General features: G+C 50.8%; 2 protein-coding genes across 19 annotated transcripts; both read left to right on the top strand.

Moving 5' to 3' along the window:
* Positions 1-24640: 24640 nt before the first annotated feature.
* On the top strand, positions 24641-232086 carry ANK1 (ankyrin 1). 18 transcript variants are annotated; one of them, XM_045070934.1, is made up of 44 exons: positions 24643-25032; positions 141320-141421; positions 162174-162272; positions 166060-166158; positions 166698-166796; positions 167756-167941; positions 168946-169044; positions 169509-169607; positions 169908-170006; positions 172063-172260; positions 173616-173714; positions 174141-174239; positions 174740-174838; positions 175900-176097; positions 176634-176732; positions 177160-177258; positions 181263-181460; positions 183672-183770; positions 185367-185465; positions 185683-185781; positions 186989-187081; positions 187549-187621; positions 188377-188400; positions 189247-189340; positions 190471-190549; positions 192557-192654; positions 192755-192979; positions 193997-194157; positions 194431-194642; positions 195178-195382; positions 195750-195846; positions 196118-196346; positions 197265-197390; positions 197488-197607; positions 198860-198938; positions 199229-199303; positions 201250-201381; positions 202186-202332; positions 216347-216905; positions 219479-219764; positions 223806-223889; positions 224846-224986; positions 225213-225345; positions 231005-232086. In XM_045070934.1, the coding sequence occupies exons 1-43, from the start codon at positions 24907-24909 to the stop codon at positions 225309-225311; spliced, it is 5832 nt and encodes a 1943-aa protein (XP_044926869.1). In that variant the 5' UTR covers positions 24643-24906; the 3' UTR covers positions 225312-225345; positions 231005-232086. The 18 variants fall into 18 exon arrangements, with proteins under 18 accessions (XP_044926877.1, XP_044926878.1, XP_044926882.1 ...); XM_045070944.1 differs by having other exon boundaries at positions 216833-216905; XM_045070937.1 differs by having other exon boundaries at positions 24644-25032; positions 224846-224911.
* A 4034-nt stretch (positions 232087-236120) lies between these two features.
* On the top strand, positions 236121-240250 carry NKX6-3 (NK6 homeobox 3). The gene is made up of 3 exons (XM_004777690.2): positions 236121-236537; positions 238511-238680; positions 240011-240250. The coding sequence occupies exons 1-3, from the start codon at positions 236156-236158 to the stop codon at positions 240248-240250; spliced, it is 792 nt and encodes a 263-aa protein (XP_004777747.1). The 5' UTR covers positions 236121-236155.
* Positions 240251-255211: the final 14961 nt, after the last annotated feature.

The raw sequence follows: 255211 nt of genomic DNA on the forward strand, positions 1-255211 counted from the left end.
ACAGAGTGTATAACTTCCAAAATAGTAGGTGGGGAAAATGAGATGATAAAAAATAATAATAAATCCCTAGGAAGGGAGTAAAGGAGAGAAAAAAAATAGAGTAAGTAGAAAACCCACAATAAATAGACTTAAAAGACCCTAAAATTTTCATAATATGCTGCCTATAAGAGAAACAGAAAAAAGGTAAGACTACCAAAAATTTTTAAATAAAAAAATAGAAAAAGACATGTCAGGAAATTACTAACCAAAAGCAAGCTACTATAGCTATATTAATATGAGGCAAAATAGATTTTAAGGAAGAAGGATTAGTAAGATAAAGAGGTTTACTTAATGGTAAAGTTTAATTGACCAGTAAGATATAAAAATTGTAAATTCATATACCCTTATTAACAATTCCAAAATATATAAAGCAAAAAAAGGGCAGGATTATAATAAATTTTAAAAATCTATAGTCAGAGTGACAGATTTTAAAAAATTAATCAACTTTATTTATTAGAGCAGCTTTAGGTTCACAGTAAAATTGAGTAGCAGGTACAGAAAGTTCCGATACAAGCCCTGTCCCATGCACGCAAGCTTCTCCCGCTATGACATTCTCCACCACTGTGGTTCATTTTTGAAAACCGATGAACATACACTGACACGTCAGAGGGTACCCCTATCTCCGCCTCCTCACCAACATCTGCTTCCTGTGGTGTTAATTTTGGCCTGTCAGGTGTGAGGTGGTATCTCACTGTGGTTTTGATTTGTATTTCCCTGATAGTGAGTGATGATGAACATCTTTTCATGTGTCTCTTAGGCATTTGTATGTCTTCTTTGGAAAAATATCTATTCATGTCTTCTGCCCATTTCTTAAGTGGATTATTTATTTTTTAGGTGTTGAGTCTGATAACTTTATAGATTTGGATACTAACTCTTTATCTGATATATCATTTGCAAATTTCTTGTCCCATTCTGTAGGCTGCCTTTTAGTTTTGTTGACTGTTTCCTTCACTGTGCAGAGATGTTTTATTTTGATGAAGTCCCAATAGTTCATTTTTGCTTTTGTTTCTCTTGCCTTGGGAGATGTGTCTAGCAAGAAGTTCCTGTGGCTGAGGTCACAGAGGTTATTCTTCTCTAGGATTTTGATGGATCCTGTCTCACATTGAGGTCTTTCATCCATTTTGAATTTATTTTGGTGTATGGTATAAGACAGTGATCCAGTTTCATTCTTCTACATGTGGCTGTCCAGTTTTTCCAACACCATTTGTTAAAGAGACTGTTTATTCCATTGGATATTCTTTCCTGCTTTGTCAAATATTAGTTGACTATATGATTGTGGGTCCATTTCTGGAGTCTCTATTCTGTTCCATTGATCTGTGCTTGTTTTTGTGCCAGTACCATACTGTCTTGATGACTACAGCTTTGCAATAGAACTTGAAATCCGGTATCGTGATGCCTCCAGCTTTTCTTTTCTTTTTCAGGATTGCTTTGGGTCTTCAGAGTCTTTTGTGGTTCCATGCAAATTTTAGGATTGTTTGTTCTATCTCTGTGAAAAATGCTAGAGTTATTTTAAGAAGGATTTCATTAAGAGAGTGTTTAGTTTTCTAAGAAACTGCCAAACTATCTTCCAATGTGAATGTACCATTTTGCCTTCCTACCAACAAGGAATGAAAATTCCTGTTGCTCCACATCCTCGCCAGCATTTAGTATTTCTATTTTGTATTTCTGTATATTCCAATAGAATCTTGTAATAATTTGCAATTCCCTAATGGGATGTTAAACATCTTTTCATATGGTTATTTGCCATCTGTATGTTTTCTTTGTTGAGATGTCTGTTCAACTCTTTTACCAATTTCCTAATTATTATTCATTTTCTTTATATATTTTGGATAATAGTCCTTTCTCAGATACATCTTTTGCAAATATTATCTCCCAGTCTGGCTTGTTTTCTTGTTCTCTTAACATTGTCTTTCACAGAGCAGAATTTTCAATTTTTAATAAACCAAGCTTATCAATTATTTCTTTAATGGATTTGCCTTTCATTTTGTATCTAAAAAGTCATAGCCAGGAACACCTGAGTGGCTCAGTGTGTTAAAGACTCTGCCTTCGGCTCAGGTCATGATCCAGGATCCTGGGATCGAGCCCTGCATCGGGTTCTCTGCTCAGTGGGGAGCCTGCTTCCTCCTCTCTCTCTGCCTGCCTCTCTGCCTACTTGTGATCTCTGAGTGTCAAATAAATAAATAAAATCTTAAAAAAAAAAAAATAAAATAAAATAAAAAGTCACAGCCATACCAAAGGTCTTCTTGGTTTTCTTTTATTTATTTTCTGGGAATTTTAAAGTTTTGCATCTTACATTTAGGTTTGTGATCCATTTTGAGTTAATTTTTGTGAAAGGTATAAGATTTGCATCCTGATGCATCTTTTTGGGATATGAATGTCCAATTGTTCCAGTATCATTTGTTGAAAATATGATCATCTCTTTATTATATTGCCTTTACTTCTTTGTCGAAGATTAGTTGTTTATATTTATGTGGCATTATTTCTGTCCCACTAATCCATTTCTTTTGCTTGGTTTTGTTTTTGCCAATAGCACACTGTCTTGACTACTTTGTAGTTTTATATTAGGTCTTGAAGCTAGGCAGTGTCAGTCCTCTGACTTTGTTCTTTGATATTAAGTTGGTTTCTTAAGTTTATTTTGTTGTTTTGTTTTTGAGTTTTGCTTCTCAGTATAAACTTTCAAATCATTTTGTTGATATTTGCAAAATAGCTGGCTGAGATTTTGATTTTTATTGTACTGACTCTATAGATCAAGTTGGGAAAAATGGACATGTTGACTATATTGAGACTTCCTATCCATGAATGTGGGATATCTCTTCATTTATTTAGTTGTCTTTCATATCTTTCCTCAGAGTTTTGTAGTTTCCCTCATATAGATCTTTTACATGTTTTGTTGAATTTATACCTAAGTATTTAATTTTGGGAGTTGCTAATGTAAATGGTAGTGTGTTTTTAATTTTAAATTCCACTTGTTCATTGCTGGTATACAGAGAAGCTCAAAGTGGTAGATTCTAAAAGACTTTTTTTCTTTTTAAAAACTAAAAATAAAAAGATTTTATTTATTTATTTGTTATTTATTTGAGAGAGAGAGAAGGAGAGGGAGTGAGAGAGAGCATGAGAAAGGGGAGGGTCAGAGGGAGAAGCAGGGAGCCCAGCTCAGGACTTGATCATGGGAGACCAGGATCAGGACCTGAGCCAAAGGCAGTCACTTAGCCAACTGAGCCATCCAGATGATGGCTGATTTTAAAAGACTTTTAAAAAATAAATGACAGAACTAGCAAACAGTTTTACCAGTCATACTATAAAGACAGATCTACCAGTCATGATATAAAATAATTGAACAAGATTAACAAAATTGTCCTAATAAACAAATACAAAATGCAGCATGCAAAAAATAGCAAAATATACATTATCTTTAAAAATTGCACATAGTGGGGCACCTGGGTCACTCAGTTGTTAAGCCTTTGGCTCAGGTCATGATCCCAGGGTCCTGGGATCAAACCCTGCATCAGGCTCCCTGCTAGGCAGGAAGCCTGCTTCTCCCTCCCCCACTCCACCTGCTTGGGTTCCCTCTCACTGTGTCTCTCTGTCGAATAAATAAATTAAATATTTTAAAAATAAATAAATAAAATAAAAATTGCACATACTAAGCAATAAAGCACGATTCGACAAATACCAAAGGATTGAAATCACACCAAGTAAGTCTTCTGACTATTACATGATTATGCTAGAAATCTGTAACAACAATAACGGCAACAAACTAGAAAATCCCCCATATGTTTATAAATTAAGAAATATGCTTTTATATAATTCATGGGCCAGGGAAAAATAAAAATTGGAAAGTATTTTGACTGAATTATTTGCAATCCATAGTGAATCAGGGCACCTGGGTGGCTCAGTGGGTTAAGCATCTGACTCTTGATTTGGACCCAGTTCATGATCTCAAGGTTGTGGGTTCAAGCCCTGTATTGGGTTCTGTGCTTAGCAGGGAGTCGGCTTCTCTCCCTCTTCCTCTCCCTCTGCCCCTGCCCCTACCCTGCTCTCTCTCAAGTAAACAAATTTGAAAAAAAAAAGATCAACAAGTGTCGCTAGCATCACAAAAAGAGAGACATCCAGGATATAATATGTTTTTCCGTCACCTATGAAAATATTCTGACCAGAAAATCAACCTGATTTTGAATAAACCTCAATCTATCAGTTTACAGGAAATGCAAGAGATAGAAGAACATGTTAAACACCACCACAGTGATGCAATCAACAAAATCTGGAATATGAGAAATGTTACCAGATGAATTCTCCAAGTTCTCTCGATAGATAAATTGCAAGGAATAATAAGAGATAGGAGGTGAGGAGAACAGCCATGTGGCGGGAATTTACAGATTAAGAGATTTAGGAGAGATGTGAATGAAATGGAATGTTTGGACCTTGTTTGAATCCTGATTCTAAGCAATTAATTTAGTAATCTACTTATCATAGTTGGAAATTCAAACACTGCATATTTGATACTAGGAATTTGATATACTTAAGTGTGTTAAATTATGCTTTATGATATAATATATTTTAGAAGATTATTTTCTTTTTTTATAGATATCTTTTTTTTTAAGATTTTATTTATTTATTTGGCAGAGAGCAATCATAAGTAGACGGAGAGAGAGGCAGAGAGAGAGAGAGGGAAGCAGGCTCCCTGCTGAGCAGAGAGCCCGATGTGGGACTCGATCCCAGGACCCTGAGATCATGACCTGAGCCGAAGGCAGCGGCTTAACCCACTGAGCCACCCAGGCGCCCTAGAAGATTATTTTCTATTCAAGTTAAATGTTAAAATATGTACAAATGAAAGGGTATGCAGTCTGGGGTTTGCTTCAAAATAATTCAGTATTGATATAAATAAAATAATATTAGCAGAGAGTTGACAATCATTGAAACTGGCTAATGAATACACAGGAGTTCATGATACTATTCTCTATATATTTGAATACATTCAAAATTTTTCATGATTAAAGTGTTTTTAAAAATCACTACATGCAAAGAAGTACTTTGCAAAAGATGTATGGCCTTAATTAAAATACATATATTTTAGAGCACTTGGGTGGCTCAGTCATTTGGACGTCAGACTCTTGATTTCAGCTCAGGTCATGACCTCAGGGCAATGGGATTGAAACCTCCCTGGGCTCCATGCTTGACAGGGCGTCCGCTTGAGATTCTCTCTCTCTCTCTCTCCCGCCCTCTGCTCCCCTCCCCCCTCTTGTGCTCTTTCTCTCTCTCTCAAATAAATAAATCTTTAAAAAATAATAATAATAAACAGCCATTATGCTCCCACCAGATTAATAAACATGAAGAAGACAAAAAAATATATAAACTATTGGTGAGAATGTGAAGTACCTGGAATTCATAAACTACTGATGGGAGTGTAAATTAGTTCAACTACTTTTGGAAACATCTTAGTATTTTCTAGTACAGTTGAATATATATATATGCGCGCACACACACATATATATATTCTCTAGTCTCCCTTTCTCTCTGTCTCTGTCTCTCGCTCTATATATATAAATAATCTTATGACCCAGCAATTCCACTGTGTTGTAAACTTAGAGAAGTACATGCACGTGTGCTCGGGGACACATGTATAAGAGTATTCACAACAATAAAATTTGTAAGGGCCGAAAACAATCCACATATCCTCAACAATAAAATGGACAAGTAGTTTGCAGTAGGTACCTACAAAGGAATTCTAGACGCTAGTGCAAATCAAAGGACTCCAGTTGCCTGCAATGAATGAATTTTAGGAATAACAATGAGCAAAAGAAGGCAAACAAAATATACGTAGGACACTGAAGACATGAACCATAAAATAATTGATAAATTGGATTTTATCAAAATACAAATTTTCACCATTAAAACATGAAAAGTCTGGCCACAGGCCATGAGATATACATATTTGCAATACATAATCTGACAAAAGATTTGTACCCAGAATATATAAATAATGCTTATAACACAATAAGACAGACAATCTAATTTTAAAAACTAGGCAAGAGAGGGGCGCCTGGGTGGCTCAGTGGGTTAAGCCTCTGCCTTTGGCTCTGGTCCTGATCTTGGGGTCCTAGGATCGAGCCCTACATTGGGCTCTCTGCTCAGCGGGGAGTCTACTTCCCCACCTGTCTCTCTGCCTGCCTCTCTGCCTACTTGTGATCTCTGTCTGTCAAATAAATAAATAAAATCCTTTAAAAAAAAAGGTATACCAATGACCAATAACGTGTGAATTACTAGTCATTGAGGAAATGTAAACTGAAACCACACTGAGATACCACTTTACACACCTAGAGCAGAAAACCTTCCTGCATGTAGAGAAAGACTTGGAGCAGTTTCTCAGACACTGCTAGTGGCAATGGAAAATGGTACAACCACACTGAGAAAGAGTTTGACAGTTTCTTACCAAGTTAAACACAAATGGAAGCCTCTGTCCACACAACTATTCATAGCAGCTTGAATCACAAACGAGTGCAGTGTCCGTCAACTATGGAGTTTGTTCAAACGTGGGTAACCATACAATGGGACACTTGGTCTGAAATAAGGAGGAAATCTTCTGACATAGTATTGACAACATAGACGAATCTCAAGACCATAATGCTGAGCGAAAGAAGTCAGAGTCAAACGAGTACTTTTTGCATCATTCTGTGTACACATACAAATAAAAAACTAACCTCTAGTGACAGAAAGTGGACTAGTGGTTGCCTCAGGGTGGGGGAGGAATTGACCACTATGAGTCACAAGGGACTTCTTCAGGTGATGGAAATGTTCCATATCTAGACAATACTGATCAGACTGCACATGTAAGATGAGTACATTTTGCTATATATAGATTTTATCTGATTATATCTGATTTTTAAAGAAGATTTTATTTATTTATTTGTCAGAGAGAGAGCGAGCAGGAGAGTACACGCGGGCAGAGAAGCAGGCACAGGCAGAGAGAGAAGCAGGCTCCCTGCTGAGCAAGGAGCCCGATGTGGGACTCGATTCCAGGACCCTGGGATTATGACCTGAGCTGATGGCAGCGATTTAACCGACTGAGCCACCCAGGCGTCCTGATTAAATCTGATTTTAAAAACAAAACAAGAGTTGTTCAAAGCAGCATCATTCACGATAGCCAAAAAGTGGAAAGTGCCTAGTGTCCACGGATGGGTGAATGGATAAACAAGCAGGTTACAGACACGTACAACGTGGTGTTGTCCAGCCTTAAGAAGAGCATTTTGACACGGTACAATGAGGATAAAACTTGACATTATGCAAGGAGAAAGCAGCCAGACACAAAAGGACGAATATGGTATGATTCCACTCCTATGAGGAACCCTGAACAGTCGGATTCATAGAGACAGAGCAGGACGGAGACCAGCAGGGAGGCGCTGGGAGGAGCGCGACGGGGAGTTAGGGTTTAGTGCGCGCTGAACTTCAGTGTGGTAAGATGAAAAGGTTCTGGACATGGATCGTGGGGATGGCCTCGCCACAGTGTGAGTGAATTTGGTGCCACCAAACACTTAACGATGCTTAACATAGTAAAATTATGGTCTGTATGTTATGACAATTTAAAGAGAGAGAGAGAGAGAGAGAGCGAGAAAAAGGAGACTTGGGACCAGTGTTTTCTTCCTAGGTCTTCTGGGAGATTGCCCTGATGGCAGGTCTGGGCTGTGGGAAGTTGGGAACTGCCACCCAGCAGAGCAGCACTGGGTGATGGATGGGAGAAGAGCCGGGAAGCCGCCCACAGGCTCGTGGGAAGGAGAAAGATGGAACCACGAGAAAGAAATAGAGCCATCGTAACCAGCGTGACGCCGGCGCCCACATGAGTCCTTCATCAAGGTCCTGCCAGGAGATGACCGAGACTCGGGGAGACGGATGCAGGGGAAATGCAAAGCAACCAACCAACGAAGAGCCTAAAAATGCTGGGCTTCGTAGCAGTTAGCTAGTGATGAATAGTAACGAAGACATCCCCTCGTTAAAGAACTAAAACTGCATAAAAGGTCATGCACACAATGCGAAGTTAAAGCCCTACTTCCGAATTTCTTGTTCCCTTCCCTGAGGGCAGCCTAGTTAAGAATTCCCTTGTGTCCTTCCAGACATTTTCTCTGCGTGTCCAGGCATAGAAATATGGGTCTGCACATAAGTGTGTGGCCCTCTGCAGTAGCTCCGTTCTCTTGTTTTCTGACCCGGGTGGAGCCTCCCATTGGGAGGAGCGCTGTTCCTCATCGCCCTTGTAGTTCATTTGCTGGATCTTGGAGAGCTTGTACACATCCCGCACGACCTGGGCATAGTTTTCCACTGTGTGGCCATGTTTCATCACGCATCTGGGCTAACTCATACCGCTTTTCACTTTTTCCTGCGGCCTCTAGGTTTGGCTGAGCAGTGGGCCAGCGGGAGCACGGGCACTCTGCCACCACGACGCCCTCGGCCCGGGGCCATGCCAGAGATAGGCTGGGTAGGTACCTGAGTCTGACTGAAGTGACTTCCGTCAGGGACATTACTCAAATTCTCCGGCCCCCAAAACCGCCCTGCTCTTATGTTTGCTTTCCTTCTGCTCCTTCTCTCTTGTGTTTTTCCTCTTGTTCCTTTTCTCTTTTTTTCACCCTGCTCTGCTCCCTTTCCTCTGAAATGCCTTTGAGGAAGTGGCCGGCTTCCCACGCCCTCTGTCCTCGCTCTGGGCTGCCCCGGCACCCGGGGGTGGGGGACGCTTTCACTTTTTGGTGGATGTGACCCTAAATCAAACCTCTTTTGAAAGGTTCAACAGAACACTCCACACCTTATGTTTAGACAGATTTGAAAATCTTCATGCTGATCTATGTATCTCTCTGGAGGTCCATGTTTGGTCTTGGGAGATGGGAAATGGATTTTAAATTTGCATGGCTTCATGGAATCGGAGAATATTCAAGATGGAAGGAGCATGCAGAGCTCCTTCTGCAAGCCTGGAGAGGGCAGGGGGTTCTCTTGTGGTTACACAACCTGATTGTCGTTTTTGAGGCTGTGTGTGATTGTGTGTATGGCAATATGTCTCATTCATTCACTCAACAAACACGGACTGAGTTCTACGCCAGACACTGGATGAGGCTGAAGGCCTAGTAATGAGGGAACTTGCTGAGGCTCAGTGACTTGCTGAGGCTCAGTGACTCACAGAGCTGATCCCTGGGCAGTGTGATGAGAAAAGAGCTATTTTGAGTTGCTGCCTTGGCGTTTGACAGTATGACAACCTTGCTAACATGCAGAGTCTGGGCATTTCTTTTTTTCTTTTTCTTTTTCTTTTTTTTTAGGATTTTATTTATTTATTTTGGAGAGGGACAAAGAGAGCACGAGCAGGAGTAGGAGCAGAGGGCAAGGGGGAGGGAGGGAGAGAAAAAATCCCAAGCAGGGAACTCCTCCGCCCAGGAGACCAGGACCTGAGCCGAAAACCAAGAGTCCAATACTTAAAGATTGAGCCACCCAGGTGCCCCGAGAGTCTGGGAAGTTATTTCATTTTATTTTCTTAAAATATTTTATTTATTTATTTGAGGAAGAGAGAGAGTAAGAGAGCATGAGAGGGGAGAAGGTCAGAGGGAGAAGCAGACTCCCCATGGAGCTGGGAGCCCGATGAGGGACTTGATCCTGAGACTCCGGGATCGCGACCTGACCTGAAGGCTGTTGTTTAACCAACTGAGCCATGTAGGTGCCCGAGTCCTGGCATTTAGGTAGGAACCTGGGCTTAGGATCCTTACCCCAAGTTCCCCCTTTGTTTTTCTGGGGGCACCTATACAATCAGCACTGAGAGTTGAGTCCATGCCAGTTAGTGACTTCCGTCCCAGTCACCTCCTTAAATGGTAGGTGTTTGCTTCCCTGCTCTCAGTCGGTCCCCTGGCAGTGGCAGATCCGCACCTGAGGACTGGCTTCCCCACTGCATGTTGCCCTCGCCCCCCCACCGAGTTTCTGGGATCTGTAGGTCACCAGTCTGTGACTTGACTTCCTTTGTAAGGGAATTGAAACCGTGCCTTCAATCCAAATGAGCTGGGGGTTCACCCTTCCCTAGAGTGGGAGCTCAGATACCATGGGGGTGGCTCATGCCCCCTCAGTCAGTACGTTCTTAACGCACTGACTCTAGGCCCCCATCAGAGGGGTCACTGGCTCCCCCTTGGGATGCCACGCCGAGGGCTGGGGCAGGATGCTCTTCTCCGCTCACTCACCGGAGAGGGCTCCTGGCAGGTCCTGCCCTCCTCGTCCCTTCCCTGTGCCTGACCGTTTCAGCACCTTTGTCCAGGCCCGCCTGTTACCTGTGTGGCTCTCTGTTTTAGGCAGGACCTTGCACTGGGACACCTGGCAAGGGGCACCTCAGGCAACCCTCACACTGAGATACCCCCTCAGCTGCACCCAGAAGTCTGTCTCCTCCCTTGAGCACCGCTGTCTCTGGGGCTGCCGTCCTAGGATGTCTCAGGGAAACCTGGCCTCCTTTTGCAGCCCGTCTTGGCAGCCTTGAGCAAGTCTCATCCCCCTCCCTGTGGCTGTTTCCTCCCCGGTAGGATGAGGGAGGGAGGATCGTAGAGGTGCCTTTTGGCTCTGATATCCCATGGTTCCGTCAGGGGTCCTGGGGGCCGCCCTCCTTCATGACACTGAAGTCCCGATGGATGAGGGGGACTCCCTCTGAAATCTTGGAATCCCGTTCTGTGATTACCTTTCCCCTGGGTCACAGGGGAGATCAGAGGAAGCTGTAACTGACACCGAGTTAGGGGCAGAGGTGCGTGGGGCTCGTTTCCCCCCCGGACTCCTCCCCACGACGCTGCACCACCGCCCTGCCATCCTGTCCTGACACAAGCCCTTGATCCCAACACTGCAGCCCAGAGCAGCCATTTAGAGATTCTAAGGGGAAGAAATAAAAAGGTTACGAGAAGGCCTTTACCCAAAGAACACTGGGACAGTTATAGTCAACTCAGTTCTCGAACCCAGCGCTCAGACTAGTACTGTAGGAATGAAAAAGCGTACGTCTAGCCCCATGTAGAAAGCTCCAGAGGAAAGCCATTATTAAAGATGCTGAATCTTTAAAAAGAAAATAATTTTTTAAAAAAAGGATCTGTGAGGGACACCTGGGAGACTCAGTGGGTTAAGCGTCTGCCTTCAGCTCAGGTCATGATCCCAGAGTCCTGGGGTCAAGCCCCACATCAGGCTCCCTGCTCAGAGAGGAGTCTGCTTCTCATTCTCTCTTTCTCTCTCCTCCTCCCCATCACTCTTTCTCTCTCAAATAAATAAAATCTTTAAAAAAAAAAGTACCTTTGAGCAAAGCAATCATCTTTCACCTTGTGCTCCCTCCTTTAACTCACTGTTTTTTGGCATCTTCCACTTTTTGTACTTTGAGTCTTCGTAAAGCAGGGCCCACAATTAATGAAAATTCACTGAAGGGGGAAAAAAAGCTTCATTTATGCCTCTCAGAGTATGTTTTAAAATACCAAACAGAAGGGCAAGAGGGAAAAAAAAAATACATGCTTTCTGGTTCCAAAAAGAGGTTAAGAAACGAAAAGGCTTCTTACAGTTGAATTGATGGAAAAGGTACCAGGGAGAAAACAGTCTGCTAATAAATGAGCAAACGCATGTCATGAATGACGATGGCAAATGTTTTAGATGATGAGTCTATTTTCTTTTTTTTTTTTTCAAGATTTTATTTATTAATTTGACAGAGAGAAATCACAAGTAGACAGAGAGAGAGAGGGAAGCAGGCTCCCTGCTGAGCAGAGAGCCCGATGCGGGGCTCGATCCCAGGACCCTGAGATCATGACCTGAGCCGAAGGCAGCGGCTTAACCCACTGAGCCACCCAGGCACCCGATGATGAGTCTATTTTCAAAGCTCATTTCAAAACCTTTAATAAAAATAATCAAAGGAAGAAATACGAGCACCAGGATGCTCTGGAGGCCTTGCAAACACAGTTGTGGCTTTAATGAATTAAATGCATGTGAATGATCTATGTTCATTGTATTTATATTGGCATAGGGCCTGCTGTATACCAGGCTCCGCAAGAGGCGCTGCGGATAACTCAGTGAACAGAACAGACAGAAGCCCCTGCTCTCGTGCGGGCCTCCACTCCAGTGGGGCCGAGAGAGGAGACCACAGGACATCGCCACCACACGTCGTGTGACAGAGCGTGATAAGGGCTGGCAAGAAATATATAAACAGGAGAAGGGAGAAACGAAGGGCGTGGGGTGGAGGGGGTGGGATTTTAGGTAAAATGGTGAGGGAAGACTGTTTGAGTCTGGATTGCACCCTGGGGCAATGGGGGCATTCACATGTTGAGGTTTGAACCCTCAGCCCCTCAGAGTGTGACTGTATGTGGGGATTGGGTCTTTACAGAGGACAGTGAGGTAATGAGATAGTGAGGGTAGGTACCAAGCCTCTAGGACTGGTGACCTTGAAGAAGAAGCAATTAGAGCACAGGCAGAGGGAAAACCACAGAAGGACCTGGGGAGAAGGTGGCCACCTACGAGCCCAGGAGATAGGCCTCTGAAGAAGCCAGCCCTGCAGACATCTTGTTCTCGGGCTTCCAGCCTCCAGAACTGTGAGAAGATGAATTCCTGTTGTTGGAGACCCCCAGTCTTGGTGCTTTCGTTGGATGCTCGAGCAAGCTAACTCACACAAAGACCTCACTGAGAGAGCAGCTTGTGAGCAGAGATCGGGAGCGAGCGAGAGGCTGAGCCAAGGGGGTGGGTGTTAGGGGATGAGATGGACAGCAGATGCAGAAGCCCTGAGGCAGTAGTGTGCCTTGTGTGTCTGGAACAGAGTAGTGGAAGGTCAGGGAGGGGTCCCGGTATATGGGGAAACAGGGCAGGGTGGGGAAGGGTGTGAGGCAGTGTTGGCTTTTCCTCTGAGATGGGAAACTGTTGGAGGTTTTGAAAAGAGAAGTGTGACATGGTCTGACCTATATTTTGACAGAAGCATCCTGGGCTCCTGACTTGAGATGTCAGACGGGGAAGCAGGGAAAGCAGCGGAGAGACCACGGGCTGCCTCAGATGAGCACCCACAGCGACTTGATCGAGGGTGAGGCGGGGGGCTGGTGAAGCGCGACCCCTTTCCTGATGTATTCTAGGGCAGAGCCGGTGGGAACGGCTGATGAACTGCACTTGGGATCGTGTAGAAAGAGGCGTCAAGAGCTCTCCAGTGTTGTTGTTCTCAACATCTGGAGGAAGAGAGTGGCCTTTATGTGGGATGGGCAGGCCTGTGGGAGGCGCAGGGAGTCGGGAGACAGCAGGGACTCTGCGCTCTGCGCTGGGCACGTGGGGAGCTGCGGGGCTTAGGGCAACCTGTTAGAAATCCAAAAGGAGACGATGCTTCCATGGCTGGATGCTGGACCCACATTCGGGAGAGAGTGGAGTCTGAAGAAGTGTGTGTGGGAGCCACCGACAGACGCATGAAGCCAAGTCCATGAGACCAGCTGAGCACCAGAGTATGGGCTGAAGGAAAAGGGTGGTCTGTGGAGAGAGCCCTGGGCTGCCAATAAGGAAAAGCAGAGAGGTGAGAGGGAGCAGCCAGACAGGTCAGGGGGAAGCCGGCCGGCAGGTGCCCCGAGAGCCGGCAGGTGCCCCGAGAGCCGGCAGGTGCCCCGAGAGCTGAGGGCATCCGTGCTTGTGGAGGCAGGAGTGATCCGCTGTGTGGAATCCCACTGCTGGGCTACCTCATGTGGGAGGCCAAGAGCTGCTCTGGAACGGGCGTCGGGGGTGGGCTGGGGCAATGGTCTGGAGAAGAAAGGGGAAGAGGTGCTGCAGACGACAAAGGCTGCAAATTGGTGCAAGGTATGCGAGAAAATGGCAAAGATTTTAAAAGAGGGCTGGGGCCCTATTTTGAAGCAGGAGGTTTGGCCATGAAGGGCCTGCAGCTTCTTCCTCTCCTTCACTTGCTTCCTTATCCGTCTTCATTCGCAGACACTTAACTGACTCACATTCCTGGCCTAACATGGCACAAGGTGCTGGGGACGGGGGCACGAATCCAGCGCACCATGGGCCCCTCCTATCTCCCAGCCCGAAGCTGGGCACCTTCCATCCAGCCACTGGCCCCGGTTCTGGTGATGGGGTCTCCTCCGGTTCTTGGGGCCATTCTTTCTCAACTCTTTTGCTGACTCATGGCCCTCAACCCGCCAGGGACCGCTGTGTCCCCAGGGTCTGCCCCCTTCTCTCCCATCAGTCTCTCTGAACTCCCTGCAGTTGTATGCAAGAGGATTTGTAGTGACACAGACAAACCACCTGAGTGGTGTCCGTCACTCAGGGTGATGCTGGGACCGGTCACTTACCTGTGCACTGTACCAGCACGTCCTGTAACCCAGGCTGGTGATGAGGCTCCAACGAGACAGCGAACACAGCTCTGCACGGTGCCTGGTGCCCAGCAGGTGGTTAGTCATCGCCTTGTGGGTGAATAGGGTGCAGTGACGGTGACAGTGAGCTGAACCGAGAGTGACCAGTAGGATGGAGGGACGTGAATAGGGAGTGACTAAGCTTTGTGATAGGTCCTAACAACAGTATGCATGGAACCCAATGGCTTCTGGTGACTGGCATGTCTGGGAAGGCTCTTCCGTGCCTACCCCTTGTTGGATGGTTGGAATTGTGTGGGTGGAGGGGGCATCCGAAAGGAAGAGAAAGACAGGACCGTCCAGGCAGAGAGAACCCAGTTAGTGCTATGAGAGTGCAAGACACTGTGCTCTGCTGGGGACGGAATGAAGGAATGTGGGAGAGAGGACTGACTGCCAGAAGGGACCAAGCCAAGGGGAGCCCTAAAAGTCACTCTTAGGGATCCTTTTCTTCATTTGGCCGGTAAGTGGAAGGAAGTTCTGAAAGGCTTTTAATAAAGGAGGGAAGTGAGTATTATGGAGTGAATTGTGTCCCCTAAAACATGTAGCAGTCCTAAGCCTCAGTACTCATGAATGTGACCTTGGGACTAGTCACTCATCTGTGTGTATAATATGGCACTATATTATTTAGAAAAAGGGTTTTTGCCAATGATCGAGTTATGAAGTACAGCACAGGAAACAGAGTCAATAAAATTGTCATAGCATTGCATGGTGACAGCTGGTGACGACTCTTATCATGGTAAGCATGTGCAAGGTATAGATTGTCAATCAGTATGTTGTATACCTGAAACTACTAATACACTTTAGAAGCTCTTTCAATTTTAAAAAAGAAGCAAGCAAACAAGCAAACAAGCCTTATTGGCAAGAAATGACATTTGATCTAATATCTGAAGGATAAGCATGGGTTACATGGCTAAAGGGAAGAGAGGCGGGCGCGATTGTTGTTCTATCTTCTAAGCTGTTCTAAATAAATTTGTTCTCCCTTCCACATGAAAGCCCTCAAACAAAATGCACATTTATCATTTAAAAAAATTTGCGGTCATTAGGTTGGGCCCTAGTTGCATGTGATTAGTGTCTTTACAAAAAGGGGAAATTGGGGCACAGGGACAGACAGCACAGGGGGGAGACAAGGCAAAGACACAGGGAGATCACCGCCTCCAAGCCCAGGAGTGCCCCAGCTGCAAGAAGTCAGGAGAAGGGCGCCCGGGTGGCTCAGTCGTTAAGTGCCTGCCTTGGGCTCAGGTCATGATCCCAGGCTCCTGGGATGGAGCCCTGCATCGGGTTCCCTGCTCAGCGGAAAGCTTGCTTCTCCCTCTCCCAATCCCCCTGCTTATGTCCCCTCTTTCACGGTGTCTCTCTCTGTCAAAGAAATAAACATCATAAAAAAAAGAGAGAGAAGAAGCTAGGAGAGACACCTGGAACGTCCTCTTACGTGACCAGCAGAAGGGTCCCACCCTGTGGCACCTCCATCCCGGACAAGCTTGATTCTCCTACGTCTCGGGTGGGAATGCACATCAGTGTGTCCACTCTGGAAAAGCAAAATACATGTATTCCAGATGGTCCTGCAACTTCACTTCCGCGTCCACACCTAACACAGGTGCGGGCTTCTGTCTCCCCAGAGAAATATGGCGAGTGCTGAGTGCACAGTGGCTCGCTTCATGGTAGACTCCAAGTGGAAACCACCCAGGTCCACCGACGTGAGACTAGAGGAGCAGATTGCAGTGTGTTCATGCCATGCAATGTCACACCGTAATGGGAGAGAGCAAACTGCTGAAGTGTGCAAGACCACGGATAAATCTCGTAGACAGAATGCGCAGGGAAAGGAACCCTGTAGAAATGGCTCGGTGTTGCCCGATTCCATCCCAACGAAGTGAACCTGGGCAAAGTCCATTGAAAGTGACAGGTCTGAAGAGTGCCTCACTCTGGTGGGCAGTGTGTGTGGGGGGGGTGCAGAGAGGGAGGAGGGAGCCTGCTGAGGGCTCTGTCTTGATGCCAGTGGTGTCACATGGGGTACATTTAAGTTGTTGTGGGTAGGGTAGGGCAGAGAAGAGGGGTGCTGTTGCAAGCTGTGTCTAGCTACTGACCCAGAATCTGCATTTTAAGAAAATCTCTAGATGCCATGAATGCACATTCAAAGTTAGGACTGGTTTTGAAGAAAGACTCTGTACTCCAGTGGGCAGTGGATTGGGCGTGTAGAGGAGAGGAATGTAGGGGACCTTCTTGGGATTCTGGCTCCAGAGAACAGATGAATGGTAATGCCATTAACTTGGACTAGATACACCAGGGGGGCTGGTGACTGGGACATCTGTCCCTGTCTAGGAGGCCTCGTGCTCACTGCTTATCTCGGTCATAGGGGGGCAAGGTCAAAGCAGGGTTAGAGTTTCAGTGTCATTGTCAGGTGGGTGCTAGTTGAACCCAAGGCTGAAACCATGGAGGGAGAAATGATAAACAGAAAAAGAGCCAGACTGGAAGCATCTGTTAATGACCCCCAAATGGAACATTCAGGAGACAGGAGGACAGGAGAGCAGGGTCTCAGAAACTAGAGAAGTACGTAACTGGTCAAATGCTCCAGGGAGTTAAAGTCAAGACAGGAATGTGACTAAGGGTTCTGCAAGGTGGACACAGAATTCAGGGTGAGGAGTGAACTGACCCCCTCCTGGTGTCGTGGCTGTGGAAGGAAGAGGAAGGGTCATCCAGCAGCCAGGGTCATTCCCTCCCTGTGGGGAATCCACAGGCCGAGTGGAAGGAGCTGGTGGAGAGAAGACACTCGTGGAGATTTAGAAAGGAAGGGAGAATTCGTGGCTATATTTTCTGAGGAGGGGAGAGAGGATGAGCTTTGGAGGATAAACCAAAGAAAAAGCCTTCTTGAGAAGGTTGGTGTAGATGAGTATGAACGGTAAGGATGAGGAAGAAGTTGAGGGTGGTCAGCCTGGTCGCTTCCGTTTCTTCTCTGAAGTGGAAGACAAGGGTTTTTGTGGAGAGAGACAAAGGAGAGAGGAGGGCCAGAGTTTGAGGTGTAGAGGAGCACGTGGGGTTACCAAAGGACTCTGAATGCCCAGGTCAGGTTGAGTGGATACATGAATTTTATTCTAGCATTTTCTAAGAATGCAAATGTAAGACATGTCTTATTTTTCTGTTTTCTCTGAACACTTCAGCTTATAGTCTCTTTATTTTTGTTTTTTTAATTTTTTGAGGAGGGAGGTGGGGGAGGGGCAGGCTCCCCACCTAGTGCCGACCCCGCGAGTGGCTCCATCTCACAACCCTGCAATCATGTCCTGAGCAGAAATCCAGAACTGGTGTATAATGGACTGAGAACACCCCCGCCACCAAGGTGCCCTGGATTATAGGCTCTTTTATCTCTTCAAATTCTATCCTTGAAAATTCAATGATTAAAACAGTATGTTGCTTTTATTTGTAAACTTTGGACAGGAAATAGAAATTCTTTTTTTTAAATTAACATATAATGTGTTATTTGTTTTAGGGGTACAGGTCTGTGAATCATCAGTTTTACACAATTGACATCACTCACCACAGCATAAAACCTCCCGAATATCCATCACCCAGCCACCCCATCCCTTCCACACCCCCCAAACCCTCAGTTTGTTTCCTGAGATTAAGAGTCTCTTATGGTTTCTCTTGCTCTCTGGTTTCATCTTGTTTCATTTTTCCCTCCCTTCTCCTATGATCCTCTGTCTTATTTCTCAAATTCCTCATGTCAGTGAGATCACAATTGTCTTTCTCTGATTGACTTATTTCACTTTGCATAATACCCTCTAGTTCCATCTGCGTTGTTGCAAACGGCAAGATTTCATTTTTTTGATGGCTGCCTGGTATTCCATTGTGTGTGTGTGTGTGTGTATATATATGTATATATACGTATGTATATATACGTATACGTATATATATGTATATATACGTATGTGTGTATATACATATATATACACCACATCTTCTTTATCCATTCATCTGTTGATGGGCATCTAGGTTCTTTCCATAGTTTGGCTATTATGGACGTTGCTGTTGTAAACATTTGGGTGCATGTGCCCTTCAGATCACTACATTTGTATCTTTAGGGTAAATACCCAGTAGTGCAATTGCGGGTCGTAGGGTAGTTCTATTTTCAACTTTCTGAGGAACCTCCATGGTGTTTTCCAGAGTGGCTGCACCAGCTTGCATTCCCACCAACAGTGTAGGAGGGTTCCCCTTTCTCCACGTCCTCGCTAACATCTGTTGTTTCCTGACTGGTTAATTTTAGCCATTCTGGTGTGAGGTGGTATCTCATTGTGGTTTTGATTTGTAGGAAATAGGAATTCTTGAGCTCAATATTCACCCTTGCTCTGAACTCCTGACATTGTTTTGGTCAAGTATTAAAGGGGAGAAATGAAAGTTCTCCTCAAATATTTAAAGAGATTCACACAGAAGAAGTATTCATGTAATTTCTACATCTCGATAGAGGGCAGAGCAGAGGCCAATGTGTACCTACTCTGGGGACATGTTTGAGACTGCAGGTAGGACAGAGAAGTGGCCCTTTGGGCAGGCCATCTGGGGATTGAACTGGCCTGGGAATGTGCGAGTCAGCCGAGAATCCAATTCTCCCATTGGCTGGGTGATGGAAAGACAATTCCTTCGGATCCTGAGATTTTCTGACCTTCCATCTGTCTTCCGGTTCCACCTTCAACACCCAGGCCTAGTTGATGACCTTTCCTGGCTCAAACTTGAATTGAGCAACTGTGAGGTGTGACACTGTGCTGGACAGTTGGGACCCGTAGCGGGGGCAGAGGAGGACAGAGGACAGGTGCTGGTAGACGCTTGTTGGCTCCTTCTTTCCTAAAAAGGATGAAGGGTGCAGAGCCTGACTAGGGAGCATCTCTAGGCCTCGGGCTCAGTCTTGGTTATCAGCTCTAACATTGTCATAAAAGCACAGACCCTGAATTTTTGGTTCAACACTACACCCTGTGGCTTACTGGCCGTGGGTCTTGGGGAAGGTATTTTCTTCTGTCAGCACCTCAGTACCCTCACCTGTAAAATGTTGACCATCCTGATGGTGCCTAATCCTGAGGATTAAAACCCCAGGATTGCAAAACCCCAGGATTAACCCTGGGAGGGTTAAATATGTCCCAGAGCAATGTCTGGGACGTTCAACGTGTTTTAGCTCTTTATATTATTTAGTCCAGGAGGCAGCTTTTATCTTGGGAAGGTTTATTAATTATTAATAATGTTTCTTTTAAGAACGCAAATCAGTCTAGTTGCATAAACCCATCATAACAGAATGGGGTTGAGGGACCCAGTTGGAAATCTGAGGGCAGAAAGCAAAACTATAAAAATGGATCCCTTTCCCTCTTACTTAACAGCTAAAGTGAGTCCTAATCGTCACCAGAGAGAAAGAAAGAAAGAAAGAAAAGGGGCTTTTAGGGGCTGTCCCCCATGCACGGGTCTCTCACAGCTCCCAACAGCTCTGAGTGCGCAGCCGGCCCTTGGTCTGAGTGCGCACAGGACTTGGGGGCAAGAAGAAAAGGCAAGAAGAGCCCAAGGAGAGGTCACAGCTCTGACACATCCACCTGGTCAACAGATGTGTCTGTGGCTGTGGAGGAGGTGGCCCTCGGTGACCACAGAGGGGCTGTCTCTGGATGCCACCCAGAGTGCTGTGGGTTCTGTTTCTACAACCACCAGAGGACTAGACTGGCTCTTTGGTTGGCAGCCTGGGGATATTATTGAATGCGTTAACTCACATAATTACTATTAACTTCTGCGCTGCAGGAGAACCCGCTGAGTCACTGGCAAAACCAGTCACTTGATGGTTTCCTTAAAGTCAGTCTTGGGGTTAGGCAACATGGGTCTGAATACTGACTCTGCCCCCTTAGATGCAGGACCTCAGGGAAGTCAGGGGAACATAGTCTGCCTCAGTGGCCCCCTCTGGGAAGTAGGAGTAACAAGGCTTTTGTGTTGAGAAATAAATGTTATGTAAATGAGTAGCAGTGCCTAGGACATGGTGAATTGTCGGTAAATAGATGATCACTATTATTATCATCGTCTGGGACATGAGAAGCCTCTAGAGCTCCCTAGATGCCCAACACTGTCTGTCCTCTGACCAGGCGGAATTAAGGCCCTCCAGCTGCTCTGATGTCCCCTCCTATGTCCTCATTGGCCCCTGACCTCTCTGCCCCCTCCAGATCAGCCTGTGGGAACACTTGCCTTCAGACGCACAATCCCATTTTCTCCTTCTCAGTTTGCAATCTTCCTGATATATAATAGCATCCAGGGGAACTGCCCTATGAGGGAGCTCTGACATGGACAGGACTTTCATCTTTCCTCCATGGGGTTTTTGGAAATACAGGGCCAGAGCTGCCACCACTAACGGTGATCTGGGATAGGGCCTTTTACTCACTGCCCTTGGTTCATTAATGATAACGTTGGCCCTCTGTGTCTCAGATTTTTTTTTTTAATCTTCAGAAGTTTCCTAAGAGGATTTTGACATATAAGAGAAATCAGCCTTCTGGATCGGAAAGGTACCTTGGACAACAATTTGTCCAATCTCTGCATTCCTTGCCTTAAGAAACTAAAGCTCACAGAAAAAATAAAAAATAAAAATAAAAATACCATATGCTCTAATAATCTCACTACTGGGTATTTACCTAAAGGAAATGAACATGCTAATTTGAAAAGATACATGCACCCCTACGTTTACTGCAGCATTATTTACAATAGCCCAGATATGGAAGCAGCCCAAGTGTCCATCTGCAGATGAATGGATAAAGAAGATGTGGGATATACACACATGGGAATATTAGCCATAAAGGAGAATGAGATCTTGCCATTTGCAGCAACATGGATGGACCGAGACATGTTACGGTAAGAGAAATAAATCAGAGAAAGACAAATACCATATGATTCCATGTATGTGTGGAAAGAATCTAAAAATCAAAACCAAAGAATAAACAAACAGAAACAGACTTACAAATGCAGAGAACAAGCTGATGGTTGCAGAGTCGGGGGATGGGCAAAATGGGTGCAGGGGAGGGGGAGGTGCAGGCTTCCAGGTGTGGAATGGATAAGTCACAGAGGATGAAAGGCATAGCCTGGGGAATACAGCCCACGGTATTGGAGAGCACTGTATGGTGACAGACAGCGGCCACACTTGTGCTGAACAAGGCATCACGGAGAGAGCTGGTGAACACTCGAAACCAATGTAACATTCTTACATTGTGTGTAAGAGGAAACTAAAGCTCCACAGGGCACTTTGTTTTACTGAATCATTTCACCTTTGCTCTCCCTGCCCCCCACTTCCTCCTGACAATGCCTCAAGGGAGGTATTACCAGTGGCCTTGTTTATAGATAAGGAGGTTGAGTAATTGAGTACAGCCTCTAGGTGAGGTAATTGAGTACAGCCTCGAGGTGAGGAGTGGGTGCTCTGGGGCCAGCCTGCTGGGGCCAAATCCTGGCTCCACAACTGAGGAGCTGAGGCCTGGAGTAAGTGACTTCCCTCCCTTGTGCTCCATCTCCCGCATCTGGAAAGTGGTGACAATGCCGGGGGCAATGGAAGTGCTGAATAAGTAAGCGTCCACTGGTCTCACTGTTATTCCGTGTTGATTCCTTCTCACATGTAGATTGAGCCTCTACTGTGTGCCAGACAGCATGGTGAGCCAAACCAGACACTATGCCTTTCCTTACAGAGTTTAAAGTCTAGGGGGGGAGACGGGCTTGAATCAAAACCATCACACCAATGTAAAAGTGTATTCACGGCAGGTGTTCTGAAGGGGGCACAGATGGTGTTATGATGAGACGGTAGAACTAGTCTAGTCGGGGGCTCCAGAAGGACCTCCTGGACAAAGTGAAGATCCCCTTGATGGGGCTGAGTGAGTTGAAATGAACCAGATTAGGGCCCGGTTGAGAGGACCGTTAGAATGGGACAGAGCAGTCTCGGCAGGGGCAACAAGGACAGACTCCCCGTGGAGGGCCAGCACTGAGCAGTTGAGGCTGGAGCACTGTACCAGGATGCACCTGGGGTGAGACCAGCCGGTGCTGGGAAGAGTCTGATCATTCAGGTCCTCGTAGGCCAGATAGAAGGTTTTGACCTTTGTTCCAGAAGCCAAAAAGAAGGATGGTAAGCTGAGAAGAGATAATGATCAGATGTGTATTTTGAAAAGATGAGTGTGACTGCATTGTGAGGGGTGGATGGGCGGGTTGCCTGGCAGGGATGCAGGTGCTGATGGGGAGGAGACCTCCAGTCACAGGTGTGTGGGCCTGGCACTCAGAGGAGAGGTCTGTGCTGGGGCAAGCTGATTATAGCCATGGTCATTGGGGGGGGGGGGGACCATCTAGAGCTGTCCTGTCCAATACAGCAAGCACCAGTCACATGAACCCCTTAGACAACTGAAATGTGCCTGATCTGAATGGAGATGGGCTCTAATATAAAATACTGAATTTCGAAGTATGAAAGAATGTGAGGTATCTCATTAATAATTTTACATCGTTTGCATGTTGAAATGATAACACTTTGGATACACTGAATAAAATAAATCGTTCAAATTAATTTTACCAGTTTCTTTTCACTTTTTAAAATGTGGCTACTTGAAGATTTAAATCACATAGGGGATTGGGATTCGTGGCTCCTATTAAGCTTCAGTTGGACAATGCTGATCTAGAGAGAGAGGAGAAGAGAGTCCACAACCCAGCCCCTGGGAAGGACAATGGTCAAAGCAAAAGTTCAGCCAGCCCCTTAATTACTGACTCCCATCTAAGAAGGAGCAGCGGGGATGAGAGACGTGGTGGTGGTGTGGGGGGTTGTCGCGAAGGGGTGTGCAGTGGAATAGGGACTTGGAGGGGGAGTGCGAGGCGCAGGGAGGTAAGGTTTCAGTAAGGGAAAAAGCATGGAGTCTGGAGAGCAAGTGGGGTGATTTGACCACTCCCCAAGTTTGTACAGCGCAGGGGGGTGTGCAGCTCAGAGCACTTTGAGAGGCACAAAAGAGATTTCCTCTCTCCAGGCTCTGCTCTGTGCTTCCTTAAATGTCTGCATCAAGCCCTCAGTTTAGGGCAGAAGGAAACAGACTATTTCATCAAACTTTACCAACTCCTAAATATTATTTTCTAAAATCCACCTTTACTCTTAAGTGGGCCAGGAGCTCCGTCCTACCTGGTGGGAAGGAGTGGGTTGGGAGCGGCGCCAGACTGAAGGGGCAGCGGTTCCCAAGTTGGGGCCTCAGTTTTCCCGCCTGTCGCCTGAAGGAGGGGGTAGGTGAGCTTAAGGCCCCTCCTCCTCCCGCAGCCTGCCTTTGCGGCTGCGTGACCCAAACTCCAGGTATGTGGTTCTTCAGAGCTGAACACGGGGAAAGGCGTTGTTGTTGAGAGAGGGTGTGTGTGAGAGTGTTGAGAATTGGGGGGTGGGCGGTCCTTGGTGCAAAAACCTAATTCCACTCCCTTCAAAAGGGAACTCAAGGGAAAACTGCTCACTTCATCTTGGACACGTTTTCAAGCTATAATTGGCAAATATGCAAATGAAAGGCCCTAAGCTCTAAGCGAAAGACGGGGGGCGCGTGGGGGGGGCGGGCTCTTCCCCGGGGAGCCTTGGCTCCGCGCGCGCCCCTCCGGGGGTGCCCTGGGCGGGAAGATCGCGGAGGCTCGGCGCTGGCTTGTCCCAGGCGAGCCGCGACCGCCGCGGGGGGGCGCCCCAAGGCCCGGCCCCAGCCCCGCCCTCGCCCCCGCCCCTGCCGCGCGGTCCGGGCCTCCGCGCCCCGCGGTGCTGTGGTTTCCGCCGCCGCCTCCAGGCGCGCTGGTCTGCGGGGTCGCCTGGGCGCGGGGCCCGCCGCCCGCCGCAGCCTCCCCTTGCCCCCTGGCGCGGCGAGGCCGCCCGCAGTATGGTCCCCCGCGGTGCCCCAGTAGCTCGGGGTAGAGTGGTCGGCTTTGTTCCCTGAGACCCGACGGCACGGGGACCCGTGCGTCTGGCGGCCGCGGCGGCGGCGGCGGCACTGCAGTGGTGGAAGCGCGGCCCGCCCGCCTGCCTGTAGCCGGCCGCTCGCAATGCACCAGCGCGGGCGCCCTGCGCGCCCAGCCTCGTCGGGCCGGCCGGGCCCCCCGGCTGCGAGCGGCCCCTGCGCCCTCCTGCGTTAACTGCTGGAGTCCGCCTCCTCCCCGGCCCGCTCGCAGCTCGCCGCTCGCCGCAGTACCAGCCGCCTCCCCGCCCCCGCCCCCCGCGCCGCCGCCGCCGCCGCCGCCGCGGCCGCCGCAGGAGAGGGAGGGAGGGACGGAGGGAGGGAGGCGGCGGGGCCGAGCCCAGAGCCCGTCCCGGGCGCTGGTGAGCGTGCTCCGGCCGCGGCGGGAGGCGCCATCCGGGGGCCGCCGGGCAGCCGCGGCGCGCCTCTCCCTCCGAGCGTCTCGCAGGCGCCTCCCCCGCCGACCGGGTCGCATCCTTCCCGCGGTGGGTTAAGAAGCTCCCCCCTCCGCGGAGCAGAGACTCATTTTTTTTTCCTCCTCGGGAGGGTGTCGCCACCTGGATTGCCAAGTGTGAGGGGTCCGGGAGGCGGGGACCGGAGCACCGTGACCCGCCATGGCTCAGGCGGCCAAACAGCTGAAGAAAATCAAAGACATCGAGGCGCAGGCCCTCCAGGAGCAGAAGGAGAAGGAGGAATCCAACAGGAAGCGGAGGAACCGCTCCCGTGACCGAAAGAAGAAGGTAAGAGGGGGGCGGCGGCGACAGCCCGGTGGCAGAGGCGCCCTGGAGGTGGTCGCTGGGGGAAGGGGCTCGGCGGACGTAAGAACGAGATGGGGGCGCGGGGACCCGGGCGCCGGCGGAGTTGATGCCGCTCGAGAGTGGAGGGCGCGGGGTGGGGGAGAAGGAGGGAAGAGGCTTCGGTGCCGCGGGGCAGAGGACAGGGCAAGAGGCTGGAAGGGCAGAGCGGGCGGCCAGGAGGCTGAGGGCGCGCTGAAGCCCGCCGGCGCGGCGGCCGCGAGGACCTTTCAGCACCGTGGACAGATACCGGCAAGCCCGCCCGGCTCCGGGAGGAACTTTTCCGGCCTCCCAGCGGCGGGCGAGGGTGACGGGCTGCTCCGCTCGGGCTCGCCGCCTCTCCCGGCTTTGCAAGGAAGCTGGTTTGGGGAACTGCGGCTCCGCGCTCCCGAGGCTGCTCTGCCCGGCGCCTCCCCCGGTCACCCACGCTCCCACAAGGAGGGCTTCGTTCCCAAGTCTCTGAACCCGGGTGTGGGGCGGGGAGGAGGGTCTCCTGTCCTTCCTCGACCCTTCTCGAGCCCAGGAAGAGTCTTTCCTAACCCTCTGAGTCCAGCGGCAGAAAGGCATGCCCCCGGGGCATTTGGCAGCATCCTCTGTTCAGGTCACTCAAGATGAGCGACTGATGGCCAGGAGGGGAAGTTCCTTTGGAAGCCAGACACGGGTGCTGTCCAGCTTGGCCCAAGGGCCTGGTCAGAGAACAGGTCTGCTTTTTTGTAGAGGAATACCGAGGCAAGGTATTGCCCTGCCCCCACTCCATGACCCAGACCCCTTAGAGCAGCTGTTGGTGTGTTGGGCACTTCCCTTCTGGTCTGGGGTCTCCCTACACCTTACTAAAGCATCTCTAGAAACACCTTTGGTGAGAAACACCTCTTCCTCTGAATTATCTTTCATTGTAAAGGGAGGGTGCAATTAATTGGGTAGAGGGCTCCAGCTGAGAGGTGTTTTAGAGGCACCCCCCCCCCCATGGAGGAGGCCAGGAGTGCATCGATGCAGTTCTGGGAAGTGGAGGTAGGGCGGGACTCGATTGTCAGGAGAGCCATTTTAACCCAAAGAAGTCCGTGTGGGGCACAGCCTACAAGCTTACTCACCAGGGAATGGGACCCCTCCCGGTTCTGAGCAGAGGCACTGGTCTTGATCGAGAAGGAAATGTTTTTGGTTTGGGTCTTCCACTCTCCCCACTGAAATTGTCTTACTCTGAGAAAGAAGTTTGGAGCCTTGGTTGACAGCAGAGTGTGGAGAAGACAGCTTGTGGGTCACACTCCACTTAGCAGTTGGTCAGCAGGACCCACATCCAGCCTTTTTCCTAGAGATGAGACACAGGGACAGAGATGTTCTCTGACTGTAGCCGAATTAACCAGCCCACTCTAGGCTTTCCTGCACCCCTTCAAGAGCCAGCCCCTCCTCCCTCAAGGGATTTCCATGGTATGTGTGTAAATAGTAGTTTCCCAAAGGCACCACCCCTTTAGAAGGACCAAAAAAGAGGCCTTCCCCAAACCTACAGTGAATCAGAGTTTGGGCTGGTGCCACCGAGAGAATCTCAAGTCCTTCTGCTAGGGTCTGAAATACCAGAGCCCATCCTGTGAGTCAGACAGGGGGAAGTCTGATTATATCTGACAGTGCTCACCCACTTCCTTGGCATGAATGTGAACTTCTTGTTAGAAAAGCGTGCTCTCTATTTCCATTCCTGCCTATTGCTTTAGGAGCCAAGCTCATCCTCTCCCAAACTGCTCACTCAGTGTTTTTATCCCACTTCTTGCTTGGAGCTTCTTCCTTGATGCTCCTGATACCTTAAATAATTTTTTTGAGCAATAGTCAAAACAGAACTCTTCCTTCTTCTTCTTTGGTTTCTTTCCATCCTATAAAGCTCCCTTTAATATGACTCTGCATCCCAACTGCCTATAATACACACGCAGAAGAGTGGCAATCTCAATATTCTTTTTACCTCTTTGGTGTTAATCTTCACATTCTTATGAACTTTATGTCCATTGTGAGTGCTGGGTGAAAAGAGATTTCCCTCCCCCTGAGCGGTGTTATTTTGTTTTCTAGCTGGTTGTAGCATACTGCGTCAGTAAGCATTCAGAAATCTTCCATACGGATATTCATTATCGTATGCAGTACCCTGCGTGCTAGGACGGATTCGACAGTAACAGGGAAATCTTAAGTCGAAGTGAGAGCGGTGACATAAACTCTCAGAGCTGATTCTTGGGACAAGGAGGTTATGGTATGGAGTGAGGTTTGGGGTGCTTCGTTTCTATTCTGTAATGATTGTGAGATTTCCTAGCTCTGGGCACAGACTTGAGGGCCGCCTCAGAGACTAGAGTTAACACTTATAGCAAAATGCAAAATCACAAGAAGGTGGAGGGGTCTGGAGGGAAATAGGAGGGAGGGCAGAGCCATGCAGAAAGAGATATTTAGAGGAGGGAGAGGAAGCTGCCCTAGGGGGTGGGGAAGCAGATGGCCAGGGTTGAAGGTTCATATGAGGTGAAGTCTAACCTGGGCCAATGAAGGAACCTTTGAAGGGAAGGATGATTAAAATCAAGCAGGTGGGGACTTTAGTGTTGGTCCCCACAGACTGGGGCTGCCGTGGAACCATCCTTGTCATCAGCACAAAGAAGGAACTTCACGGAGGCAAGCGAACATTTTATTCCAGTGAATTGGTAATTCATAGGAACATAGACCCGAGCCAAGGGCATTCTGAATTTACGGAAAGGAAAGGTGTTTGTTCCGTGGGTAACCTACTTAGCAGGGACTGACGGAGCAGAACCGAATCCCTCCCCGTTTGTAGAAAGAACCGTGGTTGTAACTTCAACACTGGTTGCAGTTTTTATGGTTGATGATATTGTGTGGGCAGGCGCTTGCTAAGGGGTGCTGTGCAGTGGGGGTGGAGGCTGGTGTTGTGACGCACTGACTGACACAGATAGAAACCACCTCGACACAGGGAACTGAGCTAAAACTCTGGAGCTCTAAAGATGCCTGCATTCTTCTGGGGCTCCATTCAGTTTTCTGTTTGTGGAGCATGCATCCTTGTCAGATGCTGGATGTCAGAGCTGCAGCTTTAAAGAAGGAAAAAAAAACAACAACCTGGAATCCATGACATTTACTGATAAGTCCCCCTGCTTCTGAAGGCTGGGATGGAAATAAATAAGTGGCCAAGCATGTGTAAAGCAGGCATTTGCATGAAGAACGAAAGCTTTCTCAGGCTGAGGACGCCTTGGGCACAGGAAGATGTGTGCTTTTTATGTTTACCCAGGGCTTGAGATTAGGAGAGGAGGACCGGGAGGTTGGAGAGAAAGTGAGGCCCTGCATGGGAGGAGGGTCAGAATTCAGTAAAGGAGCAGAGGATGAAGGCATGAGCGAGACTGCTAGGGAGAGGAGGCGCTGGCAGCTCAGCCCTGCTTTATGGGGTTCGGTTAATCCTGCCACCTGCTACCTCCCACCCTGGGAGGGCGTTTACTGAGCTCTCCTCCTTGTGCCTGCATCTGTCCCCCTGCCTCATCCTCTGCTTTTGGTGAGAGAAGAGATCAAGCTATCCTGGCTGTATCCCCAGTACCTGACACATAATAGGTGTGCAGTAAACACCTAAGGGATGATTGGTTGAATGAACAGATTAATATATTTGTCCCCGCTAGCTTTGATGTTGTCTTTGTCATTGGCATGGCTTCAGGTGAACAATATACACTTCTAAGGTCTTTTGGGGGCATCTGAAGAAAGTCTGGTATTTCTTTCTCTTCTAATCATTGGCAAAGCTGTAGAGCATCCTCGGTAGGCAGTGGGACGAGCTACTTTCTTGGTGCAGTGAATTCCACTACAGGGCATGCATTTAGTTCTTACAGGGTCTCTGCTACACTGAACGTCAAGTGGTTTTAGCCATTTGGACCAGCAGTGTTTGCACAGGGCCTCAAGGAGCCAAGAAGAAGAGAGCAGAGATCAAGCCAAGTGAGCCAAGGAGTGGAAAGTAGCCTTCACCGCTCTGCTGTGTAGCAGTGCCCATGGGTCTTTCCAGACTAGGCAGGGTGTCCCGGAGAGCACTCAGCCCCCCTCGCACCATGGGACAAAGCCCCGCTCCTGGACCGTGGACCTGTCCTTGTGTGTGATCCCGTGATTGGACTCGCAGGGGAGACTTGGGCTGACCCCATGAGTCTGGAGTGGTCCAGGCCAGGAGGATGATGGGGGTAGGGAGGGGGAGAGGTGAGCAAGAGTGGGAGGAAGGGAAGGAAGTGAAGCCGGAGCGTCATGGGGGCCCACGTCTCCTAACTGTAAGGGTCTCAGATGTAAATTTCTGCTGTTGTCTGCCAGTGAGTTTATCCTTTCCATCTGAGATCTGGAAGACAGGCTGGAAAGAGAATGGGGTTCAGCACTTATCTTTAAATCTAGGTCCTGCTGCCACATTACATCACAAGTATATGTCCCCGTATGAATTGATCCTTGTATATAAAGTCTCTTTGGCTTTTGAATAGCATAATCAAGGTGCACTGCATGTTCATTATTAAAGGTGTTAATTTATTACTTGCAAGGCTTTAAAATACACCACAACTTTGGTAACCCTGCTTTGGCATCTCTTCTTATTTTGGTATCTCAGGACCCTCCAAAAACTGGCCGTAGCCTGTCCTTCTGGAGCTCTGGGAGCTACCGTCAGTGGCTGAAGTTGTGTGAACTTTCCCAATCTGCTCTGGGTTCCTCTCCCAACCCAGTGCTTCCTGCCCTGCTGCAGGGACTATGGCGCTGGGGGTCTTTCCCCAGCTGCTCCCGTCACCCCCCAACCATTCGCTAGACCAAGAGAGCGGGGACTTGTGACCACATGCACTGCACCCTCAATGATGTCCAGCGCTCTGCAGTTTGCACAACTTTTGCTCCTCGCAGCCACTGCTCAAAGTACGAGGGGCAGCAGCCAAAACTCAGAGCTGGAAGCACACACAGCCTCATGGCGAAGGGGACCGTGCCAGGCAGCTCCATGACCTGTCCCTTCCCTTGCTCAGCCTGGCAAACTGCTGGCTCACCAGTTCTGCTTATCTCCTCTCACTGTGGCTTTTTCTTAACCCCATTCTGAGGCTCCTTCCTCCATCTTTCAACAAAAGTGAACAGACACTAGTGAACGGGACCATGTGCCAGGCACTCGCCCTATTTGAGCTCATCCCCATACTTTGCCTCGGTAATGCCCTTGTAGAGGCAGAGCCCTTATCCATGTCTTTCTCCTTTGGTGCCAGAGCCTGTCAGTCCATTCTTCAGGGAACCCTTCCTGAATGTCCCCTTCTCACCTCCATGCCCTGGTTCCTCCTCCGCCCTGTAGACCTTTGTCCTGCAGGGGGTGGGGTGGGGCAGTGCACTCATGTGCACGTTCTTGTTTTATCCTTTCTATTAAACTGTAAGCTCCTTGAAGACAAAGCCTGAGTCTTCATACTTACAAATTCAATAAATATTTATAATTTGAATTGATTCAGAAGCTACATGTAACTGATTCAGATTTTCAGACTTTTTTTTTCTTGGTCTTTCTATTTGATTTTGGAAGAGTTGGCCCTACAGAATTGGAACCAAGTAAATCTATTTTTTCCCTGAATTATTCTGCCTAAAGCAAAGTCATCAATGTTTCATTTTGGAAAAAAGCAAGTAAGCTTTGCTTGGCTCCATACCTCCATTTCCGGTTCTGGGAAAGCAGCTCAAAATCCTCTCACTCTACAATGTGGTGGGTTAGGAGTCAGTTCTGGAGGTTCCAGCTACATGTGCGTGAATAAGCCTCTAAATTTCTCTGAGCCTCAGTTTGCTCATCCGCAAAATAGGGATGAGAATCAGATGAGTGTGCTTTGTAAACTTTAAAACTCCCCTGATACTTAAAAGGCTATCGTTAACAACATAACAATTATTAATTAAAGTATTCTTTCTAATGAATCCAATGCCAAAGCTCCTGCCTGGCCTTCTAGTCGGGGGTGTGAAAGTTTGATGTGTGCCTGGGAAGGCCAGCATATTATTATTTCAGTGCTGGTAAATGAGAAAAAGTTACTTTAAATAATATCTTCATTTCATTTTCAGGAAAGGAATGAATATCCTATTTTGACAAAATTTATCATGGCAGACTTAGCTCCATGGGTCCAGTTTGAAACTTCGAGATGGGCTTTATTAAAGTCCCACATGGCAATGTAACTGTATATCAAAAGAAGAACATGACAGTGGTTCCTAAATTATCTGAGACTACCATCACCAGTAGAACCATGGCTGATAAATCCAGGGTGTGTAATATCAAGATAATGGAACACACGGTGTTAGGGGCAGACCAGACTCCTCCAGGGAAACTCTGGGCATCTTCAGAGTGGACACGTAACACCTGCTTCAAGCAAGGGGAATGTGCATTATGGACACTCAAAGCTAAAGCAAAGAAGATTTAATGGCCAGCCAATTAAAACAACAACAACAACTTGTTTCCTTTGCTCCCAATGTGACTGGCTGGTTGCCTTCAAAGAGCTTTTCTCCGTGTCTTTGATAAGGCCATAATACATTTTCTGCTTCAGTTAGTACATTTCTGTCCATTTCAGAGCATCCTTGACAATGCTATGGCAAAAGCAGGCTGCTTTGTTTATCAAAGGAGGGGTCTGTATTTATCGAGAGCCCGCGTGTCCTACAGGCATTGTCTCCCTGGAGCCTCACATAGTGCAGAGCGGGGCTCCAGCCCAGCCTGGCTTCCTGGTTTTATTTGTAGACCTCGTCCCAAGGCTGCCTGCTTAGGTATATGACACGCCCTCAGGACAGTCAAGGCTGTGTGAGGCACTGAGAAGGGAGACAGCGCTGACCATGTTTCCCCTGCCTTCCCCAGGAGGACTTGCAAATTCATGGGAAAGCTGCCAGAGGAGTGAGTGACCCAGGACAGAACGGAGGCAGGTGATCTGGGTTTCGGACGGGAGCGCTGGCATCTGGATTCCCGCTGGGACATGCATGTCCACGGGCTCCTCTGTAGGTCTCAGGAGCAGCCTTGTGATTGTGGGAGTCTTCCCAGCCCCCCTGCCCTGCCCCCCGATTTAAGACAACAGACCAATTGAAAAGAGTGACTGAAAACCAAATCCTGGGGGTTACCTGCTCTATTTCTGGCTCTTCTGCTTCATGAAATGGCTATTTCCCCTTTATTTTGTGTGTGGGAGATTTCTCTCCCTACCACATAGTCAGCTTCTTGTCCATATAATTGTTTAATAATGAGTAGCTCCACTGTGCCAGCATTTCTGCCATTATCCTCTGTTCTTTCCTCCTCTCTGAGACTTTTGCTTGTTATGTGGAGGAGTCCCTGGCCCCCCGGGGGTCTTGGGCCTTCACGTGAACTGCTTGCCCACAGCTGGACTTGGTGTTGGGGAGGCGGGGCCTACTGGGAACGGGAGGGGAGGGGGGCCCGGCTCTTGCCCGGAGTTCGCCCATCTATCCATTGCTGGATGCCTGGGGTGTCCTCTGCCGCTGCAAAGAAGTCAGGTGGTCTAAGTATGGCCAAGGGAGCAGAGTGCGGTCAGAAAGAAGACAGGCGTGGGCGGTTAGAAGGCAGCGACTGTTATTAAAGTAGAATTGGGAGAGGAGGGCACAGTGCGAGGGGAAGCACTACAGGGAAAAGGAAAGGGTCTCTGACTCCTCCCCTCAGTTCTGAGATTGAAGGACAGCTCCCAGACACCCAGGTGAGACCCACGGGGAAAGAGACGGGTAATGGGGCCAGGGGTCTCTCCACTTTGCTAGTATCAGACCAGCTGGGGGAGAGGGCTCATTAACCGCAGACCTGCCCCGTCTCTATCTTCGGAGTCTGACACTGGGTGCGGGTGCGGTCAGGCACCTGCGTGTCCAGCAGAACAAAAGCTTTCTGGTTTGGTCTATGCAAGCCTCACCCGAGGGGAGATTGCTGGACACGCAGGTGCCTGACCCCAGCCGCACCCAAGGTCAGACTCTCATTCCCTGCAGGAACGGGGCAAGTAAAGGGCTGGGTTAAGCACTGTGGTCAGTCCTATGGGAGAAGTAAGCCTGGCCAGGCCCGAAGGAGGGATGGCCTGGGGAAGTGGCCTGGAGGCTTCTAGAGGTCGAGGATGGGTCTTCAGTGGGCCAGCCATTCAGCGGAGGCAAAAGCCTGTGTGGAGGGCAGGCAAGAGGGTTCGGAGGGGGCAGTGGGCTGGGAACTGTGGGCTCAACAGTGGGAACAGAGAAAGCAGGGTGAGGGAGCCCTGGAAGGGGCAGCAGAGAGAGCCAAGGCACGGGTCCAGCCATGTCCAAAGGGCGGAGGCAAACTGAGGGGCTCCAGGCAGAAGTCTGAACCGTTCCCGTGCCACAGAAACTCTATGGTATGTTGAAGGCTAATCCAGCTGAGGGGCAGGCTGATTTGAGCTGGGGCAGCTCCTGGGGATGGAAAGCATGTGGCAAATTAGCTATTTGGGTGGTAGAAAAAAACCGGTCTTTGTTGTAATAGAGTAGGTACCGGTAGTCAAGGCTGATCTTGACTTATGTTTAACCTATTAGCGTGTGTGTGTATGTGTGTGCGTGTGTGTATGATTAAATGTTCAAAAGACCTCATTTCTGACTTGGTGTTGGGCTAGTTAGTTGGTGATGCCTTTCATTGAGCTAGGAAAGAGGAGGGAAGAGCTTAGGAAGAAAATGATGCATCCTTTGGGGAGCACGGATTGTCAGGTAGCTTCCTGGAGCTCTCGGTTGAGAGAGGGAGAGAGCTAGTAGAAACGGTTCTTAAATATCAGGGAGTCTGTTGGGCTGGCGGTGGAAGAGAGAGGTGTCGGTTCTAGTCTACGCTCTCCAGCAAGTCCCTGGAGTGCACATCTTCGAGTGTTTGCTTTAACTAGGGCACATGCACGTGATAAGCCCTACCAGCCTTGTGAAACTAAGAGATCTGACTGGTGGACGCTCTTGCCTGCAGGGAAAGAAAGCCCCTGGGCTTGGTTGCGGAGATGGGCGCGGGCAGGCAGGACTGACTCCTTTCAACGAAGGACTTCAGCATCATCACCCCTATGGCAAAATGCTATCTATTCACTACACATGATGCTTGAAAGAATTTGTCTTTAAGAATATGTTTCTAATAAAAAAGCAGGAATATGTTTCAGATGTAATGTAATTTAAAATGCAATGTAAATGTAATTAAAAGAAAAGGCAAAGGATGCCCGGCTTGTCAGAAAGGAGAGCCAGCCTTCTCTGCCTCCGTGTCTGGAGGTGAAAGCTGGAATTTATAGATGACGTCACACCCCCCAGTAAAGAATTCCAAGGTGGTGTGGACTAGAGCCAAGTAGGTAACAGAATGTACTGGCTCAAAACGGAGCTGGAGTATGGTCCCAAAAGTCTGGGCCGTTGGGTCTTGGCATGTGGAGCCATCCCTTGTAAACCATCTTGAAAATGTGTCTGCGTTGGGTCTAATCCTCCATTCGGCAGCCAGAGTGATCTTCCAAAAATGCAAATCAGATTTCGACACTCCCTCCTTTAAATCCTTCCGTGGCTTCTTAATTGCCCTTAGAATATACTCCAGGCTCATTAATCTGGGCTCCTTGGAACCCCCACCCCTGCCTGCCACCAGTCTAGCCCATAACTGCCTTTCCCATTTCATCTCCTTTCTGCAAGCTGCGCTCAGCTGGATTCGGAGCTTCTTCTGGTACTTAGGGTATGTGTGCTTTCTCTGCCTTTAGATCTTGCTGTCTGTTGAGTCTTTTTTTTTTTTTTAAAGTAAGCGCTACACCCAATGTGGGGCTTGAACTCATGACCCCAAGATCAAGAATCACAGGCTCTACCCACTGAGCCAGCCGGGTGCAGAGGCTAGCTGAGTCTTTTGCTCACACACGAATGCCAACTCGTCTGTCAGAATTCAGTGTGAACATTGCCTCCCAACTGCTAGACGAGGTTAGGTTACCCTGCCCCATATGATTCCAAGACGCTTCCATTGCAAGGTGACGAGAAAATTCGAAGGACTTTCAGGATGTGTTGGAGAGTCATGTTTGATTGTGATGTCAATGCAGCAATAAAGAGATACGAGCTCTGGGGGGACATGGATTCAGATGGTCATGTGTTGGTGTCCTAGCTCTGATGTTTTCGATCTGGGGACTTTGGGCAAGTTGCTAATTAACCCCCTTGAGTATGCACGTGGCGGTGGGTAGCAGAGAGAACTCTGTCTGCACTTAGGCCACCAAATAGACCAATAAATTAAGATTTTTAAGAATGGGACCACTGGCCTTCTCCTCTTTGACTCTGAATACAACTTAAAAGGTGAAAGTCTGGGGGCACTGGGGTGGCTAAGTTGGTTCAGCGTCCGACTCAAGTCGTGATCTAGCCCGTGTTGGGCTCTGCTCTCAGCATGCAGCCTGCTTAAGATTCTCTCTCTCCCTCTGCCCCTCCCCCTGTTCTGGTCTCTCTCTCTCTCAAATAAATAAATCTTGGGGGAAAAAAGGGGTGAAAGTTCTTAAATGAATTAGAAAAGACGGTGGAGAACCATGAACCTGATCTAAAACTCCAAAGTGAAGAATTGGAAACGGCTCAGATCAGAAAAGCTTCAATGTCTGGAATGTCCGTGGAGTCGTATTGCATTTCTGGAGGTTTGAGACTCTCCTCTGGCACAAAGATTTGGCAAATTCCTCTGAATGCCATTGGAAAGAGCTGCTTTGGTCTCAGCCACTCTGGAAACCAGAATGCTGCCTTGTTGGTCTTAGGCTCAGGGGTGCTGGTGGGCAGGGCAGCCCCTTTGCTTGGCTTGCCCTGCCTGGGGATGCCATGGTCTGGCCCGTGTGTGACCGAGTCAGCCCACTAGCCTCCTCTGCTTGGGGACAGCTGCAGCGCCCATGGAGGGGACCCCGTGCTGGCTACCGATGTTGAGCAATGTGTTTGGGACCAGGTTGCTTTGCAGGCTTCTCAGATGGGCTTCACTACCTGCTTTAGGTAAAGCAAACTGCGATCAAGGTCTTCGAACAGTTTCTTCTACCCTCTCACAGGAGCCTCGGCCCTTTGGCCTCGTTCTGGAGCAGACCTGCACTGGGGGGACATCTGGACTACAAGCTGTGTGGATGAATCTTGACACTCACTCCACGTGGGCAGCACCCCACGCCCGACAGGACCTAGAAAGGGAAAACGTTATGATTCTGTCCCAGAAGTTGTACCATCATTGGTGGGCAGAACATTTGGGATGTTGCCTGTGAATCTGCCTTTCTCTGCCCCCGGCTGCATCTCCGCTGCTCTAGCCCATGTATCATTCCTGCAATAAGGTCCTTTAAGGTTCGCCTTTCCCACCCAGTCTTGACTTTAGAGCCAGAGTCATGCTTTTACAAACACTGTGGGATAGGTGTCCCTTTCCTTCACAAAGACCTTTTGGTATTTCCCGTCCCCTTAGGATAAAGTCAGACTCTGTCCCACAGCTCCCGAGGCTGTTAGTGGTCTGTCTGCCATGGGGGTCTTATCCCTCGTCACCCCCCATACGGGGCTCCCAGCCTTGCACCTTCACACGCCAGGTCCGCTCTGGAACTCAGCCTACTCCCTACTCTCTCTTAAAGCCTTTGCTTCCTCCAAGCAGCTCTCCTGAATCTGGGTCAGAGATGTGATAGGAGGGGTTCCAGCCCTGAGGGGAGGCTGGGGAGGTGGCATCCAGGATCCCTTCCTCCTCAGCCACTATATATGGGTCCGGGGAGTTTCCCAAGGCTTTTAAAGCTAATGGCACTTTCAGCTAAGTCCCAGGACAACACAGGATTATGGACCCAGTCAGGAAATGGCAATTAATGGAGCCTCTCCTGGGGCGCCTGGGTGGCACAGTCAGTTGAGCCTGTGACTCTTGGTTTTGGCTCAGGTCATGATCACAGGGTTGTGAGATCGAGCCCCGTGTTGGTTTCCACACTCATGCTTAAGACTCTCCCTCTGTCCCTCCCCACTTGAATGAATGAATGAATGAGTGAATGAGTGAATGAATAATGATGGAGCCTCTCCTTCCTTCCATACCGCCCCTCTGATTTACAAGCGTTGACTTCTTGTGGTCGTGGATGAAAAGAATACACCTTGGCGTTAAGAGAGCTGCGACCTGCTTCTTTCCACTCTCTCGTGTACCTTTGCGTGATCTTTTGAGCCTTGGTTTTCCTTCCTCTAAAGTAAGGGGATTGGTTTAGAGGGCTTCTGGGGGGTACCCGTGATTCTGAGATTCTGCGAATTTACAAGGCCATGGGACAAAATGGTTCCTCGATGCCAGCCAGCTTATCAGGTGTGCTGGCAAAATCTGGGGTGGGGAGGGGGACTGTTGTGGTCCAGCTGGATACCAGATTGCAGGGTATAAGAATGTTAGCAAACGTGTGAAGGGCTGCTCAACATAGGGTTCTGGTTCAGCTGGTTGAAACTCAGCCCATCCGGTCTGTTATTCCCACGACACTGCTGCTCCCACGGGCAGGTCAAGGAGAGAAGGTGTGCTGATAAAGCATGGGAGCCTCTTGGGCTCTTGGAAGGTCGCCATGGTCAAGGTGAACAGATCTGGTCCTTGGGGTGTATGCTTTTGGAAAGCTTGTATAATCAGACTGTGACGCTATAAACCTTCTGCTGAGGTCGGTGAGGTACTTCCTTCTCTGTTTGCAGCAAAGCATAACCTCTGGGAGGGCAGAGAGTACCTGCGGCAGGTGAATGGAGAAATCGGGAGGCAGAGAGCCTTCTATTTTCGGTGCAAGGTGACTGGATTTGTCACATGCTGAGTTGCTTTCAAGGAGGCAAAGTGAGCCTCCTTCCTCCGTCCCCCACCCCCAGCTTGGGGGAGCCCAGGAGGTGGAGCTTGGGGGCCTCCAATGGGGGAGGGGGCTCAAGCAGCCCTTGCTGCATGCAGTTTTCCTGGAAAGCAGACTCAGGCAAACCCATGGCCCAAAGAACAGGCAATTTGCTGTTGGATACACGATGTGGTTTGCCAGACAATCATGGCTTTTTAGAGAATCCCTTTTAGAGAGGAATTGCACATTTTTGGAAAATCCCAGCTTCATCACTGACTGAGTTACCAGGAGTCAGTATTATTGAAAGAGGTCAGTACTCCAGTTCCAGCCCAGCTGAAGGTCTTCCCTGATTCTGGTTGCCCTCCCGATAGCCCTTGGGAGAAGCAGGAAGCTGCTTTCCTATTTCACACGGCGGGAAAGGAAGGCTCAGGAAGGCTCAGAAGGTTAAGTGCATTTCACATGCCAGTGAGCGCTGGAGCTGGGGCCAAAACGTTGGACGCGTCTCGCTAAAGTCTTGGATTTTTTTTTTTTTAAGTCTTGGATTTTTTTTTAATTAAATTTTTAAAAAAATTTTTTATTTTTTATAATCATACATTTTTATCCCCAGGGGTACAGGTCTGTGAATCGCCAGGTTTACACACTTCACAGCACTCACCAAAGCACATACCCTTCCCAATGTTCATAACCCCACCCACCTCTCTCAAACCCCCTCCCCCCAGCAACCCTCAGTTTGTTTTGTGAGATTAAGAGTCACTTATGGTTTGTTTCCCTCCCAATCCCATCTTGTTTTATTGATTCTTCTTCTACCCACTTAAGCCCCCATGTTGCATCACCACTTCCTCATATCAGGGAGATCATATGATAGTTGTCTTTCTCTGCTTGACTTATTTCGCTAAGCATGATAAGTCTTGGGTTTTTATAACAAGCAGGCGGTACCAGATGTGAGGGGTTGTGGATCCAGTCGTGTCCTCTTCTAAAATTTTTTTCTTCCATCTGTCTGTTGCCTGCCCAGCGTCCAGTAGGAGAACAGTGAGGTCCAGCCACCAGTGGCTGCTGTCCCCTGCCCCCCAGCCCTGAAAGAGAGGAGGGAAGGCAGGGGGCACCTCGGGCCCGCGCACTCCTGACTTGAGCCCACTTAGCCCGAGGGGCTGGCACAACAGCCCAATGAAGACCTAGGAGAGCTCGCGGAAAGGAGAAGTAACTTGCCCAAGGTCGTACATCTGATGAGAGCGAGGGCTGAAGTTCATCCCGGCTGTGGGATTTGGAAGCCTTCACTTTCCCGCCTCTGGGGGATCAAAGGTAATGAAAGTAAGTGCCTCGGGAGTATGTGGGGCATGTAAGCACTGACACAGAGCCCAGGGCTTGGTGAGAACTCTACCCTTGACTCAGAGAGAAAATACCGCCTCACACCCGCTGCCCTCCATGATCCTCCAGAGCACGTGTGATGAGAAGGCGTGCGCTCCCTAGTACAGAGCAAATCCCGCCGATATGGGTCTAGTGATGGAGGCATAGACGTAGGATAGACAGAGGTGGGGATGGAGACGCAGGTGTCGGCACGGACCGTATCTGTGGATGCAGAGAGAGACCCAGGGCCACGGCTGGACCCAGGGATACAGACAGACACACACACAAGGCAGTGCGTGGCCAGTGCCAGAGAATGGGACCAGGAGGAACCAAGGATGCTGGTCCTGACTCTGCCCCTCAGGAAGTGGCTGGGGGACCTTGGGAAAATCATTTCACCTCTCTGGACCTCTATTTTCTCACCTGTCAAATGGAGGGCCTGGAGTGGGCCGGCTGATAGAGCAGACTGGAAGAGACCTTGGAGATCTCATACCCCATCCCTTCCTGGGGTCGTGGCAGGGGCGGGGGGGACTGTCCTCCAGAGAAAGGCAATGAAGTGCCCAGATCACGCAGCTGTCTCTCCTGGCCAAGCGAATCCCAGAACCAGCTCTCCAGGCTACAGCTTCTCTGCTCTGGTGAGGAATTGCAGGCTGTGATTCTTTGAGCACATGGTTGGGGGAACTCAGAGAAGGAAGGGGGGGATGGGGATTCTTCTGTCCTGGGGAGAAACAGCCACACTTCGTGAAGGCAGCATAGCAAGAACATGCAGAAATCGGCTGTTTCCGCACTGCGGGCAGAGGGGCTGCAGGGAGCCCTCGCCCTCACTGGGCCTGATGGAAGGCGATGCGCCCTGGAAAGATGATTCCAAACTGGTCCTCGTCCCACTGCCCTAATTAACTCTCTTTGGTGCCACGTGCAGCCCCGGGTATGTTCAGGGCCTGATGCGCTGCCAGCCGTGGTCTGCTGTGGGCACTTAATCTGTTCCGCGCTTCCCTGGCCTTCAAGACGCGTTCATCAGATATGACCTGATCATTCTACGGATGGGACCTGAGGCCTGGATACAGGGGGTGACCTCCCCCAGGCTCTGGACTGAGCAGGGCCTGAGCCTGGCACTTCTGGGTACCATTTGGAGGCAAGGTCTTGTCCCTTGAGTCTGCCTGCCTGTCTGTCTGTCTGTCTACCCATCTGTCTACCTTGGTTACCTGCTATTATGTGTCTTAGATACCTACTATCTCATTGTGCTGCTTTCTTGAGGACAGAGGGCACGAGCAGAGCTCCCTTGCAGGTACGCTGACCTCTCCATGCTTGGCCCAAGTCTTCTTTCAGCTTCATGTCCTTCCCTCCTTTCCCTCCTCCTCTTTATCTTCTGTAAATAACGTGCTGGTCATTTCCTGTATGCTGCCGTGTCCCCCAGGCCTTGTTCATGCCGGCAGTGCTGTCCACCAAGTCTGAAACCCTTCTCCTCTTGGCTACAAAATGAACTCCTATTCATCCTCCAGATCCAGAAAAAAATACCACCCCTTCCAGGAAGCCTTCCCTGACTTCATTAAGCAGAAACCACCTCTTCTGTGTTCCACGAGTGCTGCTAATCTCCGTGTCACAGCACTGAGTGTTTTGTTAGAATCCGAGAAGGATGAACTTCTACTGTGAAAGACCAGAGAGCCGATATTTTTTAGTCTCTGTTGCAGGCATTCGCCTCTGTCCCTGTGGCATAAAGGCAGCCACGGACAGTACACAAATGAACGAGCAGGGCTGTATTCCAGTATGACTTTATTGAGGGGCACTGAAACTTGAATGGCGTTTATTTTCACGTGTTACAAAATGTTATTCTTCCTCACCCCTCAATCCCACCACTTAAAAATGGAAAAATGACTCTTAGCTTGTGGGGGTTGGGTCTGACCTTTGGGTACTGCCTGTGTTCCTGGGATTAAACGCTTCTTTTTCTCAGTGGTCTGTGCACAGTGCTGTAGCTGGTCTTCTCTGTCTCCCCAGAGACCGTGGGTTGATTGAATGAACCTGGTGATGTTCACTCAGCAGAGACCCATAGAATAACAATCCTTAATGTCTTAAACAACTCTTCAAGGAAGGGAGGCCGATCAGGCATCACTGTTCCTACTTCATGGGCAGGACAACTGAGGCCGTGGGACCCCGGGCCCCGGGAGAGCCCCAGGGCTCCTGCTTCCTACTCGGACTGGGCTGTCACCATGTCTCTGGTCCTAGCGGGGCTGCTGTGACTGCTGAGCCCTGCTCCATGGCCGAGTACAGCAGCTCCTCGAGGAACCAGGCCAGCGGAATGCTCCGCATTCTGGGTTCTGGATACAGCAGAAGGCGGCCAGGAGCCTGTCCTTTGGCTATGAAGTGGAAACAGTCTGGTGCCTGCCTAGGGAAGAGGCTTTTGTCGAAGTGGTTTGGTTGCCTTCCTGCCTCTCTCTCTCGGGTGCTGAGCTCCTACAAGGAGAGGCAGTGGTGTCTGTTCTGGTGAGGGGGAATTGTTACACGGAGCTAAAATTAGATGTTTTGTTTGAATTATGTTAATCTGACTTAATTGCTGGGGAATGTCACTGTTCTTCAGAAATCAAGCAGTCTGCCTGTCTTGGGGAACACTGAGGCTCGTTCACATGCTGCAGGACCTCCCCATCCCGGCACCTCCACCTTCCTGAGCTCACCCGTCCCTCCTAACAGACCCAGCAGGGCAGCAGCCCAGAGGATGTGATCCCGTGCTCCCCGTTGTTCTAGACAAGGAAGCTGAGTCTCGCGGGGGGAAGGTTCCATTCCCCAGCCCACACCAGATCACAGCAGGTCACAGCAGATCACACAGGTCTGATTTCCGGGCATCTTCCGTTCTACTGGTGCTAGAGCTTAAAACTGTGTTCCCCACCCCGTTGTTGAGGTTGGCTTCTTTATGTGCAGGCGACTAGTGCAGTGGCTCTCGGGACAGCTCGTAGAAGGGACTTACGCTCACCTTAGCGCTCTGCTGTGACCATTTTGAAGTTGTTCTTCATTTTATCTGGGCATCTGGGTGGCTCAGTCGGTTAAGCATCTGACTCTTGGTTACAGCTTAGGTCATGATCTCAGGGTCATGGAATGGAGCCCCATGTCAGGCTCCGTGCTCAGCGGGGAGTTTGCTGAAGATTCTGTCTCTCCCTTTCTCTCTGCTTCTCCCCCTGCTCATGCTCTTTAAATGAATGAATGAATGAATGAATGAGATCTTTTAAAAAAAGTCATCATTTTTTTAACACTGCATTTTCATTTTGCACTGGGCTATGCAAATTATGTAGTCAGGCCTGGCCATGAGATTGTCTTCGTGGGCTAGCCCTTGGACTTTTCCATCTAATTAGCCTTGAGTACAAGTCGATCTTGGCCTTGGCAGTTGAGATATCCAGAGGTGCTTCTTTTTATTAATAACTGCCCCTAAACCTGTCTGAAGGTGAGATTCCACGTGGCCTGTGCTGAGAAGGCCAGCGAGTCAGCCTTCAACTCCTCTTCATTTTTGGTCTTTGCCTCTGGGCTGTGGGGCGGGAGTGTGTCCAGGTGCTGGCAGGGGACGGTTCTCACACCAGAGGCGAGTTTGGAGGTGTGAGAAGTGTCCCTCCCCCATCTGTGGCTGGAGCACCACCCAGTCTTTGGGTATCATCTCTCCAGAAGGATTAAGAATTCAGAGCCTCGGAGCGCCTGGGTGGCTCAGTGGGTTAAGCCTCTGCCTTCAGCTCAGGTCATGATCTCAGGGTCCTGGGATCGAGCCCCATATCAGGCTCCCTGCTCAGCAGGGAGCCTGCTTCTTACCCCTGCCCCCCCATCTGCTACCTACTTGTGATCTCTCTCTCTCAAATAAATTTTTAAAAATCTTAAAAAAAAAAAAAAAGAATTCAGAGCCTCTCCTACTCCTCAGGTCTGATGCAGATTAAATTCTCTGTTAGTTTCAGTCATTGCTGCAGATGGCATTCGGGGTTATTTCCTAGGTCTCATGATGGGTCTGAGAGACGTGTAGGTCTGGTAGTGCTGTTGGACTCTGCACCTTCCAGAACTGCTGGTTTATGTGCTTTCTGCGGGCCGCGTCTACCAGGAGCGATGATATCCATGGGCACTGACTGCCGGCTGGCTGTGGGGCTGGGTGCCCAGGCTCGCCGCTCTCTGCCCTCTCCCTCCTGTGGCTGTGGCACCTGGGCTCGCCTGTGCTCTGTCCCTCAGACACACCTAACTCCTCCCACGTGGGGCCCTCGTGTTTCAAGTTTTCTTTGTCTTCACTATTCTCTCCAGAGCTGGCTGGCTCCTTTTCATCTGTCTCAGCTCACCCTTTGCCCACAGTCACCCTTCACCCCACACTTGGCGGCGCGCCCACCCACTCTGTCACCTCCTTCTGTTTGCTTCATCATTGGGAATAATCCCATTTCTGGTTTACTACCTTTCTCCCCCCCCATCTGCATTAAAAAATAAATTCTCTGAGAACAGGGACCTTGTCTGTTTCATTCTGTACTCTATTTCCAGCAAGTAGAAGAATCCATGGCATACAGTAGGTGCTCAATAAGTGTATATTGGACAATATAACGAATTACCACTCTTGTAGGCCAGGCACCAGTAGCCTCATGGGAAGGATGGGGAGATTGAGACCCTAGAGCAATTCAGTGACTTGCCCAAAGTCTCCCAGTTTAGCAAGGAGGGCTTTTGCCAGCTCTGCAGCCGAGACAAGCCACCAGAAGCCAGCTGTGACCCAAATGCCGGCCCCAGCCTGGTGTTCACTGAGCAGGAGGGCATGTGTGGGCTTCTGAAGCCAGCCCACCGATGCCTGCTGACTCCCTTCCTGGGGTCCTTCTGTGACAGCATGGAAGTTTCATCTGATAGTTTGGTTTATCTATAAAATAAGCCACAGAAATGATTTTGATTTGCAAAATTTTAAATGTGAGTCTTTCCATTAAATCAGGTTTAGTTTTACATTGATCAAATGGCCTCTATTGAAAAGAAAAAAAACCCCATGAAACCTGCTGAACCTCCGTGGATCATTCCTTGTAAACAGGAGACAGCCTGTTGCACAGCTGCTGGGAAAGGTCAAACCTGGTGCAGAAACGCGGGGGATCACCCCTACCCAACAGAAATGCTGTCTTCGTGCCTTCGTGAAAACCCTTCAGTCCAGTGAGGATTGGGTAAGGGAACTTGACAGCCTTCCTTTCAGCATTCTTCAGCTTGAGGTTGAAAGTCAAACCTTTCTGTGGTGTAAAGCAAGTGTAGAGGTTTCTGCGTTAGGCCTTGGCGCAGATCTGAGCCTCAGTTTTCTGACCTGTAAATAGGCATCAGTCCCTCCTCGAAATCTCTGTGGGGCAGCGAGCTTTAAAGGAAATGTTCAGTGCGCCCCTTCCTCACATGCAGGCTCAAGGGCAGCCCCTTGCCTGGGTGGGGTTGGGGCCATGGGCACGGCTGGTGGCACTTTAGACAGAAATGCCCTGTGACGAGGACAGCTGGGGAGGAAGGAGGTGGTTGGGTAGGGGCCTTGTCCCGGCTTTGGAGGGCTCTGGGCAGCACCGTTGGGGGCCCCCTGGCAGGCAGGCCACCCTGCCAGACAGCACCCCACCCACTTGCAAGAGACCCGGGCTCAGCCCGCTCTACCCAGACCCACCCGGGGGCACTGCCTGGGGTGGCCGAACTTTGGGAGACTCTTCCTTTGCCAGACAGTTCTTACCCAAGTTCACTGGCCTTTTCCTGGGCCCAGGGAAACCCTTTGAATCAGAATCTCTTCTGATCTCACTTGCAAGTGAGATCAGAATCTATAATCTTCCCAGGGGCCTGCAGACACTCCAGGCCCAGTGGCCAGGCTGGGGCAGGCAGGTCTGTTGCAGTCGTCCTTGGGGAAAATCTCTTCTGCTTTGACCAGAGGGGAGGGAGGCTCCTGCCAGGGCAGGAAGGACCCCCAAGGGTGTCAGGCTCCCTTTGGAGGGAGAATGTGCCTGGGCTCGGTCTGAGCGTGCATCCCCTGAGGGGGAGCTTTGAGGAAAGAAGGCCCGGGAGGTATGCTTGGGCCTCGCTTCTCTTGCCCAGCTGTCTCCTTGCCTCTGACAGTTGCAACATCATGTCATCTAAAAGCACAACAGAAAGAGCAAAGAAGACTGTTGCTCTCCCTCCGAGGGAAAGGGCACCCGCCGAGCTGGTGACGTGTGGGAATCCATCCTGGCCGTGGAAAGTGTGCACTTTCTGACCGGAGACCGCGGAACCCACCTGCTTCAGCAACGAGTGTAGTTGTGGAAGACCTGGCCCAGCCAGGTGACCAAAATGCAGGAAGTGTCTGTTGCTGTGTCCGCATGGCACGCGGGGGTGTCTGACTCTGGAAGCCGAGTGGTCCCTTGGGAGGAGCTGGGACTTTGGAGTTGGATGGGTCTGGGGTCCAGTCAAGGCTCCATCTGGTTGAATCCCTTGTAGCTTTTCTCTTCTCGCCTTCTTGGTTCTCTGGTGTCGGCATGGAGGCTGACATGGCGTGGAGAGACCAGCAGCCTCTCTCTCAAGGACTTCCGGGTGCCCAAGGAAGAGGACCCCTGTCTTCATCCATGGGGACCTTTCTGTGCATCAGTTCTTCTCTCGCTCTTAGTTGGAGGCCTCTGAGCTGGGAGCTGACACTGGGAGCCTGGGACAGCTGACGCCGTGTGCCAGGGGGCTGCAGGATCCCCAGCTTCCGAGCAGCCATGGTTTGGAGAATCAGGAGAGGAGGGCTTGGCGTTAAGGATAGGGGAGAGAAGAGGCAGGAAGAGAGGAACCTGGTCTCTCTCTCTCTCTCTCTCTCTCTCTCTCTCACACACACACACACACACACACACACACACACACACACCATCCTTCCTCCCAGCTGCCATCCTAGGCTCTGTAAACAGACAGAAGTAGATCGTCCTGAGGGCCCACCACAGGGATGCACAGGTCGCCCCCTCTCTGGACCACCATAGACTCCCACCAGCATGTCCTGAGCATGTCAGAGCTGTGACGAAGCTTTTCATCTCATAGACTTCCGTGGCTAAAGTCACCCCCCAGAGGGTCCGTGACACTTGGAGAAATGGGGGAATTTAAAGGCAGGAAGCTGTGACCGGAAAGGGAAAGCAAAGGGAGTTGAGGCTGGAACCAGAAAGTGAAATTCTTTTTTTTTTTTTTTTTTGCTGGGGCTGAAGAGTGGAGCAGCTAAGACAGAGGTATTCTAGGACCTTCTCTGTTTATAGGCCAGTGAGGGGCCGATAAAGGCTTTTGTTGTCCCCACCTTGGGAGCCTGCTTGGAGACACGGGGAAGGGCCGCCCGCAGGCCCCGTCTCGGGGACAGTCTGGGAGAGACCCGGGCTCAGCCCGCTCCACCCAGACCCACCCGGGGGCACTGCGGGGGGCGGCCGAACTTTGGGAGACTCTTCCTTTGCCAGACAGTTCTTACCTTAGCTCACTGGCCTTTTCCTGGGCCCAGGGAAACCCTTTGAATTAAATTTAATTCAGGAGAAACAAATGGTGATGGCTTGAGCAAAAACAAGACCCGAAAGGGGCCTTTCCAAGTGTCTGGTCCTTGATGTGTGCCAGTGGGCGTCGGGCGCCCCATCTCTGCAGGAGCAGCAGTTTACTGCGGAGGTTCCCTGGACAGTTCTGGGTGCAATTACCAGGACAAGTCCTCCCCACCCCCTGCCCCACCCCATGTGCAGCTGCCCTACAGCTTCCCCAAGAGATGTCCCCAAACCTGGGTTTTTCAAGGCCCCACCCATCCCTCCCTCCTGTCAAAGGGTCTCTTAGTACATACCGCCTCTGTGTGTGTGTGTGTGTTTGCGTGTGCGCGTGTGGAGGGGAGGGTGTTGATCTTGAACTTGGCTGGATCTACTTGGCTCCTGGAGTAACACGTCCAGCCAAGGTCTCTGGCCGTGCTCTTCCTGCCGCCCCTTGGCTCAGCATATGAGGCAGAGGCGGTGTCACCACTGTGCTGGTGGCCTCTTTCCCCCAGAAAGACAGGAGGTGGGTCAAGAAGCGTTGGCTGCGGCTCCAAGGGTCTCAAGGTCCAGCACTGAGTAGGGCAAGGCACAAGGCTCCACCCTCGAGCAGCCTGCGCTGGTCTGGTCGGCGCCCCTCCCCACCCGGACAACCGTCAGTGAACCAGTTTACAGAGCTCTGAGCTATTTAACTTACTCTAATCCCCTCAGGGGGCGTCATGGTTCCAGCGTGGCTTTTGGAATAAGGCTAGTCCAATACAAACCCGGCCGGTACCACCTGTAACCGCCGGCCAGTTAACCTCGATAAGCCTCAGTTTCTTATCTGCAAAATGGGGATGAGACTCATAATGCCTGTCTTTGTTGGGTCACTGTAGGGATGAAGTGAGATCGTGAGCGTGATGGGCCGGTTCGTGGAAAGTGCTCGGGGTGGATTTTCTGGACTTGATATTATCGTCCTCATTTTACAAATGGGAAAATGTACCCTGGAGGGAGAAGCTGTCCCAGAGTGTGGCATTGCCAGGACGTGGTGGATCAAATAGGACTTCAAACACCCTTCTTATGAGAAGGCACTCAAGACATGGCCAGAGATGATGGTATTAAATGGAACTTTGAGGCAGCATGGAAGAAAATTTAGTCATTTATTTATTTGCAGACAAAATCAATCAACTCTTTAAAATGGAAGAGTGATTTTTTTTTGCCCCTAAAGGAAACAAACTCCAACAGAGTAAGGAAGTCCTTGGGTAGAAGGAACAGTCGCAGAAAGCAAAGCCCTTTTCACATTGATGGCTTCAGACTTCCGCCCTGTGGAACTGGGCTCGCTCGAGAGATCTCTCTTCAGGAGAAGATGCTTGAGACATTAATAGCGTCTCTATACACCATGTTACCCATGGTTCTGCCACAGAATCTCTGCCTTTGTCACCAGCGTCATGGACCGTCAAGGTCCCCACCACTGGGGGTGGATTGCTGGGGAGGATATGCCCTGAGGCTTGGGGTCTCAGTGTTCCTCAGGTCAGGGTGGTGGGAGCGGTGTGGGAAGGAGAGCCTGGCTCGTCTCTTAAAGATGTTGCAGAGAAAGACCTAGGCCGACCTCCTATGCCTGAGAGGCTGTATTAAGCCTTTCTGCCTGTGTTTCACTTTTTTTTTTTTTTAAAAAAAAAACCTTAAACTCCCTTTATAATCCAGGTTGAGGATCATGAAGCGAGTGCCCCCCGCCCCCGGCATACACCCCAGGCACACTGATCACACAGCTGCAGCTGGAGGTGACCCCCCTCCCCCCGCCTGCCAGCCCTCAGGTCTGTGACCCTGGAGCTGGGCTCTGACTGTCGCCTTTACCTGGAATGACTTCCAGAAATATGGCTTAGTAGGGAAATAGAATTTGTCAGTGCAGAACTCGAGCTAGATTGGAACCGGGGCTTCGGGTCCCTCCCTGTACGGCTTCTGGCACGTTGTTGAACTTCGGACCCGCGTGTCTTTCTGTCTGAAGTGTGGGGGATGGTGTTGTTGGGGGGAGTTGGTGGGAGAATGTGCCTGGGGGGCCTTGGCCCATTGCCTGGCAGGGAGCAGGGCCGGGCCGGGAGGGGCCAGGCTTGGGCTCAAAGAGGCCACACCACTCTTGACCACCGTGTCTCGGCTCTGCTTGGGGGGCCCTGAGGGCCCCGAGGGTCCATTCCTTCCCTCTGTGCGCCCATGGAGACATTTAGCATGAAGTCATCTTGCAGCCTGCTTTGGGGGGCAGGGTTTCTATGACTAAGACTGCGAATCAGCTTGGGCGATGCTAGGCTTGTCTGTTTCTGAAATATTAAAAACTCTTTCGAGTGGGTTAGACCAAAGTGATGACAGCAGCTTATAAATAATAAACCCAGCATGGGCCGCTGAGGCCCTGTCTTCTGGAGCATGGGGGCCTCTCCTCCCAACCCAGGGGCGTCGGAAGGGGCTTCCAAGGGCCGGAGGAACTGGGCCTTCCCAGATCTGTGGATGCAGGGAGAGGGTGGGCTCTGCCCCCAGCTCTGTGGCCGCTGCCATGGCTCCGTGGAACTTCACAGATTTTCAAACACATGATTCTATGAGGGCTCTCTGCTGCGTGGTGTCTGAGCTTCCTGGCGCGGCTCTAACATGGTACTGCCGCCCACTGGGGGGGCTAAGATGACAGAGACCGATTGTCCTGGGGTTCTGGAGGCCGAGAGTCTCAGAGCACGGTGTCGGCAGGGTTGGTTCATCAGGAGGGCTCTGAGGGACACAGTGTTCCAGGCCTCAAGGCTTCTCGGCAGCTTCTCGTGGCTTGCTGGCCATCTTTCGTGCTCCTTAGTCTCCAGATGCCTCACCCCAATCTCCGCCTTCATGTTCACGTGCTGTTTCCCCATGTGCGTCTCTGTGTGTATCGCCCCCTCTATATAAGGACACCAGTCATAGTAGGCTCGAGCCCACCCTAATGACCTCATTTTAACTTCATTATCTCTGTAAAGATCCTGTTTCGAAATAAGGTCACATTCTACCGCACTGGAGGTTAGGACTTCCACGTCTGTTTTTTAGGGGGGAGAGACACTTCCACCCACAATCCACGGGTGGGCATGGGCCAAACGTGTGTGTGCCTGGAGGGTCGCAAGCTGAGGACAGGGGCACCTGGAAACCTGGACTGACTGTGCTTAGGGAGGGGCTCTCGGCTGTTCAGGGCCTCCTCTCATTTACTAGGGAGGAAACCCTCTCCAAAAGGGGGGACCCCCTGCAGCAGAACACCAGCTGCCTGAAGCCCAGGCCAATGTGCTTGCCCATCCCCCTCCAAGCCTCCCCGGGGACAGTTAGGTGTGAGTTCCCCTATTTCCTGGAGCAGAGGAAGGGAAGGGAGGGGAAGGAAACATCCATTGTGTGTGCCAGATCCTTCCACATCTCATTTAAATTTTAAGGGAACATCTGTGCTGGATATGACCCTTCCCATTTTTCCCTTTCTTTTGTTGTGGGAAAAAAATGTGTAACCCTGAAGTTACCGTCTTACCCATTTTTAAGTGTACGGTTTACGTACATTCTTGTTGTAGTTTAAGTACACCTATCACCACCATCCACAGAACTCTTGTCGTCTTGCACAAGTGAACTCTGCACGAATTAAACGATAATTCCCCTTCCCTTCCCCCCAGCCCCCAACGAACACCATTTTACTGTCTGTATCTATGGACTTGACTACTCTAGTTACCTCTTAGAAGTGGAATTCTATAGTAAATTTGTCTTTTGTGGATGCCTTATTCTACCCAGTAAAATGTCTTCAAGGGCAGCCATGTTGTAGCATGTGTCAGACTCTCCTTCATTCTCAAGACTGAGCAATAACCCATTGTATGTCTACACCACATCTCGTTTATTTGTTCCTCCACTGAGAATGGGTTGCTTCCACATTTTGGCTCTTGTGGGTGATGCTGCTGTGTAATGGTGTACAGACATCGTTCAAGTCCTTGCTTTCAATTCCTTTTTGTACCCAGAACTGGAATTGCTGAATCATATGGTCTTTCTATTTTTAAATTTTTGAGGAACCGCCATATTGTTTTCCACAGTGGGTCGCCATTCCCACCAGCAGTGCCCAAGTGTTCCAGTTTTTCCACGTCCTGGCCAACACTTACTGTGTTCTACTTTTTTGATAGAAGCCCTCTGAATGGGTGTGAGATGGTATCTCGTACTTTCGAGTTGCATCTCCCTAATAATTTGTGGTGTTGAGCATCTTTTCATGTTCTTATTGGCCCTATCCATGTGTCTTCTCTGGAGAAACGTCTAGTCACGTCCTTTGCTTATTTTTGAATTGGGCTCTTGTTTTTTTGTGATTGAGTTTCCATCCTTATTTTAACAACAAGCAAATCAAGGCTCTGAGAAGTCAGGAAACTGGTCAAAGATTGCATGTCCAGCTAGTGGTATGGCCGGAGATAGGACCAGTCAGTCCACGTACAGTTCCCACTCTTTCCACTTCCCACTGTGTGCTGCCTCGGCAGCGACTGCCCGTACCCAGGACTGGTTGGAAAGAGGGGAAGATGAGCAGGTCAAATCAGTAAAGATTTGCTGAAGTTACTATGGGGAACCCAACCCTAGATTCCATGGGAGGTCAGGAAAGCATAGCGATAGCCTTGACTCTCGTTGGCTTCCAGTTTCACTGGGGAGAGAAGATTCAGACTCATAAACAAACCAGAGACTAACACAAGAGTTATGTGAAGGTCTGTGTTGGTGCAGGTGGATAAGTAGGGGGTCTGGACTGAAGTTCCGGGAGAGAGAGAATGAGGACGGCAGGGGGCCTCTTAGACCAGTGCCCCGCCTGTGGGAGGGGCTGGCTTTGTTGTGGGTGTGGTCTGGGAGGAGAATGATGGACATGGAGGCTGCAGAGAGGCTACTTCTGGAGGACAGTGACCAGTTGGAGCACGAGTTTGCAGGGCGGTGAGAGACCGGGATGGAGAGGGACAGATAAGCCACATGATCGCACAAGAGCTGGGAGGGCTGGGGAAGCCCCTTGTCCTTGATTCTGGAAGGAGCTTTTACCGAGTGGAGGCACCGACCCATTGCCCCCAGCTGTGCCCTTTCCATGTGCACGCTGGGATGCAGAACAAGGGTGCTCAAGTGGGAGGATCACCCACACGACCAAAAGCTCTGTGAGTATGAGCTCAGGCTGCTGCTGCTGAAGCCCAGCAGGCCTGCTTAAGGCCACGTGCTTCTCTGGCCCCTGGAAGCCTTGCTGAAGACCTACAATTTCTTTCTTTTTTTTTTTTTTTTTAAGATTTTATTTATTTATTTGACAGAGAGAAATTACAAGTACACTGAGAGGCAGGCAGAGAGAGAGAGAGAGAAGGAAGCAGGCTCCCTGCTGAGCAGAGAGCCCGATGCGGGACTCGATCCCAGGACCCTGAGATCATGACCTGAGCCGAAGGCAGTGGCTTAACCCACTGAGCCACCCAGGTGCCCCGTGAAGACCTACAATATCTCATGCAGCTCTTTTCATGACCCCTGGAACTAGGGGTTCGAGAGAGGCTGCTGATATGGGATCGAGCATCCCCGGGAACAGCAGCGAAGGCACAGGAAGCTCTTAAAGATGGGAGTGATAGTCGTGTCCCCTGGGCCTAGCACAGGGCGTGACACGATTGAAACTGAGTACATGTGATTCGAATGAATAAAGGTGAGTCAGTAGTGGAGAAGGTGATTCTACCTCATTCTCAGAAGGCACTGAGGACGGATTCTCAGGAAGTGTGTGCCCATCCCGTTTTCAACTCTGTTACCAGGGGCTGTCTGCCTCCTCAACCCCATGCATGTCATCTCAGGGGCATTTAGTAACCAGGCCTCAAAGGGTCGGGGTGACTCCCTTTGTCTGGCTGGTTCTCCCAGCCTCCTCCTTTAATGCAGGGCATGAAGAGATGACCCTTTCTTTTGGCTGTGTTTCTGTTTTTTGCAGTGCGGCTTTTGGGCAACCGCACCCTTGTGGTCTAGAGCTCCATTAATACAGAGTCCTGCCCTCCTTAGCCAACTGAGTTGGAGTCTCTCGGGATAGAGAAGCCCCCCCCCCACTTTTTTAAAGTTTTTGTTTATTTATTTGAGAGAGAGTGTGCTTGCACCAGTGGGAGTGGGGGGAGGGGCAGAGGGAGAAGCAGACTCCCCGCTGAGCAGGGGTTCCCAACATGGGGCTCCATCCCAGGCCCCTGAGATCATGACCTGAGTTAAAGGCAGATGTTTAACCAACTGAGCCACCCAGGCGTCCCAAGAAACTTTTTTTGAACCTCTCCTTAGGCGAGTTTTCTATACACTGAAGTTTGGGAACTACTGCCCTAAGAGACCAATAATATTGCAAAATTATTGAACATGTGGACCTGTAGCAACATGGAAATATTGGAACTATATGGAAATATACATGGAAATATATGTAACTCCTCATTGTCACATTTTGACTGAGTGTAGGCTTTTATGATGTGTGGTGTCACCAAATCAAAATCTTGTGTGAGCTGACCCCCGGGTGCTGGAAGGCACTCCCAGGCCTCTGTGGGTGCAGCTTCCAGAAGTTCTTGGCTGCCTTTCCTACGTAGGGCAGCACCTCTCAGCGGGGTCCTGCTCTCACCTCTGTCAGTGCGGGCCGCCCATCGTAGACAGTGCGGCATCTGGGGCTGCCTCGGAAAGACTGAACTCAGATCTCTGGAGGGTGGGGGCCTTGTGTCCGCATTTTAAGCAAGATCTCTGATGATTCTTCTGCTTAGCGAAGTTCTAGAACAACAACCTTCACCTCCCTGCCTGAGACCTCAAGGATGCGGTATGGGAGATCTGGGGACTCCTGCTGGTCTTGAGATACGGATGGACCTGGGGGAACAGTCTTGTCCAACCACACAGTTTTCAATATGAGGAAGGGCTCATTTCCTGATATCTCCCACTCCGGATCTGTGATTCCTTCCCTGCTTTCTCGGCTTGGGAAGACTCACAGGGAAACCATGGTGCGTCAGGTTTCTCTTGTGTGTCGTGCCTGTGCTGAGTGCTCCACTCCTGTCGCTTCATTTAAAGTCTCTAAAGAACAGGAAATGTGGGGCGTCTGGCTGGCTCAGTTGGTTAAACATCTGCCTTGGGCTCAGGTTGTGATCCCAGGGTTTGGGGATCGAGTCCCGCGTTGGTCTCCCTGCTCAGCAGGGGGCGTGGGGGTCCTGCTTCTCCCTCTCCCTCTGTTCCTTCTCCCTGCTCGTGTTTTCTCTCTCTGTCTGAAATAAATAAATAAAATCTTAAGAAAAAAAAAAAAAAAGAACATGAAATGTTTTTGGCCAATATTCCCCTGCCCCCGCAGATCAGGACACGCTTCACCGGAGAGCTACAGTCCTGGCCATTCCTGGCCATTCCTGTCCCATCTCCGAGCTGGAGCCTCCTCATCCCTTTGCCTTCTGTTAAATGGGCCTTGGGTGAAATTCCTTCCATCTGAAGGCCAAAGAGCCCTTATCAATTTTTGTTCCATGGACTTTGTTCTGCTCTCCGCCAAACTTTCTAGGCTCTTTAAAAATTATTTTGAACAGAATAATTTTGGTGCAGTATTTCCTCACCTCAAGCTTTAGTCAAGTTTGTAAATAATGAATCAGACCGGGGTCAATATCTTACGGCAAATGATTGAAGATTCCTACCAGATGATCTGTTGGAAGAGGTTCCCAGGTACATTTCTTAATTATTCACAAGATGTATAAATTTGTAAATCATCCATGAGATGATAAGAAAGGCTGTGAATATTTCTGATGGGGTTTCATACATTGTGTGGCATCCGCATTCAGGCCTTGCCCTTCCTGAAGGTCCCCGAGAGGACAAATCCTGCCTAAGTAATTGTATGTCATCTCGGTGTGGTGCTTCTGAACGGGGCTCTCCCTGCCTGCCCACACTGGGCTGTTTGATCAGATCGAGAAATATTTAGGTTTTCACACCTGACAGGAAGCCTGTTCCCGACATCTGGGGGGCTGAGGCTGGAGCACTGCTAAGCCTCCTCCAGCACGCCCCACCCCCCACGGAAGACTTAGCCAGCCCCAGTGTCGGTGATGATGAGGTTAAGGAGCCCTCTCTTAGTATTCCCTGCTTAGTACTCCCGGCTTAGTACTCCCGGCTTAGTACTCCTTAGTACTTAGTAACTCCCAGGTTAGGAAGCCCTCTCTTAGTATCCCTGCCACTGTTGCAGTCATCAAAGCCTGTTTTAGAAACATCATTCACCCATCTAGAAGTATCTGCAGAACTTCATCTGTGGGCCCAGTCCCGGGCTAGGAGTTGGGGATCCTGGGCTGGGAATCACTGGCTTTTCAACAAAGGCCTATGCAGATGAGTGGGGTGATGAGAGAGAAGACCCAGCAGCATCATGACGGAGATGTACCAAGCTGCTTGGGGCATAGAGGAGGCCATAGCCTAGCCCGAGGGCCGGGAGGGCTCCCTGAGGAGGCGGTGTTTGCATGGAACCCTCCAACAGAAGTAAGAGACTGATGGGGCTGCAGGGAGAGGCTGACTGCTCTAGGCAGGGGGAACAGCACGTGTAAAGGCCTGCAGAGAGGACAGGGCCTGTCTGGGGGCTGCAAGCGGTTCCCTGGGGCTGCCACGGAGAGCCCTGGGAACGGGGCATTGCCGTGGCCACAGCCCCCCCCCCGACCCGCCTTTCCAGAAACTTTGTTCCTTAGGCCCAGATGTTAGCATTTCAAGAGTTTTTGTGGATGGTATGATTAGCCCTCCTGTGGCTTATTGATGAGAAAATGTCTTCTCCCTTTGCTGTACTTCATGGCCGCCTCGCAGATGCTGCTCCTTCAGCAGGAACAAGACCATCATGAGACCAGAAGGCAAAGGAGCATGATCGGGCATGGGGGCCTGGGCTGGCACTCACCCTGCTCTCAGAGACCCTTATCTTCAGAGGTCTCTTTCTAGGGCCTCTCAGTGAGCTGTCAGCAGCTACGCCTTAGCTGCTTCTCCCGGGGCTGGGCTCTGTCCTCCGTCATGCTTGGAATCCATTAGTGAGATGGACGGGACATTGACAGTAGGGTGGGAAACAGTATGGCGGTTCCCAAAAGCTTAAATAGAATTGCTGTAGGACCCAGCCATCCCAGGTCTGGGTACACACCCAAAAGAATCAGAAGGAGGGACCCCAGCAGATATCTACCTACGCACGTACATAGCGAAAATGCAGCGGCAACTCCGGCGGTCACCAGTGGATGAGTGGACGCATGGAATGCAGTCTGTCCATGCAGCGGAGTTGTAGTCAGCCTTAAAAAGGCAGGCAATTCTGACCTACCCTGGAGCTAGATGAACCTTGACACCAGGTACAGTGAGGTATAAATTTTCACTTTGTATGTGCTCCCGTGCCGTTTGCGCACGCCTTGTGTGGCCAGGCACCTCGCGGGGAGGAAGGATGGAGGGAGGCCCCGTGCAGCCCGGAGCAGGGGCTGCAGACACAGCTGTTGCAAGGGGGACCTTGACTTTAGAGAGTTCCTTCAAGTCCCTCCTGAGACTCGCTCAGACAAGGTAGGCCTGGGGCCCCTGCGGCATCAGCAGAGCCCCCTGAATATATGGGGTTTGTGGCAACTCATTGCATGGTTCCTTCCTCCTATGTGATATTGTTCCTCTAAAAGAGCAAAATGCTATGGGCTCTTGGCCACGTTTCTAGTGTTTTAATCTAGGGGAGTGAAATCTGCTCACCCTCCCAAGCGCGGCGTTCCGTTGCCTCGTGAGTTGGGTCTTTTTGCCAAGACTGAAATGGAAAGTTTGCTGCAGCTCACGCTAACTCAGCCGTTTGTGCTGGCGAAGCCATGGGGGAGGCATCAGGCTATCTGTGTCCGTTGGGCTGGAGCTAGGGAGTGTCTGGGAGGCCAGAGGATGTCAGGAACACAGCCCCGATCATGAACACAGCCGGTCACGGTGCGAGAGCTCAGGGACGGCTGCAGTCAGATTGGCAGCTCTGGGGGTGATGTCCTGAGTCCCTAAGGGTGCAAGCCTTTCAAAAGGGCTTGCAGACTGAGGGAGGGTTTTTCTTCTTGTCGTCTTGCTATCAAGCTGATCCACACTCCACGCTGGAGACTCACCTTTCCTGCGGGGAGAGGCTGAGCTCTCGGGCTGCAGAATGTTCTTTGGGAAACACTTCATGAAACTCCCAGCATCAGGCTCCTGGGTGCAGAGCTGTGCTGGGAGCCAGGGGGCCCTGGAAGAAGACAGGGAGAGGGGTGTGCAGGTTGCCTGTCCTGGATTGCTCTGCACATACTTTTCAACGCATGTGCTCCATGACTGACCATAGTTACGTTGATAGGGGGTCGGAGTGATCAATTTCCCTTTTGGCTTCACCCACTCTGTGCTCATCTCTGCAGAGCTTCATGTTCCTTAAATTCTTCCATTTATGTTATTTATGATGCAATAGCTTTGGCGGAAGCAGTTATGTTCTGCTTTTTTTTTTACAACGCAGGCCAGGCATGGTTACCAGCCAGCAAATCCTGCCCTCCGATGTGGGGCCCTTTCCCACGCAACCAGGAGCTGCGGATGGAGGAGGGCCACGGAGGGCGGGGCGGGTTCCTCCAGGGCCCTGGGAGCTAACCGGCTCCCATGGCTCTGCGTGCACACACGCTGGCAGCTCGCCTCTGCTGGGGAGGCTGTCCACGGCCCCAGATGGCCACTGAAGAGTGTCCCAGGCATTTAAATAAGGAAACTCTAGCACAGGTTTTTCCCTATATTAACCAGTGGGAGAAATAATATTCCATTTGGCTTCTGTAGGAAATGATACCTAAATTTAAAGGAAGGACTTAACACAAAACCAACTCATTCTTTGTAACTACCGTTACATAATCAGAACCAAGTATGACTGACCTTTAGCGCTTGTTCAGTACCAGGACTCATAGGAACAGCCTGAAAGAAAGAATGTTTGCTATTCCAAGAGGTAGGAGACCTCAGCTCTGGGCCCCAGTTCACCTCTTACAAACTGTATGACACTTGACAGTCACCTGTCTGGGCCTCAGTTGCTTTATCTGCAAAATGGGTTGATAATACCTCATTGACAAGGGTGATGCTCAGAAAATTTATCAACTAGTCCAGCCAGGGCCTTAACCCACCCAAAGCTATGATTCTATGAATGTTATCAAAAGCACACAATGTTCATGTGTAATAAGATGCGTATATTGAGGTTCATTAGTAAAACAAATTACCAAGCAATACATATTATATTATGTCATTTTGATCCAAAAATAAATCTTTGCATACCAAAAATGCCTGGCAGGACAGTCACTGAGTTGCACACAGTTTGAAATTACCTTTAGCTAGTGAGATGATAATGATTTTTCTAAGAAGTCATGCTAATAAAGTAAAATATGAGTTTCCTTTAATATTTAGCAAGGAGAGAGACCTGGATGCCTCAGTTGGTTGGACATCTGCCTTGGGCTCGGGTCATGATCCCAGGGTCCTGGGATCGAGTTCTGTGTTGGGCTCTCTGCTTAGTGGAGGGCCTGCTTCTCCATCTGCCTGCCGCTCCCCCTGCTTATGCTCTCTCTCTCTCTCTCTCTGATGAATACATAAAATCTTAAAAAAACTTTTTAGCAAGGAAAGCAGTATTTCCACCCAGGAAGAGGCTGAGAAACCCCCTTTCCCTCCTATCCTTCCAGATGCCCATTCTTGAGCATCTTCTCTAAGTGGCTGTTTGTCTGGAGGGCATCGTTATCTCGGATGGAACCACGTTAGACCAGTAGAGCATGAATGTCCTGGTCCATGGTAGACCATGAACACAGAGTCCTGAAGACAAGAAAGGAAAGGCGCCGAGTAAGAACTAGTAGTTGAGTTAGCAGCAGAGTGGGGACTCCCAACCAGGCTTCTTCTATGGTGGAGCCCTAAAGTGATGTCACCAAAGTATGTTCCTGGTGCTCTACCAAAAAAAAAAAACAACAACAACAACAACAACAACAACAATTCTGCGTGCAAACAAGCCTGGCACTTCTTTACCGCAGGACCTGGTGCCTTTACTCTGTGCATTGTGAATGCACAATACGGTTTATATACTACAGTGTTCCCAAACACTTTGACCATGGAACCCTGGAATAGTAGAGCATGTGGTAGTACTAGTTTTCACAGAACACACTTTGGGAAATGCTACTTTCTAGGATTACGGGAATGACATAATCAAACTCTGCCTCCTGTAACACATGGTCCTCAGTCACTGCTTCATTGGAAGGAGAGCTTTATCCAGGGCACATCATTGTTGGGCTGCTTGGGAACTGATTCCAACCAAGGGCTGGTATGTGTCGTCAGTCTCTTCCAGGAATATTTCGCCCAGACAGCCATCCTCCTCAGCCGTGCTCAGGACCCTGGTCCTGTTGTTTCCTCCAAGCTGTGGCTCAGGGGATTTTGCTAGCATTTCACTCCCTCTTGCCAGGGTTTCTAGGATGAAGCATTTTGTGGTAGTTGAATGTTCTGGAAGCAGCAGTTGCTCAGTCCACCAATGGCTTGAGAATATTTGCTTCGCTTTCCAGAGTTTTTGCTGGCAGCTTTGCAGCCTTGTTTTGGAGATCTGTTCATTCGACCTTAGCTGTGGCACTCGTCTCGTGACGACGGATGCTCTCAGGGCCTGCTTCACCCCTTTCGGTTTCTCCTTTGGCCTCCGCAGCAACCCTGAGAGGGGTTCTCCACTTACTGAAGAATGTTCTTACTTGCAGATTCCTTCACTTACTTTGGGGTCTCCATATTGGAGAGAGATGGCTACCTTAAAAGCAACAATTCCTCTTGAATGTTTGTTCAGTTCCCAACACCATCCTGTCAGTGTCCTGCTATTAATTCTCACATCCACCATCGGAGGTAGGCGCTTGTATTACTCCCATTTTGCAGATGGGGACCCTGAGGATTAGAGAGGTTAATTCACCTGCTTATGTCACACAGCTAAAGTTTCCACCACAGCCCATGGCCTAGCCTCTGAACGTCTCATGAACGTATTCGTAGGGGTTCGTTGTTTGGTACCGACTACACCCTTTCGGTTTGGACTTCTCCTTGACTGTCCCATTTCCTTAGCTAGGGCTGATCTGGCCCCTTTATAAACTGGGGTGGTTTTTCCGTGAACCCCAGCAATGGAGCTTTTCTAAGCCCTGGGGAGATGGCACTGCTTGCTCGGAGGCAGCCTCCAGCCAAAGCAGGGCTATCCAACGGGAGCATAAATCTTGAGCTATTCTTGGCACACGAAGACAAGATTTTAATGATCTGGCTCCTCTGGGCTTTGGACTTAGCAGAATGTTAAAGTGTCCATCTAGAATATAGGCTTCTCCCCACCCTCCCCTGCCTCAGTTGTCTCCTCCCTCTTCTATGTCATAAATGTTTGAGCAGGTTCTGTCTGTCTCTGTCTTGTCTTGTCTTATTTGCTGGTGGGAGGCGTCAGGACAGAGGTGTCCTTGCTCCAGATCCTTCGCTCTGACCAGCTGTCCCTCCTCATTTTCCCTTGTTTATGAGAAGTCCGTGGTGGCAGAGGTCAGTCAGAGACTTGGCAGTTTTCTAGAGAATCTGGACTGTGGACACATCTATTTTTCTTGTTCTTAAGGGTCAGGTCACCTGTGAAGCTGCCCTGTTGTTGTTTCGGCCCCACCGAGCCCCTGCTTGGGCTTGTAATGCTCTAGGTCCTTAGAGGTAAAGAGACAGGCAGTTCGTAACCCTGTGCTTGAGACACCGCAGTTTCATTCCTGGCAACATTAGCCAAGGGAGAGATCAATCAATCCATAAGTATTTATCGAGCACATAGTCTGTAACTGTCCAAAAAGTGGCCACTAAAGCAATATGGATCTAAGAAACTCAACTCTTGTCAGAGGGCCAAGCCCCAGGAAAATTCCTGTAGCTGCCATTGGAACTCATTGTCTTCCTGCCTCCCAGCTCAAGAGAGCCTGCTTTCCCATCGTGTGCCCACACCTTCTCTATGGTGCTAGGCTCTCTCCGTGCATTTTGGGGCCTCAGAGACCCCCTTGTGGGACCACCGAAGTCTGCCTTCTTTGAACGGATAACTGATTCCCTTGGATCGCTGTTAGTGTCCTTCTCTCTCCTCGGGAACCATCTCTGCACATGGCGGTGTCAGTGAGGACAGGCCCGAGGTTGCTGGGACGCCTCACTATTCCTGTTCTTACTCCCTACCTTCCTTCCCATCTTGAATTCTCTCCATTACTTCAGCGCCTTCTCTGGAAGCCTCCTCCATCAGCCACACCCCACACAAGTAAGGAGAATGGCCTTATTGCGTTAAACGCTCTGTAAGTTTCATCCTGTGTCTACGGTAGACATCTTACGCATGCGTGTCATTTCGCAACCCTGCGAAATAGGCTTTATTGTCACTGTTCCTTGTCTGTTTTTTCCAGACAAAAAGACCTAAGATGAACTTGCCCTGTATTTCATAGGTGATAAGTAGAAAGACCAGAATTCAAAGCTAGATTTGCCTGATATCTGAGCCCAGGCTCTTGATCACCAAACCGTCCAATGTCTCCCAACATCTACACTTATTGTGTGAATGACTCACCGGCACTCAGTATCCATGACCTGTGTGTGACTATCTTTCTGTGGGATCATGCTCATTTCTCCAGCAGGACCCCAAACAACCTGAGGAACATTCCAGACTATCTCCCCTGGTGGCTCGCACATGGAAAGATGTGCGAAACAGGTGTTTCTTGGTGTCATCCCCTTGACTAGGTGGGTTTTTAACAGAGTCCATCAATGTCTTAGCACAAAGAAATGAGTCACAGAGGAGATTTCAAAGTACTGTGGGGTAAGAAGCTTTTGTGGGATGTCCATCCATCTTCATGAAGGGAAACAAAAAAAGAGGGAAAGACAAAGAAATAATATTTATTAAGCAACAAGCCCCAATACATAGCAATCACTTTCTAGGCATTGTCGGTGAACTCCAACATCACCGCTGCCTCTCAGATGTGAGAATGATACTCAGAGAGATTAAGTGGCTTTGTCAAGGGCATAGCTATTAAATGAAGAATTGGGACAAACCCAGGTTCTTCTAATCATAATGCATGTAGTATCTACTGTGCATAGAGCCCCTCTTCTCTAATTTCTAAGGCACACTTAGGTAAAAGATTTAAAACAACTCTTCATGGTGGTAACGCTAGACGAAGCACAGTCATGTTTTTAGAAACCAGAGCAAAAGGCTTAAAGCTGTCATTTTTATCAGGGATCATTAACCTAGAATTTCTGGACCCTAGAGATTCTACGAATAGCTCTCCGGAAGTTCCCTTGAAATTGAAAGCAAAAAGTGTGTTTATGTGTGTTTTTCCCTGGAAGAGGGGGAGGGCCTGTAGCTGTCATCAGTTTCTCAAAGGTGTCCATTGACTCAGAAAAAAGGTTAATGGCTTCCAGTTTAGAGGGACAGAAAAGAGATTCCTGTAGGAAATTTCCTCTATGGACTTATGGAGGAGGCTTTGTCCTGAGTTGTTGGCATTAGAATTTCACGAGCATTCGAGAGGGAATCAGAGCCAGAACATGTCTCAAAGCCCTTCTGAAGCTCTGGGTTTAGAATGTCCCAGCTCTGAATATGTGGAGCCTGCAGTCTTCCGGCCTGTCCCATAGTAGGTGATGAGTGGGATGTGACGGAAGGTGGATGGTATGGGAGCCAGAAGCTGTAGGACTGTTCCCTTGGCAAGGACAGGCTCTGAGTGAGGCTCTGCCCTCTTGGGGTAATGCATTCTGGCATTCTTGCTGATGCCAGGAGAAAGGAGGAGAAGGATGTGTCCAGGCTGCAGAATGCACTCACAGCAAAGTCCACGTTCAGATAATCCAAAGTATTGTCACGTTCACTTTTATAAAAATAACGTCGGTTATCTTGGGTAGGCAGAGATTTTGCTTTAGACTTCTTTACTCGGAATGATTTGATTTCCAACATGGTTGAAAAACAAACACATGGCAGTGAATCTGTTGGTTCCTCCAAACACAATGTGGCTCCTTTCATTGAACTGGACTGTGAACAATGCTCTCGGAACATGACCCAGTAATCCGAGCTGTTGGCCGAGGGAGGACCGAAGGCTTCTGTGCTGGGGGTTCTGTTATATATCTTCCTCCACTCTAGTACATTCTAAAGGGGAGGACTCATATCAGGGTTTGCAGCCACTTTCCTTACCTGGAAATGTAAAGGAAAGGGAATGAGTCTAAAGAGGGTCTGGACTCTAGTTGGTCCACATCTTTGTAACTTTGGTCGCTTGATATATTTGGGTTTTATCACGATGCATCTCATTTATTTAATCAATTATTCATCTATCTATCTATTTATCATCTGTCTATCTATCATCTCTTCAACAAACATTTCTCGAGTATGAGCTGCTAACCAGCACTGCAATCTGGAAATACTGAGATGAACAACCTATAATCCCTGAGTGCAGGAGACCAGTGCAGGCTTCCCCAATGTTGATATGCACACGGATGCCTGGGGATTTTGTTAAAATGCAGATTCTGACGTGGTGGTCTAGGGTAGGGCTCGGAGTTCTGCATTTTTAAATTGCTTCAGGTGGTACTGATGCTACCGTCCCAAAGACCACACTTTGAAGAGCAAGTGGCTCCAAGATCCTTGTCATCCCTCCCCCCCAACTGCTTAGTATTGTTGTGACAATTCAGTGGGTTCCTGTAGATAGACATACACGAGAAGAGCAGAAGGTACTTGTCAACCAGAATGCTTGTTTTTGCAACATGTCCTTTCTGGGGCTCCGGAAATTAGGTAATAGAGATGGTTTCTGCAGGCGGTGTCATTTGGCCTCTGGGCTGGACTGTGGAATGGGGGCCCACATTGGGTTAGATGGATACAGGAAGAGTCAGAGTTGAATCAGGCAGTTAGTAAAGCCAAGGCCCCTCTCCCCGCCCTCCTCTCCTTCCATTTCATGTGAACTATTCTATGAAAGATGGTCTCTTTCTCCTGAGCTTGCCGAGAGCCTGGCATGACCCAGCAGGAAGCAGTGACCCTCTGCGGGGAGGTGTGGTTCTGCCACTTAAGTAAAACAAGCATGAAAAGCCAAATATTTAATCCAAGTTGAAGTACTAAATAAATACTACGAACCTGATAAGGGGAAAGCGTTTGTCCCTTTCGTGTGAAAATGGCCATGTTGTATATTACAACTAGGATGAGCCTAGAAGCCTATGATTGGCCAGTACAGCCCAGGGGAAAGTGACCCTTACATTTCATGAGCTCCCATCTTCTGTAGGTGTCTGTCACATGGTGGCAGGGGGAGGAGATTGAATTAAGAGAAGTCAAGAAGCAGTTTATTCTAGTCTCATTGTTTGGCCATTTCTGAGAGTCAAAAATTAAAATAAATTCAATTTTTAAAAGGAGGGGTACATCAATATAGCCTAGGACAAAATCAATGATAAAACTTCAAGTTGAAAAATGATCCAGAGGAAGAAAAACGTTAAGTGTTCAGACCCCAGAAGAAGGTAAAGTCTAAAAAATTTTTTATTGATCTTGGCAGAGCGTTTTAAAGTTTGCTGTTCTTCCCTCTCTATTTTGCCTTTGCCACGCAGAAATTCCAGAAGTTTGTTTGAACATTGCCCTAAAGAGACACTGTAAGCAAAGTTGCCAGAACATTTTTGTAGAGTAAATCATTTTTTAGCAAACCCTGACTCTCTTTGGCATGTCAGTATCAGGAGGAAAGCCAGGAAAGAGAACTGTTTTGTTCTCTTATAAATTGACAATAGCCGTGTTCCTGAAAAGTTGAGCATCAAATGAATTTTGTAAATTGATTCTTTATTTTTTGAATGCACTAAGAGAATCCCATAAAATCAAAGAAGACTTTTGGTTAAGTGAATGCTTTCTCTCTCTCTTGTTTCACAATTCATAAGATTTTCCACGTCTGGATTTGGTTTTGTTTTTATGTTTTGTCTGCTTAAAGCAGGGACCACCTGTGGACAAAGGGAAGGAAAGGAAGGATCATCTGTTCTGATCACAGACTGCCAGCTTCAGGCTGAGGGCTGAGAGAGAGAACACTTCTGAGCATCAGGCCAAGCGTTGGGAAGCCTTAGAGCACCCGCCTTTTTGGAAGACCTTTGGGAGCGGGACAGATCCCCGTGCTTCAGTGCCCAGGGCATGAGGAAGGGACAGATGGATGCTTTGGGGCACACGGGCCTGGGTTTGCCTTTTCACTCCCTCCCCCACCATCACGGTCTCGATATCAGTCCCTGGCCCTCAGTGTGTTGCCGTTCCTGACCTCTGTGATAAGCTGTTGCCCTTAGAAGCTGCTTGGGGAACGGAACGAGATCATGCTTGCAAGCAGGAGATGTGCAATAAATGGCAGCCACAGTCGGGGTGGGGCTGAGGGCTTTGGATGCAGAGCCCCTGGCCCAGACTGGAATAGCCTGTAGTTTTTCTGGTGTTCTCCATTCTCGACCCTACTTTGGGCTGTGCTTACGGATTACAGGTGATTTGTTTTTCCTGTTAACGGTCGAGAGCCCCGTGATCAGGTAGCTGAGTCTCACGTGTGCAGGAACTGTAAGTGGTGACATCTAAATGTCACAGCTGCCATCTAGTTTTTAGACCAAGCTACTGTCCTCCATACTCCCTGACTCTGAACACCGAGGCAAGCGGTAGAATCTTGGGTGGGACAGTCCCTCTTCCTGACCCATTATCTGTTTCTTGGCTAGTGACTTCAGTAGCTCCCAGCCTTGCTGTGGACTTCCGCCCTAGATGCCTCCCCCAGGCACCCTTGTGCCTTCCTGCTTCCCTTTTCAGGCTCAGAACTCCTAAGTTGGCTGTCCTTCTTCCCATCCGAATCCCCTTTCCACTCCCACCCCCACCAGGTCAACAGCTGTAGGATGCTGATATGCTACTTTTTGCCCTAAAGCCTCCGTTTCCTTAGCTATAAAAGGGGGATGATGATATCAGACTGAAAAAGTTCTGAAGATCCAGGATAATAGACAGAAAGCCCCTTGTCCTGGGTCATTACTGTGAGCACATGGGAGTGAAGGACGGGGTGGGGCAAGGGCGGAAGAATGGGACTGCTGAGCCAGTTAACACACTTGCAGTTTAGCACGTGGAGGAGGCATCTGGAGAGGCAGAGCTGTGATGTGGAAAGCTCTGGCCCGCAGGCAGGAGGGCATGAGGGAGGGAACATTATAGTGCGGGCTCTGTGCGGGGCACCGTGCGAGGGAGCCCCTTGGTGTGGTGAAACCTTTCCCTGCCTCTGGTTCCCCGGGGTCTGGATCTAGGAGACTTAGACCCAGCTGGTGCACGGTGGGCTCCCGTTCTCCATCGGACCCCAGAACACGCCATTGCTCCACTGCACCCCTGTTCTTTGCTGTTCTCAGGTCTGGGGAGACTTTTCAGTGAGAAAGAGAAAGGAAGAGCGAGGGAGCGGGGGACAGAAAGAGAAGCAACGGAGTCAGCTGACCATGTCTGCTGTTCATATTGATCACGATGTAATCAATTTCTCTCTGTGAACTCCGCAGCCCCAGTATTGATCTTTGAGCACTGAAATTGAATAGGAAGACATCTTACTGTCGAAAGTCAGATGGGCTGTCCAGCTCAGATCCCGGAGCACATTTAGAGTGAGAGGACATGGGTAACATTCCTGGGAGGGGACTTCTTTTCCAGAGACCATTGAAATTCCTTTAAAGGATTTCCCAGTTGTTGGCGTTTCCTTTCCTTCCTTTCCTCTCCCTGAGAAAGAGGAGAAGGCAGCTTGGCATGGCCAGATGCACATGGGCTTTGGAGTGAGGACGACCTGAGACCATCTTGGCTCAGCCACTGACTTGACTTGCTGTGGGTCCTTGGATGTAATGCATGACCTCTTCATTTATTTGTTTATCATCCAATAACTATTGAACACCTACTGTATACAGGGTTCTTGGGACGTACCTGTGAGTGTGTTAGAGTTGGGGGCTATTTTGATAGAGTTCTTTTTTTTTTTTTTTTTGCTTGAAATAACTTTTTACTTCAAATGTTTATTAAGAAAAATGTCAAATACACCCAGAAGAAGGGTTTTCACCAAGCCCTCACTTAACCATCACCCAGTTTCAATAATTACTAAGCACTCAGAGAAGCTGCTGTGAGATCTTAAGGGAGTTGCCAAATCTCTCTAAGACTCAGTTTCTTTATCGGCAAAATGGAAAGAATGCACTCACCTTGTAGAGCAGTAGAGAGAATTAATTGATGGGTTTCATGTCGTGAGCATCAGACAGTGCCCTCAGAATAGTGAGGACCTAAGACACATGAGCAGTCATAGAGCTGTTGGGTGGATTCAGTGAGAGAATGTCTGGGGAGACACTGGTGTGCAGTGAAGATGGTGTGATGGAAACAATGGGGTAAGGGAACATGGAGATCACTGTTGTCAGGCTGGCCAATGGTAATCACTTGTTAGATGATGATGATGGCCAATGGTAAACACTTGTTAGATGATGATGATGGCCAATGGTAAACACTTGTTAGATGATGATAATGATGATGATGATGGTAAACACTTGTTAGATGATGATGATGATGATGATGATGATGGTAAACACTTGTTAGATGATGATGGTGGTGGTGGTGGTGGCGGCAATGACAGTGGTAATGGTGCTGCTGCTGATGGTGATGATGATGGTGGTGGTGGTGATGACAGTGGTAATGGTGCTGCTGCTGATGGTGATGATGGTGGTGGTGGTGGTGATGCTGATGGTGAAGATGGTGGTAGTGGTGGTTTGATGGTTATGATGGTGCTGCTGCTAATGATGGTGGTAATGATGGTGATGATGGTGTTGATTATGGTTTGATATTATTGGTGATGGAGGTGATGATAATGGTGGTGGTGGTGATGATCATGATGGTGCTGCTGCTAATGGTGGTGGTGATGATGGTGATGATGATGGTGATGATTGTGTTGTTGGTGGTGGTGGTGATGAGGATGGTGGTGGTGATGATGGTGATCGTGGTAATGATTGTGTTGATGATGGTGGTGATGGTGACGATAGTGGTGTTGATGATGGTGATGATGATGGTGGAGGTGGTGGAAGTGGTGATGGTGATGATAGTGGTGGTGATGATGGTGATGATGATGGTGGAGGTGGTGATGGTGATGATGATGATGGTGGTGGTAGTGATGGTGATGATGATGGTTGTGGTGGTGATGGTGATGATGGTGGTGATGGTGTTGATGATGGTGGTTGATGATGATGGTAATGATGATGATGTTGATGTTGATGATGGTGATGATGAAGGTTGTGGTGGTGATGGTGATGATGGTGGTGATGATGATGGTGATGAAGGTGAGGAAAATGATAGTGGTAGTGGCGATGATGGTGATGAAGATGATGATGGTGATAAGTTTCTCAAATTTCAACACAGTTGGTGAAAAAGGGTTGAGAGTTATGAGAGCAAATTGTGATTGATGTGTGCTAATGAAAGGAGATGAGATCTTTTATAAACCTGTTAGGTGAACATAAGAAATCCTGTTAGGTGAACATAAGAAATCATAAAATATGTAAGTATTAAACAATGAAATGATGTATGGCCCTTAGCGTGTGTTTAGCACCTTCTGTGTACAAGACATCAGGCTAAGTCTCTGGGGCTCATGGTCAAGGTCAGGAGAGCCTTTGCCCTCAAGGAGATTATCCTCTTTTTGGGGAGATAGGATAGAAGCTCCTGATAAATTATGAAAGCAAATTATTTAAATAACAGCCCAGCCCCAAAGAAGAGCTGGCACAAGGTGAAGCTGATTGATTGATCCATTAATTGTACAGACATGAAGTGCTCAAGAGTTCAGATCACCTCAAACGAAGACATCAAAGCAGCTTCACCTAGAAGACGGGGTCCCCGTTAGGTCTTTGAGAATGGGTAGGGGATAGAAAGCAGGTCCCTCTAAATGTGATTCAGAGGTCAGTGAAACAATATTCAAGCTCAGTTCAAAGTTCACATAGTTTGGTGATTTTTTAAATCATTTTTAGGTTTGGTTCAAATCCTGGTGCCCTGTTTGGTGCTAGAAAGTAGAAGCTTAATAAACAAAGCCCCAGATTTTAGGGACTTTAGGACGGGCTCCGCTCAGGGTGATGATCCCAAATTTGGAAGGCAGGGTCTGTGCAAGTGAGGGAATGGCTTTGCACGCCCACCTTGATCAGTCTACCTCCCCACCTCGGACTTGGGGTATCCAACTGTAAAATGAGGCTAACTAAACCCACCTTTCTGCATAGCAGAGATTTCTGGGGTTATAGGAGCTACCCCTTGGGGTACAGTATCCTCAGCTGTCCAGACTTGGGTTGGTTTCGAGTTGGTTTCCTGTAGTCCCCCTTTCAAAAAGGGACTCCAAGCTCCGGAGTCCCTCAGAAATCCGTTCCCTCTGCCCCCGGTATTCTGGGCAGTTTGATGAGAGATTGTCCACATCTGACAGAGTTTAAGGATATAGATGAGCATGTCCTCAAACTGGGCAATAGGCCAAGGGCTGGCTGCTGGGGAAGAGAAGGCATCAGACCTGTGTGTAATCCTGCTGGGTCGGACTCTACGGAGACAACAGGAGTTTGCGCTGGGATGTAAATGACTGTTGGTGTTTCATGATTTACACTGGCCTTGTGAGGTTCCCTCCTTGTGGCCAAAACCTTCTAGAGACTATACCTTATTCCAAAGGAATAACCGTGCGGTAGAAGTGTGAGAGGTTGTGTGATCTGGCTTCACATGTCTATGGGAGGTATGTGTTTGATTTTATTGCATTATCGTGTGTATAACAGAGTTCTACTTTTTCAAGAAGATGATAAAGCAATTGGGTGGTCACTGTGAGTATGGACATGCACATAAACGCATGTACCGAAAGATCCAAAAAGATAAACAGCAAACTATAACAATGGTGAACTGGGGAGGGGTCTGGGGTGGGAGATGGGATGGCCGAAAAGGACTGTCGTCTTTGTTATGCTCATCCTTGTCCAAAGAGAATGTAGTCATATGCCAGAGCAGGGGATTTGGACTCCGAGCTCCGGATTCTCTGAATCTGTGCCTGTGAAAAGAGATGAGTCATGCTCATTGAGCTGTCATGGGGATTGAATGAGATGATTACGTAGCTGCGCGTGCCATGCCCGCCACATGGAAATCCATGGACGAAAGTTAGCATCACTGTCCCCTCCACGGCAGAGAGTGATCAGATGTTCCCTGTCCATTTCCTCTTATGGGACCCACAGAAAGCTCGGGTTCCCTAGGCTCCCCTACAGTCAGCAGTCCCATGATTAGGTCTGGCCAATGAACCCTGTGCAGAAGTGATAAGTATCCTTTCTGGCCTCGCCACAAATCTCGCCGTGTCACCCTCCTCGGGTAAACATTAGAGATACTGGTGTCCCAGGATCAAAGGCGTCTCCATCCCTGAGTGTCCCTTTAGAGCACAGCCACCCAGCAAGCCACCCAGCCCACCTTAGACAGTGGTATGAGCAAGAAGTGAAGTGATCATGTCAAGCCACTGAGATTTGGGGGTTATTTGTTGTCAGCGCTGGGTGTCCTAAAATGCAACTCTGTTATACTCTCTAAATCTTGGTTTCTTGGGGCACCTGGGTCGCTCTGTTGGTTAAGCATCTGCCTTTGGCTCAGGTTATGATCCCAGAGTCCTGGGATCGAGCCCTGCATCAGGCTCCCTGCTCAGGGGAGAGCCTTCTTCTCCCTCTGCTTGCCTCTCCCCTGCTTGTGCTCTCTCTCTCTCTCTTCAAATAAATAAAATCTTTAAAAAAATAAATAAATCTCAGTTTCTTCAGTGTAAGATGGGAAAAGTCATTTTTTGCCTGCTTCAGAGGGTTTTGTATAAAAACATGCCGAGAGGTTGATGGTGAACACACTGTAACTGCAGGGCAGGTGTCAGATGAGGGGGGGTGCCTAGGAACTGTGCCGTTTGGAGACTTGGGGCTTGGGGTACAGACCAGGCTGGCGGGAGAGGCCTCTGAGGAGGAGCCCCTCTGGTGGGCTGGGCAGGGGGACCGGCGGAGAGCAGGTGGGAGGAGGGCCTTTCGGCAGCTTCCCGCTGCAGAGAGGAGCCTGTGTCTGGGAGAGCTTGCTGCAGCTTCTCTGGTTACAGTAGAATCCCTGGGTCAGACAAGAATCAATTCCCAGGATCAATTGACTGCAGGCTGGTAAGAGAGTCAATGTGTTTTGGGGGATTGGCCATTGTCCAGGCCAGAGCAAAAACTTGCACTGTAAGCAGTAATTAAGAAACGATTTGCCCTTGGCCTCTGTTCCTGGGACAAACGCCAGTCCCCACGAGCCTTCAGAGCTGCCGGCTTCAGGAACAGCTCAGATGGGGACAGGTGACACATGCCTGTGTGCACTGTGGCCCATGGAGGCCTTGGCACGGCTCTGTCGCAGCTCCAGGCCTGACTCATCTTCATGCTCGGCTTGCGTGAGTGAACGCTGCTGGGAGAGGGCTTTTAGGGCGCAAAGCTGAGTCTGCCCAACATGCCACTTCGTCAGGATAACACATCATCGTGGTCCCGTGGAGAGAGCTCCGGACCCTGCTTCGGGCTTTGGCGGTGTCCAGAGCGAGCTGCGGGAGCCCAGCCACGACGCAGCCATGCTGTGGGCCTCAGTTTCCCCCTTCCTGCAGAGGTCAAGGCGGTCTCTTCTGTCTAGCCATAAGCCCTGGGAGACAGTGCGGCACATAAAACACGCCCCCTCCCAGAGCTTCCGGTCCGCTTCCCCACTCCGTGCCCTTGGAGCTCACGAATTCTTGTCTTCTGTGGGCAGTGAACACGGAAATCTGCAGGGAGTTTGAATGAACTCGTGGATGAGGTAGGGGATAACGGGGAAGAAAGCGGGACTGCCGGATGATCCCAGTATGCAAGCATTTCCCAGACGTCTGTGGGATAGGGGTCCAGGCATGTCATTTCTGCTGATGGAAGCTTCAAATTGTTTAGGTATGTCTAAGAAAGTGGGACCCCGGGTGGCTCAGTCGGTTAAGCAGCTGCCTTCAGATCCGGTCATGATCCTGGAGACCCAGGATCGAGCCCGGCATCAGGTGAGTCTGCTTCTCCCTCTGCCTCTGCCCCATCCCCCCACCTCCCCTGCTCATGTTCTCTCTCTCTCTCTCTCAAATAAAATAATTATAAAAAGAAAGTAGTGACAGCGAAGGAAGAAAAGCAGATGGGGAAGAAGAACAGAAAGGCACATCTCCTTTTTGCCTTTACTCAAGCTCAGATTATTTCGTAGGAAGGCATAATTTATGTACATCTATGCAAATGATCATGTAAATGAGCTCGTTTCCTAGAGTTAAACCTGTCTCCGTTCCCCACTCACTAAATGAGTGGGACCGAAACGGGAAGAGAGTGACTCACTGTTTCACGATTGAAACACCCCCAGGTCTCGGAGCCCTCTCCCCAGAAGCTCACTGCTTTCCATCAGCTCCTGGAGGGCAGAACTTCCCTGGCACAGGTGTCCGGCCCAGAAGCTTCTGAAGAAATGGGACAGGAACTGAAGGAGAAGCTTGCTTGCCCGCTGGTCAGGAATGCACATCCTTGTGGGACCGCACTGGCTGCCCTTCTCTTTGGGGGGTGGGCTGCCTCTTTAAGAATAAAAATGAACTTGGTCAATTAGCTGAGTAAAAACAACTTTTTCCTTCCATGCACCCTGTGGCTGATGCAGATTCACTCTTCAGTTTCCGGTCCCGCCTGAGGCACACGTGGGTCCAGAAAGTTCTTCCTGGGGGCTGCTGTTGAAGGTCTTGCTCCCAGCCTTTTTTCTTCCTACTCTGGGCCTTCCCCAGCCACTCCTTCTTAGCTCCCTGGACGAAGAAATCACATTTTATATAGTGCTGACCCTTGCACAACACGGGTTTGATCTTCATGGGTCTGCTTGTATGTGGATTTTTTTTTTTTTAATGAATACGGTACAGCACTGTAAATGTATTTTCTCTTTCTTATGATTTTCTTAATGACATTTTTTCTCTAATGTGAATTACTGTAAGAATACAGTGCATAAGACATTTGACATACAAAATCTGTTTTCATCGACTGCCTATATTATCTGTAAGTAGCTTTCAACCGTAGCTGTTACTCGTTATGTTTTGGGGGAGTCAAAAGTTATTCATGGATTTTTGACTGTGCAGGAGGGTTGGTGTCCCTAACCCTCGTGTGTTCACAGGTCAGCTGTAATCTAAACCAGAACTGACCACATAATTAACAACAACAGCTTACAATTTCATTAATTGATTTATAATTTATACAGCTCCATTGCAGACTTCTTGTTTCCTATTTGCCTTTGCCATGGCCCTTTGGAGGTAGGTCTGTGCTTATAGGTGTGGAAATCTCAGCTTGGTTAAAGGGCAAAGCCAGAGTCATTACTCATGGATAGCGAGGCTGGAGCCCAGAGCCTCCAACTCTGAATCCTGTGCTTGCCCCTCCACAGGAATGTGTGTGTGTGTGTGTGTGTGTGCACGTGTGCATGTGTGCATGCGTGTGTAGTGGGTTGTACGGTGTATGCGGTGGCATGTGTCTATGTTTGTGGGGTTGAGGCATGAGGTCTGCGGTGGTGATGAAGGTGGGGGAGACGGTCACCAGCACGGGCTCTTTCCTGATCTGGGTCTGCCTATAACCACAGCTCCAAAGCTGCACCTGTGTCCGGTTGTTTTTTTTAGACCAGGTCCCAGCCATGGTTCATGTACGGATGTCACTAGGTGACACTGAGGTCTGGTAGGAGGAGGGGGTGACAAGATCGGGGCACAGCTGCCTTTCAAGACTTCAGCTTCAAACAGCCAGGGACACCCCCGAGCCTCCTGGGCTCCTTTCAGTCACAAAGATATGGTTTTATGATACAAGATTTATGGAAGCCCCTCCTGTTCCAGCTTTCAATGATTTCTAGCCTGCACCCTCTCTTGGGTTAACAAGCTCCATACACTTACAAGCTGCTATGAATTTCTTCTCTATCACCTGCAAACTTCAAAAGAGACCTGCTCACCATAGCGTGCTGACGTTTGGTCAAGTGAGCGTCTGTCAGTCCTGCTCACTGAGATTTTCTAGACTCTCCTCATCCTTCCCAGGAAGCCCCAGGGAGTGCCTCCAGCGACAGCGAGAATCTTCGGACTCCCAGTGGCACCCTCTGCACCGACTGCCCTGCGTCTGCTCTGTGTGTGGACCCAGGGCTGAGAGCTTCGCGTGCACGACCTCCCTTTTAAACTCACTGTGCCTTATTCTATACAAATAACGGACACCCAGGGTTAAATCAAAGCAACTGTCCCTTCCCTCATCCTTTCCAGGGGCTGGCCCCCATCCCAAACAGAGCTACTCGAGATGTTTCTCTGATTAGTCTCCGGTGGTTACCTTCATGTCTAGACAGTAATCACGAGGTAGGTGTCTCACCCTCTCCATTTTTCAGATGAAGAAAATGAGTCTTAAAGGGGACATGTGGTTTGTCTGGGGCCGCTGCAGCTAGGAAATGGCCCAGCGGAGACTTGACAACACACGTTTACTTAGAAGCCAACCCGAGCTCTGTTGCTCGCAGCCCCGGGAGCCCCCCGCCAGCTTCGTTCTCTGGCCCCCTGCGAGTCTGGCTAGTGGTTGGCACAGTGCCTCCCAAAGGCTTCCTACCTGCTGGACAGAGGCTGCTCTGGCCCCTCGTATCCCAGTCCCGTGCCATGCCTGGGTTTGAACAAACCACCTGTAACCTCAGCTCTAGGAACACAGGTTATTTCTTCTGGAAGCGGTGCTTCTGGGAAAGTCGGAGCTGGACTGCCTGAGGGTGTCCCATGTCCAGTGAAGTGCGCCTCTCCTGTCCCACAGCACGGGCTTGCCTGTGCCCGTTGGGGAGAACGGGCCCTGCGGTAGGGCGGCAGGGGACACGTTCTCCTTCTCCCTTTCTTCCACAATTCTACGGAAGCGTACTTGGTAAATGAAACATTGCACGTATTTGATGTCTACAATTAGATGCATTTGGGCTCAGGGTGTATCTAATCTACCCCTGATAGCCTTACCACAGTCATGCTAATGAATGTGTCCATCACCTCCAAAAGGTCCTTTGTGTCCCTTTTATCTTGTTGTTGCGCCTTTTTCCCCCCTGTTATTTTGGTTTTGGTTTGTCTTGGTTTTATGGTAAGAATACTAAGGTGAGATATGCCCCCTTAACACAGTGTCTGCTTCTGTAAGTCTGACTGTCTCAGATACCTCCAGGGCCTGCAATCGTGCAGTATTTGTCCTGTGACTGCCTTCTTTCACTTCACTGTAGTGTCTTCGGGGTTATTCATGTTGTCACAAGCGGCAGTATCCTTCCTTTAAAAGAGGGCATTCTTCCATGCTTGTTGACCTCAGCTGTGTTATGACTGTGTGTGTCCTCCCAAAATCTATATGTTGAAGCCCTAACCCCCAACATAGTGGTACTGGGAGTGAGGTGGTTTGGTTTAGATGAGGTCACGAGGGTGGAGCCCCCATGATGGGAAAAGAAAGGACCAGTGTCCCTGTAAGGAGAGGAAAAGACACTAGAGGTTCAGCCACGTGGGAACACAGTGTGAAGGGGGCCATCTGAGGGCCAGGAGGGGGCCTCACCAAGAAGCAAATCCTTTGGTGCCTTGATCTTGGACTTTGTACCCTTTAGAACTGTAAGAATCAAATGTCTGTTTTTTGAGCGCCTGATCCATGGGATTTTATTGTAGCCCAAGCTGACCAAGACAAATTGAGATCTGAAAAAGTAGACACAGCTGTAAAATTAAGTAGTATCATTAATGGGCATATATTTTTTATAATACACTTTATTTTTAGAACAGTTTTAGATTTACAGAAAAACTACAGAGATAATATGGAGAGTTCCCATATACTCCATATCCAGTCTCCCTGTAATTACCCTCTTACATTAGTACGGTACATTTGTTACAATTAGTGACCTGGTGTCGAGAGTTTTATTAACTAAAAGTCCGTACTTTATTCAGATTTCCTGATCGTAATATCCTTCTGTTCCAGGAGGCCATCCAGGATGCCATACTACATTTCATCAGCATGTGTCCCTAGGCTCCTCTTGGCTGTGACAGTGTCCCAGACTTCCCTTGTTTCTGATAACCATGACAGTTCTGAGGAGCAGGTGGCCCCTGGTTTTGTGGTGAGCTTGGATGTTATCAGCCATTGGCAAAGACAAGGCCTCAGTCAGGGGTGCCCAAACATTAATGTTAGGGAGATTGCGCGGTGGGTGAGAATTTGGGGCTAAATCCACCACTTTCTTGGGCAATATTTCGATGATGGGAATTCCATTCCACCCATTGTGTGCAAACCACAGATGCAAAGCTCTCTGTGGGGCCCGAGGGATACCGAGCCCACTGTCTGCTGAATACGGTTCACTTCCCAGATGTCTAGGGAGAAGGGGCCCTGAGCCCAGCGCAGCTCAAGGAGGGAGGATGCTGGGCTGTGAACAGAGGCTCTGCAGCCCCACGGCCTGGGTTTGGACCCTGCTTTACCACCTACAGCCCAGGTAACCCTGGCCAAGTGACCCTGTTTCCTCCAAGTGAGGCTAGCAGTGGTAGCCGTCTTAATTACCAAGTGCAAAGAGCTTAGAGCCTGCCTTGCGCGGAGTCAGCACTAATATTATTATATAAAGGCACCAGTTACAGGTCTGGAAATCACAGACACAGAGAAGACAGGTGAGTTCCTCTTACACAGCACTGCTCCTAGCTGATGCAGCTAATAAGGTTGTTGATATATATATATATATTTAGAGAGAGAGAGGGAGAGAGCACGTGCATGTGTGGTGAGGTGGGAAGGGGCAGAGGTGGGGAGAATCTTAAGTGGGCTCCATGCCCAGCACGGACCCTGAGGCAGGGCTCAATTTCATGACCCATGAGATCATGACCTGAGCCGCAGTCAAGAGCTAGCTGGAGGCTTAACCAACGGAGCCACCCAGGCAACCCTGGTTGTTACGGTTTTAAGATCTCTTTAAGACACAGTGCCAGAGTGTGTGGCCCATAGTCAGTGCTTAACGAACATTCGGCTATTATCAGGATCATATGTTGCACGGGGCTGTGGGCTCATTGCCCAGCCCCACCTGCGCGATTCAGGCCATGAAGCCCAGGGGTTAACCGGTGGGCCCTGCCGTCAGATGCACTAGGGTTCGAATCCTAGATGCTTTCATCACCAACTCTGTGATCTTGGGCCATGTACCAAAACCTTCCTGTGCATTACCTTTCCCATCTGTAAGATGGAGCTGTAAACAGTGCCTCCTTATAGCCTTATAGTAAGAATTCAACGAGGTGCTGGGGGTCAGCACATAGTAAGTGCTCAACAAACCAGGAGTGATTGGTATTATTAACACAGCCCTGGGCTGCTGGTGCGGAATGCATTGTTTAGGGGGTCAGGTCGGACCAATGGCAGAAGAGGGTGGATGTGTGAAAGAGGCAACGTCTGAGGCCCCCCCTCTTGCCTCCCTGGTCCCCCTCCCCTAGACTGTAGAGAAAGCTCCAGACTCGGGTTACCCGAACTTTCCTTAGAGTGTCAGTCTTTAAGGCCAATATGCTTATGCTTCTTCACACCATTTATCTGATTAACATAGTTAATGTCCACCAAATGCCACAGACCATGCCAAGCGCTTTCTTTCATTCACATTATTTCATTTGATTTCACAAACATGATCCTGTTTTATGGGTGAAGAAATGAAGGCTCAATAACCATACCCAGGTCATGAGACTATTAACCGTGGACTAGGAATCCCACGGGTCAGCATGTTTCCTCCCCACCTCTTGAACACAAGGATCATGGCCTCAAGTAACAAAAAGCATGCCACCTTTATTTATGAAGAGTGGACTTGAGTCTCCATCAGGGCGAGGAGTGTTTCTTGTTCACCTGCAGCCCGGAACCTAATTCAGGAAGTTGTACCTGGCACCTGTTTAAGAAATGCTTGCTGAATGACTGTATGATCCCAGGGGCTCCACCGCATCCTTCCCTCATCTGAGCCTTTAAGCCACCCTGTGAGGAAGGAGTTGATGATACGATCTCCATTTGCGGGGTCAAGGAAATGTGAGGAAAATGAACATTTACAGAGGGCATCCTACAGGCCACCATTTTGCCTGGGGTTATCTCACGGAATCCGTGCTTGTAGCTTCAAGGAGGGGTCATACAGCTGCTGAAGGCAGAGTCAGGACAATGGCCTCCACAGGCTACTTGTGGCTCCTTTCCTCCTGCCCTTCTTTGTGGAGGCTGCTGCCTCTGGGGCCCCTTAATGTGGGCTGAGTGGTCTCCAGGCCCGGAGGACAGATTTTTGCTTGGGACGCCATGATCCTCAGGCTCCCAAGACCACTGCTCTCCCGGGGAAGGCAGGAGCCTGGCCCGCACTGTGGAGACGATTTTGGGGAAAGGGCCTGACACAGTGTGGGGCACGTGAGCTGTGCTCACAGCATGGCGACTCTTGTCATTAGGCATTCTTGTTCTTGAGTCACATGATATCTGCTACTGGAGACGGGAGACAGAGCAAGAAATTACTGGAGGGTGAAAATCTTGCTTCATTTATTTATGTTACGAATGACTTCCTCTCCTCTCGGAAGGAGCCAGAACTGAGGATTTTTTTTTCTTCTTCTTTCTTTCTTTCCTTTTTTAAAATTTTGGTTGTTAACAAAGAAACTGAACCGTCAGCAGGTTTTTCTTGTTGAGAAGGGATTTGCAGCATGAATGGAGGTCATTTTGACGAGTCCTATGAGTTGCACTGGGCACTGGGGAACTCTCTGGCAAATCAGAGCCTGCCAGAACTGCTGAAGTATTTTTCTGAGGCCTCAGAGAGTCGTGTAATCCCTGACAGAGTTCTGGGGGTGGGGAGCACTGGCCCCCCAGTCAAACAGCTGTGCCGGGCACAGGCCCAGAGAGAGCGTTAGGTATCAACACATTTGAGCCAAGCTGCTCTCCTTCTGGCTTCTTCTGACTCCCCCTGACCCTCATGAGACATGGGTCCTGTCCCCTCTCCCCGGTCGGGGCAGTGAGGAGACCAGCTGGCTCTCGAGCTGGCTGGGGTCCCAGCGAGGGCAGGCGACGCTGGAGGAGCTACAGACGTCTCAGGGACAGTGTGGCAAGGTGGCCTGACCTCCTCCCCCATCAATGTCTTGGCATGGACACCCCCCCCCCCAAATAGTCCAGGCATCGGCAAACTTCTGTAAAAAGGCCAGACAGAAGATATTCTAGATTTTGCAGACCTATGGCTTCTGCCACAGCTATTCTTTTTCCTTTAATTTTCTTTCAACCGTTTAAAAAGATAAAAACCAGTCTTTGCTCCTGAGCTGTGCAAAAGCAGCCAGGGGTTGGATCTGGCTCGCTGGCCAGCCCGACGCCTCCTCTTGCCTCCTCAAGCCTCCCCAGGACAAGAGGAGAACGGGGAATGGCTGGGGAATGGGGGAATGGCTTTGTGACAGCGGGGCACCCATCCGTCCTGCCACTCCACGTGAAGAGCCTCACGGGTAGTGGGCCTTGTGTCTCTGGCGCACCTCCTTCCTCCCGACCATCCCCCTGTGGTTGCTCTGCCCCAAGTCCGAGCTGCCTTCACCTCACACCCCCTACCCCGACACTGGGCGGGGGACCCGTGGTGAGGTCCCCGGACCTGAGAGGTTCCTCTGTGGAGTGGGGGTGCTCGCGGACGCTGGGTGTAATGGCAGGATGAGAGCAGTAGGCGGCAGCACTGAGCTGTACGTACTCCTCTTCGCCCCCGGCAGGATCCCAAGACCTAGCAGGACCGCGGTCTTTGCCTGCTCCTTACCGGACCGGACACCTTATCCGCGGCTCCGTTCCCTACATTGCTTCTGCTGTAACTGGGCCACCTTCTTGTACTTTGTGTGACATCCTCGCTGCCTTCGGGACATCGCCATGGTGACCACTAACATCCAGGGGGACCCTGACACCCCGTTTCTGCAGATAGATCCTGGCCTGGCCACAGCTACGCAGCTATGGCTGAAAGGATCCGGGAGAGGCTGGGATGGGCGGCAGCTCGGAGGGCCGCTGCTGCAGGGGCTTGCGCCCTGGGTTAGAGGATAGGGTTTCAGGGGTCCCGCCAGGAGCCTGGAGGTGTGCCAGGTGGCGTTCTCTAGAACGAATCCACAGTGCTGCCCCCTGGTGGCGAAAGTCAGTTTATTGAGGGGATCCTGAAGGACCGCGGAACCCAGGAAACGGGGGAGTCCGCCTTCCTCCACTGTCCCCTTCACGGCCCCGTCCCGCTGATCTCTAGGGCTGCGGATGAATGGCCTCCTGAGTCCTTTTTAGATCTGTCTCCTGCTCCCTGGCCTCTGCAGGCGTTGGTGCCCCAACCCTGGACGTACCTGGAGAAGCCTTTCTGAGATGCACCCAGGACATGGTACTCCGACCCCTGAAACGCCCTCATGGCTGCTCAGGAGTGAGTGAAAAACCCTCAACTTGTCATGCCAGGCCCGCCAGGCGTCCATTCCTATCTCTTGCCACTCCGAATTCACGCTCCAGCATCCTCTCAGCGTATTGCCTCTGTAACTTGGTCCGGCCTGAGACCTCTGCCCAGAGTGCCATCCCTTTCCGATCTCCAAGCCGTGCCCCTCCTCCTCCTTTGAGACCCAGCACAGACCTGGCCTCCAGGAAACCCAGGCTGCCTGCCCACTGCAGCCCCTCTGTGCCCCCCTCGCCCCCAGATTCAGCTCTGTTAGCATGTTGGCCTGTGCGGTGGTGGTGGTGGTGGCCCCGGGATGTGAGCTCCAGCACTGTTTGGTTCTGTATCTCTGTAACCATGGTACTAGCACCATGCCTGGAACACAGGTGCTCGAGAAACGTTTGGTAACTGTGTGACTAGCGAGCCATGGAGCGAGACGAGGACTTGAGGTGCCATCTGGGGCCCCACTGAGCACTCTAACCCAGGCACAGGGCTGTCACAGAGCGGATCCTCCTTGGATCCCTTGGGCCAGGTTTCTTCTCCCAACCCCCTTCCTGCCGTCCCATTTAACCCGAAGCCCTGGCTCCAGTTAACCTCGCTTTGTCAGCCTCACAGATGGAGAGCAGCTGCTGAGCAGCTGCTGGAGCTTTACATGTAAATTCTGGACAGATTGTCCCTTTGTCAATGGCAAAATAAAAAGCCCCAAAAAAGAAGCACCATCCGCTTTTGTATGTTGTGGGGGTCCATAGAGGGCACCTTCCCCAGACGCCTGCTGTAATCACAGTGCTTTGGAAAGTGTAAAGACCCCTGTGACTCAGGCACTTGAGGGCTGAATGGGTGAAGCGTCTGACTCTTGATTTCGGCTCAGGCCATGGCTTCAGGGTGGTGAGATCGAGCCCGGCATCAGGCTCCGCGCTGCTTAAGATTCTCTCTCCCTGTGCCCCTCCCTGTTTTTTTAAAAAAACAAAAAACGAAAAAAAAACCGTGAATCACTCAGGGAAAGTGGGTGGGGTAAGTCTTTACTGGGGAAGACCTAGAGGTGGACTGGTTACAGAAGACAGGGTTGTCAGAGTTAGCGTATAAAAATACATGCAGATATTGCATGGGACATGCTTATAGTAAAACGTTCTTCGTCGTTTATCTGAAATTCAGCTTTATTGGGCATCCTGTAATTTTCTCTGGCAACCCTGCTGGAGAAACCTCCCTCGAAGGGGGTGGGCATTCCCCCACTGTCAATCAATCAAGAAGAAATGGGTTCTCATTCAGGAGAAGGGACTGGGATACTGCACCTTTGTACTAAGGTTGCTGCTCTTGGTTTTGCTTTCTTGGGTCTACAGGTCTTTGGCCAGCCTGGTCATAGAAGTGGCCTCTGGTTCATTGACGGGGAGCAGGAGTTAGGCAGGTTGCCAATCAATGGGGCATTACTCTGTGGGCTTATTTCCCCTTTGTTGGCCCTGAGCGGTTAGTCAAGTCACGTGACATGCTCTGGCCTGGCTAGGATGGGTTGGGAGCACTGAAGCAAGGCCATGGTTGTTGTCTGGGCAGCAATGTCCCGTGAGGCCACTAGGAAGTGGCAGTGGATAGGTGGCTTCTGGGGAGCTGGAGTTGACTTTGGGGACACTTGTCTTTATCTGTCTCTAACTCTCTTGCTTGGGGAGTCTTCCTCTCCATTCAGTCTTGGAGGATCTGAGCTTTGCAATCATTTTTAATATTTCTTTTTTAAATTTCATCATGGTCAAGTTCACTTTTCTTTTGGCTCAGTCCTGAGTTGTGACAAATGTGTAGATCGTGTACGGCCACAGTCTAGATCACAAAACAGTGCCAGCACCCGCCCACCCAATTTTCTTGTGCTGTGCCTTGGTAGTCAAGTTCGTCCTCATCCCCTCTCCAGCAACAACAATTCTGTTCTCTGCCCTCTAATTTTGCCTTTTCCATAATGTCATTTAATGGGATCGTGCAGTATGTAGCCTTGGCTTCTGGCTTCTTCTGCTTAGCATAATGCACTGGAAACCCACTCATGTTGTATCAGTGGTTCATTCCTGAGTGGGGGATCCACCGTACGGATGCGTCCATCTTTATTTCCTTACCCAAGGATATATGAGTCGCTTCCAATTTGGGGCAATTATAAATAAAGCTCCTGTAAACACTGATGTACAGGTTTTTGTGTGAACATAGATTTTCACTTATTTTGGGTGCCCACCCACCAGTGGGATTCCCGGGTCATGCACTAAGTTTCTGTGACATGTTATGAGAAACCCTCTAGGCTTAATTATTGTCAGGGGAACTGATGGGTACCCACAGCCTCCCATGCTTTCCAGATGAGAGCTGCTTGGTTTTCTTTAACAGATGGCAAAGTGAAAGTGGAGATCCAGAGCAGATCGTCCAGAGTCCAGGACTCGTCCAGAGTTTCATGGAAAGTCAATGCCGGGGTCCAAGCCAGGTCTCCTAGCTCTTTTGTATCTTACGGTTTCCTTCACCATCATTTCGTGCAGCTTTATTTTCCTTGGAGGCCCTTTTGGGGACAAATTAGGCACCACCACTGAGCAGACGTCTACCTCCACTGGTAAAGAAGGTGACCAAGAGGATTAATCCATTTGGTGAGGAACCAAGTGGCTCTGTACCCACAGTCATTGGATGAGATGAACTGCTCTTCACAGGTTATGAAAGGACTTCAGACACAGCCCTTGCCTTGGTTTGGCACGGTGGAGTCCTTGACAGCCTTATTCTTGTATGATGCATCTACAAAATTATTCTTCGGAGACCTTCTCAACCAGAACCGACACACAACCGGTTTCCTGCGTTCCTCCTTGGGCACTACATACTGTTTGCTTTGTCTTGTTCAGTTCTGACCATATCATCCCCCCAGGTACCTGCCATTTGGGATTTGAGTCCTATCCCTGAAGGTTCTGGTCTCAGATAGCCCTTCCTTTATCTGCTCCATGTTTCCAATCAAAACATCACCAGGTCCTGCTACTCCCTGGGAATCTTGGCTTGACCACAATTCCAGCTTTTAAACATTTCAATGGAGGATTAATTGTTTTTCATGCGTTCATTGTTATATAGGTCACTTTTTCTTTGGAGCAAGTTGATGGGATTTTATGATCTGTGGAAAGCAGCCATACCAGAGTGGATAATATTTTTGATTGATGATTTAGCTTTAAAATAGTTTCCTATTTTAATAAGCCTCATCAGGAGCAGATGACCCCAGACCCGCATAATTTCTAAAAGTGTATTTTGAAGAAAAGGAGAAGGGTCTTTTTCTTGGGTCTAGACGTCTAGCCTGGGGGCATATATTGGGCGGTCCCAGTTTGACAGGCAAATGGCCGCAGATGAGTTAAGCAATGGCTGAGTGGATGTTTTCAGTTGGATTGGTTCAGGCCCCAAATTAGACTCAACAAATAATCACTTAGGGCTCACTGTGTGCCAGGCAAAATGCACTAGATACTTTCATTGATGCTGTCTGGGAACTCTCTAGGCAAGAATAGGGAAACCTCACTTATAAAAACGAAATAACTTTCCACATCAGATTTTTCTTGTAAAAGACCAGTTATGGGATGAGAGTCTTTTATTATTTTTTTTAAAGACTTATTTATTTATTTCTAAAGATTTTATTTATTTATTTATTTATTTGACAGACGGAGAGAGAGAGAGAAAGCAAAAGCAGGGGGAGCCACAGAGGGAAAGGGAGAAGCAGGTTCTCTGCTGAGCAGGGAGCCTGATGTGGGGCTCAATCCCAGCACCTGACCTGAACCGAAGGCAGACACTTAACCAACTGAGCCACCCAGGTGCCCCTGTTTTATTTCTTTTAGAGAGAGAGAGAGAGAAAGAGAGCGAGCATGCAGGGGGAAGGGCAGAGGGAGAGGGGAGAGAGAATCTTAAGCACACTCCAGGCTCAGCATGGAGCCCAATGCTGGGCTTGATCCCATGACCCCCTGAGATCATGACCCTGAGATCTTGACCCTGAGATCATGACTGCAAGATCCTGACCTAAGCCAGAACCAAGCGTCCGAGGTTTAATGGACTGTGCTACCCAGGTGCCCCAGGAGATGAGAGTCTTTTAAACAATGAGGTCCTCGGTGCACTTCAAATGGAGAATCTAAAAGAAAATGTGAATTTTGGAAGAGTATTTACTCTGTCCTAGGGAACTATAAATGCCAGATCTTATAGAAAAGTTTAGATGAGAAGAAAGTAGATCCTCATGATGAGGATTAGGACTCCAGAGTCAGACTGCCTAGGTTCCAACCTAAGTCCCGTCACTGCAGCAAAGCCTTCAGCAAGAAGCTCTTAGCCTCTCTGGGCCTCAGTTTCTCCATCTGCCAAATGGCGGTAGTGAAGGCTCCATCTGCAGAAGATCTGCTAAGATCACGAAGCCACAAGAAGAAACATTAGCTAATCACGAAGATCACAAAGCCACAAGAAGAAACCTCAGATTGTTTTTTCTAGGACATGCCACAGTTGAGGTTTCCCATTGAAGCCTTGGGGAGGAAGCTTCTGAAAACTGACTCACAGATCTAGGAAGGTGCTTCCCCAAATGCTGCTTCTGTGACAACAGTGGTCCCCATCGAAGGTGGAGGGAGTTGGGGAAGTGGCCTCAGCAGGACAGTAGCGGGCCGTGCAGTGAATAGGGGGCCCTCCCCACCATGACACCTCACCAACTGTTCTAAAGTTGGGTCAAAATAGGATTCATTCTATTTTATTTTAAACAGTGAGGCGCCCCAGGTTTGAGGTCATCGGACTCAGATGGCCCAGCGATTGCCAGGGGGCATTCTGGGGAGGACAGGCAGCATGGGGTGGGGAGGGGGGGCTCTGCTTTGGACCAGAGAAGGGAGGGAGTGTCCCCCTGGGTCTCGGCAGGTGGCCAACCGAGGAGCTTCTGTGGGAACCTGTCCTTGCCCCACTGACTTCGCTGACTTCGGGTTTTCCCCAGGGATTAGCAGCCTGCCAGCACCCCCCCCCATCCTTTTTACCCTGTCCACTAACGCTCTCCTATGCATTGTCTTCTCAAACCTTCTGTGGAACATCTTCAGGGAAATGAAAAGGAACTCTACTGGCAAAGGGTAAGGACTGTGACGCCTGCCGGAGGAACAATGCCTATTTTTGTTGCAAATGCCCTCTCCTGGGGCCTGTTGCTGCAGTGTGAGCTGGAATAATCCAATTAACAGTGGCACCCAAGGGCATGGCTGTGCCACTGTTTCAAGGACATAAGAGCCCTCTGTATCAGACTCACCTCCGAGGAAGAAACAAAACGTACTTGGGGCACAGAGGACAAGACTCACTCCATCTGGCGGTGGTGATGATAATGATGAGAATTGCAAGGAAAGAAGGCCTCATGGAGGAGGTGACACCCGAGGTGTCCTTGGACCACTGTCTAGGGGAGTCAGGCAGGAGATGGAAGCTAAGGGCCACACTGGAGGCACCGGCAACCCTCCTCCGCTCACACACCCTAGACCGGCACTTTCAGATTTGGAATATGGAGTTGGTGAAGATGAAGAAGGTATTTCAGAGAATGTTGGGTCGGGGCCTGGAAGGAGGCTGCAGTGCAGCGGCCCAGAGAGGGAAAGTGACTTGTCAGAGTCACACAGCTAAGCAAGTGCAGGGTCCGCGCTGGGGAGCAGAGGGAAGGATGGGGGGAGGTTGGAAGGAAGAGGGAACAGCACCCAGATTTGCTCTGCCCTCTTCCTCCTCCGGCACACAGCCTTTCCTCTGCGGGGACGTGTCCTATGTGAGGCGATGGAGGACTGGTCACCCCGAATGGATCTTGAGGGTCTAGAATTAAAATGCCCCTAACAAGCCAGAGAGGAAGCGTCCTTACTAGAGAAGCGTCCTTACGGAGACTGAGCTGGACTCGAGCACGACCTCACTCTGGTATTAATAACACGAGGTTACTCTCTCTTACTCTAGCAGGGTATATGCGTGAGTGTGTGCGCGCGTGTGTGTCGTTGTGAGTGTGTGTGCATGTGTGTGTGTGTGAGGATTTATGTTTGGGAGCAGAGGGAATTACCTCCGTAAAATGGGTCAGAAAAATGCTACTTTCATGTTAGACCATAACTGTCATTAACTGGTAATCCTTTTTAATCTGTATGTTCTTCTAGAGCCCTTTTTAATTTTATTTATTTTTAAGTTATGAGGAGGGTGAGGAGAGATCGCCTCTTATTCCTTCTTTGCTTTGACGTCCAGTCATTCGGCTTCAGGGGGAAAGAGCGTCCACACAGCTCCAGCCCGGGTCCGGGAGGGTTCTAGCCTGTCATCCATGCTCTTGAGGGAACCATGCTACGTTGACACCAGCCAAGGGCAGGGCTGAGTTAGGAAAACACAAGATGTGAGCCTCACGCTTTTCTAGGATGAACTCGATAAAAGTGTTTTAACCGCGTTTGGTCTTCATTACTGGCTTCTGGCCGTTTTATCTGAGAATTTCCACTTCTGCCCAGGAACACCAAAAGTTGTTGGGGGGCGGGGGGGAGGGGGCTTTGTGGAATCCGCAAAACAGAAAGTGACCTGAAAATCAGCGAATACTGTGTCAGGTGTGGTTGCTGACCTTTAGGGGTCTCCATTAATTGCAGGAACCTAATAAGACCAATCCTCCAAGTTATTAGAAAAGACAGAACGATCTATCAAGCACAGAATTATGCAATCTGTATGACAAAGGCTGAACATATTGACAGGAATGAAATTAGTACAGACCGCGATGATTAGGCAAGGCTTTGCAGGACAGGGAATTGAGAAGAACAGCATGCCTGGGATCCAGAGACAAGAATGAAAAGTGATGTGTTTATTGCTACAGCAAGGCTTGAGAAAAATGACGGGATACAAACTATTATACATGGTGTAAGTCCAATTTGGGAAAAATATGTTTTATTCATATGCGAAGAAAAAGGACTTTAAGCAAATGTACCAAATATAAAGAATGTTTATCACAAGGAAGAGGATTTATGGGTAATTTTCGGTTTCTTTTTTTCACTTGGTCTCTTCTGTTTACACTGAAACGATTTATTAATTTGACTGGACCCTGCCCCCCCCCCAAAAGGCCATTGTTCCTTATTAAGAAAGGGATGTGCTCGGGTGCTGGTGGAACACTGAGATCGCAGCCACCCTGGGGAAGGTGTCCCTGGGGAGACATGCAGACCAGCGAGGGGCCGACTTGGAGGTATGGAAAGACAGCTCCAGGCAGCAGGAGGAGTGGGCCAGTGAGCCCAGTGGGTTCTGCAGTTAAACCCCATCCAGTGGGATCTGGGGAGGGAGGGTCTGGCTCCGAGGCGCTTACAAGAGTGAGTGATTCAGACCCAAGGGAATGAGACCCTGGGCACCAGCAGCATCACAGACAGTGAGATGGGCCAGAGAAACCTGTCCTGGGCAGACACACACACAGGAAGGAAAAGGAGGACAAAGAATCTAACCTGGGACATCTTGGGAGCCCCGAGAGGTCCTGCAATGGTCTTTCTTATCTCTAGGATTGGATGCCCTCCTTTAGCACGTGGTAAGACTTCCCAAGTTGTCAGGCCTCTTTGGAGGGGGACTTTGGGGGACCCGTGGGCAATCTCCTGTGTTCGGGAAAGGATCGGGAGGATCGGGAGTGAGGCTGAAGTGAGATCCGTGACCCGTAGAGGTGGGTCTGTTCTCCCCGGCTGAGCCTGTTCTCTGAAGCCCACCTCAGCCAGTAGGACCCGAGTCTCAGAGGCAGCCGCGGCCCCCAGGGGGACCCTGAGCATCGGGGGCTGCGTCAAGAGGGGGTCCTCTTGAGCATTGCATGGCTATTTCTAGGTAGAAAAGAGGAACCTTGGCCATGTGTTGCTTAGGGCAGGATCCAATGCTAACACCACTGCTCACATGGCTGGGACACATTCTCTCTGCCAAGATCGCACCCACCCAGAGACGGAAGGAACAAGGTATTTTCACTGGTAAAAAACCACTCTGACTTGTGTGCAGTGGGAGCTGAAGGGCGCTTCTCCCTCCCAGAACGTGGCATGTGATCGAAGAGCGTCCTTGGCGTGAGTGTGATCAAAGTGAAAGTGTGACCCCGAGACCGGTCTGGGGGTGGGGGGCGGGGATCAGAGGCTGGACGAGTTTTTGCAACTTACCAACCCTCACCATGAAAGATGAGTAGAGTATTGGTGAGTCAGTTTCGTGGAAGTATTTCTGTTTACCTCATTCAAAGGACAAGAACACCACGACCTGGAGAATCTTTTCAGCCAGAAGCCTGTGTGACAGAAACCTGGAAGGGCTGAGCTGTCACATTGGGTTACTCTGCTGGTAATTCGTGAAATTGGCCTCACTTTCGTGCTGCACCCACTGCAACCAGGGGGGAGGCAGGAAGGGAGGCCCACAAAGCCCTCAGCCTTGAGGAGACACACAGCCTGTGAAGAGAACGCAGGCCCCAGAGCCAGATGGAACGTTCTGGAGCCAGCCTTCCACACCCCAGCAGCCGTGTGTGGATAGAACCGGGAAGGCTAGCAGTCTCTTTAGCATAAACTCCTCCACAGATGCCTCTAGAACTAAGTTCCTTTGGATGGGATTCAAGAGCTCTATGCTGAATACCGTGGTCTAGAAAATAAGACCGGTGAAGGTGACGGTGCATTTCCCGCCTTCCCAAGACATTCCGCCCGCTTTCTCTGAGGGAGAACTCAGGCATTCCTGACATGTCTTTATGCCCACTTCTAGAATCACAGTATCCGTCATCACTCTCTCTGCCTGCTAACAGATTGGTGAGTTTTCTGTGGAAATAGTGAAATGAAAGCAGTAAGAATTTGCAAGCCTGAAAATGACTTTGTGAAGGAATCATTTTTCATGTAGTTGGTGCTGGCATCTTTCTAGGACTGGGAAGAGAAGGGATTTTCTTCTCTATTACAATTAATCATGACACAAAAAGTATAGTAGACATGTCATAAACATTTGTTGCGTGGATAAGTTAATGTACCAAAGTGATACTAATAATGTAATAACAAGACATGGTTTGGTTTTTCTTAAAGATTTTATTTATTAGAGAGAGAGAGAGCGCAAATGAGTGTGTAGGGGCAAAGGAGAGAGAGAGGAGGAAGCAGGCTCCCCGCTGAGCAGAGAGCCCGACGCGGGGCTCCATCCCAGGACCCTGAGATCATGACCTGAGCCAAAGGCAGAGGCTTTAACCCACTGAGCCACCCAGGCTCCCCAAGACGTAGTTTTTAAGTTGGAAAATACTCAGAATGGTACTCTGTTCTGTTTAGGGATACAGATATACATATGTATGCTATAAAGGTATATAGAACTGTGTAGAGTGATATATACCAAATTAATATAATTGGGTTGGCAGAGAGGGGCATTGACAAACAAAATATTGTTTTCAATATTTTATTTCTTGAGCTGAGTGTTCGAAACACAGCTGTGTGTTGCATTTTCTTTGTCCCTTTCTGTGTGTCTTAAATATTGCATGATACATTTTAAATTTAAATAAAACTACATTTAAAAAATATCTCTTGTATAAAGATCACTTCACCGGAGAAAAAAGTGGAGGGCGGAAAAGTTGAGTTAATATGTCTGTTTCCTCCCCACGTTGGGCGCTTTTTTCCTCACGCTGCTCACGAACACCCACTCCCTTTCTTATCTACACCAACCATTCTCTCTCCCTAGATTGTCCCTTCCAGCGTTTCTAAGTAATTATATCTTCAATTACCGGCTAGAAGAAAAATATTTCCATACATCGCTATGGAGGCCCTTGATGAGCTCCAAGTGACGTTATTTCTTGCAGGCACTGTCTTCTAAATAAAAGAACATGGACCCTATAGGAGAGGAGACAGATGTTGGTTGGACACCAATTCTGTGGCCACCCTCCTTCCACTCATTCCACATAGACCGCACAATCCTCATAACAGCTTGAAATGTAGGTAGTAGCTTTCCTCTATGATATGAGCAGTGGAGGCTCCGTGGTACTCAGCAGCTTGCCCAGGATTGGGTACCCATGGGAGGGGGATCCCCAATCCCAGCCTGCGGCAGAAAGGGGTCACCTCCAGACGGCCTTGTCCTGCCCGTGCTATTCCTCTGTGCTCCCAGTCAATGCGTGACCAGTGGCACACATGTGGGGGGGTGCTCTGAGAGCTAAGGATACAGGCCCGTGGTGGCTCCAGAGGGCGGTGCCCTACGGGGGGAGTCGGTTCATTACCTTGGTCCTGTGGTCTCCAAAGTGGAGTCCATGCACCCCAGTGCTGTACAAGAAGGTGCACAGAAAATATCTCATCTTTTTAAAGAAAATATCTCATCTTTTTAAAATTTTATTTTATTGTGTGTTTTATAACGTCATGTTGTTGCAGTATTACTCGTATATGTAATTTATAGATAAATAAATATCCGTATGTGGAAGGTTTATGCTCGAAAATATTTTTATTGATGACAGTGAACAATCTGAAAAGTTTGGAGACTTTGCGGAGTCTGCTCAACTGAACCACCCCACCTTGTTTCAGACCAGCCGTTACGTTAGCACACAGGTGTTGAATGGACTCAGGTCTCCTTGTCTGGAGCAGGTCCCTCCCGGTGCCCAGTATTCAGACATGTGGCCACAGAGACACTCTTGGGCATATTGGAAAAGTCTTGAAGAACTACAGAGGAGACTGGAAGCAGGTAGATGTCTCGCTTTTCAAGAAAGCTGATTTCGCAAGGCCAAATTCCTAAGAAGAAAATTAGAATGGATTATTAAACAGATGGTATATGACCAGTTAGGGGAAAATCATGGTCTGTGGCAGCTAGTATGGGTTCACCAGGAATGAGCCCTGCCTAAATAAACTCATTTACTTTATAATACTCAACAATAATTTATTGGGAGAAATCAGTCATTCATTCATTTTTCTCATGCATACACAGATTCATGGTCCACTTGACAGGTAGTCACTGAGCATCGATTATGTTTAAAGCCCTGTGCTTGGATGACATCTAGTGATGGTTATACTGCAGTCTCTGTCCCCCAAAGAGCTCTCCTTTTAATAGAGGAGACAAACATGTACACACATAACAACAATAAAATAAAGTATTTCTTAAATGCCACATGGTGGTTATATCATAAACAAAGGGATTTCATTACCAACAAATGTGCCCAGCACTCTGCAAAAGGAGAATACTATAGGGACCGTGACTCCTGGCAGCAAGGCCAGCCTTTTCAGCAAGGAAAGAAAACACTAGAACTCTCCATATATTTATTTTTTAATATAAAATTTTGATTTTCTATGTTGGACATGGTTTATATTGGCAGAGTCTCTGCTAATATCTTTGAAAACATCCGGGGTGGATGAGAACAGTTAAGTGACTTGGACAACCTAACTAGTTGAACAACTCTACCCAAAGTAGGCTTCTTACTGAAGCAAGATCAGCCCTGGGAGGCAAACAGTCCTCAGGTGTGGACTAGTTAACCTTCTAGGTTCCTGTTTGCAGACCGAGCAAGCATATTCACTGAACTCTGGGGCAGGTGGAGCATGACAGGTATGCAGACGGACAGAGATCATGACTGCTTTCTTGAGTGTTTCGTCAGGATGTCCTAATGAAAGACCCTGAGAGGCGTGGACAGACTAAAAGTCGGCTTGGAGAAAACCAAGTCGCAAAAATCACGGTTACATTTATTGAGCATCTATTATGCGCAGGCGCCGTGGGGAACACTGGTCATATGCGATCTAGCTTGGTCCTTAGAGAAGCACCGTGAGGTGGATACTGTGGTTATCCCCACCCTGGGCAGGACCTGGGCTTGGGGCCTGGGAGGGAGGCAGTCTGAGCCACGTGGGGACTAAACCTGGGAGGGAGGTGGGGGTGGGCAGAACTGGGACCGAAGCTGGGGAGTCCCTGTGTGTGACCTTCTGAGCCTCTGGGACACATTGTTCTGGAAGGTCAAGGGGAGGCGGCTCCACTCCGTCGGGGATGTCACAAGAAGGGATCGGACACTAGATGACCTGTAAGGTCTCTTTGCACTTTGAGTTCCAAGAGCCAGTGTGAAATGAAGGACCGCAGCCGGGGTCCGTCGACAGCGGGGGTGCGGGCCATTAGAGACTCTGATCTGGCTTCGGGCCGTCTCTGCGGAGGAGCCGCAGATGGCTTCCCTGTGGAAACCCAGCTCCTTTCCAGGCAGGCCGGATCCCTGACCGCAGGGAAGGGGGTGGCAAGTCTGACCTGGGCCTGAGATTTACCTTGCCAAGGAGAACCAATCAGAGCCTCCGCCTTTATACCTTCTACCCTGAAACGTTAGATTCCCTCATTATTCAGCTGAATTGTGAACATTCAGCATTTGGCAGGATGGCTGACTTCCTCCCCAAACACTGCCTAGTTTAGGAAATGCCAGACTATAAATAATCAGACCATCCGTGCCACATCTGAAGGCATAAACTGAAGATTTTAGGAGTCTAAATGCCCTCCAGGTTGCAGAATGATCCTGAGACAGAATAGTCAGCTTAAAAATATATATATATATTTGAAAGAGAGACAGAGAGGGCATGGGTGGGGGGAGGCATAGAGGGAGAGGGAGAGTCTCCAGCAGACACTGCTCCCCTCCCCCAGCACAGCCTGGGCCTTGATTCCAGAACCTGAATGGAAATCAGGAGTCTGGACGGGTAGCCAGCTGAGCCACCCAGGGACCCCCAGAATATTCAGCTTTAAATATCATTATCATTTGATCAGAGGTTAAGCTAGAATTTTAGGAAACCCAAAGTGAAATTCTCTCTCTCCCTCTCCCTCTCAACCCATCCTAGCCAGGCCATCGGATACCCTGTAGGAGAATACCAGTGATCCCTTAACCCTCAACAATGTGACTGATTCATGTTCACAAAGCAGGAGACGTGGCGTGGCGCGAGCATCTAGGATTTAGCCAGAACAGATTCCAGCCTCAGTCACTAATTAGCTGTAGGACAGGCAACTCAGTATGATTTTCTGAGTTGCAGTCTCGCCCTCTGTAAAACAGAAATGATAAGAACTTCTAATAATAATAAAAATCCTGGGATCATTTTGAGTATTACACATCATAGTGTAGGTCATTATGCTTGCAAACTGCAAATTGCTCTACAAATGTACATGATTACCACGATTATTGTAAGACGGAAACCTCCCGCTGGTTTGGAGGTTTTTTACGGAGGTGCGTATTTGGTGTAAATGCCGTGTTTGTTTTATGGATCCTCGAAGGGTTGGGATAATTAGCTAAATAAATCTCTGCTAAGGCAGCATATGGAACGGCCGAAACAGGTGGTCTTTAACCAGCCCTACGCACAAAGAAAATACAGTATAAACTGTGAGGACTGAGGTCGCAGTGGGGATTAAGACGACTCCCCAGCTAAGGACAGTTCTTGAAAGCGTGTCACCAGGCAAGCGCTGGCCCTGGATGGAGGCACACTAATGTGATCGCGTGGGTCTGGCTGTCCATGTCAGGCTCCCAAGCAAGATGGAGACTGGCATGCAGCTGGGTCAGTATTGTGGGGTGATGATCCTACAGTAAGAAGTCCATTTTTCAAACAGTCAAAACAAACAAACATGAATGTCTAGCTGGGGCAGAAAACATTCTGGGGGGGAGGAAAATTGACACAACCTATCAACGCCACAAAAATGTTCACAACCTTTGACTCTAGCCGGTCTAGAAAAATATCTGGAAAGGATTCTAAAGAAATCATCACATGCAAGAGCGCAAAGATATTAATTGTAACACTATTTAAATTGGCAAAAAAAGGGGGGGGAGAATCTTAAGTGTTTAGCAATAGGGGGCCGGTTAAATGAGGTCACAAACATCCGGAGGACGAAGGATGCCTTACCCTGCAGGCATTAAAAAGTAACACAGAGGGGCACCTGGGTGGTTCAATTGGTTAAGCGACTGCCTTTGGCTCAGGTTATGATCCCAGGGTCCTGGGATCAAGCCCCACGTTGGGCTCCTTGCTCCGCAGGGAGCCTGCTTCTCCCTCTCCCCTTGACTCTTTCCCACTGCTCATGCTCTCTCTCTCCCTCTCTCTCTCATGCTCTCTTTCAAATAAATAAATAAAATCTTAAAAAAAATAGATGACACAGAAAAGATGTGTATTTTTCTCATGTGAAAAAACATTTTTGATGTGTTGTTAACAAAAGCAGGTTATAAAAACTCATGACTCCTATTTTTGAAACCATATATATGTTTGCGTATACTACGTGTGCATTTTTTAAAGTCGTTGGGATAGTCACTGGACTAATAACAGCAGCTAACATTTCCTGAGCACTGGCTGTGGGCAGGGCTCTACACCCCTGTTCCCCCAACTTCCTCCTCTCAGCAGCTCCCCTCCCCCACCGGAAGGAACATCTCTATTCTTTTCTCAGGGCAGAGGTAACTCAGGGACTGAGAGCCCTCAGTAAGGTGCCCCCAAGGTCTTGCAGCTGCTAAGTGGTAGAACCCAAGTCTGTCTGACTCCAAAGCCTGGGTACGTGACCCTGTTTTGATATAATCTTCTAGTCACAATAGTGGTTATATTCAGACAGTGAGATGATGATCTCTTTTAACATTTTCCAAACTATCTGATTATTAAAAAAAAAAAAAAATTTAAGTTATGATAAATTCCCACTGCCTGTGTGTTTAAAGAAATAAGTGTGTTCCTCCCAGTTGGATAGGAAGTCAACTTGGAGAAATCTATGCGTGGCCCAGGAGGTGAGTGGGCACCAGAGGCTACTGGCATTTGGATACTGCTGAAAAAGTCTCCAGCTTGTTGAATTGTCAGGTACAGGGGAATGCATAAATTAGGTCATTTATCATTCTTGGACTATATTATCTAGAAACATGATTATTATTTCAGTTGATAATAACAAAGTGCTTTTAGATAGAACACTTATTGACATCCTTGTAAATATCCTGTGAAGCAAGCCCAGAAGGTATTTTTGTACCCATGTTACAGATGAGGAGAACTGAGGTCCAGAAAGAGTAAAGAGCAAGTCCCAGGTTCTAGATCCAGGCTCAGTTCAAACTGAAACCGTCTGACTCTTAGTCCAGGGCTTTTACCGTGATGAGGGGCTTTCGGGAAAAATTGTTCTAGAGTTGAAATGACCCCATGGGAGTTTGAGTGGGACTGGAGGTTGCAGGGTGGTTGGGCCGCAGAGATGTGTAAGTTAGACAGCAGATAGCCACAAAGCACTGGGCTCACTGAGCCTCTCCAGCAGAACCCCTTTGTGTGTCTGGCTTCGGAGCAGATAGCTGGTGACCTGGGGACAGGTCCAACAGGCTCTTCCTCCAGAAAAGTAGTCTTTTCCCCGCCCTCCTCCATTCCCCTTCCCTCCTCCTTCTCCCCCACCCCACTTTCTCCAGTGCTCCCCTTTCTTCTCCTCCCTCTTATAGACACACGTGGGGAAGGGAGTTCAGTGACATAAATCTGACTCTCTTCAGGGAGGGCCCCTGGAAGACCAGTATTTCACCCTCAAATTTCAAAATAAGAGAAAGTCATGTCCTTAGATTTCCACCTCTTTCCTCAGAATCTCTTAGAGATGATCAGAGCTGTAACTGGCACTTCCCCCACCTTGGCTGCTATTGTCCTCATGACCAAGTCTCCCCCAACCCCCACCATGGAGTGACCCGTCCTGGTACGCAGCCAGCTCTTAACTGCCATTCCAGTCAAGTTGATGAAGCCACGTCCCTGCTCTGGGATACAAGATTCCCAGTGTTGGCTTAGATGTTCAGTGAAAGGAGATGAGAGAGTGAGAAGGGGTAGGGCTATGATGACTGGGTTTTCCACCCTGGACTCCAGGGAAGCGTAAATTCAGAGAAGCTACCAGCCACCCACTGCCATTCTGGAGACAATACACTATTGTGGTTATGGGGGAACAGCTCCGAGTGAGACCTGGATTCCTTCTCTAGCTCTGTGCGTTTGGTAAGTACCTTTCCCACCTCGGTGACGTCATCACTAAAATGGCGGTTATGACCGTGGCTACCCCAGCTATTGTTGGGTTACTAAGTGGATAATGGACATGAAGTGTTTAGACTGTGTCTGCTTTGTTTACTGTTGTGTACATGGTAACGTGCTTGGCACATAATAGTGCTTGGTGAGTATTGGAAGAAAGAGAGCTAGGGAGAGAGACAGAGAGAGGAGGAGAGTGACTGAGAAGCGGGGGAGGGAAGATGGAGGAAGGAGAGAAATAATGGGTTAATGAATGAATGAGCACATGGTAAGTGCTTAATAAATGCTATTATTATTATGGTCAAGTATTGAATTCTTCCGTCCCTCCTCTTAAAAAAATGAGAAGTCCAGGGGCGCCTGGGTGACTCCGTCAGTTAAGTATCTAATTCTTGATTTCAGCTCAGGTCATGATCTCAAGAGTCATGAGGTCAAGCCCCACATTGGGCTCCTCGCTCAGCAGGGAGTCTGCCTGAGATTCTCTCTCTCTCCCCCTCTCTCTTGTCTCCCCATGCTCATGCTCTCTCTCTCTCTCTCAAATAAATAAATAATTCTTTAAAAAAAAGAAAAAAATGATAAGAAGTAGTTTTATTGATTTGAATTTGATGACCTTTTTCGCAAGTCTCTTGATGAAGGGACTGTCCAACTAAGAGAATGGCCAAATGCAAGCATAAACAAGGGACTTCTGGGGCCAGGAAGGACCTAAAAGATCCTTCGATTGATTCACTAGCCCACCCAACTATCCAAAGTGGAGTGGGTCATGGTCTGCTACCTTAGAACACCGTCGTAGAACACCGCCTGGCGACTCTTCCTCTTTCTTGATCTCCCTCTTCTTCTTTTCACCGAGCAGTGGCAAGAGCAGGGACTCGGGGGCCTCTGCTCTGCAAAATCCCTAGACTCAGTTTCCTCTTCACGGTGAGGACCCAGGAGTTCCTGTCTAGTCTCTCATCCTCTGGTGCCGGGAGTCTCAGCACCAGACACTATTCGACTACCTCGGTCTGCAGTTTCAAAGGACTCAGGGAGCCACCCATTCTTTTCCCGAGCTCCCGAGGCCAAGCCTGTTCTCACCATGCTAAATGTCATTGGCCTTTCCCTCTCATTCTCTCACACTGTAAAGAACAGGAAAAGTTCATTGATATTTGACGAGATTCACACAGCAACTAACCTTTAAGAGAGGACTGCTTGCAGAGTTTTGGTGTGCTAACAAGAATGCACTCCGTTAATGGAACACATGTGAAAACAGTCCGCCTTCCCCCGCTGAGGCCAGGTCTTCAGGCATCTATCACCACCCAAACAACATATGGCAAGCCCTTGAATGCAGAAAGAGCCATGACAATTCAGCTGTCTTTTCTTAAACCAGGATTATAAACAGATTTGCCAAGTGTAGAGCAACAATCCCCTGCTTGGTAAATTTTGTTTTATTTTGGAAAATATAATTATTTTTCATGAAAATTTTATCTGTGTTAATGTAAAATGGGCTTATCATGCTATGTCTAAATGAAATAGTACACACTGGGTTTTTTTTTTTTTTAAGATTTTATTAATTTGTTTAACAGAGAGAGAGATCACAAGTAGGCAGAGAAGTAGGTAGAGAAAGGGGGAAGCAGGTTCCCTGCAGAGCAGAGCCCCAATGTGGGGCTCAATCCAGGACCCTGAGATCATGACCTGAGATGAAGGCAGAGGCTTAAACCAATGAGCCACCCAGGTGCGCCACACTTTTTTTTTAAAACTCTCAGTTTTAAGTTCTAACACAGTAGATACTGAAAAATATAATATTTACAAAAAACATCTATGGGGTCCTCCATTATGTTGAGTGGGTAAAAGGGTCCTAAGAACAAAAAAGTTTGCAAACCACTACCTTAAATTTACCAGAATAAGTGGGAGTCTACCATTGGATTATTTTTTATTAACTAAGTGCTTACGACTTAAACTTTTTAAGCTTTTAATTTCTCCAACTTTTCATGGTGAAATCCTTTTTTTTAAAAAATGAGGTCTCTCCTCTATTTTATGTTTTGCCTGAATGTAAGTATTTTGCAGCACTTTAGGCCAATGCTGAGTGGAACAAGATGTTTAAGAGAATGAGAGCAAAGTTTTCAATATCTTGAATATGTTTCCCAGATTTTGATATCTTAACAAACTTGTACCCTGAATACATGTATAGCATTAAATAGAGCAAATCAGTAGTCCCCCTCCCCTGTAGTCGCTGTCTCTTTGAATTAAAACATGAGGACTAGATTTTGCAGGCAACAATGAATGCCCCTCAAAGACAAATCATTGGAGACACTAGAAGAGGAAGCAAAGCTAACCCCCAGTTCATCTATGAGTTTAGTACAGCATGGTAAGACATCAAAAGATAAGAAAAGAAAACAACTGGCCAATATCGTAGTTTTAAAATAGATTTACAGATACTTTGACACCCTTCCTTTGACAATGCCCTCATCAACTGTGGGCTGGATTTTAGTGGTTTGGTTCTAACACATAGGAGATGGTAGAAGTTACGATGTGTGATGTCCAAATTAGGTCATTAAAACGCTTGTGGCTTCTATTGTGTTCTCTTGGATGACTCTGGGGGAAGCCAGCGGCCACACCATGAGGACACACAAGGATAGGTCCAGGAGATGAAGAATTGAAGCTTTTCACCAATAGGCATTTGAGGACTGTGGAAGTGGAATCTGCAGCCCCAGTGAAGCAGATGGATGTCCTCAACCCTAGCTGACATCTTGACTGCAACTTCACAAAAGACTGCAATGTCATGAAAGCCAGAACACCCAGATAAGCTGGTCCTGAGCTGCTGATGTGCAGAAACTGTGAAGTAAGAAATCTGCATGTATTTTAAATGCCTAAAAGTTTGGAGAAATGTGGCATGCAGCAGTACCAAATTAATACAACCAATATGATTTATGAATGCAAAAAGCCTATATAGAACCTTGCAACTCTAATTCAGTAGTGCTATACTGAAAGTACTATAGGATGGCCAAGAAGAGTCTAATTCAGGAATGCAAGGATAGTTCAGCCTTGGAAAAATCCGTTAATGTGATGCAACTTCACAGAAAAGGAAAACAAAGACTTTAATTTCAACATTCATTCCTGATTAAAAACTTTTAATAAACTGAGACCTAAATCTACCCTCCTTAACTGCTAAATAGTACCCACTAAATAGCCTACACAGCTTCATACTTACTAATGGAGCTTTAAAAGCAGCCCCACTTAAGTCAGTGACTCGATAAATATGCTGATATTACTGTTTCCATTCAACAGTGTTCTGGATGTCTTAGCCAACGTAATAGGACAAGAAAAGAAACTGGGGGTACAAAAGGCACAAAAGAAATCAAAATGTCCTCAGTTGTGAGTAATGTCTGTAGAGAAAAATCAAAGAGAATTATGAACACAGACTATTAGGACTAACACAGGGGCTCAACACAACTGCTGGCTACAAATTCAAGACACAAAATTAATAATATTCCTATATACTGCAATAACCAAACAAAAATATAATCAAATAAAAGATCTTGCTTTTAACAGCATTAAGATAACCAGGTCCCAAGGAAAAAAACCTTAAGAAAATGGGAAAGATCTTTTATGGGGAAAATTATAAAATTATAAAACATTAAAGATCTGAATGTATATACAAATATACAGTACCATGTGTATACAATTGAAAGATTTAATATCATAAAGTCGATTCTCTGGACATTGATAAATGAATTCTATGTAATTGCAATCAAAATCTCTAGTTTTTGTGTGTGTGTGTGTGTGTGTGGCATTTTCCTAAATGTACAAGAAAAGTAAAGGGCCAAGAGAAGATCTGATACTTTCTTTTTTAACATATTCAAAACACATGCTTTTTATTTAAGTGTGAAATTGATGGACTACAAAAGAAACACTCCCAAGTCTATAATATGAACTGCCAAATAGTTTAGAACTACAGTAACCAGATATGATGATTCAGTACAAGGGCTAATATTACATTAAGATCCTAAAAATGAATTTCCTAACTTATGAATCAAAAACTAAAATCAGTTATTTCAGTGCAAGGCATAAATAGACCCCAACTCTCTTTTGTCCAGTTTTGTGTCTAAGCCAGTCTCCTGATTTTCTTTGTTGTTTTCTGTTTCCGATTTCATTGGTTTCTGATCTTTTAAATTTTTTTTCTTCTTGGGTTTATTATACTCCTCTTTTTCTACTTGTTTAAGGGGGAAAAGCTTTGATATTTTTAAAGAGGACTAAAGCAAGGAGGTAGTAAGACTTATTACAAACAATATTAAGCTTATGATAAAGTAATAGCAATAAAGATCGTGTGATATTGGAGGCGAGACAGGTGCACAGGCCAGTGGGTAGGTAATAAGAGAGAGCCCCAGGGGACACCTGTACGTGGAACCTGCGTATACGATGGAGATGGGGCCGTACTTCAATGGAGAAAGGACAGGCTGTTCAGTAAATGGTGCTAAGATAATCAAGGATCTATATGGAAAAACCAGAAATGTTAATTCACACTGCACATAAAATTAAGTCCCGTGGATCTAAAGATCTAAATATAATGATCAAAACTATGAAGTATTTGTAATACAGGAAAATGTACATATGAGCTCAGGCTAGGGAAGGAGTTCTTACATATGACAGAAAAAGCACCAACCAGAGAGGAAATGATTGATATATTTAACTACATTAAGATGGACAAGTTCTGTTCATCAAGATAGACTATTTTATTTATTTTTAAAAATATTTTATTTATTAATTTATTTGAGACTGAGAGTGAGAGAGAGAGAGAGAGAGAGCACATGGGGGTAGGGAAAGAGACAAGCCGACTCTAGGCTGAGTTGAGCCCACTTCGGCGCTTGGATTTCCCACCACCCTGAGATCAGGACCTGAGCCTAAAGCAAGAGTTGGATGCTTAACCCATTGAGCCACCCAGGTGCCCCCAAAAGATACTTTTTTTAAAAAGGAAAGAGATGAACCATGGGACCAGTACTTTCGCAGAAGATGAAAAACAAGTGGCCTGTGAACATGTGAAAAGATGCCCAACTAATTAGGGAAATGCAAATTAAAACTGTAATGCAGTACCATTTTACACCTACGGGTTTGACAAAAGTTTAAAAGTCTGATGAGCTCAAGGAGCCACTGCGCACCCTGGTATCGGGAGTACAATCTGAAGAGCCAGGTTCAAAAACAACTCGGCATTATCCAGGCAAGCTAAAGACTCAGTTAAGTAATTCCGCTCCTGCTGGTGTTCACACTAGACAAGTCTAGCAATGATCACATAAGAAGCCTCATAGCGATAATGTTTTAAAAGTAAAAAGCTGAAGACAGCTCAGATTCCATTAGCAGTAAAATGGATAAATAATTTGTGGTGTTTGCATACAATGGAATACCGTACAGCGGTGAAAATTAATAGATGACTCCTGGCTGAATCTCAGAAACATCATGTTGCATTAAAATGCAAATAAGTAGGGGCGCCTGGGTGGCTCAGTGGGTTAAGCCGCTGCCTTTGGCTCAGGTCATGATCTCAGGGTCCTGGGATCGAGTCCCGCATCGGGCTCTCTGCTCAGCAGAGAGCCTGCTTCCTCCTCTCTCTCTCTGCCCGCCTCTCTGCCTACTTGTGATCTCTGTCTGTCAAATAAATAAATAAAATCTTTAAAAAAAAAATTAAATTTAATTTAAAAATAAATAAATAAATAAATAAAATGCAAATAAGCTGGTGCCTGGGTGGCTTAGTCGTTAAGCGTCTGCCTTGGGCTCAGGTCATGATCCCAGGGTCCTGGGATCGAGCCCGGCATCGGGCTTCCTGCTTGGCTGGGCGTCTGCTTCTCCCTCTCCCATTCTCCCTGCTTGTGTTCCCTCTCTTGCTGTCTCTCTCTGTGTCAAATAAATGAATAAAATCTTTTAAAAAAAATGCAAATAAGCTGAAGAGTCTGTCCAGTGTAACTCCACTTACTCAAAGTTAGGAAAACATGCAAAGCTGAACAATACCTACACAAGGGGTAAAACTATAAAGAGAAGCAAAGGAATGACAGACGCAAAGTTTAGGAGGGTGTTTGCATCTGTCTGGGGAGGCGTGGGGACAAGAGGTAGAAGGAATCGGATGAAAGACTATATGCACTGCCTTCCATTTTCAAATGTTTTTCAATGAGGAGGTCTTATTACTTTTATGAAAAACCTATTAAACACTTTTTCTATTGACTTATTTATCATCTTTGAAAAATAGAACCTGAAACAAGAGAACTTGAAATGTTCAACAGTTGTTGAATTCCGTGCTTATCACTCCTGGAATGAAAAAGTTCCTATTAAGGAAAATCAATTAATGGATAATTAATTAATACTAACATATTAATATAAATTAATATTAAAGAAAATGGATTGGCTAACTGTGAACAAAATTAAAGCATCGATCCCCAAGCAAAGTGACCGAGTTGGCCTCCAGACCCTAGATCCAGACTGCCTGGGCTGGAAACTCTCTGCCTGTTAAGTCGGTTTTCAATCACTTCATTCCTCAGTTTCCTCATCTGTAAACTGGGCCTAATGAGAGGGAATCCCTCACAGGGAAATTATAAGGATTGTATGAGTGAATGTCAAGTGCTCAGAACAGCCCCTACCACACAGTGAGCACTGGGTATGAGCCTATTTGTAAACAAATAAATCAAACCAAGAGCAGAGGAGCTTGAGAAGCACCTGGGTGGAAGGGAGTGGAATTTCAAGGCACCCTCTCAATCCCGAGATGGCCTGGGCCTGCACTTTGCACACTGGGACGGCTTTGCGCCTCCCTTTTAGAGGTTAAGAAAAGAGAAAGGTATTTTGTGGCAGATCTGCTGACAAGAGAGTGCTAAATACCACTTCAGCCCACATGACCCATCTCTAGCCTGACTGTCCCAGGAGCCCTGCTCCAGGTAGGAATTCAGGCATCTCAAGCTCATCGTGGGTCCAGTTATTCAAGACCCAGAGGCTTGCATGTGGTCCCGTTCCCTTTAGCCTGGTTGTTTGGTTGACTCCACATGTGCTCGGCCATTTCCCCGACTCTGTGTATCCGCGGGAGAGGAGCCTCGCATTGCCAAGGGGAGGGTACCCCCTTCTGGGGTAAAGTTCTGAGGCACCCTGATTCCCAGAGCTCAGCTGCCAGCCTAGGGCTCAGGGATCTGGGAGGCACTGTCTTGCCGCAGGAAGCACCACACAAGGACCTCACACAAAGAACCAAGCCTGCCTGACGTCCACCCTCGCCTAAGATTTGAGAGGAGTTTCTACTCTCAGGGCCTTCTCTAAATTGTGTTATGTGCCATGTTTACCTGCTGACATTTTCTCCTTCAGAGCCTGGAATCTAGTCTCTCCTCTTCCCTGGATGGTGAAATGGCTTCTTGTTCTTATCACACTGCTGGTGACAGCCATGGACCCATTCCAGAAACCTTTACTGAGCGCTTGCTATGTACCAATTCCCCTACAGTTGACTCCAAAGTCGCTCCTGCACGCGAGGGGGGTACAGGCTGGCAGGATTCTGTCACCACCAGTGGTTGTTGCTAAGGAAGACCATTTGTCCTATGGCAGAGTTGTTGGGGACCTGCTTTTACATCTTTTAGGCTTCTGGGCCCCTTAAAAAAAAAAAAAGCCATTGTTTGGAATCATATGCTTCAATAGACATCTGTGTGGACTTGTGTGGTAATGATTGTGTTATTACTCGTCTAGGTGTGGCCTAGAACCTGCTTTTGCCCTCGCCAGACCACGTCAGGTGCTGGTCTGCTTGGAAGTGGCCTTGGCCTCCACTGGGGGGGCTTTCCAGCTGCTGTGGAGAACAGAGGGCCACAGAGCGGCCCTCGGTGGCGTTTTCCACAACAGCTGTGCCTTCACAGCAGGACCCGTTTGGATCTGCAGAAAAGCTCCAAAGCCAGATGGCTGCCTGTCAGGGGACCTGGACCAGTCTCAGGCTAGCCGCAGGCTGAGAGGCACGTGAGCAAGGTGAGAGGGACCCTTCCCAGGCAGGACTCTGGCAGCGGGGTCTGTGCACCTCTGGAAAGGAAAGGGAGGATACATGGCATGGAAGCAGCAGCTCCATCTAGGTGACGCCACTTCCAGGAAGCCCCAGGGAGCCTGCCTGGTCCCAGGGAGTCCTTGGGTTCTTACAGTTCAGCTCCTTTGGGTCATCGGTCCCCTCTGCCAGGCACCAACTGGTACTCCAGGGGCGCAGTGTTCTCACCGGATAAAGCCACTCAGGGCAGATGGGCCCCATCCCCCTGTAGGAGGCACAGATGCCCAGAAAGAAGGCTTCCCAAGGCAAGCCAGCAACAGCTCTGCCAGGACCGGCCCAGCCGGGGCTCTGTGGGCAGCCCCCACCTCCTGGCCGCCGTGGGGTGGGGAGCTGCCCGGGCCCCCCTTCCCTCCTGGTCGCTGTTTGTGGTGACTCACCTCTGGTTCCCAGGAACGCTGTTATTTTTGGCCCCGATGTTATTAAGGTTGTGCCCAGATTCCCTGCAAATCAGCAATTAAGGAACACGGCCCCCTCTTTTCCCCCCTTGCCCCTCCCCCTCGCCGTGAAAGCATGTGAACACCAGGGCTGGGGAGCCCAGAAGGCCAGCGGCTCCCCCACAGTCCTCTGCCCATGCAAGGCCGGCTGCCCCCACCGGGGGGGGGGCTTCTCCTCCTCCTGCATCCTCCTCTGGGCAGCCCCGCCTCTGCAAGACCCCCGCACCCCAAACCCGCCGTGGGCCGGCGGACGGGGAGAGGCGGCGGGCGGGCTCTCCCTCGCCTCCCTGCGGCGCAGCTGGGTGAGGGGCTGGCCCGCTGGGCTCACGGCCCCCGTGGGGGCTCTCTGCGGGGTCCGCGCCGGCCGCGGCCTGGGGAGCGGGGCCGGGCGCCCGCGGGGGAGCGGGAGCCGGCCGGGGCGCTGCTGTAATCTGCCAGCCCCAGGCGGGCGCCTCCCCTCCGCCCGCGCGCTGAGCCCCGGGGCCGCCCGATAGCGCGCCTCTGCCGCCGATAAGGCCGTCGGAGGGCCGCGCGCCGCGACCGCCCGCCTCCAGACGGCCTCCCGCCCGGCACAGGCGCGGCGCGCCCCGCAGCCCCAGCTGCTCCCACAGCGGACCGCGACGGACCCCCGGCGGGATCCTGGTTAGGGACCGGCATGCCCTTCCCGAGGGGCTTCCTCAAAGTGAGTGCTGGAGCAGGTGCTCGGGAGGGACGGGTGGAGCTCGGGAAGGGGGCCGGCGAGGGAGCGGAGCGGGCTGCGTGCTCGCCTGCGGGGGGGGGGGGGGCCCACCCGCGCCCTGCGCTCCAGGCTTTAGAGCAGCGTCAGCGCTCAGTCGCTTGGTCGCTGAAGGTGGCAGGTGGCCTCTGCTTGACTCAGTTAGTGCGGCTCGTGTGTTTTACAGCCCGGGATTTGCTGTCAGACTGAGTTCCACCTCCCTGGTTCCCTGAATGTTGTCTTGTCTGCATTAGGGTTTGGGAAGAAGGATCTCTGGATTCTGGTCCTTCTTTGGTCTATTGAGATTCTAGAAGCTTCCCTTTGAGTCTGCAGAGCAGTGTCTATTTCAGTTGTGTTTTCACAGGCCAGTGGCCCTGGAGGAGAATAAGGACACGTGAGAATTTGGGCTGCTCTAACAGGGGGCCTGGGTCAGCTTCATTCAGAAGGGGGGCTTGCCTGTATCCGCAATGACCCACAAAATTCAGTTACCTCATCGTGGCGCCTTCCCTGTTCTTGAAGCACTGAACTTTGGATTTACACTGCTAACTTACTAGACGGGGAAAAGTCTAAGAACGAGGGGCAAAAGCTCCAGAGCGGCTCTGGGAGCTGGGGTCTGGTGGAAGTTCTTTAAGTGGCAATGGAGCATAACAGAGGGCCACCCTTTCCCACCCCCAATTCTCCTGTGATGATGGGATGTATCACCATCTAGCAGCAACGCCACTCGATTGTTTTTACGTGTCCTGTGTCAGGGTGTGGTTGTTGGTCTGGGTGGGGGATTCAGAGGCCAGGGGTGGACCCCAGGCCACATGCTCAGAGGGACCCTAGTGTAGTCACCTGGGAAAGCATCGAGCTGTCTAACCTGTGTAGACGTGTGTGGGTACAAGGGAAACCACATGAAGTGGGGATTTCTTTCTAGCGGTTTCACATCTTTACAAATTGTCTTCCTGGTGATTGATTTTCTTCCCCGGGAAGGGGAGGGACTGTGCAGGAACCTCAGGTCTCTGGCTTTGAGCCTCTCGGGCAGCAAGCAGGAGCCAGCTTATGTACATTTGAGGCTTTTCCTTTCACTGACCAGGCAACCTGAGGCCACGGTTGGAAAGGGAGTCTTGGAGGCTGTTCCTGACAGAACTCAGAGCTTGGGGAGGGGACGTGAATGGCACAGCAGGCACAAGACCCACCGTATTATAGGAATAAGGAATGGGTATGACAAATGTTTAAAATGAGCGTGATGACTTTCATCACCCAAATAGCCTAGGGAAAGCCTTATTTTTTTCTGGCTACTGGGTCTGTTGTGCAGCTGAAGATGAAAACAGTAGAAAAGGAAGCATAGCATGGAAGGTTGTTTTGTTTTTGTTTTTTAAGATTTTATTTATTTACTTGAGAGAGAGACACACAGTGAGAGAGAGAACACAAGCTGGGGGAGTGGGAGAGGGAGAAGCAGGTTTCCTGCTGAGCAGGGAGCCTGATATGGGGCTCAATCCCAGGACCCCAGGATCATGACCAGAGCTGAAGTCAGATGCTTAAGGACCAAGCCACCCAGATGCCCTGGAAGGTTGTTTTTTTATAAGCAGGGTCGTATCAACTCAGCCGACCCTAGACTTCAGGGGCCAGTAACAATTAGTTTCTAAAACCCAGGTTGTCACCCCTTCCTCCCAAATAATTTGGCCAATGTCTTTGAAAAATCAGCTGACTTATTTTGAATTTAAGCAAAGGGAAGCCTATTGAGAAAGGCTGTTTGTTGTTGTTGTTGTTACTGTTGCCAAAAAAATTAAAGAAAGTAAATAAGACAATTGGGTGCCTTCTAAAGGTAAAGACACTGAAAATCTTTGTCCTCAAGGTCTTTTCAACATTTAATAAACATTCATCGTGTCTTCTGTTGTAGGCACTGGAAATACAGGCAGGGGAGGGAACAGAGCAGGAGCAAATCCCTGCCCTTTGGAGTTTACACTCCAGCAGGGCAAGGAGACAGAGCGGAAACAAATGAACACTCCTTTGCTGAAAGATGAGAAGTGCAGGGTCAGGGAACATGCAAGGGGGTTAGGAAGCCTGGGAAATTCGCAATGTCAATGAGATGCTCCCAGAGAGTCTCCGTGAAGTTCACTTTGGCTGCTGTGTTTCAAACTTAGATTCCATGAGACTGTTCCTAAGGATTACAATTTGATGTCAAGAATCTTAAATGTTAGACTTTGTCGATGTCGAGAAGCTACAGATTTTTCAGTTATGTTCTCACTGTTGAGATGGATTACCTGTAGAATCCAAGAGAATTCATGATATTTGGGAAAGCAATTGTCTGAATCAGGTTCTCAGGTTATTAAATTGGAGGCTTTTCTTTCTGGCTGGCCCACTTGGTTCGATGACATTTTAATCAGGACTCTACTGTTTGTGTGGCTAGCATTTCTAATGTCAAACTGCTGATGATTGGATTTATCCATTATGATTTTGGGGGGAAACCTGGGCACTGATGACTTTGGTTAGCAGCATTCTTAAAAAAAAAAAAAGAATATTGGTTTTCGTACCTCCCTTAAGAAAAAAAAAACAAAACAATTGAGAAAAGACTTGAAGGAGGTGAGAGAGAGAGAGCCATGCACAACTTTGGAGGAAATAGCACATACAGAGGTCCTGAGGCCCATGAGAGTAGTGGGAAGAACCAGGAGATGAGTGTGGCTGGGGCAGAGTCTGAAGGGGTGAGGTCAGAGAGGTGGTCGGAGGGAGAGTGGGGAGGGGGCAAGGGTACAGAACATCTAGGCTCTTGTATACCATTGTAAGAATGTTATTTTTACCCTGGGAGACACAAGAAGCATTACACGATCTTGGGATTAGACACACGGTATCATTTGACTTCTTCCTCTGTCTCTGACTTCCTAATGCCTTTGAAACCAAACCCCAGGAGGGGGCAACCAAATAGAACCACCTACCAGACTGTGGCCACGCAGTTATTCCTGACCTCTCGTGCATTTGTTCTTAGCCTTTTTTTTTTTTTCCTTTGAGATACACAGGGCTGGTTGTTGATATAGTTCTGCATGATCTACTTCATGGCCCTGCCCGGATATTGATAATCCCCTCTTCCCTTCCACTCTCCAATTTAATGAGAAAATAAATAGCACCCCAGATGCTCTTTACTTAAAAAATTGTCATGGGTAAAATAAAACGAAAACAGAAGCCACTCTAAAATCCCAACTCGTATGCAGTAAAGAAATGGGTAATCACAGCTGGTGATCCTTCGCGGCTTCCTCTGGACCTCCACACGGATAAAGCGGACTGTGGTTCTGGAACAGGAGCTCTCAGCAGAGCTCATCGAGTGTAAGCCTGTGACAGTAGCGTTGCCACAAAGGGGGAGACTTGGATTTGCTCTAAGTTTTTAAAATGTACAAATGGACTTCCTCCAGGGCGTCTCACTCTTCAGGACCCCTCCTTTACACACCACCGTGATGGTTTTGTAGAAAGGCAAATCTCAATGCGGCAGTCCTCTGCTTCGAAACGTCAGTGGCTTGGAGGCGCCTGGGTGGCTCAATGGGTTGAGCAACTGACTTGATTTCAGTTCAGGGCATGATCTCAGGGTTGTGAGATCCAGGCCTTCGTGCAATTCAGACTCGGTTCCCAGCAGGGAGTCGCCTGGAGACTCTCCTTTTCCTTCTGCCCCAACCCCTGTTTACAAGCTGTCTCTGTCTCTAAAATAGATACATAAATCGAATCTTCATCGGCTTCACATTCCTTCGGATGGAATCCAGACTCCTTAACAAGACTCTCCCTCTTCCCCGTCCTGCTTCCTACCCCTTGGCCCCATGAGAATTGCTTCGGGCACACCCAACAGGCCGCACTTGGAAATTTTTATACTGTATTTGTGAGTTTCACCTGGGAGGCGGTGTGCTTGCCTTGTTCACTGTTGTATCCTGGGCACGTCGCACAGTGCCCGGCAAGTAGCATGAGGTGTTCGTGAAAGTTGGTTGCATTCATGAATGAGCAGCACAGTCCTTGTAGAAGCACCTCAGGACTGGCTCCTGCTCACTAGTTTGGTCACAAACCTGTAATCAAAAATTGCCCTACTGGTTTCCATGTTGACCTTTAAGATATTCTGCTGCTGGGAATTTAAAAAAAACTCACCAGATAGTTTCTCCTTCCTTGGCGCTCCCCTTGCGCTTTCTTGGAACCTTCCTTTAGAGCCTTCTCATTGTCTCTTTCTTTACACTTATTTACACGTCGCTCATCTCCCCCAAGCCGGGGGTGGCTGGAGCTGACTCACGTTTGAGTCATTTCTCCTATTTTCCCTGGCATCAACCACGGTCTTGAACGTGGGGCGCATTGTCCGAACCAGGCGCATTGACCTGAGTGTTAAGAATATGTTGGGTCATTGATTTGGAAAATAAATCAACAGGCCCTGCGGGGGAGTCGACTGTCACAGGCTAATGGCCCAGCTGGCCGAGCGATTGGCCCAGGGTGGACCGAGGCCTGTGTGACTCTGCTCAGGGCACATTCAAAGTTTGTCATCGTTGTCTCTGACAGGCAGCGACAACCAATTAGAGATCTGGTGAGAAAGAGAATTGTTTCCTTCCCTGCCTCCCGCTCACCCCTAACCACACCGTCCCTCTGCGGCGGGCTTTCTGAGTAGAGGCTGATTTATCTCCTGAATTTGCTGTCACCGCACAGGAAGGAAGGCACAGGCAGGGCGGAAGCCGTCAGGCCGCAGCTCCTGCGCCTGGCCAGCGGGTGGCTGAAATCAGCGAGGAGTGGAAGGTGGCGGGATGGAGGCAGCCCAACACAATCAGCAAAGCACTCCTGCGCTCCTACCCAGGGGCTGGAACCTGGGCTCCCTCCTGAGAGAGCTGTGGCCACCAGTTGTCACTAGGAGACAGAGGAGGAAGGCGGGGAAACCTGTCTGGCCTTGCCCAGGACGATATATCAGTCAGGAAACTGCTCTGCCCTTTCCAGGAGTGGATTCTGTAAGAGACAGTACCTGTTTTCAATTTCTTTTGGGAAGCTAGTGCCTAGAAAAGCTGAAAAGAAGCTGGCATCGGTCCAGTCCTGTTCTCTGACCGCAGGCCATTGATCAAGGGTAATGATGATTTGCAGACAACGGAACTGATTCCAGCTACTCAGAGAAGCCTTTCTGGGCCGCACTCCCTTGCCCACTCTGGCAAGCTCTCCTTCCAGGGGGGTGGGGTAGGGTGGGGTCATGGTGTATACCGTGGCTTTCCTTTTCTCCAAGGGTAGGGAGGGGCTGGGGGTGTGTCACCGGTAAGTCCCACCTTGGGGCTGGCTAATACTTCTGCCTAGCGGTGTGATTCCAGGGTTCCAGGAGAATCCCCATCCTCCACAACGATCCCCCTGGGTCCGAGGTGAAGCCTGAAGTTACACCATTCGAGATTATTCTTCAGGTTCTTAAAGGGGTTTTGATCTCTAAACATCTCCTATTAAGTGCATACATTTAAGCCTTTATAATAGGATCTTGAATTGTGCAGATGCAAGGAAATAATTCTTACTTGCATGGGATTAGTTGAGGATTTAGGCAAAAGCAAGGAGTGGGATATAGGGCAGGTCCATGGAATAGGGGCATGGGGTGCAGTGAGGAAGGAAGGAAAAGCGCGCTCTCTTGCCTAGGTCAGTGCCTGGGCCTCGGGTTCTTTCCTAGCTATTTGTCTGTCCCAAGATCTGGACCCCAGGCCATCTCCCTGTCGCAATGTGGGCTGTGCACGTCGATGAGCAATGCTGGGTTGAAGTGGCAACAGGGACTGGAGTTGGAGTCGCTGGACTGAGAATACCTGGTGCACAGGCCATCCTGGCCATGGGGTCAGCCCGGGAGCTGGCCGGGCTTCTCGGCTCCATTGCCAGGGTTGATACGACTGTGCTCTTCCTTTGCGAACACTGTGTGGAACTGGCCAGGCCCTTGGGTCCTTGGGCTCTCCCAGTGATAGAAATCGACAAGAGGCCAAAGGGGAGTTCCAGGCAAGGCTTTATTGGGGTCTGTGCTTGAGCAGAAGGGAGGCAACACAGTGTCCTCAGGCTGCCTCCCCGAAGCAAGGTCGGGAAGAGTTTCTTAAAGAAACTTAGGTGGGAGATGCACCTGAGTGGCTCATTCAGTTGGGCATCTGACTCTTCGTTTCAGCTCAGGTCATGGTCTCATGCCTCGTGAGATCTAGCCCTACACTGGACCCACGCTCACAGGGAGTCTGCCTGAGGCTTCTCTCCCCCTTCCTCCCTCCTACTCACACTCACACTCTCTTGCACGCTGTCTCTAAAATGGATAAATAAATAAAGGATGGGGCGCCTGGGTGGCTCAGTGTTAAAGCCTCTGCCTTCGGCTCGGGTCATGTCTCAGGGTCCTGGGATCGAGCCCCGCATCGGGCTCTCTGCTCAGCAGGGAGCCTGCTTCCTTCTCTCTCTTTGCCTGTCTCTCTGCCTGCTTGTGATCTCTGTCTGTTAAATAAATAAATAAAATCTTTAAATAGATACATAAATAAATAAAGGATAAATACATATATATATTTTAAGAGACCTAGCGGGGGAAAGGACGATGTCTAAGAGGTAGAGGTGAGGTGTCTCTTGGCGCTCATGTACCTTAGAGATCATGCTTTTCCATACATTGCACATCTCATTAGCATGTGAAATCCCCACCCCTGTGCATGATTTTTAGCATGTAAGCGAGGGAAAGGTCCCTGGAAGGTAGACCTGCGTCACTGTGCACGTCTGCTGCAGGCTGCTTTGGTCTGGATCTCACCAGTTCTTTCAGGCGGCTGGCTCCCTCCTTTAAGTTGATGTCCTGTTTTCTGCGTTCCTGTAAGACATATTGCTCAAGAAACACAAACTCAGGAGTTTTTTTTTTTTTTTAGGAATTTTTTTCCTTTATGGTACAGTCACATTTCATTAGGGTTTTGAAACAGGCCTCGAGTCCTGTCCCTATTCTGTCTCAGAATAATATAGTTTTTATTATTATTATAATAGAATAATTATATAATACTAATATAACAGAGGCCGAGCAGTGAATTAACTGGTCCAAGTCCCACGGCTAGATTGCCGACTTCTGTCTGTCCCCTGACTCTCTACAGATGGGTGCTGGCGGGTGTGTGTCTTCCTCACATCAAGGACGGGTCACACGGAAATTATTATTCTGTTTGCCTGTCTCCCCACTAGTCTGCCTTCTGTGTGGTGTGGGTAAACTCACCCAGGCAACACTGCAGGCCTGTTGGCTCTGCAGCCAGACCCCCCGCTCCCCGGGTTTGAGTCCCTGCTCCGCTACTTCCTACCTGGTGCCCTTGGGCCAGCTGTAGACCCTCCCCACACTCCGCTTCCCCACCTATAAACTGGAGACAATAGCAGATGTCCTAGGGTTTGGGGAGGAGTGCAAGAGATAGAGCCTGGCATATTAGGGAATATTATATATATATACATATATATCTATAATGTATGTATTATGTTATATATGCTATATGTATTTGTTATATATCATATATAATATATAGTAATATATATGTGTGTGTGTATATACACCACACACACACACACATACACACACACATAGGAATCAAGTTCTTCTGTGGATCAATAGCTCTCAACATGCTAAGAACTTTGGAAATTTAAAAAATACCTTCCTACTTTCAACATAACTTCAATTCAGGTCAACAGAGTTTACTGAGTAGGAAACAAAGGTAATGACCCTCAGGCAAGGGTGAGTGCTCATTAGTGGGAGGCTGGAGTGCGGAAGAATTAATTCTGCTTGTCAGTTGAACAAGGCGTTCGTCACGGAAACTTCGTGGAGGAGGAGAAGAATTGGTCGCATTTCACGAAGCAGGGGTTGGGAGGTTGCCGGCGGCGGAGACAGCATGAGCCAAACATGGAGGACGCAGAAGTGCCCTGTGTGTCGGGAAGGGCGCGTGGTGCAGGCGTTCAGGGACAGGTGGGTGGTGGGAGAGGACTGTGAAGAGGTGGGCAGAGGCTAGGCTGTGAGGTTTCTAGCATCAGCCTAAGACGGTGGACTTTATCCTGCAGGTGTTGGAGAGCCACGATCAGAATGCTCACTGGGCAGGGTTGAGGAAGAGGGGTCACTGGAGTGGCAAGGAAGGGAAACCAGTTAGGGATCTCCCAGGGAGCCCCGATGACGTGCTAATGAAGGGGAGTGGCAGACGGTTGATGGTACGGAGTAGCTGCCGAGGCTGTCGCATGTCAGTCACTACACTGTAATTTTCACGGCTCAGCTCATGGGAGGCTCCCAGCAGACACCCACCTTACAGATGAAGAAACTGAGTCTTGTTGCAGTCAGGAAAAGTGAAGAAATTAGGTTGTTGTCTGGGGATGTCGGCGAGCTGCTCATATGGGTGCCCTGTGGTCAGGGGCAGGGGTGGGGGCCTGGTCCTCAGCTTGTAGGCCAGGTAACTCGATTTAGAGGCACGATTAGAGCAGCGAGTTTGGGAAGGGACTTACCGCCAGTCGGACCAGCCTGTCAGCTTCGCAGTGACAGGTGTGACTGCTCTGGCCATCAGGCGCTCCTGTGCCGTTACTCACTCGTGGTCCCTGGTCGGTGGATTCCAGCCCATTAAGAAAATCTAACCGGCAAGTCAGTTGTAACCGTGTCCGGGTAAGCATGCAATCAGAGAAGCGGGGGCGGGGGCGGGGGTGGGCCGGGAAGTAATCTTGAAGAATATGTCATCAAGACTGCGCTAAGGCCTGATGAACCATTCATGCCCCACAGCCGAGAGCATCACGGTGGTTATAAATTGCTGATTAAACAACATTGGAATAGAAAATGAGTCTCGTTGCCTGTGTTGATGCTGATCTGATTGGAAGCAGCTGCCTGAAATGCTGTGTTCAGAAAGATTCTGAAGCCACTTTTAGGCTGATGGGCAGGACGTTGTGATAAATTAGCAGCCTCTGCCAGGACGCCAGGAGGGGGAGGGCTGGTGTATTGGTGGCAGTGTTATGGGGACATTTCTGAACCATGATTGTTTTTCTTCTTCTGTCTCCCCCCCACCCCCTACGGAGCCGAATCAGATAAACTGTGTTCTAACAGGTGTTTATTTGAGAGGCACCCAATCCTTCAAGGGGACTTCTGAAGCTAACTAGTGTTCTGCATTATGTGTTGATTTGGGGGCTCTCCCTCAGAAGGTATTATAACATCACAGATTAGAAAGCTCCCTATCTCTGCTAGCTACCACTCTCAGGTTCTAGGGAGTCAGGTTCAGGTCAGAGAGCCAGGCAGGGGCACTGTCTACATTCAAACGGACACCGTAGGAGTGCAGAGCCCAGCCCCTCCTCTCACACCGAGGCAAAGGGGGTTGTTGGTCGTTTCTTTGCCTAGTAAGTCTGAATTGTCAGTTGGAACCACCTGCTGGAATGGAGCTTTCCAACCCAACTTCTCCAGGCTTTTTTTTTAAGATTTTTTTTTAAAGATCTTATTTGTTGGGCGCCTGGGTAGCTCAGTGGGTTAAGCCTCTGCCTTTGGCTCAGGTCATGATATCAGGGTCCTGGGATCAAGTCCCACGCCAGGCTCTCTGCTCAGCAGGGAGCCTGCTTCCCCCTTTCTCTCTGCCTGCCTCTCTGCCTACTTGTGATCCCAGGACCCTGAGATCATGACCTGAGCCGAAGGCAGATGCTTAACCCACTGAGCTGCCCAGGCTGCCCCTCCAGGCTTTTGATAGAATCACCAACAAACCAGGACCTTGTTCTCCAGGCCCGGCCTGCCCCTCCGTCCCTATCTCTCTACAACAATCCAAACACCACCCATCCCTCGAGCTGGAGAAGGTCCTCTGTCCTCTGCAGATTTCAGAGCTCCCTCCATCCTTGGTGCCCGTAAGGCCGTGGTCCTCATCTAACAGATGGTCCATCTCTGCTTCACATAAAATAAATACTGTGGCGTTCAAAAAAAGAAGAATGACCATTGAACTCTGACTCCCGTGTGTGTGTTGAAACGTGAAAATGGCACGAGGCTGTCGCTCTGAATGACGGTTAAGTGGAACCTGCTCCAGCCCTGCCTTCATTCTTCTCCTTATGAAATCCTCAGAGAAACAGCCTTTGTTAGAATCGCAGTCTTTCTCGGATTTGGTTAAAACACATTTGCAGGTAGAGTGATGAGCTGGGTGGTTTGGATTTTCCGTCTCCATCTAAATTGTCTTCTTTGGGGGTTTTGAAAAATCACTTGTGAGTGTCCTTGATTCTCCACCTGAAAAATACAGATGATAGCGCTTGACGTGGGAACCACAGGAGTTTGAAAAATACAGATGATAGCGCTTGACGTGGAACCACAGGAGTTTGGCGTCAGGTGCTGAGTGGGTATTAGCCGGTTGTTCTGAATGTCTTGGGCATACAGCGATATTTAAACGGGTGCCCCAGGGAGCGCCTGGGAGGCTCAGAAGTTAAGTGGATGACTTTGGCTGGGGTCATGATCTCAGGGCCCGGGGATCCAGCCCTGTTTCCCGCCTCTTCCTGCTCATCGCGGAGTCTGCTTGTCTCTCCCTCTGCCCTCCCCTCCCCTTGCTTGTATTCTCTCTCTCATGCAAATGAAATCTTTGTAAGAAAAAAAGGGGGGGGAGGATGCTCCAGGATTAGGACACAATCCTAAACCCTCTTTCCCTACTCCATTCATGTGCAGAGTGACTGTCCCAACTTTGTTCCTAGCCTTTGAGTAGATGAGATATTTGGAGCAAGAAGTGCCTAGCGCAGCTTTAAATTATTGATTAAGGGTCTTTGCTTCTTTGCATCTAATTTTGTGTATGCAACAATAAAAGTGCGCCCCTCTTCTGGACACTGCTGATAAGGGAGCTGGGCAGTAGGGGGAGGGGCTGGGGCGGCTCAGTCTTCAGGGTGTCCATGGTTTAGCACGCCCCCAGGCAGCTCTTTCCAGGCAGGGGGTTGGGGGGGTTGCAGCAGGAGGGCTGCCTGAAGATGGCCTTCTACACACACAGAGGCCTTGCTCTGAAATATTCTTAATTCCCTTATCCCTATCATGACTTGCTCTCACTCCTGTTTTTTCCAGAGTCGCGCTCCAGAGCATTTTCTGAGCTGATGGGTAATGACTGAGCCCCCGAGAGGGGCAGGGTCCTGTGGGGGTGCTGACGTGAAGTGCATTGTGGTTGCTGCCCTTCAAGCTCCCTCCGCCTGGGGAGCGGGGAGGCGCTAACACAAACCATTCTGATCCTAAAGAAGAAAGGAATCTGTTGCAAGGGATACAATGCTTTGGACATTCGGAGACAGACTATGGCAGGCAGAGGAAATCAAGGGAGGGTCCGTGAAGATAGTGCCTCTAGGTTGGCTGTAAGGGACAGCGTTGATGTAGAAAGTCGAGAATGGAAAAAGACCAGAACGTGGAAGGGCCCCCGGCGGAGAGGCCATCCTGGGGAAAGACCCTGAGTGGTCAGTGCGTGTTCATGTTACCTCCGGTAGGAGAAAAAGAAGGGTGTGAGATCGGATTGGAAAGTAGATGAAGAAGGACCTGGGAATAACCTGCCAGAGTGTTCAAAGGAATGGAAAGCGGTGGGGAGCTGCTGAGTCAGCCGGGTGAGAAGGACTGAAGTCTCCGTCTCAGGTGCTCGTGTTAACATGGAAAGCAGGGCATGATGGGAGAGAACAAACAGAGCAAAGGAGAGCGAGGGGCACCTGGGTGGCTCAGTTGGGCATTTGATCCTGGGGCCCTGGGATCCAGCCCTGCATCAGGCTCTCTGCTCAGCTGAGAGTCTGCTTTCCCTCTGCCCCTCCCGCCAGCTCATCTCTCTCTCTCTTTTTAAAATCTTTTTAAAAATCTTTTTTTTTCTTTTTCTTTTTTTTTTTTAAAGGAAAACGAAAGAGCCTCACTAACACCTCATGAGCCCTGTGCCAGGCCCTGTTCTAAGAACCCTCCAAGTATTGCCTCATTTCATCCCTGGGGGTGGCGGGGAGTGCTCTACGAAGTCATTGCATGTCACAGATCAGGAAACTCAGGCACAGGGAGATGATAACTTGGCTCAGGCTATGTAGCCAGGAGGTGTTAAAACTGTGATGTGAAGGGGCGCCTGGGTGGCTCAGTGGGTTAAGCCACTGCCTTCGGCTCAGGTCATGATCTCAGGGTCCTGGGATCGAGCCCCACATCGGGCTCTCTGCTCGGCAGGGAGCCTGCTTCCCTTCCTCTCTCTCTGCCTGCCTCTCTCTCTACTTGTGATCTCTGTCTGTCAAATAAATAAATAAAATCTTTAAAAAAAAAAAACAAAACTGATGTGAAGCCAGGGAAGCCGGCCCCAGAACCCGACTCCTGAACCTGTACCATATTCTGCTTTCATCTGAGGGGTAGAAGCAGGAGACTTGGGAAGAGAAGCAGGGGCTGACCCCTCTCCTCCCTGAGTGGTGGCGTTTCCTATGGGCCTCCCGGGAGTCCACTGCCCAGACGCTGGCTCTGCGGCGGGAGCCTGGCAGACCGCCGTTTGGATCCTTCATATCATCCCACCTTGCCCATGCGTTCAGCAAAGCCTCCTTGGGCGCACCACCTACAGGCTCTCCCCCGTACTTTAAACCGAGAAGCAGAACCGCCTCAGTAAGTGCGTAGACATCTGAACCCCCAAGACAGATGCATAACGGGATGTTTACTCAATTTACAAAAACTTCACCATGGGGGTTTTTAAAGTAGCTAGCTCTTGAGCGCATAGGAAAATTATTTTACGCATTAAAACTTTCACTGAAAGCAAAAAAATGCTGTGCCTAGATTTGGCTACACTGGACATGGTAAAAGTATTTCAGAATGTTTCCACTTTCCTCCTTGCCTTTTGTATTTCTTAGTGAATTTAATGACAAATATCAATCACCTAAAAAAATATCCGTGTGGTAGCTTGAATTGTTTTATAAAACTTACCGAAGAGGTAAATCTGTAATGTACCAGGGCTCACATGTACAAAACAGGAAAATTATGGGACTGGATAATATTTTCTCAAGATTTTATTTATTTGAGAGAGAACAAACAGTGGGGAGGGGCAGAGGGAGACGCAGGCTCCCCAGTGAGCAGGAAGCCTGACTCGGCACTCGATCCCAGGACCCAGAGATCATGACCTGAGCGGAAGGCAGATGCCTAACCAACTGAGCCACCCAGGATCCCCTGGAACCAGCTAATTATAATCCAAAGAAGTGTCTTTCTTTAAGAAGGAATTCACTAAATACAGTTAGCTGTTGCGTTGAAGTTCTTCATGCAGTGAACAAGAGTAAGGAAGACAAGACATCCGGAGAGCTGAGCTAACTGGAGATCAGAGTGAAACCGACCAGCCTCTCCTGCCCTGTGTTGTGTGGGGAAATAAAGAGATTTAGAGTCAACCACTGGGAAAACAGTGGCTTACACACTTCTGGTCGGGTTTCTCCAGGACCGCTCAGAGCTCTCCCACGCTCGCTTGCTTTGAGAATCTCTGAGGATAGAGTTTATGTCTCCCGCACCTCCTCACTCAGTGCACCCTTCATGATGGGGTGGGTGACAGTGCACAGGGCTGGTGGTCCTGGGAGCACACTTTGGGAAGCGTGGTATCAGGCTACATTGAGAGGGTAGTGTTCAGATTTTCATTTTAGGAGAGACCCTGATAATTGGAGCACAGATACAGGCAGGAAATCACCAAGGAGAGGGCTCTGGAATGGCATCGGGGGAAACCCTGAAGGAACAAGGAGCAGAAAAGAATGAAGAGTCTGGAAGAAAGTCCCTGACTGTCACCAGGGTGCCACTGGCAAGAGTGGAGAGTCACCCCATGACCCCATGGTACTTGCAAAGTCATTACCAGATGAAAATGGGGTAGAAGTCAGAGGAAGGCAGATTCCAATCGAATGCGAGGAAGGACTTACCATCAAGTAGAATCCGTCAGAGAGGAAAGTGTCTGATCAGAGGCCTGTCTTTCTAAGGAAGGACAGTGGCGTGAACCAGGACTAGGACTTAGATGTCCTTGGAAAGGAGAGTCTTGAATGATGTGATTGTAAGATGAACCACGAAATGAGGTTTGGTGCCGTATCCACTTGCTGAGGTTGACTACCTTATGTTATCTAATTTCTTTCTTTCTCCTCCTGGGTCTGTGGGGCCTCGATAATTTGCATGGTTGGTTTAATAGCTCTCTGTGGAAATGAGAAAATCATTCAATCAGGGGAAATGGACTTGAGATGAACAAAGAAGCTTTTTCCGGTGTGGATATTTTAGGAACGCCTACCCCATCTAGTTCATACAACAGTTCGAAATCTTGGGGCTTTCTGATCAGCTGGCGTCTAATGATCAAGGCAATGAAATACTTGAAATTTTATAAGCCAAATAGGATAGAATTCTTTCAGTCTAATTTGGGACCCAGATTTGCATTTTGTTTACTTAGATTTACACAGGTGATTAGAGAGACCTAAACTTCATATGTGTTAGATGAAATAGAAATTAATATATGCGGTGTACTATATTTTGATTCAAATAAAAGGCTTATTGTTTGACTCACCGGGAGTCCCAGACCACCTGAGATGGTTCTCCTAGGTGTTAGGAAATCCCTGGTGGTTGGGGGGGCGGGTGTGGGGAGCCTACAGGCTACAGAACTGACTCATTCCTTCTGATACCCCACTGGAAACATGATCTCATTTGGTGGAGGTGGAGACTGGGGAACGGAAGGTTAGGCAACTGGCTTGCTGTCACTCACTGGCTCCTGGCAAACAGTTAAGGAGAGATGCACGGAGGAAGCTTGAGGGGTAGCTAGCAGCTTTTCTCTCCCAGTTTGAAACCCACCCAAGAAACGCAGATGACTTCCCTACAACACAGCCAATCCCTCTGGCCCTACCTCTTGGCTTTGAGAGTTGGCATGTTTGATTTAACAGCTGACTGTGGAAATAGTCCCTCTTCCATCGGGTGGTCTCATGGCACAGGTACACAGTCCCAGAATTTGGGTGCGCAGTGGGGTGGGGGGTGCGACTTAATATCGGGAATGAGAAAGAGGGTGTGACAGGCAGGTCTCCCTTGTGAAGGGCTCCTACACCCTTAGGGGGGTCGCCAGGGGAAGGGGTGGTGTGGGCAGGCACACGAATGGCCCAGTCTCTCTAAACCCAGCACTCTGCAAGTAGTGTTGTGACTCCTGTTCTGTACCTAGCCATTTAAGATCCCGTGATTGAAATCCCTGGGTTTACCAGCTGCGTTCCCAGCTTGGCTAGGAGTTGCTTTGACTGCTCTGCCCTTGGCCTTAATTTAGATGGGGTCATCTACCATGCCCCAGGCGGCTGCTGCAAGCGAGGGAGTTGCAAACAACCATGCAGCCCTCAGCCCCCCCAGCACATGTTCTCACCTCCCTAACACTGCGCTCTGAGATCAGACTCGAAGCTGACCTCTGCCCCCAGCCCCTCTTGGCCTTGGAGACATTCTGCCCTCCCCTCCCCTTACCCCCACCACTCTCCTTGCCCTATGGGTTCTTGCAGTCTTGCTTCCTGTCCCAGTAAGGACAGGGAGAAGAGCTCCCTCACCTCCCCGACCAGACTGACTCAAGGGGTGAGGTTGTGGAACATGCTGGACTTCTGCTATGACCTGTGACCTCGAGCTAGTCATTTTGTCGTCCTTCTGGGCCTAGAGATGAGGGGTTGTTCTCAGGCCTGGACATCTCTGCCTCTCCAGCTGTAATCAGAGCACGCAGCCCTGAGTGCAGGTTTTGAATTCGCCTTTCCTGGGTTTGGGAATGACTGCGTGCTTCTTCTTTTGCAGAAGACAGCAGCAGTGTGTGAGGGGGACATCAAAAGAGGCCAGAGAGGTAGGAAGTGTGGTGAGCTCAGAACTTGAGCACCCAGGGCTTGGCGGCTCCTGGGAAGGTGGGTCCCTCGGGGTCCTCCAGGCCTATGACGCCTGGGATGCGGCCCCCAAGCAGAAGACGCCTGGCCCAGCCGCTGGCTGGGGATGGCTCCATGCGGTACCCGCCTGAAAGGTGTCTCTTGAATTGCACAACGTGGGGCCTCTTCAAACAGGGAAGAGCCACGAGGAGGGGAGCCAGCCGAGGGTCTGCACATGGTCCAACATGGGCTGACTGGCTGGGAAAACTGCAGAGGACAGGGAGGCTGGGGGAGGGTCGAGGAGATTTCGGGGTGAGGGGCAAGGCCGCACAGGAACCCACTCCCCATCACTGAGAGAACCTCTGACTGAGTTTCACCTCCTCCCTCAAGCCTTCCAAATAGAGGCCCCAGTTCCAGGAGAAAGCGGTGGATTTTTTTCCCAAAAAGGGAGACTTCCACAGACAGAAGCAGAGGGCAGAGACGTTTCTCCGTAGCATTTCTGGTTAGGGACTTCACCAGTTTCCTAGTGGGTCTCAACTTTAAGTTAAATGCTGGTCATTTTTTTTTTTTTTTTTAATGTTGCATGTTCTCTCCCCATCCCCCACCTCTGGCTTGAAGTCATCCGTCCGGTGATCGGTACCACCTGTGCTGCAGAAAACGAGCCCTCTGCTCTCCTCCCTGCCCCTCCCCTTCCCGGTCCCGCAGCCCCAGAGTCCAATGCCCTTGGACCTGCTGTTTGTCTCCATGTTTGAGGCTGTGCACACGCATAGACACACACACACACACACACACACACACACACACACATTCCCTCAAAGTGGCCTGGGCGCCACTTTTTTTTAAAAAGCCACTCAGGCCTTGGGCTCCAGAAAACCATCAACCTGTGGGCCCAACAAGCATCGACCCACTTGGGTGGTAAGAATCTAGTGACGGAGAGAAGTCGGCTCCGCTCCCTTCTCCCTGGGGGCGCGGGGGATGTAGGAGGATGTCGAACCCTCCCCTCCTCCCCAGGAGAGAAGAATCAGCTGAACACTATAATAATGAGTCACTCAGGTTAACTCAACACACTCCTACAGGCATTTGAAAAATGTTAATGCTATTTATGAATTCCGTCAGCATCCGAGAGGAAATAATTGGAAGTTACTGGTTGAAAACCGAGAGGAGGTGAACTTGGGCCTCCTCTCCGGTGTGATTAGCCAGCTGCATTCCGGGGCAGCCCCGGGGAGGCGCCCGGGGTCCGTTTCAGCTGTCTGTGACTTCCGCTTCCCTCATTGGCCTCGGGATAGGGTAGGCCCTTAGCAAATGCTAAATAATAATTAGAGTAAGTGGCCTGGACAAAGCTGTTGTACACACCCAGCTGCCATTAGAGAGCGGGGACCTTCCCTGGTGTACTCTCCTCCGTTTCCCAGACAGAACTGACGTCTGGTTTATTTATGACGTCCTCGGAGTTCCCGGGCTTTCTGTCCTTCCTGTCCTTCCACAGTCTCGGTGTCCATGAGAGCTGAAAGCTCATAAGAGCAGGATTGGGTCCAGGTTGCAGAGTTCAAATGCTGACTCTACCACATACATGCTGTGTGACCCCGGGCAAGTTTGTTAACCTCCCTGTGCCTCTGTTTTCCTCTCGTAAAATAAGGGCCATGAGAGCATGCACCTTCTGAAGTTGAGGATTAAATGAGTTAGCACTACTCATGTATTTAGGGTATTTTTTTGCATTTCCGTTCATAAGAGTAAATGGAATGAAACATTTCCTTTTTAACAATATCCCTATCAGGTTTTGTGTTTTTTTTAAAGATTTTATTTTTTTATTTGACAGATATCACAAGTAGGCAGAGAGGCAGACAGAGAGAGAGAGAGAGGAGGAAGCAGGCTCCCTGCTAAGCAGAGAGCCCGATGCAGGGCTCAATGCGGGGCTCAATGTGGGGCTCGATCCCAGGACTTTGGGATCATGACCGGAGCTGAAGGCGGAGGCTTTAACCCACTGAACCACCCAGGCTCCCCGCCACCCCTGCCCCAATCAGGTTTTGATGTCAAGATTATGCTGGCCTTATAGAACAAGCTAGGAAGTTTACAGTCATTTTCTATTTTCTGGAAGTTTGTGTAAGGTTGGAGTTATTTTTCCTTAGCGTATAAATCCCTCACTAATAAAGCTCTCTGGGCTTATAGTTTTCTTTCTGGTAAGGTTTAATTATGGGTTGTTTTTTTATTAAAGTCTCATTAAGGGAACCTGGTTGGTACAGTCAGTTGAGCATCTGCCTTCAGCTCAGGTCGTGATCCCGGGATCCTGGGCATGAGCCCCACATCCGGCTCCCTGATTGGCAGAGAGCCTGCTTCTTTCTCTCCTCCCCAGTTGTGCTTCTCTCTGTGCTCATCTTTGTCTCTGTCTCTTAAAAAAAAAAGAAAAAAAAAAGTCTCAGTAAGTTGAAATTTTTTTCAAGGAATTCTTTAATTATTTTTGAATTTTCAAATTTATAGACATTAACTGTTCATAATGGTTTTGTTATCTTCTTCATTTCAAAAGGATCTGTAGTGATGTCCCTTACTTCATTCCTGACGTAGGTCCTTGTGCCTTTTCTCTTTTGTCTTGATCCATCTTCCCAGGGACTTACCAGTTTTTTTGTAGTTATTTTAAAGAAAGAGTACTGGGTCGCTCAGTCAGTTGAGTTTCCATTTCTTTCGATTTTGGCTCTGGTCACCATCTGAGTCATGAGATCCGGCCCTGGGTCAGGCTTCATGTTCAGCAGGGAGTCTGCTTAAGATTCTCTCCCTCTCCGTTTATCTCTCCCCTGACCCCTCTGACCATGTGTGTGCGTGTGCATGCTCTCTCTCTCTCTCTTTAAATAAATAATAAATCTTTTAAAAAATAAAGAAAAACCTTTGACTTAAAAAAAACAATAAATGAGTTAGCACTTACAGGATGCTTAGAACAGTGCCTACCCCATAGTAAGCACCCCCGAATGTTACCTGTTATTATATCTTTCTTTGGTTTCCTCACCGGAGAGTGCTTCTACCGTCTTGTCCCATGGGCATCCAAAGATGCAGAGAATCTGTGGGTGTAGAGCAGGGCACTCCAGACCCAGTGAGAGGCGTGTCTCAGGGGTGGCAGAGGGGTGGGGTAGAGCACTAGAATGTTCTTTGACCACGTCAAGCATACTGCTCACAACCTATGCCTTTCCAGATACCACACACTCTGTCTCTGCCTGAGCTGAGGCCTCTGCTCCGGCACCACCTCCTCACAGAGGCCTCCTGTGCCTACCCCTGCGTCCCACCTCACTCTCTTCCCTTTCCCCTGTGATTGTTTTTTCTCACTTCCCTGTAGGATCAGTATCTTGTTGCCCCAGCCATCCACTTCCCCTCTCTCCCATTAGAATGCAAGCTCTTTGAGGGCAGGAGTCTGTTCAGTGCTGGGTCCTGAAGAGTGTCTGGCACCTACCAAGCATACAGATATATACGGTTTTTTAAGTAAGCTCTGTGCCCAACGTGGGGCTTGAACTCATGACCCCGAGATCAAGAGTCATGTTCTCCACCACCGGAGCCAGTCAGGTGCCCCAGTACAGATATTTTTTGAATGGATGAATGAATCCAAAAACCATCATCTCGTTTTCCTGTTTGCATAAAACCTTCGTGAAGGTTTTATGCAACCTCACAACAGGAGACATTTAAAACGTTAAAAGCTGTACTCTTATTTGGAATGAATTATTCTTTTACATAATATTCACACAGTTCCCTAGAGTAGACATATTTCTTTTGTTGCCATACATATATAGGTGTATTTACAAGTGTTTGTTTCTGGATCCGTGTGTTCCGTCTTCTGTAACTAGACACCTGGAGCATGGGGGCAGGGGGTGCAAATTGAAACTGATCTCCATGACTTCCTAAAAGCTGGCAGTCAGTCCTTGAGGTTTGGTTCAAATCTCACTGCTCTCTAAAAGATTTCCCTGAGAGCTGTCGCCCCCTCGGACCTTAGCCTCTCCTTTGAACTACTGGCATGTCTTATGGGAACCTCTCATTTGGTTTTATCCGGGCCACGGGGCATCTCTTACTGAAACTTTCACGCTTTTATTGTCCTATTTATTTTCCATACAACAGTATCTTTCTGTCTGCTGGTTTGCAATCTTCCCAAGGGTGATAACCTTGGAATCTGCTGATTTATGTCTTCCATCTGGTTCTTGGACTGCACATGGCAATTCAACAGTTCATATCTGAATGGAAGCATAAATGAATGAGAAGCAGACCTATGAGCACCACCAAGCCTTATGTCAACCATTTATCTTTGTTACCCTCACCTTAAAAGCATCTGAGGGACCAAAGGTCAATATGGATATTGGCAATGATTTTCCTTTGGAAATGTTGCTGGGTCTCTTTGTATCTTATTTCAGAAATCCTGGAAATGTTTCTCTCTCTCTCTCTCTCTGGAGGCAAGAATCAGCTCAGTCATTATAGAAATGATAATGGGTTTTTTAGTGATACTTGGTTCACTGCCCATTTCTCTTGTTCTTTCTCCAATACTCAACATACCTCATTTAGGAGTTCAAGGTCAGGAGTGCTGAGAAAGGTCATTGTGAAAAACAAGCTTGTAGAAGTACTTGTCCAGGTTGATTTTAGAGTACAAGAAAGATATTCATAAAGTCACAAAATTTTAGCTATGGAAAGCACATCAATACTTCTAGAACACTTTACTTCTTTAAAAAGATATGAAGCCAGGGTTTTAAAAAGGGGGCTGTCTAGATATGCTTCATCATTGTATAGATTAGAAAGGTCCAAATGAGTAACACACCTCGGGATTCACCCATTGTAGGTGGGGATTTTTGCAGATGAGCGGGACAGAGAGAAATGCGGATGTGGCTGATGATTTAGGACTCATTTCCTCACTTTTTATTTAAATAATTATAAAAGCGGTGGTATAAATACTGTATGAAATGATATTGTAAAGAGAAGCCAGGCAGAATTCTCACGGGGATTAAATGGAAAGATAATGGTCTCTATTCAATGATTAAGAATAATATAATGAGCCCCATGTGATTAGTGTGTGTAGCACCTGCTCTTGTGGCCTTGGTGGATAAAGAGAAAACCCGGCTGTGAACTAGAAGGCAGATACCGAGGTGTTCTTCAGTGGTAACCGCCAAGACGCTGTCAAGAGGAGATTAAGAGGATCTTGAAGGAAAGAGCCTGTTCTCCTGTTGTCAGGTTGTGAGAAATGGCAAAATTCAGGAGATGGTAGGAGATGGTAGGAAGGCCAGGTACCGGTTTAATTGGGTTTAATTGCTCTGAAATGGTTTGGCTCCGGGAAGAGAAAAGAAACCCCCTCAGTCAGCATTTGGCCAGCTGGGTCTGCTCTGACAGTCAGGGCCCCAGCGAAAGGGAAAGAAGATGGTTCCACAGCACAGAGTCCCTGAGGACCCCACTACCTCGTTATCCCTCCCAGGGTTGAGGACCCAGGGCCAGCTGTGGAAGCTTAGCACCTGCTTCCTCGGGCTGTTTGCACCTGGCTCCAAAGGGGGTGTTACTGAAGTTACTGTGATAATTCTAGAGAACTCAGTTGGACTGGGGTTCAAATCCATCTTATTGTCTCAAGACTCTCCATTTCCCCAACACTTTGGGAAGAGGTGATCGTGACTTGGTGCCCTTTCATTAAACCCTTTAGGGTCTAGGGTCATGTAAACATTTCCACATCGAACCTACCTCTGATTGGGGCTGGGGTCTCTTCTGACGAGCGGGAATCCCAAATTAATAGAGACCCTGAGTTGTATTCAAATTTCAAGACCAAGCCATTCTTCCAGATTCTTCCATATCTTGGTCTTGTATTCAAGACCTGGAGAACACTGAGCTTCACTTTTCTCATCTACCCCCCCACAATACCTTAGCTCATATAATCAAGCAAAACCCAGAGCCGCTCTCTTCCCTCTGCTTCATGCGCTGCCCAGAGCACCATCGTGCTCTTTGGTGACTTTGGGCAAATGACTTCATGTTTTTGGGCCACAGCTGGTCTTCTCTGAGATGCGAACACTAATGGCAGCTACTTCCAAGGGTGATTGTGAGGATCAAATGTGTTGACATCTAAAATGCTTAGGACAGTGCCTCGCTCTTAAATCTTATCTCCTATATTGTCAGCATCTTTCCCCTTCCTGCTCTTGGATCTGTACCTCATTGGCACCAGAGTGAAGTATTATGGGCCAGAGGGGAGCAGAGGGGATCACAAGGTGTGATCTTCCCAGGCCTCATAGTGGGTGTCTCAATACTACCTCCCCCAAGCTGGGACAACCTTGCTCCAGAAGCTGGATGACCTTCAGGGGGGCACGGACCCCTCTGGAATTCTCTTGGCAGGTCAGGCTGGCTATGGGCCACCCATTCCGGTGCTCTTCAGGGAGAATTATTCAAATTATGGAGAGGGCATGAGCAGATCTCCTGGTCAGTCACGTAGGGCCTTCTGAAGGAAGACGTGAACATCCTTTGGAAAGGGAGCCATGGGGTTCAATGCCAAGAGTCAAGCCCATATGGCAGTTAGGGGGAAAAAAAAGGTTGTGCATCTTAACAAGTACAGGTGTGAAATGAGGTTGGTTTTGTAGCTTCTCCCTGTACAGCAGGCTGCAGAGGTTTCTGTAAGGTGTGGAAGCACTGGGCAGAGTGGAGTGAACCGGGCCATTCTGGAACTGTGGCTCGTATGCGTTTTCCAAAATGTGTATAATTTCCACCCTGAGTCTTGACTTCCCCTCACTCGGCAGCCAGGCAGTATGTTCTGAACCTAGCCAGGGCCTCACGTGGTGGCAAGAATGGAGCATGGCGACGGGACACGGGCCAGCACTCCTGATGAGGGGGGACGCCTTATCGCACCCCGTGACACATCACCATCCTCCCCCACCTCAGCAGACAGAGGCAACCATCAGGGAGCCGCCAGCCTCATTGCCTCAGGAGTGAGGAAGCACACTGGCTTTGTCGGGGCTGGGCGGGCAGTTTCACGCTAATGGAGACTGGTAAGGAGGAGAAGCCTAGAGGTGTGCCCTGGGGGAGCACACCTTTCCTACCTCACAGCCGGGGCTCGCCCCCAACTTGGGAAATGACAGGGGTTCCCAGGCTATTTCTACAGGGGCCATCACAGCGTGTGGGGAAATGAACCATTGGGCCAACCGGCACAGAACAGCTGGTTTTTTCTTTTCCCCCATGGATGTGACTCATTTTAAAATCGGAATTGAATGAACTTCTTTGGATTCCACTTCACTCCCATTTCCCGAGCCTCTGGCGTGCAGTCTGTATCATGCTAGCACTCACGTGTGTTGATTTTTTGACCCGCCTGGCTGAGACATGTAGTTCATGCAGCTTCTGTGCCTGGTGTGGAGATGCGAGATGAATGACTATGACAAGATCCCTCATCTCCTACTTACTTCCCTGCCTGGCTAGACCTGGCTGGTTCCAGAACGGCCGGGCAGGCAAAAGCTTTTGCTTATTCTCAAGGCATTGAGTTCTTGAGGAATTCCAGTTCTATTTCTTGTCCAAAACCAGAAATGGATACTGTAGTTGAAATTTGTTATTGTACATAAAACATTCTGCTCTCTACATCTGGTTATTGGATGTGAAACGGTGACATTCGGATGCCTCTTTGCTTCTCACTGTTGGGAAAATAATCCTGTCCCCTGCAGACTTGCCACTGGGGTCCTCCTCCCTCCTTTCTCTCCAGCCCAGGGGCAGGATTTCTGGGGTGCTGGGCATGGAGACCACTGGGGAGGTCAGGTTTTGTTGACCCCTCCCATTGGCAAACTCTTGGCTGTGAGCTCAGCCATGCTCATGTTCCAGAGCACATGATTTGAAAATCAGAGAAGGGGATGACAAGAATATTCAAAAGCACATTGATTTTTCACACCAGGAGTGGGGATATGCCAAAAAAAAAAAAAAAAAAAAAAATCTCAATACTGAAAACAGATCCAGAGTATAAAACACTTCCCCAAATCAAGGGCTTGTGAGGGGTCAAATTCCACTGACGTCGAGTCAGAGTGGGCTTACAAGAAAAAGATCCCTTTGGAAGGAGAGTCATTATCTGGTCCCAGGAGTGAGGGGAAACCGTGGGGGTATGTGGAGAGAAAATCCTGGATTCAGCCATGCTGTCCCCGTCTCCTCTGCAGCAATCCCGGGTTTAGTGCTGGACTTCTCTGGATTCCGTGTAGCACCTTTCTCATGGGTTTAAAAATAGACTCTGGGCCTGCCAACCCTCTTAAAAGGAACATGATAGAGATCAGTGCCAGCACTGTGGGACCTGATACCAGGCTCTGATCACCTCCCTAAATAGAGTCCACACTCGAGATCCCTTGTCGGCGAGGCGGGCGCCCGGAGCTACCCAGCTGGCCACTCGGTGCTCGCCACGCAAAATCAAATAGCAAAACAACCAGCAAGACAAGACAAATAGCAAGACAAGACCGTCTGTCTCCTTTCCCCTTCTCTCACCATCGAAAAGCTTAAGGAATTACAAAGTCTGAAGGGAGTCAGAGTGGATTTCTTAGTCCATTCGGCATAATAGCTAAAGCATATATTCTGCCAAATGGTTTCCTGATTCATCATTGGGCAGGGGAGCGGGAGCTAGCGAGGGAGGGCACAACCGTGTCTCTGCGAGGAAGGACATCTTCCCAGCACCCAGCAGCCGTGCTCTTGATGGTTTACAAACTCCCCAGGGTGGTTGATGGCTGGCTCCATGGGCGATAAAGGAGCCTGCTTTTCCCAGTAAAGGGTGGGGTTCCTGGTACCCTCTCTTATCTGTGCCCAGGGGGCCTGGGAGCCGGGGCGACTCCCTGTGTGCGCGAGGGCCCGGCCAGATAGAAGAATGGCTGAGGGCAAAGCTGTATTTGTCAGAAGGCCGTGGGGAGCAGAGGCAGGAATGCTGCCAAGGGAACTGTCAGACGCAGGGTTCGGGAGCGGGGCTTGAGCTGGACACACGACTGGAAGCTTCTCTTCATGGCAGAGGAATTGGACGTGGAAATGGCGCACGATCAGTCCAAGGGGCTCTAGTCGCTGTAGCAGAGTGCTGGGGGAACTCTGGGGGTCCTGTTCTCAGCCACGGATGTTGGACCTTGGGGAAGCTGTCCCTAGGCCCTAATTTTCTGCAACGGACAGGAGATCAGCAATCCCCTACACCTCTGGGGTGGGAAGGATTCACCTTTGATAAAAGCTTGAGTTGAGAAGAAGGAAGGGAGAGGGAGAAAGGGGGTCCACTGTCATTTTACTGAATACGTGCTTTATGCCCCATAGCGGCGCTGGGCATTTTAATGTGATTTTCATCATACCTGGAGAAGGGAGTCCCCTTATTTTCATTTTACTGAGGAAGAAGACAAGACTGAGAAGAGTTATTTCCTTTATCGAAGGCGAGACAGCTCAGCCACAGCGGGTGGGCCTGCTGACTTTGAGTATGTTAAGGCCACCCAGGAAAGCAAACAGTGCTGTTGTCATCAAATTAGTTCCGTGTCTGAGTTGATGGCAGAGGATTAAACCAGAGGCGCAGGAGGGGATGTGTGTCCCTCACTGAACGGCAGGGGAGGAGCCTTGTTGCCCAGGGCCTGAGGTACCAGGAGGCCCCTCTCTGGAATCCTGGGTTGGCCCCGAATTCGTGAGCTCTCATGTTCCTTTAGAGAGGAGGCAGTTTGGGTTCAGGCTGGCTGCTTGCCTGAAGCTGCGTGTTCCTGTTTCCCCCAACACATTCTGGGGAGGCACCATCATCTGGAAATCCCATGTACCTGAGAGTCTTGGCTCCAGGCTTTTGAGCAAAAAGACGGGTTCTCCCAGTTTCTGGAAGAACTAGATTCATAGAGGCATTCACAGCAGGGGGCCCCGAACACTGTTCTGGGCCCCCACTGCCTGCCCCCGGGAGGTTTCCGTGTCACACAGTGAATAGCCCTGGAGCTGGAAGTGGCCCAGGGACAGGCTCCCCAGCTGGAGCCTCTAGCCCCTCATTAGACAGGCCCCAGGCTTGTCTGCCCAGGGACCTGTGGAGACCATGGGTAAAATATTTAGCAAGATTAGAAAAGCCCTATAGACACCATGAACCTGCAGGCTGGAACAAGTGGCCCTGTGTCCTTCCTCAGAAACCCCGGGTTTTTTCTCTAGCCCATCAATTCCTTTCTGTCGCTTACTTGGGTTTCAGCAACGCGACCTGGCAGACCTCGTGGGCACACTGAATTCCTGCAGTAAAAAGTGCAGCCCTCAGGTCTGGAAAGGAAAGGAAACGGGCAAGGAGCAGGATGGTTGCGCATTGTCTCGGGCGTGGTTGTCATGGGGGTGGAGGAGGGACAGTCAGTTCACGGGGAAAACAATAATCCCTTATCCTTTGGAATGCCTAGTGCCCAGAGACAACCTCGGTAAGTTTTGTAGTTTTTTTCTGTGCTGCTATAGGCCTTATGGAATGGGGAGCTGTCTGTCTCTGCTCTCCTGAAGGATCCCAGGAAAGACTCAGCCCTTTCTGAATCATGAGTTCCATTAAGTCACATCCCCGACAGCTGGAAAGTTCTTTCTGTCTAAATGTCTAATGGAAATCTTCTCTACATCAGTTGAACCCCATGACTTCCCATTTGCTTATGACGGTGGGTCTCTGCAGTCAGTCGGCAGCACATATGGGACACCACTGCCCAGCACTGTGCTTCTCCCCGAGGGGGAGCAGGTGGGGGAGGGAAGGGCAGGGTTCAGGAATACAGAACATTTGAACCAAACCGCTTCTCGTTTACAGTGTTTACAGTCATTTACAGCGGCATCATGGTGATCAGGCTACCATACCTGGAAAAGATACCATATAATTAGGCCCTTCCTGGTGCTCTGGGCTCTTTGTGTGCTAGGGGACTTTGCATCCAAAGGGCCATATCCTTCAGCCTTCTCTTCTTTAGTGCCAATCACTTCAGCTCCTATAACCTCGGGTCTTACTGAGCAACACGTATGAAGCTGTTTCCTTTCTTCTCCTCTTGGGCCTTGCCTCTTTGCATATTTAAGTTGCAAAGCCTCAATCCTAATGAGGTCATGGCTAACATCAAGGATTCTTGGCAGTCCTGAATACTCAGGTCCTCTGATCATACCTCATCATCTTTCCCATCTGTGAGAGTACTGTCCTGGTTGTGGTCAGCTTCTGGTCCTCTGTAACTATGTCGTGACATCCTTTTTCTTTGTGACTGTGTATAACCCATAGTGTTGTACTGTACAAAGGACACTGGGCTTAAAGAGTTATAAGACCTGGGTACCAAAATTAGACTGGGAATGTTTTCATATTTAACTACGATATTTCACTTTATTTGCAAGGTCTTAATTTATCACACCTTTAAAAACAGATATTCTGGGGATGCCTGGGTGGCCGAGTCATTAAGCAGCTGCCTTCGGCTCAGGCCATGATCCCAGGGTGCTGCGATGGAGCCCCGCATTGGGCTCTCTGCTCGGCAGGAAGTCTGCTTCTCCCTCTCCCACTTCCTCTGCCTGTGTTCCCTCTCTCATTATGTCTCTCTCTGTCAAATAAATAAAATATATATTTTTTTAAAAAACACATTCTGTATATAAAGAATGCTTAAAATTCAACAATAAGAAAATAAACAGCCAGATTCAAAAACAGGCAAAAGATTTGAACAGATATATCATCAAAGAAGATATGTGGATGGTGAGTAATCCCCTGAAAAGATGTTTAACACCATTCGTTATTAGAGAAAGGCCAGTGAAAGCCAGAGTGAAATACTACTGCACATCTGTTAGAATGTCTACACTAGGGCTGACCGTCCTAGTATTGGCGGCCATGTGGACCAGCCGGCGGGAGGGAAGAGGAAGGCGGATGGAGGAGGGGTGGAGGAGGCAAGAGGGAGCTTTTGGAGGTGATTTTGGAGGTTCGTTATCTGGATTGTAGTGTTGGCTTTATGGGGGTGTACATAACATTTTAAATATGCTGTTCATGGTATATCAGTTAAACCTCAATAGATCGGTTAAAAAAAAGAGTTGATCTTTTCTTGCGCAAGTCCCTTCTACCAGTGTTTTTTAAAGTATCGTGCGTATTATTCATCTTCCATTTGAGTAGGGCGTTTTCTCTTACTCTCTCTAAATATTAATGTCGGAACAGTGCTTTAGAATCCCTTGAGCTATTCCACTGGGCTATGATCAGGGCTGTTCCAGTAACCATAATTTATTAATTGAAGCACTCTCCGTAGAGGATTTTAGCAAATCTGAGTGGCAGTTTTAAGAGGCGGGGGGCAAAAACCCTATAGGGATGTGTGCTTTAACAACATTTGCATGGGGAGAGAGACATCTTGCCCTTTGGTATAGCAGGACAGGTGCTCCCCAGTCCCCTTGCAGAGGTGGCCTGGCCTGAATTTCATCCTGTAATGATGTTGAAGTTCTCGGACCCAGAATGTTCCGATGCTGCAGTCTTCAAATACCAGTGTTTTCACCCCTGTGGGGGAGAGTCAGTTGCGTTATATACTTCAGATCACTCTTCTTTGACAATATATTGACCTCTTCTCTTGATTTTTATTTATCCCACTTATTTGGGACTTTGCCTTAATTGTTGAACGACTTTGAAGAGCACTTCGCTTTGGAAAACACCCAGAGTTGTTTCTAACCTTCAGGAGCACGCCCCACATTATCTATTCCTGGCCCCAAGTACACTTCTGTTAGGAATCTTGCCAGTGCTGTTAGTGGAAGGGCTCTGGGTCCCCTGGACCCTCCATTTACTAGTGGTGACCGTGGTCCTGAACCTTTATCTCCCTGGGCTCCGTTTCTTGGTCCCTACAACCATAATAGCATCGTCTACCTTTTGGGGTGACTGTGAGGCTTAATTGAGGTAAGACAATGTGTCTGTCACCTAACGGGTGCTCAGTGCATTAATTCCTCACCAAGGCACACAGCTCTACCATACCCACGTGTCAGGGCAGGAGGGGTGGAAAAAGAGCATTTGGGATTGTATCTTCCGATGCTATTTGAGTGAAGAGGAAGCCGGGCTCCCGATATAAAACATCCATGGTCTGAACAAGCAATTTTGCTGGGGGCCTAGTTACCTGGCATTGTTTTTGCTGATCACTTGTCATCACCTGTTCTTAACAATTTGGGGTCACCCCAAGGCTTGACCACCTCGCCCCCCCCCAACATGTTTTTGACATCTGTCCCTGAAATGACCTCAGGTGAGGATAGTCCCGGAACAGAAAACTAGGAGCTTCCAGCCTACCCTGGGTGATGTTTCATTAACCCCCTCAGGCTGGAGGGATGAGGGAGGTGGTAGTAACAGATCTGGGTCCTGCCTCTCAGCTTCATTTTGCATCGCGGCTCTCTGGCAGAATCTGGAATAGGCTGATTAGCCGGTATCTCAGGACACGGTGTAAGAGCTCAAAACATGCAAATTGGTTATGGGGCATAAATAGACTTTGCTGAGCTCACCCTGGCCGTCTTTGCAGGCTCCGGGGCCCGTTCACTAGGGCAGTCGGGGTGGCGGGAGGCAGGGCGGGAGCGCCCTGCAGCTTGGAGCTCCTCACCTCCATTGGACGTGTGTGCCTCCCTTCTGCAGCGGCAGGACGCTCGCTCCCCGCCCGGCCGGCGGCACCTGCAGCTGGGGCCGCACCCCCACCCGCACCCTCCACGCACCCCCTCCGCTGGGCTTGGCAGCAGGTGCCTTCTCTCCGGAGATCGCTTCGCATTAACTTTCCCATCTGACATAATAATGGAGAGAAAATGAAGAGATCCCATTAGCGGCTGGCTAGCTGGCTGGAGGGCGGGCGAGCGAGGGCAGGGTCCGGGCGCCGGAGTCCGCGCCGGAGCCCGAGCCCGCGCCCGAGCCCGAGCCGGGCGGAGGGAGCCTGTATTTTTAGCCAGATGCCGCGTAACTTGCTGGCGCTCCCCGCGCCGCCGAGCAGATAACGGGGGAGGGGGAGCAGGGAGCCGGGCTCGGATTTCAGCGCGGGCGCCGGACGATGGCAGCGAGACAGGGCAGGTCCGGTCCAGACCCTGCGGTGAGTGGACGGCCTGCTCGCGGCCGCTCGGGCGGGGAGCTCGGCGCGCGCTGGGCCGCCGGCGTGCGGGGTCCGGGCCGCGGCGCCCCTGGCCGCGGGCTGCGGGTCCCGCCGGGCTCGGCGGGCGCCAACTTTCCGGGCGGGTGCGGGGACGCGCGCCGGCGGCCCTTCTGCTGCCTCACGCCGGCCGGGCGCCGAGGCTTCTAGCAGGATCCAGAGGAAAATTCCTTTGGCCTGGAGGCTGCTGCCGCCGCGAAGGGGCCGGTGGCGGGAGGCGGCCCGACCTGTGCCCGCCCGGGTGAGGCGGGCGCACGCGGGAGCGCAAGGGGAGGAGACCCGGACGCGCGGGGCCCACGCCGAGGCCGCGTCCCCTCGCCCCAGAGGACAGTCCCGCGGAGCGGTTTTGCTGCTGGGGACCCACCCGCGCCAGCACCCGCGGGGATGCCGCTGCCCTGGCCTTGGCCTTGGCAGAAGAGGGGGCGCCTTGCCCACCGCACATCTGACCCCTCAACCTTAAAAAGCCGTAGTGTTCCGAGGTCCTGGAGGTAGTGGGAAATGAATGGGGATGAGAAGAAGACAGACCTGCTGTGTGTTGGGGAGCAGGTGCCTTCCCGACACCCTGTCATCCTCGCGGCCCCCCAGCTAGCCGTGAGTCGTTTCCGTTTTGGCCACGGGGCAACTGAGGTTTGGGAACGTGTAGGAGGCACAGCATCAAGTGGCAGGGCGGGATCACCCCAGATCTTCCCAGCATTGGGGGCCACTCGGACTCCTCACCCATCCCTGCATCACCCAGCCTCCAAGGGCAGAGGCAGGAAGTGCACGGGCTTGGCAGTTGTGTCGGGAGGTGATAAGGGAACCCAAGACTCCTGCTTGCCCCTTTGATGACACCTTAACGACACCTTTAATATCTTCCATTCTACCTTAGCCAAAGGTAGTCCGGCTGGGGCTCCTGGAGAGAGTTCAGAAGCTTTCCCCACACAACTTTCTGGAAACAAAAATGGAAAACAACGAAAACACACGCTGTGGCCCAGGGGCCACTTGTGTTTCTCCATAGTCGGTGGGATAAAGGCATAGGCCACACAGAAGGGCACACCGGCTGTCGCTAGCTGTTCTTCTTGTGAGGCCTGACCGGGGCTCCTAGGAATAGCCAGGTGCTGCGTATAAAGGAGCAGTCAGACGTGGAGTTCAACCCGCAAACACAAGCAGACACAAGGCAATTCCCGGTCTAGAATTGCGGTCTGCCTTTGTCAGCTGGATACGTGGTGGATGGGGTTGTCCTCCACCCGCACCTCAGAGGATCTGGAAATCTCTTCCTGGGAGTCCTGACAATGGCCTTGTTAAAGAAACTGCATTTTGCTCAAACAACATCCCTAGGGAAAGAGATATTCTCTTATTTCTATTATCTTATCGCTGTTTACTGATACTAGCTCAGTTTCCATTCACCTTTTTAGACCTGACTTTTGCACTAAAAGACCTTGAGAAAGTAATTCATGATTTGTCCTGAGCAAACTTGGACCGACTCAGGCCCCAGAGAAGGTACAAAGAGGCCCTGGGAGTCTCTTCCTCAGCCTGAAACTTAACTGTGTTTGGCCTCTTCGGTTTGTGGAAGCTTCCGTGCTCATGTGTTCAGACACGCTGACATTTCATAGTGTGCTTCCGGCCTCTCCCTCCCAGGACACTGACCCCCCTGGGCTACTTATCTATTGCTATATTCGTATGACCCCACTCAGGAAGTGCAAGTTTAATAATAGTCTGGGTGTCTCAGGTAACCAAGGGTTCACCTCCGTTTTCCAAGCAGTCCTGATGGGAACTCGAGGCCCTTCCTTTCCCTTCCGTTACTTCCTCCTGAAGTGAGGGCCAAAGCGGGCATGGCCTCTGAGCACAGGGGGAAGGCTTCCTCCAGCCAGAGCTGAACTGGGAGCATTATGAGCCCTAAAAGTGACTGGCCCATGGAGCAGCATAGCACAGGAGTGTAGAGAAAGACCCTGGAGTTAGGCTGCTTGGATTCAAATCCTGGCCAAGCCATATGTTGGCTGTGTGACTTTGGATAAGTTACTTAACTTCTCTGTGACTCACACATCTCATCTATGCAGAATAGACAGTAAGTGCACCCGCCTCCTGGGATTATTGGGAGGGGCAAATGAATTATTTATGTAAAGTGTCTCAAACATAGTAAGTGATTTAGAAAGACAGACTTGGGGCGCCTGGGTGGCATCGGCCTTCAACTCAGGTCATGATCCCAGGGTCCTGGGATCAAGTCCTGCCTCAGGCTCCCTCTGGAGGGAGTCTGCTTCTCCCTCTCCCTCTGTCCCTACATTCCACTCGCGCTCTCTCTCAAATAAATAAATACAACATTTAAAAAAAAAAAAAAGGCAAACCTATTTTGCTATGAAAGGGAGTTCGGGGACATCACGTGGATTAGCCAGCAGGGAAGCGGGCCAAGGACGCGACAAAACGTGTATACACCTTCCTGCCCTCGACGCAGGCGCAGGCGATTTTCTTACAGGTAAAATTAGACTAACATGAAGCTCAAGATGAGGAAGGGGCAAAGACATGAGCAGGCAGCCTTGGTGGGGTGCTCAGAGGGGCGGGCAGCTCCTTGGTGTGATACAGGGTCCGGGGCCCTTGTGGACTGATTTTCTGGAACACAGCGAACAGCCTCCTTCAGGCCCTCTATCTAGTTTCCTCGAACAGAGAGGCCTCTCTGAGGCTGCCCCACATCCCAGGGACAGGTGGGACTTGGGGAGGGCCACGAATCCTGCTCCAGTTTATCAGAGCCCAGAGAGAGTCTGGTTAGCGTTTTGTCACTGTTGCCATTGTTGTTTCTCTGGTTAGTGTCTACTCGGGTAAACATTCTAAATGGAATGTGTTGGACTCATTTGACTCTCTTTCTGCCCTATTGGATTACACAGACTGTTCTTGGATGCACCAGGAAATTGCACCTGGGACAGGTCATTGACTTGGAGGTAATTGAATTAGATAGATGGGCAGCATGGTCTTGGAAGAACAAGGCGGTGAGAATGGGTCTCATATTCCAAGCAGGGTCATTTGCTGTATGGCTTAAATGTTCCCTAGCTCCAAGAGGTGCTCGCCGAAAGCTGGCGGAATGAATCCATGAGTGCATGTGTGCACGAATGACCCCTTTATAACTCTGTCACTTTGTTTTTCAAATCATAAGGGCAGGGACCTATGTTCTGATTTTTTATTCTATTTCTTTTTGCCCTAGCAGAATCCTGGACTTGAAATAGGAGCTCAGCAAATGTATTGTACAATTAAACTGAGTGATACACAGTGGGAGTGACACCATTATCTATAATTCACCTGTAAGATACCCTGAGGATCCTGGGACTACTCTATGCCAGAGAAGGCCAAACAGAAAATGAAAAGACCTCAGCAACTGAACTTCACCTCTAACTATATAGGTGACTTTAGCCAGTCACTTTATTCTTACCACTGGTTTTACTATCCCCAGAAGGAAGGACTGGGATGTGATGGTCCCATTCTTGAGGCCTGTCTCGGGCTTACCATAGCCCTCAGAGTTAGAGCTGGGACTTACTGGGGACCCTTTCCCTGCCATGGATTGACTCTTGATTGGCAAAGACATGTGGCTCCTCCCAGCTCCCACAGTCTGTTGGGGCGGCCCCAGGTTTAAAATTGCTGGGGATGCATCTCGGGGTCAAGGGCAGTGAAGTGGCTTGCATCAGGGAACCTTGGGCTGAATCCCAGAGTGCTAACTGCAGAATCCGAGCAACTTTCCAGACCTCAGCTTTATCACCTCTAAAATGGGGATGATGACGGTACCTACCTCCCCGGTTGTGATAAGGACAGACAGGTACCATGTTGGAAAGACATGTGCCCAATGATTGATAATGACTATTGCAATTCCATTCTTAGAGTGCACAAACCACATGCTTTTTCACTTTCCACAACCTACTCCCGACTGGGCTTTCCCTGCCCTCTGTTTATTTGCTTGTCTGTCTTTCATAAATATTGTGCCTCACTTCCTGGAGTCGGGTCCCCCGGAAGGCCACACTACCGCTGTGTCACGTTGCGCTGTTTTTATCTGCCATGCTCAGCTTTCCATCCTGAATGCTCTTATGTGCTGCAGAAGGTAGCTTGGGTAGGTGGGATAGGTTTCTCAAACACTCTCATTCTTGGGGAAAAATTTAGTTATTTTTCCCAACAGTTCAATCCAGACAAACTTTCTGATTCAACCCATACAGACGTTTCTCTGAGCGACTACACCTTGAGTCTGATTTCTCTGGGAATCTAGCTCACGGGGAACCAACAGAGTGATCCTCGTTTCTGGGATAGCTCCGCAGAGGCCTAGCCGAGAACCTAAAAGGACATCAGGGGCCTTGTGTTTTCGGCCAAGGGGGTTTGTAGCTTAGCAGACATTTCAGGCTCTGAAGGATTTCCAAAGAGATGGAAGATTTGGTCCTTGCCCCAAGAAGTAAACAGTTTGTCTGCGGAGACAAAGATGTATTTAAAATACTTTTTTAAAATTAAAAAAAAAATCAAGCTCCTATTTCTAGATTTTAAAATGGTTCATATTGAGTATCCAAGGACAGCTTCAGGGTCCCAGGAATAATCTGGGTGTGGGGCTGGAGGCAGACGGCCCGGGAGGACAAAGGAGGAGGGAGGAAGGGGCTTTCCTGCCCGCTGTGTTGGAGGCAGTGAGATCCAAGTGTGTGTATGGTGTTTTTGGTTTTTGGTTTTAAAGATTTGTTTATTTATTTTAGAGAGGAGAGGGAGAGAGGGTTTTTTTGTTTTTATTTTTTGAGATTTTATTTATTTGATTGATGGGGGGGGGTTGGGGAGAGCACAAGCAGGGGGAGCAGCAGGCTGTGGGAGAGGGAGAAGCAGGATCCACAGAGCAAGGAGCGTGATGCAAGACTGGATCACCTGGGATGAAGGCAGATGTTTAGCCGACTGAGCCACCCAGGTGCCCTAAGGGAGAGAGAGCCTTAGGCAGACTCCACACTGAGCGCAGAGCCCCGCTAGGGCTCTGTATCAAGACCCTGAGAACGTGACCTGAGCCAAAACCAAGAGTCGGACACAAAGCCGACTGTGCCATCCAGGCACCCCCTACAGGTGCCCTCCCCCCAAGTGTGTGTATGTTGTGAACAGGTAGACGCAGAGCTTGGGTTTGAACTTACAGAATGGGGTGGGGTGTTGGGGGAGGGCATGTGGGGCCTGGAATATGAGAGGGTTGGCAGGAAATCAGGACTGTCGGGAGGTCAGCGAGGTAGGGGTGGAGTGGGGTGTGCTTGGAGGCCGAGGAAGGAAGCAGATCTTCTAGCGGCGTCCTGGAGGCTGGAGGCAGCAGAGCGAAGGGACAGGACAGCCCTCCAGGGTGAAGGTAGTGTCTGCGCGGCTGGAAAGTCTTTTCTGCTGTGGATTGACTGTTTGATTGACAAAGACACCTAGCTCTGCTCCGGGGAGGGGTTCAAGGTTTAATCGCGGACTTTTGTTTGACACCGTGTTCAGGATGCTGGCAGAAAACGGAAATTTATTCTCCGGAGGCCAGAGGTCTAAAATCCAGGTGACACAGGCCCATGCTCCTTGTGGAGGCTTTCGGGGGGGGGGGGGATCTGCTCTTTGCCTCTTCTAGCTTCTGCTGGTTGCTGGCTTCCTTGGCTTGCAGCCGTGCCACGCTGATGTCCGCCTCGGTCTTTCCATCAGGTTTTCTTGTGAGTGTGTGTCCCTTCTCTTGGATCTTTCATAAGGATACTTGTCAGTGGGTTTAGGGCCAGCCTAGGTAATCTACATGGGTCTTGTCTCAAGACCCATAATTTAGTTACATCTGTACAGGCTCTTTTTCCAAATGCCAGGTTGCAGGCATTCAGGCATGGATATATCTGTTGGGGCCACCATTCTGCCCACCGTGGCATGGTCTCTGAGGAGGAAGCGTGAAGGAGGGAGACAGAGTACCCGTTCGAGGAGAGGGAACCATGAGGGACCACATGGGTCTCCTGAGGGACTGGTGGCGCACGCTTCATGCATGACGTGTCACGTGACAGCCCTTGCCCATCTGGACATGTACCCTGTGCCCAGCACAGAGCTCAGCACTTGTGCTGATAGGACAGTTGCAGTAGCCTGTATTACTCGGTGGCAGGGTCTCAGTGGCCATGGTGTTGGTGGCTGAGCAGCAGCCGTGGAAAGGGTTTGTTTTAGTCTCCTGCACGAGCGCTTGTGAGGGTCATCTGCCAGCTAAAGCTCACGTTAAGTTGGCAGCAGAGCAAGGAGGTCAAGTTCATAGATTTCAGAGGCAGGTTGTGTGCGTGTGAGTCCAGGGTAAGTTTCGTGCCTGCCGCGGGACTCTGCACGAGTGGCATCAGCTCTCCGCCCCTTGGCTTCTCATCTGTGAAAGGGGGAGCGCAGAACTCCTTCTTGGAGTTTTCAGACAATGAGTATTAAATGTGTATCTCAGGGATATGTGAACAGATAGTCAACGTGAGGGGCTGGTAATGGTTCTTAGTGCTCAGTAAGTGCTAGGTGCTGGGTACTTAAAAAAAAACAACCCGTAAAATAGTGGCCAGGGGCACCTGTAAGGTCCCCGTGATGCCCGCATCTGTGACTCCCTGGGGTCAGGGGCTCTGTGCTCTAGACTCCTCCATAAGAACAAGGAGCCCTTGGGGACATTGAAGCAGCAGGACTCCAGCCAGTACTGAATGTTCATGGTTGGACCAGGGTCCTTCTCAAAGGCTGGTCCATCATAGGCCCGAGCCAAGAGTGTTTGCTTATAAAGATACCAAGAAGGGAGGGTGGGCTCGAAGCGGCCTCCTACGACAGACCTGAAAGCCGTCTACTCAGGGACTCTAGGCCCATCCTACGCCTGGGCGCCACGGTGGGCACCGAGTGTGGGGGGAGGCACTGGGGAGCCGTAATAGGAGGGTGTAGTGGCTGTCACCAAGACTTAGGCCCTTTTTCGCAGCCCTGGGCCTGAATGGGGTCTTGAAGTCCTCCCCCCAGAGCACGCTCACAGCCTCCAATTTCTCCTCACAGGCCGATGCTGCTACCAGCTTTCTGAGGGCGGCAAGATCAGGTAACTTGGACAAAGCTTTGGATCACCTGCGGAACGGCGTAGACATTAACACCTGTAACCAGGTACGTGGGGTGGGGACAGGCACATGGTCTCTGAAGAGAGGCTCTTGCCCGGTACCATTTCCTGACAGCTTTAATCTGCCTCTATTAACCTTTTTCCAGTGGCCTCAAAAATCCCCAAGGGTTCCTGCCTGCTGAAGGCCCTAACCTTGGTGTTCACATCCCAGACACGGTCCGGGGCCCCATGGAGAAGGACTGATGCCCGAACTGTGTGGGCCGGGCCTGGGCTCCATCCCCTGCTGCCTCTTCCCTCAGAAGTGGCCTTGGTTCCCACTGTGGTCTTAGAACATGTGGCCTTTGAAGGGGGGCAGGAGAGCGGGCCTTTGAAGGATGTTGTATCGGTAGTGACATTAAATCTCCTTTGTCTACTAGCAGCCTTTGTGGGTTCTCGCTGTGCTGAGAAGGAAGTCGTGATGGCACCTCCCTTCCTCTGTCAGGTGTTGATGAAAGCGAGGCCGGCTCAGGCTGAGAGCCGCCATGGCTTGAACAGCTTCTCTGGAGGTTCCCGGGGCTAAGCTGTGTGTTTGGTGACAGGTGGGGCCAGTAAGAGACTTCATGTGTTCAGAACGGAGCAGAGGGCAAAGAGTCAGGTTTGGGGCCAGAGGTCTAGGAATTGACTGAACAGAGAGGAAATTATCATCGAGAGAGGTCAGGGGTATAGCTTGAGCTTGTGGGTTGGATGACTTTGGTTTGGTTTGCTTGGTTTGGCCAGCCAATTCAATTAATGGGGCACCTGTCCTAAATCAGTTTCTAATGAGAATACTTTTTTTTTTAACCATTTTAATCAGCAAATTATTTGTAATTGTGGTGAAATACATGTAACATGGAATTTACCACCTTAAACCATGTTTGAGTGTCCAGTTCAATGGGATAAAGTACTTTCATGTTGTGGTATGACAAGGACCACCGTCCCTCTCCAGAACACTGTTCCTCCTGCAGAGCTGAAACTGCATCTGTTAGACGGTAACTCCCCATCCCTGCCCCCAAAACCCCTGACTGCCACAGCTTGACGTTCTGTCTCTATGACTCTGACTGCTCTAGGTCCCTCCTCAAGGTGGAATCACACCGTATTTGTCCTTTTCATGTAGTGCAGTGTCTTCAAGGCTCGTTGTGTTGTAGTGCACTAGATTGCTTTTAAAGCTAGCAGGGGCAAGTTCCCAGAAGGCCATGTGCCCCTGTCCCCCTGCCTTCTCACCACCTGTCCGCTCCCTCTCCCCCCCCCCCCCCGGCTTAAAATGCAACATTCCACTTGTTCTTTCTCTCAGGGCAAGACCCCATTTGGATTCAGTCGGTCCTCTGTGGTGTAAATTCACAGCTCAAAGATCATGGAGCGGGTGGTGTGGTAGGAAATACAAAGTAGGTGTGATAGGAAGCCCATGGCTGTGAACTTCAGAGGGGGACAAGCATGTGCCCTGGTTTGAGTCTGTGGATGGGGTAGAGGCAGGAAGCCCTCCTTCCTCCCTTTCTCCCACCCCTCCGACCCAAGTGTACCGCCACAGGGTGAGGGCCTCTGTAGTGATGCTCACCAAACACACAGAGCCCAGGCGTGGCCTCTGGAAAACAGATCGAAACTGCAAACCCATTTCTTTCAAGGGAAGAGGATGGAGGAGAAAAATACGGAGCAAGGAGCAAGTCCTGGCGTCGGAGTGGTTCAAAAGAGAGGTCTCCTGCTTCAGCAACTGTGGTTGTGTCTTCCCAGCCTCCCACAGACAGGGGAATGGCTCTCTCTCTGCCACCTGGAAAGTTCCGAGGCTTCTGCAGCAGAAAGGCAGAGGAGGGCTTCTCTGCAGTATAGCTCTGTCCGAGGAGCGCCGAACCTTCAAGAGGCCTTCCAAGGGTTAAGATGCTCTCAGAGGAATCCATTTAGCAGAAATGGGGACAATCGGACGCTCATAAGCCTTGAGCCAGGGCTTATTTTCGGTGTGAGATTGGAAGATTTTGATGACACTGGGAAAGTGGCTTTGTCCTGATTGGTCTCCTGTTGGTGAGGCCCCGGGTGTTACTGGCTCATCCCCCTCCTGTCTCTCTTGGGGGCTCTCTGGGGTTCATCTTGGGCTCAGGGAGCAGCAGGCCCCGAAGCATTTTTGCACTTTATGACACTATTTCCAGCAGGCTCCAGGCGAGCCCGGCGAGCACCGAAGGGAAGCTCCAGTCCCAAATGGGTGTCTGCGGTCCTGGCTCGGCCCCGGCCTCCTTTCCGAGAGGACATGGATGTGAATGTCAAGGGGGCGGAAAGGGAAGGATTTGGGGTCCTGCAAATCCCCTCGGGGCTGGCTTATCCCTAGGGCCCCCTGCCCTGACTCCCTGGACCTTGGGCTGTGTGGGTCTCCTGCTCGTGGCTGCCGCAGGTGAAGGAGGAGCAGACAGCGGTCCCGCGGAGGAGCCCGTGCTGCTCCCATCATGCCAGCCCGAGGGTGGTTGAACCGGCCTTGTGCTCTGGAGGGAAGAGTGACGCAGGTACAGGGGAGGGAGGGACAACAGCAGCCGAGCTGACACCCTCAGTAAACACATCAGTGCAGCCCTGGGGACAGTGCTGGGGCTTTCCAGTGTTCGCAGGGCTGGCGACACGAGGGGACGAGAGCTTCCTTCTTCTCGGAACATGCATTCATTGTTTTGAGACGCTAAAACAGGCTCCTGTCCTGGGGGCCCGGCTTGAATCTTTTGAACCGGTGGACGGTGATAGCAGGAATGCAGCAAAGGCTAATCCTTATATAAGTAACACACTTTCAGATAGTATGTTTTGTGGAAAGGGTAAGTGCTGTTTGCCATAATAGGAAGTAATTACGCTAAGCAGTGTGAGAAGAGGAACTCTTGGCTTATGTAAGAGACATCTGAGTATTCAGGGCAGTCTCCTTAATGCATGGATTATGTCTACTAATTTTGATCGTCATCATTGTTCTATATATAGAAAAGAGCAGATTCACACACAAGGACACACACATACACAGCATCATCGGTATCTTTGTATGAATGCCTGATGCTTTCCTTAAGCCAAGCCATCGACAGGCTTTAGACCCAAGTCGCCAGTGTCTTCCTGTGTATCTCCAGATGCGGACAGAGCGCTGGGCCTTAGGGACTTGATAGTACGCAGAAAAGTCCCAATCCTTAGTTTCTCTGAACTGTAGTCTACTGGTCGTGAGAGCTAGCCATCAAGGAAGCACGTAAGTAGGAGGCAAACTGAAGTGTGTTTGGAACTGTGAATTAAAGGCATAGGATTTTTTGAGAATACATGAGACTTGCCCTAAAGTTGGAAGTTAGAGAAGGCTACCATGAGGAAGGGATAAGTAGAAGTTAGTGATGGGAGGAAGGGAGTTAGTGATGGGAGTCCCTGGGTGGCTCAGTCGGTTAGGCATCTGACTCTTGATTTGGGCTCAGGTCGTGATCTCAAGTCATGAGATTGAGTCCTGTGGGCTTGGCGCTCAGATGGGAGTCTGCTTGAAGATTCCCCCCCCCCCCGGTTCTTGTGTACATGCACTCTCTCTCTCTCTCAAATACATAAATAAATCTTGAAAAAAATCCAATCATGGAGGACAGCCTGTGCAAAGTCCCCGAGGCAGGGAAAAAGCACAGAAAGTTTAAGGAAGGCCAGAGTGGCTGCAGTGCAGAGGCTCCAGATGAGGCTGCAGAGGTGAATTCAGGATTTTGCTGGGACTTATGGGCCGGGGCGATGACCACCGCAGTTGGCTAGTGGTGATAGTCACCACAGTCGGGATAGTGTGTCCCAGGACCATTGCTGTGTGTGTACATCTGTGTGTGCACACATTGTGTGTGTGTGTGTGTGTGTGTGCAGGGGGTGGTGTCCACCTGCTGTGCCACACTGTAGCTGCTGATGGAGGGGGAGAATCTGGGGAGGGGACAGAGTGGTCGGAGCAGCAGGGGTGGAGGGCACTTGAGAGCTCGAGGCAACTGGTCTTGGAGGTATTCCAGGAATCTCTGAGAAATGGAGGCAGTTCAGCTTGTCGTGACTTGTCCAACTGTTTCCACAAGCCCTGTTTACGGAAGCCATATCAAGGCTTCCAATCTTTATCCCAAGCAGAGGGAAGCAGGCCACAGACTCAAGCTCAGGACTGACATGATCAGAGGTGTGCTTTGGGGGAGTGCACTGGCTGCCGCTTGGAAGACAGCTGGAAGGGCCCAGGGTTAGAACTGGGGAGGCCAGTTACAGACAGTCACACCCGTCCGGGAGAGAAACGGTGGTCGCTGGGATAGGAGTCGTGGCTGCAGAGATGGAGAAGGGTGGACAGGCCTGGGTGGTGGAATGGCATGGGGGAAGCAGGGAAGGGGGCTTCGAGAATGACCCTCAGGTGTCTGCCTTGTGTGGGGGGTGGAGGGGGACACAGCTCACTGAGACGAGGAGCACTAGGGTGGGCTCAGTGTGGAAGCAGGAGGACACGCCGTCAGGGCTTTGCAGAGATGCTGCTGAGGAGTCTTGAGGAGTCGTCCAGGAATCGGGGTGAAGATGGATAGTAAGCAATTGGATATTTAAGCTTGTCACTAGATAAGAGGTCCAGCACAAAGACAGCTATTTGGAAGTCACTCGGCATTCGAGGAAGTCAGATGCTGGCATCGGCTGGTGAAAACAGGGACGAGAGACATGTTGAACATAATCCCACCAGTGTCTTTTGGGGGTTAGTCCACGTGTATTAATTAAACACCTACTTTGTGCCAGCTGCTATTCTAGGCACTGAACAAGATAGACAAAATAGACAAAGCCTGTGCTCTTGTGGCATTTATATGCTGGTAGAAATGACAGACCCTAACCAAGAAAATGAGCAAATGAATAAGGTCAGCTAATGAGAGGTAGCATGGAGGAGAAAAGTGGAGGTGCCTGTTGCAGATGGAGTAGGTAAGGAAGGCCCCTTTAGGAGATGACTGTTGAGAGACTCAAAAGAAATAAGGGAGAACCACATGGTTTCTGGGGAAGAGCAATCCTGGAAGAGGGGGAAACAGGTGCAAAGGCCCTGAGGTCAAGAGTGAGGTTGGTGTTTGGGGAACAGCACGACAGGGTAGCTGCCATGGAATGATCAAAGGGAAAAGTGCTAGGCAAGGAGGTGGTTCAAATTGCCAAGGCCAAATGGTGAAAGGCTCGCAGGCCATGGTGAGGACTCAGGTTTTACTCCAAGGATGATGAGAAGCCTTTGAAAGGTATTACATGAGGGATACTCCATCTGATTTGGGTTTTTAAGTGATCACCAGCCCTGGCTGCTGGATGGAGAGTCGAGCTGAGGCACAGAGACCGAGGCAGGGAGACTGAGGTGATGGACCAGGTAGATCCACACGTGGCTGGGAATAATGGGGAGACCGCTGACGTGTTCGAGCCAGACGACTCACCTCCCTAGCCTTCTGGAATGTTGTTGCCTGGTTTGTGTCTCAGCACACACCACACAGGGGTGTGTCGGAGCTGGGGTCCCTCAGCCCTGGGCTGTGTCACATACCTATTCGTGTGTCCAACTTCCGGAATTATTACTTATATCAAATCAAAATATTTTATTATGGCAGCCATAGCAGTAAAAAATCCATTTTCTGGGATGATCCGGTTGACTTTACATATTTATCAGTTAGCCAAATAAAAGGAAAGAGGAAGACAAGTCAGAGTCTCTGTTCTCCTGATTTCTTAGAATTGTCGGGTGAACACAGATGCTCCACTGGGGACCACGAGCTGTAATTCCATAGGCAAAACCCATTACCATTTTAGTTTTCTCTTCTCTTCTTTTTTTTGTTTAAATTTTTTAAACAAATCTGTAAATTTATTTTTTTTTAATTTTGTTTACTTATTAGAGAGAGAGAGAGCACAAGTAGGGGGTGCCACAGGCAGAGGGAGAAGCAAGCTCCCTGCTGAGCAAAGAACCTGATGTGGGACTCCATCCCATGACCCTGGGATCATGACCTGAGCTGAAGGCAGATGCTCAACTGACTGAGCCATCCAGGCATCCCTCTTTTTTTTTTTTTTTTAATTTAAAAAAATATCTTATTTATTTATTTGAGAGAGAAAGAGAGCTTGGGGGAGGAGCAGAGAGAGGCTGAGCACAGAGCCCTATGTTGGGCTTGATCCCATGACCCCAAGATCAGGACCTGAGCTGAAATCAAGAGTCAGACGCTTAACCCACTTGAGCCCCACAGGCACCCCATTCTTCTTATAACTCTAATGAATACTGCTCCATTGGCCTTCCTGATAGGAAAGAACATTACATGTGACCCCAGGAGAAAATTTCACACCCAAAAGAGAAACCTTGATGTCTATAGTGCTGGCATAAGGCAGAGAGTTAGCAGAGAGCTTTCCCGGAGCACTGCAGGCATTGTCTGCCCCCTTGACTTGTATCTCCACAGTACTGAGGACCACGAGACTTGCTATGCCTCTGTATGTCTCTTCAGTTACCTGTCTCCTTCACTAAAATGCAGGCCCTCAAGGAGAGAGGACTTTGTTCTATTTCGGTGCTCCTCACCAGGATTCTGTATGGCATAGAGTATGTGCTCTATAAATTCAGTCGGTAGAGGCTAAGCCTGTTGTACCCACCAATGATTCAAGCTGTGTATTTGACACTTGGCCCATGTGAGTGCTGTCACTTTTTTTTTTTTTAATTTTAAAAAATGTTTAAGAGAGAGGACCTTAAGCAGGCTCCATGCCCAGCCCAGAGCCTGAGATTGTGACCTGAGCTGAAATCAAGAGTCGGATGCTTAACCAACTGAGCCACCCAAGCGCCCCTGAGTATGCTGTCACTGTATTGTGAGATAATCGTTCGTAGGGACAGTGACTCTCGTGCCTGCTGGTGGCTCCATGCCGGCACCAGCCCCATCAGTCAAGTGTGGAGTATCAACTGCTCGACCTTCTGAAGGGTCGCAAAAACGTTAGTGCTTTCCAGTGCCGAAACACAACCGACAAAAGCATATGAAAACACGTGCGTTCCCTTACTGTTCTCTGAATTCCCACATGTGCCTTCCACATGCAGCCCATCACCGCTGGATACTGGTTTATATTGAAGGTAAAGGACTTTAGGCATTTCAAATAAATGGAACGCCTTTACCAATAGTCTCTGCTCTAGAGGAATTTCTTCCACGGCGGCCGCGTGCCAAGCCTTTTGGTCAGGATTTGTTGGGCTCTGGCGATTGTGATGATCGCTACCTTTCTAAATTAAAGAGTCTTCGAGCCAGGAGGAGGTCATGACTTTCGACTCTCACTTTATAACTCAGAAAGCTGAGGTCTAGAGGTTACTTGGAATATCTTCTGGGCTTTATGAGTTTGCATTCGCTGAGCTGGCGGTAAGAACATCTTAGGTTTCTCTGCAACTTCATTTATTCCGCAAACATGTGTCGAGCACTTCCAGGGAATCATCCAGGCTCCTTGCTAGAGACTCACTTCATTCATCCCCTTCCCTTGAAGAACTCAGAGGCTGGGAAAGCAAGTCCAGCTTGTAAATAGGAGGTTACAAATTGAGCGTCATGAGTGTCGGCCAGAACGGGCACAGGAGGCTTCCCTCCAGTGATGGCATTCTCTGAACAAACGTTCGCTGAGAGCCTCCAGTCGGCTATGTGCTGGCTGCTCGGGGGGCAGTAAGTCTGAGTGCCTGCTCTCACATTGTTGCTGGTCTGGAGATATGGCTAAAATGCCAAGGCGTCAAAGAGCCTTTGCAGGAAGAGTAGGAGTTTGCCAGGTGGAGAAATGGGAACATGGAGTTGCCATGGGAAAGGAGAGCCAGGCGAAGGCAGGAGCGGCGGACGGCACTGGCAGCAGGGAGCTGGGTGGCGCTGGAATAAATGAAGTGAAAGAAGGTGAGGCTGGGGGACGCCCGGGTGGTCCTGCCGATTAAGAGCCTGCCGTTGGCTCAGGTCACTATCTCAGGGTCCTGGGATCGGGTCCGGCATAAGGGTCTCTGCTGGGCAGGGAGTCTGCTTCTCCCTCTGACTGCGGCTCTTCCTGCTTGGGCTCCCTCACTCCAACAAATAAATAAATAAAATCTTAAAAAAAAAAAAACCACGGCGAGGATGGTGGTCGATCAGGCCAAGGAGGTCATGTCTAGGTCAGTGGGGATATGGAGTGTGTTACTTTTCTCTGTCATCTTTTTCGTAGGAACTGTTGACAGACAGAGATGGCACTCAGTGCCCTGACTGTGCCCGCAACCACCCCCAGCTCACACAGAAAGCCTCGCCATGGGAGAGGATGGGAAAATCGAGCCTCTTAAAACTGCTGCCATAGCGCGGGTCTGGAGTAGCACTGAAGGAAGGGACCGAGCGTAGGAGTACAGCCCCCGCCGGGGGGAGGGGTGGTCTGCCGAGGGCAGTCGAACAAGTCCAAGCAACCAGACTCCCCCGGGCCCAGTACTGTGGATTCCTCGGAAGTTCTGGTTCCTCCTAGAAAAGGCATTGAGTGAAAAAGATGGGACTGAAAACCCCCATCCCCTGAATTAATATAAATAGGTAAACTGTTACTGCATCTCCGCTGAAAGAAGCTATGTGAGGTTCATCTGGGTGACTGTCACGACTGATTTGTAGTTTGAAAGTGAGTTGATGACTTGTCATGAGTCAGAGTGACCCACGGAGTTTGATCATCACAGATCCCAGCTTTGCCCCGCCATTCCCCAGCGTGACCTCACTTCACCCTTGTGAGAGGCAAAGAGGGCAGGAGTCTTCCAGAACAAGGGCCAGGGGCTCCCAGCGCCCAGCCCAGGGCTCCGTGTCCTGGGCGTCCGCCACGGGGCCGAGCTGTGCAGCTGGCCCGTTACTCCCCTGGGAGGCCCTCCCTGAGCTGCTTTCCTTTTCAGTATGCATTCCCTCCCAGTTAAGGAGTTGACTCACCAGTTCAGTGACAGGAGCAGGGATGTCCCTGGGATCCTAGGGACCGGGAAGGGGGTGAATGGCATCGTCAAGAATGATCTGGAACATGTTTTAAAGAGAGTACACCCCCCATGCTCCACATTAGGCTTTGATTGCTATGGATTTCCAATATGAAGAACAGATGGGTGTTCTTAATTGGGAGAGACTGAGAAAACCAGGTAACCATGCATGGGTCAGGTTGCATGAAAGTGTGTCTGATTCTACAAAACCTTTTGGAGCATGTGCCATGGGCCAGGCCCTGTGCTAGAACCTACCATTCAAACATGAGGAACCACACAAAGTCCTATTTTGAGAGACACAGACAAGAGCAAATCAAAGCAATTTCACGGGATGCGGGCCTGAAAGATTATCCCCAGGGCCTTGGGGACAGAGTTGAGAGAAAAATTCACTTTTGGGAGGCTGGAAACAGGGCACAGTGTGGCAAAGAGAAAGGGACAGGAAAAGTCCCTTCCAATGACATTTGAAGGAAGATTTGCCTCCCTGGTTGTTATAGGACATGCTAAATACAGCACACAATTCCAGTTCTTTCTCATCAGAATAGACTATGCATGCGAATTTGCCTGCGATTATTCCCATTTGATCATGAGTCTTTTGCTATAGAAGTTGTTGTTGCTTTTGACAACTGTGTCCCTGATGTTCACTGTTTTGTGATTTTTAATTTAGCAATAAAATGACTTCATAGTAGTTGCTTAAAAATGTACATGAGGGGCACCTGGGTGGCTCAGCCGGTTATGCAACTACCTTCAGCTCAGGTCATGATCCCAGGGTTCTGGGATCGAGTCCCACATTAGGCTCCTTGCTCAATGGCAGTCTGGTTCTCCCTTCCCCTCTGCTCCTCCCCAGCAACTTCTCTCAATCTCTCTCTCTCTTTCTCGATTACTCTCGCAAATAAATAAATAAATAAATAAATAAAATCAATCTTTTAAAAAATAAATATTTATATTATATAGAAATCCATAACGTCTTCTATAAGTTTCCCCGTATGCCTCCCTCCCCAAAATCACTGTGAACAATTTGAGGTGTGAGTCTCATCATACCTTCTGTGCGTCTCTACACGCATGTCTTAACTGTTTTCTGAGAGCTGTCGCATTGTTTTACCATGGAATTGTGGAATTAAGGAGAAGCCAGAGAATGAGGGCACTTCTGTCATTTTGAAAATACCGAGAGGTTAGGGGACACATCAGGGGGACAGCTCAGAGGCCTCACCTCCTTCTCCAGTGCTCTGTCCTCTGACACCCCCCACCCCTGGCCCTTCTTCTGAAGGTCTGGCTCTTTTTATCCTTTTAAAGGAATGCCAAGGTCTCGGACATAGGAACTCTTTCTAGTCCACAGGAGATATTCTTAGCTGCTGAGCTGAATTTCAGAGTCTGTGTCTCTCATTAACTTGAGCTCGCACTTCCTGCTCCAGACTCCCCGGGGGGCCTTCAGCCCCTGCATTGGCTCCAATCTGCCGCTGCCAGGGAGCGCGGGCACTGCTCAGTGCAGGGGTGGGGGGATGGGGGTGGGAGGGGGTTGTGCACCTTGTGTCCCCGTCGTAGAGAGAAGGTGATCCGGGTTGACTCATCTCCTCTCAGGGCTCTGACTAGTGTGAGTTTCTTTCTTCCTTTTTTTTCTTTCCTTCTCAATTTTTTTTAAGATAATGAAAACCATTCAAGTGTTTTCCCTCCTGGTGAATAGCTCGTATATTGGATCTTAGCTACCTGGGTAAGAGCTAAATCTGGGTTGGAATGAAGCAGAGGAGGGCCAAGGGCTCAGAGCTGGTCTTGTTCCTTTCCTTCTGCGCCCCCCGCCCCCCACATGAGTGTGGGCCATCTCTCGATTTCTGCTCCTCTTCCCTCCCCACTCCCCGGACAAGGACAGGCTGACAAAGGAGATTGGGGTGATTTTCCACCAGGATTATGGTAATTGCTTCAGCTCTTCCTGGCTTCTGGTTGATTGGATTCCAGATTCCTCTATTTTTAACAGACCTTTCCCACCAAGCAGTCTCCCAGGAGACCTTGGATCGCTGGGTGAGACCAAGGCAGGGGTTGTGGGGATGGCCCTGCGGGCGGTGCTGCCTGGCCTCCCGGACAGGCTTCCCCATCCACTGGTTCCCACTCCCCGCGGTCTCGTGTGGTTGCTCTCCGGCCCTTCCATCTTGGAATATTCTCAGATCTCCCCGAAAACTCAGACCTCACGGGTCTGTCAGAACAGGAGGCTCTGGGTGCTCAGCTCCTTTCTGGCTCTGAGTCAGGAGGCACGCTGGAACCCTAATGGGCCCCCCGTCCTCTCCCACCACCACGACCAGAGCCCAGGGCTCCCCACCACGCTGGCCCGTCCCCCCACAGCCTCTTCTTCTCATCCACCACTACTCCCTCCTACCTCCCGCTTTCTTTGCTAAACCTGTAAATGCTTTTGTACCTGTCGAAAAGTTGCAAGAACAATGCAAAGAATTCTCCCAGCTCTGTCACCTAGACCCTCTATTGCCATTTCATTGCATTTGCTCTTCCTGTTTGTCTGTTTATCTAAAATATAAACTACGTATGACCTAATTCCCCCTCACCCCTAACGTTCCACTGTGTACCACTCCAAAGGAAAGACACTTTCCCACATAACTACCCTTCTGGCCTCCAGAGCAGGGAATCAGCATTGATGCCACACAACCATCTACAGACTCCCTTAAAGTTTTGCTGACTGTCTGGATAATGAGAAATTATTCTCCCTCTGCCTTGGTCCCTCTCTTTTTCTCCCTTGTCCCGTCTCCTCCCTTCCTGGCTTTCCCCAGTCTTCCTCCTCTCTCCTTCCCTTCCAAGCTTCCCAGTTCTCTCTCTCTTTCTCTAGTCTTAGGGTATCTCCAGACTGTATTTAGTTGTCATTTCTCTTCAGTCTCCTTCAGTCTGGAATGTTTCCTTAAGTCTTTGCCTGTCTTGCATGTTTCCAGCACTTTCCATTTTATAGTCTGAACCTCAGCTGTTTGTCTGCTGCTGTTTCCTTATGGCCAGACCAAGGCAGTGCAGTCTTGGTAGGAATACTCTAGAAGTTATGCTCCCTTTCCACCACTGGTGATATTAACCTTGGTCATCTGTTGGTGTCATTGATTTTTCCCTTTGTCATTGATCAGTATTTTGTGTGTGTTGCGGGGGCGGATATTCTGATATAATGCCAGTATCCTGTTGTTCATCAAAGTTCCAGCCACCAACCTTGGCACACACTGATACCTTCTGCCTGTATCAGCTGCCACTATGATGGTTCCAGAAAGTGATTCTCCATTTTGGTCATTTCTACTACGTTTATGAGCTGACATTCTATTGAAGGATGAACTTTTCCTCCTTCCTCATTGATTTATCTTTTCATTCTTTATTTGTACTTGTGCAGACACATGGGCTCCTGTTTTATTAGATAGGTTATAAACAATACTCTCATGATTTATTTTGATGTTCAAGTCCAAATGAGACCAGTGGAGATGCTCTCAATAGGCGGGCTTCTTTGTTCTTCAACATGCCCTCATCACTCTTTGAGCATTTCCTTCCTTTCTGGCCCCTGTTGTCCCAGGGTGGTTTTGAAATTTCCCTGCCCCAGCCTTGGATCCGCCATTTTCCCAAGGTTCCTTTTAGTGGAGGATGGTATTTAGACACCAAAATCCAGTCACTCAAAGTGCTCAATGCTACTGGTTGTCATGTGTGTGTCCATAAATCCAGATCTAGTTCTGCATCTGTCTTCTTTTTAAATCCGTGAGATCATGCCAGTACTTAGGTCTAGTCCAACACCTCAGAGTTCTTGCTAGGCCTTCCTCTTTCCACATTTGTAAATCCTTCCAGACAGTGAGAAACCTGAATCCCATTGATACCATCATCCTTCATATATTGACTTGTTTGCTCAGGGCAACAATCTCCCAACTTCTTAGAGCAGACACACTGATGCCCGTACTTCTGCAGGGCACCCTTTCTGGTTCCTGCTTCTTCAGACGCTGACGTCTCTGAACTGGGAGGGGTGGGAAGGAAAAAGGAACAGAAGGGAAGGTGGGAAAACTCCCATTCATTTTTTGTCTCATTTCTGTTTTGGCTGAAAATTTAATGCAGGCAATTTAGGGAAAGGAATCAAAATTTATAGTGTTCCAGTGATTTTTTTGGCCAGCAGCTTCATTCACTTTCTCATGTAGTCAGACTGTAGTGATAGTCACCCCCTCTTTCCTTTTCTACCATCTCGTTTGGTCCTCATCGTTTCTGCCTCTCATTTCCATAGTCTGCTTTTCTTTCTTCCCTTCCTCTTTCTTTCTCATCAGTCTCAGGATTTGGAGTAGGAATGGTGATCCTTTTTTCTCCTCCACAAGTCCTGTTTTAGGGCTTCAGACTTTCCAATATATAATGTCAGTGATTTCGCTCCACCAAAGGGATCAACAACAGAGCAGTTAGAAGTCACAAGTGCACAAGCTATGTTTTATTTGGAGAATTAAACTTCTGTAACACAAGATTCAATCCTGATCTTCTTTGGACAGATAGAACAATCAGGTTAGTTCAAAATAGAGAACCCAAATTGAATAGGAAAGTGGGACAGTGAATGTAAAGACCTAGGTGTATGACCCCCTCTCTATATACCCTTGTCCTTATTATGGGCAAGATCTTCTGACTGACCAATTGACCATATGTTAACCATTAACTAGTAACCTTTACTGATCACATGAGTAAAGGGGAGTGCCTCATGAAGGCAATGTTACTTAGAAGCCCTTCTCCCCCACCCCTCTTTTTGTTCATTTCAGAGTCCTCAGACTTCTTGCCTTTGTCTACCACTGCCCTTGGCGTATTATTCCCAAGATGCTGGTCCTTTTCTTCCCCATCAAAACATCCCCTGGCCAGTGCTCCATTGCCCCTGGGCCTGGCTGGATGGCAGCTAACAAATTTGATGACCTGAACTAGTAGGTGTTCATGAATAAAGAAGGTCATGCTTTCTGGATACTATCTTAGCATGTTAGCTTAAGTCCTCTAGAAACACACTGCTTGGCTCAAAGAAAGAGGATGGGGGACTGAAATAATAAGTTTCAGAACATGTGGGTGTGGGAGGAGGAGGTAGGCCTTAAGGTCCTCAGGGCACAACCTGGGGCTGCCTACTCAGTGTAGTGGTGATGCGGGGAGCCGTGTTTGTGGGTAAAATAAACAGCTGTGAGAAAAGGAAGTGGAAGGGTTGTGTGTCCACATGGGAAAGTACGCAGCAGCTTTTGAGATGTTCTTATAATTTTCAGAGAGATATAGCAGCCCAGGACATCATAGCTTTTCTATTTGAAACCATCCTTTGCAGGATGCCTGGGTAGCTTCGTCAGTTGGGCATCTGCTTTTGGCTTGGGTCATGATTCCAGAGACCTGGGATCAAGTCCTGCACCGTGTTCCCTGCTCAGCGGGGAGCCTGCTTCTCCCTCTGTCCATCTCACCCCTCCTACCCTGCTTATGTGCTCTCTCTCCCTCTCTCTGGCAAATAAATAGATTAAATCTTCAAAAAAATAATCCTCTGCATTGGACAGGAGAAGAGTTAAATTCCTTGTGACATGTCTACTGTATTTGTACATTTAGAAATCAATTAGTGTAATTGGGGCAATCAGAGATGCTAAACAGAGGAACAATTTACTGAGAACAAATGTCTGGAATTGTGTATTTTGCCAATGGAATTTCTCACAGTTGGTACAAGAAAATACTCCAAATTAAATCATTCAGGCTGAATGTGACTTTTTTTTTTCCCTTCCTCTTAAAAATGTTAAAAGAAACACAGCCTGGCTGAGAACTCCTCCCCCTCCTGTTAGACAGATTGCTTCTCAGAAAAATCCTCTAAATTGACATTTTACCTGAAAAAAGCAAAGGCAGATGAAAAACTCCAGGTGTGTATGCTTGGCGTGAACGCTTTTGCCAAACAAGATCATAAAAGTGTTGTCTGCTCTATTAGGACCATAGGAAATGAGATAATATGGGGGTAGGTGTCCTTAAAGGCTCAGTATAGGGAGTATGTAGGATGTAAAGAGCTTCTAAGAACATCGTTCCTGCCCTATCAGTGAGAAACGCCTGGAAAATCTACAAAATTATAATTCGTCCTGAGCCCTTCAGAAGGCTTGAGATCAAATTGTGCAACCAAGTTAACTGAATTCTGAAGAGGGGTGAGCCCCTCCAAAAAGAGAGCTACCATTTCAGCTGTAGCAGAGAATGGGAAAAAGAAGCAGCTGTTATACAAGCCAAACTCTGAACAAATTCTTAAAGATCATTGTGAGCTGTAGTGTGTCTGGAACCACAGGCCTCCGGTGGGTGTTCATGAGAAATATTGGGGTATGTCAGAAGACTAGCGAGTCTCCCAGGATGGCAAAGGAATATAGGAGGCACTTGGTGGCTTTGGAGGCAGAGGTAGAGGCAGGAACAGAAAAAGCCTTGCCTGCTTCCCAGGATCCTTCTCTCCTGTGAAGCAAAAACAAACACTCTGACCTTCAGACCATAAGTGAAAATCCATTCTTCAGGGGCAGGAATAGAAACAAACTACCTTGGCCCCAGGACACAGCAAAGACCCAGCAGTGCTGTAGAAAAGGTAGATGCAAAATCCCCTTTCACCTAGGGGAGGGCAGGAGACGATTCTGGTCCCCAAATGGTCGTGTACTAGTAAGGAAAAGAGTTCTGCTACTGCTGGAGGAAGAGCAAGAAACTCCCACCCAAGACCAAGTACAAAGACGAGGTAGGTCTTCCTGCCACAGAGATGGGAGAGAATGCTTAAAACAAGGATCCTCCGCCTTTGAGGTCCAGGTTCAAGACCTTTTGTGGTATTGTTTGTAACACTCGGTCTAGGTCAAAACAAAGGAGAGGCTGTTATACAAGCCAAACTTGCTTCCCTCCCTACCCCAGAATAAGAAAGAGCATATTACTGCTGGGAGGGGTGCAGAAGCGTGGAGAAGGACCCCAGCGGAGGTATGGGCATGCTGGCTGGCTGATGGCTAAAGGGAGATCAGGAACACAGGAATCCCTCCAGCACCCTTGCTCCTACTCTAAGCTTATGATACCAGCTGCCTCCATCTAGAGGAATTTGAAGGCTGTAGTGCACTGAAGATAGCAAAACTCAAACCCAAGTCAACTAACCTAAGTCAATACACACGCACACACACACACCTAAGAAGAAAACAAAACCTTTGTCAGGAGGCAAAGCAATCAACAGAAGCAGACTCAGAGATGAGATATTGGAACAATCAGATGGTCTTTACAATAATGGTGATTAATGTGTTAAAGGATCTAGTAGGAAAGGTGAACAACATTCATGAACAGATGAAGAATTTCAGCGGAGTGATGGACAGTGTCAGAAAGAATCAAATGAAATGCTAGAAATTTAAAAAGCCAGTTTCTTGGTGATAAGGAGTTTCTTTGATAGGCTCTTCAGTAGATTGGACACATATGAGGAAGACATCAGAGAACTTGAAGATAAGTCCATGAAAATGATCAAAATTGACACAACAGAATAAAAAGAGTAGGCAAAGATGGGGCACCTGGTGGCTCAGTGGGTTAAAGCCTCTGCCTTCGGCTCAGGTCATGATCCCAGGGCTCTTAGGATGGAGCCCCACATCTGGCTCTCTGCTCCGCAGGGAGCCTGCTTCCTCCTCTCTCTCTCTCTCTCTCTCTGCCTACCTGCAATCTCTCTCTGTCAAATAAATAAATAAAATCTTTAAAAAAAAAAAAAGTAGGCAAAGAGAAAACAGAACTGAGCAGCCAAGGGCTGTGGGACAATGTCAGTTAACCAAATGTACATGCAATTGGAGACCTGGAAGGAGGAGTTTTTAGGAAGAAGAATCTGGCAAGCTAGTGTTTTCCCAAGGAAGGCATGTGGTTAAAAAGTGGCCACAAGTAGTTACGGCTTTGCTCTCCAGCTTCTAATTTAATGAAGCATCTACTGCCACACTCTTACCTTTTTCTTGCTTATCTTCAACACTCAGTTATTTGGGATATGAAATACGTGACTTTCCCCATGATCCCCCTTAGCAGTCTGTCTGCCATTCGGCATCAAGAGGAGGGGCTGGGAAGGTAGCTGGAGTGGTGAAAGATGCAAGGCAAGGCTCGGCGGCTCACCTTTTCCTTTTGGCAAACAACTTAAACTTGAATTAACTGAAATAAAACATGGATCGTGGTTTTGAAGAGGTGGTAAATGATCATTCATCTTTGTGGTTCATTCAAAATACTGGAAATGATCTCCTGTATTGGCTAGTAATGCATTTTTAAAAAGACTTTATTTATATTTACTGGAAAGAGAGAAAGAGAGAGAGCTTGCAGGGGGAGAAGCAGAGGGAGAGGGAGAGAGAAAGAATGTCAAGCAGACTCCATGTGAAGCCCGACACGGGGCTCCATCTCACAACCCTGAAACCCTGACGTGAGACAAAACTAAGAGTCTAACACTTAACCTGCTGAGCCACCCAGGTGCCCCTAATAATGCATTCAATAAAACAGTTACACAAGTTCCTTACTGTGTATGTGCTGTAAATGAGTTTTCAGGCATTCAGCGACCTTAGAGGCTAGATGGTGACCAGCTGTCCAGCTGCTTGCTGAGGTCAGCTGCTGGAGAAAACCTGCTGCTGGAGGTCGGGTGCTTGTGTGTCTCCTGAATGAAGATGCTTTCTGGATGGGAGGAGGGCACTTGATGAGAAGGGCGGGGAGCATGGTCTCTGCAACTTTAGCTCATGGGTTTAGAATTTACTCAGAAACAGCTTCTCATCTCTCCATTGTTAATGAACTTGTATCCCTTCCTGCGTCCACGCTTCCTTGAACAGGCCTCCAGGGAGATTTCCTAACCCTCTTGGCAGAGCAGCTCCTTTTCCCTCTGTGCTACTTCTCATATCTCATGCCATTTTGGGCATTTTCACATTATCTCACACTTATTTTTTATGCATCTGTTGCCTCTACTAAATTGAGATCTTCAAGGATAAGGGTCTGTATCGTATTCCTTTCTAGTGTGGTGTCAGGCATGGAATAGGTTCTCAGTAACTTTTGTCTGAATTGGATTAAGGAAATGCTTGCGTTAGGTAACTGCCGGGACTCCGAGAGCAACTGAGACAAGCGTTTGGTCCAGCCGTGTTCCGTGGCTCTTATTCTGTGATAAGTTCTGGGCCTTTGTGAGTATCTCCCATGCATGTCACAGGCACCTTGCGTGTGACAGCTATGCCAAATGGGGCTTGGATTCATATCACCACAGTGATAGACTCAGAGGTGACTTAGGGTGACCATGTTGAAAGCAAACAATCAAAAATAGGGTCAGAAAAATACAAAGTCATTAGGAAGAAAGAGAACATCGATCCAGGGTCTGGGATGGAAGCTGAGTAACACAATTTAAGATACCAATCTGTTGTGATGGTCCCTTTTCTGTGACTGCCTCCTGCCAAGAGTAGCTTTTAGGGGGAGGCCTGGGATGAAGGGAGGGAAGCAGAGGGACTTTCTGTAGAGCAGAGCAAGGAATAAAATCTTGGATATCAAACTAGAGTGGCCGTGGCCAGACCTGGATGAGTTATTGTGACTGAGGGTTCGTTCTGAGCTGCCAGGTGAGCAAAACAAGGAGAAATGGGCTTTTGTCCTCTGCTGGAAACATACTAGTTCCTAGGGGCGAAAACAACAACTAAAACCACCACCACCAAAAAACCCCAGGCCCTTTTTTTCCCCTTGGGAAATCCAGATTTGTTTTCTATGTGGCTGTGCTCTAGAAAAGATGTGTGACCTTGGCTGCTCATTTGACTACCCCCAACCTTGATTTCCTCAGCATTCAGGGATCCCGACAGCCTGTTCCACTCCATTCTCTGGGCAGACAGGACGTCTAGAATCCTTCTGGTTGGAGATGCTGACATGGGCTCGGAAGAGCAGGGACAGACAGCCCGGATCATCGGCTGTCCACTTAGGTGTTTTCCTTGTTGACTTGCCAATGCCCCAGCTTTGAGGCATTCAGGAGCCGCGACTGCTCATGGGAAGGGACCAGGCAGCACCGTGCCCCTCTCCCTGCCGCCACAGCCCAGTCCCCTGCGGGAAGCACACTGCAGCAGCTGCTAACACCAGCGCGAGTCCTGAGCAATCCCAGGGAACCTTCCAGAACACTGCCAGGTTTCAAGAGGGGCTGGCAGAGCGCACTGCTCCGGGAGGGAGGCGGGGCTCCCGAGCAGACCTGCCCTGGGGTAAAGCTGAGAGCTGGAAGCTGCAGAGAAGGGCTCCAGGCTCCCAGAGCCCCCCGTCCCTGGACAGATTGCTTTTCAGAGCATTTGTATTTTGCAAATTGATTTGAGAACTGGTTTGCTGCCACCCAGTGTTCTTCTCCCTCCCCCAGCTTCCTGTTCTCACAGATCACTGTATCCCTTTCTGTTAGCAAACCTGACGGAGACCCTGCCTTTATCTGATAAGCCCGTTCACACCAGGGTGTGAATAATTCACACCGCTTTGGACACTGCCTTTAATGGTGTGCACAGTCTGCAAGAGCACAAATCATCTCACAGTAATTTCTAGGCGTTTGCATATGTTGCGTGAGAGGGCCCTCCCATCGCCCCCCTCCCCCACCCCACACCCCCTACCACGCTGGCTGTGCTGACGTGCAAGAATTTGGCCCACTGCACTCTGCATGTTGGGGGTGCGGGGGACCGACTGAATGGAAATGAGGGGTAGTTCCCTTTGGAGCCCACCTCCTCTTTTCTCTGCCACGCCAGGATCGTCTTCAAGGCCCCAGTGTAAAGAGAGTTTTAGAGGTGGGGGTCCAGGGCAAGGAATAAAATCTCTCAGCGTGAGCATTCGTGGGTCAGGAGTGCCGAGACCCAAAGGGAGGGGGGGATTTCAGGGGCCCGTGGTGGCTGAGGCTGCAGGAGCCACACCCTCAGGAGCCAAGCCCCTCCCGCTGTGGTGGCGAGGGTCTTTTCCATTGGCCAGAGCCTGCAGTGGCTGCGGGGCATCCCCTGTAAGCAAAGGGCTAGAACGGCGGCGTTGACTGAAGCAGGAGAAGGAATGGGAGAAGAGGGGGGTGGCTGGTGAGCAAGGAGGAGGAAGAAGACACAACAGCGGGGCACGGGGGGTGCTGATTGACTGACATCATCTTCCGTATGGAACCAAGATCTGCTGGTCACTAGAAGCGAAATGAGTTCTGTCATATTGTCGGAATTATGTGCGGCCCTAAGTTGCCCTCAACGAAGTCCGCTTTTGCCAGGAAGTTCCCAGGCATCTTAAGTGCAAGGATCAGAAGACGGGACATACGAGCGAGCCAGTAAACCCTTCTCTCAAACCTCGCCATGTGCAGCTGGAACTTTCTGTGGTCAGGGAGAGTTCTGCTCCTGTGGACCGCCCATTGGGCATGGACAGTGTTGGTTCTCCCCACCCCGTACCCCACAACTGAACTGTCAGACAAGCTTTGACCACATTTGAAAGGTCCAGGTGGCCAAGGGGCCATTTTAAAACGGATTCGTCTGTCGAAGAAATCAAATAGCTGGTGGTTGGTGGTATTTAATTCTTCAAAGAGCTTATTTCAGATTTTTTTTTTTTTTGTCATTGCTGTTACTAAATATACACTTATCTCTGCAAGTGTTTAGATACACTGGTGTTGCCCCTTTGCTTTTACTGGTTGGTGCCATGAAAATTAACCAGGGGTTTGAAGCTACTGCCATGAAGCACTTCCATGAAGTGGTTGCCAAAAGCGTGGCCAAGATCGGAATTTCAAGGTCACCCACTGCCTTAGTGAGAGCTTCCCCACACTTAAGATGGAGATGAATCCAGGGAGAGGTGGTCTTGCTATCACCCTGCGTTCCTGTTATCTGGGGCTTCTGCAAAAAAGAGCTTGGAGAGGCTGGACCAGCACCACTCAGGGTCCCTCCCATTCTTCCCTTCCGGCGTCACACATCTCTTCACAGGGAAGTGGTCTTATCTTAGCCACTGGAACAGCAGAATGCGTAGTCTGCTAACCACTCTTCCTGCCTCTCTGCTCTTTACAGAATGGGCTGAACGGCTTGCACCTGGCCTCTAAAGAAGGCCATGTGAAGATGGTGGTTGAACTTCTGCACAAAGAAATCATTCTAGAAACGACAACCAAGGTACGTCTCTTAGGGAGCGGGGAGCTTTTCGTTGATATTCAAGTGTGGGGGGGATCCCTCCTGTCTTATCCCAAACTTGAGAGAAATCCAAGAGTGCTTCTGAATCTCTCTTGTCCTTCCCTATTACTTCCTAGTTCTAGGCATCCCTGAAATTACCTGAAAAGCACAGGACCCTATTTCCACAAGGAGTCAGTGGGCTTTTGCTTTCTCCTCCTTGCCAGAGTATGCACCTAGAAATAGAATTCTTTTGGTGACTTTCTGTGTTCTTGGGGTCTCTGACTCCTATAGGGGCTAAGAACCCTGGAAGCCCCACAGTCAGGTGCCTGGGGTCCAGATCCCAGAAGAACTATTTCATGCTCTGTGACTTTGGGTAGGTTACCTAGTGAGACATCTCAATTCCCTCATCTGTAAAATGGGGGTAATAATACTTGGTTTCAGGATTCAGATGACAAACAAACAGGCATCCGCAAATACTGGTGGCTGTGTTGCTACTGAGGCTGGAAGAAGAGGGCCAGACCCTCACAGTTATCCTTCTCCAGCATTCTACTTGGTCAGCTCCACACTTATTTCCTCCCCTGACGGATGACCCTGAACAGCATTCTCTTTTCCTATCAGGGGGCACTGAGCAAGGGGGGGAGTCACAGCCCCCACACCGACATACTCCTCCCCCTAGCTCCAGTGATGTAAGCCCAGAAACGACAGTCACGAAATCATGCAGCTCCAGGTTGCAAAATGGGTTTTATTTCTTACATCCATCCATCCCGTTTGCATAGTGAGCAAGACACCGCCGCCAATACTTCAAAACAAAACGACACACAAAAACCGCCTTTCTCTGCTGACTCGAGTACTGCTTCCTTTTCTCGCCCTTCCCGCTTACTTCCCACGGTTTTCCTCTTGGCTTTGTCCTGCTGGCCTCTTTCTTTCCATCTGCTGTTCCGTACCCATGGCGGTCTCACGCCTAGCCTCAATCTCCGCTCCGGGCGGCGAGCGTGTTTGCCGCCTCTCGAGCGGAGAGCCAGAAGAATGATAGGTGACCACAGATAGAGTGGTTATGAAGTGCATTACCAAAATATTAGGAAGGTGCAGTCATCCCTGGCGGTAAAATTCGGTGATTTTCACGTCGTGTCATGTCATGTAATTTTCATGCGATCTCGCCGGTGAAATAGACAAGAGTTGTTCTTTCTCTATGTCTGTGCGGCACTTTTTTTTTTTCCCCCAACAAGTACCAGTTGTTTCCACCCTTCTGTGGACGAAGGGGATGCAGTTAGTCTTCCTTCTGGCGCTCCCACGGACCTGGCCGCCAGCAGTGCGCCATCTGCAGGCTCCTCTTCCCTGGCGCGGCCCCAGAGCCACGTGAACAGGGCGCTTCGGCGGTTTTCCCTCTTGCCGAATTTCCCCCTCTGATTGTTATTTTGCAAGCAAACGCTTGGTGTGTCTTTGTTATTTATAGACATTTTGTAAGCCAGCGTGGTTTCTGAATGCCACACAGAGGGAGGAAAAAAGGTGAGGCAGAAACCGTGGGCTGAGCAAGAGTCATAGCAGATTGGGGAATTCTAATGGGTCTCGCAAGCATGAGAAAGATTAAAAAAAGACAAGAGTAAAAAAGCCAAAACCAATATAGTTTCCTAAACTGTGCTTAGAAATTTTAAAAGCACAAAACAAAAGCATCCTGGTGCCATCCTCCCGTCTCTGCCTCGAGGGGCCTGTGCTCAGCCTCTCAGCAGGTGGAGAGGGAGAAATCCCCCATCTCCCTGCTTGAGTGTGCCCGGCACCTGTCCCAGCCCCATCCCTTCCAGGAGCTCCAGGACACCCAGCCAGGGGACAGAGTGGGTCTTTGTGGATCACATGTAGCTAAGAAAAAATTTTTTTTTCTTCTTGGAGGGTATGTCCCTGCATGCAGGGGGAGGGGTGGAGAAAACAGAGGCCCCACCTCCTTGTCCTTAGACCCTCACCCTAGGCCAGGGGCCCTCGTGCACCGCACACTGTGTGCGTCTGTGTGTGGGTGGGTGGGTCTGTTTTCCCACTGTCTCCTCTTTGCTCTTACCCACCACCCGTGCTGCCCTCAGCCCAGATCCGGAAGGTGGCATGAGCCAGGTTTCCATGTGGGCCAGCTGCCCCACTCCACCCCCCCTGGCATGTATTTCTATGAGGAGAGCTCTGATGTCGTGTGATTTCAGGCAGAGAGGGGCAGATGGAAAGCAACATCTTGACATTGTTGCTTCTGGAGGGCAAGCAGCCCGAGTGTCTGTCATCTCGATACTCGCCCGCCTGGACCGGCGCCTGACACACATGTGTTCAGTGTGTAGCGGAGGCATGAATGGCACAGCACACGTTCTTCTAAATGGGGAGACTTGGAGATCGGAGTCCTGATTTCTAGAGAAGTTTCTGGTGCCAACAGCCATGTCCCACTTGGTACAGTGAGAGAGTTGGCCTCCAGACGTACGCTCTTCAGACTTCTATGAAAAGTGATTTATCAGCATCCATACCTTCATTTCTGGCACTTTATTCTTTGACAGATGTTTGAGGAAGAACGCTTTGGTTTATCCAATAGAATTTAAGGAGAAATCAAAAAGACCAACCCTGGGAGGCAACGAGCAGGGCCGTCTTGCCTGATTCAGGCCACAGTTTAGAAACAAAGACCTGAGCTCCCTCAGACCCCTGGTGCCCTCAGTGGGGCTACCTCTCCCACCTGCGGGTGCGGAGGGCAGCGGTGGCTGTGTGGGGTGGGGGTGGTGGGGCACAGAACTTGGCGCCTGCACCGCTCTGTTCCGCCCAGGTGAGGCCACTCTTCTTCTCCCAGTGACAGATGGCCCCGGTGCATGGACTGAGTCTGAAGTCCCTACTTGCCAGGGCTTGAGTTGCCTGCTGAACTACAAAAAGATGAGTTTGTTGGAGATCTCTGCTCCTTACGTAGCAGAGGGACAAGTGGGCCCAGATAGGTTCCATTTTCTTCCGCCTGCCCTGTGGACAGAAGCTGTCGGGGGGAGGCTCCTGTCCTGCCTGCCTCTCACGGAACTGGGGTGCCCGTAGGGGTCACGTAGGTGAGTCAGAGAATGTGCCCGTGTTCCCGTCCCTGGACATCCGGGAGGCAGGAGGGAGATGGGCAGAAAGCAGCCTGCCGGACCTGACCCCGTCTAGCAATTGTCAGAGACCCAGAATGGATCCAGACAAGAAACTCTGAGTGCTCTAGTCCCCCCTCAGAACCTGCCCCCAGCCCTGTTGCGTGTTTCTGCTCTTCCCTCTCTTCGCCTCTCATCCCTCTGTCCCCCTTGGCCCAGCTCCGGGGAAAGGGCGCCGAGCCTGCGGCCTCTGCCGGCCTCCTTCCCCAGAGCTCCGGACCCGGCGGGGGCTCCGCGCGGTCCTGCCGAGTCACAGCTTGTGAGGAGCTGGAAGTCCACGGAGGGCCGGCTCGTCTGGCAAACCTTTCAATGTGTGTCCTGAGGAACGTCGACTGTCCGTCAGCTGATGACAGAACGCTGCGTCTGCGGGCGGCGGATTAGGTGTTGGGAAGTGGTTTCTTTGTTCTTCAGCGTGACATTTTCTGTGTGGAGAACAGGAAGGCTTTTCCTCCCTGGGCTTTCAGTACTATTTCAAGGTGTATGACGGGTCAGGCACACTCATGGGTGTCATCTACCCGTTTTGTCTCATCAAGAAAACCCACTGTCCTCCACCCCGACGCACAGCCTTATTAGTGTACCCTTAATGGTGACTTTACCTTTGACTGTCACAGCACCATTGACAGCCTGGTGGGAAACCTGCTCTGCTTCCTCTCCTCCATGTGTTTCAGAAAGGGAACACAGCTCTGCATATCGCCGCCCTCGCTGGTCAGGATGAGGTGGTCCGGGAGCTGGTCAACTATGGCGCCAATGTCAACGCCCAGTCACAGGTAATGGTCCTCTGGGGCCCCGGGCCAGAGGGCGCTGGCCTTCTTCTCCACCTGCATTTCGGTTACACTGTGAGCACATGGTCTAGATTAATCGGCAGCGCGTGTTTGCATGCTTCTACTATAAGTGTGTTCTAAGAATGAGGTGGTTGATCGTTGTGGACCCCCATCTCTGTTCAGTTAAACCAAACGATATATCTAGCTCTGGCATGCTTGGGGAGAGAAAGCATGTTTAGAGGTGGGTAGGATACGGGGACTTCAGAGGAAAGGAGTGAAAATAGACGCTGTGTGTCTGGTGGCAAGAGGCTGATTTCCATGGAGTGTCGCCCCCACCTGGTGGCCTTTTGTAATAATCCCAGTAAACCATTTCGAAGCATCAGTTAGTTTTTCCACCCGGAGATGTTGGCGGGAACATGGCCCCATGGGCTAGGTGAAAATAGGGTGAAGAGAGAGCTGTTCTCAGGTTGAGAGGACTCTGCTCTGGGTTTAGCATCTCTCATTTTTGTGGGTGAATGTTAATGACTTTTACTCTTGGTCTACAGAAAGGCTTTACACCCCTGTACATGGCAGCACAAGAGAATCACTTGGAAGTGGTTAAGTTTTTACTGGAAAATGGAGCTAATCAGAATGTAGCCACAGAAGTAAGTACCTTGGGCAAACGTACTTCCTGCTGGACGCCCCCCGCCCAGGGTGCAGGACACCTTTGGGGGTGTGCATCCCTGGGACATGGCTTGAAAGAACTCCTGTGTCACGATCGGTGTGGGCTGTCATTGTGTGCTCTCCCCCTTCTGCTTACTGCACTAATCCTGGGCGCTGCTGGGCATTCCGAGGGAGGAAGAGACAGAGTCATGGGTCTTGAGGAATGCCCAGACACATACCAGAGAAATGACATCAGACTCAGGCTTGTCCTTCCCACACTAAGCACCACTGAAGGCTGGACGTTAATGAGAAAGGATCCGGCCACAGACCATGAGTCACTTCAGCTCTGGTCCTGAGTTTTGTCATTGATGAAGGGATGAAATTGAGCTAGATGGAGCCCAAGCCTCTCTTGACGACTGACATTGTCACACTCAACAGTCACGTGACTTTCTGCTCATTCTTCTTCACCAGCCATGGGGTCCTATGCTCCTCGGCACACAACCAAGGAGATTGATCAGGGTAGCTCACGATCCAGTCAGTCCTCAGTGCCTGGCGTAGTTTCTAGCATTTGCTAGGTGTTACTAACCCTCGTACGATGAAGAAAGGAATGAGCCTCCGCCATGTTGAAGGGTGACAGAGAGGATAGGCAGGGAAACAGAGGGCAGTAAAAAGCCCTCAGAGCACTCAGACTGGGAACAAGTTATAAAGGAAAACGAATGGCTCTGGGCTCTGGGAGATTGCGGAGGAAGAAAGTGCGTCCAAGAAAGGCTTTTGGGAGGAGGTAACATTGAAACGGAGCTTGACAGATGAAGAGGGCTCTGAATGGTAAGAGAGGCATTTCAGGCTGAGGTCCGTCCCAAGCAAGAGCCCTGAGGCAGGAAAGCGTGTGTTCTGCCTGGAGGACAGTGAGTGGGCGGGTGCTGTCAGAGCACATGGAGCTTTCCTCCTTTCCTGTGGCCAGGACGGCTTCACGCCTCTCGCGGTGGCTCTGCAGCAGGGCCATGAGAACGTGGTGGCCCACCTCATCAACTACGGCACGAAGGGGAAAGTGCGCCTACCCGCCCTACACATCGCGGCGCGCAACGATGACACACGGACGGCTGCGGTCCTGCTGCAGAATGACCCCAACCCAGACGTGCTTTCCAAGGTGAGGGCGGCTCAGCCCTGGGCTGCAGAGCCGCAAGGGTCACCCCTGGCCGTGCCCCGAGAATGCCCCATCACTGGGGACGGACCTAGCCCAGCACACGGAGCACCACCAGCCCCCACCCTTGGCACCTTCGGGTTCCCGCTAGTGACCTGGAGGGGCCCCCATGGGCAGACCCACTTTAAACTCCCAGTGAACACCCAGGAAGAGGTGCTCGGTGTGGAGCAGGAAAGGTTCGCGTCGCTCCCAGTCACCCGGAAAAGTATCCGGGGCAGGCTGGAGTGAAACTGGCCAGAGTGGAACTTTAAGGGCTGGCAGGTGGTGTTCTAGAATTTAACCCCCCCCCTTTTCCTGGTGGATCCCTGGTGGAGGAGGGGAGGTGTCCCTACATGAAGAGATGAGAATGGGGAGGGCTACCTAGGGGCCTAGACCTGCGCTCTCTGATGTTTTGAGGCACGGCTGATCTGTTGTCTGTAAGTTTGGGCTCTAATGGGAATGGATCACCTGAGCTAGTCACATGGTCCCTTCAGCCCCCGGTCGCTGGGTTTTGTCTAGAAGGCTGCTGACTGGATCAGGCATGCTCTCAGGTTTATGGGACAGAATGATGACAATGACCTGCCAACGGGTCAAAAGGGCCACCTTTGGCCAGCCAGCTGAGTCACCACTCCCTTTTAGGGGACTGAAGCCATCTCTAGAGTGAAGATCATGGCCCCCGTAACACTTTTCATTCGTTCATTAACATTTCTTCATAAGTAGCCATTCACGTGAGTGGGCCCTGCTGAGTTTAAGGTAATGCTAGTCCGTGGTTTGTCCACGGGAACTGTAAAACAAAGAACGGGGGGCCCTCCGAGGTGGCACCCAGCCTTGAATATGACTTGCCACGAGGCAAACCTTTCCACCTCTGGCGCTCGGGCCCTGCCGACATTTCCAGAAGCCCTGTCCTTATTCTGAGGTGGAAATGGCAGAGCATGACTTGTGACAAGTTGTCCCTCTCTGTTGTGCCCCAGACGGGATTCACCCCCCTCCACATCGCAGCTCACTACGAGAACCTCAACGTGGCCCAGTTGCTCCTCAACAGGGGTGCCAGCGTCAACTTCACGCCCCAGGTAAGTCTCCCCAGCAGGCCCTGCGCTTGGTCCAGGGCTCTGGGCTTGTCAGCCCCTCACTGTGACACCCCAGGTTTCCTCCTCATGGCGCGAGTGTCCCCAGGTGAGACAGCCCTGGTGTCTCTTAAGCTCCTCCTTGGTTTGTGTCTGATCGTCAGCTCGTCAGTTTCCATTGGTCCGTTCTCGAGGAAGGCTGGAGGGCAGGGCTTTTTTCCAGTTTGTTGTGATGACAGGGCTTGGGAGACAGGGCTTGACCAGACTGCGGCGATCGACAAGGATGCCGTCATGTCCTTATAGGTTTTGAGATCATTCCTAGGAGAGAAGCATCCTACCAGTAGGCTGAAAGTACCTTCTTGCATTGCTGCCACCATAGGGCTAGGGGGACATGGGCATGGGGTGCAGAGCCACTGCCCTGGAAAGGAGGACGTCACAGCCTGACTGGTTCCTGTTCCTCCCCCTTCCAGAACGGCATCACGCCACTGCACATCGCCTCCCGCAGGGGGAATGTGATCATGGTGCGGCTCCTGCTGGACCGGGGAGCCCAGATAGAAACAAGGACCAAGGTGGGTGCCAGTGAGCTCCGTGGAAGGCCGGGGGGAGGGAGTTCTGCCTTCCAGAGTCTCCCCAGTTCTGTGATGGCCCACTGGTGACCTCTCTGTGGCCAGCGAATGGTGGCCTCTTGAAACAGCCGTGGCGGGAGCCAAGAGGCAACAGGAGACACAATGGGCTGTATTGGAGCCGAGCTGGTCCTGAAGGAAGCATCCGAGCTTCTTGTGGCTACAGCTGTACTGGAGGCAGTCTTCTGTGCAGTGGCTCTGATAGGTGCCTTCGGGGCTTTCTCTTTTGGACTCTATCTTTTAAAGGATGAATTGACACCTCTCCACTGTGCAGCTCGGAATGGGCACGTGCGAATCTCAGAGATCCTGCTGGACCACGGGGCACCCATCCAAGCCAAAACCAAGGTTCGTGCTTCCCTTCCGTGAGGAGCGTCCTTTTGGCAGGTCTCCAGGTCAGGCCCACCCAGGATCAAACTCCATCTCTAGAAAACAAAGATGCTAATACTACTAACTGAGCCAGTGTGTTGTATACCCCAATGCCTGTCCCACGGGAGACACTCAGTATACCTCTAATCATTAGTCAGATCGGGCATGGCCCTCTTTTTCTCTAAAGGGCTGTACAGTCAATATTTTTAGACTCTGCAAGCCATGATCTCCATTGCAACAATTTACCTCTGCCATTGTAGTAGGAGGGCAGCCATGGATAATGTGCAAACTAGCAGTCCTCTTCCAATAAAACTTTATTTACAAATACAGTCAGCGGGCCATCCTTCCCTGAGCATTGGGAAGTATGGCATGACCTTTGTGTCAGTCTCTGAGTGGCGGCTAATGCTTAGCTTGCTTGGGCTGGGGTAGCAAAGTGCCTCATGCTGGGTGGCTTGAACCACAGCAGCCCATCATCCCACCGTTCTAGAAGCTGGGAATCTGAGAGCAGGGTCAGCAGGCCTGGTACCTTCAGAGGTTGTGAGGGGGAATCTGTTCTTAGCCTCTCTCCTGGTGTCCAGTGGTTGCTGGCCATCTTTGGCACTGCTTTGGCATCACCCTGACCTCTGCCTCCCTGTCCACATGGTGTGGTTTCTGTGTCTGAGTGTGTGTGTCCAGATTTCCCCTTTCTAGGAGGACAGCACTCATATCGTATTCGGGCCCCCATGAAAGACCTCATCGTAACTAACGACATCTGCAGTGACCTGATTTCCAAATAACGTCACGTCCTGAGTACCTGGGGTTAGGACTTGAACATGTGAATTTTGAGATGACACAATTCAACCCGTAACACAGATACTAGCTGCCATGCAGCCTGGTTGTGTGTCTCCCTTGCTGAAAATCTTTTCTTGCTCCCTTTCTGAAAGCTAACATCCCAGTGCCTAAGCTCACAGATTGTCTTGATGCTGCTCCTGCCTCCCCGGAGCCCAGCTCCATGCCCCCATCAGGCGTGGTCCTCCTGCACCTCTAACTGCATAGGTAGAGCTCCTCAAGTTCCTGAAGGATCGCTGCCTCTGTGATCCAGTCCGCACTGCTCCCTTTGCTAAGAGATTCTTCCTTTTCTGTCTTCCTAGAGAAGTCCTTGCTCTGGGCTACCTCCTCCTGAAAGCCTTGCCTCGCCTTCCTCCCTCCTGGAAACTCTAGCCTCCAGTGGACCTCTGTGCTTTGATCTTGCCTTCCCTGCTGTTATAGCACGGAGTGGCAACAATGTATCTGTTTCCACCTCTTTTGCCTGTGGGTGCACAAGCTTCCTTCTGCCAGGGATTGTGTCTGTTTTCTTTTGTTTCTCCAGAGCTTAACCCATACCTGGTGCTCATTAATCACTTAGTAAATATTTGTTGGATTAATGTGTAAAGGATTCAGTGAAGAGTCTCCTTTGTTTTTAATGTTGGTTTTTTTTTTGTTGTTGTTGTTTTAAGAGATTGCTACCTATGGAAGAGTGAAAGTCCTTAATGAAGTTGTTCAAGTGATGTGTGTGTGTGTGTGTGTGTGTGTTAGGAGCACAGAACAGAGGGTTCTAGATCCAAGTTCTATGTTGCGGTCATTCGTTCATTCAAAAGCATATAAATGGAGAGCTTTGTGTGTCTCATGCTCGTATGGGGATTGTGGGGCCTATGAGAGACGGAAGGCACAGTCACTGATCTGAAGAGGCTGCTAAGTATGGAGACACGCACCTGACAAGTTCATTACAGACACAATTCACCAAATCCCTGAGGAGTGTCCGCGTGAGTGGGACAGAAAAAGAAAAACCCACAGAAGTCTCGGGTGGTCAGGGAAGGGTTCCTGGAAGAGGTCGGCCTGGCTGGAGCTGGCTTGGAGGATTTGATGAGGTGGAGAGTGTAATCAGAACCCGGCAGGAGCACCGGGGCCATGTGGAAACATTGCGTAGGGAAGAAGAAGGACGTGACGTTGGAATCATTGCTTTGAATTTCTGTGTTCATTTCCTTTGCTGCTTGCTTGTTTCTCCCTCTTCTCCCAGAACGGCTTATCCCCCATTCACATGGCGGCTCAGGGAGACCACCTTGACTGTGTCCGACTTCTATTGCAATACAACGCAGAGATAGATGACATCACCCTGGACCATCTGACCCCCCTCCACGTGGCAGCCCACTGCGGCCATCACAGAGTAGCCAAGGTCCTTTTGGATAAAGGAGCCAAACCAAATTCCAGAGCCCTGGTGAGTGGGAGGCTACTAGAGAAGGTGTCAGAGAGGCAAAGGCCAAGGGAAGCAGGACCAGAGCTGCATGGCTGAGCCTGGTGGGAAGGGCACGTGTCGGTGACTGGAGGTACCCCCGAGACTAGGGCCTGAAAGGTGGTGGCACCGGCTAGGGCCTGGGGGACATGGCAGCACAGAGGCAGGATGGTAAACTTTCCACTCCCCATTCGGCACCCTGATGACAGACTGAGCTGGGGGGTAAGGGGTTGGGGGGGGGGATCAGGCCCAGGAGACCTCACTAAGAAGCAGTGTCCGTGGTATGTGTGTGGATTGGGGCGCCACTCCCTCTAGGCCAGCCTGGAATTGCAGTACAGTGATCCCTTCTAGGCTGCCTTTTTTATCTACTTTGTTGGCTGAATGACCTGGGCCGAGCTAAGCACCCTTCCCCTGCTCACAGGTGTCAAGTTTTCCTAGCTGGTATAGAAAGGAGTTCCCACCTAAAGCGAGCTCCCTCCTAGCACTGGGAGTCCTCTCCCTCTTGCCCCAGGCCAGGCGTTCCGAGAGCAGGGTCAGGGATCTGGTGGGGCCAGAGCTCTGCACAGACCATGGCCTTGACCGCCATCTCCTCTCTGCCCACTCCCACAGGGCAGACTTCAGAAGACAGGGGAGATTCCAGGTCTTGCAAGGGTGGCTCCTTCATTCAGAAAGCTTTCGCTGAGCTCTTGCCACACGCCAGGGATGGATTCTGGGATAGCGGGGGCATTTCTCAGCCTCAGCGCTCTTGTCATTTTGGGTGTGATATGCCTGGTAGGACGTTTAGCAGCATCCTTGCCCCTCCTCCCCCAGGGTTGATCTCCTTCTCCGCTGGTGATGACAATCAGCAGTGTCTCCAGACATTGCCAGATGTCGTGGGGGGTGGGGGAGGGGTGCGACAAAATCCCCTCCCCCACTTGGGGAACCCCGGCCTGTGGGAGTAAAGCCCTCGGAAAAAACAGACAGAAACAAACAAAACTCCCAGCAGAGCTGCTATCCCGAAATCCACTTTACTAAAAATGATCCATGGTTTCAGGGGAAAGGAAACAGGATTTGCTTCACAAAAAATGCTCTTGATTGCCAGTTTCCCCCAAAGGAAACTGAAAACAGCAGGCCCTTTTTGCGCCTCCAAAAATATGATTAATTAAAAAAAAAAAAAAAAGGATTTATGAACAACTTCTTCAGGAACATGCTTGGTGCAGAAAGTGGGAGCCGCCGGCCTCTCGGGTGACGGGCAGTAGCCGACCATCCAGGCAGGGGCAGCAGGCAGAGGCGGTTTGGGGGCCCCTCGGGCTCGTCTTGTAAGTTCCTGCTTGTCTGTCTCCCTATGTGTGGGGCCACAGAATGGCTTCACCCCCTTACATATCGCCTGCAAGAAGAACCACATCCGTGTCATGGATCTGCTGCTGAAGACGGGGGCCTCCATTGACGCTGTTACTGAGGTAGGAGAACCCCACAGACGGGCAGAGGCTTCCTGCCCGTGGTCTTCCTCCAAGAGCTTTCTGGAGAGTTGTTCTTTTTAGCTATGCGGGACTGCAGGACTGCGTGTGTCCGTGCGTGCGAGTTCAGACTGCTTGAAGGAACACATTGGGTGACCGAGACAAGGGAACGTGTGTCAAGTTTCAGGGAGCTTTCCAAGATCAGATGCATGTTTTTGAGTTGCAAAGCAGACAGAATCACCCTGCAGTGTTTTTTTTTTTTCCCCCTCCAGCCATTACCCTGAAAGCAAACCTATCTCATTGAACTCTCTTTGCTTGGAAAACCATTCTGGAGCCCCTAGAAACAAGAAAGTAGATTCATCTGGCTTTCTCTTCTTTGTAGGAGCAGGAAAGGCTCCTCTATTCTCATTCCTCTCTTGTGTGTTCCAGTCTGGCTTGACCCCTCTCCATGTGGCCTCCTTCATGGGGCACCTGCCCATCGTGAAGAACCTTCTACAGCGGGAAGCATCACCCAATGTCTCCAACGTGGTAAGCCCACAGGGAGAGCTCGGAGGGGAGATGAGCTACTGATCCTGAGATCACCTCTCTGGGGAGAGAGCTAGAATTCTCACAGTAGGAGAGCCTTCAGGTTTGGGGAGAATATGTGTAGGTCTTGAGCCGTTCCCAGTTAAATTTGTCACACTTCTGTCAGTCCTAGGAGTTTTCTTTTAGACAATAATTTGGGAACTTCTGTAAGTGTTTCTGGGAAAGCATTTACAGTATTTAACATTCATCAGCTCTGAGGTTTGCTTTTAAAGTATACCTAGAACACACACGCGTGCAAGCACACACACACACACACACACACACACACACCACACACACCAAGTGTCAGCAAGCTAAAGGCTAAAGTAGCTGCTTGTTGGAACAACTCCACCTCTTGGACGAAAACCCAACAAGTTACCCCACATTGGCACTTTGGAACTCCGTGTGTATCTTTTTGGAAACTCGGCATGGGTTAACATTTCTTTAATTCTGTGGTTTTACAGAAAGTGGAGACCCCGCTGCACATGGCAGCCAGAGCAGGACACACAGAAGTAGCCAAATACTTGCTCCAGAATAAAGCCAAAGTCAATGCCAAGGCCAAGGTGAGTTCTGGAGATGGGAAGGATCCTGGGATATAAGCAATTCGAGGGCAGTGAGGAGAAATCCTTCCGTATTAGAGGCCTGTGGCACAAAGGTTCCTCGCCATGGCCACGGGGGTTATCCTGAATGCTCAGGTTCTGCTTTGCAGGGGTTCTGAGAAGGCCGGGGGTATGTCTGCATCAGAGCTGTCCTGTTCGTTAGGGTAATGAAAGCCCAAAGAGCATGGGCGGCCTGCAGCATTTAGGGCGGCCTGCAGCATTTCATGGCCGTCACAGTCATGGTATAAAAAGAGAAGCAAATTTTGGAGAAAATGTTACCACTGAAAACCAGTCAGGAATTACTTGCTCTAAAAAATGGAAGATGCCCCCTTGTTGGAAAAATATTCTCCAGGGATTGGGCGAGTGAGCAGTGAGAATTGCTACTGAATTTGCAAGGCGATTGGCTTTGACCGAGATTGGGTTTTCTACTCTTCCCGTGACAGAGGCTCTGTTTAGAGTTAGAACCATGGTTTGTGTCTGGGCCGCGCACAGGGCCCTCGGCACAGAGACCTTAGCCTCGAACCCCTTCAGCATCAGGGGAGGAGGAGGAGCAAGGGTGGGAAGAAAACGTCACCTCTCCCCTTTAGCGGTTCAGGCTCCCACGGCCCTGTTCAAGCAGAAAGGCCAGTATCCTCTCCCATGTGACTTGGGACACAGGACGAGTGCCTGTGACACTGTATGAAGCATTTAAATACACTGCCTGCTTGATCCTAACCAGAGCCCTGAGAGGTAGATTACTGTTCCCATTTTACAGATGGAAAGGCTGAGCCTTGAGGCCGTTCAATAGAAATAACCGCCAACTTGTAAGAGTACAAGTTAGCAGAGTAGTTGGGAGGATTAAATGAGAGAGCGTATCTGTTTCTGTAACTCAAACGCCTGATTTGAATCCCAGCTCTTCATCTTCCTAGCTGCGTGACCTTGAGAAAGTCACGTACCCTTTCCGGGCCTCACCCTCCTTCTTTGTAAAGTGACTGGATTAAGAAACCTTAGTATTCCCTGTTCTTTGTTTTCCCTTTGGGTTCCAGGATGACCAGACCCCGCTTTACTGCGCGGCTCGCATTGGTCACGTAAACATGGTGAAGCTTCTGCTAGAAAATAACGCCAATCCCAACCTGGCCACCACTGCCGGGCACACTCCCCTGCACGTCGCAGCCCGGGAGGGCCATGTGGAGACGGCCCTGGCCCTTCTGGAAAAGGAAGCATCCCAGGCATGCATGACCAAGGTACAGCCTCCTTCCTCCGGTGCCCGAGAGCCAACTGGCTAGTCACCGCTGGGCCTGGGGTGTGGGACGGGCGTTCCGGCCTGGTTCTCCTGATGCTGAAAGCAGCTGGGAGGACCAGCACCCCTAGACTGGCCACCATCTGTGAGCCCAGTGGGCTGTCCTTCCCTAGAAAGTTGGTAAAACTGTCATTTCTCATCTACCCAACAAGTCTTCATCCCTTTATCATGGGCCAGCTTTTAGCTCTAGACAAATCAGGTTCCAGAATATGAGAAGGACTCAGCCCTTGGCCTCCACTAGCTCGCAGTGGAGGTGGTTTTACAGGTCATCACTAGCCATGCAGGTGGTAGGTGGGAGAGGAAATCTGCTGATTTCTGGGGCCTTGGCCTCGGGGAGAGATTGGGATGGCCTTTACGTGCTTGGTGTCTCCATGCCGGTGAGGGTGGCATGTCTCCTTTACCACGGGCTCTTGCTCTCTGCGGGGACAGCTTTCTCGCCCCCCCCCCACCCCCGTTCTGACGGCCTGTGTTTCTCCTCAGAAAGGATTTACCCCTCTCCATGTGGCGGCTAAGTATGGGAAGGTTAGAGTGGCCGAGCTGCTGCTGGAGCGGGACGCACATCCCAACGCTGCCGGCAAAGTGAGTTTGAACTTCTCTCCCTCTCTCAGCGCTGAGGCCAGAGCAAAGGGTACACTCCACGGCTTGCGCCTCTTGTGTCCGTCTTCTGAATGGGCAGCCCTCTGGGGGGAAGGGGCCGTGGCAGGACTGTCTTTCTGACAAAGGTCTGGTGCTCTTAGAAAAGCCTGGTGGCCTTCTCTGAGCTGGGGTAGGGGTGCTGCTGCTACCCCCCCCAACCCCTGCAGAACAATGCGGGGGCCCCCAGGTCTGGCAGGGTATGCTCTTGAGTGACTTCAGATAGAGGCTGGGTTTGGAAGGACTTCTAACCAGATCGTATGATGTATAAAAGAATATATACAGAGCCCGAGACGGTGCTGCTGATAACCGAAGGGAACGTGGAAAAGCCAGCTGAGTGAACGCTATTGTCTCTGTGGTCTTGTCCCTGCAGAATGGCTTGACTCCCCTGCACGTGGCCGTCCATCACAACCACCTGGACATCGTCCGGCTGCTGCTTCCCCGGGGCGGCTCCCCGCACAGCCCGGCTTGGGTAAGGCTGGCCCTGGTCCACACGCCGGGGGCTCCAGCCCCAGACCTGCTCCGAGCCTGGGGCCCCTGCAGGGCAGGTCCCCGCAGCTGCCCCCATTGGGAATGGCTGTTCCAGGAGCGGCTGGAGGGCTTTCATGTTTTGCTTGTATTTCTACCTCTGAGATCTCGCCTCCTTCCCACAAATGTTACCTGCAGTAACTGCTGCTATTTGGAGATGGGGAGCGAGGTGGGACATGGGAAACACTTCTCAGCAGCAGGTTACCTCACAGAGGTGGGATTCGTGTGACACAACATTTGGGTTCCCCAAACCACAGCATGTGAGCCGAGCTCTGTCAGCCGAGTCCTGGCAGCTGGCTGTCCAAGGTCAGCGTGTCCAGACACCTCCGGGGCTGGCAGGCCCTGCTGTCAGGTTCGGACTCCATTTGGTGCTGGCAGCACAATGGCCCCAGTCTGAGAAGTAGCCAGGGGGAACCTGCCAGAGCCTTGAAGCAGGGGGGCCTGTTTCAAGTGGGAATAGTCACCCCCAAATGCATTTCCTGTATGAGTTCAGACTTGGAAATCGAGGTGTTTTTGTAACAAGGCACACCCACGTATATATGACCTGGTGGACCTGAGGCTGGTGTGCTCGCCCCTGAAGGACGCTGCCCTGGGGAGCAGGTTCATTGCCTCTCAGGGGAACCAAGTAAAGGGAGTTGACTGGGCTTGCTTATGGAAGATCAGACTTGCAGTGGGTGGGGCGGGGGGGGCTAGTACTAGGTGAAGGGATAAAGCTGGACGTGGGGATCATTTGGGGGGACAGGCTGCCCTGTGTGGGACCAGAGAGTGGGCTGAGTTAGTCTGGGAGGGGTGGGGGCTGATAGCCAGCAGGGGAGGAAGGGGGAGGGGAGAAGGCAGAACTCAGACACTATGATCCCTGCCCTTGCTTGGGGAGCTCCCTACAGGGCAGCCAAGACTCAGAAGACCAGCAGGGAGAGCACACCCCAGCGCTCAGCCTTGTGGCAGGGGGAGCCTGGGGCGGGGGAGGGGGGATGGGGGGGTTGGTGTGTGATGACAGCTGACACGTGCTGACTTCAGTGGGAACACAGCCCAAGTCAGGGGGGAAATCAGCTCGGGCGTTCAGTTTGTCTTCCCTCCTCAGAACGGATGCTCATCTGAATTTTCCAGCATCACTCTGCCGGAGACACAGCGTCTCCCAGACACCTCTGTCTCCTTGGGCTCCTGTCCCCACGGTTGTAGCAAGCCCACGTCACTGTGTAGACAGAGCACGCGGCCCTGCTAAGATGTGGCTTACTCCTGCCTCTAAAAATAAAGAGCCGGACTCCCCGCCTCCGCACTCCCCTCCTTATATAAAAGAAACTGGAGCCAGGTTCATGGTATTTAAAGAGAACCTTCTCCGAGTACAAACCTTGTACAGATGGGGTTTGTTTCCATGGCAAAAAATAGTTTCCCAAGGAGTCTGGCAATTTTGTAGAATTTCACATGCAAATCTCTGTGCACCCAAACCAAACCCTCCCCCTTCTAATTTTGATGCTAATGTTTTAACATTTAGGCAGATTTCTTTCCAGCATGTATGCTTCAGGATGAGCTCATTTCCTTGGGGAAGTAGACCTTTTCAGGGCACACAGCTCTCCCTAACCTCTCTGCCCAGACACCCCTTGTCCTTGTCACCTACAGAAGGTCATTCATTCCCTTTAATCCTGCTTTTTGGGAAGTGCAGAGGGGGTAGTCTCTGTTCTGAGACTGCCAGCTGCTTCTGTATGTCAGTTTTAACCCAGGGTCACCTTGCCAGGACTGGGTGCTGCTTTTGCCAGTGCGGACGCCCACAGCTGCCCAAGGGACCTGGACGGCTGATTATGCTGCCGTGAGGTTCCTGCCACTTGCTCCAGGTCCTCCCTTTGTCAAAACAGGTCTGAATAACCATTGCTTTCGTGCTGTGGATGCTTGCTACAGACTGGGCACCGGCTAGAGCTTCAGCTACCCCTGCCCCCAGTTCCTCCTGTGGACAGCACTGAGAAGCAGGCGTTTGCTGATGCTTCCCTTACAGAGAGAGTGACCTCCTTTTGGGGAGGGCTCCAAATCTCAAGTTCCAGCCAGCCAGCCACACCTCTTTCTTTGCTCTCTGTTGATACAACCCAAACATTATTTTATGGAGTGAACATTAGAAACAAAATGTTGATCTCGTTATGGGAACACAGCTGAAAAAGAATGTATTCTCATTTTTTTTTTAAAAAAAGAACACTCGAATGAGGTTACATAATTATTCAAAGGAAATTATTTTTTTTTATTCAATTTAATTCTTGGGGTAAATTAACAACTTTCCATTTCCCCACGAAATCCACTTTTTGAGTGGCTCTTCCCCTGTCCTCTGATGCTATAAAGCTGAAATGTTTCTATACCATCAGACCCCTTTTTTCCTCTTTCCTATTCCCGATCAGTGATCCTAGAAGAATCAGAAACGTTGGTTTGCACAGTCTGACAGAGGTTGGCGGGGAGGTTCCGTTCTCTGGGGTCATCTGGAGAATGCTGGCCAAGGTGGGGAAACCAGATGTCTTAGGTCATGTGCTCTGGGATTGGCTGGCATGTGTTTTGAAAGTCGTGGGTCCTGCTCAGAGGTCCTCAGGCCTGGCCTCTCTTCTAGGCCTGAATGTTAGCAGCGGCCAAAATGTGGTCCCTGGTTCAGGAGCCTCAGCCTCCCCTGGAAACTTGTGAGAAATGCAGAATTTGGGGCCTCCCTAGATCTTCTGAGTCAGAATCTATGTTTGAGCAAGATCTCAAGTGTGTTGTGTCCACATTGTGGTTTGAGAAGCACTCTTCCCGCCGAAAGAGCCTCAGCTCTGGGATCTGAAGGCCTGCGTGGGTTTCCTGTTGTTCATTTACTAGGTGACATTAAGTAAGGTACTTAACCTCCCCGAGAGTTGACCTCTTTAGCCACAAAATGAGATAATTAACAAAAATGCCTGCTTTACCTGCTGTATGAGGAACCACGTAGGCAAAAGGGCTTTTCAACAGTGATGACCAAAGCAGCTTCATCTGTCTGCAGCAGGACGAGGAGCTTTCCCTGGAATGTAAACCCATGTACTGCTTCCTTCACTGGGAAAGTCTTCCTCCTGGGGCGGGGGGGCGGCTGAATAAACAGTATGTGGTGTCATAGTCATTTACTCTGGGCCAGGCTCCTTCATCTTGTCATGGCCTCGGACGTCTTGTAAACCAGTTCATGGCAAAACCATACACAGGTTTATTACTTTTATATTTTTATTTTGGAAGGCATCTTCACATAGACCATCCTATTTTATCCATCCAACAGCTGCAAGAAAAGAACAAGTCAGATGTCATTATCCGCTTTCAATGCCTTTTAAAAAGACAGAAGGATGTCTGGAGGTCCCTGGCTCTCCAGTCACCCAGCTAGTTAGCACGCAGAAGGAGGGCTGATGCCAGAGTCTCGGGTTCCTTGCTGGGGATACCTGTCCTTAAACCAGCAGCCCCGGCCCACAAGCCCAGGGGGAGCCTGGGGCCTGTTGCACAGGGAGAGAAGAGGGCTCTGATCCTTTTTCTTCCTGAAATGTCTGGGGCAGGGTGCCCGGGTGCGGGGAGGGTGGGGAATGGTTCTTGCAGGCAAGAGCCTTTCATCGACTTGCCCAGACTTCCAGTTCTTCTCTGAGCTGCCTGCTCGAGTCCTAGCTTTTCTGGTAGCGGAGCACAACCTTCAGAGCAGTCTGCCGGAGCTTGAACACAGAAAACAGGGAGTGAGGGGAGGCCCAAGACATTTGCCGGCTGGGGGGGTGGTGTGGATTCCCTGAAAAGGGTCTCTGAATCAAAGGGATTTGGTTGGTTGGTTGGTTGACTTTAACTGCTCTCCTTGGTGACTCCAGCTCTGCTCCGCGGGTGTCCAGCCGGCCAAGAAGCTGGCCTTGCCCTCCCTCCGAGGAGGGGACATTTCAGGCGTGTGCTCATTCTTGTCTGCCCAGCATGCTTGTAACCTGCCTCCCGGTGCTGCTTCTGTTGCAGAATGGCTACACCCCTTTGCACATTGCGGCCAAGCAGAACCAGATGGAGGTGGCCCGCAGTCTGCTGCAGTATGGGGGGTCGGCGAACGCTGAGTCGGTGCAAGGCGTGACCCCCCTCCACCTGGCCGCCCAGGAGGGTCACGCGGAGATGGTGGCTCTGCTACTTTCGAAACAAGCCAATGGCAATCTGGGGAACAAGGTAAACACGGCTTCCCAGATTGACCCTGTCATCTCGGTAATGTCCTCGTAGTCGCTAACCAGATGTTCTCTCTGAATATTGAGCACCTACTGTGTGCTCACGTTCTGAGTTAAGTGGGATGTGTGTGTGTGTGCATAATCCTTTACAACAGGCCTGTGTAGGCTTTATCTCAGTTTTATAAATGAATAAACGGGGCCAGGAGGTTTGCTCACTCCCCAGGTTGCATGACTCCCAGACTACCTGATACTAGAGCCTTTTCAGAGAGATTGATTCAAGGGTCTGCAAAAAGATTACTGTTAAAATCCATAGTACACTTTCCCAGATAGAGGCCAGTGTCTCCCTTCAGGAATATAGTAAGTAATCTGGAACTAAATATTCTTCATTTCTTTTTTGGGGGGTGGGTACTAAATATTCTTTTTCTGTGGGGGAATATTTTTAAGTGCCCACCCGTATGCTAAACTAGCAGTTCCCACCCCAGGGACTGTTGGTGGGGGAGTACGGGTCCTTCCAAGCCTGCGCACAGCATTTTGGGAGAACGGGGCGCACGAGCATTTTCCTAGATGAGCTCGTCCTCGTTTTTCTCAGCTTCTCAAAGGAATGTGAGACCCCAGAAAGACCAAAAATCACTTATTTTTTTAAAAGAATGGTTTTATTGAAATATAATTTATACACAATAAAATTCATCCTTTTGACCTGTCCTGTTCGGTGGTTTTTAACTTATTTCAGAATCAGGCCGTCATCACCACTATCTAGTTCCAGAACACTTTCATCGCCCCACAAAGAAGCCTCATTACCTGTTGGCAGCCACTCCCCATTTCCCCCAAACCCCTCAGTCCCCACCAAATGCTAATCTGCCACCTCTTTGAATTGGCCCATTCTGGACACTGCATATCATGAAACAATACGAGGAGACATTTCTTTAGATGATAAGGGAACGGTTTCAGAAGGCAGGCATTTTAAGGGTAAGCAGATCTGTTAAAACCCTGTAGATCCATCAGCTCTTTCTGCACAGGTTTGGACAGGCCACCCCCCAGAGGGAACTGTCAGGGCGGACCGTGACAATGGATTTCGTGCTTGGTTTCTTGCTTGCGCCATGCCGTTTCACACAGGTTCTGTGAGGAGCCGTGAGGGTGATGGCGATTCCCCACACTGGAGACGCCCTCACTCATCCTCACGCCACCTCACACGTGGCGAATTATCGTGTTATCCTAAGAGTCAGGCAGGGTGCCCAGAGACTTGTGACTGAGGTAGGACTCTTCCCTGCCACCCACCCGGCTGCTCAGGCCTCAGCTGGGGACAGCTCCTGCTCACAGGCCTCCGGGTGGCTGACAGGAACGTGCAGAAGGCCAAGGAGGGTGAGGAGGGCGAGGGGAGTCTCTGGAGAGGGGACGGGTCCTGCCCCTGCCTCTGACTGAAGAATATCATAGCTCTGTTTGCCTCATCGTGAGGGGAGTGTATTGAGCAGGGTGCAGGGGAGAGACATTCTGGTGTGAGTGTGCACGTACCGGGCCTTGTCTCTGGTGCATCTTTATCCTCCTGAGAAAGGTGTGTGAGAACTCCCAAGAATCTGGTGCTGTCAGGGTCGGCAGGATCACCCATTCTGTGACAGCGCGACGTGGGCTGTGAGGGGCTAGTCACATTTAAATGGCACATGGTGCTTTCCAGTGTGTTTTATCTGTGTTTTCTCACAGGGACCTTACAGGTCAGGGATAGCCTCTATTTTCGAGATAAGGAAAGCTGGGTCTGGAGCTCATCTCAAATCAGGGAAGTAGAGAATGTTATAAATGGAAAGTTCCGTAAAGTTTATCTAGTTCAGAGGTCAGCAGATGAGGGCCCATGGGCCAAAACCGGCCCATTACTTGTTGGTATAAATAAAGTTTTATCAGAACATAGCCGTGCCTGCTTTCCTGTTGGCCATAGCTGCTTTCTCGCTATTACTGGTAGAGTTGGGTAGTTGTGAGAGAGACCTAAGCTTAGAATACTGACCATCTGGCCCTCAGCAGAAAACGTTGCTGACCTCTAATTTAGCTAAACCGCCTCATTTTTAAGGATAAGGATATGTGGCCCAGAGCCAGAAGAGCTCCTCCGTCCCAGGTCACACAGCTGTTTGGGGGCCACGGAGCCATGTTGGGGTCCTAGCCTCAGTGCTCTTACATGGTGGCCCGGGATCCTTTACTGAACACAAGGTGATGAACTTCTTTTTCTTTCCAGAGTGGACTCACCCCCCTCCATCTGGTAGCACAAGAAGGCCACGTTCCAGTGGCAGATGTGCTCATCAAACACGGTGTCACAGTGGACGCCACCACCCGGGTAAGGCAGCCAGCTCGTGCCTATGTCCCTGTGGGCTTGCCCTCTCTGACCCCCGCCCCCGTGCATGCTCCTCATCCTGCCTGGCGCCAGCCTCCCTCCCACATCAGGGGTGGCCCGTTCACAGAGCTTTGAGACCCCAAGGGCTCAGCAGCCCATTCTTCTCTGCCACTTCCCAGGGTGGTGGTGGGGGCTGGAGACACCGATCCCAGTGAGCTTATTTTCCGGTGGGGAACTCCGAAGTTTGCTTAGACCTTTGAACCTCTATAGTGAGAAACTAAAAGGAACATTTAATCATGATTCTTTGACCTATCCTACATGAACAGCAGGTCAAAATGTCAGGCTTGCGTGGATTCGCTTGGAAATTCAGCACCTTTTATTCCAGCAGTTAGTTAAATTAGGAGCTCGACTCTGTGTGAACCACTTCTTTGTGTGAGGAGCTCTGTGGGGCAGCTGAGGATAACAGAAAGCACAACACACAGTGGGGGGTGGGGACCCCGCCTGGAGGACCCTCAGTCCAGTGTGGAGGGGACAGTAAGAGTCTGGGAGGGACCGCGGGTCAACCATGTGATGCTGAAGTCTCTTTGAGAAAGATCTAGCAGCTCCTTGACTCCCAACTGTCTGCAGCTTCCCCAAAAATCTGCTTAAAACCCCACAACGTGCTGGATCTTAGAGGCTTTTGTGATCTTTTGGGGTCCTGCATGAGAGATCCAATACTGTCAGTTAGAATTGGGGATCCCAGGGTCTGTTTCAAGATGGTTTCTGGGATCTGGAACCAGCAACCTGGGGACACTTAGGACATAAGGGCTCAGGGAACATTGGCTTGTGTGCTCTTAGGGAAGCACCCAACCATTCAGCAAAACGGATTCCTTGAAAATGAGCTCCTTCGCAGCCTGGGCTCCAGTCAGTCAGTAAATACCCCGAAGCTGCTTGTTTCAGGCAATGACCAGTTCCTATAAATTCCATTCCATTACAACTCAGTAACTTGGACAGGCTTTGTGGGGTTTTCGGATAGCGGGATCTCACCTTTCTAGTGGAAATAAGTATGCTCTTGTCCGAGTCGGCAACAACCTCTGTGCGACCGTGTGTCCCCCCCGACCCCCCTCCCCAGCGGACGGCCCGATGGCAGCTCTCTCCCTCTGGACTGATGTCCTCTGGCTCCTGTTACCTGTTGCTCCCCGGCTTTGCCTGCTGCCTCCTCACACCTCTTCTCTGTCTCTCCCTCTACACGCTGCCTTGGATTGTGGGCCCCACTTTTTCTCTCTATGCTCATTCTTGTCCAGGATTTCCACCTCACATGGACGTCTTCTCACCTAGACCTCCTCATGGGGCTCAGGGTCCGTTTTCCAGTTGCCTACTTGGCATCTACACTTGGCACTCCCAGGCATCTCAGACTTCATTTGTCTGAAACCAAGCCCTGTTCCTTCCCAGGCAGCACGGCTCGCACCTTGTGGCAGCTGCCAGCCTTCCAGTGGGCTTCCCTGGCCATCCTCCCCTTTAAGGAGCTGTTCTAAGGATGGCAGTAATGCCCAGCCACAGTGGCTCTGGGGACGCCCTGGCAGCCCCCCTGCTCCCTCATCCTCACTGCTTGCTTTTCAGATGGGTTATACTCCACTCCACGTGGCCAGTCATTATGGAAATATCAAGCTGGTGAAGTTTCTGCTGCAGCACCAGGCAGACGTCAATGCCAAAACTAAGGTATGGGAACACTGGAAAGCCAACCTCTATACTTCTTAAGTGCCAAATTAGGTGCAGTCAGAGTTATTCTGGGTGTGCCTGGGGCTCTGCCACAACATTAAGCTTTGACCCGTGAGGCAGAAATAGGGAAAATCCTTGTTTTAGTGGGCTGCACCTGGAAGACAGCTCTGTAGTATGGGGGAAGTTCTTTCTCTCATAGTTAGTTTATCCTTTACAGCAAGGATACAGTCCTTTGCACCAGGCGGCCCAGCAAGGACATACAGACATTGTGACACTGCTTCTCAAAAATGGTGCTTCCCCAAACGAGGTCAGCTCGGTAAGTACACACCAATTTCCTCAGTTTGGAAAAACACTTTCACGGGCGGCCCTGGGAGACCCCTGTTAACCACAGAGGTTCAGCCTCGCCTTACTGCCCATCTGGGGCCTGGATGAGCTGAAGCGAACTGTAGGTTCTAGTGAACTGTGAGTTTTCTTTTTCTTTCTTTTTTTTTTTTTTTTTAATTTTATTTATTTGAGAGAGAGCATGAGTGGGGGGGAGGGGCAGAGAGAAGGAGAAGCAGACCTGAACTGAGAACCCCGAGATCATAACTTGAGCAGAAGGCAGACACTTAAGCAACTGAACCACCCAGGCATCCCTGTAAGGTATCCTTTGAAGTACCATTTACGTTTTACCTTAATGTCAACATTACCTTTGAAACTCTTCGCGTACTATGTGAAGCTGCTGTCAGTATAGTACGTGTGAGCACAACCAAACGTCTCGGGTGGGTTCCTGCTGTTTGGGGGCTTCAGGGTGGTCTTTGGTGTCACAATCATAGTTGAGTAAGGCTTCCTCAACCGACACCACGAAGGCTTTTCTAGATCTTCCCCATGGTCACTTCTAGCTCTGAAAGCGTATGGACCTTTGATTGGAAATCAAGAACTCAAAAGGAAAATAAAGCTTCAACATTAGTTTACTTCCACGCAGCTCTGTCTCTTCAAATCAGAGTGAAAATATTCCCCTCCCCTGTTTCTGGTGATTATGATTTCTGATTGGCCTGAACAGTTCACTGAAGTGTGTATGGGTTATTTTAACTATTTTAACACTCAGACACTGGCACCCAAAGAACCAGTGCTGGGAGCAGTGAGAAGCATTGCTCTTCATGTTCGTATTCCAGAATCTTCCAGAACTGCATATGGTGCCTTCTGGACCCATTCCTTCCGGATGGTTTGGTCCCCCCTTGGCAGTTCGGGGCAGGTCCTGGCAAGACATCCCCTGTTCTCATTTCAAAACTCCCACGCTCAGTGCTGATTTAAAGGATCACTTTTCTTTCTTCTGCACGGGTCTTTGCAAGCCTGGTTGCTAACACCTATCTGGGCTCACACACGCGCAGGGGCCTTGCTCTGGGCTCTGAGGCACACAGCACGTCCACCTAGACCCTTCCAACCGAGGAGAACGGGAGTGTGGTCTGTGCAAAAAGGGCAGGGCTTGCCCCCAGGAGTCCCTTCCTTGTCTGATCCCGCCCTCTCTCTGTTGTCTTCCCCAGAATGGAACCACACCTCTGGCAATAGCCAAGCGCTTGGGCTACATATCTGTCACCGACGTGCTCAAGGTTGTCACGGATGAGCCCAGTTTTGTGGTATGTCAGCATCTCCACTGCACCCGCACCGCTCCCCCGGACACACGCGGCCTGACCGACAGGGCGCCCGTGTGGGTTATTCCCAGAAGGGGGAAGAGGAGCGCATTCTGGGGACAGGGCAGGAAGCCCCAGGCCAGCGTGGGGCGGGGATCGGGGCAAGTGTTCTCCATCACGCGGGCTTGTGCTGCCACCTAGTGGCCAGAAGAGTTAGGGCTGTGAGCGGACCGAGGGGGCAAAACGCAAGGTGGTTCGGGAAAAGAGAGGGGGATGGGGGAAGCTGGCGGTGCCTGTTTGTGCCCTCGCCAGACATCAGCTGTCAAGCAGAGGGCAAAGACGAACCTCCTTTCCCACCTCCTTCCTGCCTCCACAGTCATAACCCAGCAATTCAGTCTTCGGTAGTTCAGCTGGGTCACTGACAGGGCCCACTGTTCTGCCTGGGTTCTAGTCTCTGCTTTTTCTCAATTTAGTTAACCAGTGACAAGCATCGGCTGAGTTTCCCTGAGACGGTAGATGAGATCCTGGATGTCTCTGAAGATGAAGGTAAAGTCTGGGATTAACAAAAAGGGTCGGGGGACAAGTCAGACTGAAGGGAGCACGGTGAGCAGGTGAGCCCTCCTCGCCGGGGGCTTCAGGCTACCTGCCCCACCGCACACCCTCGGTCTGCCGGTTGGTATCAAAGCCAGAGAGAACCGCTTTTTAACGAGGGTGACTGTTACCAAAAATCCTCCTTTAGTGTAACTTGAGGAGAAGCAACAACTGACATCTTGGAGATTAAAATACGAAATTCCGTGAAGTTTCATAAAAAATATGTGTTTATGTATGTAATACATGGGGTTCAATTCCATTCAGATCAACTCTCAGACTGTAAGGAACTGCGATAAAATTTTGCCCGAGATTTTCCTTGTGCTTTGAACCAATGACAAGCTATTCGTTTAAATTCTGTAAGAATGTTTTCTTAGGACGCTACTCTTCTGACCCCTCATGCATGGGTCAGTAAGCTTTGGAGTGTATCCGTTTTATGGAATGAGTAGCGTTTCGGCTTCTGTGGCCCACAGAGTGCTTGTGGTATTTTTTTCCTGCCCCACATAAGCCCATCTCCTCACGGAAGTCTGAGGGGACCCCTTGTGATGTGAAATCAGTGGGGTGGGTCTGGATTCGCCCTCCAGCCCCTGGCGATATAACCCTGTCGTGGAGATGATTAAGGCCCCTGTTGCGTCCCCTTTAATGATATGCCTCTTGATTTAACTGACTTCAATCCTGTCCTTTCTTAAACTTGGCTCTTCTTTGCTTTCCAGGAACTGCTCATATAACTATAATGGGTATGAAACACTTTCTGTTCCCTGTGGCCCTTTCTCACGACTGCATTCCACCCTACACAATCCCAGCTCTCACTAATCCATTCCTGCTTTCCACCCTCCTCTGATGGCTAACAGTCTGGAGCCAGGAGCTTGACTCTAACAGGAGATATACACCCGTAAGATCCATGCCCAGGCGGGTGGCTCCCGCCTGTCCATTTCCGTGTCTGTGCCCATGCCACCGTGTCCGTGATCATGACTGCATGAGCCGTTCTTCCATTCTGTCAGCTCCAGATCCCAGAGCCGGGCCACTCACCACCAAGTGACAGGAAGTGACACTGCAAGGTCGAGGGCTCCCACTCCTGTCCCAGAAAGGAGAGAGAAACAAAGAGGCAGTGTGCCCTGCAGACGTAGCTTGAATCTCTTTGGAAGGGACTTAGGAAATAATGAGGTTTTGGCTGCTGTGATTGCCAAGAACCCGAGAGCCCTTCAGAATGGACAGGTCCAGTCCCACCATAGCTGATCCTTTCCTAGCCTGCTGTGTGGCAAAGGACAGAATCGAATCTTTCCTTGGTGTCTGCGCACCCTGCGAGGGCAGCTGTGAGGGGCACCTTGTCAAGCCAAGAAAGTTCTTTCTGGGCTGTGTTTTTTGTCTTCCACAAAGCCTGGCATAGACTAAGTGGTTAGGCACCCTGGCTGCCCTGCCCCGTGCCCCGGGGCTAGAGGAACAGGCCTGGCCGAAGACACGGTCAGTGGTCCCCTTGGAGCAGCAGGGACCAGCACGGAGAGGAGGAGCGGGAGAGCGCTTTTAAAAAAAAAAAAAAGTGGAGCCCTCCCTCCAGTGCCTCACCACAGCTTGTGTGGTTTCAGGGGAGGAACTCATCTCCAAGGCTGAGAGGCAGGATTCCAGGGACATAGATGAAGAGAAGGAGCTGCTGGACTTCGTGCCGAAGCTGGACCAAGCGTAAGGAGCGCGCGTAGCGTGGACGCGCAGGTCGAGCCCTGGGACCCAGGAGTGGGACTCCCGACCGCATGCCCTGGACAGGGACAGGGACAGGATGCTGGGGCGGTCAGGCTGGGAAGCCAGATGCTTAGGATCAGCAAGCTCTGTGCCTCGATGGCCAGTCAGCGACACGGAAACCCGTCCAGCCGTGTGTCCCTTCCTCTTCCGGGACCCTGCTCCCAGCTTTCTTCCTCCCCATCTCGGACCCCTGCTCACAGCCCCTTTTTCTCCTGCACCTCCAGTTTCCCACCAGAAATGTCCCCTGAGGAAAGTTCACATTCACCGAGGTGGCCAGGCTAAGCTCACACGCTGACCACGTCCCTCTATCACCATGTTGCCCTAGGGAGGCCCACCGAGGGTTTGTGTCTTCCTGGAACACACCCCCTTCCCCCGCTGGGGTTGCTGGGAGTTATTCCCATGTGGGTCCTTCGGCACACAGGGAGGCCTGGAGAATTAATCTAAAAGCAACACCTCTGTAGAAACACGGAGTCTTTCCTGGGTATTTTCTGAAAAAACAGATATTTGCTGGCCTAGTCCATGGCTTCTACTCAATAGGGCAGGGGGCCAGCGGGAAGTGAAACCCCCAGAATAGTTAGTCCATTAGTATTTACTGTAAAAATAGGAATCTCAGAACTCAACACCATGAGTATTGACCACACGCCAGCTAGGACGAAACACGAGACTTGGTCCAACATAAACAATTGACCCATTTATTTGGTGGGATCACCGCACGCACACCTGGAGAATGAGCTGTCCAAGCCAGTCAGAGCGAGGGACCTCCCTGCAAGGGCTCTGAGGCTGGGAACAGGAGATAAGTGTGAGCGAGGGCTTCAGGCAGGAGGCAGCCATGTCGCTTGGCCTTCGAAGGATAGCTGGGCCCCAGGGAGAGGCTCTGAGGCGAGGGGAAGAGGCCGGTCCCTGCGAGCGGATGAGTAGTATGGCCTGTGTGGTGGGCTCTTTGGGGTGCGGCATAGAGGGCAGTGGGGGGAGAGGTTATTGGGGGGTACAGAGCGGTTTTGTGAGGCCTCCCAGTAAGTGAGGGCCACGTAGAAGGGTCATCCTTCTGACTTCCCAATGTTCTGGGCGTATAGGGTAGAATCACCAGCCATCCCTAAGATCCCTTGTGTCACACCTGAGACTGTGGTGATCAGAGCGGAAGAGCCGGAACAGGTAAGAAGCACCTTTTCTCTTCCTTCCCGTCTGCAGAGAGCGGGTACCCGGGACAGTGATGGTTTTGAGACGACCTGCAGTATGACGGGAACTATGCATTCAGAGGCCCGTGGCCCTTACCGGGCTCTCAGATCCCTCAGATCCTTGCTTCCACGGCCTGCTTGCTGACCGCTGTCCTGCCTGAGTTCTTATCCCAGATATGAATGATAGGAGCCTCTGAGAGCCCAAGGGTGTGTGAAACACGCTCGTTCAGTCACGAGCGAGGCTGAGAATTGACGCCAAAAATTCTGGCTCTGAAGCCCGTGCTATCCGGGCCACAGCCCCCACCCCCCACACCCCTGATGCACAGGCTCAGCGTAACCTGGGGCAGCAGGTCACAGTGCTAGAGAGGCAGCCGTGGCCGAACTGCCGGCACAGTCGCAGGCCTCCTCTCCTTCACATCTGTTAGAAAGGGGTCAGTCTCTGCCTCCCCTGCCTCAAGGGATTATTGGGAGCTGATACAGACAGGAAGGGACGTCAGAGAGTGCCCCCCGGGGACTGTTCGTCGCCATAATCCCCGACTTGGTGGCTTCCCTCGATGCCACCTGAATTTGTCCCAGGAAACAGCGGGGTGGTTTCAAACAATTTAATTCCCCTTGATTTAATCATAGGTTGTTTGGCACCTTTTTTGTTTTTTCTCTGCCACGGCAAGGGGGTTTTCTAGAATAAAAAGCAGAGTGGCGTTTGGACGTTGGAGTGGGTTGCCCTAAGACCGGGTAACTGAGCCGGGCATGGCCCGTCTTCCAGCCACGGCGGGTCTTGGCCTCTGCCACCCCAGGGCTCTGTGTCTCCCGGCAGTAGCCACAGCCCCAGACAAAGCTGGCGTGTGGGGACAAGGCAGCTACGAAGCTGTGCAGTCAGCCATTCCATGCTAGTGTGTGTCACAGAGCTGTGATGCTGACGTCACTCACGGGGAGGGATTTGGGAGGTGGGATCAGCTATGGCCCTGGCCCAGCTCTGACCCATTCCCTGATGCTGCCAAAGACAACGACGAGAAAGTCCCCGAGTTGACCTGTGCCCTGCTGTTCTGTGGCCGGCCCACTCTCCTCAGCCCCTTGCTAAATCAGGAGCTCAAGCCAGTGGGTATAGCTGGATTCCTACTCTGTGCCCTGCTCCGGGCTTGATGTGAGAACCGTGCGACCACGCCCACCCCCGCTGGCCAAGGAGCAGATGGGCCAGTGGGGAAGGGTGGGCTCGGACACAGGGCGTGCAGGAAGAATCCCTGTCCCGGTGCTCGATCGTGCTGCATGAAGCCTTCTGGGTTAGAGTCATGGGAAAGCTTTGTGTAGGAGGCAAGTCGTGCGGGTGGGTGGACAGGGCCAGCGAAGGAGAGGGGCAGGGGCATCAGGCCCCCCTGGGAGCAAGAGCAGGGTTGGAATGAACCCAGAAGGGACCAGGGCCAGACTCAGACCCTGCTGGCTTTTGTGAGTGCTTGTGATATGCAAGTCCCCAGGCGTGGCAGCCCCAAGTCCCTGCCACCGCAGTGTCATGAGGGGCAGGGACTGTCCCATTTACAGATGAGGCCACAGGAAGTCCCCAAGGGAAGGGTCTGCTCTGGTCACCTCCTGTACCTCAGATGTCTTCCTGGCGAGTAGCTTGCTCAAGCTAAGTAGCTAGTAGGTGATGGTGCCTGGCTCCAGTGGTGTGTGAAAACCAAGCTCCCTAGAACGGGTTTCACACTGGGGTGTGGCTGGAGGGAAGAGTGGAATGGTCCGCCACGTATGACCTAAAAGGAGCCAAGGAGAAGCCATGATGGTAGGATGAAGTCTGGGCTTCCTTTTCAACTCCAGGAAAGCCTTGTCCCTAAAGGTTCAGTGGTGAGTGTGTGGGACTACTTCCTCCATCCGGTCACTTGCTTCCTGGCAAGGAGAGCTCCTGAGCCCCCCCAGCCCAGAGCACCACCCCTGAGCTAGCCAGCCCCCGTGGCCCAGGAAGTGATGGGACATCTGTCCTTCCTCTCCTCTTCAGGCGTCTAAGGAGTATGACGAAGACTCACTCATCCCCAGCAGCCCGGCCACAGAGACCTCAGACAACATCAGCCCCGTGGCCAGCCCCGTCCACACAGGGTGAGTGAGCCCTGTGACCGGGCCTCGAGGGTTCTGGGTCCTCCCTCTCCGCGCCGCAGAGCGTGCGCAGAAGCCCGACACGGATCTGCCTGGGCCGTAGGTTCCTGGTGAGCTTCATGGTGGACGCCCGAGGAGGCTCCATGCGGGGGAGTCGGCACAATGGCCTGCGGGTGGTGATCCCCCCCCGGACGTGCGCTGCCCCCACGCGCATCACCTGCCGCCTGGTCAAGCCCCAGAAGCTGAGCACGCCGCCCCCGCTGGCCGAGGAGGAGGGCCTGGCCAGCAGGATCATTGCGCTGGGACCCACGGGGGCCCAGTTCTTAAGGTGAGAGGTCACTCGCGCTGGACATGCGTGGACGCCATACGAGTCCCCAGCCCGTCCCCGCCCTGCTGGTCGGTCACGGCCGCTTCCGCGGCAGCCACCCACAACCAGCCTGGCCTCCGAGCAGAGGGAGAGGCAAGCCCCGCACCAGGCCTTGGCCTCCCCTCCCCTTCTCCAGACACACCAAGGAGTGTATAGACAGATGCCGCTCACTGCTCTCAAATTGTACAGGACTGAGAAGATGGGGCTCCTTTGGGGGCCCCCAAGGGTTTAATTCTTTAAGCTCTAAAGTGGCATTTCTAGAAGACAGCGCTACAGCGTTGCCCCCCAGGACAGGATCAATGGGCTTCAGGGCCCTATTCCTTGCCTTTTCTGAAGCGAAGTGCGGAGCTCTGCTTGAGCTGGTTACGTGTCAGGCTCCATGGACGGTAGCGGTCATCTGTCTTGCGCTGGGAGCCTGCCCGCCCACCGTTGTCCAGTGCCATCCCCGCCGCTGAGCTCCTGCCACAGCCGGCAGAATGCTTTGGTGTGGACTTTCCCTTTTCCGTGGGATCATCGAAGCCTCCCTCTGAGGGAAATGTCATCAGCACTGGTGAACAGAGGAGGCAGCCGAGGCTAGGAGAGCTTTGGTCCCCCATCTGGGGACATACAGGGATGTCCAGTGGGTCCTTGGCATCAGGTCCAAGGTCTGGGTAACTAGGTTAATAGGTGAGCCTCCGCTGTGGCCGTGGCAGGAGGGCCCCCTGTGAAATGGGATGGAATCCTACGCTCGCCATTCCCCGGGGGCCCGGCAGCGAGTGGGGGGCTCTTGGAGCATCTCAGGAACCCAAGGCAGGTCTCTTTCCCTGCCGGGACCTGCCCCTGGGGTGGCCTCGCTCTGGCTGCAGGATCTCTTCTCCCTGCAGGTGGGGACACACTGTTCCCCTTCTCCTGTCCTTTCCCCTGTGCCTAGCCTGCCTGCCTGCCGGCATGCACACCCCCCTCCATGTCCCTTGCCCCCACTCTTCTCTGTTCCCTCAGCCCCGTGATCGTCGAGATCCCGCACTTCGCCTCCCATGGCCGTGGGGACCGTGAGCTCGTGGTGCTGCGCAGTGAAAACGGCTCTGTGTGGAAGGAGCACAGGAGCCGCTATGGAGAGAGCTACCTGGATATGGACCAGATCCTTAACGGGATGGACGAAGGTAGCGGCCCCAGGGCAGCCTCCTTCAGAAGGGGGATTTGTGCTTGCAAAGTTAGGGTGGGGCCGCCTGGGGTCAGGGGAGTGGGAGAAACTGGAGTTGGCCCCAGCAGGTCCAGTTCCGGGTCCCTGGGGCATCTAAGTGGGCGCCCAGATCCCCCATGCCCGCGGAGGGGCCGTGCCTTAGGAGCCAGGGACGAGGACGTCCTGGGGACCCAGGGGCTGAGCCTGCAGCCGGTGTGACGGGGGCGGGCGGCGCTGTGCCGTGTGATTCCAGAGCTGGGCAGTCTGGAGGAGCTGGAGAAGAAGAGGGTCTGTCGCATCATCACCACCGACTTCCCTTTGTACTTCGTGATCATGTCGCGGCTGTGCCAGGACTATGACACCATTGGCCCCGAGGGGGGCTTCCTGAAGAGCAAGCTGGTCCCGCTGGTGCAGGCCACGTTCCCTGAAAATGCTGTCACCAAGAGAGTGAAGCTGGCTCTGCAGGTGACACGGCTCTCTTTCTTGCCCCCCACCGGCTCAGACAGAGTTCCTGGAGGATGGGAGGAATTCAAGGCCCCCAGGAGGACAGCCCTCTTCCCCAGCGCATCCCCCCACTCTTGTCTAATGCCTTAAAATTCCAGTTAGAGGTATGACCTTCAACCTCCAAAGAGAGGAAAAGGCAGGTGCTGCCTGTTAAGTTGCAGAACACCCCTCCCCCCACCATAGGGCATGCAGCCACAAGTCTTCCTGGAGAGCTACCTAATTCGGGGCAAAGACCAAATCATCCCTCGAATGAGATGCAGGAGGGAAAGGGGGAGAAAGGGCTCTAGAAAGACAGCCGAGCAGTGACCTCAGCCCAGAGTCAGCTTGTGCTCAGCAAAACCGATCTGCAGGGTCTGACAGTGGAGGGCCCCCCCAGCCCCCCAGGAAACTTGGCCCTCTACGTAAACAGCCTGCTGTCCTTTTGGGGGTGTGCTGGCCCTCGCGAGTAAGGCCCTCTGCTCCTCGAGGCTGAGGGTCCACCTTTGATGCCTCGCAGGCCCAGCCTGTGCCGGATGAGCTGGTCACCAAACTCCTGGGCAACCAGGCCACGTTCAGCCCCATTGTCACTGTGGAGCCTCGACGCCGGAAGTTCTACCGTCCCATTGGGCTTCGGATCCCACTCCCTCCTTCCTGGACGGACAACCCGAGGGACAGCGGGGAGGGGGATACCACCAGCCTGCGCCTGCTCTGCAGTGTCACTGGTGAGAGGCGTCCCTTTTGCCTCTGTTCCACCTTCTGGGCAGCCACAGCTCCCTGTGGCCACACTCAAGGGAGACGGGAGAGGGTGAAGCTGGCCGTCAGCTTTGCTATGGCTTCCCTAAGGACGTGCTCTTGGAAGGGAAGGAGGGAAGGGGATCCATGTGAGAAGAGCCCCCTCCGTGGACTGGCCCTCTGACCCCTAGAGGAGAAGTGGCCAGGAGGAGCGGGAGAGTGTGTGAGCAAAGCTGTGCTCAGGCCCCCACCGAGGGGCCCGGCTCTGCCCTTCCACACTCTGCCCTTAGCATCTCGCCAAGCTCCGTGTCTGCCATCTGAACGCCGTCCGCCAGCCCGTCTTTGCTCCCGTTACAGGAGGAACAGACCAAGCCCAGTGGGAAGACATAACGGGGACCACCAAGCTTGTGTATGCCAACGAGTGTGCTGCCTTCACCACCAACGTCTCTGCCAGGTAGGGCGCGGCCCCCCTAGCCCAGAGACCCCAGACCCTCTACCAAGGGGATCAGCGCTGACCCTCCTCACGCCCCATCCTCATGCTTCAACCCTCCCGTCCCGGGCTTGAAACTGAGACGGGGCCCTCAGCTGCCCCTTTGCACACAGAGGCCGCACAGTGACCAGCGGGCGTGTCAGAGCAGCCATCACTAGGGTGCAAAGGTGCCTTCGGTCGGCACAGAGCTGACACTCTCCATCGGACACACTTCCGATCAGCCTCCTCTGTCTAGGTTCTGGCTGTCCGACTGTCCTCGGACTGCCGAAGCTGTGAACTTCGCCACTCTGCTGTACAAGGAGCTCACCGCGGTGCCCTACATGGCCAAGTTCGTCATTTTCGCCAAGATGAATGACCCCCGTGAGGGGCGTCTGCGCTGCTACTGCATGACAGACGATAAAGTGGACAAGACCCTGGAGCAGCACGAGAACTTCGTCGAGGTCGCTCGGAGCAGGGACATAGAGGTACCGTGCCTGGCTGTGCCCGTTCTCACCACCGGGCGTGCTCTTACACTACCCCTGCCCGCAGACTGGGGAACCCGGGCTGGAGAGGTGAAGTCACCCTCCAAGGTCACACGACTAAGGAAAAGGCAGAGGAAGGATTTGTCGCAGCAGTCTGAGCTCAGAGTGCACGAGCTCAACCGCTATGTCAGGGTTCTGGTAGTGCCCCGATGAGGCGGGGAGGACGGCTGGACGAATGACATGAGAAGAAAGGAACGAGGACTGGATTGGAGCCTATTCCTGGCTCCTGGATTTGTCGTGTCAAGATGGGCAAGGAGCCAGAACCGTTCCAAACGTCTGGCCTCAGAGTTTGTTCTGGACCTTCCGCAAGGGCCAAGGGCATGGGGCTGGCCCTCTGGAGCCATACCTCTAGTTCTGATTCAGGAACTAACTGGACAAAGCATTTCTTCTCTTTGGGCCTCAGTTTCCTCAACTGTCAAATGGGTCTAATGATAACATCTCAGTTGAAAGCATTATAGGCACAGTAGGGATTTCTGTAATGTGGTCCTTTTAGCACTTTTCATAAACCAAATTTTTCTGAACAGGTGTCAAAAGATCCAGCTCCCCTGGGGAAGCCCTGTGATAATCCTTTAGTGGAGTTCTAGAGTTCTCAGATGGCGATCTTGACCTACCACCCACGGATATACAAAGATGCTTGCCTATTATAAAATCCTTTGAAGCGAGAAAGCATGCCTCGCCCATAACAACCTCGGAAACAAAGCCTTTTTTGAAAGAAATGGTGGGGTTTCTTGGAGCATAGCCCCCGTGTCTGGTGCAGTAGACGGGGCATGAGCTGGCGAAGGAAAGACCGGAGCTGGTGGCAGGAGAGGACTGGCAGGCGAGTCTCCCTGACCAGCTGTATCTGCTTTTCTCCTCCTGCAGGTTCTGGAAGGAATGCCTCTTTTCGCAGAGCTCTTTGGGAACCTGGTACCCGTCAGAAAGGCTGCCCAGCAGCGGAGTTTCCAGTTCCAGTCGTTTCGGGAGAACCGCTTGGCCATACCGGTGAAGGTGCCAATGAATCCTCCGGGTCTCAATCTGGGAGGCAGAAATCTCAAAGTCTTTGGAATAGGACGCCTGAGTCTTGCCTTTGTGTGCTTGAATTTAGGTGAGGGACAGCAGCCGAGAGCCAGCAGGGTCCTTGTCGTTTCTGCGCAAGGCCATGAAGTATGAGGACGCCCAGCACATTCTCTGCCACTTGAACATCACCATGCCCCCCTGCACGAAGGTGAGCTGCCCCCGGGGAGGGCCCTTGCCGGAGGGAGGGGGTCCCCGCACAGACTCAAGGTCAGGTGCTTCCAAAGGACTTCTTCCTGTTGAAAAGTTGCCTTCGAATTCCCTGAGGTCCAGGAAGGCCTTTGGCTGTCCCCTGGACCCTTGACTGTGGCTTGGCAGAGTGCCACCCTCCCCGCAAAGCCCTTCCCGCAAGCTAGGAATGATGCCAGCGTCAGCCCTCGGGATGAGTGTTCTCACTGTGGGCCTTGGGCCCTCAAGGATGTTCTTTCTCGAAGGTTAGAAGGAGCGCCACAGGCATCCACCGTGGCATGCCTTGTCCGAGGCCTCTGAGACATAGAACCAGGTGTCAAATGGCTCAAGGTTACTGGATGTTCGCAGGTTTTTTTCCAAGCCCCTTGTTCATGTACTTGCTTATCCTCCCCAGGGTGTCAGGCCCTCAGAGAGGGGAGCCCTTGTGTCTGAGCCGCTGCAAACAACCAGATTTTTGAGCTCAGCAAAGGCGTCCTGACCAAGTATGTTGACTTATCCATCCCTGTAAAAGCCTCAGAGTCACCAACCACTAACCTGGGGACTTTGGAAGGCTCGAGCATCTCCATGTTCTTGTTCTTCTGCTGCCGCTGGCAACTGGTGGCCTTCCACGCCCTACTCGGGAAAAAGCGGGGCTTTGTCCGTGTGTTGTGGCTCAGTTTCTCTTTACTGTCCAGGGAGAGTGTGAACCAACCTCTCTTTCAAAGGAGGGTTTCTTGCAGCACTGAGCAAGCCTCTGGGTACTTCTCCTCAGGGCTGGGCTGCTAGGCCTCGGGCCAAGTACTGAAAACAGGTCTTTTGAGTATAAAGGAACCTGGAAAGACAGACTTGGTTTTTCAGTTCAAACCCCAGCTCCGCCGCTTATGAGCGACCTTGGGCAAGTTACTTCACCCGTCTGTGCCTCAGTACCCTCATCGGTGCGATGGGAGTCGCACTAGTACCTACCCAGAGGCTGTCACAAGTGTCAGACAGGGCCTGACCACCTGGTCAGGGCCACACGAGATCGCCCTCAATGTTCTTGTTCCTGTTAATAAAGGATGCGAATGTCTCACTCCCTCTCACCCCCACCTCTGTGCACACGCCTGTTCTCTGCTCCAGAGAAACAGAGTCACTTACTGTTTGCCACGACGGGTGTCCTGTCCCTCCCCACAGCCCACGGGCTTGAAGGCACTCCAAGATGGGGAAGCCCCAGACCCACCGTGTCCTTTCCTCTGCAGGTGAGCAGTGCCGATGAGAGGAGAAGGACTCTGACGCCGCTGGCCCTGAGATACAGCATCCTCAGCGAACCTTCCCTGGGTATAAACCTCTTTACAGGGCATGCTCCCTGCCTTTCCAGAAGGTTGTAGGTGACATCCCTCCCCCTCGCTCCTATAAGAGCTCCGCGTTGATGCACTTTGCTTGGCCTATTATGAGCAGAGCATTGGGAGCCTTTGGCCCCAGGTGGCACCTACCCTTCACAGGCTTAGCCGTGAGGACACTGAGGTCTGCCTGTGAACTGAACCTCCATCTGAGGTCAGTTACTCACACCTGCTGATGCTGTGTCCTGTCAAGACTACTGACCGCAACCCAACGTTTCTTCTCCCCAGGTTCCCTCAGTGGGACAGACCGAGCAAATATGAAGATGGCTATTATATCAGAACACCTCGGCCTCAGCTGGGCGGGTGAGTCGGGGAACTGGGGGCAGAAGGGCACTTTGCCAGTCTACACACGGCCCTGCAGCTCCTGTCCCCTCACGAACAACCTCTTCTCACCATCCTTGGTGCATCTGATGTGTGATTGTCTCAGATAAGTCTGTTGACCCAGCAATGCCTTTGCGTGCCAGTGCAACGTGAGCTCCCTCCCTCCTCCATTTCTGCCGGGTTTTTCTTTATAAGAAAGAATTAAGTTGTTTGTTTTTTTTTTTCTTTAAGATTTTATTTATTTGAGAGAGAGAGAGGGCGACTCTGAAGCAGACTCCACACTGAGCACTGAGCCCAGCTCGGGGCTTGATCCTATGACCCCGGCATCATGACCTGAGCCAAAACCGAGAGTTAGATATTCCACCAACTGCACCACCCGGGCACCCCAGAAGGAATTAACTTTTTTTTTTTTTTAAGATTTTATTTATTTATTTGACACAGAGAGATCACAAGTAGGCAGAGAGGCAGGTAGAGAGAGAGAGGAGGAAGCAGGCTCCCTGCTGAGAGCAGAGAGCCCGATGCGGGACTCGATCCCAGGACCCCTGAGATCATGATCTGAGCCGAAGGCAGCGGCTTAACCCACTGAGCCACCCAGGCCCCCCAGGAATTAACTTTTGAAGTTACAAGAGACCTTAGACTCTGGTTCACCTCATTTTACAGATGGGAAAACTGAGACCCCGCTAAATAAAATGGCTCTAGTTTTATAGCTAGTTAGTGAGAGAACTCTGGAAAACCATCCAACAAATAAAAAACACAGACAAAAAAACTACATCTCCTGAGCACCTGTCCACTGCTCCCCACACTCACGTTGCCCTTCCTCAAAGCCTGGCTTTGTGGAGGGAAAGAGAGAAAGAAAGAAAAGAAGTCTCAAGGTTACCTAATAATCTCTGGCTGTCCCTGAGGTCGACCAGAAGTCCCATCCACAGCAAGGGCAGATCTCACTTGGAGTGAGGCTGTGTGTGGGAAAAATTCCGTGAAAGCTCAAAATGTGTTTTACTCAAGTCACCAGCCCTATGACTTAGTCCACTCCCCCTTTTTTGTTAGCTTTCATATGAATGGACTTCCTTCATTAGGCTCCCTGTAGAGAAGGCTTCAGAAAAAAACCCAGAAACCTTAGCAATAACCTGCTGAAAGACTCTGTGGGAAAAATTTACAACAGAGGTTCAGGGACTATTCAGTTCTTAAGCCAAAAAAGAATGTCCGTTGCTGCTGCTTGTGCGTGTGTGTGTGCGCACGCGTGTGTGGTGGGTGTACATTCTGATTCTTACTATCCCTGTCCCTCTGGTCTTCCTCATCCTTGAAATTAGACCCTGAGGCTGTTCTCCCTTCCAAAGCACCTGTGAGAAATAACAATAAAAACACTGGGAGGGAAAAACTAACATTCTGTGTTACTGCCTTGCATTCAGACAGGAACTTGTATTTTCATTTTAAATGTAAATAATGCCTTTCCCTGAAGAAACCTAAGTGCAGAGATGCATTTCCATTCTAATTGCTTTCTGGTGGAAAGTAAGTGGCATCCTGGTGTCCTACAGACGGCCCTGGTGCGGGTATCCGGAGGCTCAGCCCGCATCTGGCTCTGGCATTGGCTTGTTCCGTGACCTGGCGTGAGCGCTAGACTTGCTGAGAGGCTCAGGGTTGTCATCTCATGTGTGAAGTGATGAAAGAGAGAAAGGACATTCATTCATTCGTCGTTCACTCCTTATTTTTTGAGTACTCCTGTTCCTGCCCCACTTTCTGGAGATAAAAAGATGCAGGTGTCTCTGTTTCACTAGGCACCTCTGCGTGGGAAAGACTACCAAATGCAGGGCCAGGCTGTCCTTTAGCTCCCGGCACTCCCTACCGGATGCCTCCACTCCACGATGCCCAGCTGGGGAGCCGGAGCCGGGCTCTGGCGTAGCTCACCCTTGGCTTCTGGTCTTTGCTTGCAGAGTTGGCTCGGGAGCTGCAGTTCAGTGTGGAAGACATCAACAGGATCCGTGTGGAAAACCCCAACTCCTTGTTGGAGCAGAGTGTAGCCTTGTTGAACCTCTGGGTCATCCGTGAAGGCAAAAACGCGAACAGTCAGTACCATTAAGCTAAGGACGCCTTCTCTTTCCAAAGCCCGTGCCTCTACACCCCAGTGGTTCTTCCTCCAAACTCCAGTTGGGATCATGGCCTTTGGAGCCAATCCCTTTTACACTCGGTCTCTTTCTCCCTGTCTCTCTCACACACTTGTCTCAGGGCCATGGGGTCCTCTAGGCAATCCTGTCACAAGAAGATAGGAGAGTCTCGGCCTTAGCCTGTTTCCCATCTGAGTAAGAGGACAGTCACGCAGGGACCGAGATGACCCCTAGGTGCAGGGGGTGGGACTTCCTGTGGACATGAGGACTGCCCTCTGAGGACAGAGCATGGGGGAGCAAATCCCGCCTGATGTGAGACTATCTTTTCCTCCCTGGAGGGAAGATTTGTCTCAACTCTTTCCATCAGCTCTTCCTCAAGTATATTCCCAATTCTCAGGAACCGTAAGAGGAAATTGTCTGCATTTGCATCTCAAATTAACTGGCAAGGACCAAGGATTTCAAAAGGACAGTATCCAATTCTCCTCCCTCTCATTCCCTGTGGACTTTCTCTTGGAGGACAAAAAACAGTCTCTCCGTACTTTAAAATTGGCTACCATTAGGGGTTTAGGAAAGATCTGTGGAAGGGTAACAAAATATTCCCCAAAGGGGCAGGTAGTTTTGATGCTGAAAAAAGAGACAATAAATCGCCCCCATCCCCCACTTCCCACCTGCCTAGTTCTAGAATCCGCCCCCCACATTCCCGCCCCACCCATGATGATGAGAATCCCCTCGGCAAGCGCCCCTTCTCTTCTCCCCACCCCACAGTGGAGAATCTGTACACAGCCCTGCGCAACATTGACCGCAGCGAGATCGTGAACATGCTGGAAGGCTCGGGCAGGCAGGGCCGCAATCTGAAACCTGAGCGGCGGCACGGGGACCGGGACTACTCGTCGTCACCCTCCCAGATGAATGGTGAGTGTCTTCTGGAAGGAGGCGGGCTGAGTTGGGTGCCCCTCTCCAGGCACCTGTGACACCTGATGAAACCATCTCTCTCCCTTTGGTGGGAGGTCAACCTCCACGCACTCCGTCCCTGGTGGTGGCGAGCGCAGAGGCAAGCAAGACAGACTGGGCAGAGAGGCTCCCCGATGTTCTCCACAGTCAACAGGCTGGTGGTGTGGTCCCAGGGAAGAGTTGGAGTCGGAACAGGGGCTGGGATCCCCACCCCTCCCTGTGGTTCTGTGCCAGGAATGGACCCTCTCTGGGCTTGTGTTCTCATCTGTAAAACAGTCAGTGATAGAGACGCAGAGGGCATGGAGATTTGGGCCCAAGATCTGATGTGGATAAGCTGGCTGGTATTTTCAGAGTCCTGGTGTGGCCCTTCTGTGAGGCTAAGTGGGCTCCTTTTATTTTTCAGTCTGGTCTCTCCTCTCTTTCTCTCTTTTTTATCACTCCTTCTCTTTCCTCTCCCTCTTTTTAATGTGCTTCGAGCATGGCGCAGACCCCCAATGTGACCAGTCCCAAGGGGAGGAAGCCCAGAGGCCCCTAACCTTTGCCCCCAGGACTCCCACTAGGTGTGTGGGGGGTGCCTCCCATTCACCTCCTTCCTCACAGCAACAGTGAAAGTAGCCAGTTGCATGAAGGAGAGGGGCTGAGGGGGGGTCCCCCCACTCCTTTCCCCTCACTTGTCTTCTCTCCAGTCCCTGGGCACAGAAAGAGCAGAGGCCCTGCTCTTCTGCAGGAGCCAGGAAGCTAGGGTTCCAGTTCCTTCCTTTCTCCTGACTCCTCAAGCTGCTGCGCCAGCTCCTCTTCTCTAAAGCCCGCAAGTGAGAGTCGATTCCCAAGGGTCCTTTACAGACCTTGGAGAAACCATTTTAATTCTCTGGTGCCTGGTGCCCCCACGGGCCAGCTGCACCACGCAGATTTCCCCAAGCTCCTAGTTCACAGGCAGCCCTGGCCATGCACTCACGTGCTGGCTGCACAGGCGCTGTGGCCCCAGGGTGGGGTGGGGGGCGTGCCCCAGGGTGGGGTGGGGGGCGTGCCCCCTGCATGCCCCCCTGCGGTTTGGGCACAAGGCCTCCTGCGGCCAGGTGGGGCCTGTGCACGCAGAGCCACTCACACGTTTCTCTCCCCCATGTCCTGTGCCTCCCGAAACATGCCATCTAGCACCCCTGGGCGCAGGGCTCGTCTGTTGATCACATCCCGTCGTCTTCCTCTTCTGCCTCTGACCTCACCCGGACCTCTAGTCCGCTCATTCTGTTGCACTGCCTGTCTCCACTGTCTCGACCTCGGCCGGGTGGGCAGGAGCCGTCCACCTCCACTGATGCATGTCGTGAAAGACTTCTAGCCCTCGCTCCCCATGTGGCTCACGGCTGCGTGGGACGGCGTGTGTGCACGCGTGTGCACGGAGGCGGGAGGAGGAGGGGGTGTCTCTGGCTCCGGGTAGGCTGGGTACTGCGCACTGCTCACTCTTCACACCTGGCGTAAAAGGGCTCCAAGGCAGTGGTCCACCCCCACGTCCCTCAGGGGACCAAGCCAGAGCACTGCGGGGACTGTGAAGGAGCCCAGCTCCCTTCCATGGAGGGGGGGAGGGCAGCTGAGGGACTGAAAACTTCAGGAGATCCACATGACAGAGCGCACCTCCTTTTCTCTGTGATATCTGGTCACTGGGCTGGGTTTCTTGACATTCCTGGGGCTGCTTCAGTCCAGTCAAATCAGCAAGTTTGTGTTTTTTTGTGCCCCAGTTATAGACCTAGAGGACAGCAGGCACGTAGAATTATGCGAGCATTAACAAGGCAGGAGGACAATTAAAATTACTTTAAGAGGATGGATCCCATGTTAAGTGTTCTTACCACCAAAAAAAAAAAAAAAAAAAAAAAAAAAAAAGTCTCAGACTTAGGCATCTATCTGTGCTGCCATCGGCCTGCAGAGCCCAGTGCCTAGACAGAGTTCGAAACCCCTCTGTTTTAGTGGGTCTGCTCATTTGGCAAATATTTTCTGAACACCTGCCACGTGCCAGGCATGGGTCTAGGCAGGAGAGATAAATCAGGTCTCGGACAGACACGCACAAAAGTGCCCCAAAACTCTGCCTCCAGGGAGCTTACCTTCTGTTGGGAGAGTCAGGCAACAACGAGATATGAAAGTTGAGTGACCTAATGTGCTAGCAGAGGGAGGGAAGAGGGGCAGGAGCAGAACTCAGAGGGCAACAGGAGGCCAGCTCTTACAGACTGCCCTGAGGACACTGGGTCACTGGCAGTGAGCTAGGGAGCCACGGGAGGCTTTGTCAAGAAAGAGTATCCTGATGTAACTTAAGTTTTCACAGGATTCCTCTCCCTGCTTTGTTGATCTTAGACAATCACAAACCAAATGCTTCTGTGCATCCTGGCTTCTCTGTCTCGCCCCGTCCCCCCTCCAGCAGGCCTGATGGACAGAGGCTGGGTGCCCTCCATGTGTGCTCCCCAGCACGACCCAAGCAGTCGTTAGCAGACACCCAGCTTGCTCTTTCTGCTCTGCTTTTCTGGCACTAGAATTGCCTTCTCTCTGTTTATCCTGCCCACTTTCCTGTCCCAGGAAGAGCATCTCATATCAGGGTACCATTCTGGCCTGGAAAGAAGGGACAGGAGGACTGAGAGGTAGTAGGCTGGGGAGAGAGCAGCAGCCCACGGTTGCCCTGGCTCTCTCCTGGACAGGGACCCGTGTGGTCTTGCTGCCCGCGTAGCCCTCTGCACAGATGTCACAGTGGGACGTTTCCTCCTTTGCTCTTTACCTTGCTTCTTTGCTCATCTGAACCTCCTTATGAAGCTATGGTGATGAAGGGCAGGGCTTGCGTGCTCTGTGGCAGTCAGGAAACAGAATCTTGAGGTCTGTTTTCCTTCCTTTGTCACCCCTATTGCCATGTGCACCTGGCCTGGTCAGAGCAGAAAGGGGATTAAGTTCAAAGGCCAGTTTTCTTCCCCTCCATAGGAGGGGACTGCCCTGGGCTCTTGGGTAATAAACATGAAGAAAAAAAATTCCTATAAAACAAAACAAAACAAAACAAAAAAAAAAAAGAAAGAAAAGAAAAGCATGTTTCTAAAAACAAATCAGATTTCTCATATAAGAGGAAAAAAATAGACGTCTCACATCCACACTTGTCAGGTCCGTTTGTTGGACAAGTTGGACATGTGATAATGTCTACTTAGAAATAAAATGTGTTTTACTTCCATCAACTCCTGAATCAGCTGGCGAATGCAGCTCTTGTCTGAGGTCCAGTTGGCTGTCTGCTCCTTGTCTAGCTTGCTACTAACATTAAACTCTGAGAGTGATCATTACATCTTGGTTATCAGAGACCCACCAGGATAACCAGAGATGAGGAGAGACTTGGGTCAGGACTGCTGGTCTGTGTTCTCCCCCAAAAGCGGGATCTGTAGTTGCCTCTTACCTGATCTCCCCAAAAAGCAATCCCAGAGTGGGGAGCTCTAGACTGAGGGATGGGTTGATGACTCAGGTGTGGCAGAGTCATGGGAGATTATTAGCAAGATGGGCACTTCTGAAACTCAACCTCAGGGACTCAGCAGACCTCATTATGGCGCAGTCCACCCCAGATTTTGGGAGGTAATCCTCATGAGGTTGTCTGAGGCCTTACGAACATTGCTCTTAGTAGTGATTCCCACTGGCATTGTGTACGGTCACACACAGCCTCGATCAAAGCTTCTGGGGATGTGGATAGATCAGTGGGGGTCCTCTGGGGCCTGAGAGGGAGCAGCGAGGCATACACCCTAAACATTAGTACTACAGGAAGGGCTCTAGAATAAAGAAAAAACAGGAAGTCCTGGGAGAGGGTATGCATGAGTTCTCTTCATGGACACATTTCATTTGGATGAAATCCCATTAAAGTGAACACCATGTGAGTTTTAAGGAAGAAAGGTCCCAAAGGGTACCAAATGAGCCTTGGGCATTCTGTGGCCAGTAGAGCTACCCTCTCCTGTCTTTATCAGGTCTTACTGAGACTCCCAAAAGTGACAGAATATTCACTTGGCTATAACCGACAGGTTGTTTAAGATGCATTCCACTTCTGGCCAAAATGAGGTAAATAAATAAGGACTGAATATACCCTCCTGCTTAAAACAGCCCCTGATACTCCAAAATGGGCCAAATATATGAAACAACAGTTTTCACAACTTTGGACATGAGTCAACAAAAGACAGTGATCCATGGAACGTGGGAAACAATTGAGGAAAACTCTGTAATTGCTAGTTTCTAGGTCATGACATAGAGAAGAAGAATCCAAGAAGTTTCCCTAGGTTGGAGAGTTGTTGAGAATCCAGAGAGAATGGAGCCACTCGAGTTGCGAAGATGTAGAGTACCAGGGAAGACCCAGCTGCTTAGAGAATTCTGAGATCTTCAGATTCACTGAGTGGGATTAGACATTACAGAAGAAAAGATTAGTGAATTTGACAACATAGTGATAGAAACTCTTCAAAAACCCAAAAGAAAAGAAAAATTTTAAAAAGCATCAGGGATCTTATATTTGTGAAAATAGAGTTCCCAACAGAGAATGGGTGAAAAAGCATCTGAAGAAATAAGGGCTGGAAAATGTCCAAATCTGATGAAAACTATAAATACACAGATCCAAGAAGTTCAGTGAATCACATGCATGGAAAACACGAGAGCAACTATGGCAAGGCATATTTTAAACAAACTGGTCAAAACCAATGATAGAGAAAGTCTTGAAAGTAGCCAAAGAAAAAGGGACATGTACAAAAGAACAAAGACAAGAATGATTTCAAACTTCTTGTTGGAAACAATGCAAGTCAGAAGACAGTGAAGCAACATCTTTAAAGTAGATCACATCTTTAAAGAATACCTCTAAAGTAACCTACAATTCTAACTATACCTAGCAAAAATAGCTTTCAAAAATGAAGAGAAATAAAGACTTTTCAAAATATACAAAAACTGAAGGAATTCACCACCAGGGGACCCATGCTTCAGGCAATGTTAAATAAATGAAAGTCTTTCAGGCCAAATTAAAATGATACCAGAGAGAAATATGGATCTATAAGAAGGAATTAACTGCCAAAAATGTTAACTGCGAGGATAAATACATAATTCTCTAGTTAGTTACATTATTTCTTCATTATTTAAATCTCTTTAAAAGATAATCAATGATGTAAACAAAAGTAACAACAATGCAATGTTGGGTTTATAACATATGTAAAAGTAAAATGTATGATAACTATAGTAGAAAAGTAAAATAAGTTGAGGGAAAAATGGAGGTATACTATTATAAAGTGCTTATACTATACACCAAGTGTTATAATTTCACTTCAAAGTACACTGTGATAGGGCACCTGGATGTTTCAGTTGCTTAGGCATCTGACTCCTGTTTCTGCTCAAGTCATGGTCTCAGGATCATGGGATCAGCCCAGCCTCAGGCTGCACATAAAGTGGGGAATCTACTTCTCCTCACCCTCTTACTTTCCTCCTGCTCACACACTCTCAGTCTCTCTGTCTCTCTCTCTCTCTGAAATAAGTAAAAACCTTTTTTAAAAAGTAGATTGTGATAGGTCAAGGATGTATATTATGAGCCTTAAAGCAACTACTGAAATACTAAAAGAGAATTATACCTAATAATCCATCAAAATGGATCAAAGGGAATTATGATAAATTATAATTAATCCCAAAGAAGACATACAAAGAAGAAAAAGAGAAGAACAGATGGGAGAAATAGAAAAGTAGAAATTAGCAAGTGATATATTTATTTAATAAATAATCTTATTTAATAAGTTTATTATTTAATAAGTTAATTATTTATTAATAGTATATTATTAAATATACTATTATAATTATGTATAATTATATAATATAGATTATATTTCTATTATTTTCTATTTTATTTTTAATTGTTAAGTTTATTTATTTTTAATACTTATATTTTAAATATAAATGTATTTATATTATATGTAATTATATAATATAAATTATTATATTAAATTTTTATTATATTTGATAAATAATCTTCTTAAATATAAATGGTCTGCATACTCCACTTAAAAGGCAGAGATAGTCATACTGCATACAAACGTAAATCTCAGCTCTGCCCTTCAAATATCAAAACACAAATTCCTTAAAAGTAAAAGGATGAGAAAAGATAAACTGTGCTAACATTAATCAAAAGACAACTGACATGGCTATATTAACATCAAACAAGTAGGTTTCAGAACAAAGAATATTACCAGTGAGGAAAAAAATAATTTCATAAGCAGTTCATCCAGAGGGCTTAATAACCCTAATGTTTATGCACCTAGTAATATAGCTTTAAAATGCATGAAGCAAAGACTGAGAAAACTACCATGAGAAATAGACAAAACCACAGTTACAGTGGGAGATTTCAATACCCCTGTCTTGATCATTAATAGAACAAGTAGAAAAATCAGTAAGCATATTGAAGGTTAGAGCAACGCTATCCTCAGCTTGACCTAATTGACACTTAAAAACATTTTACCGTATGACAGCAGCAGGCACGTTCCTTCAGTTGCATCTGGAACTCACATGGACCATATTCTAGACCATAAAGCAAGTCTCAGATTTAGAAGATTTTGGAATATACAAAGCATGTTCTCTGACCACAGTGAAACTCAATTAGAAAACAATAACAGAAAATCTGGGAAGTCTCAAATATTTGGAGCTAAATAATTCACTCCTAAATAACCCATGGATCAAACAAGAGAGTAAAAGGGAAATTAGAATATAGTCTCAGTTGAATGTAAATAAGAACACAAGACATCAAAATTGATAGGATGCCAGTTGTTGTGTGTTGGACTCAGCCTATCAACAGCTAGTATTGTGGCTGGACCAGCCCTCTTGGATCTTATTATGATTGTAAGATGCCCATTAGCAATAACCACCAGGCTTGCCGTGGTGGGGGAGTTTATTACTTACAGAACTTGAAAATTACATAGCATATTTAGGACCACATAGCAAAGTTGTGAGGAGAAAGACAGAGAACATCTTGAGGCTGGGGTTCTGCTATTTGGGGGTGGTTAAGAATTGGGGCCTAGGCTCTTATGGGCTCCCTTATTTTTTTCAAGATTTTTAAAAATTATTATTTTTATTTATTTATCTTATTTATTTGAGAGAGAAAGAACACAAGCAGGAGGGACATGCAAAGGGAGAGAGAGAGGGAGAAGCAGACTGCCTGCTGAGCAGGGAGCCCACGTGGGTCTCAATCCCAGGACCCTGAGATCATGACCTGAGCCTAAGGTGGATACTTAACCAACTGAGCCACTCAGGTGCCTCTCATTGGCTCACTCTTCATTGGTAAATTTAAAACATAAGAGTGGGAATTTAAAGCATGAGAAAATAAAAATCAAGTGACCCAAATGATCAGTTGCTGAAATCAACCAAGATTTACGTAATAGAGGGGCTTCAGTCAGGGGAGGTGGTCTGGCCTTTATCTAGTCATGGGCCTGGCAATGTATTTATTTGAGGTAGCCACCTTGGAAGTGGCTACCTGCACAATCAAAGCTTAGGTCAGGCACTTGCATTACAGAAGTTAAAAAAAGAAAAAGTAAAGAAAACACACAGTCAGAGCTTATACAACACTAGTAAGGCAGTACTCAGAGGGGACAATGTCCACATGGGAAAAGAGAAACTTTCTCAAATTTTAAAAGTTAGCCACATGACAGAAAGGAAATACCCAACTCCAGCCCTTGCTAGCTATCTTTTCCCACCTCAGGTAGAGGGAAAAAAACCTTAATACTTGTGAAGTTCATAGTCCAAAGGCATAGAGGCTCACGAAAAGACTGAGACCAAAACATAGGACTAGAGAATGCTTTTCTTCCCTCCACACCTCACCACTGTATTACTAAAGGCCTATTTACAGCACTTCCTTTCATTCAGTACATCACATCTGGATATCAAGAAAAATTTGTAAGACACCCCGAAAGGCAAAAAACACAGTTCGAGGAGACTGAGCAAGCGTTAGAAGCAGTCATGGAAAGGGATGTTGGAATTATCAGACTGGGAATTTAAAACAACTATGATCAATATGCTAAGGGTTCTAATGGATAAAGTAGGCATCATGTAGGAGTAGATGAGTGTTATAAGCAGAGAGGTGGAAATCCTAAGAAAGAACCAGAAAGAAACACTAGAGATGACACCATAAATGAAGAATGCCTTTGATGGGCTTACTAACCCAGCCACTGCAGAGGAAAGACTCTTTGAGCTTGAGGCTAAGTCAACAGGAATCTCCCAAACCGAAAAGTAAAGAGAACAAAGACCGAAAGAAACAGAGTAGAATATCCAAGGAGTGTGGAGTGACTACAAAACGTATCATATACACATGATGGCAATACTAGATGGAGAAGAAAGAAGGCAATAGAAGAAATACTTGAAAAAAATAATGACTGAGAATTTACCCAAATTAGTGTCGGACACCAACCCCCAGATCCAGAAAGCTCAGAGAACACAACAGGATAAATGTCAAAAAACTATGCCTAAGCATATCATTTTCAAATCACAGAAAGTCAAAGATAAAGAAAAAAATGCCCCAAAAATGGGGGTGGGCAGGAAGGAAAAAACGTTATCTATAGTGGAACAAAGATAACATCACATCTGATTTCTCTTAGAAGCCCTACAGACAAGAAGGAAGTGAAATGAAATATTTAAACTGTTGAGAGGGAAAAACACCAACCTGGAATTCTGGATCCTCTTAAATTTTATATTTCAAAAGTAAAAGATGAAAAAAGACTTCTCAGACAACCAAAAATTGAGGAAATTTGTTGTCAGCAGACCTGCCTTACAGAAAGTATTAAAAGAAGTTCCTTCAAGAGAAGGAAGAGAGTATGGGTGGGGAACCTATGATGGACATTAAGTAAGGAAGAGCATCAAAAAAAGATTAAGTGAAAATAAAATAAAAACAGATTTTCTTATTCTTAGTGGTCTACAGTTTGTTCAAAATGATAATAGCAATAACATATTCGATTACGCATGCATCTTATGCACACACACACACACACACACATGCTTATGTGTAAGTGGAGTGAACGATGAGAGGCGAAATTAAGAATATTTTGTTATTATAAGGTACTCACACTACCTGTGCTGTAGTGTTATTTGAAAGTGGACTGTGTAAGTGTATATTGCAAACACCAGGGCAACCACTAAAAAAAAAATTTTTAAAGAAGCATAACTAACATGCTAAGAAAGGAGAAAAGATGGAATCATAGAAACAAAGAACGAGGGCAACAAATAGAAAAGAGTAGCAAATGCGGCGTATGTCAATCCCGCTATATCAAGAATCATTGTGAGAGTCAGTGGTCTAAATGCACCAATTAAAAGACTCAGAATGCATCAAAAAACACATACTGTCTGTATGAAAACCATTTTAAATATGAAGACACGTGTAGATTTAAAGTAAATGGGTGTACAAAAATAAACCATGCTAACGCTAATGAAAAGAATTCATGAGAAGCTAAATTAATTTCAGGCAGAGCAGACTTCGAAGCAAAGTTATCAGGGATAAAGGGGCATTATATTAGAAAGAGGTCGGTTCTCCAAGAAGGCATAATAATCCTTAATGTGTATGTGCCTAACAACAGAGCACCAAACTATGGGAGGCAAAAACTGAGAGAACGGCAAGGAGAAACAGATGAATCCACTACCAGAGTTGGAAATCAGCATCCCTCTATCAGAAATGGACAGACCTCGTAGGCAGAAAATGGGTGAGGACACAATTGAACTCAACACCATCAGCTGGATGTCACGGACGTCTACAGCCTACTTCAACCAACAGCAGCAGAATACACATTCTTCTCAAGTTCACATGAACATGCACCAAGTTAGACCATATGCAGGGCCGTAAGACACACCTTAATAAATTTAAAGAATAGAAATAAATAAATCAATATAATTAATCAGATTAGCAAACTAAAACAGGAAAACCATATGGTTATAACAGATGCAGAAAACATATTTGACAAATCCAACATCCATTCCTTATTAAAAAACAACAACAACAACAACAAAAGACGGATAAATTCGTGGAACAGAATGGAGTCCAGAAATAGAACCACATATGTAAGAACAACCGACTTTCAACAAAAATACGAAGGCAATTCATGGAGAAAGGATAACGGGGCTGGAACAATTGGATATTCACAAGCAAAGATGAACTTGGATTTATACGTTACATCAGCATGTACAAAAATTAACTCAAAGTGGATGGTAGCTTAAATGTGAAACCTAACGTTAAAACTTATAGATATTAACAAAAAACTATACAACTTCTAGAAGGAAACATAAAAGAAAACCTTAGAAAAATCTTGGGCAAGGCAAAGATTTCTTAGCTACGAAGGTGGAAGTGCGATCTGTACAAAAGATAAATCAGGCTTCATCAAATTTTAAAAACTTCTTCTTTTCAAAATACATTGTTAAGAAAGTGAAAAACTAAGCCACAGATTGAGAGAATATATTGGAAATAGTCATCTGACATAGGACTGGTATCCAGGATATATAAAGAATTCTCAAAACTCAATAAGAAGAAAACAAACTCTCCAATTTTTAGATCAGAAAGTTTGAGCAGACCGTTAACCCAGAACAGACACAGAGGGCAAATAAACACATGACAAGAGGCTCAGCATTATTAGTCATTAAAAAAATACAAAATAAAACTACAAAGGAGATCCCGCGACCCCCCTGTAAGAATGGCTAAAATGGAGAAGACCAGTCATATGAGGTGTCAATGAGGATATTGGAGAAACTGACCCTCTCATCCACTGCTGGTGCGACTGTAAAAGGAAACAACCAATTTGAAAAAGCCTTTACTTCGTGAGAAGATAAAATGCACCTACAATCCAAACACGGGGTTCCCAGGTGTGTGTCCCAAAGAAAAAGCATACGTTCACATGGACAAGCAGCTTGATTTGTAACAGCCCCAAACCGGAAGCAAGTCACATGGCCACTCACAGGTAAATGGGTGAACCACCTGTGATGCATCCCCCTAATGGAACACGGTGCAGCGGTAACAATGGATAAATCATCGCTGTGCTCAACAGCACAGTGATACCCAAATCGCTGCACCCTGTAAAAGAAACCAGACTGAAAAGAGTATACACTGTATAAGTCCATTTCTAGAAAGTTCTGGGAAATGTAACCTCATATACAGGGACAGAAAGCAGATCGGTGGTTCCCTGGGAACGGGAATGCAAGAAGGAAGGATTGCAAAGAAACGTGAGGACACCTTTCAAGGGCAATGAATGTTCCTCTTTTTGTTGTGATGATGGTTCCTTGGAACTTATTCAACGGTCTACTTTAAAATATGCGCACTTACTGTATGTCAGCTATACCTCAATAAAGCAATTTTAAAAGACACTAATGGTGAAATCAAGTGAGAAGACCACTCTTTCTGTGTGCCCTGAGCCAGTTGCTGAACCTCTAGTTTGCTAATCTATAGAGTAGAGATAATATTGCTTTCCTTGTAAGATTGTTGTGATGACTAAAAATGACATATTTAGTATGGGTTTTTTTTTTTAACAAAATAGGTACTTAATTAATTAGTAATGGAAATAACATAATAATGCTCTCAAAAATAAGAAGAGGGGGCACCTGGATGGCTCAATTGGTTAAGCATCTGCCTTCCTCCCAGGTCATGATCTTAGGGTCCTGGGATTGAGTCCCGCGTGTGGCGGGCTCCCTGCTCAGCGGGGAGTCTGACTCTCCCTCTCCCTCTGCCCTTCCCCCAGCTAATGTGCTCCTCTTGCTCTGCTCTTTCTCTTAAGTAAATGAATAAAATCTTAAAACAAAGGGGTGGGGGATAAGAAAAATAATCACTTGACTCTTAAATGTTCTGCTGGTATATTTTCCAGAGAGATTTCCTTGGAGGGTTAGAAGGCTGTTGGTCCTGGTTTCCCAACTCCTTAGGTCATGGCTCCACATAGAGTGACTTGGATTTAACATGGGAATATTTGGCCCACCGGTTTCTCCTGCTCTCCCATCTCCTCTTTGTGCCTCCTTGTTTGGCCAGAGCTGTTAGTCTATAAGCACCCTGTTACCCTCCCCCCCCCCCAGCCCCTGATGGTCTTTTCCTCCTTCTCAACTTGAGCCTTGGAACCACAGAGACTTCTAGAGATAGATCAGTCAGGGGGAAAACTCTCCCAGGATGATGAAGAAAGGATGTATGTCAATCATACAGCCTGGTTCCTGGCACCTGGGACACATACATGAATCAGCGATGGTGGCTTTTCTAAATGTGGCTGGGGGTATCCGTCCTGGCTCCTGTGTCCTCCTCACACACCTGGAGAGTTTTGCAGTAGTCACCAGGCCCTAGGGAGTCCCAATCCTGTTCTAGGGAAGTGGGAGGGAGAGGGAGACACCATTCCTGCCCTCCCACGAAGCAGCTTAACAAGGACCATAGGAGGGGTTCAAAGATGAGGGGAGACGAGGTGAGCCAAAGTCGCTGGGAGAATGTCAAGAAAACAGGGCGACGAGAACCTGTCTTATTTGAGTGTGTTTGTGTGTTTGTAATCCTCAGCCCAGGCACTGTGCCTGGCCTGCAAGTGGCCCTCGGTTAGTATCTTTGGGTTGAACAAGTGAGTGAATGAAGATAACCACAAGTAGAGCAGCAACAGGCTGCATTCCAGCCTAGGGATGAGGGTCCATTTGGGTGGGAGAAAGGCCAAACCCGGGGAAGGGCTGGACGCAGGGTGGTGAGGGGTGAAGGGCAGGACAAAGAGTCTGGACACTTGGTTAGGGGCCTTTCTGGGCACAGGAAGTTCCCTAGAGACAGCAGGGGCAGCTTGCCCATACCCAGGGGTCCTTTTTTGGTGCTACGGGGTCTTTAGGCTCCGGTTTCCCAACTAAGCTGAGCTGGATGGAGAAGCTTGCCTTCTGGTCCCTTCACCAACCCACAGACTGGCCCAAGGTCTGACGTGGAGTCAGAGGGCCTCTTTGCCCTATCCATGGACCCCCACTTGTGTCTAGAGGAGAGCGGAGGAGGCAACTGACAGAACACTGTCAGATTCCTCATATGCTTACACGTGCCCCTCACTCGGGCTTTGAGTCACTTCTGAACATGAGGGAGCCCATGGCAAAGCCAAGCAGAAGACTAGCAGGGATGCGCATGAGAGCCGGTCACAAGGAGCAGACGTATGAAAAGGCTACAGCGACCACCAGGCCAGGCCTGTTCTAACTGGCCGCAGCCCCACCGGCTCACCGCTGACCTGGGCCCAGTGGGAACAGTGCAGGGCCTGCAGGCCAGGAGCTTCTGGGCAAAGCCGGAAGTACCAGCTGACGGGCCTCCTGTTGCCCTCTGACCCGGTCTCCCCCATTCTGAACCCTAAGAACTCTCACTCACGCCACTTAGATCCCTCAGAATTTCCAGAACCCGTCTGTAACTTGAGAAAGAGTGACTTCATCTGAAACCAAGTGGTTTCCCACTTGACCACTGCACCGAGGGTGGGTGTTCGGCCCCTCCAAGCTTGGTTACTGCCCCCAGATCTGGGGAGGCTGGTCCCTCCCTTGAAGGTACCTCCCTGGCTGGTTTCCCCAAGGCCTGTGCTAAAAGGATGTTTTGAGCAAAGAAAGAGCAACATTTCTTTCTGCCCAGACGTCAAGCGGTGGGCTTTCATCCGGTTGGAGACAGATGGGAGCACAGATCCTTCAGATCAGGACTTCTTGATCTATCGCTCTGAACCGGAGAAGAAAGAACTCCAGTCTCTGCTCTTTGCCATTCAGCAAAGGAGCCCTTGTCTCCGCCACACTTCCCGCCTGTCCCCTACCCATCCCAGAGCCTTGTTCCTCCTGCCCCCGGGCCCTGGGCAGCAGCCACAGGCCTGAGCGTTGGACACTGAGCTTGGAAAGCCTCCCTACCCGCAATGCGCATGCGTGTCTATGGCCGTGCCTGTGCGTGCGTGTGCGTGTGCGTGAGCGTGAGCGTGAGCGTGGGTTTGCACGTAAGCCTGTGTGACAAAAATCGCTTCTGGAGCATGTTGCCCTCTGTCTGCCCATCCAGGTTACTCCTCGCTGCAGGACGAGCTGCTGTCCCCCGCCTCCCTGCACTACGCGCTTCCCTCTCCGCTGCGCGCAGACCAGTACTGGAACGAGGTGGCCGTCATAGACGCCATCCCCTTGGCGGCCACGGAGCATGACGCCATGCTGGAGATGTCTGACATGCAGGTGTGGTCCGCGGGCCTCACACCCTCCCTGGTCACTGCTGAGGACTCCTCTCTGGAGTGCAGCAAGGCCGAGGACTCTGACGCCACCGGCCACGAGTGGAAGCCGGAGGGGGTGCTCTCCGAGGGACCCCAGGGCTCCACGCTGGGCTCTCTGGACCTTGTGGAGGACGACACAGTGGATTCAGATGCCATAAATGGCCTTATCGATTTGCTTGACCAGGAGGAAGGTCAGAGGTCAGAAGAGAAGCTGCCAGGTCACGAGAGGCAGGAGGACGCCCCAGGTGCGGGGCAGGACTCAGAGAATCAAGTGTCTCTTGTTGCAGGCCAGCAGAGGGTGCAAGCCCACATCACAGAATCCCCCAGCGTGAGTCGGGTGATGGAGATGAGCCAGGACAGGTAAGGGGCTGGTCTGTCTTCCTGGGCTTTGGGGGTGAGCAGGTGAGGGGGGGTAGGCAAAGCAGCTTGATAGGGCACTGGCTGGCCTCTTGAGTCCCCCGCCGTCGCTCGGGCCTCAGTTCTGTGGGCATGGAGCCTGATCTGCAAAGGCCAGTCCTTGCCTAAGATGCCCCTGGGCGTGGCCCGCTGGAGGGAGGCTGGGGGGCGGGTGTGAGGAGAGAGACGATGAGATGAGGCTCGGGCCAGCCACCTCTCTGGTGAGGTGAGGGTAGGCACTCTGGGTCCTGGTGCTGTTAGGCGCTTGTTGGGGAAGACCATATTTAGAAACCTGGAGGCACCAGGGAGGGCCAGGCGAGTGACTCAGGCAGTCACACAGCCTGCGTGTGACAGAGCTGATAAGGTGCCCTTCTGCTCTACCCGTTGAAAGTGTGAGGTTGGGGGGCTTCATAGGGGCGGGGCAGAACTTGTGGCTGTGGAGACATTGGGGCTCTCCTGGGCCTGCAGCAGGCAGCCGTGTGGGCAGGTCAGGCAGGGAGCCTTGGGCAGACACCGAGGGTTTCCGGCCTCAGGTCCGATTAACATCTGTGGCTGGGGGGCCCGCCACACCTGCGGGGCTGGGCAGACTGCAGAGGACACTTTGGCCTTCCTGGACTGGCACAGGAACTGAGCCACAGTGGCCCTTTCCCCTAAAATTGCCTAAAATTCCCCTAAAATTTCTCTAAAGCAAGGAGATGGTCTGTGGGCTCCCTGAAGGCTGGGCACACCCACCACACCCCATAGCTCAGGGCTGCCTAGGCTGCGGGGAAGCTGTTCTCGTGGCCTCTTCCCACCGCAGCTGGCTCTCTGGCCTGCTCAGAAGCCCAGCCTGAGTGGGCCCTTCCCCAGGATCCACCCGGTGTGGCCCGAATACTGTAGGCAGAGGAAAAAGAAAGCCAGAAAGGGTTTATGTCATTGTATTTTCGTTTCCCAAATGAATCCTTTGATGACCCGGGAGAGTTTGGGTGGGTGGGTGGCCTGTGAGAATTACGAGTGATTCGGTGGGAACCCTGTGGCGGAGGCTACTCCCAACAACCCATGTCAGCCAGTCACTGAGCAGCACTGACTGGGCTGGCCTGGCCACCCGAGGGGGAACCAGAAGGCCTGGTGCTAGGCCTTGGAGTGATACGGTTTGGTTCTATGACCGCAGTCAGCCTTCTAGTGGGGACAGGTGAATTTCGTTCACTCCCCCCACCAGTATGTGTGGAGCCCCTGCTGGGTCCCGGGCACCTGTAAACTGTGCTGGGATTGTGGCATGGAACAGGACACACAGAAGTCTCCATCTGCTGAAAGTTTTATGTTCTATTGGGGAGATGGACAATAAATGAAGTGAAGCTATTGAAATGGAAAGTAACTAAAAAGGAAAAGTTAGGGGACCCTGCGTGGCTCAGTTGGTTAAGCATCCGACTCTTGATTTCGGCTCAGGTCACCATCTCAGGGTTGTGAGATCAAGCCCCATGTTGGGCTCCATGCTGGGTGTGGAGCCTGCTTGAGATTCTCTCTCCTTCCCCCTTTGCCCTCTCCCCCACAAAAGAAGGGAAACATTATGTCATGGTCCTAAAAGGAAAATAAGGGTGGGGGGGTAGGTCGTATGTACCCATGTGGAGAGCAGATGGCTAAAATGAGGGGTAGGTAGCCTGGAAGCCTGAGACTGTGATGTTGGAGTAAAGAGCAGAAAGAATTAAGAGGTGAGCCATGTGAATGCCAAGGGCATGTATCCACCAGAAGGCCCAGCCAGCACAAAGGCCTTGCAGGGAAGACAGGGTGCGACACGTCGGGGAGAAAGTGTGGCCTTGACCATGAGTTACTCATGAATGTGGCCTTGACCATGCTGTCCCTGAGATGCCTATGAGACCCCCAAAGCAGAGATGTGCTGGAGGCATTTGGGTCTACACATCTGCAGATCAAGGAGGAGGGCACGAGGAGCACACGGATGGGGTGTGAGGCCATGGACTGAACGGGCTCACTTCAGAAGTGGGCGTAGGTAGAGATGAACTCTGAGAACTGAGCCCTGGGGCGCTTCCATGTTCAGGAGTCAGAGAAATTAGGAGAAATCAACAAAGGACACTAAGAAGTGGTAGCTGGGCGGTGCGGGGGGGGGGGGACCAGGCAAATGTGGTGTCCTAGAAGCCATAGAAGAGCGTGTTTCCAAGGGAGAATGTGGCAGCTTTATTGGATGAGCACTGGGATAAGGACCGTGGTGGGCATGTGGCCGGAGGGCTGGAGAGGAAGCAGGTGAGATGATGGGCATGGAGGCCTGGGTGACGCCCAGGAGGGTGAGCCAAGTGCCTCAGGAACCCAGCGTGGAGAGCCTTCCACTTAAAGTGACAGGGCCAGCGGTACTGGTCTCCACGGCCCTTTCCTCCTGGACAGCAGCGCTGGCCCCTCTGGGCCTCTCTTAGCAGGACAGGCAGCCGTGTGCTAGCTGTGGGGTTTGCTCCTATTGTTCCATCACTCCAGCTCTGGAGGGGGCGGGTGTCTGAGCAGCCAGAGACCGAAGGATAACCTGGTGTCCTTTCTCTCTCCCTGGACCCCAGACTGCAACACTGGGATGAGGAAGGCTCCATTGTCTCATACCTACAAGACACTGCCCGAAGTTCCTGGCCAGAGGAAGTCACCCAAGGCTCACACTCCTTCCAGAGTACCATCACCACTATCCAAGAGCTGGAGCCCAGTGGGTCGCACGAGTATGAGAAGGTCCTGGTGTCCACAGCTGAGCACGTCCGGGAAGGGCAGCCAGAGGCTGAGAGCAGGGCACGGAGACGACAGAGTCACCAAGAGTGGGTGCAGGAGGCTCGGAGCACCTTCTCCCTGATGGCAGAGGTGAGCGCGCACCCAGCCGCCCGCCGATGCCCAGAGGGGCGTGGGAGGGGCCTGAGGCCCAGGGCGGCCTCTCCTCCAAGCCAGCCCCAGGCCCAGCCAGCTTCCTTTCTTTAAAAATTGTGGTGTGACTTTGCTGTCTCTACAAGTAAGGATACGAGTCACAGTCTCTGCTGAGGGAGGGGAGGAGCTGATGTTCCCTGAGCTTCTTGCCCCAAGGTTGCATGATCTGAGGGGGGCTTTGGAGTTAGGTCTGACTGATTCCAAAGCCATGGTTTTTGTTGGTTTTCTTGTTCCATTGTGTGTCTTAGGAAGGGTGTAGAGCAGAGAGACCTGGGTGTTAGGCTAACTCAGTCCTACCGTGATCTGTGTGGCCACGGACAGACCACTCAGTTCTCAGCACTTCGGCTGTGGTCACCATCTCAGGTGACCTGAGGGGTGCCTGGGTTATTGCCTGGGCTTGGGAATGCTGGGGTCCTCTCGGCGGGGCTCAGCGGGTGGTGGGGGGTGCCCCGCCTCCCTCAGACCTCCCTCCCCACTTGGGGTGTGCCCGGCGGTACTCATTTTATCTATTCCCTGTGACTTCACTCCCCATTCCCATTCCCATACACATCCATTTTAATGTATTCAGGGAATTTTTTTTTTATTATGAAAAATCACAGATAAATACAAAACCAGAATAGCACATTAATTTCCATGCTCTTACTGTTCAGGCACTAGTTACCCGATTGTGGCCAATCCTGTTTCACGGATACCTACCTCTCTCTTCTCCCCCCTCCCCAACATTTTTTTGAGACAAATCCAGACAGCTCATTAAGGTGTGCCTTTTGAATATATGCCTTTTTAAAAAATTTTCGTCGCTGTTCCACGCCTGTGTATTTTTAGTGTGCGCAGAAACAACGTGTTCCGCATCTCATTTGGTGTCTTACGGTTCGCCTCATCCGGAAGCTTGGCGGCTCCCCCTCCTTCCTTCCCTTCTGCCACTCTTCTCGTCCGTCTGCCTACCTGAGCCTGAGCCCTAGTGGGCACGTGGGGGCCCCCACAGCTAGGTTAGCTCCACAACAGCCCTGGGCAGCCGGCTGCAGAGAGCTGCTAGGACTCCAATAAGGTTTTATTTAGACTACTTCCCTGCAAGTGTGTGCCTTGGACAGGACAGGCGGCTGCGTCCAGTTTTTCTCCCCAGACCAGCCCGCGCATTCTTGGCCAGCAGGCTGTCCTTCCGCACTTGTACTACTCCTAACAGCAAGTACTTGGCCGAGAGCTCAGGCGCTCTTAACTGGGTCAAATTCCGGATTCCTGGGGAAAGAGAAGGGTGTTAGGAGCTGCCTTCTGTGTGCTCCCCCTGCAGTTAGCCTTTGGTGAGGGGAGGGCTGGGGAGAAAGCCAGGAGCACTCCTGTGGGTCGCAGGAGAAAACTTCTAGGTCATAGGGTCTAACTGCCTTGTTTATAAATGAGGAGGCTGAGGCCCCAGAGAGTTACCCAATTGTTACCCAGAGAGGCTGAGGATTTCCCCAGGGTCACACAGCCATCTACTGTGAGGGGCAGGGGAGTCCGGACCTCATGCTTCCCAGTGAGAGTAAGGGAGTGTGCGGGGCTGCCAGGCCTGACGCCTTCCAGGTCCAGGGCTGGATTAGATGGTATAGGTGAGCTGTCATTCTAATCACCTGACAGGACCCCAGGGCTGGTCGTGAGACCCGCATAAGCCAAGGGTTTGCAAAGCCCCCATTGACTGGTATTTCCGGTGAATTTCTGAAAACACTGACGGGGAGAGAGAGAGAGAGAGATGCCCTATAATTTGGGGCTAGGCAGGAAAGCCTGAAATCACTGTAAGACATTCTTCTCTGAGGCCCCAGATGGAACCCTGAGAAGTTGGATCCTTCCTGGCTAGGCCCAAACTGAATGCTCTCCAGCGCCCAGCCCCTTTGCATGTGAGACGGCCTTCTATTTCTTTAGGAGCTTCCTCGTGGAAATGAGGCAGTATTGAAATCGGACCCTTTCACTTACTCACTCTCTGACTCTGTGCCTCCATTTTCTCTGTGTAAAATGGAGAAGTCATAGGGCCTGCCGGGTACGGCTGTTGGAGGGCCTTACCAAGTCAGTAGGGGGAGTACACAGGGCGTAGTGGCCTCAGAGCAGTGCTCCCCGTGTGAGGGCCTGCTCAGGCTCCTCGTCATGACCGTGCTCCCACACCCGCACTCCTCACGGGTGGGGTGCGGACAGCACTGGAGTCCGGGCCTGCTTCCCAGAGCTCCCCAGCGCCCGCGGTGAGCGAGCGGCAGGTCACTTGGCTGGGCCCCAGATCTTTGTTCCTTCTGCTGGGGGTACCGTTCTTCAGACCGGCACAGCCTGATCGGGAAAGTGAAATTCCCGTGGGCCACAGCTGCCACGGCTGCATTTCTGAATCAGGTCTGTAAAGACGAGCCTCAGGCGCGTGGTTGCCCCTCGTGGGCGCTGAGAGCCCAGCCTGGGAAGAGCCTCTGAGGACAGGCCTTAAATAGACACACCAGTTACACGCATACGCATAGGGTTGCTGGGCCGGGGCGGGGTGGGGGGGGCGGCAGTGCACGGGCTTCCAGGTGGCCCCACCACCTGTGCTGACCCCCGCTGAGCTAGTTTGGCCAGGCCTGAGTGAATCACTCCTCCCAGGGCTATTTTTGAAATAAATCCTTAACTCTCTCTCCAGGGTATTAGCCAGTGCCATCCCTGTGGGTGGGGGTGAACTCCGTTCTGATCACGGCAGTAACCGCCCAGAGAAACACACAAAGGGCCCCATTCTCTGGACACCTTATTTCCCAGAGCCCCAGAAAGAAAACAGTTCCCTGGGCAGAGCTGCTTCTAGTGCGCATAGGGCTGGGCAGGCCCCGTTGTGTGTGTGTAGTCGGGGGGAGGCGTCACCCACAGAGTGACTTTGACGTGCGCTTTGAGTGCCCAGGACACGCGCACCTGCCTGCTCCCTTCTAGCCCAGTTGGACAGCCCTAGCAGCTGGTTCAGGAAGCTAAAATTATCGAAGCCTGATGTCACCCAGGCGTGAGGGCAGAGCCCAGGGCTGCTCGGCAGGAGGGCACTCGGCAGGCAGTTCTAGCGAGGGGCCATCCAGTCTCCTGCGGAGAGAGCCTGCAGGGGGGCACCCGGGAGTCTGAGGGGAGAATGAGAGGTTGGACCCCCACAGTGGCCGAAGCCCTGGCTAGTTCCCGGAGGGCCCAGCTGCTGAGGAGGTGAGGATGTGGACTTTCGTCACCCAGCTCCTGGTCACCCTAGTGCTCCTGGGCTTCTTTCTGGTCAGCTGTCAGAATGTGATGCATATTGTCAAGGGCTCCCTGTGCTTTGTGCTGAAACATATCCACCAGGAGCTGGACAAGGAGCTGGGGGAGAGCGAGGGCGTGAGTGACGACGAGGAGACCATCTCCACCAGGGTGGTCCGGCGTCGGGTTTTCCTCAAGGTAACCGCCAGGCAGGAGGCAGGGCTGAGGGCATGGCACCGCGGTGTTCGTGGGCAGCAGCTGGGGGAAGGGACCCCGAGTCAGCAGCCGGGCACTTCCCTTGGGGACCAGAGCCAGCTGTGGTGCCCGCTGGGACTGCCACACTGTGGTGGCGTGGGCAGCTCAGCTCTGGGACTTGGGAGAGCCCATTCCTGGCCCGCTCCTGTCCCCAGCTGTCACACTTAGGGCGCTGGTGTCTGTGGAAGGGGTTTCCATGCTAGGAAGGGCTGTCCAAAGTTCAATTCAGTGCCTTACTTCCTGTCTCAGGGCCTCCTCTGTAGCACTTGCGTGAACGAGCCCCGGTGCTGGGGAGGGATCAGGCACACAGGGCTCTTGCAAGTGTGGGGCTCCATCCGGGTCTTCGGGCTCCATGGCTCCCGAGGTGCCTCTTGCACTTGGAAGCCTCAGTCTGGCCTCTGCTCCTTGCTGAGCTGGAGTTTCCTGTGTGGTGCAGATTTGTCCAACTGTGGCCGTTGCCTGTGCTCTTTAATTCCCTCATCCTCCGCCTGAGGCCCAGGCCACCCACTTACTAACCTTGAGTTTTCTCCTTTTCTGCAATTCTAGGGGAGTGAGTTCCAAAATATTCCAGGGGAGCAGGTGACAGAGGAACAATTCACAGATGAGCAGGGCAACATTGTCACCAAGAAGGTGGGTGCACGGCATCCCCCCGCCCCCGAGCCTGGGAGAGGCAGCAGGGCTAGAAGCTAAAAGGGGCTGGACTCTCCCTGAGTCTCACTGCTGCCCGAACAGAGGGTTAGCACGGCTCTGAACGCTGGTGCAGGAGCCCTGGTCTTCTGAGTCTGGCCTGACATTCCTCAGAGCCACTTTACCTGACTCCACCTGAATTCAGCTCCTGCTACTGTTCCACAAGGGCCAGGCTCCGCGGAACAGCCCAAACCCAGCCCAGTGTTGCCTAGCCCTGGACACAGCTGTAAGACAGCAGGGTGGTGGTCCCCGGACTACCACAGACCTCCGACAGCAAAAGGGCTGTGGAAACGCATAGATTTGTTGCTGATTTTAATTCACTAGACCTGATTTTGCTTGTCAAGTACTAGGCACCATGCAAGGTCTGGGCAGAGGGAGAAGAAGGAGCAGAGAGGGGACCTTGGATGTGCTCCCTGTGGGTTGCTGTTCCCGCTAAACTGAGGCAGGACCCCTTAGGTGTCCATCTTGCCTCTTGCCAAGTGTGCCTCATGCAGGCAGGTGTCTTGTATTGTCACCCCCCAGTCTGAGTACGTGTAGGCTCAGAGTAGACAGTGTTAGAATGTTTGGGTGAGTGAATAAGAGAGCACACTTGCCAGGCGTCCCTGCCCATGAAAAGTGTGGGGAGGACAGCAGGACCTGCCAACAATACCAAGAGACAAAACCCTGATCACCAATGACCCGTTTGCAAATTCTCGCCCCTCTGAAGCTGCCCAAGGCTGGTTTTCCACAGGATGGGGGGAGAGGGGCAGGAGACCTGTCCCTGTTCTTGGCCCCTCGAGGAGGGGCACCTTAGGACAAAGGCTGCCTCTCCCCCAGACCTCCTCCTTGGGGACCTGCTCTTCCCAACCTCTGTCTGTCTCCGTGGCTTCACGGGCCTTTGGTCCCCTCCTGTTTTCCAGATCATCCGCAAAGTCGTTCGGCAGATAGACTCGTCCGGTGTGGAGGCCAGCCAGGAACACGAGGAGGTGATTGCTGAGGGGCCCCTGGAGGACCCCAGGGAGATGGAAGCTGATGTTGATTCCTTTATGAGACACGTGCAGGTACTGCGGTGGCTGCAGCCTCCCTCCTGAGGCTCCCACACCGCTCCAGCCGCTCACCTGGGCGCGCCCGCTCTGGGCTCCCGCCCCTCCTCCCTCCATCGCCCCCTTGCCCCTCCACGCCCCCCGGCAGACAGTGTCTTCACGGCTGCCACAGGATCTCATGCTCTCTCTAGTTTTGTCTCTCTGTGTGATCTGTCCTGCCTTCTGTCTCTGCTGCCATCCCCAGGTGGAGTTGCGAGGGAGTAGCCTGCAGCCGGACCTGATAGAGAGCAGGAAGGGGGCTCAGATAGTGAAGCGGGCCAGCCTAAAACGGGGGAAGCAGTGATCTCTAGCCCTTCCCTCAAATGGCCTCTTGGGAGGTAACGCTGTCTTTTTTTGCATCCTTTCTGCATGGCCTGGTCCTTGCAGAGTGGCTGGTGCTAGGAGTGGCTGCTCCCTTCCTCACATCTCCCCCATCCTCCGCGGGAGCTCCCTGCTCCACCGCCCCTGGCATGATGGGGGAGGAACAGGGGTGGCGTGGCCTCGAGGCACAGTCATTTCCCAGCCTGCTGACTGTGTGAGTCTTGATTTCCTCCTAAGAAAACAGCCAACAGTAGCTTCCGATTGACCTCTCCGGGAGCGCAAAAACATAGATTTGAGAAAATGCTTTGATGTGGGAAAACACTCAGTAAACCTCAGTGATGACAGTATCCTGAAAGCCAAGCGATGGGGACTGAGGGAGGGGGGGTGGACAGGCCTCCGGGTGCACCAGAGAGTCGGTCTAGGCTAGGCCATTTCAATGCAAATCCCCCCGCAGAGCTCCAGCTGCGATAGACTCAGAACAGCGCTTCTCTCTTGAACCTGGAACCCTTTGAAAGTCCTGTTCAACCCAAGATGACCATTGTCCTTGGTGTTTCTGGAGACCGGTTGCTCCGTTGCTTTCTAGGAAAGGGTGAAATGCACAGGCCCGAGGGGCGGATGGCGCGGTCCCAAGCTAGGAGGGTTATGGCAGCCTGGTGCATGGTGTGCAGGAGCATGGGGGCCCTGAGGCTGGGGGGCCGGGCTGGGTGGGGATTTTTGATGAGGGAGGGCCCTGAAGAGGCTCTCCAGCAGGCCCGGCCACAGTGCTGGGGGCTCTGGTGGCCAGCTCTGACCTCCGTCCTCCCTGAGGGATCCTGTACTGAGCTGCCCCGAGGCCGTTTACTGTGCCCCGCTCGGGGCAGCTCAGTACAGGATGCGTCGGGGTGGGAGTCGGCAGGAAGTCGGCAGGAAGCGAGGCTGCGTGGTGGCCCCAGCACAGCCCTCACCAGGTTCTTGGTAGTTTCAGCACCTACCCTCACTCCCCACAACCTGGGGCCTGGCTCTGGGCCAAGGAGAAAGCAGGCTCCTGGCTTTCTGCATTCAGCAAAAAGCAGGGTTGCTTCTCCTATGCCACCAAAAGTGCTGGCTCTGGGCTTCCCAACATACCTCGACACTTGGAGAAAAAAAAAAAAAAGGACTGCGGATCCAGTTATAGGATAAAATTAGACCTGACTCCTCAGCAGCTTAAGGAGGTCACAGTGTTAACCCCGGCATTGCCAAGGGTCTCGCTGGGCTGCTTCTTTAGCAGATTAGCTGGGGTGAGTCCTGGAAATAATCCAAAGGTACAAATTATTTGAAGGAATGGAGTAGAAGGCAAAGTGCACTCTTCTGCCTGATTTTTTTCTTATGGTGACAGGGGCAAGCAGGGGCTATACCTTTCTGCTTCTCTCTGGCTCTGGTTCATGCTGCTCATGTTCCTGAATAGGAGAGAGGCAGCCCAGAAGCCAGGCTGGGAGGAAGGGAGGAACTTAAGAAAGACAATTATTTTTTTAATTTTCTGTGGATGCTCTGCAAAAAAGAAATTTAAAAAAAATTTTTCTGTGGGGGTTCTGCAAGGTGTCTGAAACCTCCAAAGGAGATATACCGTTCCAGACCACTGAGCGTGTGGTGGGGGAGGTGGGGAACACCAGGCAGCCCGGCTCCTGCTCCGTGCCCGAACCTCTGGCAAGAAAAGGCCAGAGAAGCACCTGTTGGGGACAATGGTGAGAGAGCCATGGTGGAAGCAGACTCTAGTCTAGTTCTGAAGGGCCTGGTGGGGCAGCCTGCAGCGCTCCGTCCTCCCAGCAGGACAGAGACCACAGAGTGACAGTGAGGGAATGATGGCTCTCTGATCTTCTCAGTGCTGCCTGCCCCCCACTCGCAGGCCGGTACCGCTGCCCTCAGTATTTGCGAGTTCCACACTTGGCCAGTTCAATTACTGGCTAAAATTATGTTCACCCCCAAACACCCCCCCCCACACACACAGGGCTTTTGTGGTTCATTCACAGACACACACCAGGGTGAAAAATTTGTGTTCAGTGCCACGTTGTTTGCATTTTTCCTACTTTTTGTTGATTTTGTTGTTTAAAATGGCTCCCAAGCCTAGCGCCCAAGTGTTATCTCGTGTTCCTAGGAGCAGGGAGGCTGGGCTGTGCCCCGCGGGGACAAATATTCGTGTTAGATAAAATTCACTGGCCGGGAGTCAGGGCGCTGTCAGTGGGGAGTTAAGGGATCAACAGCGGATTAAATAAGGTGTCCTTATACAGAAACACACGTGAAACAAAGTGTTCCTGGTCTGACAAAGATGTGAACAGAGGCTCACAAGAATCTAACGGGGCATTTTCCTTAAGAGTGATGGTGCAGTGTTGGCTAATTCAGTGTTCTGGCAACTTTCTCAAACACGACCACTGCGAATGGCGAGAATTTACTGTGTCTGTTTCAGAAGGCGTCCAGGCTGGTGCTTGGGAGCCTAGATGCAAGGCCTGGTTCCTCCTCTTTCCAGGCCTCGCACTCATCATTTGCTCTGAGCTTCCGTCCCCTTGAGGGAGTTTGCAGACGGTCCCTTCCATGTCAGTGGCGAGGTTTAGAAATAGTCGTGGTCCCTGGGCAGGCTGTGGCTAGGAGGGCAGGACAGCTGTGCTCAATCAGGAAGGGGGCCATCCTAGCATGACGGAGGGAGAGTCAGCCGACCTGCCACACCTTGGGTTCCTTCACCATGACGTCGCAGCGGCATCACGCTCTTTGCTTGTAGCGGTTTCGATGATGGATGGGCGTGTTTGAAAGGCAGTGTACCCTGTTAAATTCCCACCCACCATTTCTCAAAGAGTCACCTGAGAGTCGGGTTAAAATGCAGATTCCTGGTCCCTGCCCCTGACCTACTGAATTAAAATTCTGGAACTTAGGATTCTGTATCAAGCTCCTCGATTGCCTTTTAGTGTACTGAAGAGTGCGTTCTTCTGACCAATTTCGGTTTTCCTTCCAAACCTCCTAGAGGTGATGTGGACTTGATACCAAGTTATTCACTTGATGTTTAAAAAGTGGGCCCCAGGAATGAAGGACAGAAGTTTGTTCAAAGATGGTAGGATGCACCCATCCTGGATGAGGGGTGACTAGACCCCCTCACCCATCGATCCCTCCCAGTCACCCCCACCTTGGGAAGGACTCTGTATCTAAGGCCTGGCAAGTGGGGGGAAGGGTGCTTTCCCGTGGAGTTTAAGAAGCTACCAGATTGCTGTTTAGGCAAGGCCTGCCTGACCGCAGGTGACAGGAGGAGCTTTGCTCTGTGCTCCACAAGGTAGGCCCAAGAACTGGGGTGTGAGCTGTGCGAGATCGCCGGCGTGGAGCAGGCAGCTGGAGTGCTGTGGCAGGGCAGCGCTGACGTCTGCTGGGCTGGTGGGTAGACAGGGAGAGAGGGCCACAGATGCCAGGCAGGGTGGGAACAGGAGGTGCTGCGCAGAGGGACCGGATGGGACAGGCGCAGAGCCCTTCTCCTCGCTCTTGACAGGCTGAGACCTTCTCTTGGGGCAAGAGGGGCTGGGCAGCGGAAGGGTCCAGGATGCGGCCATGAGAGCTGCCCTCCCGTCTACCACTGCCACTGCCGGGTGCCCCCACTAGACCCCTCACTGCTCCTCCCGGAGTCTCTGCTCAAAGCGGTCACCATAGAATGCTGTCTAAGCAGGTACTGCCACTCTGTGTCTGGGCAGAAGAGCGGGAGATGGTCGGCTGTCTTCCCCAGGCTCAGGGTTTTACGAGGTCTCTTGTTTGAGGCATGCTTAGCCTGGAGGGGGGCACAGACCCCTGGGAAGGGTAAGGCCGGGCCCTGGCCCTCGGAGTGCTTCTGCTGGCTGGGGAGATGCAGCAGGTGTGAGACAGGAAGGAGAGCCCATCAGAGCACACGTAGAGCCCATCAGAGTACACGTCCGCATACACTGTCCCGAGCCCTCTGGAGAGCCCATCAGAGCACACGTCCGCATACACTGTCCCGAGCCCTTTGGAGAGCCCATCAGAGCACACGTCCGCATACACTGTCCCGAGCCCTCTGGAGCACTTCGAAACATCACCACCGTCTAATGAGCTACAGCTTATCATTGCCCTCGTTTTACAGCAGAGGAAACTTGAGTCACAGAGAGTGTAACAGGACTAGGGAAATCGGCAAAGACAGAATATGAACTCAGGCAACCTGGCTGGCTTCGGAGTTCCTGTTCTTACCCACTATGCCCTGTGATCACTCTAAATAAAAGGTCGCGGAGTGAGTGGGAAGCTTCCAGAGCTGAGATGAGAGAAATGACAAGGAGCCAGGGTTATCACGGAGGCTTCCTGGAGGAGAGGTATTGAGGCTGGTGAGCAGAGCTTCAGCAGAAAGCAGACTGACGCCATCCGTGAGGGGAGGGCCTCGAACAAAGCAGGAAGCGGACGGGCACCGTGTGTTCGGAAGGCTTGGGGGAGACCAGCCTTCCCATAGAGAAGCCCAGGCAGGGATGAAAGAGTCGTGCCCTCTGGGGTGACTGCTGTTTTGGGCCACAGCAGCAGCAGAAGTCCTGGTGTTGCGCTGTGTGGCAAGGAGCCTAGCTCGGCCTTCCCATCAACGGAGAACCACTCAGAGTTGATATGACCTCAACCCCCTCCAGCTTCCTCCATAACCGTGTCACCTGCAGGGCCAGGGACAGCTCCCTGTCTGGGGACTGCTCTGTCAAGGCATGAGTTTCTGCCTTTCTCTGTCATTTCCTACCCCACCCAGGAGACTGTCCTCTCCTCTTCATTTCAGGGTGCTCCTTTCCCCCATCTGTCCCAAGGTCCTGCAGGCAGAATCCTGAGTGGCTAGTCATGGAAACATGGAGTGCTCACCCCAGGGTGGAGGAGAAGGAGGAGGCACCATGGGGGGGTGGGGGCTGGAGCCGTGTCTCTGTGAATTCCAGGCTGCAGAAAGTGGACTTCACTCTGCAGGCAGAGCTGCTGTTCTCCAGCCTAAGATATATAATATCCTAGGGAGAATGTACCTGTTTTGTTTTTTGTTTTGTTTTTTCCCAAGATCTCTTTTAAAAAAAAGAAAATCATCTTTTTGCCGCTGCAGAGGTTGTCCATCCCCAGGGCATGGGGAGAGGAGCCAAAGGCACTTGACCGTAAGAGCTTGTAGACCAGAGCCAAAGAGGGACTGCTGTCCCTTGAGGCTGTGATCACGTCTGCTCCATCTCTGGGTCCCCAGGGCTGGCACTGACAGACATCATCAATGCATGTTGGTTGAACTAAAATGAAAAAGTGAAGGACACCGCTCCCTTTTTTAGCACATGCCCTGGCTTATGTACTTGACCCCTTGCCCAGGTCCCAGGATCTACTCAAGGGGATTTCTCCCCAAGCAACCGCAGGCGTGGGAGCCTCCTGCCTCCTCTCTGAGGCCCAGAGCGCATGCACAGGAGGGTTTTCTGGGGGGCTCGTCCCCCTGGTTGGGGGATCCAGGCAGGCTTGAGCAGCCACCCCTGAGAGGGAGCCTCTGGGCTGGGGAGCGGGAGAAGGCTGGCTGGGGGTTCAGGAAGGTCAGGGGCTCTGCGCTCAGTCTTTCACTTCCTTACCTTGCTTGGGGAGGCTGCTTTGCCTGAATCCCACCCTGCCTCAGCCCCCGGGGCAGAACTCAGGAGCTGGGGGTTTTGCTGGGAGTTGGACCTTTAAATCCTAAGTAACCCCTTCTCTCTCTGTGTCCCTCAGGATCACACCTCGACACCCAACCCTTGAACTCCACACACTCTGCCATGCACACAGGAGGAGAGCTGGAGCGGAGGGCTCGGAAGTGGCGCATCTGTTCCTCTAGGCTAACGGCATGATCTCTGTAAGGGACTTCCTTTAGTCTCCTATTCGCATGAACGACTGACTGTAGACGCATGACCTATAGTCCTCAATCCTGCCTCTAGCAACGATGGATCTCTGTTGGGAATCAGGACAAACGTCTCAAGAAGGGGGGTGGGGAGAGAGAGGGATAGAAAACCAGCACGGGAGAGCGCGTGAACGCGAAAGTGAACAAGGGCTCTTTTTGTGCTTGGGGATGATCTATGTTTTAAAATCATTTTAATTTTGACTTGTTACAGGGTACTTTGTTTTCAACCTCATCTGTAGGAAATCCATGTGGGTTTCCTGGAAAGGAAAAAAAAAAGAAAGAAAAGAAAAGAAAACTAGGCACAAAATCAGTTCGGCACCTTAATCCCATGTCCTCATCTGCCAGTCTTCCCCACCGACACACACCTCCATTCCATTTGTGACCTGCCATCCCACTCCCCAGGGGGCCACTCCTCCCAGATCGTTCTACACATTCAGGACATGCGCATAGGCACACACACGCACACACAAGCACCTCTCCCCTCTCCTCAGTATAGACACAGATTTTACTGTGACGTCTGAAGCTGGATAGACTTTCCTGTGGACAAACTGGAATTTTTTTATGTTGTCTCTCTCTCTCTGCCAGTTTCAGTATTAATCATCTTCCAATGGAAAATCATTACCTTGAGAGTGCATTCGGGGTTCCTTGTGTTAGGGACTTAAGAATCTGAGGCGAGGACACCCCCCCCCCCAGGCTCAGCTGTAGGGCTCCAAGGGAGCCATGCCCCCTCTGAAAGGGTGTCCTCTCAGCTGGGGGCGGGCCGGTGGCTGCTGTCCCAGGATCGCACCAGCATGTTCAATAGAGAAGAGGTTTCCTATATCTTCAAGCACTTCTATCATAGTCTGTGTTCAAAGTGTAAACTGTACAGTTATCAGCCTTGTGTAAATGAAAAAACAATAAATACTATGCAAACCAATAGAAACACTTTAGCAGTATGTACAAAGCACTAACAGCTCAGCTCCTGAGGACTTCTCCAGGCTGCGGGAGAAGGAGCTACAGCCTGTCTTTCAGTGAAAGAGGAAGGAAGTGAGTAGGGCTAGTGAATGTATCTGCCAGTTCTTAGAAGTCAGCCACCCCCCCCTCCCAAAAAAAAGGTCTCCCAGAGCCAACTTGGTGCTCTAAGTCCACGCAGCCCACAGGATGGGGGGCCAAGGCCCGACAGCCTCAGTGCCCCGACTCTGACCAAGCCCCTCTGCCCTACTCAGAGAGGCGGGCGAGGGCCCCACTCCCGACCACAGCGCAGGGAGGGCTTGCCGGGGAGAAGAGAGCAGCTGGCCACCTGGAGGCCCAGGCGAGGAAGGAGCTCCTCCTAGGCCAGGCCCTCGGTCAGGTCAGGAAGGAGGCCGGTGGCTGGCTGTTCCTCTGTTCCTCGCCTCGGTGCCACCAGGGGACAGCCTTAAAGTGACAGTGGCGCCTCCGGCAGAGCGAGGCCCGAATCAGCACAATCCGCCCCGCCCGGCCCGGCGGGCGGCCTCTAGGGCCAGGAGAGAGACCGACCGGCGGGATCGGGTCGCTCGTGAGAGCCTTTGTTCCTGGACGTCCGGCCGCCTTCCTCCCCGGGGGCCGCGGACACATGAGACCTTCCGAGTAGCACAGAAGCCCCCCACGACCGCGCGCCGCGGCCCTGGTGCCCGTCACCAGCGCACTGCTCTCCCGGCGGAGGCCACGGGACCCGCGCGCCCGGGGGCGGCCTGGGCGGCCGGGCGGCTGGCGCTCCGCCTTCCGAGGGGCAGGCCGGGGCGCGGAGGCCAAGCGGGCGCCCAGGGCTGCGGCCCCGGCCCCCGCCCGAGCGCCGCGCTCCTCCGCGTCGGGCCGGGTCGGAGGGGCGCGCCTGCCGGAGCCGGCGCGCTCGGACGGGAGTTGGGGGTCGGGGAGTGGGGCGCCGGGGGCGGGGGCGCGGCGCTCCGGAGTCCCGTCGCGGGAAGACAGGCGCAGGGCCCGCCTCCTCCCCTCCACCCCGCGCCGTCCCCCCAGGCCGCCGCCGCAGCCCACCGCACTAGCCCTCGTAGAGCCCCCGCGGGGCTCCCGCGGCTCCAGTCTATGCTTTGGCACCTTCCGCTGCGTCTGGCATGGCTGCTTGGCCCGCCGGCCCCAGGCCCTGGGCGGCATGGCTGCGCGCTCCAGTTGCTAGTAGGAGCTGTTAGAGGAGGAGTTTGGGGTCTCCACACGATGCCTAGAGAATGCTGCAGTCTGCACCTTAGACGCTTTTTAGAAGTTTTGGAATTACCTTGATTTTTTTAATTGTTATGAAAAATGACTCTTTTCTTGACTCTCCCCAATGCTCTGTTATTGGGAGGGAATCCCCCCAGCCAATCGGATGTATAGACCATTCTCCCTACACCAGCTGAACAAATGTCAAAATTAATAAAGAAATGGACTCACAGCACCGGACTCCATCTCTCCTTCCTGGCTCTGCCCTGGGGGAATGGGGGGGGGGTGGGGTGGGGGCTGGGGCAGGAGTGAAGCTGGGGTTGGGGCCTGAAGGGGTCTGGAAGTGGGATCAGTCAGCAGGGAGGCCTGCATCGCCTGGGGGTGGGGGGCGCTTCTGGAAACCTGGGCAGTCCCTTCATCAGACCACGCACCCTGGGAGAAGCTACCAAACCTCTGGGCTTGGTGGGAGATTTCTGTCTCCTAAGGATTACCGTGATGTGGGGGCAAGTCCAAGGTGGGTGGAGGAGGGCAACACACCTCAGGGTGCATGACTGACCCACAGCAGACACTAAGGGGGACCCCCCCAGTCCCCGCCCCTTGTGAAGGGCCTCCGTGCCCCTCAATGTCATTCAAAGTTCAAGAACTTCTGAGAAGATTGCCCTGTTCCTTCATAGTTCCTAACACCTCATGAGGCTGGTCACCCAGCTGGCCTAAGTTTTCTCATCTGTCAAATAGAGAAATGGATTAAACAATTGCTAAGGTCTCTTCCATATTTCATCCTGGGAATCCCAAATGTGAATGCCTTTGTCAAGCTTGGCATTAAATAGGAATCAAATCATTTGCTGCAGCTTTTCTTCCTCATAAGTTCCCATCCTTAGGGGCTGACCGAGTCATAGTCGCAGGATCCTCAACTGCATGGCCCAGGGGGGTTTCAAAAGCTCAGTTTCAGGATCACAGTTGCCTGGGGTGGGGTCAGGCGGCCAAATCAGAATTAAGTGTCCCAAACAATTGTGATGGGCAGCCTAGTAGCCCAGTCAACTCAGAGGTGTAAGATCCCTTTTTCCGGTTTTTAGTCTAAACTTCTAGAGAAATCATCTCCACAGCCTGTGTAAGGTCTTTCGTGCATTAACCTACCTCCTGTACACTACAGAGAACATGGCTCAGAGCAACCTGTTCCCCAGGAACATAACAGCCGCATGGGGAGAGGCAGGCTCTGTGTGAGAGGGGGGCCCTCCCCAAGTTCTGGGTCCAGATCTCCAACTAGAAGCCGAGGAGAAGGTCAGCGAAGGGCCCCTCTTTTCTCCCACCTGCCACACAGTGGGACCACAGCGTGTTGAGACTGCCAAGGAGCCCACAGCCTGCTCAGGAAAGACTTTGGAACTGCCCGGCAGAGGAGGGACAGAAGTCCGTCTGCCTGACAGTCCCTAATGTCCTGTCATTTTACATGTTCAGACCAGGGGCATGCTGGTTTCCACTTTAAAAAACAAAAACAAGAACTGCCCATACAAAATCAACAGAGTATTCCCCACAGCTTCCCTGTTTGTAAAGTGGAAGATGGCCCCCAGTAGAGCCTTGCATGTTGTAAAAATCCATTAGAAAGAAAGGCATATGGGTGTCCCACCATCAAATAATGACTGTGCACCAACCAAATGCCTGCCAGGGGGACCCACCACTGACTCAACAGCGGTCTCAGTCATCAGAGCTTTCCAACCCAGCTGCCGAGCCAGACAGAACATGGCCCTGGCTCCAGCAGAGGCACACATGATTCCTCGGAGGAGTTAGATGGAAGAACAGAGGGCATCAGGAAAGGCTGCTCAGAGGCAGAGGTGGGAAGAACACAGGCACAGCAGGGGCAGGCTCCACTCCCCCACCACACCCCACCTCCCACTCCCAGGCTCTCAGGCCAGGGGCAGAGATTCACATCCCCACCCCCCACCACCCTGGGCCAAAGCCCAGCCTCCCCACTTACCCATCCCAGCTCAGAGGAAGGAAGAGAAGCATCCACACTCAGACTCCATACTCCTCCGCTGGCTTGGGTACTGCACATAAAGGGGTCTGGGCACCCTGGGACAGTGCCTCCTGAGCCTGGCCTCCTCACCCTCAGGGGAGCAGCTGCAGGAGCTGTAACTTCCAGCTGCCTCGGGAGCCTCCGGGGGCCCCAGATACCCTCCTTTCCCTAGATGCTGCGCTTGGGGGACCAGGAGCCTGTAGACCCTCTGAGAAGGAACAGAGCTTCCAGAGCTCATCCTCTCTCTCTCTCTCTCTCTCTCTCTCTCTCTCTCTCACACACACACACACACACACACACACACACACACACCCTGGCTGATTTTACAGTCAATCTTTCAAAGTGCAATTTGTCTTGGAAAAGCCAATGTGAGGCCTGTGTGGGTTTCGACCAATGGCGCCGCGCCTCTCACCGCTCAGCCAGTCTCGGGTCTGTATTCTAATGGGCCATATCTTTATCAGGGAAATGTTGCTTCCCTGAACTTAAAACTTCTCATGGAGGGTCCGCAGACTTACAGGCAGAGGAGGGGTCTGAGCTAAGGCTTGGGGAGCCACCCTTCTCCAGGAGGGACAGGGACAGAGCCAAGGGGCGCCGGCGAGGCCTCTCACCTGCTCCAGGAGCACCTGACTTCCGAGTCGCTGACGTAGGTGCTGGTCCCCCGGAGCCAGGGCCGGGCCGGATGCCTTAGGTAGGAGGGCAGTCTGGGGATCGGGCCGCTTTTGACCCTCCAAACCTGCCATGGGCTTCTGGGTCAGAGCTCGGGGTCTCTGGCTTTAGGGGGCCTGGATTTGGGCTTCTGACCTTCCCTCACCCTGACCCGAGGATCATGGAGTCCAACCTGCAGGGGACGTTCCTGCTGAACAACACTCCACTGGCTCAGTTCTCTGAGATGAAGGCCCCCGTGTGCCAGTACTCCGTGCAGAACTCCTTCTACAAGCTCAGCCCTCCGGGGCTGGGCCCCCAGCTGGCCGCCGGCACCCCCCACGGGATCACGGACATCCTGAGCAGGCCCGTGGCCACGCCGAACAGCAGCCTCCTCTCCAGCTACCCCCACGTGGCAGGCTTTGGTGGACTCAGCTCCCAGGGGGTCTACTATGGACCCCAGGTGGGGAATTTTCCCAAGGCTGGCAATGAGTACCCCACCCGGACCCGGAACTGCTGGGCGGACACGGGCCAGGACTGGCGAGGCGGGAGGCAGTGCAGCAACAGTGAGTACAGGGCAAGGCTCCGTCCCCCCCACCCCGGCCCCCAGGTCCTCCCCACCCCCACCACCCACAGGATCTGGGGAGGAGGAGGTGTGGGAAGCAAAGGGAAGGCTCCCAGGGCAGTCCTTACCTGCCATCCACCTCTCCTCAGCCACCTGGATCCAGGGCTCACGGGGGCACATGACTGAATACTCCCCTTCCGGATCCACCCCAGCTCTACCTGGACAGGTGTCTTGCCCCTCACTCCCCACCCTTACCAGCGGCCGCCTCAGCTGCTTTCCCTGAAAACCCGGGGGTCTCCTGGGCTGGAGAAGACCACATAACCCACATTTGCCCTATGTAGGGTCCACCTGGCCACCCAGGTTCCTTCTCCCACCCAGAACCCATGTCACATCTTCACCTAAAGTGGGCCAGTGCTGTTCCCTGTGAGAAGCGGCCCCAGCGTCACCTTCCCAGAGAGCCCATTCCTGCCCTGACACCATTTAGGGCCACGGCATGCACGGCGCCTCCATCTTGGCCCTGCCCGCCATCAAGGGGGCAGCTTCCCACCATCCTCCTCGGGCCTTATGGCAGCAGGAGCAGTGATGACCGCCCAGCCTCCACGAGCAGCTGCCGAGTCCAGTCAGACTTGGTCCTAGCTGTTGGAGAGGGGGGTGTCACCCTACCCTACCTTGCCCAAATCTGTTTTCAGAGAATGGGTGTGGGCACCCCAGGGCTCCAGGCAGGGCCCAGAGATGGTGGCAGGTCGTGCACGGGCAGGTGAGGCTCACCGGGGAGGCAGGGAAGTGACCGGAATTGCAGGAGTCATCCCCGTGCCAGGGAGGCCCAGCCAGGAGCAGGCCGGGGCAGAGGCGGAGGGCACTTCCGCTTCTCTCTGACCTCGGGGCTGCCCCACTGTAATAGGGGCAGTCCCCTATTTGGGGTTTCCCACCAAGGAAACCCCAAATCACGCCTGCCTCCCCATCTGCTGTGCTGCTCGGGGTGGTCACACTGCCTGACAGCACACCCCTCACTCAGCCTGAAGCATGGCGGGTTCCACGCAGGTGAAGACCTCCTCTCTGAGAACTGGTTTTGGGGGTGCTCTGGGCCTTGGTCTCTCTCACCTCCATCTCCCCCTCCCCGCCACCACACACACACTCTCTCCACACTCCTACTCTTCAATCCCAAGTGCACGGCCACACACAGGAAAGTATTTGAATTGACTCAAAGGGACAGAGGACTGCAGAGGACAGTCTTTTGGGAAGGTTCTGCCCCAACCAGTGCCTCAGTTTCCTACTCTGTAACATGAGGAGACAGAACATGAGCTGCTGGGCTGCACAGAACAAGGCCCAACAGGTGGGCCTTCGGCCTCCCCGGAGCCCTGCTGCCCTCCAGCCCTGCTCCTGCCTGAGCAGCTGTCCTAGCCAAGCAGGAGGCAGGGTCCTAGTTCTTTGTGGTTAGGGTCACATGACCTCTAGGCCTGGTGACAAGGGAGTGCAGTAACTTGGGGCCTAAAGCTCTGGTTTTGCCAGGAACCTGGAAAATGGGACCCCAAGAACAAGGGATTAGGCGGGGAAGGAACTCCCAGATCCCCGGGGCCCTGACTGTTGGTGGAAGGTCCCTAGTCTGTGTCTTGGTGAGAAAACTGAGAAGACCGAGAAGAGCCTCCTGGTGTTGCCCCTGGAGAGAAGGCAGCATCACTGAGTAGGAAAAACATTACAGAGTGAAGGAGCCCAGGGCAGGCTTCAAGCACCGTCTCCCCCTAAATAGCTCTTATCTGGGCCAGGTGCCCTCTCGGGGGTCCCTGTCCATCCAGACAGGGCAGAGATCACGGTCACTACTGTCTGAACGCCAGGAATGCTGCTTGTTAGCGGTGTCACAATGCCCCCACAATCTCAGTGGCTTCTCTGTAGGAGGGAGCTGGCCCCAAGGGAAATGCAGGATAGGGCTGGTACCCTACTCATCCTGCTAACCACACGTTTTCCTCCTCCTGCCAGCCCCAGATCCCCTGAGCGACAGCATCCACAAGAAAAAGCACACCCGGCCCACCTTCACGGGCCACCAGATCTTTGCCCTGGAGAAGACCTTTGAGCAGACCAAGTACTTGGCTGGCCCTGAGAGGGCACGGCTGGCATACTCACTGGGGATGACTGAGTCACAGGTCAAGGTGAGTTTCTGCAGGAGAAGGTGTCTGCCCTACAGGGAGCAGCCAGCCAGTGGAGGAAAGGCAGCTTTGCTCTCTGGTGGCGGTGGTGGGGGTAAGAAGCTGGGAAGCTGTCCTGCTGTCTGGGCACGGCCTGCCCACCTCGCCCCAGAGACGGCAATAATGTCCATAACCCAAAAGATGGCTGTCAGTACTGCTATCTGTCTGTTGGGAGAACTTTGATTTCAGGAGCTCATTTAAAGCCTCCCAGCAACCTGGAGGTGGGGAGTCTTATCGCTCAGGGTCACCTGGCTGGTAAGTGCAGAGCTGGGGCTCAAAGCCAGATCTGTGCGACATCCACCTAATGCTTTCCCCTCCTCTGCACGGTGTTGGCCAGAAATTCCGAGGGCTGGTGGCGGCCTCTGGCCCGTATCAGGAGTCAGTCTCGGGGCCATATTGGAACTGAATTTATAGGCTTGTTGCACCAGCAGGCGGGAGGGGCCGGCCTTGGTTTGCCAATAAGGTGAAGATAACACCTCCTTCCAGGTCCATCCAAATGAAGCTCGGATGGGGTGCGGGGGTAGGCAGCCTCCACCCGGCAGGCAAGGGCAACGGCCACGGAGCCTGGAATCAGTGATGGGACTTCTCCCTCCAGGCTCCCAGATGCCATCCTGATGCTAGATCTCTCTTGAGACACTTTGGGTGGGCGGCCTCCCAAAAGAACGCTATGACCGAACTGCCCAGCTCTGTGACATGGTGACAGGTTCAAGGGTAGAAGATGGAAGCACGAGGGCGGGTTGGGACCACCTCTGGGCAGGGCCAGCATCACGAGCCACCTGCCCCCGCAGACTTCGGATCTGCTGAATGTGAGTGGAAGGAAGCGAGGGCCCCCTTCCATACTTTTCTGCTTCTTTAGGTACTTTTCTGCATTCTTCAACTATCTTAAGCAATGAAAATACGTTACTTTTATAATTGGGGGAAATTACTCATGAAGTTCAGGGAAGGTCCATGGAGCTGAAGAAGGGACGACCCTTGAGCACTTACTGAAGGCCCCACCTGGGCATTCCGGCATCTTCCATCCCAGTGCCCCGGGGGGCAAAAGAGAAGATCCACCGCGAGGAGGGTCTGGCTTAGCAGAAAGGGCTGCGGCACTGACCCGCGTTCGTTTTTACTTTACCCGCCACCTTCCGCCGCACAAACGGCGTGAGTATTACCACCCGGTCTATCACTGAGCCACTTATTTTACTATAAAAGTAAGGATCGACGGTCCTTGCCGCCCGGTGGGGTCACCCTCCTAAAGGGGGTCCCCGCGTGCGCTGTGGGCGCACCATCCTCAGCCTCCTTCTCCACCCAGGTGTGGTTCCAGAACCGAAGGACCAAGTGGCGGAAGAAGAGCGCCCTGGAGCCTTCGTCCTCCACGCCCCGGGCCCCGGGCGGCGCGGGAGCGGGCGGGGAGCGCGCCGCCTCGGAGAACGAGGACGACGAGTACAACAAGCCGCTGGACCCCGACTCGGACGACGAGAAGATCCGGCTGCTGCTCCGCAAGCACCGCGCCGCCTTCTCGGTGCTCAGCTTGGGCGCCCACAGCGTCTGACGCCCGCCCCCATCCCCGCCCCCGTCCCCGTCCCGGTCCCCGTCCCGGTCCCTGTGCCCCGGCTGCAGCCCCTCCGCTGCCCCGCTCGGCGGAGGAGGAGGAGGTGGAGGCGGAGGCTGGGGGAGGGCGAGAGGGAGGAGGCCAAGGGGCGCGGGCCGGGGCGGCGGCGGTGGGGCCAGCCCCGCTGAGGGAGGAGGGAGTGGGGAGGGAGGTCCAAGCCGCGTAAGACGCGCCCCTGGGCCGACGATCCCGCTCCTCTGGGGCCCAGGCCTCGGCCTGCCCGCTCCGCAAACGCGTTGAGTGCACAGGTAGATGCAAATGACCAGGTTCTGCCACCAGGAAAGTGGCTGGGGGTTCCGGACGTGCCATTGGGATCCAGCTGCTGCAGGGGGCCCACCCCTCGGAGGAATTGATAGCCTACTGGGGGAAAAGGTCCATTTGGGGAAGTAGGTACCAGAAAGAACAGCTGCGGGGAGGGGGGGCAGAATAAAAGCACTAATGTTAATTGAACACCCCTACTAAATTCTCCCACGTGGAAGGCCTGAATGACCTTACTTGACCTCACAAGGAACTTTAAGAGGTAGGTATTATGCTTGTCGCCCAGATGAGGGAAGTAGGGCTCTGAAGGTACCTAAGCCAAGTCCCAGAAGTGGGAAGGTGACAAAACTGAGAGCGGATTCCAAGGCTCTCTCGTGCCAGGGCAGAGGTCTCCCTTCTGGTCTGGGAGCTGAGGACCAGGGTGCTGGGTCCGAGTGGGCTCTTGGCTGACCGCAGAAGAAAAGAGGGCATGTCCAGGTACCCTCCTCCGACCTTGGCGTAGGAGGGATCCCCCTGGAGGGTCCAGAACGAATGACAGAACCCGGGCTGGAGGAAATCCACCTCAGTGAGGGGAAGTGGGTCCCAGGGAAGGAGAAACGCTCCTGACACCCTAACTCCAGGGTCACAACTCGCTCAAGGGCCAAGTCCTCCCAGACCCCTTTCTTCCTCCATTCTGCCCTCAGCAGGGATTCCCCAGAAAGAGACAAGACAGCGTGTCCCCTCCCCACCCCACCACCCCCCCGCCACGTTCCGTTGGGCTGAGAAAAAGGGAGGTTGGAGGCAGAGAAAGATGAGAGGATCTGAGGGGCGGATGCTGCCTCCTCCAGAGCTGCCCACCTAGGGTTCCCTCCGTGCTGATACAATGGACAAGATTACCTGGAGAGAGGGGAGCTTGGCACAGCTGGAAGGGACCTCAGAACCCCCTGCTTTGCCAACTGGGGCCCACATAGGAAAGGGGAGGACCCTGCAGGGACGGGCTGCACCCAGGGCCTGCATGGACTCCTGCTCCAGGTCCGTCCTTTCCTTAGACTGCCCGCAGCCTGGCAGTGGGTGATGCGTGCTGGACACTGGCTGGGTGGCATTTTTTAGCCCAGGTGACTCGTAGTGGCTGGCAGGTGGGAGGGGTGAGGGAGGCGGGTAAGGACTGGCAACCCAAAAGGGACGCAGCGTTTGCCCACCTTTACTGGCTTTGACAATATAAAGAATAAAAATAAAAGTCCCAGAAACTTCCCCATGGCTGCTGTGCTTCTGTGAAACTGGCTGAGGAATCCCAGCCATGGGGACTATGAGGGGCCCTGGCTGGGGGTGGGGGGTGGGCGCAGTGGGCAGGCTTCTCCACTCCCAGGATGGGCGGGTCTGAGCTTGAGCTCAGGGAGTCTGGGAACCTGGCTTCACACTGGTCAAGTTGAAATCTCATGGCTCAATGCCAGGCACTGTCATAGGTGCTGAGAAACCCAAGACTGGAACAGGGTTCCTGACCTCCAGGAATTGATAGCCTACTGGGGGAAAAGGTCCATTTGGGGAAGTAGGTACCAGAAAGAACAGCTGCGGGGAGGGGGGGCAGAATAAAAGCACTAATGTTAATTGAACACCCCTACTAAATTCTCCCACGTGGAAGGCCTGAATGACCTTACTTGACCTCACAAGGAACTTTAAGAGGTAGGTATTGTGCTTGTCGCCCAGATGAGGGAAGTAGGGCTCTGAAGGTACCTAAGCCAAGTCCCAGAAGTGGGAAGGTGACAAAACTGAGAGCGGATTCCAAGGCTCTCACGTCTTCTTGCTCCAGAAGCAGCTCCTCAAAGCCTTTTCTGTAAAATGAGAGGCAAAACAAGCTGTGATTTCAGAACCTTCCAACTTGAATGATCCTGGCAAACACCAGCATGGCCTGAGTTCCCTTTGCTGTCCCAGGTCCTCCAGTCCGTCCCTTAGGCCCCCAGGGTGGGAGAACTTGGCCCCGGGGAATCAGCCTGGAGTGGGAACAGGGCAGGAGGAAGACCCCAGCTTGTGCCTCTTGGAGACCGAGGCACCAAACTGTCCCCAGAGGACAGGAGTGACAGACAAGAAAACATGGAATGCTTTTAAGCTCTAACCCTCAACCAAACCGATGCCCACACTCAGTGTCCCTGGAGGTGAGGTGGGAGACAAGAAGGAGACAAGAAGACAGCTGGGAAGAACGGGGCGTCATCTCTGGAAACTCCTGGTCACAGGCGGTTTTTTTTTTTTTTTTAATTTTTTTAAAAGATTTTATTTATTTATTTGACAGAGAGAAATCACAAGTAGGCAGAGAGGCAGGCAGAGAGAGAGAGGAGGAAGCAGGCTCCCCGCTGAGCAGAGAGCCTGATGCGGGACTCGATCCCAGGACCCTGAGATCATGACCTGAGCCGAAGGCAGCGGCTTAACCCACTGAGCCACCCAGGCGCCCCTCACAGGCGGTTTTGAGGAGCCCTCCACTGACACGTGGGACCTGCGGGGAGGTGGAGCGGGGGGGATGGAAGGGGCCTCAGCCAGGCTGGGGCAGGTGGGACAGCAGCCTGGGAGCTCCTGGGGAGTCACAACACAGTCCCCAAGATGAAAAACCTCCATGGGCCCTGGGAGCCGAGTGCGGCCTGGTGTCTCCCCGAGCACTTGGAGGAGAGCATGGAACCTGCGGGCTGGGAGGAGGCTGCTAACATGATCAGGTAGAGTCAGGAAGCAGGTATAGAAGAGGAGGCCAGTGACCGCCCCCAAACAGAGCTTGTCTCCGTCTTTTGTAAGTGTATTATAATCCCAACTGCTCTCTTAGAGCTGTGATTCCTGCATGTCTGATTCTAGTCATTTGGGGTCAGTATTAAATCAAGCCTGGGGGAAGTTTTTCCCTGGGGAGACATTTGCTGAGCTAAACAAAATCTTCTCCAGTCTCAAAGTTCTGGGACACCTGCCATTGGGACCTCTGGCTCCAAGACTCCACCCCTCCCCCCACCCCCCACCACCTGAGCACAGGCAGAGTTGGTGTCTCCCAGAGACCGCACCCACTGCAGGAGAAGAGCCTGAGGTGAATGTCCCAGATTCCTGAGGGTAATTGGAACAAGTCTGGTTCTCTGCAGATGGGCACCTGTGTGCATGTGTGTATGCGTGTGTGCACCTGTGTGCTTGTGTGCTTGTGTGCATGTGCGTGTGCTTGTGTGTTGCTGGGGAGAGCTCAAGGCTATGCCCTTCATCTCTCATACAGAAATCACAAGCCCTAGACATTTTATGCCTGGTTATCAAAGGGATTTCCTATACATCCTGAGTGCAGCAAAAATCCAAGTTATTTTGGCATTCCGTGCTTCTTGTGACTCCTCTCCTGCCGAATTGCAAACTTTTCAGGGATGAGACAAGAGGGAAGAAATCAAAGCCTGTGCTCCCAGTAGCCGTAGAGTCCTGCTCTGATGGGCAGCCCAGTAGGCTTGGACAGGCGCAGATTCTGCCACAGTCCCCATTATCGTGGCTGCCAGTGTTAGAAGGACACGAGACACGTCCGAGCTGGGCTGGGTGCGAGTCTGGGCGTGGCAGTGTTTTACCAGAGTAAGGATGGCCACATCCTGATGGTGACATTAAAGAGGAGACAGGGTATTGGAAATCCACTTCCAGCAGCCTTTCCCCATTACGCAGGTCCCTCTAGGGGTTGAAGCTGGACACCAGTTGACTCACTTGAGCCCTTTTCCTGCCACACAACATAGAGGACAGTGTTTGGTTCCATCCTGGCTCCACTGCCCTGTGGCCTGGGCTGGTCGTTCTGCTGCAGAGCCTCAGTGTACCCATCTTGGAGATAGGAATAATTACACAGACCTCGAGGGGGCTCAGTCAGATTAGAACTAATGAGACACCAGTGGGGTTATGGACTTTGGGGAGGGCATGTGCTATGGTGAGTGCTGTGAAGTGTGTAAACCTGGTGATTCACAGACCTGTACCCCTGGGGCTAAAAATACATTATATGTTTATAAAAAAATTTTAAAATTAAAAAAAAAAAAAAGAACTAATGAGACACTCGGCCGGCTGCATCATTGAAGGACGGCTTTGAGGCTGTGAGTGAGTCCTCCTGTCACCAACTAGTAGCTGGGTCATGTGACCAAGCTAGTTAACCTCTTGAAATTCAGTCTCCTCATCTGTAAAATGGGGCTGACACCGCACTCCGCAAGACAGAGAAGGTGAAAGGAAATCTCTTAGAGTGAGCTGACCCGCGTGCGCACTAAAATATGAGAATGCTTCTGCTCTCTCCCTCCTCCTCAAGTTCTTGCCCTCAGGGAGTGTCAGAGCCAGACGGTTCTTCCCCGCCATGGACCAGCTCCCGGCTCCATCAGTGGTTTGGCCCCAGCAGTGTACCGGCTCTCCGCGCAGTTGTGGAGGGACTGGCACGTGTGACCCGGTTCCTTAACCTGTAAACTGCCTGAGGCTCAGGATCCCCCCAGTAGCTCTGGGTGCTACCAGACGTGGAGGGCTGCCTGTGGCCCGCAGATGTGTTTCTTCAAGGGCAGACTGTGCTTCCATAGAAATGTCAGCTGGGGCAGTGAGGGGTTCCCACAACTTCCAGGGGCACTTCCGCCTACCTGGGTTCCATGAGGCTGCCTGGCCCACCTTCCCCTGAGGCGTCTGGATCTGTCTCTTCTGCATGGAAGCCTTGCTACTCTGGCACCTGATTTGGGTCCCAGCAGTGGCCTCACCTGGGAACTTACTAGAAACACAGACCCGCAGGTTCCAGATCTGCATTTTAACCAGGTCCCCATCCAGCTCCCAGGCTTACCATTCACCATGCGACAGGGGCCAGAGGGGGTCTGGCTGTGTGAATGTGTGTGGGTAACCCTTCTCCTCTCAGAGCAGAATCTGGCCTCAATAAAACGTTGTTCATCTGATACCGTTGAGCATAAAGACAGTCATAGTGTTTGTGACCACAGAAACATTTTTAAAAGTCTCGAGGACAAGAAAGCAGCTACCTGTACTGCTCTCCCAGGTGGCCAGAAGCCCTGGGGTACAAGACCAGAGGAAGAGGCCCAGAGCCTAGATGCAGGGTAGCTCAAGTGTGTGCAACAGCCCGCAAGGACAAAGAGGAAGCCCAGCGCATAGCCCTCTCCGGGCGTTTGGTAACCGGACTGAAAACCCGACATAGGTCAGAGGTATTTGAAGACAGTACTGTGGTTAGTGTTCACAATGATGTCCTAGAGATTGTCTCAGAAAGATTAAACCCTGTCCTTTGTCCTCTGCGTAAGGTGCCGGAAGAGCGTACTTTAGAAAGCTTTTCACTGGGAAATTATTTTGCTTAGAACAATTAACTCTCTGATGATGCTTGGATAAATGAAATGGTATCAAATAAAAGAAATGTGCTGTTCTATCAGATCATGTCGTTTCAACCTGGTTCAGAGGATGGATTGGGAGTTTATGGAGGAATTTAGTACAAACCTGTGGTGGGAAGGACTTCTTTCATTTAGGAGGCAGAGGTCATGGGAATGAGGCTAAGGGAACCCCTCTGATCACCTTGACTCCAGGCCAAGAGCTCTGGCATCAGGCCAGAATGCCAAAGAGGCATTCGTCTGTTCCTTATACGGCACAAGAAGAATCCAGCACCTTCTATGAAAGTGACTTCTTCCAAATGCTTTACTCACACCCACTCATTTGTCTTCCAAAAGCCATATAGGATTTAGTGTCCCCATTTTCCAGATGAAGAAACTGAGGTAGAGAAATGAACTGATATTAGTCTGACCCCAAGTCCATGGATATACAGTATTGATTCTGCTCGACTTCAGAGTCATGCTGTCCACTCACTGCACCAATTGCATCTACCACGTCTCCTTGCTTTTCACACACATTCATTAAATACTCACTGGGCCCTGCCTGGTTCCATAGACTTCTCTCATTTCATTTTCAGAAACATCCCACATAAAATAAGCACCAATATGATACCCATTTTATAGCCAAAGACACTGGGACACAGGTTAAGTAACCTGCCCTATGTCACACAGCTCAACCAATCTGACTTTGGAGCTTCTGCTTCTAACTACCCTAAAAGGGGAAAGAGAGAGGAATCATTTGAATGAGGGCTGGACTATGAACTGTTTAAAAAGAAAATCAGGATTATATGTATCAATAAATTAAGAATCCATGCTGTCAACATCTGGGGTCTGCTTTCTGCCTGGCACCATGCTTGTTCCTGGGCATCTGAACAGAGGACAAGCTGCATACCCTCCTGATGATCACAATCTAGAAGGAGACCAGCTGCCAAGAAAGAACAGGAACACAACACTATTGGTGCTGTAAGGAATGTCTTCACAAGGAACAGAGGGATCCCCGGGAGGCAGTGGTTAAGGATTAGAGAGGCCTTAATGAATGGCAATGTCCATTAACAAAAACGCAATTCCCTGTGGTTCCATGCGATACCACATCTCAACAAAAGCATTATATCCTGTGTCGTATAAGAAGGAGCACTATAGAATAAAGGCAACTTTCATTAGTAAGAATCCGTGTCTATGTGACCTAACCATTAGACTTTATAGGATTTGCTGGTTGCCTGGGTGGCTCAGTTGTTAAGCCTCTACCTTCAGCTCAGGTCATGATCCTAGAGCCCTGGGATGGAGCCCCCCGGGCTCCTTGCTCGGTGGGAAGCCTGCTTCTCCCTCTCCCTCTGCTGCTCCTCCTGCTTGTGTTCCCTCTATCACTGCATCTCTCTTTGTCAAATCAATAAATAATCTCAAAAAAAAAAAAAAAAAGAATTTATAGAGTTTGTATGAAAAGCGATGCCTGAAAGCTCCTATGAAACGGCCATACCATCCTCACTACGGCCTTCCGTACCCTTCCACAACATGCTTTCATTCGATTCTCCGATAGACTGGCCATCGGATGTTGGCCCCAGCTTGCGCATGAGGAAACTGAGATCTACGCAAGTTCAGAACTCCTTGTCTTGAAGTCCGGGCTGCGTCTCCTCCGCGGACGTGCAGAGACCTGAAAGGTACAGAGGACAGCAGAGGACCGGATCAAGTCCTCTAATCAAAGACACACGGATCAAACGCGGTGTAGCCCACGACTACAGCCGACTCCACGTTTCTCGGCCTGGTCTCTGCTGCTTTGCCATTGACCGCAGGTGGCTCCGGACGGAGCAGAGACGCCACAGCCGGAGGGGATGTTCAGAGGCAGTTGCCCCGGCTCGCCCGACCCGTGATTTCTCCGGCATCCGGATGCCCAGGGCCCCTCGGATCGGCGGGCTCCGTTGGGCAAGCGGGACAGGGCCCCAGGGCACCGGAGTGGACAAATTTGGCTAATAGTGACTTCAGAAGCCCGACTCGATGTAAACCCACAGTTCTGGCTCTCCCGGCCGGGCTCGGAGTTGTTCACAAGGGCCTGGATCGGGTTCCGCAGGGTTTCCTTCTTCCGCGGTTGCCCCAGACTCACACAGGGAAGGCAGCCGCGACGGAAGCAACGCAGCATGGGCTGTGGGTCTCCCAGTGAGGGAGGGCGAGAAGCCGGACGCTCCGGGCCTCCCGCTGCCCAGTCAGCCCTGTGGCTGTGATGCTCGCGAGAAGGTCCTTCAAGGGCTCCGGGGAGAGACCCTGCTCTGCAGACGCGCTAAACCCCCGCCGCTGTGTCTTGGAAACGAAAGTGACGCCGGCCTTGCCGGTCCCACACGGCTTCCGCTGGGGCCAGCACGCGGCCGGGGGAAGGAGCCAGCCCCAGCGGGGTCGTCGGCAGCGTGCGGGGTCACTGTGAAGTACTGCGCCTTGCTCGGGAAATGGCAGCGTCTACACTCGCTGAGAGTTGTCAAAGCGCGCAGCGCATGTCTGCGGCTTGGGCCGGCCTGGCCCCGACCCTTGCTACCTTGCGACCCTTCGGCTACCGCCGCCCTCATTTTCCTCAGGGTGGAAAAACAACCCTCCCGCCTCTTTTGATTGACTGAGTTTGGGCGGGCTGACCCCACCCCCCAGGAGGCATGAGTGACACTGTCCTGAGCCAAACATCGGAGACCACCTCTCCGGTCACGTGCTACGTTGGCTCTGGGATTGGTTCGGGGCTCAGCTGCAGCCAATGAGCAAAGACCGAGGTTGTGCTCGGGGCTCCCGTCCTACCTCTCCACGGGGCGCGCTTCCGGGTGCCGCGCAGCCTGGCCCGCGGGGGGGGCTGCGCCCGCCGGAGCAGGGAGCCAACCCCTGAGCGGTCCGGCTGGAGACGGAGGGAGAGCAGGGTTGCATGAGGGCCGCCGGTTCAGGCCAAACTCCTCCGGGCCCAGTGCGGTCCCAGCCCTTTCAGGACATAATACCCTTTTGTCTTGAGGCTGGTCGAATTGGGTTTCTGTCATTTATAACAGGAAGTACACGAACCACCCTGTTGTTTTCCTGCAGGCTGGTCCTGCCGGGGGCCTGCACCTGGGGTACACGGGCAGAGGGGGCCGCCCCGTGAGAATTCCCCAGCGTTCCTTCCCTCCCCCCCACACCGACCGCCGGCGGCTCCCCTTTTCCTCTCTCGACTTCCAGCTGCCCCCTCAGCTCAGATGGCCAGGCTGGAGGGACTGGACCCTCCTTAGTGACAGGACGGGGCTGCATTAAGCGATTCCTCCCCTCCTCGGTGTTGGTCAGTTCTGAGCCCTGCTCAGATTCCTGACGAGAGCAGCCCTGGCTCTCATGGGGGTGACACTTGAGCTCCTCGAGGGTCTGCGGCCGCGCGCTGCCTTGGCAGAGCTGGCTGGTCTACCCGAGCGGCCGGCGCCGTGAGGAAATCCACCTGCAGACCCTTCCCTCCTCATAGTGCATGGATTTGCAGCAGCCCTGACCGGAGGGCCTCGGTGCCTCCACAGCCTGCCACCACCATCCCCACCCCATCCACCTGGCTGTCCTGCCCAAGAAGGGTCAAGCCTTTAGGCTCCTTCTTGCCCTATTTAGGCTGTGCTGAGGCTGCAGAGTCGCAAACAGAAGCGGCTCAGATCAGGTCTAGTGACCATGTCAGTTACAGGAGTCTGCTCTCCTGGCGGCAGAGGGGGACATCCCCCTTGTCCTTACCCTCGTCCACCAGTGGTGACTCTTTAGAAGCTGATCTGGCCAATCGCATCTGTTGCTCTTCAGGCCCTGACCTTTGACACCCTCCCACCCCCCAGTGATGGCCCTCCCTCATCCCAGCGCAGATGGGAACCCCCCCCCAACCCCACCAGAGCTTCAGGTGATAGGTGGGGGAGGGCCAACTGCAGCCCGGTGTTGGGGTGTTGAGAAGGTCTCCTTGTCAGTAGTAACCCCATGGGGGCAGGACCCAAAGAGCTCACATTCTTTAACCAATAATGCTTTCATCCTTGTTTCTTCCAGGAAAGGCCCCAGAGCCTGAACAGGGACGACAAGGACATTGGAAGTTGGGGGAGAGGCTGGCTCTCCTCGGTGTCGAGCCGTTTGCCAGCCTCTTCCTCCCAGAAGTCATGCCATTCAGAAACCCCTCATTAGGGCCTCTCTGAGCAGGCAAACAAACATCATTAATCTTGGCCAAGTGAGTGAAAGCACACTCACCTGTCCAAGCAAGAGAATTAATGTTGTGTCAATAGGAAATGAGTATTTACCTCTGGCCTTTATGTCTTCCCTTTGCTACAAAAAGCCCGGGGTGTACCTGCCCAAATGCAGGACCAAAGTCAGAGGAAAGAAAAAGAAAACCCCACAGCCCAGGGGCTGGCCTGGGACCAGGCTTGATGGGAGGCCAGGTGACAGAAGAGGCCTGGCTGGGAGTTCTCTGGTGCCGGGAAACTGTGGGAGATGTTGCCAGCCTCAGACAAGGTGAGTGGTGACCACAGTCACCACTGTGGGGCCAGAGATTGTCACTGGAGTGTGAGCCTTAAGGAGACAGGCACCCCTCACCCTGCATGGACAGACATGGCCTCGGGTGACTGTTTTGTCTCCAGTACACATGGCTGTGATCTCTCATGCCAGGCAGTCAGCGCTGTAGCTGCACAGGCTGAACGAGGTCTACGTTACTGGTCCAGGAGCTGCTGTTTACTGAATAGCTACTAAGTGGCAGATATTGTGTGTGGTGACTGACAGTGATTCTCTAAGAATCCTGCAAAAAGGTACCCTGCCTTTGTCTCAGAGATGATACTGCAGGCCAGAAAATCCAATAGGTTTACCTCAAGGCCACATAGAGGCAAGAAGTGGATTTGAGCCCAGGTCTGACCCTGAAGGCAGTGTTTCCCCCCAAGTAATGGTCACACACACTTTCACACCAGGAAGGATCCGCCCTCTGCGGGTGAGGTCAAGTGTAAAGACAGGAAGTCTCTGAGGAAGCCTTTGGGGTCATTCTGTGTTCCTCCTATCCCCAGGAATGCCTCACTGTTGGGGGATGGTGGGCCAGGGAGAGGCTGGGCTGGGCCGGCCAAGTTGAGAGTGCAAGGGTGTGTGCGTGCCTGTGTGCCCCAGGAAAAGAAACCAAACAAGCCGATAAGATCTCTCGTTTCCAGAGCAAAGCGCCAATTAAACACAGGGCAGATGTGAGCAAATAAAGCTGTGGCGTCCGGAGAGAAAATCAATACTAGATTATATGCCTGGCCCAATCATATACCAATTAATACAGAGCGGGTGGGGCTGGGTGCTGGGGGAGATAAGTCTGGCTGGCCAGCATGCAGCGGCTGACCGTGCCTGCCCCCAGAGTCCCGGCAACTTGGGGCTCCTGCCCTATTCCTCCTCAGGTGGGGGCTGCCAGCCCTGGTTCTGAGGGGCCTCGCCCAAAGGTTCGGGGGGGGGGGGCTTGTGTGAGTGGTGCGGGGTGCAGTGTGGGGGTGGGGTGGGAAGAGCGGCCTTTAGTCCTGGGAGCAGAAGGAAGGAAGAAGGGCCTGGAGATGCTTTGGGAGGGCGGCACCCACTGGGAAGGCCCAGACAGCTCAGAACGTGCACTTGGGCTGCTGGATGTTTCGTTTGCCACATAAAAAATTAGGCGCTTGCTTCTGGAGAGTGATAGAAAGTCAGGCAAAAATGGCAACACCAGAAACCAAATTTCTACCCCCCAAGAAATGATACTGGAGCCCCTGGTTATTCTGTCTATGTTTTTATTTAATTCAGAAAGTACAGCCAAGCCGTTAATACTTTTCAAGAGGGGTGATAAAAGATAAATGGCCAAGGGTTTGCAACACAGGGCCAGGTGACCGTGGGGATGGAGCTGTCCCGAACATTCTGTGGAAAGGCTGTTCAGGTTCATTGCCAGGATGCGAGGGACAAGACAGTGTGACACACAGCCACCTGCCAACAGAGTTCTCCAAGTTTAGCAGGCCCCCTGCCCTAGGGAGGTGGCTTCGGCAACATCAGAAGGACACATCAAAGGTGCCGATGTCCCAGGGAGAGGAAATCTGGCTGTAGGTTGGGTGCCCTGCTGCAGGGACAGTTACAGACCATGAATTCCTGCCCTTGTGGGGGTCAGGACACTTGGTCGCAGAACCAGTGCATCCTTCCACCACAACTGCCCAGCACTCTTGGAGAAAGGAGACCGAGCTGTGTGCGAAACAGAAAACAAATGTGGAAGGAAAGGTGGTAAATCGGTGCGGAAAAGGGCACCTGCTTCCATTTCCCCCATGGAAGCCTCTCTGGCCAGTTCCCTCTTGTTACCCTGAATACTCCCAGACGCAGGCCCCCAAGGCAGAAAGTCCTCTGCAGGTGGGAGCCCTGGGGGCCAAAGACTGTTGCATGCCCAAGAAAAACGAAATTTGCTAGCCGAATATTTTTTAGACATTTTGCAAGATGCACGGCCTCCCTGACAATTTTTAATGTACTAACTGCCTGGTCCAGTGAGCTGATTAATTGGTGCTGGAGAGATCAATAAAAAACAGAAAATTAAAACAATTTTAAAGTGATTAAGTAGTTTAACACCTGTCTCCCGTCACGTCAGCGCAAGAAGAAAAATAAAGCAGGTGTCGAAGGGGCCTCCTGAAGCAAGAGAAAACAGCGCCTGCCTCGCAGGAATGACAAATCACGGCTGGTGGATCAATCTGAGTGCAGGCGGTCCTTCCCCAAGCCTGGTGCAGCAGCGGTGGGAACTGGAGACCCCGGGAGGCCGGGCACCTCCCCCGGCCGCTCGCTCCTTCAGAACCACTCCTTAGCGAGGAAAACAGAGCAGAAGGGAGCATGAGGAGCCGAGGGCCATCTTGGCCTGGAATTCTGGATGGGATGAGATGGGAAGGCACCTGCTAACCTTCTCCTGACCTCACTTCCAGCCAGTCAGAGCTGAGTCTGTGCTATGTGGAGGGGTTCAAAGGCAATGCAAATGCATTTGGGGAGCTGTGGGGTCAAGGGAGGGAAACCCGTGGTCATAGCTCTCTAGGATTACCAAATCCTCCAATCTGGAAGCTTCAGGTCTCCCCCACTTCCTCTCCCAGCCTCCACTCCCCCCAGGCCTCTACTGCGCCTGGCTCTATCCACAAGTGCGCAGCTATGTTATGATGGCTCAGAAGCCCCTTGTGACTCCTCTGTGCCAGCCTCACACCCGCGCCCCCCAGCCAGCAGCTGCAGTGGAAGCTGCCCAGCAGCGAGTCACCCTGGGTTAGAGTTTAATGTACTGGATTCTGCATCACTGGAAGTAAACTCATGGAACTCAAGAAGCCCTAAGATGATTCTTCCCCAACTTCCCCATGGGAGTCCTTAAAACAGAGTCCAAAGAACATGGACAGGGGAAGTGAAGTGAGGGGCAATTAACAAAGGCTAACCCCTAAGTGATACATTTCACAGGTCTCCTGTTTTACCTTGAAAGTGGACTTGAGTCTTGCACACATAAAGTACAGAATATACTTAATGTTACTCGTGTTCTAGACAGCTAGATGCATGCTGCTCTGTGGCTTTCCTGCCCGGCACACCACTACACCTCCCCGGGGGTTGGGGTGAGGCTCAAGCCTTAGGCACAGGCTCTGAGCTACTTGGAAGGGGGAACTGGGCTCCTTGGCCAGCCTCCTGAGTGTGGAGTCAGAATGGGCCACAGCCCTGAAAACCTGCATTCATACTCACCTGCCTGGTGGGATGGTCACACATTTATTTTCTGCTCTCCAGCCTCCTGTTCACCTTTGAGGTTCCCTTGAAGCTTTTCCCGCCAAGACCAGGACTGAATAGGAACTCCAAGCAACCTTGCAGTGGGTTTAAGACAGTACATTTTAAAAGCATTTAAAAACGCGATTTAGACATTAAATAACCGAAAATGTTTAAAAACATTAAAGCCCTCACCTGGACTTCTTATTAGTAGTCCCTCCTTTGTACATCTTCCAGTTATCACCTGTCACACTGAACAGGGAGGGAAAAGGAGTCACAGAAGTATCCTGGATATGACCAGGGTCAGAGAGTTCCAACCGCGAGCTTTAATAAAAGCATTTCACAAGCCACATTTCCCCCCTTTCTCCTACGTCTGTCTGGGCTGGGAGTTCTGCTTCTGTATTCAGTGTTTGGGCCTCTGCGTACACAATCTGCGTGGGGCCCTATTGGTCTCAACAAGAAGTTGTCGACCCTTTACTGCAAATTGTATGCCAATGCCAATCTCTCAAGAGAAGACCTCCAGTCTTCGGCGATTGGCCCACTTTAAAAAATCATCCATACAGCCAGATCTCTACGTAAAATATAAACGGTCTCTTGGTGTTTCCTGCCACAAGATGGGACCTGGGAGACCTGGGATGGAAGCTAAAGGGTCCTGTCACCCAACTTTTCTCATGGGTCCCCAGTGCCGGCTTGTTGGGGTGGTCTGCTCAGGGGTGCAGCTCTCCACCAGAAAGGCTGGAGGGTGGGGTGGCCTGTGGGACCGTGCAGGCTCTGTGCCGCCCCTGGGTGTGCGCGCGTAGCCCGGCCAAGGTACCTCACTGCTCTCAGAAGCAAACAAAGTTCTTGACGCGGCGCCCTCTGGCCTGCGGCTGCTCCCTGTAGGGTAAGGATCAGACTGACGAAGATAAAGTTTCCCCGGGCCCAAGTTCCAAAGTCGGCTGTTTTGTTTCTGTTAAAATGCAATTGTTTTTCTCTGGAGTGTGCGGTGACTGCTCGGCGTCAGGAAGATGTATGAAAGCCTCCACTTCAATTCAGCATCCCTTTTCTCCCAGACAAACACGGTCAGATTTTAATAAATCAAAGAGCCACACTGTTTAATAAAAATTTATTGACTTACAAGTGATTATTTATCAAAAGACCATTAATAGCAGGTACTGAAATGATGTGTTACTGGGTGGTGCTGGGGAGACTAATAGGAAATCAATGCAGCTGGCCGGCCGGAATGCATATGAGAAGCCCACCCCCCCGACGGCTGGCGCAACTGCACCGGCAAAATACACCAGACGCCACCCCTGCTGCGATGAAAAGTCCCCCCTTTTTATTTATCGTTTACAAATGAAATGATCAATACTTTTAATCTAGAGCAAAATTTATTAACTTTCCCATCGGAGAGAGACATATTGACTGGGGGGAGAGGGGGGTGTTAGCGCCACGGAAGATGGATGGCCGCTTGGTCGTCTCTTAGCCTGTCCAAGAGCCAGTGTGCGTGCAGCTGCCCTTCCGGCCGGCGGGTCCCAGGCCACACAGCGTGCATGCAATGGGAGAAATCGAGTCTGGCTGCCTGAGAGGTACAGCGGGCCCAGGGGACACGTACCACGGCGGACTCGCTCTCGCTGGTGTGTCACGGACGTGGAAGCAGCAATCCCAGAGGCCACGGTGTTTTTGGGCGATTCCC

This window comes from Mustela putorius, unplaced genomic scaffold, assembly GCF_011764305.1.
Source record: "Mustela putorius furo isolate JIRA1106 unplaced genomic scaffold, ASM1176430v1.1 tig00003976_pilon_pilon_pilon, whole genome shotgun sequence".
In the NCBI taxonomy this organism is placed as follows: domain Eukaryota; kingdom Metazoa; phylum Chordata; class Mammalia; order Carnivora; family Mustelidae; genus Mustela; species Mustela putorius.

Bases quoted from the DNA above. Each gene is read 5' to 3' on its own strand.
- NKX6-3 (XM_004777690.2), top strand. From the start codon at position 236,156: ATGGAGTCCAACCTGCAGGGGACGTTCCTGCTGAACAACACTCCACTG. The intron at 236,538-238,510 runs GTGAGTACAGGG...TCCTCCTGCCAG, and splicing joins CGGGAGGCAGTGCAGCAACA to CCCCAGATCCCCTGAGCGAC. The intron at 238,681-240,010 runs GTGAGTTTCTGC...TTCTCCACCCAG, and splicing joins TGACTGAGTCACAGGTCAAG to GTGTGGTTCCAGAACCGAAG.
- ANK1 (XM_045070934.1), top strand. From the start codon at position 24,907: ATGGCTCAGGCGGCCAAACAGCTGAAGAAAATCAAAGACATCGAGGCG. The intron at 202,333-216,346 runs GTGAGTGTCTTC...CTGCCCATCCAG, and splicing joins GTCACCCTCCCAGATGAATG to GTTACTCCTCGCTGCAGGAC. The intron at 223,890-224,845 runs GTGGGTGCACGG...CCTGTTTTCCAG, and splicing joins GCAACATTGTCACCAAGAAG to ATCATCCGCAAAGTCGTTCG.